The sequence below is a fragment of the Peromyscus leucopus genome, chromosome 2, assembly GCF_004664715.2.
Source record: "Peromyscus leucopus breed LL Stock chromosome 2, UCI_PerLeu_2.1, whole genome shotgun sequence".
Lineage (NCBI taxonomy): Eukaryota > Metazoa > Chordata > Mammalia > Rodentia > Cricetidae > Peromyscus > Peromyscus leucopus.
In genome coordinates this window covers 112,430,379-112,718,736 of record NC_051064.1, presented here as the reverse complement: position 1 = coordinate 112,718,736, position 288,358 = coordinate 112,430,379, and the positions used below count along the sequence as shown (strand labels likewise).

Sequence of the window (288,358 nt, the reverse complement as noted above, 5' to 3'; positions counted from 1 at the left end):
TCCCATCTCTCAGGAGGCTGAGACACAGAGACCTTTAAAACCATGGCCAATCTGTGTCCTGCAGGAGGGGAATGACAAGGGAATGAGTAAGGACAGGTGATACAGGGCAAGACAGAGCAGAACCAAACTGACTGCTGAGTCGGCACTGGGTATCAAATGAGGGAGGAACAGATATGGGGAGGGGGATCTGGGTGGAGATATATGTATGATGTGGCCTGACAGTGGGGGTTCGGTCTGGAGTCTGTCAGTACATCTTCCTCAGCTCACAGAAGCCTGCCTCACTCCTTGTAGCTCTTCTGTGTTGGGTTCTCCCATCTGGGCCTTCCCTTGGCTGATTGGATTATAGATGCTGGTCGAGTCCATTGGCGATGACTTCACCAGCGGAGTCTCTGATTCTGGCCACACCTCTGTCATCCCTTCAAAGCTGGCCTCACCCCTGTGTGCCCTTTCCAATTATTTCCCACACACTGCTTAGAGTCTATGTAAAGTTCCCCTGTATACTGGTTCCATCAAGTTTTTAGCTCATGGAATGCTGCATGGTCCTGATCCAAGGTTTGTTTGCTTGTTTCCCCTGCAGTCTAATAGTAGTCTGCTAGCTAGATTTGAGTGTACAGTCCCCAATACTCACTCTGAACTTCCTGAGAGTGGTTTACGAAGGGTCTCAGGACACCAAGATGCCAGTGCCAGGCAGCGGGGGTCTTTGTGAAGCAGCTTCAGGGGCCCTGTTGATGAGAAGAGTGGGGTTTTCCCCCAGCATTTTCTTCCACTAATGCTGTTGTTGTCCTGGGTATGGCTTTTATTTCTAACTCTTTAGAGTGTCTGCTACTCTGTAAGTAAAGATCGTCTGTTCTCTGGCTTCCAGTCTACAGCCAGATACATGAACTTCATCCCTAGTAAGGTTAGAAAAGAGTTAGAATACTTACAACGTAGATGTTTAAACATTATTCAAACTGAAGATGCTAATGATTAAATAAGAACAGAAGATGGGGAAAAGGAAAAGAGAAGCAAGAGGAGGAGGGCAGGAAGACGGCTCAGTAGGTAAAGGTTCTTGCCGCCAAGCCTGCCAACCTCGGTTCCAAACCCAGGAACCATGTGGTAGAAGGCAAGAACTGACTTCCGCAAGCTGTCCCCTGACGTCCACACGTACACCACGGCATGTGTCTGAACCCTTCCCCTAGCCCTCGCCAATAAAATAAACGGATGTAGAGCTGGAGAATCGGTGCAGTGGTTAAGAGCACTTGTTGTTCTTGCAGAGGACCCAAGAGTGATTCCCAGCACCCACATGGCAGCTCATAACCTCTGTTACTTCAGTCCCGGGGCATTTAAAACCCTCTTCGGACCTTCTCCGGCACCTGATATGGACATGGTGCACATATATACACTCAGGCAAAACACTCACACATGTATAACAAATCTAAAAATAATTTTTAAATAAAACAAATGGATATCATAAAAAGATAAAGAGACAAGCATGTGGAACGATGGTAGAAATGAGGGAAAAAAACAAATTTAAGCAGAAAGAAAATGCAAAAGTCATTATTTCTTCTTTGCTGAAGAGAAAGAGGGTGGAAATGTTTTGTCCCCTCCCCAGGCTTGTCTTTAAGCACTTTACTGGGGTGCTGGGCAGGTGTTTTCTCTCTGACGTCCAACTGGATTACAGTACTAAGGAATATTTGCAGGTCTTTACCTGTCCTTTCCTCCTGCAGGGTCATGCCACCATGCCAGTTTCTAGGCTGAATTCCTATGAGTGTTTTTCTGTGTGCAGACCTGCCAAAACAGGGCATGGAGCAGCTCCTCTCCCCTGCTCCAACCAGCTGAGACTAAGGATCACATTACCCAGCCCCCTCCTGGATGCCCCCTCCCACCAGCCAGAGTATGTTTAGCCCCAGAAATCCCAGAGCAGCAGCTACTTTCCACCAAGTCTCTCTGGCCCTCTGAGAATGTAGAAAGTAGTAAGGCTGATCCATCTGCGCCAGAGGGTCAAGAGTAATCCTGAGTGCCCTGGCCTCAAGTAGGACACACAGCCGTGATCTCTCCTTTTACCAGAATTTCAACAAAAGTTGCCCTGACGTAATCACTCCCAGATTCCCTCTTCAGAAAGACTCACATTTTCAACCCAAGTAGATCTGTCTGTGTGTGTGTGGGCGTGTAAATCACAGTACTAGTTGCATCCAGTGGTCACTCGTTTAGCTGGAGGTCGGGGAGCTGTTGGTCTTCTGCTTTCCCTGAATGAAAGCTATGAATGTAGGACCTCTCCTAGAATGATCCCCTTCCACAGCGGTAGTGGGCCAGCCTAGGAGATGCAGGGCTCCCTCTCCAGTGCTCGCTGTACGTGGTAGATGCTCCTTCCCGACCTGCATTTCTGCAGAGCTGTCAGCTGGTGCCCCACGGAGCCTAGGGAGGTTTGTCTTCTCCCCTACACTTTCCCACTCCCCACCATTTTACCTAGTGCTTCGAGGGCCTCTATTTCTGGATTTTACCTCTTTTCTGTCTGCTGTTTACTTCCTCCCTTCCTTGTCTTTCCGTGCCATCCACACCTCACTGCAGTCATGTACCTGAGGTTTTATTTCAGATTTTTGGAGGCAAAGGAAAGTTCTGGGCATCTCTAATCTACCATCTTCTCTCCACCACCACCCCCACCCCCGAGGCATTTCTTTAGAAAGAGAAATCTACTGTCATATTTATACACTTCCTAGAGGGTCACTTACTGCTTGTAATGTTTACTTATTGCGTAGGTAATATTTCAGATTTCATTTGCCCACACTGACTTCAAAGGGTCAGATAGCCATCAGTTTAAGACAAGGATCTGGCAAGGATACAAAGTCACTTACTTCTCAAAGGAACTCAGTATATTTTATATGGAACATGCACAGGTAATAAAGTGGGTGTTCTATTTTGAGAATTAAGAATGGCTGGGTTTTATCCTCACAGGATTAGTAACAAATATTTAATAGTTCTTTCAAGATTTAATTTTTTTTTTTTAAAAAAAACTAATTAGCTCCAAGCATCTTTTCTGTAAGTCTCCAAGGTAGATGTCAAGATGCAGAATCAGAATGCAGCTCAGTACATTTTCCACCAATATTTGACTGGCTTAGGGAGGGGGAAATGAGTCTCTAGAGGCACTTCAATGAATGCTACATTTTCTTTTGACCAGAGGAATTTCTCTTTGTAGTTTTTGTTTATTACAGTTACTGTTTTGGTTATTGAATATGGAATATGTTGTCTTTGTCTGGACTTCCATTTTATGGCAAAGAGTTATTGTTTTGTCTTGGCATCTATTATGAAACTTGCTTGTACTGAAATGTAATGCCATGTCCAGATCGATGCCTTAGGATAAATTAGCTATACAGCTTATAATGGAAAACATAAATCTAAAGAAGGAAACTACTTACATTGCCCATTTGGAAAATGGAACATATTTTTTGTAACTAGAAATATTGATTTGGGCATAATAAATATTAAGCTCTTCTTTCGGGTTTATGATGGTAAAGCCTGAACATTGTCTTTAATACATATGATATTCTTTGCATGATTGTATGTGTGCATACATGTTCTTTTGTGTGCCTATGTGAGTACAGGTGTCTGTGCATGTGTGTGTGTGTGTGTGTGTGTGTGTGTGTGTGTGTGTGTGTGCATGTGGAGGTCAGATGTTGATGTGGAGTGTCTTCCTCAATTACTGCCCACCTTAATTTCCAAGGTAGGGTCTCCCCCTAAACCTGGAGTTTGCTTGTTGGCAGACTACCTGGCCAGGAAGCTGCAGGGAGCGCCTGTCTCTGCCACCACAGTGCTGGAACTACAGGCGCATGCTGCTGAACTCTGCTTTTGACATGGAGACTGGACTCCAAACCCAGGTCTTTCTGCAGTAGGTGGTGAACACCTTACTCACTGGGCCATCTTCCCAGTCACCGATATTCCTTATGTCTGGAATATAGCCAAACTTAAAGAAGACATTTAAAAATACAGCAAGAAGTCAAAATGAATGATTGGCAGAATATTTTATAAAATAGGAAACTCTACATAATAGATATATTTAAAGTAAAACTTAACTCTCAGCCTCCTACAGGCCAAATGTAGAAGGAAATAAGTCAACCACAGCTCTTCCTTCTCCTCCTCTCCCTTCTCCTTTGGAGACAGGGTCTCACCATGTAGCCTTGGCTCACCTGGAACTTACTACATAGACAAGGCTGGCCTTGAACTCACAGAGTTCTGACTAAGTCTGCCTCCCAAGTACTGGGACTAAAAGCCTGAACCATCATGTCCAGCCAACACATACTTCTTGATCAAAAAAAATTTTTTTCCTCTTTCCTCAAGAAGAACTCTATTGAGGAACAATTTGGTGAACTGTAAAAATGCATCCACAATAAAAATCTTAGTGTTGCCTGTAAATTCATGCAGAAGTTGTCCCAAGTTATTGAAGAATCATTTTAAGAGGGAAAGCTCAGATATCTCCTTGTGTAATATGAGGTAAGTTTTTACCCAGTCAATGTAACTATAAGGTTGATGGAATTGGGGGTCTGGAGAGATACTCAGGGGTGAGAGCACTTGCTGCTCTGGCAGGAGGACCTGGATTTGGTTCACAGCACCCACACCCTGTGGCCCACCACCTGTAACTCCAGCTCCAGGGAAATCTGATACCCTCTTCTGGCTTGTTGGCACCTGTATACACGGTACACATGTGTAAATTCTGGTCCACACATATTCACATAATTTTTTAAAAAATTTTTCTAACCAGGGCTGGAGAGATGGCTCAGAGGTTATGAGCACCAATTGCTCTTCCAGAGGTCCTGAGTTCAAAATTCCCAGCAACCACATGGTGGCTCACAACCATCTATAATGAGATCTGGCACCCTCTTCTGTGTACATAATAAATAAATAAATCTTTAAAAAAATATTTTTAACAGTTGTGATGGCAAACACCTTTAGTCCCAGCACTCTGGAGTCCAAGGCAAGTGAATCTCTGTGATTTCGAGACCAGCCTGGTCTACATAGCAAGTTCCAGACCAACTAGAGTTTCACAGTGAGACACTATCTCAAAAAGAAAAGAAGAGAAAAGAATGATAGCATTTCCAGACGTGAAAGGAGATGCATAATGTGAGAGCACGAGATAAAAGTTCTGAAATGAGAAATAGTAAGTAGATGGTATTGAACACTATCAAAAAAGAGGAGGTTTAGACTCTCCACAGGGAATAGCAGAAGGAGCTCACTGAGTGCCTATGTAATTCATTTGAGTTCATTCACTTTAAAAACAGGCAAAGAGAGCTGGGCGGTGGTGGCACACGCCTTTAATCCCAGTACTCGGGAGGCAGAGGCAGACCGATCTCTGTGAGTTCGAGGCCAGCCTGGGCTACCAAGTGAGTTCCAGGAAAAGCACAAAACTACACAAGAGAAACCCTGTCTCAAAAAACAAAAACAAAAACAAACAAACAAAAAAAAAAAAAAAAAAAAAAAACAGGCAGAGAGGGCTGGAGAGATGGCTCAGTGGTTAAGAGCATTGACTGCATTGACATTCTTCCAGAGAACCTGGGTTCAATTCCTAGCACCCACATGGCAGCTAACAGCTGTCTGTAACTCCAAGATCTAACACCCTTACACAAACATACATGGAGGCAAAACACAAATGCAAATAAAAAATAAATTAATTAAAAAACACACACACACAGGCAAAGAAAGCCGGGCAGTGATAGTACACGACTTTAATCCCAGTATTCTGGAGGCAGAGGCAGGCACATCTTTGCGTTTGAGGTCAGCCTGGTCTATAAAGCAAGTTCCAGGATATCCAGGGCTGTTACAGAGAAACTCTGTCTTGAAAAAAAAATGAAGAAAACAAAACAAAACAAACAAACAAACAAAAACAGGCAAAGCAGAAATCACAAGAGAAATAATAGTTTATCTTTAGAGCATCTCTCACATGAGCTATTAGACTATGGACTCTAGTTCTGTAATTCATTGAGAATAAAACTTTAAACTTTTTTTTCCCCTGTGAAATATACTTTTTATTTTTGTTTTTGTTTTTGATTTTTGGAGACAGGGTTTCTCTGTGTAACATCCCTGGTTGTACTGGAATACTCATTGTAGACCAGGCTGGTGCCAAATTTACAGAGACTCACCTGCCTCTGCCTCCTGAGTGATTAAAGGCCTGAGCCACCACAACCCGGCTTGACATCATATTTTCATTATACTCATTAAAATTTTTTCTCTGTCTCCTTGAGATTTCTTGTTGCCCATATGTTGTTTCAAAATGCATCGTTTCCAAGTTTTACCGGTTTTCAAGTGTTTCTTTCTATTCTATATTAGAGAATATAGAACATGCTCTTGCAAAGAATATGAGATCTTGTGAGGATGAATTTTCTATGATGTCAATCAGATCCAGCAGGCTGATAGAGGGACTATCAACCTGTGACTTCCACAGTTCCCTTGGGGATCACCTCTGTCCCCAACAGTTGGGAAGAAAGAGCTGCAGAAGGTTTTTATGACATCATTGCCCTCAGATTCCATTGGTCAGAACTCTGTCACATTGCTTCATCTGATGGTATGGGAAGCTGAGACAGTCTAGCGTTTTGCCCACAAAGAAGAAAATGTGTTTGGAGGAACAGCCAGCAATGGCTCTCTGTTCTCTGGAAGAACTTGTATAAGATAAGAAATGCTAGCATCATGGGTATACAAGTAGAAATTGTAACCTTTTGGGGACCACCAATTACTTTGGGGGAAATTTGTAACTGCTGATTCAATGTAACGAATTTGTGTTCCCTTGGATTTTCTGTTACTTCTTTCTTTTTTTTTTTTTATCCCCTTTCTTCTTATTTTGAGTAAAAGCTCATGATTTTATTGTCTTCCTAACAAAATCAGCTTAGAACCAAATTACTTTCTCTTCGCCTCGGGTTCACAATGCTCGCATCTCTTGCTCGCCAGTGCCCTCGTAGACCTGCAGTCGGGCTCAGCAAACTCAGGCCTCAGCACAATCTTCCGTGGGGTTTTAACCTTTTTTTTGTGGAAAACAGTCTTAGTCTGTCCATCGTAGCCACTCGGCTTCCGGTCATAACGCCTTTCCCTGAGCATACAAAGAATCCTCGCCCTTCTCGTACTGTGTCTCTTTGTGGGGCCGGTGCTAGCCGCGTTTCAATCAGAAACTCCCGCAGGTCTTAGGAACGTTCACTGTTGGAGCGTGGTCAGCACAGGAGGTTCTTCACGTCTTCATTCACTTTTTAGAAATTTATTTTTTTAGGTATTCATTATTTTAATAATCTTTAAATGTATTAGTGTTCATTATTGATAGCAATTTTCTTATTTCCACTTCCGCTGTGTCTGTAATTGTGTTCTTTATTTTTAATATACTAATTTATGCTTCAAAATTTTCACTTGGCTATAAGATTAATATAAACTTGTCGATTTTGTTCCTCTTTCCCCAAGTCTCGGTTTTTTCTATTGCTGGGTATTACCCCCAGGACCTTACTTACATTAGGGAAGTACTCTACCCCGGGAAGGAATGTGGTAATGTAGAAAAGTTTCTAGAAGCCTGTGCCCAGTAACAGCCATTGACATTTTTCCTTATGTAAATATTCTTTTTCCATCTTTTTTGTTTCAAAATTTAGAACATTCTATTTTTTACAATGTTTAAATAGTAGAGAAAAGTCAAAAGAATGAAATAGAAAAAAAAGGACAGTAACAAAGACCCACAAAATCTCCTAAATGAACATTTTTTTTGCCATATTAGCTGTGTATCATTTGAAGGATGGAACATTAAAAAGTCAGTTTGTATTTCTCTTGTTCACCCACAGATAATGGCCATCATAAATTTGATGTATTGCTAAGTATTGAGTGCTGAGTTTGCTGAAGTCTCAATACACATTTCCCAAATGTTGGGCTACCTCAAATCACCCTGCTCTAAAGACTCTGCTACAGATTTCATTAACATGTGTGTAGACCTGAGTTGTGTGTGTTCTCATTGGTTGAATTGCTGAATTGTAGAGTGTGCATCTATTCAGCTTAATAATGCAGCCAGTTTCCCAGAGCTTCTCCCAAATTGTATTCCCTCCGTCAGTGAAAGAGACTTTCAGATTCCTGCTCCCTTGTCAACAGTTTAAATTTTGTCATTTTCATTTTCCACATTATATATTGGGTGTAGCCTTCATAGCATTTTATTTGTGGTTTAATGTATACTACATTTATAATTAGTAAAGTTTTTACATGATTATTGGCCATTTCGCCATTTTCTCTCTTTTTTAAGTTTCTAGTGTTATCTTTATTTCAGCACATTAAAACTATTTCCTTTTCATTTTTTATTTTAATTTATTCTTTGAGATCCCATCACTAAATAAATACATGTAAAATTTAAATTATTTATTTTATTTTATTGAGACAGGGTTTCTCTATATAACCCTAGCTGCCCTGGAACTCACTATGTAAACCAGACTGGCCTCGAACTCACAGAGATTGTCCTGTCTCTGCCTCCTGGGTTCTGGGGTTAAAGGCCTGTGCCACTATGCCCAGTCATAAAAGAAATAAGATTTTTAAAGGTTTGTTTTTCTTTTTTCGCCTAGATGTGGATATGTGCAGGTGATACAGGTATCTTTGGAGGCAAGATGCATGGGACCCTTTGTAGCTAGAGTTACAGATGGTGGTGAGCTACCTGATGAGATGCTGGGAGATGTTTGCTAGCAATGAAAATAGAAAAAATCAGAACACTGTGTCAATTGCTGTTTAGCTTTGGCTCAGTTACTTCTGTGCCATGGGCTCCGACTGTGCCATCTCTAAAGTGAGATCCCTGCATGCTTTCCCAATTCCATCCCATGCATCCCATGCTGTTCCCTAACTCTGGGTCCTCCCGTTTGTTTGGATTGTATAGGACTAGAATTCAGGCTCTCGGATTCCTTGGTCAGTCTTAACATAACATATATTATATATCATTGTAAATATCACCTCACTTATTTACCTAATGAACTGAGACATGTGCACGAAATGATCTTTTATCATTTATTTGTACAGGTTTTATTAATTACTTAATCTATTTTCTGGCTGCTGGTGCCGTTAGTCTGGGAATTGGTTTCTTTGCTTTGGCATCTGCTTTGTGGTTCCTGATTTGCAAACGAAGGTAAGGTTTATTAGAAAGTTTACCTGAAAACTCAATGAAGGGCTCTTTCCACAGCTATTAAATTTAAATCATTATGATGGAATTGATTCTACAGTCTGGGGTTTGGTTGGAGAGCCTGTGGTTGGAAAAGACTGCATGCATTAAATAGCCTGATAGAAGGATTGGAGCAATATAACAGCAATCTTTGTGCGCTGAAAAAAATTTGAGGGATTAGCAAGTCCTATTTTACTTACTGAAAGACTTGGTTCTGATTATAATCTAAAGCTAGAAATTAGGGGAGACCCTGCCAGTTTGGAGGTTAGGACATGACTGAAGGGCAAGACCCCCTTTTCTTTAGGAGCCAAGAGAACTGACAGAATGCTCTGATGTGGTCTGAAAATGCTCTCCCTCCAGAAACACACAAAAGATTATTTAACGCCTTCTTCTTTTCAACTCTAAAATTTTGTGTTTCTACTTATTTAATGAGCTCAGAATTTGCATTCTGGTATTTTAAAAATATAAATGGTGAGATCGTCTTCCCACATTTTCTCCTAGTGATCTTACCTCAGCAGCTGTCTCTGTACCATGCACAAGTCAGAAAGTATTCATTTGTTCATTGTTTCAACAAATATTTTGTGAATGCACAATAAAACATAAATAATAAAGGAAATATCTGTTAACTGTCTTCCATTGTTATTGGAATTCAGGACACAACTGTGAACAAGACAGAAAGGTTTTTGTTTCCTAGACTGGACAGGAGACAGATAAATGAGCAAACATAAAAGGTGCGCCAGGGGGGGCCTGTACAAGGAGTTTGTGTTAAATCTGAGACTTGAGTTCAAATAATAAGATTTATTAAAAAACACCTTGTGCAAAATTTCCTAAGGGCCAACAAGATGGCTTAGCACATAATAGCACATGTAGACTATGCTGGCTTCGAACTCACAGAGATCCACCTGCCTCCACCTCCCGAGTGCTGGGATTAAAGGTATGTGCCAACAATGCCCAGCACATGATTGCTTTTTAAGAGACTGCTGATAAAAATGAACATGCATTCTTAATAACTAGATATGACAGTTCTGGCTTGTATTTTCAAATGACGTTCCTCTGTATAGCCTGGAACTGACTGGAGCAACGAGAGAGTAGGTGGGCAAATGAGCAGCCTAGCTTTCATCCATGAGAGCTGAGGCTGTTTTGAACTAATACGACTAGAGGAGACAAAAGAAGGGTTTGGGCCTGAGATGTGTTTCCCAGGTGGAGTTGGGACTTGATAGAATGAGTGACGTGAGGAAGAAGAGTGAGGCGGCAGCGTGAAGGCTGACACCTGGAATTTTGTCTCAGGCAGCTGAGTGGGTCCTGCCATTTTCTGGGATGGGGAAATTATCATAAAGGGGATCGGTGGGGTGTGTGTGTGTGTGATAAACTAGGAGTTGTGTGTTCAACGTGAGTTTAAAAGCCTATTTAAAGTCCGGAATGGGAATGCTGTGTTGCAATTGGGTGTGCTGGTAGAAACTGAGAAGCCACAATGGAAGATTAGGTATAGAGATTCCAAAGTCATAGAACTGGATGAGACAAACCAGGGAGTAGTTGATGAAAAAATGACTTATGGCAGCCGGGCCGTGGAGCACACCTTTAGACCAGTGCCCGGGAGACAGAGACAGGCAGATCTCTGTGAGTTTGAGGCCAACCTGGTCTACAGAGCGAGTTCCAGGACAGCCAGGGTGGTTACACAGAGAAACCCTGTCATAAAAAAGAAGGAAGGAAGGGAGGGAGGGAGGGAGGGAGGGAGGGAGGGAGGGAGGGAGGGAGGGAGGGAGGGAAGGAGGGAGGGAGGAAGGAAGGAAGGAAGGAAGGAAGGAAGGAAGGAAGGAAGGAAGGAAGGAAGGAAGGAAGGAAGGAAGGAAGGAAGATGACCTGTGGCTGTGCCCTTCACACTACCTGCATTTGGAAACTTAGCAGCTAAGTAGAGGGAAATCAGTATCTTAGAAGAACCCAGAGGGTGGATAGTCAAGGGAGTAGAAATTTAAAAATATTACAAGAGGGAGATGTGATCCAGTTATACTGAAATCCTGAAGCTGAGGATGATGAGGACAAAAAAGTGACTCTTTGATTTCGGGAGGTGAGGTCATTGGTAACCTTGATGAAATGTTAGTGCAAAGATCGGTTCCAAAGTTGATCCTTGAGGACAATGAGATGTGAGAAAATTGAGAAAAGTATAGGTGTCTCTTTCAAGAGGAGTGTGTGTGTGTGTGTGTGTGTGTGTGTGTGTGTGTGTGTGTGTGTGTTTAGAAAACTAATAAAGGGGACAGTAGCTGGAGGTGCACATCGAATTGTGTCAGGTGCTTTTGTATCGCAGTGGCTGAAATACTTGACACAAGAACTTAAGGGAAGAGCGGCTTATTTTGGCTCGTGGTTTCAGGAGAGTCCAGCCTGCCACAGTGGGAAAGGCACGGATTCACAGATGCATTCAGAGATGCAGGAGTATGTGGCATCTGTGGGCCAGAAAGTAGAACGCTGTCGAGCTCCACTTCCTAAAGGCCCCGCAGGCTCCCCCAAGCAGCATCATCAAAGCATGAGTTTGTGGGTGACATTTCAGATGCAAATCATCGTAGCAAGAGTCAAAGGAGGGATGCTTTTCTTCTCAAAGCAGAAGACACCCCTGACAGGTCTCTCTTGTTTCTCACCCTAACACACTTGAACTATCACCAAGTTCAATTTTTTTCCCCTTGTAAACGGCTCACATCCATTTCATTCCGTCAGCCACTGCTGTACCCTCCACATCTTCCTCATCCTCCACTGGGACAGCTGCACCGGGGTTCATAGCTGACCCTGCCTTCAATGTCAAGTTCACGTCTTCTCCACACTTCAGCCATATGTTTCCCACATGCAGATCTCATCAGATCGCTCGCTTCTTCTCTCCCATGCCCACTGTTTTTCAAAGGACTTCCCATTGGTTTGAGGAGAAACCCAAGCGGCCTGTCTTTTCAGGCCCCACGTGATCTGCCCTTTCACACTCCTCACTCTGTCTTCTATTTTCTGTCTTGTTTTTTGTGTTTCTCCTTCATGGTAGAACTCCAGCCCTCATAGCTTTGTGTTTGATATTTCATCTGCCTAGAATAACATCTCTTCCACATCTCTCCCTTTCTACCAGATTTGACCTAGCCGCTAGTCTTACTCTTTAGCAGCCTAGTTCAATCACCCTTTCCTCGGGAAACCCTTCACCGACCACCCTAGCCAGGTTGATTCCCTTTGTACAAACTCACACACAGCACCTGGTAACTTCCCTCAATGGCACTTCCCACAGCCATAATTCATCTTCTCGTAGTGTCTATCTTCCTTATTAGTACAGGCCCCCCAGCACATTCTTAAATATTCAACATCCAACATTTCTGACATATAGGTTAAATACTTGTTCAGTGGATTGAATTCAATGAGTGACTGGATCTTAATTGTTCATGTCTTATGAAGGAATCCAATGTGATGATCTCTAGAACTAACTTGGAAAATTCTAGTACCTCTGGAAAAATAGATGGCCCCATTATTATTGTTTGGGGGGAGTTAAAACTGAAGAACTTATGTCAACGAGTTGTTAACATCCATCTGACATGAAGATTTCCTCTTCATGTATATTTCATGGTTTTCACAAATGTAGAGTGACTTGCACATACAGTTACAGTGTCAGCCAGAGTTTTGTCATTGCCCTAAAATTCCTCTGTGCTTCATCTATCCGCCCCTCCCCCTCCCTAACCCCTGGCGATCACTGGTCTTTCCAGGTCTCAGTAGTTCAGTCTTTTCCAGAGTGAGTTCATAGAGTTGCAACCAGATGTCAAATCATACAGAATGTAGCCTTCTCAGACTTTTTCTTAGACAGTGAGTCACTATGTCCAGCTCTTCTCTGTGTCTTTTTGTGGCTTGACGACTCCTTTCTTTGTATCACTGAATAGTGTTCATTCTCTGGCATCATTTTTTAAAATACTGTTAGTAGTCCGGGTTATCAAGAGAAACAGAACTGATATAATGAATATATATGTGTATATGTATGCTATATATTATACACCATATAATAATGTATATATATTGTATATATTGTTTATATGTACATATATATGGTTTTATACATATACATTATATATGTGTATATGTATGTGTGTATATGTATGTGTGTATATGTGTATGTGTGTATGTGTGTGTGTGTGTGTGTGTGTGTGTGTGTGTGTGTGTGTGTGGTTTATTAGAATGTCTCACAGGTTAGGGTCTGACTAGTCCAACAATGGTTGTCTCTCAAAGGAAAGTCTAAGAAGCCAGTAGCTGCTCAGTCCACGAGGCTGGATGGCTGCTTTTAAAAGTCTGCAACATGCTGACTTCAAACTCCTGTGTAAAAGTGTTAGAGATGATTATCTCAATTGGCATATATAATCATATAATCTGATTCCTGTTTAATAATATTTTCTGTACAATGTTTTCCAGGGAAATATTTCAAGGTTCCCAAGTTAAATTAGCTGATGAAAAGCTGAAGCAAAGACCATCCAAACCGAAGATTAAATCTCATTCTCAGTGTGTTTTCATTTCCCGAAACTTTCATGCTGGCCAACCTCAACCACAGGTAGCGTCATGTTTTAAGACAGACTCCTTGGAGATCCCTAGACCATGTTACCAGCATTTTGTCTTTCCATTAGAAGGCTAATAGATCCACTATTATTATGTTTTAGTTTAAGATACAAAAGCATGGAGCTAAAATTTAAGTTATCCAAACCAAAGGTTCATACAATAGGAAAACTGGTTTTCTTTTATATTCTGGAGGGTGATAAAGTTTTTAAAAGAACAGAAAAATTAAATGAAAATATATTCTATCTCCAGTTGCTTTTATATACCTTTCAGCAAAAAACAAACAAACAAAACCCTATACTCTCCATACTAGGCTTAGAAGAGGGACAAAGATAATGGCCTGTTGGGGGGGCGTGCATGCAAAAACATTCTTGGGACTAGAAGAAAAAAAGAAATTTGGAGATAAGAAATGCTCAGATAACCAGATAGCCCGACCAAACCAGTTAAGTGTAATTTAATTCAATTTGGTAAAGATCTACTAATCCATATCATATTATATTTGAAGATCTTGCCCCTCCCCTGCTGGGGAGATTAAGATATTGCCTCTACTTTCAAGATGCTTGTGTGGTACTGATGAGAAAAGCAGGACCACAATTAACAATATTCTGTGTCAAAACAGCATCAGAAGGACAAAGTAGAGCATGGCAAGGTAAAGATGGAAAGCTATGACAGAGCTGAGCTAAACAAAGGAATTGATGGTCTGACGGCACTCAGATAAAGACTGATGACAGATAAGATGGCAGGCCTTGGTTACACAGCCTTTGCCTTGAATTCAAGTTGAACTTAGCAACCATGTGTCTAGTAACCATCTGGCAACACTGTTTTGCCATGGAGCCTACACAGACAAAAAAAAGTGATCCCAGACCTAGATAGACTACAATCAAGATAGAAGAAAAATGAACTATCAGCTTAGTTTGTCCTTTCACCCACAGAAGGACATCCTGGTTGCTTCAAAGTTTGGGCCATTATGAGCGAAGGTGCTATAAACACTTTTGTGGAGGCTTTTGTATGGGCATGACTTTTCAACTCACTTGGGAAGATACCAGAGAGAATTGTTATTAATCATATTGTGTGTGTGGTTTTATGAGAAACTCTGTCTATGTTGCATGCCCAGTGGCCAGGAAGGAGAACCATTCTTTCACCACGCATCCACATCAGCACTGGCTGCAGTCAGTGTTTTTAGCATTCACCATTAGAAGAGAAGCAGAGTAACTGCTCACAGTCACAGTCGTCACAGTTCTCCAAGGACGTATGACGTTGAGTATGTGTCTAGGGCTGGGGCCAGTTAAACTGTGGATCTGAGCTCTGTTGACCGTGATTTATGCTGGTGCTAAGGAATCAGTACTGTATGAATGTCTGATGTCAGCCAGGGCCATCTGCACATCAGTAGTGTTCCTTCTCTGGGTACCACAGGCCTCTGCTGGACACACTTAGCCTTTTCCGTCTGTGAGCTGGACAGAGTCTCCCACCATCCCAAGAGTTCCCAATTCATACCCTCTAGACGGTGAAGGTTCCAGTTGGGTGGTTTCTTCCTGCCTGTTTCACCAGAGGTAGGGGAAGCATCCATAGCACTGAGCTCCATACAGGCAAACCCGTGTTCATTTTCTCAAAATCCACTTAGCAGGGCTGGAGAGATGGCTGGGGGCACATGACATTATTGCAGAGGATCAGAGATCCAATGCCCTCTTCTGGCCCCTGTGAGTACTGCACACACACAGAGAGGCACATATACACAAGATTGTAAATTAAAATAAATCTTGATTTTTAATTGTCTGTGTGCAGGCACATATGTGTGTGTGGTCTTAGCCGGAGGATTCAAATCCTCTGGAGCTGGAGTTACAGGTGGTTGTTGAGTCACTTGACTTGGGAACCTGGGTCCTCTAGAAAAGCACAAGCTGGAGTTTCAAGGTGCACAGACTCTACAGCGGTTAACCTCACGGCAGACAGGCGGCTCCAGAAGTTGATTTGCCTGCTGACTTCCAAGTTATATTGACGATATCTGCCCCCAGGGACCAGTGGTGGAGCTACCAGACACCTGCCCTTTGGGGCTTCTCAGTGTGTGCCTTCCACACTCTACAGTGGCCTCCTACAGCCGTCTCTCAGGCTGGGGCTGCGACGGATTGAATTCAGGCTGCTGACATAATTAGCTTCTGTTCTCAGGACCCAAGGGTAGTTCGGTTTTAAACAGTATGTCCCCTCTAAAGATGACACTCAGCCTCAGCCCTTTGAGTCAGGGAAATCCCTTCCCACTGCTGACCCATCCCACAAGAGAAGTCACTGGTTTTGAGGTTTGTGAGAGCTGTGAATGTAGCCTATGAGGAGGAATGCCAGTGGCCTCTCACCAGGACCCCCTGGATGACCTGCTGGAAGAAGCTTCTGCTTCCCCTCCCTCTGCTGGGAGCCTGGAGGTGGAGCTGTGTTGGGCTTGGCCTTCCGGTTGATGCCTCCCCCTCCTGGTTCTCCACACTTCACCACTGGCCCAGCACCTCTTGTGGTGAAGCTCTTCCCTCGCTTCCGTTCTTTGGCATACTCTCTGTGCTTACACATCACAGTTCTTCCTCACTTGATCACACTGAAGCAGCGTCTAGTCCTCCGTCAAACCCAGAATCTCTCCAAAGTGGTTTCTTGAGATGGGGTTTACCCCTGATTTAGATGCTATGAACATTGTTGAAACCACAACAAAAGAATTCAGAATATTACATAAATGTAGATGACAGAATAGCAACAAGGTAAAGTTCTCCATGCTACAGAAAAAGATTTAATGAAAAGAGGAGTGATCTATGGTGACCAACCCATGTTGGGGGTGGGGGTAGGTGTGCATGCATGAGCATGTGTATGTTCAATCCTGACCCGCAGTGCTAGTGCCTTGTGCATGCTAGGCAAGCGTTCCACCACTAGCTCCACCCCAGCCCCTTCATTATCTTACTCTAAGAAATTTGGAGCCAGTAAGATGTCTCAGTGGGTAAAGGTGCTTGCAACCCTGTCTGATGACCTCAGTTCTGTCCCCAGGATACACACAGTGCAAGGAGGGAATCAAGTCCGAAAAGAGGTCTTCTGACCTCTACGTGTGTGCAATTGCACGGAAGCAAGCACATGAGTGCGCGCACACACACACACACACACACACACACACACACACAAATATAATAAGAATAAAAAAGTCTCCATAGCCATCCAAGCCTTTAGCAGCCACCACCCAGATCAGTCAGAAGTAGTCCACACCAAGGCAAGATCCATGTTCCTCTCTGTATAAGACAACATTATATATATATATATATATATATATATATATATATATATATATTTCAATTTTTATTTCCCAGTAAGTGGTTTGGCATATCTTTTCATATCTTTATCATCTATACTCTTAGTAAAAATATGTCTTTAAATCTCTTATATTTTCTAATTGGATTATTTTCTTAGCATTGAAATTAAGAGTTCTTCATATATTGTGGAGCCGGGCGGTGGTGGTGAACCTGTGTAGCCCTGGCTGTCCTGGAACTCTCTCTGTAGACCAGACTGGCCTCCAACTCAGAGATCTGCCCGCCTCTGCCTCCCATGTGCTGGGATTAAAGGCGAGAGCCACCGCCACCACCACCCTGCTTAATTTCTGTTTTTATTTCTTGGGTCATACTGTTAATAAAATGTTCCAAAAGTCAGCCTAACAATAGAGCTCAAGGAATATATTTGCTTTCTCTTTGAAAAGCTTTATTTTCAGAATACTTTTGATTTGCACATAACAGCTTCATTGAGATGCAGTTCAGTTGCTCCCAACATTTAGAGGTGGCCCGTCTCCCGGATGGTCATGAGCTCAAAGACTGGCCCTCCAGGGACAGCACTGAGGTGGCAGGAGCCTTAGGAGGTAGAGCTCCTGCAGGCGCCTCACTCACGTGAGTGGACGATGCAGTCTCTCAGAGTGGACCAGGTGTCACGGGGGGTGGAAAAGGAATACTGTACAGTGTATGCTCTTAGCCGACAAGCCATCTCTCCAGATTTTCAAATAACTGGTTTTCTTTTCTGTTAAAATATTTTTGGGGAAAAAAGAACATATTGTAGAAAAAACATTTCTATCAAAAATTTGTAATATTGCATCTCTTACTAATATAAATATATAAATATATTATAGAAGCTATACAAATTTCCTTCGTTTTTAAAAATGCAAATGACTTTTTTGTAGGCGGAGAAAAGAGAAAGGGAAACAACACAAATAAAAGGTACTTTTTATTTTCAAGAAATTGTTAGAAGTATTTGTGTGGCAAATATTTTCTTAAATCTTAAAGAATCAAGAGGCTATCCTAAATCTTATTTATGTTCCATGAAAATTCAAAAGAAATATCAATCTACTAGTATGTGAATTGGCATATCTTTTTAAGAAAAGAAAATGTAGTATCCTGTCTTAAAATGTGAAAAAATTTTTTTCTTATTTGAATTCAAAGGCATAATGGTGACCATGCAGTAAAGCTGAGGGTTGAAATGAGTCAGGGTATGGGACAAAAACTTTGGGTATTTAGATGTTTATGCCATGTCTTTATATCTCAAAACTTGTCCTATGTAATTTTAGGAATGAATATAGAATATATTTTAAACAATTTTGAATTTAATGTGAAAAAAATATGTTAAAAGGTTAACATGTAAAGTCTTATAAAATGTATTTTAGGAATTTTGTGATATTTTCTAAAACTTAACTTTTGGGTTTTGGGGGGTTTTACTTGTGTTTTTTTTTTTTAATGTTGTTTTTCTTTTTGGCTTTGTTTGTTTTGTTTGGGGACAGAATCTCCCTACTTACCACTAGCTGGCCTGGAGCAATGGTCTCTAACCCTGATCTGCCTTGGCCTCCCAAGGGCAGGGATCGCACCAACACTCCCAGCCACAAACATTTTAAAGTGTCCACTGTGGAGTCTAGGAAAAGCACGCAACTTAATATCTAGGTTGACATCCACCTTGTGTCTAATTGATGGTGGGTGGTTTCTCTGTGTCACGGTTTGCTCGTTTGTGAAGTGGCACCAACAATAACTCCCTGAAGAATTGTTCAGATAATAAGTAAGATCTGGGATGAAAAGATGCTTTGTAGACCATAAAGCTCTATAGAAATACCTGCTGGGGCTGGAGAAATGGCTCAGCAGTTAAGAGAATCAGCTACTCTTTTAGAGGACCAGGGTTTGATTCCCATCACCTACATGGCAGCTCACAACCTTCCATAACTCCAGCCCCAAGAGATCTGCCACCCTCTTCTGACCTCCAAGAACACCAAGACTCACACACATAAAACAAAATAAATATTTCTTCTTTTAATTCAAAGCTGGTCTTGGTAGCACATTCCTTTAATCCTAGGACGCAGGAGGCAGAGGCAGGAGGATCTCTATCAGTTCAAGGCCAGCCTGATCTACAGTGTGTTCTGGGACAGCCACACCTATATAGAGAGACTCTGTCTCAAGATACATACATACATACATACATAAACAAGCAAATAAACAAATAAGGACAGGAAGGAAGGAAAGAAGGATGGAAGGAAGAAGGAAAATTTAAAAAGAAGAAATGCCTCCATGCATGGATTCTTACCACTCACTGTGGACCAAATGGCTTTTTTTATTTATAATCCCACTCATTGATATAAAAAAAATAATGCAATATTCAACTATAAATCATTAAGAAAAAAATTAAGCTTAAAAAAAATTATGGTGCTGCCACCTGGAGCCATGGAGATGTCTGGGCACAGGCCACTGCCTAGGGCCATGTCTGGGTCCATGGATCTGGGGAGGCCAGGATCTGGGGTGGTGTCCATGGCTCCAGTTGACACCAAGGCCTCTGCAGATGCCCGGGGTCTGGCCAGCAACCTGGGACCATGTTGATGCCCGAGGGCCATGGGGCTGCTGGGCCGTGGTGGCATCTGAGGCAGAGCTGCTGCTCAGGGCCATGTCTGGGTCCATGGTCCTGCTGCAACTGTAGTGATGTCCACGGACTGACTGTGTTAGCATGGAGGTCATTGGAACCATGCTGTGCTGAGCCATCCCTGCCCTTCACTGGCCCTGGGATGGCTGGCCCTGACCCTTGCTGGATACTGCAGCAGGTAAGCTGTCCCTACCCCTCAGGGGACAGCTTGCCCCTGTATTTGGGAAAGATGGCCCCACCCCTCACTATGGGTGTGCACCTCACCTGGGAAGCACACTAGAGTTGACCCTGTGGTCGGGGACACAGGTGAGCCGACCCTGAGGGCATGAGAATAGGAGAGCTGACCCCGCCCCCTCCCCCAATCTCCCATGTGGTAGCATGGGTGAGGGAAAGACGCCCTCCCCACCCAGCCATTACCTCCTGTGGCAAGTGAGAGAGGTGACCCTGGGGTCACAAGAGTAGGAGAGCTAGCCCTGACTCTCACCGGGTTGCAGAGAAAGCAGCCTCTGATTTCTGCCTGGGCAGCACACTAGAGCTGACCCTGTTGTCGGGGTCACAGGTGAGCCAGCCCCGAGGGCGTAAGAGCAGGAGAGCTGACCCCAGGCCCCTCCATACTCCCTACAGCAATCGGGGTAGAGGGTCCTGCACCTTGCCTGGACAAAACAGTAGAGCCGGCTCTGGTGATGTGAATGTGGGGAACCCAGAAGTAAGGACCCCAGAACAGGAGAACTCCTCTGCCCCTCCTTGCTGTAGGCTGCATTGGGTGAGCTAGCCAAGGTGGCGCTGAAGAAAGAGCTTATCCAGGTAGTGATGACGAGGAAAAGCTAGCGAGCAGACCAACCCAGCTACCACCCAGACCCGGAACCAGGACTACGAGCTGGCCCACCCCAACATCCACCAGATCTATGAACTGTTAAGACAAACCTACAGATACAAAAATAGCAGGATCTCCACGACACAGGACCACAACAGAATATCCAAGAGGAAGCCCAGGGAGAGCCCATGAACGGTAGTGTAGCAGAAACCAGAGGCCTCGAGCCAGACCAATGACTAGTGGTAATGAACACTTGCCAGCAAAGACGAACAGACTCAAGGGTGAACTGTGTCTCAAGAGACCACACCACAGCTTCCACGACAAGATTCTTCTTTGTTGTGTGTTGTTTGTTTTTGTTTTTATTTTTGTTCTGTTTCTTTGTATTGCTTGGATTTTGTTTTTCCTTTAAATTTGGTTTTGTTGGGGGGTGGGCATTGCAAGAGGGCGGATGCAAGGGGACAGGGAGATAAGTGGGACTGAAATACATGATGTGAAATCCACAAAGAATAAAAGTTAAAAAAAAAAAAGATTAAGGCAGACATGATGGTGCATGCCTTTAACCCTAGCACCTTGGGAGGAAGAGAAAAGATGATCTCTCTGAGTTAGAGGCCAGCATGGTCTAAATAGTTAAAGGCCAGTAAGCCACTCAAAACTACATAGAGAAACCCTATCTGAAAAAAAAAAAAATTTAATGGTGGGGCTGGGAGGGTGTAAGTGAGTTTAGTCACCCATGGAGTCCAGAAGAAGAAGGTGTCAGATCTCCTAGAGCTTGAGTTACAGGTGGATGTAAGCCACATGACTAGAGTGCTGGGAAACTAACTTAAGTCCTCCCCAAGAGCAATGTGTGTTCTTAACTACTGAGCCATTTCTCCAGGCCCGAGACACCTTTTAAAAAAAAATTATAATTACATTTCTCCTTTCCCTTTCCTCTCTGCAAATTCTCCCATGGACCTCTCCCCAATTTCCTTCAAATCCATGACCTCCTCTTTTTTCATTGTTATTGTCTGCAAATATTTATATGGAAATCCATATATGTTCCTAAGCACAACCTGTTCAGTCCCTGTAGCATTACTTGTGTTTCCAGGACTGACCATCTGATATTGGACAACCAACTGGTGTGCTCTTCCCGGGGAAGAACATCTCTCCTGCACCCAGCTTCCCTCGGCTTCCTGTAGTTCTTCCTGTAGAGTTGAGGCCTTGGGGGCTGTTCCCATCCACTTTGACATGCCCATAGGTGTCATCCATGTTCAGCTCATGCTTGGGCCATCATGTTGGTGAGACTTCATGGGTGCAGCTTCAGACACACTGTCACAGCAAACCCCCAGATCCTCTGGGTTTTGTCGTTTTTTCACTCCCTTTTCCACAATGTTCCCTGAGCCTTAGGTCTTGGAGTGTTCTATAGATGTATCCATTGGGACTGTGCCCCACAACGCTGAGTTTTGATTGGTTGTGGGTTTTTTTGTTTTGTTTTGGTTTGGTTTTTGGTTTTTCATGACAGGGTTTCTCTGTATAACAGCTCTGGCTGTCCTGGAACTCACTCTGTAGACCAGACTATCCTCAGACTTGGAGATCCACCTCCGCTGACTCCCAAGTACTGGGATTAAAGGTGTGTGCTACCACCTCCTGGCTCTAAGAAACTTTTTAAAGGTACACTGTAGAACTGAGGTTTCCGACCTAATTAGAATATTTTCCTGGATTAGAATACTTAAATATCATATATTTAATATTGTACAGATGATAGCAACTTGGTGTTTTCCCTTCTAGCATTGTCTTACCCATGATAGCCCTAAAAATACTCTTAATTAAGACTTGTCTGTTGGGCATTGTGGTGCACACCTATAATCCCAGCACTTGGCAGGTGGATCTCTGAGTTTGAGGCCAGCCTGGTTTACAGAGCTAGTTACAGGACAGCCAGAGCTTCACAGTGAAACCCTGTCTCAAAAAAACCAAAACAAATAAATAAATAGATAAATACATAGTCATTTTGAAAAAGCCGGGCATGGTGGTCCACACCTTTAATCCCGGATCCCGAGAAGCAGAGGCAGTCTCTGAGTTTGAGGCCAGTCTGGTCTATAGAGCGAGTTTTGGGGCTACACAGAGGAAACCCTGTATTAAAAAAAAGAAGAAGAAGAAAGAAAGAAAAGGTGACTTGACTTGTCAATATGTAATAGTAGGCTTTTTTTTTTTTAAACAGCCGTCAACTCTGAAGATGAAGTCTGCCTTCCAGACCCCACTGACCGTGAGTTGCCTGAGATGACCTCAGGAGCAAATGGCAGCAGTGTGACACTGAGCTTGTCAACGTCAGTCACTAGTTCTTATTGCAGCCAAAGTGTGGAAGCAGCTGATGACTGGTTTTCCGACGATTCTCTAGGAGCCAAGCATCCCCCAGAGCCTTTACTTGGGGAACCTCTGGCAGAAAAGGTGTTGGCATACCTGTCAACCATTTCATTAGAAGAATGGCCTGGAAACACAATGAATGTGACATTTTGTAGCAATCAAAAAGATGACAGCATTAAGGAAATGTTTACACAAACAAATGCAGAGGTCGGCATCCGCAGCCTTCAGTATGATATTGAATGACTTTTTCTCTTTTGGAACCTGGTATCCAGTGAAATCAGGGGAAGTTGAATCTGAATTGTGAACTTCTGAGCCTCCTACCATGTCCTTACTAATTTTGCTTTTCTTGTTCTTTACCATAAAGTGATTCTAGCCCTTACTGGTTTTTATTTTTAATTATTTATTATTATTTTGTGTGCATTTGTGTTTTGCCTGAATGTATGTCTGTGTGAGGGTGTCATCCCCTGGAACTGGAGTTACAGACAGTTGTGAGCCACCATCTGGGTGCTGGGACTTGACCTGGGTCCTCTGGAAGAGCAGCCAGTGCTCTTAACCACTGAGCCATCTCTCCAGCCCACTTGTATCCTTGCTTGATATTTTGACTTGAGAACTTCATGCAAGGACAGCATGCAATAGACATATACATCCAGAATTCACTTGAGGATTCAGAATCAGTACGTCTCTACCTTCAGGGACACCAATTTATTCTTTTCTTTCTGCATCATCTGCTGCTACCCTCATCGATGTCGTCCATTTGCCTAGATTACCACAAGTCTCCTCATCATCTGTGCTTCTTCTTTAACAGTTCACTCTTTATACAATGACCAAAGTCATCTTTTGAGACAAAAAAAAAAAAAAAAGTTACCACAGCCTCTTCTTAAAACCTTGCGGCATCTTCATAGTTTACTAAAATACTTCTAAGCATCTTTGTTATATCGTACACAGCTTCATATACAGCATTTCCTTCCTGAGGGGTTGATTTCATTTCAAACCATTCTCTTAGGGAAGTCGGCACGATCCGGCCACACTGGCTGGTCTGCTTCTCAAACACTGTTTGTTTCCGCCTCGGGCTTTTGTGCTTGCTCTTCCTTCTGACTAAACATCTGTTTCTAGAGTTTTGCATGACTGGCTCTTGAATATTTCAAGTTCATCTCAAGTGTTGGTTTCTAAAAGAGACTTAGGCTGACCATCACACAAAGCAGGATCCAAAGGACACGGCAGTGTGGCACTGCATTGGAATTAGAGAGAGGCAACAGGGTGTCTGTGTGTGCCTTATGCATCTGTATGTTTACTGTTCGTTTTCTTCGATATATCTAAACCCATCTATCCATACTGTATCCGTTATACTGATACTGATTCCTCCCAGTGGCCATGGACACAGGTAATGCTCGGATCTTGGTGAAAACTGTTATCCACTATGACATTTCTCTGCTGAGAAACGGCTGTTAGCATAGCCAGACCAAAGAAAGCCGAGAGCAGTCCTAGCATTGTCCTCTTGGATAAAGTGCTTGTAAGTTGTTTGTACCCAGCCAAAGAGACACCTGAGCCACTATGAAAAGATTCCTCTGTTCAAATTGGGGGATATACAAAATAAAAATTTTAAATATTTTATATGGTTATGTTTATTATGCACACTGCAGCAGTTTATAATATAATAATATACTGAATTATAAAGAATCCACGAGGGGCTAGAAAAATGGCTCCACAGTTAACAACTCCTCCTGTTCCTGCAGAGGACCTAAGTTTGGTTTCCAGTACCTCCATCCTGTGGCTCACAATGCTACATTTATTTTCTATGATATATCTAAATCTATATATTCATACTGTATCTATTATACTGGTAATTCATCCTAGATCTCCAGCTTCAGGAGATCCACCATCATCTGCTGGGCTCTGCAGGCACACATAGCCCTGCCCTTCTGCCACACACACATACCATAATTAAAAATCTTAAAAAAGAAGAATCCAAAATGTGGGGCTATGGTGGCACACATCTTTAATCCCAGCATTTGGGGGACAGAGGTAGAGGCAGGCAGATCTCTGAGTTCAAGGCCAGCCTGGTCTAGAGAGAAAGTTTCAGGACTACTGTCTTAGGGTTTTTATTGCTCTGAAGAGACATGATAACCATGGCAACTCTTATAAAGAAAAACACTGAACTGAGGTGGCTGCTTACAGTTTTCGAGGTTCAGTCCATTATCATCATAAAGGGGAGCATGGTGGCATGCTGGAGGAATCGCTGTGAGTCCTACATCTTGCAGGCAATAGGAAAGTGAACAAAGTCACACCTCCTGATAATGCCACTCCCTATGAGATTATGGGGGTCAATTATATTCAAACTACCACATTCTTACTCCCTGGCCCCCATAAGCTTGTAACAATATCATAATGCAAAATATATTTAGTCCAATTTCAAAAGTCCCCATAGTCTATCACGGTCTCAATGATGTTTAAAAGTCCAAAGTTCAAAGTCTCTTCTGAGACTCACAAAATCTCTTAACTGTAATCCCCTGTAAAATCAAAAAACAGATCATATACTATGATATTTTCTTTGTGCTGAAATGTGATTTTTATTTGTATGTTAATAAAGTTACCTGGGGGTCAGAGCTAATAGCAAGCCATAGCAGAAGTCTGGCAGTGGTAGCACATGCCCTTAATCCTGATCACAGGGCAGGCAGATCTCTGTGTGTTCAAGGACACCATCAGCATGGAGACACATGCCTTTAATCTCAATACCAACCATAGAAGACTTGGAAATCTGTATAGACAGGCAGTGACAAGGAGGTCATGTGGTTGGGTTTACAACCAATGAGAAGGCAGAACAGAAAGTCAGTAAAAAGACAGACACACAGGAAGTAGGTCTCTTGCAGAGAGGTAAGACAACAGCGACAGTGAAGGGTAAGGTTTTTAATCTTAGCTCTTAGCTACTGCTCTGACCTCTTGGGCTTTTAACTCTGCATTTGGCTCTGTGTTTCTTATTTAATAAGACTGTTACATGCTGGGCGGTGGTGGCACACAGAGGCAAGTGGATCTCTGTGAGTTCGAAGCCAGCCTGGTCTACAGGGTAAGATCCAGGAAAGGCGCAAAGCTACACAGAGAAACCCGGTCTGGGGGGGGAGGGGGGACGGACCGTTACATCTACAACACACTTCCAAAATATTGTGCCAAAAAATATATGTTACCATTCCAAAACATAGAGAAAAGAGCATAGTGAGGAAATACTGGACCAAAGCAAGACCAAAAACCAGCTGGGCAAACTCCAATGTCTGATGTCAAAACACTCTTCAGATCTCCAAATCTATTCAGTTTTGTTGACTTCAACACACTTCTCTTGGGCTGGTTCCACTCCCTGTTAGCAGCTTTCCTCAGCAGGTATCCCTCAATTCTGGCATCTCTAACATCTTGGGGTCTCCAAGGTAATTCAGGCTTCAACTTCACAGCTTCATGCAATGGTCTCTCTACTAGGCCTCCATTCAGGTACACCCCTGACACATGCCTGGCCTCGGTGGCTTTCTTTAGGCACAGAGGCAAATTTCATAACCTGTTTCTTCTATCCCTTGACTCTAAAGCCAGAACCACGTGGTCAAAGCTGCCAAGTTCTGCTGCTTGCTAGGGCCTGGAACACGGTCCCCTCATTTAATTACATCTTTACCAGCTTTCTGTCCTTCACTGCCTAAGCCTGGCTGTCCTGAAACTTGCTCTGTAGACCAGGCTGGCCTCAAACTCAGAGATCCATCATCTTCTGCCTTCCCAGTGCTGGGATTAAAGGTATGTGCCACCACATCTGACTCTAAGCTTTAGTTCCTTTCCACTAGCTGAGTGAGATCTTGCCCTGAGGTCACCACTCTCTTTATTCCATTTCTTAATCCATTTATCTCCTTGAACACAGAATTTAGCTCTATTCCACTTCCTGGTGCTCTTTTTCTCTTCAATTACATTTTGTAATTTACCCTGCTCAGCTTGCTCCTTTTCATTATAAATCTTCATTAGAGTTACCACTGAAAACTACATGATAGAGTTTATCCTAGGTTATTTTGAGATTTCCTCTGCCAACAGAATTAATTCAAAATTCTTCACTTTAGCCTCAATCAGACTGTTGCAGAATATTTGTGCACTGTGAAGATGTGTCTTTGCCAAGGCACCTTCTGACTGGTTTAATAAAGAGCTCAATGACCAATAGCTAGGCAGGAGGTAATAGCTGGATTTCCAAGGAGAGAAAGGAGGAGGAGGAGGAATCTAGGCATGTGGGAGACACCAAGAGACACAGAAAGGAAACAGGAGATGCAAGATATAAGAGAGGTAATGCCATGTGATAGAATATACATTAATATAAATGAATTAATTTAAGTTATAAGAGCTAGTTAGGAACAAGCCTAAGCTATAGGCCAAGCTTTCATAATCAATAAGAAGTCTCCATGCTATTATTTGTGAGCTGGTGGCCCAAAGAGAAACCCAATACAGCAGAGTCTTCAGACAAAAGCAAAAAGCAGCCACTTTCTTCACCAAAATACCACAAGAAAGATCCTTAGGCATACTAAAGTTCTTCTCCTCTGAATCTTCTTGAGTGAGGCCTCAACAGTTCAGATAACTCTTAGCACCTCTGTCTTCCATACTCCTACTAGCACAGCCCATTAAGCAGTGCTTAAAGCATTCCTCTGCTTTCCTCCAAACAAACACATCACAGCAATACCCCAGTCCCTGGTACCAACTTCTGTCTTAGGGTTTTTATTGCTGTGAAGAGACACCATGACCATGGCAACTCTTATAAAGGAAAATATTTAAGTGGTGGCTTACAGTCTCAGAGGTTCAGTCCATTATCATCATGAAGGGGAGCATGGCAGCATGCAGGCAGACGTGGTGCTGGAGGAATAGCTGAGAGTCTTATATCTTGCAGGCCACAGGAAGTCAACTGAGACACTGGGCAGTATTCTGAACATAGGAAACCGCAAAGCCCACCCCTACTGTGACATACTTCCTCCAACAAGGAAGCCACTCCAATAAAGCCACACCTCCTAATAGTGCCACTCCCTATGGGGCCAGTTACATTCAAATTACCACAGCTACACAGAGAAACCCTGTCTCAACAAAACAAAAAAGAGGAGGAGGAAGAAAAAGAAGAATCAAATCAGGACCTGGCGGTACACATCTTTAATCCCAGCACTCAGAAGGCAGAGACAATCAGACCTCCATGAGTTCAAGGCCAGCCTAATTTATATGGCAAGCTCCAGGCCAGCCAAGCTACATCATGAGACCATGTTTCACAAAAAAATAAAATAAAAAAGAATCCATGAGCTCATGCTGACATTTTAAAAAATTTATAGAGACCATCTTCGTCCGTTCAGGTTTCCATAACAAAATAGTATAGACTATGTGGTTTATAACAACAGAAGTGTTCTCCCAGGGCCCTGGCAGAGGTGCCAGTGAGGATATGCTTCCTGGTTTATAGAAGGTTGTCTTAGGTTTGGGGGTGTAGCTCAATGTAGAATATGCATTTAGCATGTATGAGGCCTTGAATTCAATCCCCAGTACTACCAAGAAAAGGGAAAAAACTAGGAGCAAAGAAGAGAGAAAGAGAGAGAAAGTTGTCTTTTTATTGCATCAGCATTTGGCTGAAGACTCAAGAGCTGAGGCTTCCTCCTCCCCAGTCCTAGGACTTTGGGTACATGAGGTTAGTGCTCTACCACTAAGCTACATCCCAAGCCCTCAAGAGCAGTGGTTCTCAGCCTTCTTAATGTTGCGACCCTTTAATACAGTTCGTCATGTTGTGGTGATGCCCAACCATAATATTATTTCGTTGTTACCTAATAACTGTAATTTTACTACTGTTATGAATCATAATGTAAATATGTTTTCTGATGGTCTTAGGTGACCCCTGTGAAAGGGTCATCTGACCTCCAAGGGGTCCTAACCCACAGTTTGAGAACCACTGCTCTAGAGCCTTTGTTTAAAAAACAAACAAACTTTTATCCCAGATTGGTCTCAAACTCCTGCTCTTCCTGCCTCCACCTCCTGAGTGCTGGGACTATAGTCCAGTATGCCATCATATCTGGCTTTGGGGTCTTTTTTATTTATCCCATCTATGAGGACAGAGTTAGCAAGACCAAATCACTTGCTAGTCAATGGCAGCTAGGATTTCAGCATACAAATTTTGGAGGCCATAAACACATAGCCAGCATCATTCCACCTCTAGCTCCCTCAAATCCATGTCCTTCTCACATGCAAAGTTCATTCAGTATACTCCAATATTTCCTAGTCTTAAGTCATTCCATTATCAACCCTAAAACCCAGGAACCTGCAATGTAGATCAGGAATAGAACACTCCCATAATACGGGAGAGGCCCTGGGTCCAATCTCTAGCACTCGAAAAAGGAGGAAGAGGAAGGGAGCAAAGGGAGGAAGGATGGAAGGAAGGAAGGAAGGAAGGAAGGAAGGAAGGAAGGAAGGAAGGAAGGAAGGAAGGAAGGAAGGAAGGAAGGAAGGAAAGAAGGAAGGAAGGAAGGAAAAAGAAAAGGCCAAAATCCAAAGTTTCTCAAAATGTCATCAAAATCAGATGTGACACATTCCTGTAAACCCCAGCACTAGGAAAGCTAAAGAATTCAAGCTCAAAGTCAGGCTGAACCATTTGAGTACCAGGCTCAATCAGATGTGGGTGAGATTCAAGGCACTCTCCATACAGAGGCAAAGTTCTTTCCAGCTATGAACTCATAAAAAGCATCATATTGGGGATTTAGCTCAGTGGTAGAGCACTTGCCTAGCAAGCGCAAGGCCCTGGGTTCGGTCCTCAGCTCTGGAAAAAAAGAAAGAAAGAAAAAGACAATTACTAGTTTTAGGGCCGGGTGGTGGCACACGCCTTTAATCCCAGCATTCGGGAGGCAGAGCCAACTTTGTGAGTTTGAGGCCAGCCTGGTCTACAGAGCAAGATCCAGGAAAGGTGCAAAACTACACAGAGAAACCCTGTCTCGAAAAAACAAAAACAAACAAAAAAAAAAAAAAAAGAAAGAAAGAAAAGAGAAAGAAAGGGCTGGAGAGATGGCTCAGTGGTTAAGAGCACTGGCTGCTCTTCCAGAGGAGCCAGGTTCAATTCCCAGCACTCACATGGCAGCTCACAACTGTCTGTAAACTCCTGTTCCAGAGGATCTGACACCTCCACACAGACATGCATTCAGGCAAAACACCTATGTACATAAAATAGGAGAAGAAAAAAAAAAAGAAAGAAAAGTATCATATGCTTCCAAAATACAAATACAGAATGGGTATAGGATAGACATGTTTATTCTAAAGGGATAAATAGGAGAGAACAGAGACTGTCAAGTGTGTGTGTGTGTGTGTGTGTGTGTGTGTGTGTGTGTGTGTGTTGTGCTGAGACATATATACAAAGAGAGTGGAAATGGGTCACATTTCGTCCAAACTACAAGTCAGAGCTCTTAAGGCTCGTTTGGATTTCTTTGGCTTTGTGTACTGCCTCCTAGACCCCCATAGCTTGGCAGAAGGTGCTGCTGGGGTGCTTTGCTTGGGATCTATGTGACAGAGGCTCTCTCACGGGCTTCTCCTCTACTAAGCCTCTACTTCATGCCTTGAGACTCTTAAGTTGAAGCCACTCAGGGTTCCTGGTGGCTCTATCTGTCAACTTACAAATGAAGACAGTCATATCCCCTCATCCCATGCCTCCTATATGCCTTCAGAAGTCAGACTGCTGATACTATTAAAGTTTCTGGTCTGTGCCCTCTGGGGGAAAAAAGCCACTATGGCTTGTACTACAACTGGGCTCAGAACTGTAGATGGAGTTTTCCTGTCCTGATCCCTTGCTCTCAAATAATCAACAAGGAGACTTAAGATTACTTATAAATGCTCGGCCAATAGTTCAGGCTTGTTATTAGCCAACTCTGACATTTAAATTAACCCATATTTCTTACCTATGCTTTGCCATGTGGCTTGGTACCTTTTCTCAATACGGCATGCTCATCTTGCTTCTCCCTGTGTCTGTTGGCAATTCTGCTGACTCTGCCCTTCTTCCCATCATTCTCGGTTTTGCTTTCCCACCTAACTTTATTCTGTTCAGCTATTGGCCAGTCAGCTTCTGTATTAAACCAATCACAGTGACAAATCTTCACAGTGTACAAAAGGTTTATTCCATAGCGTTGCCCCCCCCTTTTGCCTTTTTTTTAAGAGCTGAGGATCAAACCCAGGGCCTTGAGCTTGCTAGGCAAGCGCTTTACCACTGAACTAAATCCCCAGCCACCCCCCCTTTTTGTCTAATTAAAAGGTAAAGTTTTAACTTTAACGTAGTAAGATTATATACTACAAAAACAATTATTAAGTAAGAATTGCAGTTACAGCCAGGCGGTGGTGGCACACACCTTTAATCCCAGCACTCAGGAAGCAGAGGCAGGCAGATCTCTGTGAGTTCAAGGCCAGCCTGGTCTATAGAGTGAGTTCCAAGACAGGTTCTAAAGCTACACAGAGAAACTCTGTCTTGGACAAAAAAAAAAGAATTACAGTTACAATATCTATTCCATTTGTGTTTGGCAAAATTAGAGAAAATACTCTATTATCTATCTTTTCCTGGTGAGTCTAAAATTTTACACCTAATTTGCTTTCTATCATAACTAAGGAAGATTGTAAGTTTAACTATTTCATCTTTCACTCGATCAAAGACCCCAGAAGGATGAAATATTACCTAATGACAGGGACATCAGACTGCCTGGTCAGTGGCTCAAAGTTTCTCTGTAACATTGGGGCATCCAACTCTGGCCTACAGGCCTAGTATATCTGACAGACTTTTGTTGTATGATATTTTGATTGTGTTCTGGAAAATAAAGCTTGTCTGGAGTCAGAGGGCAGAGCTAGCCACTAGTTGACCATAGAGGTTTGGAGGATTGAGGACAGATAGCATACAGGAGTAGCAGCAAGGCGGGGCTGTAAGAGGATCTCGGCCTTTTTGGATGGAGGAACTAAAGAGGTGTGAAGCAACTGTGGCTGCTCCCCTGCCTCTCTGATCTTTCAGGTTTTTACCCAGATATCTGACTCCTGAGTTTTTATTGATAAAGATTAGTTAAATTAACACTTCAGACTTTCCTGTGAAGCAAGGAATTCTGGGGGACTATCCTACCTTGTCCTGGTAAAGTTTAGCAGTTGCCTTTCTTGCATCCTGCTGGTCCAGTTTGGACAGTATAATGTCAGCAATTGAGGCAAGGGCAGTTCTTTGCCCACATGGCTAGCTTTTGCCATAAAGAAAACAAACTCCATATTGCTGTGGATATCACTCTATATAAATAAAACACTGATGGCCAGTGACCAGACAGGAAATATAGGCGGGACAAGGAGAGAGGAGAATTGGGGAAACAGGAAGAAGGGGGTAGAGACACTGCAGCCACCGCCAGGATAAGCAGCATGTAAAGACACCGGTAAGCCACCAGCCACGTGGCAAGGTATAGATTTATAGGAATGAGTTAATTTAAGATATAAGAACAGTTAGCAAGAAGCCTGCCATGGCCATACAGTTTATAAGTAATATAAGTGTCTGAGTGATTATTTTATATGTGGATTGTGGGACTGCGGGGCTTGGTGGAACCTGGAGAGAAGCCCTCCAGCAATACCATATGGAGTTTCTTCAATGCCCATCATCTTCTCTCAAGTAAATTGGTGCTTCCAGGAGCAGATGTGTCTCACTGTCATGAAAAGACTTAGGTTATTAAACATATCAAATGCCATATTCTGTAGGTCTTTGAAGTGTTTGAAGACCATCTATCTATCTAAATATATCTGTGTATGACCTTGAAAACATACCTAACATGACTATAAGTTTGACTATTATAGATGACTATTAATCTGTATTTTAATTATATATTACATTTTTAAATGAACAGCATAAACACAACACCCTAAAAAAAGAATAGAAATATACATACAGTATAACAAAATTAAGTTTAAATTTGTATCAATAGCTGGGCAGTAATGGCACATGCCTTTAATCCCAGCATTCGGGAGGCAGAGGCAGGCGGATCTCTGTGAGTTCGAGGCCAGCCTGGCTACAGAGTGAGTTCCAGGATAGGTACCAAAGTTACACAGAGAAACCCTGTCTCAAAAAAAAAAACAAAAAAAAATTGTATCAATAAACCAAAATCCACACCAATGTAAAATATTTAAGATTAATAGTTTTGTTAATTAAAGTAGATTCAGTAATCTGCCCCTTTATCCTATCATTTCTTTTTTTGTTTGCTTTGTTTTTTGTTTGTTTGTTTTTTTCAAGGCCCAGGCTGGACTCAAACTCACAGAAATTCAACCTGGCTCTGCCTCCTGAGTGCTGGGATTAAAGGCATGTGCCACCACCGCCCGGCTTATCCTATCATTTCTATATCCCCCCTTTTCTTTTCAGAACAAGATCCCTGAATCTAATCTCCTTTGTTCAGCTTTTTCCTGATCATTACCAATAACAACTTGTAACCAACCCCCCTTAAATGATAGTAAATATCCATAATCCATTTTTTGGGAATGTGGATGTGTTCTCTAGAGTACTTCCTGTTGATTGGGGGGCACTGGTAATCTTTGGGGGACCCTGAGAAAATTCAGGATTATGGTCAAGTTCTTACTAGACCTCAGACTAGTAGTCTGAGGTTGGACCATCTCAGCCAGCAGCCTTGAAGCTGTTCTGGATGTAGAACTCTGAAGACTGTAACAGAGGCATTTGAAATGCTGGATCACCTGGGCCATTTATTCTCACTGGTGTCTGGTCTCCTTGCTCTGAAAATTCACAAAGTTCTGAAAATTCATAAACTTTAAAGGTAGCATACACATCTGCATTAATACAAGTATAGACTGTGCATTGTACACAAGTCAGCCAAAGGTGATTTTTTGTTTTATGTTTGAGCAGGTAAAATATACACCATGTGTCTTGTAGTTTATCTAGGTTTATTTCTTTATGTCTATCTATAGTCAGGATTTCAGGGGTCTTCTGCAATCAAACCTGATTTTCCTTAACCCAGAATAAATCCATAGCCTCTCATTTCCTGTGAAAACAAAAGCTCTCTCCCCAGTAACTCATATTTCTTGTCTATGCTTTGCCACATGGCTTGGTACCTTTTCTCAACACAGCATGCTCGTCTTGTTTCTCCCTGCATCTGCTGGTGACTCCCCTGACTCTGTCCTTCTTCCCATCATTCTCAGTTTGGCTTTCCCACCTAACTTTATCCTGTTTAGCTAATGGCCAGTCGACTTCTTTATTAAACCCATCACGGCAACAAATCTTCACAGTGTACAAGAGGATTATTCCACAGCACAGTACCAAAGTGACTGTTTAGCATAGAGAACCAATGAGGCTTTGGTTTCAACCCATAGTGCCAAAGACAACAACAGGTTCTTGACCTTCATCAGCCAGCACTGAATGTCTGAGAACAGACTCCAGGAATCTCCTTTCAGCAGCTTCCATGGGAACGTCACCTACATTAAAACTTTGGGAACTGGTAACCCATTACCACTGAATCCGCTCAAATGTTATAGCATCATTGGAGAATTCAAATCACGCATTTATGCAAACATGGAACACAACTACAATGGGAGGCAAGAGGACACAAAAGAGACAGTTTTGTTTTGAGTAATGTAGATCTATTGCCAGAGTGTCCTGGTATTTTATTTGGTTGTCTGATCAGCTCATGTCCACAGGAAAGAAGGAAAGAGAGGGAGAGAGGAAAGGAGATCATTGTATCAGCATGTAGGCTTTTTATTATTATGCTGTTGCTTGTAAGGGCTTTTCAAAAACTATGTATTAGTATATTAATATTTGTGTATATAGTATATATTCACACATACACACTATTATGTATGTTTAAAAATTATATATGTGATATATACATATATATATATATACACACTTACATACACATGCACACACTATTTCAAAATACCTGTAACTTAACATTATCCCTTTGTAACTAACATCATCATTCAAGAAATAGATCCCAGGGCTGGAGAGATGGCTCAGTGGTTAAGAACACTGGCTATTTTTCCTGGAGATCCAGGTTCAATTCCCAGCACCTACATGGTATCCCACAGTTGTCTCTAACTCCAGTCCCAGGGGATCCCATACCCTCTTCTGGCCTTTGACACTTCAGGCACACATTGGTGCACAAACATACATACACACAAAACACTCATACATAAAATAAATGAATAAAAATTTTAACAAGGAAAAAAAAATAAAATATAGAGAAGAAAAGGGGGAAAGATTCCTGATTCCCAACACCAACCTTCCTAACACTTGAGCCTTCCTCTTCTGTTTCTTACCTCCATCCACCGGCAGTCCACCACCCTCAAGTCTGTAGGGACTGCCTTAGGTTTGTAGCAAGGGCTCCCTCTGTTGGCAATGCAGCAGCCAAACAGCAGTCATTTGATGCTCCCGGAGCTGTCTCTTTGGATCTTTACAGTCATTCTTGTTTTGTTTTTTAAGAAAACCATAGCTAAGCGTGGAGGTACACGTTTGTAATCCAGAAGCTGAGGCAGGAGGATCAACATGGGTCTGAGGCCAGTCTGGGCTACACAATGAGTTCCAATTCAGCCCAGACTACAAAGTATGAATTTCTCTATTAAAAAATAAATAAATAAATAAGAATTTTGGTTTTACTTTTGTTTTAAGACAGTCCTCACTGTGTTGCCCTGGCTGGCCTGGAACTCGCTCTGTAGACCAGGCTGGCCTTAAACTCTCAGATCTCTGTCTGCCTCTGCCTCTGAGCCACTACTCCCAGCTCAAGAAATAATTTTAAAGAGACAAATTACAATAACATAAAGTATCTGAATGAATAATTTATCTTTTAATTTTGAGTTAAGTCCAAAGAAATATTTTTATAATTTCAGTCCTCATGTTCAATGCCCCATTATTCCATCTTTTTCTTTTTTTTCCCCCAGAGCTAAGGACTGAACCCAGGGCCTTGCGCTTGCTAGGCAAGTGCTCTACCACTGAGCTAAATCCCCAACCCCTAAATTTTAATTTTTTTTTTTTCTTTTTTTTTTTTTGGTTTTTCGAAATGGTTTCTCTGTGTGCCTTTTCCTGGAACTCACTTGGTAGTCCAGGCTGGCCTTGAACTCACAGAGATCCGCCTGCCTCTGCCTCCTGAGTGCTGGGATTAAAGGCATGCGCCACCACCGCCCGGCCCATTATTCCATCTTTTAACCACAACAGATGTTGAAGAATCAGATGTGGTGACATAGACCTGTAACCCCAGTTTCTTAGGAAGTTGATGCAGGAGGATTCCAAGTTCAAGGCTTGTCTGAGCTATAAAGAGAGTTCAAGAGCCAGTCTGGGTAATTTAGCAAGACTCTTACTTTTTATTTTTAGATAGAGTTGGGTATATAGTTCAGTGGCAGAATGTGTGAGGCCCTAGATTCAAATGATCCTCAGCACTAAACAAAGTTTTCATAAAAAAAAAAAAAGGTAGCTATATATTTATACTCCATAATAGAATTATTCAGATATCCATTTCCCATTGTGCCTATAGTCAGATAAATAAACTTTGTTGGCATTTGTTGGTCGTAATTATTCATAAGAATTTTAATATTAATGTTTTGCAGTATTTGCATGAGGTGTGTGTGTGTGTACATGTGTGTGGGGGTGCACACTCTCCATGGCATGCGTATGAAGTCAGAGAACACCCTTGGTGACGGTCCTCACTCTCTACTTTGGTTCCTCCTTGCTGTTTGTCCCTACACTGTGTTCCACAGGGTAGCTGGCCCACAAGTTTTGGGCCTGTCTCAGCCTCCCATCTTACTGTAGTAGTGCTAGGATAATAGACAGGGGCCACCATGTCGGGCTTTTAGGACACCAGGCTTGCATAACAAGTGCCCTTACCCACTGAGTCATCTCCCTAGCCCAAGATTGTAATTATTCTCCAGTTCCAAATCCCCTAGCCTGTGACAGCTTGGCTCCCAAGTACTGCAAATAAATACCAGGCAGAGACTTTCAAGAAAGCTTTGCCCTTGGACTGTCATCCAAAAAAGACCTAACCTGCTCTGCCTGAGAGGCAGATGACTAACACAGATCCTGTTGGGTCTGGGGTCGCAAAATAATGGGAGACTGACTACCAAAGTCTACTAAACCAGAAGCAAACTTTATTCCAGAAAAAAAGAAGAAGAAGAAAAATATATCACCACGGGGCACAAAAGCTTATCAGCTAGCTGAGACCACAGCCAGAGTTGGATTTTGAGGCAATGGAGGCGAGTTCTGGCCCCATTTTTATAGTAACGGGAAAAGCATCAGGCATGGGGTGTGTGCTAGGAGTCATGTAGAAACATCTATTAAAAGTTAACTTTGGTCCAGGCAGTTGTTGGCTATAAGGGGCAAGGGGGGTTAAAAGTTAACCCCTGGCTGTTGACAGAGGAGCTGGCTATAAGCAGAGAGCCATTGTTAGAAGTTAACCTTTAGAGTGATTGTCAGCTTTCCCCCCCCTCGGGTTCACAATTTCATATTTCTATATTCCTGGACCCTTCGGTCCTAAATCCAAAAGCCTGTTAGTTCAGTGAAGGAGATGTTGACATCTGAGATGTCTAAGTTGCTGAAGATAAAGTAAATGTAATTACGGTGTTACAACATGCCACAAAAGCAAAGGGAAATTTTAATGTGATTGAGATCATGCAGGCAGACATCTTGAAGAAAGTACTGTTTGTCTCTAGTTAGTAAATTGTTGGAACATGATCCAAGAATAGAATCGTGTGAGGAGAATTCTGAACACTTGTGAGAAAATTCCAAGAAAACAAGACAGGAGTCCTGCACCTCAACTTCCTCAAAAACACGGAATTGGTCTTGGAATGTGTTTTCCTGCTCCTCCGAGGTGTGGCAGATAGAAGTGAGTTTACTTAGCTGCTGTTATTCATGTGCCTCTACAGGAAAAAAACACGGTCTGTTTTCCATGTGCAGCTTGTCCTTGTGATTGTATCCTTTATTCAGAAGATGCTTCTTAACTCTCAGGATAGTAACTGTCTGATGCTCTGAATAAAGTTGGCTACTGCGTGAGACTTTAGTCTATTTCACTTTTAGGTCCAGTCTCCCAGGTTCACATCTCCAACTAGAGCAGTGAACAGGAATGAGTTAGATTTTTTTCAAAGCAATACAAAAATTGATTGAATGAAAAGTCAGTTCATGCTTATTATCCTCAGAACTGGGGATGAATCTGAGTGGTAGACCATGTGCTTAGTATACATGAAGCTGTGAGCTCAATTCCCAGCACCATAAATAAAGAATACTTGTTCTCAAAGCCAAAAGAAGTCTTTTGTTTGTTCAATCTCTTCAAACTCTTCCCTTGGCTATGAACTTTTTTTTTTTTTTTTTTTTTTTTTTTTTAGGATAAAGTACTGTCCCCATTCACTTCTTCAGACTCATAGGCATGTCTTCCCTACATAGCCGTGAGGGCTGACAAATGTCTGCTGTGAAATGGGGCATTCTGTATTTCCTCTAACTGCCCCCCAAATAAAGAAATACAAAATACATACTACAAGGCTAGTGGGATGGCTTGGTTGGTAAAGGCACCTGCCACTAAGCCTGCTGATCTGACATTGCTCCCCTGGGCCCGCATGGTAGAAAGAGATCTGAGTCCCGCAGAGGCTGCCCTCTGAACATCACACATGCACTGTGGCACACACCCACTAAATAAATAACTGTAATAAAATCATTTAAAACTATATTACAGTATAAGTTGCTCACATACCACCTAGTCAAGAAGAGAAGTTTAAAAATGGGCTGGTGTCTGGGCATGTTGGCACACACCTTTAATCCCAACACTTTGGAAGCAGAGGCCTAAGGATCTCTGTGGGTTCAAGGATAGCCTGGTCTCCATAGTGAGTTCCAAGCCATCCAGAACTACACAGTGAGAGCCAGTTTCAAAAATTAAAAAATGAAAAAGGGGTCTGTTTTTCTTCCCCTTAGGTTCACAATTTTATATTTCTATATTCCTGGATCCTTGGATCCTAAACCCAAAAGCCCCGCTGGTTTAGTAAAGGAGATATTGACATCTGAGATGTCTAAATTGCTAAAGATAAAATAAATGTAATTACAGTGTTACAACATGCCACAAAAGCAAAGGGGATTTTTAAATGTGATTGAGATCATTCAGGCAGACATCTTGAAGAAAGTACTATTTGTCTCTAGTTTGTAAATTGTTGGAACATGATCCAGGAATAGAATCATGTGTTAGAATTCTGAACACTTGTGAGAAAACTCCAAGAAAACAAAACAGGAGTCCTGTGACCTCAGCTTCTGAGGAGAGATTCTCAGTGGTTAAGAGAACTTTCTGTTCCTCCATGGACCCAAGTTCAGTTCCCAGCACCATGTCAAGGGGGTCACAAGCACCTATAATTCCAACTCTAGGGGAATCCAGTGCCTCTGACCGCTGAAGGCACCTGCAAAGACACACACATACACACGTTTTAAAATAAAATATTTTAGTCTACAGAGCGAGTTCCAGGACAGCCAAGGCTGCACAGAGAAACCCTGTCTCAAAAAAAAAAACTTTTAAAAAGTATTTTTAAAACAGGCCTGGTAGTCCAGAACTATAACAAGCTACTAGGAAGGCTGAGGCAGGAGGATTGCAAGCTCAAAGCCTTCCTGCTTAGGTGACAGAGTGGGTCCCAAGATGACATTGGCAACTTAGTAAGACCGGATCCCAGAAAACAGGTACAAATTAAACAAGCCAGGCATAGTGGTGTTTGCCTGCAATCCCAGAGATCAGGAAGCTAAGGAGGCAGGGGAATTACAACAAGTTTGAGGCCAGCCCTGTCGCCAAATGCAACAAGTTAATTAAAGAACTTAAAAGGGGGATGTCCAAATAGCTCAGTAGGTAAAGTCACTTGCCACCAATCTGATGATCTAAATTCCAAACTCTGCATCTCCAGGTCTGATGTCAAAGTGCTCTTCAGATCTCCAACTCCATTCAGCTTTGCTAACTCCAACACACTTCTTTCTCTTGGGCTGGTTCCACTCCCTCTTAGCAGCTTTCCTCAGGAGGTATCCCATGACTCTGGCATCTCCAACATCTTGGAGTCTCCAAGGCAATCCAGGCTTCACTTTCACAGCTTCACACAATGGCCTCTCTAGGCCTCCATGCAGAGACACCCCTGACATATGCCTGGATTCAGTGGCTTTCTTTATTCTCAAGAGAGATTCCATAACCCCTTTCTTCTATCCTTGAATCTAAACTCAGAACCATATGGCCAAAGCTGCCAAGTTATACTCCTTACTGGGGCTGGAACATGGCTCCCTCGTTCACATACATTTTCATAAGCTTTCTGTTTTCCATGGTTTCCTTCACTGCCTAAGCTTGGCTGTCCTGAAACTGGATCTTTAGACCTGCCTGGCGGCTTGGAACTTAGAGATCTGCTTGCTTCTGCCTCCCGAGTGCTAGGATTAAAGGCATCACACCCAGCTCTAAGCTTTTCTTTAATTCCTTTTTATGAGTTGGAGACTTAGCCTGGTGGAATCTTGCCCTAAGGTCACCACTCCCTTTATTCCATCTAACATCAGACTTCTCTTTGTTTATCTCCTTGAACACAGGATTTAGCTCCATGCCACTTTCTGGAAATCAGGAGCAGAAGTGAAAATGGAAGTTGAAGCATAGTCATCATATACATCTGTATTTCAAATTAGGATCCATTCTGTTGCAAGTCATAGAAAATGAATTCACACTGGGTTAATCAATGAAAGAATCTTTTGGCAAATGTAATTGCAAGGCAAACACTAACATGAACTCCAGAGCAGTTCAGTCAGGGTGTTTCTGGTGCTCCTCATTTGTGCATCTCTGACCTCCTACATAAATATTGACTATACCCTCGGACGGCCTTCCCAGTGGACACAAGCTACCTGCTAACAGAATAGAGATCCACATACTTTCTTGTTTGCATGCCAGGAGATAAAGCAGTATTTCTCAAAAACCAGTGGCTAAAAGTCCCAAGTTTGGGGCTGGAGAAATGGCTCAGAAGTTAAGAGCAAAGGTTGCTCTTGCAGAGAACTGGAATTCAGTTTCCAGCATTCCTATCAGGTGGCTCACAACCACCTGCATGCAACTCCAGGTCCAGGTAATCCTCTTCTGGCCTCCAGCACCCACACCCACCTGCAAACACACACACACACACACACACACACACACACACACACACACACACACACAAGGGTGTCTGGTGCCCAAGAAGTCCAAAAAGGGTGTTGGATCGCTGAAGTTACAGACAGTTGTGAGCTGCCATGTGGGTCCTGAGAACCAAACCTTGGTCCTCAGAAAAAGGATCCCATGCTCTTTTTTTGTTTTGTTTTGCTTTTTATTTATTTATTTATTTATTTATTTATTTATTTATTTATTATGTATACAGAAGAGGGTACCAGATCTCATTACAGATGGTTGTGAGCCACCCTGTGGTTGCTGGGAATTGAACTCAGGACCTCTGGAAGAGCAGTCGGTGCTCTTAACCTCTGAGCCATCTCTCCAGCCTGGATCCCATGCTCTTAACTACAGAGCTATCTCTCCAACCACCAGTTTGTGTGTTTTTTTTTTTTTTTTAAAAAATTATAATTACTAGTGGCACACACATGAAGGTCAGCAACAACTTATGAGGAGTCCATCCTCTCCTTCCCCCATGTGGGTCCCAGGATCAAACCCAGGCTGTCAGGTTCCCAGGCAGGTGTCGTTACTTGCTGAACTATATGACCAGCTCTCTGATTTGTGGGAGTTTCTTTCTTCTTTTTTCATACCACACAAAATGCAGGTGTGTGGATTCCTTGGTTTTTTACTTGCAATGCCTGATGCAACAAAACACAGAATACTGGTTAAGCGAGCACTGGTTCCATCTGTAAGAGAGTTGCAAGATGTAGCCCTGACCAGCCTGGAATTCACTCCACAGATCAGCTGGTCTCAAACTCACGGAGATCTGCCTGCTCCTTCATTGGAGTGCTGAGATTAAAGGCATGCCCAATATGCCTGCCAGCTTTACATCTCGAGAGCTTGTTTGGAGGTTCTAGCAGAGGAACGCACCTACTCGTATACCCTTGACCGAAGACCGGTCCTCCTCTATGCGGGGAAGGTCGTCCTCTTTGAATGAGTGCAGCTTCGGGAGGGACGCACATGGAATGGTAAGGGAAGAAGGGAACACTGGCCTAGCCAGCCAGATCAGCCGAATCAACCCTGGCAATGAACGGGGTGACAGATGTCACAGCCAGATCACCCTCACATCCAAGCTTTACATCTTAATATGCCATCAAGGCAACTTTTCTTAATACTAGAAAGTCTATATAAAAGCTATTATTTGTAAACTTTGATAAAAAAAATATAATTCTCCAAGCAGAAATAAAAATTAAACTTTGAGCCGGGTGTAGTGGCATGTGCCTTTAATCCCAGCACCTGGGAGGCAGGAATAGGCAGATCTCTGTGAGTTCAAGGCCAGCCTGGTCTACATTGTAAGTTCCAGGAGAGCCAAAGCTACATAGTAAGACCCTGTCTCAAAAATAAATAAATAGCCGGGTGGTGGTGGCACATGCCTTTAATCCCAGCAGAGGCAGGCGGATCTTTGTGAGTTTGAGGCTAGCCTGGTCTACAGAGCTTTAATCTCAGCACTCCATTGAAGGAGCAGGCAGATCTCTGTGAGTCTGAGACCAGCTGATCTGTGGAGTGAATTCCAGGAAAGGTGCAAAGCTACACAGAGAAACCCTGTCTCGAAAAACCAAATAATAATAATAATAATAATAAGTAAATAACTTTTTCTACTTACTACCAAATACACATAAGAGTTCAGTCTTCATTATACTGAGAAATAGTGCTTTCATGCTGGGAAAATACCACTTCAAAAACCAGCAGGACTGGGACAGTCAGTGTCTTCAGTTGCACCCACTGGTGAGTCCAGAGGGCTCCAGTGGACAGTTCCAAACTCGTGGTCACACAGATGGCCCTGGTTAAGCTCAGTGCCACAAAACAGAACAGAAAGAATATGAGAAAGGGGTTTGTTAGGAGGAGTGGGGCGTTGACAGAGGTAGGAGGGAGGTAAGAGGGGGTGGGGGCAAGAGTAACCAGATTCATTACGTAAATGTATGAGACTGTCAAAGAACACATTTAATAAAAGTTTTGTTGTTTTTTTAAGGGCAGAGCATAAACTGGGCGGTGGTGGCACAGACCTTTAATCCCAGCACTTGGGAGGCAGAGGCAGGAGGGTCTCTGAGTTTCTTCTGAGGCCAGCCTGGTCTACAGAGCAAATTCCAGAACAGCCAAGGCTACACAGAGAAATCTCATCTTGAAAAACAAAACAGGAAAAGGGAGGGAGGGTGTCAGGGCATGGAGGTACACGCCTGTAATCCCCGCACGCTCGAGGCAGGACGATCAGGAGTTCTAGGACAGCCAGAAACTAAACAGTAAGGACTTGTCTGGGGGAAACAAACTAACAAAAACCAGAAAACAAACATAAAATAAAAAGAACCTTGTTCTGAGCCAAGCGTAGTGGTACCCACCTGTAATTCCAGCACCGAGGAAACAGCAAGAGTGTGATATTCTGACCCACCCCTTGGAAACCCTCTCACTGGGGCCGCCCTGCGTCCTGACGTAAAAGCCTGATTTAAGGAAAAACCCCTCTGTTCCTCTCTCTCTTCCGCTCTCTTTCGCTCCATTCCCATGAGGTGTGCACCCTCGACCCCCCTCCCTCTCTTCCTCTCTCTTCTTTCACTATCTTTCTCTTCATCTATTACAATAAACTCATTTCTGTGCGGATGCAGCACCTGGCTTGTGAATGACATTCCGCCACCAGCCACTACATCTGCCTGGCATGTTTTCCCTCCTGCGTGGGATACCCTGGCCAGCCCGAGGTCGCCACGTGCAGTGTCATAACAAAGAGGACTCCCACAAGTTCGAGGCTGGAGTACATGTCAGGTTCTAGGTCCCTATCTCTCACAAACAGTAAAAAGCCAGATATGGTGGTGCATGGCCTTAATCCCAGCAGTTTTGAAGCAGAGGCAAGTTCTAGGCCAGCCTGGTTTACACAGCAAGATCCAGGTCTGCAGATATGCACTACCGTGCCTATTTCCTTTCTCTATTCTTTTGATTTTTCGATACAGGGTTTCTCTGTGTAGTTTTGGATCCTGTCCTGGATCTCGCTCTGTAGACCAGGCTGGCCTCGAACACACAGAGATCCGCGTGCCTCTGCCTCCCGAGTGCTAGGATTAAAGGTGTGGGTCACCACGGCTCGGTTCCTTCCTCTTCAAGCCTAGTGGCTACTAGACAGATTTAAATTCCAGCCAGCATGGGGAGGTGGGGAGAGGGGGTTACCATGTACCTCTGGCTGTCCTGGAACTCACTATGTAGACCAGGCTGGCCTTAAGTTCACAGAGATCCACCTGCCTCTGCCTCGTCAGTACTGGGAATAAAACTCCACTGTTCATAGCTTATATTCTTTTTTTTTTTTTTTTTTTTTAAGAGAGAGAGATTTAGGAGGCTGGGAAAATGGCCGAATGGTTAAAAGCACTGGCTGCTCTTGCAGAGGACCTGAGTTTCCAGCACCCATATGGTGGCTCACAACCATCTATAACTTCAATTCCTGGGGATCTGACACTCTTGTGACTTCTGCAGACACTAGGCATACACAGGTAGGTGCACATACTACATACACGTAGGCAAAACACTCATGCACATTAATGACTAAATAAAACTTAAAAAACATCCTTTTTTTAAGGAGAAAGTAGACAGTCATAACTATACCTACAATTTTTAATTTTTGTTTTGTTTTTTGAAACAAGGTCTTACTCTACAACCCAGGCTGGACTCTAATTTGAGTGCTGGAGTTGGTGTTTTTTGTTTTGTTTTGTTTTTTACTCTTTGGGGGGGCCACCAACCAGCTCCCAAATAAATACATAGAGACTTATTCTTACTTATGAATGCCGGGCCTTAACCTGGCTTGTTTCTAGCCAGCTTTTCTAACTTAAATTATCCCCTTTCTCTTTTTGCCTCTGGGCTTTTTACCTTTCTTTATTCTGTAATCTTTCTTTCCTTCTTACTCCATGGCTGGCTGGGTGGCTGGCCCCTGGTGTCCTCCTCTCTTTCTCCTTTTCTTGCTCCTCTCTCTTCTTGTTCTTTAGCCTAGATTTCTCCTCCAATTTATTCTCTCTGCCTGCTAGCCTGGCCTATTTCTCTCTCCTGCCTAGCTGTTGACCATTCAGCTATTATTATTTTTTTTTTTTTTTTTTTTTTTTTTTTTTTTTTTTGGTTTTTTGAGACAGGGTTTCTCTGTGTAGCTTTGCGCCTTTTCTGGATCTCACTCTTTAGACCGGGCTGGCCTCGAACTCACAGAGATCCACCTGGCTCTGCCTCCCGAGTGCTGGGATTAAAGGCGTGTGCCACCACGCCCAGCCCATTCAGCTATTAATAGATCAATTAGGTGTTTTAGGCAAAGTAGCACAAAGTAACCCAGCTTCACAGAGTTAAACAAATGCAACATAAAGGAATGCAACACATCTTTGCATCATTAAACAAATGTTCCACAGCATAAACAAATGTAACACACCTTAAACTAATATTCTACAACAGAGTGTTACTCCTTCCTCAGCCCTCCAAGTGCTGGGATTACAGGCATGTGCCACCACACCCAGATCAGACTTTGGGATCAGCTGGGCTAAATCCTGCCTCTGTTCTTTCTGGGTATGACTTTAGAGGAGATATTTAACTTCTCCCTTTCTTTGTTGGGAAAATGGAGTTCAAAATGCCACAGGAGGTGGTGGTGAGAGATTCAGTTCTATAATGGATACAAAGCCCAAGCACTCTGACCCCTAACAGCTCAAAGAATGGTGGGAATGCATCCCCTAAAGAGCAGAAACAGTGACAGTACTGATGGAACCCTGGTATTTTAAGGTCAGGGAATGCTCCTAGCAACTACTGTAGGAAGACTCTGTAAGGGAGGGAAACAATGAGAATCAGCAGGAGCCACAGCACAAAGGATTACCTTGAGCCCTCACACTCTAGGTAATATGCAGTCGAAGACTTAGGTACACTTGTGGCTATAGATGGCCATTGTGAGCACCATGAAAAAGGCTAGGACAGCTGTGTGGGGCCATGCTAGCAAGTCACTGAACCTTATGGAAACTGACATGGGTTATACACTCAGGCTATAGCTACATAATGTCAGCCTTTCAGATGGAAATGGAAAACTTCAACGGAACATCTGGTTGTTTAGTCTACCCGACATCAAAGCAGGGCTGTTCTGGGACTTTCAGATGTGACTTCTCATCTTCATCTAAGGGGCCTGGGAGACATAACCACTATGATTTTTGTCAGATTTAGGCTTGAGGGGTCTCTTTTTTTCTTTCTCTCTTAATTATAAAAACATTTCTTCTGACAACATAAAAGAATTTTTTTAAGAAAAGCAAAAATACTTTAACTTTATCTCTCTGACACAACTGGTTTTCCTTTTACATTCTTTATAAGCAAATAAAGCTAACATTGCTAACCCACAGTGAACATGTGTTAGCATGTTAGTGTCCTTTCCACTGCACTAATTGTTATATTTTCATTTTAAAGCAATGCACATTCTAAAATAATTACTGTATAATATCCCTGACTGGATACGCTAGAATCTAAGTTTAGCAATCTGGGTGTGTTGGGAAGTTTTGTATCTAATTTTTTTTTTTTTTAGTAAAATGAATAATGGGTTTTGTTTATTGATATTTTCCTCCAAATAATTCCTTTGAACAGCCAATTAAGAATGAAAGCATTTTTATGACTCAATAAAGATTTCTACATTCCAAAAGGGTTATACTAGTGTCTATTGACACCAACAATTGTACGACTTCACACAAAAGACTTTACCACAACCTTCTTTTTTCTGGTACTGGTTCCAGATTGAACTGTGGGTCTCCCATGCTGGCCAAGCACTCTACCAGTGAACTATATCCCTGCCCTCTTCCTGTATTTGCTTATTGTTTGTTTGTTCAGAGAGGGTTTTATTCTGCAGCCTAGACTGTCCTAGAACTCACCATGTAACCAAAGTTAGCCTCAAACTCACAACATATGCTTGTCTCATCCTCCCAAGTACTAGGATTGATGTCAGCTACTCCAAAGAAAAATAGCATGGGAACATGGTAGCAGAAAAGGGTGTGTCTGGCTTTTCCTTGAGATAGATCTGAAGTAGGTCTGTCCTAGAGGAAGCTGAGGTTCACTCAGCCCCCCAAACAACTCTAACAGAGCTTTCTAGGGAAATTGACTTGATGTGAATGGTTTGAAGATGTCAGCAGGTTTCTTTTTTTCAGGTTTTTTTTTTTTTTTTTTTTTGAAGCTAGAAAGCAAAACAAGACATATATGTGATGTGGGATAAGTAAATGCAATGGGTTCCCAGCTTGATGAGGGCAAAGCCAACGTGTGTGCATAGCCAAGACAAGACAGTGCAGAGATTGGTTTCCTTTAGCAGGAAGGAGAGCCGGAGACCGGGAGAGCCGGGAGAGCCGGGGAGTCATTTCCAAAGCAATGCTCTCCCTAACAAAGGAGGCATGGGCTTTTATTCAGGGGCCCTACAGATTCATATAGGGTTAACCCATTTCTTTTGTTTTTGTTTTGTTTTTCGAGACAGGGTTTCTCTGTGTAGCCTTTCCTGGAACTGGCTTTGGAGACCAGGCTGGCCTCGAACTCAGAGATCCACTTGCCTCTGCCTCCCGAGTGCTGGGGGGTTAGCCCATTTCTAAGCTTGCTCTGTTTAGGGTCACGGAGAGTAAAGTGATGGACGGGAATGCCTCTGGGTATGCTCTCTATAAAGTTGCAACTGTAAATAAAGGAAGGCCACTCTGAAGGTGTGTAAACATGGGGATCTGCTTAATAGCTAACTAACGTAATTTGTCTTATCCTTTGTTCTGTTCTATTTGGGTCAGGCCCAGTTTTCTGGTCTCCCATGGACTTCTTTAGATTTATTTTCAGAGATAGGGTCTTGTCATGTTGCCCAGCGGGCCTGGACTCCAGTGATCTTCCTGCCTCTGCCTCCAGAGTAGTTGGAACTACAGGTTCGTACCAAGACACCTGACCTGTGAACCTTAAAACGAATCCATCTTTAAAGCGAAGCTGGGAGGGGTCTGGAGAGATGGATCACTCAGTAGTGAGAGCATTTGTTGCGCTTACGGAGGATCTCGGTTCCGTTCCCAACACCGGTATGGTGGCTCACACCACCTGTGACTCCAGCTCCAGAGGATCTGGTGTCTCTGACCTTTGCAGGCATCACGTCTGCATGTGGCACTTGTGTGTATACATGCTGGCAGAAAATCTCATATACATAAAGTAAGTAAATCTAAAAAGAATTTTTAAACACAGCCGGAGTCTACCTTTGATGTAGAAATAATGTAATTGCCTATAGAAGCCCCCATGTGACAAATATAAAGGCTATGAAAACACAAAAGGATTAAAACTCCACAATGTAAGTTTCTTCTACTGGTCTTGGTGTATCTGTATTTTCTCTGTATCCTGGTTGGTTTTGGGTTTTGCTTTGTTTTTTGCAGGGTGGGGGGTGGGGGGTAATTTTGTTTGCTTTTTTGTCAACTTGACCCAAGCTAGAGTTATCTGAGAAGACTTTCAGCTGAGAAAATGCCTCCACCACAGCGCCTGTAGTCAAGTCCATAGGCATTTTCTTGGTTCATAATTGATGTGGGAGAACTCAACCCTCAGAGGGCTGTAGACGTAACCGTCTTATTAAATAAGAAACACAGAGCCAACAGAGATGAAAGCCAAGAGGTCAGAGTAAGAACTAAAAGCCTTAACCTTCACTGTCGATGTTGTCCTACCTCTCCAAAAGAGACCTACTTCCTGTGTGTCTGTCTTTTTATAGAGTTTCTGTTCTGCCTTCTCATTGGTTGTAAACCCAACCACATGACCTAGTCACTGCCTGTCTGTACAGACCTCCAGGTCTTCTATGGTTGGTATTGAGATTAAAGGCGTGGGTCTCCAATGCTGGCTGTATCCTTGAACACAGGAGATCTGCCTAGGTCTGCCTCCCAAGTGCTGGGATTAAAGGCGTGCACCACCACTGCCCAGCTTTTGCTATGGCTTGCTAATAGCTCTGACCCCCAGGCAACTTTATTTACTAACATACAAATCACATTTTAGTACAAATAAAATATCACCATAGAGGGCAGCAGTACTCCTCCTGAGCAGGTGGGCCTGGGTGGCATAAGAAAGCAGACTGAGCAAGCCAGTAAACAGCATTCCTCTGTGGTCGCTGTGCCAGATGCCTGCCCTGCTTGAGTTCCTGCCTCGGCTGCCCTTGATGATAAGCTTCAACCTATAAGCCAGAGACACTCTTTCCTCCCCAAGTTGTGTTTGGTCGTGGTGTTTCATCACAGCAACAGAAAGCGAAGGAAGACGCTCAGGGAGAACACTTAGTTGGAGGCAGGACTTCCGACTTCCCAGCTGATGACAAACGAGCCCTTTGAGGCAGGCCTGTAATCCCAGAACTCAGGAGGCTGAAAGTTTAGAGGACTACAGACAGTTTAAGGCCACTCTGGGTTAACGTAGTGAGTTCCAGGTCATCTCGGACAATAGATTAAGATCTTGTCTTCAGGAGTAGTAAGGAGTCTTTATCCCAACCTCTTCAAGCCAAACAACAGGCGATGTTTTATTTCTCAAATGATTTTGTCCTGCAGATTTTGGCGGTGCGTATTCTGTGACGATTTTAAAAAGAAGAAAACCAACAGCAACAGCAGCAGACAACACAGCTCTCATCTCAAAAGGAATAAGAGAGAGTTTGTGGGGTTGTTTTCCTGGACTCAAATATGAGTGACCACGGCCTGGTCACAGGAACACAGATTTAGGTTATATGAAATTCCTTGTTTCAATGTGGTAATGGTTTCATGAGGTTTTTGTACTGGTAGAACAAAGTCATAACGTTACCAAAACATTTCCAGTACATCAGTGGAAGGATGGGGCAGGTATGTGAAAGCCAAGCCAGGACACATCTGCTGTAGACTCTAGATGCGGTCCAATGGTGTGCTGTTCAATGGCATTCCTTGCTTGTGGGTTGGTAGAAAATAGTGATCTGTGAACGCATCCCCAAAGGTTTTCTGTGATAGTCAGAAGAATGTTAGCTCAGACACAGAGGCAGGCAATGAGAGGCTATTCAAGAGGTCAAACACAGCCCAAGGCAGATTGTGACGGAGCCCTAGACCTGCAACATTCCAACCTCTCCACAATCGTTGAGTAACTTTAATCAGTTACTCAGCCTTGGAAGGTGTTCAGTGTCAGGTGCCACTCCTTCCCAGGAACTTTAGTTGACACCTGTAGGCTCGACATTAAGGAGACAAAGGCAGGAAGATCAAAGGTCCCAGGCCAGCCTGGGACACACACAAAGACACTGTCCGGAAAATGCACTCTAGGAAATAGATATCGGCTATGAAAATAAGCATGATCCTGTAGTCCTTGGCTCACTGTCTCCCAGCCTGGCTGTCACCGTCCCTATCAAGCCACTGTGGCAGAGTCCTAACTACCTTGTCTCTGCCTCCGACCTCTTCCGCTGGATCGGTTTCCCCTTTCCACCAGACGGTCCTTTTCAGTATAGACATCTAACTGTGTCACTGCCTGATGGAAAGCACAGAGAAAAAGAAAGTGACTTCAATGGCTCCCCACTGCCACTGGGCTCAAGTCCAAACTGTGTTCTCTAGCATTCAGGTTTCTCAGGTACCTGGCCCTGAACTGCACGTCGGCTCTCATCCTCTTGCCCTACCCCCCAGCACATACTCACAAAATGTTCCCTAGATAGATTCTAGCTTCTCTGAATGTTCTTAGAACACAGTGAACTTTCAGGTCATCAAACATTTGCATATGGGTTTTGTTCTGATTTTCCCTGAAAAAATGGCCTTTAGCCTACATTTTATTTTTGTTTTTTCAACACAGGGTTTCTCTGTGTAGCCCTGGCTGTCCTGGAACTCACTCTGTAGACCAGGCTGCCCTTGAACTCTGCCTCCCGAGGGCTGGGATTAAAAGTGTGCACAACCACATCCCAGCTACAAATCTTTCTTACAGAACCAGTTTGAATGTCCCTGCTTATGCTTAAAAGCCATGATATCGCCGGGTGGTGGTGACACATGCCTTTAATGCCAGCACTCATCAGACAGAGCCAGGCTGATCTCGGTGAGTTCAAGGCCAGCCTAGTCTACAGAGCAAGATCCAGGACAGGCACCAAAACTACACAGAGAAACCCTGTCTCAAAAAAATAAAAGCAAAAACAAAAAACATGATATCTAGTCCAGTGGGGTCCAATTTGTGGAGGTCCACAAAGGTGATCTGAGCTTGCTTTACCCAGCAGAGCTGCATTAGAGGATTGCTTGACCATGTGTATAGTTTCCAGGTGTTTGGAAGGGTCTGTACTTGGCTGTGCTGGGAGAGGTCTTTTGCTCCACCCCTTGGCATTCCTTTAAAAAGCCCTTTAGAAGAGACAGAAGGGGCTGGTGGATAATGATCCAGGCCCTCCCAAGCTATCATGTGTTTCTGGTTTTTTCTCTCCCCTCTGTCCTATCTAAATCTCTTATCCCTCTCTCCTCAAAAGTACCCTGGGGGAAGAAGTGGGAGCTGGTCTCCCACATCAATTAAACCTTGCTAAAGGAGTCACCTCGAACAAATCACCCAAGCCCTTTATCTCCTCCTTTGAGGTTTGGTTTTGTCTGTTGTTTGGCCTTTTGGCAACAGAGCCTCAGGTAGCTCAGGCTGGCCTTGAACTTGCTAGTCATTAAGGATGACCTTGAACTCTGATCCTCCTGCCTTCACCTCCCAAAGAGCTAGAATTAGAGACCTGAACTACCTCAACCTGTTTCAGTCAATGTTTTATAATGAGTTTGAAATATGAATCTAAGCTAAGAACATAGAAGCAAAGGGAAGGGACACCTGAGGAAGAGTAAACAGAGGTGACACCAGAGAGGAAACAGGAGCCAGTCTGTGGGCAGACTGGCATGTATGGTCAAGTGTTTTCTGTTTTGTCTTTGACGGTAAGAAACGCTGAATGCAAATGTACCAATCAAGTCCTAATTTTCCCAGAAATCAAGATAGTTAAGAGACGGTTCAGCTGCTGAGAGCACAGGCTGCTTTTCTAGAGGACCCGAACTTAATTCCCAGAACCTACATGGCTGCCCACACGTGTCTGTAACTGGAGTTACAGGGGATCTGACTGTCAGCTCTGCAGCCGCTGCACACACGTGTGCACAGACACATGTGCACAGACACACATGCAAGCAAAACACCCACACACATGAAATAAAAATTTAAATATTTTTAAAATACAGGGTATAGTGGTGTACAACTTTGATCCCAGAACTTGAGAGGCAGAGGCAGGTGGATCTCTGTGAGTTCTAGGCCAGTCTGGTCTACATAGAGTGTTCCAAGACAGCCACAGCTAGTATATATTATTTATTATATATATTAAATTTGTATGTATATACTAATTTAAAGAACACAGTGTGTTTTATCTATCTCCTTATTATCCTTCATTTTAAGCTGGAACTAACACTGCTGAGCTCTGATTCAGTGTCTGTCTAACATTGTTCTGAGTGTTTCATGTATTATTATTTTACACCTCAACAGTATAAACCAGGCATTCTTTTTCTTTTTCTTTTTCTTTCTTTCTTTCTTTTTTTTTTTTTTTAATGCTGAATGCTGTTTATTGAAGGAGGGAAGAGGTCTTAAATACAGGCTTATAGCACAATGGGAGAACCCCAGAGGGCAGAAGGAGGGCAGAAGTTCGCTACAGATGTTTTACAATCTTGCATCTAAGCTGTTAATGCCCATTATGCAGGATGCACAGACAAGGAACTTCCCTTAAGCATTCAGAAGGGTGGAACCTGGCAGGGAATTAGCATAGGGAGGATATCAAGGTCAAGGTCAGCAAGCAAGGCAACAGTTACCCAAAACGGGGGCCAGGGACCTACAGGTCCCCCTTTTATTAAAAAAAATAGCTTCTGACTTAGGTTGCGTGAGATGTCAGCAGGTCACCTTACCCATCATGGAGACGCCTGCCCAGGCCACACAGGCACTCTGTCTTAGGTTGGTGACGGCCCCTAGGCATTACCTGTCTCTGAATAATTTTCATACAGGCTCAATCATGTGTGAGCTGCAGAATTAACTGCTGCCAAAGATCTCAAAGTGGCGCTGGGCTTGCAATCTGTGTGTTCAACACAGAAACGACCAACAGAAGTCCTAACCCACCCATAGCCAGTAGGCTAAAGGCAACTGAGCCATTCCCTTCCTTAACGAGCCTTACTGCAAATTTGAGTCTTTCTAAGATGGTATCCCAAAAGCAAATGGAACTTGAGTTTATAAATTTATAATTTTCAAAGCCAATCGAAATGTATATAACTATTGAATTAAATTTGTCATGCCCAATAGAATGAAAAATTAACTAACTGTGGTAGCTACTTTTGCTACCAGGGTCTCCACTGTGCTAGCTGTAGTAAGCAATTATGAAATGGTAGTCCAGAAACAGTAGCAGCAGTGGCCACCACTGCTATAACAGCAACAACAGCAGCAGCAATGTCAAATTCTCTTCTGGAGCGTGTGGGTATCCCCTGGCATGGATACAACTACAGGTGCACGAACTGCCAAGGCCCATTTTTCTTGATCTCAGCATGACTTAAGCTGGCAGCTCTGCAAAAGAACAACTAAGAACCATAAAGAAAAAACAGGCAGCTCACAAGGAGCAGAACTAATGGTCTTATAATGGCTACATTCAGGCTCATAAATTTTAAGGTATCTTCAAAGGGGGCTAAATAAATTTCAGGAGGCCAATAAATGTTGCACAGAGCCACTCCTGAAAAGTAGGTACTACACCAGCTTGAAGAGGATTGTGAAAATGAAAAGGCTTAGCTGGCATGCTATAACAAATGGAGGTCAGTAACCTTCAGGGTTATCCTTAATCTCCAAGGTGTCTGGGTGACACGTTCTCAAACATACTTGAAAAAGCAGTTAACCATACATTACCTTCTGGAGAATCCAACCGCATGGCTACAGTTCCTAGGCTTACGTAAATGCTTGCCAAAGCTGACCATATTGGGCTCTCAATCCCCATTGGCATCAGAAGGGGAAAGTTTTTCATGAAGGCCCACTAGGTCTCTGCCTTGTTGGGCTTCAGCAGCAGCCACATATTTTTCTATATTTATTAAACTGATAAGAACATATACTTGGGCTGGAGAGATGGCTCAGAGGCTAAGAGCACTGGCTGCTCTTCCAGAGGTCCTGAGTTCAATTCTCAGCAACCACATGATGGTTCACAACCGTCTATAATGAGATCTGATGCTCTCTTCTGGTGTACAGGCAAACATGCAGACAGAACACTGTATACATAGTAAAATAAATGTTAAGAAAAAATAAAATAAAATAATAAAAAAAGATGACATTTGCAACCCTTTTAAAAAAAAAAGAACATATACTCTGCTAGATCAGGCCAAAAGATGAGAAGTGAAGTCTTCACATAGAGGAGGAACTGGTTCTAAAGCTGAACTACATGACCCTGTTTCAAAACTGTGCATTTCAATGGACCCAGAAGCACATGCGTGTGGGCTCAATGCTTTGGGGGCAGAGGCAGAGGAGTACTGTGAGTCTGAACCCAACCTTGGCTATAGATCCTGTGTCAAACAAAACAAAAGAATAATACATTGAGTTCTCAGTTATGTATAGTCCTGTCATCCAAGAAATGCCCAGATGCACTGAACTCCTAATCAGAGCTAGGAAGCCCCTCAAAGGTAGGTGCTGTGGCTCACTCTGGAGGCAGAGGCTGAAGTGGGCTACATAATGAGTTATGGGCTAGCCTGGACTAGCTATACTGTGGTAGCCTATCTCAAAACCTAAAATAAGATGACCCACAGAGTTCACCAACTTCCCTGTACAGTGCCCAATCTGGGGAAATGGTTCTAGAGTGAAAACAGACCCAGGTGTTTTAAATAATGAAGATTCTTAAGTCTGATAGAGAGACGTGCTCAGCCGGATTTCCAGTGATCGGCTCCTTGAATAACACTGGCCACTCCCAACAGGGGAAGCCGAGACCTTCAGAACAAGGGCTGTTCTAACATTATAGAGTTTAGAGGGTAGGGTCTCGGAGCTTGGAGGGGGGGGGTCAGGAATCCAATGAACTAGGCAAGTCACTTCTTCTCATGAAGTCCACTGGGGACACAGGAAGTACTCTCTTACAGAGACCCACCAACAGCCCACTGCTCTCTCACCATGTACTCAACATGTTATTCCCTCCAAAAAAAAAGGCAAGATGTCATCTAGGGTCCCTCAGTGTCATTATTTCATGGTATCTGCTTGCTGAGAGCCAGGGCAGAAATAAGCAGGCAGTTGGTCCCCTCTCCTCCATATGCACAGTTTTAATAGGATCTGCAGCAGAGTGCAGTGGTGATTCCCAGCTCCCAGGAATCACTTGAGCTTGGACTGTCAGTTACTCATAACCACCCAGACTCAAGGGCAGGAGACACACTCTAAGTGGTGGCCCATGCCTTTAATCTCAGTGTTTGGGAGATGACGGCAAGAGGACCTACCGCGAAAAGCTAGCCTCATCTCCACAGCAATTTAGAGGCCAAACATGGGACTGTCAAAAACAGAAAGAAAGAAGAAAGAAAGAAAAAAAAAGGAAGAAAATACACGGCCCCAACTTGCCCAACATCGAGCTATCTTTCCTGTGTCTCCACTTCCGCCCTCTACCCACACATTATCACATTATTTATGTTACTTTCACATGCAAACTTCACCCAGTTTCAGAGGGCCTGCCCAGCAAGACCCAGGCAGTTAGTTACAGCAGCAGGCTCACGATGAAGGTCTTCAGTTCATCATGTGGGCTAGGCTCCAGACACAGCCTCTAAAATTGCGCTTGGTAACTACTGTCCCTTTCAGCTAGAAGACTGAACAAAAGAAATTTATCTCTCTGTACACATTTAACTACAGTTCTGAAATAGAGGTAAGATAAAAGTAGTAAACACCCCGGCTCAAGAGCATAGTGCTGCAGACATCCATCCAGGCAAAACACTCATACACGTAAAAATAAAAATGAACTCTTAAATAAAACTAAATAAGTAAATAAAACCATGTATGCACACAGAGACCACCCCTGAAACCATGCTCGTCTCTATTAACCTCCCCAGTCTTTCTCCTGCTCCTTTCGGAGCTCACAGGATCAACAGTGGATCACCGTGTTGATCTCAAGCTCTGCCACATGGAGTCTCAGTTCCTGCCCTTTCTGCCTCATGTGGAAGAGTGAACAACACTTGCTGGTAAAGAAATTGTCATCTCTACTGCTATACCAGTACATAAACAGTGTTCACTACCTGGGGGGGGGGGGGGAAGCATAGTGCTGGAAGAAAAAAAAACAACTTTAACTGGTGGTGATAAGGAGCACTTGCTGCTCTTCCCAACACCCATGTGTGGCAGCTCACCCCTGCCCTTAACTCCAGCTCCAGATGGTCGGACTAATGCCCTCTTCTGGCTCTATGGACACCTGCCAACTCCTGACCTACACACATACACTCACACATAAATAAATAAAAAAAAAATTAAAGTGCATTAACACTCACCCGAATTTTCTTAATCTAGAAATGATGGTACACACCAATAATCTCAGCACAAGGGACCACGAAGCAGGAGGGTTTCAGTAAGTTCAAAGGTGTTCTCACCTGCCTAGTGGGTTCTATACTGATATCCTGCTTCAAACACAAATTTCGAAGACCAACAAGAGGGCTCAGCAGACAAGGGAGCCTGCCTCCACGCCTGAGGACCTGAGTTCAATCCTCAGAACCCACATGGTGGGAAGAGCTCCTACAAGTTGTCCTCTGAACACACACACACACACAAACACACACACACACACACACTGCTTTTTTAACTTAATTTTTTATTATTAAAAAAAAAATAGGAGTTAGGGAGTTAGTTTAGTGGTAGAGCTGGCCCGGAAGGCACAAGGTCCTGGGTTTAGTGCCGAGCACTGAAAAAAAAAAAAAAAAAGGAACAAATTAAATGAATTTAAACAATGAAACAAGACATTCTGAAGTCTGGCCAGCTCTACTGGCTGGCTCTTTAATTACAGCTGCATTCTGCTCTCTAAGAATAAGCCTTTGTGACTGGATTCTGCTCTATGAGTCATCTACCATTCCCTTAAGAAACAGCCCGATTTTTGTCGCTCAGTGCTTTCTTCAGTCTGTTCTGGCCGTGGTAGGTGGGGACCCAGAAGCCTCTTTGTTTTGTATTGTGTCCGTGGGTTTCAGAGGGATCTAATGCATCCTTTTTATAAATTGGGGAGTTCCTGTATATCAGTATACTCAACTCTGTTAGCTTGTGGGGAAAAAAGCCATAAATGTCTTTCGCAGCCTTGATACAGGCCTTGTGAAGCTGATGTGGGACAAACCTAAGTGAGGCCAGCTTGCTCAGCAGCAAGGGTCTCTGAGGCACGGCAGACCTTGCATTCCTTTCCTTGCAAGGGGTTTTGAATGATCTATGAGACAGTGCCTTTATTTGTTTTGAGACTGGGTCTTACTCTATAGCCCAAGATGGTCTCACACTTAGAGCGATACTCATGGGTAGGTACCACAGGCACGAGTCACAATCTTCAGCCTTGCCTTTAGCAACTCTAAGATCTTAGAAGGTTTTCTTTTGCTTAGTTGTTTTTTGTATGTGTGTGTTTGTTTTTGAGACAGGGTGTTGAATAAAAAAAAAACAAAAAACCCAAAAACCAAAAAGGAAAGGAAAGGACATGACTGCTCCTAGGTATGGTGGAGGAGAAAGTTTATTGTAGCTTTATAAAGGGAGAGAAGAGTCAGAGGCAGAGACATCTGGGAGAGTCCAAAGTGGACCTGACCAGGCTGAGCAGACCACGTGGGGAGAGGAGGCGGGCGGGGAAGGAGGAGGAGGAGAGAGGAGGGAACCAGGTGAAGTAACCTAGAGACCAAAGGTACAAAAAGGGGCAGGTAACCAAAACCTGGATTGTATAGGGAAGAGCTCCTGGACTGGACGGGAGAGGATGGGGTATGCTAGCCATACCCTGTAACAGGTAGGGACTGGGGGATGCTGGGAGAACCTGGCAGTCAGGTCTACTTTGATATGTTAAGCAGGCACCTCAGCATTTGTCCTGGGTTTGAAACTTAACACATCAGCCTTTTTGTTGCTAATAAAAGAATGACAAGGGGTTTAATCTTCTATGACTACTTCCTTGCTGGCATTGGAGTGTCATTGTTAGGGAATCAAAAGGCTGGAATGAAGGCCAAGTTCAGGAAGAGCAGGCTGTTTCACTGGCTCTCTGCAGGACCGTCTGGGACTAGGGACACGCAGGCAGCAGTTGGAGCAGTTTGCAGTCTTGATTGATTGGAAATCTGCTGGAACATGTATCAGGGACAGGAAGTAAAGTTAAAGAGTTTAGGGGAAATTTTTTTCTTGGGTGCACATTTGAAACGTTTAGCCCACGGTCCTGGTAGTTGGGAAAGGGGAGTCCCAAGACCAGGAAAAGGGAAGAGATCCCACCCTTGGGAATCGGCAGGTAGGAAACAGGCTGTTGATTGACAGTACTCATCTGGAGTCCATTTGACCTGTGAGAGATGGATCCAATTGATTGCCTGAAGCTTACAAGAATTTTTTTAAGTTTATAAAAAGAGGTAAGTTGTAGGTACGTTAGCATTACCACTGTTTGTAATCTGTACTGAAATCCACTCTACAGAAAGAGCAGTAGACTCATTTGACTCATAGTAAAAGCTTGGGAACCTAAAAATGATTTTGGTTAAAAGCATTAACACTCTTTCCTCTATCCAGAGACTGGGTGTATATAGACTGGACAGGTGTTTTTAGCCCCAAGGAGAAACATTTTAAAGTCTGTACTTAGAAGACAACCAAAGGAAATTTAAATTTTTGAGCTTGTGGCTATGATAACAGTAACAGTGCTTTACCAGAGCTAGATTAATAGCTTATCAGAACTCCATTGATTGTTAATATGCTGAATTTTTGAAGTCTTAGTATAACAATAGCATAGTGAGGAAAAGAAATCTGAAGTGGTTTTCGTTTTTTTATATGCCTTAAGTCACTTTCTTATACCTTTAAACTTACATAAACTTTAAACTTTTTTTATTCCAGTTATTATTTACCACGAGATACAGGTGGGTGATTACTGACAGTAGTCATTGTAAAGCAAGTTCCTTTAAACGAATAGTAAAAAGCTACTTTGAAACCTGTTTTGTGAGTTTATCTCTTTTTAGTCTGGTAGCAAGGTAAACTGTGTTTCTCAGCTGAAGGCCTAGAAAAGTGAGACTTGACAACTGCGAAGGCATCTGGAGCCTTGGTTGCTGCGGTTAAACAGACAGAGCTATCATTAGCTTAGTCATCAACAGCATCAGAGATCTGAGAAGGATAAATTTTACCTGAGTAAGCAGGAAGTATAGACCAAATAGCTCCTGAAACTACTAAAAATGACAGAGACTTAGCAGCTACCCGGACAATCACCCTAGGTTCCTCAATGGTTGTTGGGAGCAGAGGTCCCAGGGCAGTGTCAATCTTTGGCCACGGGGCCCAACAGACTTCCTTGTGGAGGAGGAATTTGGGGGGACTGGCCTACCTTGTCTAGGCACAGTATGACAATCAACTTCCCCAGTGTCCTGCTTGTCCACCGTTTAGACAGGGTCCCTGCAGTTTTCACACAGTGGCCGGCTTTGCCACATTGAAAGCAGGCTCCAGGTGGAGTTTTTCTGTGCTCCATCACCTTCTTTGGAGGAGATCCCAGACATGTTGCCAGGAACTTCTCTCTGTTATGGGAAGCTTGTGGGGTTTTTGGTGTTCCATTTTTGGTTTTTGTTTTTTCAGACAGGGTTTCTTTGTGTATCCCTGGCTGTCCTGCAACTGCAACTAGCTCTATAGCCCAGGCTCGCCTGGAACTCACAGAGATTCACTTGCCTCTTTCTTCTGAGTGCTGGGATTAAAGGTGTGCACCACCATGCCCAGCTTAAGCTATTTTGTTATATATAATAAACCCTGGCTTTTCGAGACAGGGTTGGAGCCTGTTCTGGAACTTGCTTCATAGACCAGGCTGGCCTGAAACTCACAGAGATCCACCTGCCTCTGCCTCATGAGTGCTGGGATTAAAGGCGTGCGCCACCACCACCCAGTTATTGAACATTTTAAATGTCATATTCAGAAGATTTCTGAAGAGTTTGAGGACCATCAATCTATTCAGTATACCTGATTTAATTACTTGATTTAGGCCTAACTTTGAAAACATATAAGGAAGCTAAATAAAGCTTATTCCTCTAATTAATTACATTAATACTTAGTATGACTGCAAGCATAGTTCTGAACACATTAAAGAATTTGATCCTTTATAAGATGACTATTAACTTGCATATTCTCTTTAACAGTTAACAATAAGTTAGTAGCTTTTGTAAGATTAGGATTTTGCAGCTCTATCTGTTAGGAGTAGCCTTAAAAAAATCTCAAACATATCTTATTTATCAAATATATCTTACTTATCAAACATATGTTGTTTCTAGCAGCTTAGTGTTGAACAATTGGCAAAGACATAAGTGCTTAATGTAAACCTCTAAGTCAGCTTTTGTTAATCTGGATAGGCCTTTATACCTATAAAAAAAAAACCTAAATTTTTATCAGTATATAGAGTATATTGTAAACCAGAGTTGAATCATATATATAGTTTGCTGTAGCAAATATAACCTTAAATTTTTATGAACATACAAAAATCCATACTAATCCAAAATACTTTGGAGACTTGTTGCTTCCTTACTCTAAAAAGACACACAGTGATAAACTAAGGGCTTGGTAGGACTGAGAAGTCTAGAATTGCTTTATGCCATGTAGTCGTCTAAAGATGGTGAGATCATGTGGCATGTACTCTTTACCTTAGTTATGCTGCTGCTTACATCTGGATGAGGTCATCAGCCAAGATGGAGGCAAGTCACATGGTTGCTGCTAAAACATGTTTTCCTTAAAAAAAAAAAAAAAGCATGTTTTCCTAGTTTTGATCTTTTTGTTTGTTTGTTTGTTTTCGAAACAGGGTTTCTCTGTAGCTTTGGAGCCTGTCCTGGACTAGCTCTGTAGACCAGGCTGGCCTCGAACTCACAGAGATCCACCTGCCTCTGCCTCCCGAGTGCTGGCTGGGATTACAGGCATATGCCACCACCACCGCCCGGCCTCTAATTTTTAAACAGGAGTTGAATCCAATTATGTATACAGTAAACCATAGTAGAAACACACATATATATATAGGATATTGTATAGCAAATTAAAATTCCTCTGTATAGGGTTTAACTGTAAGCTTTTTGCTATAAGTTTTACACCAAATTTTGTTTCATATTTTATAGATTATTTAACCACATGCAAGATAAAGGCTGTTTACACAATAGTCTTAAAAGATTTCTTGAGAGCAAAGCACAGAGAAGTCATAGAGATAAAAGACTTAAGAATAGAAAGTTGTAAAAACTTAGAGATAAAAAGAACTTAGGATCATTTGCTTGTGCAGTGGCAGAAGTTGTTACAATCTGTGAGAATTTGGAACTCTTTGGCCAGCAAGCCACACGGAGGCCAATCTGTTTTTAGTAAGACAGCGAGGCCTTAAGAAAATCTCTGATAAGAACAGATACTACACTTGATCTTAGCCAAAAGGCTCAAGAAACTAGACATCCAAATACCTAACAATCCAATTAAAAATTGGGCTACAGAGCTAAACAGAGAATTCTCAACAGAAGAATTTCAAATGGCCAAAAGACATTTAAGGAATTGCTCAACATCCTTAGTCATCAGGGAAATGCAAATCAAAATGACTCTGAGATACCATCTTATACTTGTCTAAGTATAAGGCTAAGATCAAAAACACTGAAGACAGCTTATGTTGGAGAGGATGTGGAGCAGGGGGCACACTCCTCCACTGTTGGCAGGAATGCAAACTTGTACAGTCACTTTGGAAATCAGTATGGCGGTTTCTCAGAAAATTGTGAATCAATCTACCTCAAGACCCAGCTATACCATTCTTGGGCATATACACAAGAAATGCTCAATCATACCACAAGGACACATGCTCAACTATGTTCATAGCAGCATTATTCGTAATAGCCAGAACCTGGAAACAACCTAGATGCCTCTCAGCTGAAGAATGGATGTGTACATATACACAATGGAGTACTACTCAGCAGAGAAAAACAATGACATCGTGAAATTAGCAGGCAAATGGACGGAACTAGAAAATATCATCCTGAGTGAGGTAACCCAGATTCAGAAGGACAAACATGGTATGTACTCACTCATAAGTGGATACTAGATATTAAAGCAAAGGATAACCAGACTGCAACCCACAGCTCCAGGGAGACTAGCTAGCAGGGAGGACCCTAGGAAGGACACATGGGTTGCCCAGCAAAGGAGAAATAGATGAGATCTACATGAGCAAACTGGGGGTGAGGGGGATAATGGAAGGCAAGGGGATGGGGGGGTGAGAACATAGGGGAATGGGAGGTTTGAGCTGGAACAGAGACATAGTGGGAGAGCAAGGAAAGAGATACCATGATAAATGAAGACACCATGAGAATAGGAAGAGGCAGGGTGCTAGGGAAGTTCCCAGGAATCCACAAGGATGACCCCACCTTAGACTACTGGCAATAGTCCAGAGGGTGCCTGAACTGGCCTACTCTGTTGATCAGATGGCTGAATACCCCAACTGTCATCATAGAGCCCTCATCCAGTGACTGATGGAAGCAGATTCAGAGATCCACACCTGGGTCCTAGGCCAAGCTCCAGGAGTCCAAGAGAGAGAGAGAGAGAGAGAGAGAAAGAGAGAGAGAGAGAGAGAGAGAGAGAGAGAGAGAGAGAGAGAGAGGATTCTATGAGCAAGACCATCATCTTAGACCAAGCCTCATTGTCTTACTAAAAATAGATTGGCCTCAGTGTAGCTTGCTGGCCAAAGAGTTCCAAATTCTCACAGATTGTAACAACTTCTGCCACTGCACAAGCAAATGATCCTAAATTCCTTTTATCTCTAAGTTTTTACAACCTTCTATTCTTAAGACCTTCATCGAGACCATAATGGGGAAAAACACAGAGACAACTAGCCAAACTAGTGGAAATGCATGAACTGTGGACCAATAGCTGTGGAGCCTCCATGGGTCTGGACTAGGCCCTCTGGATTGGTGAGACAGTTGTTTAGCTTGAACTGTTTAGGGAGCCCACAGGCAGTGGGATTGGGACCTGTCCCTAGTGCATGAGCCAGCTTTTTGGAGCCTAGTGCCTATGGTGAGATACTTTGCACAGCCTTAGTGAGGGAGGAGGTTCTTGGACCTGCCTCAACTGAGTGTGCCAGGCTCTGTTGACTTCCCATGGGAGACCTTGCCTTGGAGGAGGTGGGAATAGTGGGTGGGTTGAGGGGGAAGGCTAGAGGGGAGGGAGGAGAGGGAGGACAGGGGAATCTGTGGTTGGTGTGTAAAATGAATAGAAAATTTCTTAATAATAATAACAACAACAATAAAAGATTTTCTTTTAATTAAGTCCAAGGAAGGAATTGCATCAGAGAGAACAGGAGGAAGGGTCATGAAAAGAACCCACTATAGGGCGGGTTAGGCAGCTAAGAGGCAGAGAACAGTGTGGCCGTAAGAGACAAGGAAAAACAAGCAGGAACTTCACTGGAGGAAGGTTCCAGTATCGAAGAAGCCAGGAGGGCACAGAGAAGCTGGGGGACTTAGCAGGCAGCTCCTAGGGAGAGGCAAGAAAACTCACAACATACAGGCCCAGGAGGGCACAAGGAGAGCCAGAGTAGGTAGCTCTGAGAGTAGGGGTTAAGAAGAGGGCTGCAGATCTAGGAGTATGTATATATAGTCAGCTCCTGGGGGAGGGAGGAAGTCCAGGAAGGAGCTGAAGAGCCATGAGGGAGCAGAGGGGTAAGTGTCATGGCAAAAAGAATTAAAAAAAAAAAAAGAATTTCAATGTGAGGTGTCCCCAAGTGGACTGAAAGACTTGTCAGAGAGAAATATCCCAAATCACAAAGGAGGCTGAGGCAAGAGGATCGCCATGAACTTTGTAGCCCAGGCTGGCCCGGGACTTGCTAACGTCGATCAGGCTGGCCTTCAATGTACAGAAATCTGCCTGCATCTGCTTCCCACATGCTGGGATCAAAGGCACATGTCACCTAACCCAGTTTTTGCCACATTTTGTTAGTCAAAAGCACAGAATCTGATCCGATTCCAGCAGAATGGCTACTGAAATAGCACGCGGTCTAGGAAGGTCAGCAGACATGGTCAATGCCACTGCCGTGTAGCAAGTCCTGAGGGAGTACAGGTGACCGAGAAGGTATCTGTCGAAAAAGAAGTACCAGAGAGGGCTTCCCAGAGAACTGAGTTTTATCTTTTAAATTATTTCTTTTATTTTTTGAGGTTCTAAAATACATTATTTCTCCCTTCCCCTCCCTCCCAAGTTTCAGCCTTTTTAGCAGAGTTTTCTTTTAAAGACATATTTTTATTTTCATGTGCATAGTGTTTTGCTTATATATATATATATATATATATATATATATATATATATATATGTGTGTGTGTATGTACATCATGTGGGTGCCTGTTCCCCTCAGAGGTCAGAAGAGCTATTAGATTCCCTGAAACTGGAGTCACAGGGAGTTGGGAGCCTCCATGTGGGTTCTGGGAACCAAACTGAGGCAAAGCACTCAACTGATGAACTATCTCTTCAGCCCCCAGGTTTGTTTGCTTGTTTCTTCTTTCTTTCTTTTTTTTTTTTTTTTTTGGTTTTTCGAGACAGGGTTTCTCTGTGTAGCTTTGCGCCTTTCCTGGATCTCGCTCTGTAGACCAGGCTGGCCTCGAACTCTCAAAGATCCTCCTGGCTATGCCTCCTGAGTGCTGGGATTAAAGGCGTGCACCACCACTACCCAGCTCCTTCTTTCTTTTTAATTATATTTGTTTGTTGGCTTGTGTATTTTGAGACACGGTCTCACTATGTAATCTTTGACTGTCCTGGAACTCACTCTGTAGATCAGGCTGGCCTCGAACTCACAGAGATCCGCTTATCTCTGCCTCCCGAGTGCTGGGATTAAAGGTGTGCACTGCCACCCTCCACTTTTAATTGCATTTGCATTTTTTGGGGGGCGGTTCAGGGGTGTATTTGTGAGCACACGCATGCCAGGGCACATAGGTGGAGATCTGAGGACAATTTGTAGGTTGACCCCTCCGCCATGTGGGTCTTAGGGGTCAAGCTCAGGTTGTCAGGTTTGGCGGCATGAGCCATCTCACAAGCTCAAGAGCTGAGTTTGAAAGGGAGGAGAAACATGCTGGTAATACAGACACAGTTCCAAGGCAGAGTGCTCACTAACATTTGTAAGGCCCTAGGTTCAATTCTCAGCAAAAGCAAAGTTAAGAAAATCCCCTAGTTTAGGAGAACTTTCCAGATATGAGGAAGAGGTGCTGAGAGCCTGGTGTGTTTAGACACACGGAGTTCTGGTGACTAGTGTGGAGGACAAATTCCTTAGAAATTATTTTCAAAATTTTTCCCAAGTCAGGGATAAGGAAAAGTGATTGAGCCGGGCGGTGGTGGCACACACCTTTAATCCCAGCACTCAGGAGGCCAGAGCCAGGCAGATCTCTGTGAGTTCAAGGCCATCCTGGTCTACAGAGTGAGATCCAGGACAGGCACCAAAACTATGCAAAGAAACCCTGTCTCAGGGGGGAAAAATATGTTTACTGGGCGGTGGTGGCACACCCCTTTACTCACAGCACTCAGGAGGCAGAGGTAGGTGGATCTTTGTGAGTTCAAGGCCAGCCTGGGCTACAGAGTGGGTTCTAGGAAAGGCACAAAGCTACACAGAGAAACCCTGTCTCTAAAAAAAAAAGAAAAAAGTGATTGAAAAAAATCTCATTTCTACTTAGTGATTCTTTTTCGTTTTTAGTGGTATTTGTTTGGTTTGGTTTTGTCTCTTGTAGCTCAGGCTAGCCTTAAACTCCTTACATAACCCAGGATGATGTGAATCCCTCATTCCCCTGCTTCCACCTCACAAGTGCTCATTACACCCAAGGCTTAACCCTGTTGTTGGGTCTAAGAGTTGTGGCCCCAAAGCTTCCCTTTTTCATTCCTGCTCTCCCTATTTTGAAGTGTGTGTGTGTGTGTGTGTGTGTGTGTGTGTGTGTGTGTGTGGTTTGTCTATTGGGTGTGTAAGTGCCCCACAGTCCATTTGTGGAAGTCATAGAAAAACTTGTATAAATTGCTTCTCTCCCTTCATTAAATCCTGATGGTAGGATTAGAGGAAGATAAGGTCATGAACTGTCCTGAGCGTGTATCAACACCCACAGCACTATCAACAAGATGAGCAAGACGAGAAAACGGGCTGTGTATGACGGACATTAGTCATATCTTTTCATTCGTTTCTGCGAAGGCAACATGTTCAGTTTGACCCCAGTGTTGCTGGAGAAAAACACTTGTGGCAGCTAAGGGGTTAGACCCCAACACACTAATGAGTGGCCTGCGCCATTACCCACGGTAGGACCTCTGCCATATTCTGTGACGCCCTTGTGGAAACTAGAACAGTGTGCACCACATGGGCAGATTCTGCCCTCTGGGCAATTTCAGGAGTTTGGAGAGAAGCTTCTGAACCGCAGCTGCCTCTCGTTCCCTGGGTCGGCGGGCACCTTTACAATACATATAAACTGTGCAGCTCAGCCTGCTGGCATGCCACATTGTTAGTGTTCCATTAATAAACTCAGAACAGAGCCTGTGGACACAGGCAGAGAGGCTATTTTCCATTTCTCCTCCCCACATCCTGTCTTTCTAATGTGTTTTGTTACTTACTGTTCAAACACTAAGCAAATCATCCTGCGTCTTGAGCTTATTTCTCTGTCTAAAAGCTTCAAGGACTGTTGTTTCCCGTCTTGGCACATAGAGCCCCATTTGTCAGGAACAAGTTTGGCAAACAAACACAATGTTCTATCCATACCTTCATCATGATTTTTAATGTTTTTGTCGTTGCACAACACATTTTGAAGCCATAATCCTTGGGAGGAGGGGTCACGTTGCTGGCAATTCTACTCCCTATCGGATAGACCATTTTCATTTCTGTCCATTACTTTATTGACAATTCTCTGCAAGTTCTTAAATCCCAGTCTCTGTGGGCAGATGTGCATCCTTTCCTTCATGTTTCAATGAGAGGGCACATATCATTTCCTCTTCTTAATTCTTTGAATAAGTACATCCTAATGCTGGCGAGATGGCTTAGAGGTTAACCCAGAAAACTCCGGTTCAATTCCCAGAACCCACGTGGCAGCTCACAATAGTCTGCAACTCCAGTGCCAGGGGATCCACTTCCTATTCTAGCTTCTATGGGCACCAGGCACACAAGTGGTGCACCAATACATATGCGGGCAAACACCCAAATACATAAAACATAATAAAATTTAAATAAAATATCCCAAAATAAATTAAGACATTATCTATAGTTCAAACAGTGTTAGACCCTCCTTGAGAGGCCGAAGACAAGAGTAATGACTGAGTCAAAGCCCTTGCCCAATCAAATTGTAGAATTGTAGAGCCCAGTCCCAATGGATATACTCTTACACCTAGGGCTCGGGGAACAGAAAAGCCAGAAGATCAGGGAATTTGCTGCGAGTCTTTCTCTCCTAGGAATGTCTGAAGGTAAACCCGTAAAGTATCACCACGTGACTGCGTGAGCATGAGCTGAACCAGGACAGCAATAATAGGCATTCCAAAGTGGATGGGGTGGGATGGGGAGCCCATGAGGTCTCAACCCTACACAAAGAGCTACAGGCAACTAAGGAATGCTGAGAGTGGGCGAAACAGGGAAGAGCACGCCAATTGGTTATCCAATACCAAATGGTCAGCCCTGGAAACATGCATATGAGTAACAGTATATGGACCGAGCAGGTTATATTCAGAAATATATGTGTATATACATAGATTCATGTAGCAACAACTAATGAAAAGAAGAGGCCATGGATTAGGAAGAGAGCAAGGAGGGGTGTATGGGGAGGGTTTGGAGGGAGGGAAGGGGAAGTGAGAATTGCTGTGATTATATTATAATCTCAACAATAAAAGAGAAAATCTTTCAGGGTCCATATGACTTTGTTGTCCCTGCAGTGCTGGGGACAGAACCTTAACCATGCCAGGCAAGTGTTCTACCATCAAGCTACAGCCAAGTCTTCATTTTGAAGTGGTTCTTGAGGAAATCACTCAAGTCTACAAGGCTTCCTCTCAGCTCTCCTCCTGACTTTCTTGGGATTTGTCTTCCTCTGACATTTACTTTCCCCTTTCCTGTCTGCAGCTGTTCCTGTTCCCATCAACCCCCAGGCCAGTTGCTAAGAAACCTCTCCTGGGAGCTCAGCATCATCCTCATCCACATGCAGGTGAAATTGTTGGCCATCTCTACACATGCAGCTATCGCTGCCTCCTCATCCCTGGTGAGTCCTCTGTCGTCCTGGGTGAACATCTTGAGTGTCTTATTCCAGATACCATGCATTCATACCTCGGTGACATCACCCAACCAAGGGCAAAGTTCCAGATACAGTCACAGATGTCACAGTGTTTCCAGAATTGCGTCAGTGTCTTTTCAGCACCCTCCCCCATTGCAGCAGTAGCCTAGGCAAGGGTCTTCCTTGAGTCCCAGGACTTTCTAAAAGCTATCATGACTCCTTGATCTCAGGGTTAGATCAAAGAGGTAGGTTGGATGGAGAAACAGCAGTTTGGTACTGAAATAAACATCACTCACAGGAGAATTTATTAGAATATTCTCAATAATAAGCAAAAAGTATGTGGTGTGTGTGTGTGTGCGAGTGATTTGAACTCAGGGTCTCATACCTGCTAACCCAATACTGAGCTATATCTCCAGTCCCCTTGTTTGAGGTAGGATCTTGTGTAGCCCAGGCTGTGTAGCTGAGGATGACCTTGAACTCTTATTGGTTCTGTCTCCACTTCCCAAAGTGTACAACACTACAACTGGCTTGGTTTTTTGTTGTTGTTGTTTTGTTTTGTTTTAAGGCAGGGAAGCAGAGTTTACTGAGAAACAGCTCCCTAAGGCCAGAGAGTACACAGGGAGCCAACCCAGAAGTGGGTTGCCCCAGACTTACTTATTTTTACATGGGTTTTCAGTTCCTAAAGCCAGGCTATCCCTGTATTCACTCTCCTAGCACAGGCAGGACTTCAGTTTGTAATCCTCCTGCCTCCGCTGTTGAGTAGCTAGGATCACAGGGCTGCTCCAACAGACCCAACTAATAATCAAGCTCTTGAAATACGTTATTTCTAACAACCGTCCTCCTTCTCACTAGCACAGCAATTCAGGACAACATCTCAGAAAAGCTGGGTGGAGGTTTCTTGTGGCTCCTGGTGCACTTGGGCATTGTGTACGTACCGATGTGCTTGGAGACCCCGGGGTTTTCTCTAACCAGATCACACAGACTTTCAATTTGTAACTACCACACTGTTCCCAAGCAAGACTGCAATCCCATCCTTAAAAGCCTTGAGACTCAGCACTGACTCCGGTTTGTTTCTAGAATGGCAATCCCCCGCCCCCCCCCCCCCCCCCACTGAAGATTTGCTCTGGCAGGTGATTTTCTTCCACAGTCAGTGCGTGTGGAGCCGCCCCAAAATGACCCTGCTGTTTTCACATAGCCATTGGCTTTCTCTTTTGTTATTTTGTTGTTCTTGTTGTTTGGCTCTTGAGGGAACAAAATTTGTCTTTTACCTCAGTGTGGGAGCCCACAGAGGTTTCCTAGTGAAATTTGAGCTTGCTTTACCCAGCAGAGCTGCATAAGGGGATGGATTGACCACGTACGTGCGTGCGTGGTTACCAGATGATTGGACGGGTCTGCCCTTGGCTGTGCTAGGGGGAGGTCTTTTGCTCCACCCCTTGTCATTCCTATAAAAAGCCCTTTAGAAGAGACAGAAGGGGCTGGTGGATTAGGATCCAGGCCCTCCCGATCTATCCTGTGTTTCCATCTGTCTCTCTCCCCTCTGTCCTTCTATCTAAATATTTCACTTCTCTCTCCTCAAGAGTACCCTGGGGAAAAGGTGGGAGTGGGTCTCCCACACCTCAGCCTCATGAGTACTGAGATTGTAGGTATGAACCAAAACAGCTCCCTCAGGTTGTCTTGTTTGGAGACAGGGCTCATAGAGCCCAGGGAGGCCTCAAGTGCACTATGGATCACCTAATGCCTCCTAAGTGCCCCATCTGGCACCTGTTTTTCAAAGCGGAGTCCCACTGTGCTTCCCAGGCTGGTCTCCAACTTCTGAGCTCAAGTGATGCTCTCTCCTCAGGCTTCCTAAGGTGGAGGGAACTATAGGTGTCCGCGGCGCCTGTCCGGTTTGAATGATTCTCCTAGTCTCTGTTGTCTCCCATCTCCCTCTCCTTTCTTGGCAGTGCCAGGGATGTACTTGGGACCTTGTTCATGCTAGGGAAGTGATTTGTCACTGACCTACTTTCCTAGCAAAAATAATGATTCATGATCTTCTCAGCTATCCAGAGACAGCAGTGAATCCAATATCACAGTCAGGCTAGGCTTTTCTTTCAGCATGGCAGGCTTCTTGCTTTGATTGTGTTGGGGAGCAGAGAGACCCCTGAGTGAGTGACTATAATGTTGACATGGGCACTGTGATGCCAAGGATACCAAAGCTTTGAACCCATGGGAAATAGGCAAAGCAATTTCCCTTCATGGACCAGGCTCCAAAGGGATGGCAAAGCTTTCCTCCCAGGTTCCAGCGAGAGAAAGCGACCACTGTGTACAATAACTAAAAACTGCAGCTTCCTCCTCCCTGGTGTTTCCAGCCTGAAACTGCGCCTTCAGAGACCTCCTACCAAGATCAGCTCCCCTACCCCTGTGCTGTACCTAATGGGCATGCTGAGGTTCCATGCGCCCTGTGGTAGTACGTACCCTCCACCAGTGGTAGCAGACCCCAACCTGGTCTCAGCTTTCCTGTATATATGTGTATGGGGGTCTGTCCTTCCTTCCTTCCCTCAACCACCCCTAGAGCCAGGGATCTAGAACCCAAACCCAGTCACAGCAGTTGTGGTTTTGGTGTTGAAAAAGGATTAATTTCTGTGTCTAGACACCAATACCTGTCATTAGGAGTATTCATTTTTGTCTGGTAGCACATGCACGTAATCCCAGCTCTTCCAGAGGCTGAAGCAGGAGGATTGAAAATTCAAAGCCTGCCTGGCTTACATAACAAGTTTATGGTCAACCTGGGCAACTATTTTAAGAACCTGTCTCAAAATAATCATTATTGTATTTTATTTTCCAGTCAGGTTTTCTCTGTGTAACAGCCCTGGCTGTCCTGGAACTCACTCTGTAGACCAGGCTGGCCTTGAACTCAGAGACCTACCTGCTTCTATTTCCTGAGTTCAAGGATCAGCTACCACCACCTGGATAAAATAAACATAATTTTAAAAGTCTAGGGGTGTAGCTCAATGTGGGGTGCTTGCCCAGCGTGCATAAGACCCTAGGTTCAACCCCTCATTCTGCAAAGAAACAACTTTTTCTATAGCTAATCTAGAGCCTTTATGGGTTTTTTGTTTGTTTATTTGTTAAGTCCCATTGCCTTCAGTGAAGCAGATCTTTAAGTGAATTCCACCAATTTGTTCTTCTCCAAGATCACAGCTGTCCTGGCAGCTTCGCGGGAACAAGACTGACTTGATTGGTGAGCAACGGCTGTCTTCAGCTTCTCCACCTTTGCAGTCCTTAGTCATGTCTTAAATGGTAGCCTTGCTATGTGTGCTAGGCTGGCCAGGATTTCCTAAGCCTGAGCAACTCTCCAGACTCTGCTTTCCCAATAGCTAGGACTAAAGGGGTGTGTCACGTGTGCGTGCCCAGCTTCTTAATCAGTTTACACTCATTTCTAGGTCAGTCAAATGATGGTTGGTAACATCTGGGATGGGTTTTGTGTGCTCAGGGGTCATTATGAACCCAAACTACAGGAGATTAAGAGTGAGAGAAAATGATGCAATCGAGAGATGTAGTAATCATGAAATCATGAGTTGTATGAAGCTGTAGCTGGGGTGGCATAGTACATCAGCCTGGGGTGTGTGTGCTCGTGCGTGCTATGATTGATGTGGAGGTCAGAAGATAACTTGTTGGATCTGGTTTCCTCCTTTCCCCACATAGGCTCTGGGGGTCAGTTTTGGTAGCAGGCACCTCACTCGTGGAACTATCTCACAGGCCCACCTGTTTTGAATAAGAAAGATTCCAGGTCCGGTAGGCATATGCTCTGGGATCGATTGGAGGTGAGTCCTTAATAAAGCTGACCACTGGAAGTGGAGGAAACTGGGATAGGAGACCCAACCACAACCCACCTGTAAAACAAGGAAATTCTTTGTCTTTATAGACTTTAGAGGGTAGTGTTCTCTGAGTTTAGAGGTGTTGTGGAGTAATCTTTTTGTTCACTGTGAAGATGTGTCACCCTGATTGGTGTAATAAAAAGCTGAACAGCCAATAGCTAGGCAGGAGGAATAGCAGGGACTCCTGGACAGAGAGGGCTCTGGGAGGAGGAAAGGGGAGTCACCAGGCAGACTGGGAAAGAAAAAGGGTGGGCAAAACGAAGATGACGTAGTGAGCACGTGGAAGAACGTAGGTTTAAAAATATGGGTTCATTTAAGTTATAAGAGCTAGTTAGAAACAAGCCTAAGCTAATAACTTCTTGTGAGCTGGCGGCCCGAAAAAGGATCATCTACATAGAGAGGTGAGGATCTCTGTTTAGCAGATGAGTGAAGGAAGTTTAGATGAGATAGAAGGCATTAATTTAGGGAGTTAATCATATTGCCCCACCTTACCTGGAGGCAATTACACATTGGGAGTTTAGCACTTTAGGGCAAGTATGAGGTAGTCTATAAGGCGTGGGTGATACCTAGATGGGGCAGCTTCTGTCCACACCGACAAGAACAGCAGAACTTCCTTTAATAGTAGAAATGCTTTCTTTCTTTCCTTTTTTTGTTTTTGTTTTTTATTTTGATTTTCTCTGGTTTTTGTTTTTGTTTTTGTGACAGGGTTTCTCTGTGTAGGTTTGGCACCTTTCCTGGAACTCACTCCATAGCCCAGGCTGACTTTGAACTCACAGAGATCCACTTGGCTCTGCCTCCCGAGTGCTGGGATTAAAGGCATGCGCCACCACCACCTGGCTTATTTTGATTTTTGAGACAAGGTTTCTCTATGCAGCCCTGGCTGTCCTGGACCTCACTCTGTAGATCAGGCTGATCTCGAACTCACAGAGAACTGCCTACCTCTGCCTGAGTGCTGGGATTAAAGGTGTGTGCTACCATTCATTACCTGGTAGTATTTTCCAAAATAATGAGAAAAAGAATAATATAAGAAATGCATAGATCTGCCCATAACATAGCTGTTTGTTTTGAAGTATCATGTAGTGTGCATAACCTGCACTATACTAGAGGACAGACAGCACAGTAAGTGTGCTTACACTAGCATTTTCACAAATCCAGCCTTTATGTGTTGTGCTATGACCTTACAATGGCTGTGACATCATGGGGGTGGAAGGAATTTTCAGCCCCATTATGTTCTCATGGGATCATCATGGAATATGCAGTTTATTACCAATATCAATAACCACCTAGTTGTTTCAAAAATTTATTTTTAAACTATGTATGTGGGCTGTAGAAGAGGCACTCTGAAAGGCTGTATATTTTAAATAAAAGATAAGATTGTCGCCAGGTGATGGTAGCACATAGCTTTAATCCAGCACTCAGGAGGCAGAGGCAGGAGGATCTTTGTGAGTTAGAGCCCAGCCTGGACTACAGAGAGAATTCCAAGATAGCCAAGGTTACACAGAGAAACCCTGTTTCAAAAAAACCAGAGGAAAAAAAATGTGTCTAGCCGGGCAGTGGTGGCGCACGCCTTTAATCCCAGCACTCGGGAGGCAGAGCCAGGTGGATCTCTGTGAGTTCGAGGCCATCCTGGGCTACCAAGTGAGTTCCAGGAAAGGCGCAAAGCTACACAGAGAAACCCTGTCTCGAAAGAACAAAAACAAAAAACAAAAAACAAAACAAAACAAAAAAAATGTGTCTGTGTGACGTGTGAGTGCTCTCGGTGCACGACACAGTGAACCTGCAGGAGCCAGAGGACGAGTTTCAGGAGTCCGGTCTCGCTGTCCACCTGGCTGAGGCAGGTTCCTCCTGGTTTCTGCGGCCATGCTGCACACTCCGGCTTCTGTGACGGGGTCCTGTCTCTGCCTGTAGGAGTGCTGGGATTCTAACATCAAGGAGTCTCTGCATCTAACTTCGACGTGGATTCCAGAGATAGAACTCGGGTTATCAGGCTTTTGAGACTAGCACTTTGCCCTGCCCCCCTTCCTTCCTCCCTTTCTGAGACTGGGTGTCCTTATGTAGCCCAGGCTTGCCTTGAGCTCGCGGCAATCCTGAATATCAGGAATTAGGTGTACACCATTACACCTGGCCTGTGTTTCCTTTTTCTATAGGTGTTGTTGCGAAATCATCCTCTCTGGGGTGATTTACAAGTAACTAACACCTGTCTTGAACTTCTACCAAACGAGAGGGTGACTAATATTTTAGTACTGTTCTCTAATTAAAATGGTAGTAGGCTCATGGAAACACACAACAGTTGTTTTCTCACCAGACACATGGGCCTAAAATTGTACCTTTATAAAGAAGTGAGTGTATATTTGTAGGTCATATATATGACATAGGATGACCTTGTAGGAACAAGGCAGGAAAAACATAAAGACAAAGTGCTGGATGTAAGGGCACACATCTGTAGTCCCAGCATTTGGGAAGCTAAAAGGCAAGATGAGTGGAATTCCAGGCCAGCCTGGGCTACTTGTTAGTGAGACTGTCTTTCAATGGGGAGGAGTTATTGACAACAGTTTCCTCATGTAGCTCAATCTGGCCTGGAATTCATTGTGTATCAGAAGGTGGTCTTGAACCCCTGATCATCCTACTTCCACCTCGCAAGTGCTAGAATAACAGACATGGGTCACCATGCCCAGCTAACTGGTGGTTCTGGGTTTTTTTTGTTTGTTTGTTTTGTTTTTGAGACAGGGTTTCTCTGTGTAGCTTTGTGCCTTTTCTGGAACTCACTCTGAGACCAGGCTGGCTTCGAACTCACAGAGATCCACCTGCCTTTGCCTCCCCAGTGCTGGGATTAAAGGCATGCGCCACCACCGCCCGGCAAACATATTTTTCCCCGAGACAGGGTTTCTCTGTGTAGTTTTGGTGCCTGTCCTGAATCTCATTCTGTAGACCAGGATGGCCTTGAACTCACAGAGATCCACCTGGCTGTGGCCTCCTGAGTGATGGGATTAAAGGCTTGCACCACCACTGCCTGGCATTGCTTCTGTTTTTAAAACAAACTTGTTAGAAGCCAGGTGTGGTCATGCACACCTTTAATCCTAGCACTTGGGAGGCAGAGGCAGATGGATCTCTGTGAGTTCAAGGCAAAAGCAAACAAACAAACAAAAAAACCTGGTTAGATTGAATACAGAAAAAATTTTTGAGGCAGGATTTTCTTGTTAAGTAGCACTGGCTAGCCTTGAACTAGACATCCTCCTGCCTCAACCCTCTGAGTGTTTGAATTATAGGCATTCATCAACACCGCTGGCTTTTAACATAGAATTTGAGTGCACTCTGAGTTAGTGATTTTGTAGAATTAGTATTTAAAGTAAAAATGTTTGGGATTTACCCATTAAACACTGTAGTATCTCGAAAAATCCCTTCTGACCCTCACCCAAATGACACCGTCAGTCAGACTTCCCTAAAAGCCTCGGGGGAGGGGGTAGCTCAATGGCTCTTCTGTTTATTTGTTGTTCTAGATGAACCTGGCTCTAACAGGAACAAGCCAGTTTTCATAAATTAGTTGTGCTGGCATAGTGCCTGACTATAAGAATATAATAAATCAGTCAATGGTGAATCAAAGCCGGTCAGAGTCAACATCTTGACTTCTTGTTGAGAGAGTGGCTGGAGAACACCCTGGTCTGTCTTGTCTTTGCATTTGCTGTTTGAGCATTTGTTCATTCAGCCAAGGAAAGAGTCTACCTTAGGCAACACGCCAGGCCTTCCACAGGGAAGAGACAGATAACTCAGCCCGATCCACCTGACAGAAAGGCACAGGGGCTGCGAACTCGGAGGAGGAGACTGACCCAGACAGGAGGGTCAGAAAAGGCTTCCCAAAGGGAAACGAAATTGAATTCAGGAAGGACTTGTGGGAATAATGATTAGCCCAGTGAGAGGTAGAAGGTCAGGAGTAGAATCTGCCTGTGTAAATTCCAGCCAGAGGGAATAGGCTTTGAGATAACTAAAGCGCTTTGGCCATGCTGGAGTTTAGAATTTATGAGGGGCAGTACTGCTAATGAGTTAGACATTCTTTCTCTGTTTGTTGGGTTGGGTTTGGTTTTTTTTTGTTTTTTTTTGTTTTTTTTTTTTAAGGCAGGATTTCTCTGTGTAGACCAGGCTGGCTGGCCTTGAATTCACAAGAGATCCGCCTGCCTCTGCCTCCTGAGTGCTGGGATTAAAGGCGTGTGCCACCACCGCCTAGGGAGATAGAGATTTCTTAAGATTATTCTGTGGGCAGTAGTGAGAAGCCATTGGAGATTTTAAATGCAACAATATGGCATTAATCAACAAAAAAACATTGCAATGATGAATGCAGGAGACTGAGCATCGACTGCAGACGTTAGTTTGAGAGGTGGTGGGGTGACTCGGGTTAGGGTGGGGGGGGACCGGGCAGAAACAGAACAATCCGAGAATCTCTTGGCTATGTGATGCTGGGAGGATAGAAAAGGGATTGGAAAGGTAGGGCGTGTCATTAATGAATGTGGACTTTATTCTGAAAGGATAAAGGAGAAGCTATTTAAACGCCTCAGCTATCCGCCCGATCCATTCGGATGCGGGCATATAAACATCACCTGGCTGCCAGGGGGAACGGTCTCTGAGGACGCTGCGCAAGGTAAGGGTGCGAGCGGGGTGCAGCCGAGGTACAGAGCGGGGGGGGGGGGGGCGCTGGAGACTAACAACAACAACAACAACAAAAAGCACACAGTCAGTCCCTTAAAACTCAGCGCCACGCTGGGGGCGGGGCGCGCGGGGCCCGGGGCGGGGACAGAGCACGCACGGCGGCATGACGTAGGCCCGGCTGGCCTCGTTCTGGCCGCCGCCGCCGCCGCCGCCGCGCTAAGGCGGAGTAGAATGAGGCCCCAGGCCGCGGCTCCAGCGTCGGCAGGGGCAACAGCAGCTGAGGCAGCAGCTGAGGCAGCCGCGACGGCCGCGCCCCCCCCTCCTGACCTGGATTAGGCCCAGCAGCCCCGTGGCCGCCGCCGCCCCGCGGGGGGCGGGGTGGGGGAAGCGCTCCGTCTCCCCGCCCCCGCCCCCCTCCGGCTCCCGGCGCGACCCCGGTGCAGCCCCGCGGCCTAGCCTCGCGCCCCCTGCCCCGGGGGCTGGCATGAGCGGCCCCTCGGCGGCGCCGGGGCGCGGGGGAGCCGCCGCCTGAGCCCCGGGGCCTGCCGCCTCGGACCCCGCGGCGCCGAGAGCGAGCTCAGCGAGCGCTGAGTGTGCGGAGAGACCGGGTCACGGCTTTCTTCCTCCCCCTAGATCTCACGCACACACCCCGGCCCCGGAAGATGGGGAACTGCCTCAAATCCCCGACCTCGGATGACATCTCCCTGCTTCACGAGTCTCAGTCCGACCGGGCTAGCTTTGGCGAGGGGACGGAGCCAGATCAGGAGCCGCCGCCGCCATATCAGGTAGGGGAGGGTGTGTGTGTGTGTGTGTCGGCGTGAGAGGGGAGGCGGCTCAGGCCCTCTGCCCTTGGCCTCCAGGGCCTAGCCTCGGGGGGCCTTGACCCCTTCGGGGGCCGGCCGTGAGGGGGTCTGCTGCCCAGTCCCCGGCCGGAGACCGATCCTTCTCGCCTTCCCCTGGGGTGGCGTCTGGGGAAGGTGTTCTGTCCTTGAGTTCAGGAATCCAAGCGTGTGGTCACATCCCCTTGGCCGGTGTCTGCGAGTTAGCTTGGGGAGTTAAGGATGACATGGTTTTCCTGCCTTTATGTCTGAGTTGTGTGATTTCCTCCGCAGACTGCCGGCAGGATTATGGGTTGTGGGTCGGTTGTCACCCCCCCCCCCCACTCCTCCATATGTGTTTTCGTATATAATCCTCCCCACTCCTACCCTATCTTTGTTCATTGGTTCTGGTAGAACGTCCTCTTTACCATCTATTGGGGAGGTAGAATTCCAAGTGCGGATGTTAGCCCCTGCTTCATAAAGAGTTACTTGTTTATATATACATATGTGGTAATCCTTAGCTCCTCCTCTTTTTGCTCCACCCCTGTGACACACCTTTTAAATAAGTTGACTTAATAAAACCTTGATTATCTTGAACTTTAGAGACCTTTCAGCGTGACTTGGAAAACGCCATCTGCTACTAAAGGCCCTCTCTTTATCAAAGATTCTTGAATGGGTCTTTCTAAATGATACTGAGTAAACTCCGTGGTGGGCTTGAATACAATCTTTAGTATTTTCCTGAAGAGAGGTTGGTTTTCTAACTGGGCAGTGTCCTTTGTTTTTATGTGGTGACATCATTATCTAGTTTAGTGTTTCCTCAATTCTGTGTAAGCCAGTTTCTTATGTGGCAAAAAAAAAAAGTGATCATATATGCTGATTTTTTTTGACCCCTTCAGGGATCTTTCAGGCACATTACTAGTCCAGTCTTCATGGTAGCCTTGCCTCTCTATTTCAAGCTTACCAAACCAGGCTGTTGACAATTTTGTCTTCAAGACTCCAGGTGATCTTTCTGCTAGGAGCCTTTGCACCAAGGTTGCCCAGGTGAACATCTAATCCTCTTTAAGGACTCAGCTCAGTATCTGAAGTCCTGACATTGCCCTCCCTCCCTCCCTGAATTCCTGAACATGTCCCCCACGAACCTTCTACACTTACATAAGCAATACTGTGCCTATAATAATTTAGTATCTTTGTTTAGGTAGTTGTGTGTCTCATCCTTGAACTATGTGTTCCCCTCCCCTTTTATAAGCTGAATTTGGGACATTTTCCAGGTGTTTTTATACCTCATCATCTGACTCATAGTAGATGCTCAATAACTGAGATAAATGAAGAATAGAAGCTCTGTTCTCAATGTTTCATGCAATTTGTCACATAAAAATGCAGTATTTACTGTATTTATGTACCCCATTTCTCCCAATTTATTTAAATTGCTTCAGGAGCAGACTAATACTAAATGAAATCTGGATGTTTTATCAGTAGCAGGAATTGAACTGAGAGCCCTGTGCATGCTAGCAAAACACTACTACAGAGCTATAACTCCAGTCCACCTCTCATTTTTTTTAAACTTGTTAGTGTCTCATGATGTCACCCAGACAGGCCTTGAACTTTTGTGCTATTGCCTCAGCCTTCAGAGTTGCCGGAATTAGAGACCTATACCACCAGGCCTCTCTTTCAGTTGTCTATAGCTTACTGTTTCCCCCTCTACAATAGCTACTCAACAAATGTATTTATTTAGGTGTCATAAGCAAACTCCCCCCCCCTAAAAAAAATCTATACTTCTTAGCCTCTTTCTAGGAAAATTGAATATTTGACTTGTTGCTTTCTCTGTTGTCCTTAGAATAATTTTAGAGTTCATAGGAGCTATATTTTGTCCTTTCCAGAGGGACTAGACAAATCATGATAGGTTTTGGTATTACCAGTACTTTTTGGGAATGTGTTATTTTTGACAGTGGAAATTGTATTGTGGTTGCCTTTTCCTGAAATGAATGACCCAGATACTGATATGCAAAGTTAGTATGAATCAAAAGAAAATGGTTGCTTTAAAAGATGAGACCATAAAAAGAAAACTTTAGTCTGGCATCGTAGCTCATGCCTAGTACTTGGAAGGAAGGCTGAGGCGGGAGGATTGCTGATAGTCAGCTCTACATAGTGAGTTCTGTTTGTGTTCATCACTACATGGTGAGTTCTTTGCTGGTCTGGGCTATAGAATGAGACCCTATCTCAAGAACTTTTAAAAGAAAGCTGTAGAAATAATAATATCCCCTTGAAGTTATAATATTACTAATATTTGTTTTTACATGATTTGGGAAAGTAGTAGTCCAAAGTAAATTATTCATATCTGGGCTTTTAAAAAGAAATAGTATATAATTAACATAATAAACACAGTAGTGTTGACTTGTTTCTTTAAAGAATAGACTCAGGCTGGGCATGGTGGTATACACCTTTAATCCCAGTAGTAGGGAGGCGCAGGCGGGGCAGAAGTGGTGGATCTTGAGTTCCAGGCCAGCCTGGTTAATATATCAAGTTCCAGGCCAGCCAGGAATAAAGAAAAAAAAGAATAGACTCAGTTAGTTGCAATAGGGCTTGAAATGGAAAATATCTGATTATGAAATTAAAGGAGCATGAGTTTGTATTCCTTTTCCCCTGTGACAAGTACTTAAAACATAGTTCTTGTATTTGTGTTGTACAGTATACAGGTATGCCAAGAGCTCCTTAAAGCAAAGGTCCAGCTATTTCTACTGACAGTAACTGACAGACTGTATTTGGGCTTGACGTCCTGGATTGGACATGTAGCTTAATGGTGGAGTACATGCTTAGTATGTGAGACCCTAGGTTTTATATGTGCACCAAACAAAACCTAGCTCAAAGTAAACTAATTATGTACCATTATGACCAGCATTTGCATGGAGCCCTTATTTGTATCTTGGGTGTTTGTTGTTGGGTATCAATTTTTTTGTTGCCGATTTCTTTGTATTTTTTTGGTCTTTATTTCTCGTGTATTTTGAGACAGGGTCTCACTGAGACTTAAGCTCCTGACTCAGCCTCCTGAGTGTTGATTACAGGTGTGAGCACCATACCAGGTTCTGTTTTTTCAACTTCTTCTCTGTACCATCTTCTCAACATAGCAGCTAGAGTAATGGGACCACAGTACTCTACTAAGCTCTTTAATGGATTCATGTTTAATTTTGGAGAAATTCTTAGTGTTTTCCTAAATCCTCTACCAGTTCTCTCCCTGGCCTCCTGACTGCTGTAAGATAGTCAAGGTCTCAGACCTTTGTCCTGTTTGTTATTTGACCGGATTACTTCCTAGGTTTCACTGTGAATGCATGACTGATTTCCTTACCTCCTTCAAGTTTTTTACTTTTTGTTTTTGGTGGTGAGGGAAATTTTGGGTGAGGGACTATAGTAGAGATCACACACTGGGTCTCACACATGCTAGGCAAATACTTTGCTACATTCCTGAAACTTTATAAAAGGCAGGGTCTCAGGTAGCCCAGGCTGGCTTCCAACTGGCTGTATAGCCAAGGATGACCTTAAACTGATAATCAAAAGCCACCCAGGCATGGTAACATACCTGTAGTCTCTGGCTGAGGCAGGAAGATGAGTAGTTCAGGGTCAGCCTTGGCTGCCTTGAGATTCTTGTCTCAAGGAAAAAAAAAAATAAACAAACCTAAAAAGACAAATGCCAATAATATTAAATATAAGAATTGGTTTAAAACAATTATTGATTAAAATAATTTCACTTTTTGTCCTACATATTTATTGTCTGCCACAAAGTATACATTTTATGGAAGAATGCTTGAAATCTATCCATAAAGTATTAGTGTCTTAATTTGAGGGTGACACTCTGTTAAGGAGCTTATTATTGGGAGGTTATTATTGACTATATGTAGATAGGCATGTCTCAATTTTCAGTATTTGTAGATTGTCCTGACTTGTTGGTTCATCTTACAGTTTTAATGGTGTAAAAATAATACCTAATAGTCTATATTGTGAATTTTGATTTTTTTTTTCCTATACTAGTGAGATATTTTAAAATCTCAGGAGATTTTTGGTTTTTGTTTGTTCTGAGACAGGGTCTTTATACGTCTTCCAAGCCTTCTCAGAACAAACTATATAGTCTTGGTTGACCTTGACTTCCTTCAGTAGCTTCCCACGTGCTGGGATCACAGGCTTGCATCACCACACCCTACTGTGTTACTACTCTTCTGTGATTCTAGGCAGCAGTCTTCAGCTTTCCTTCAGCCAGGGTATCACAAGGATAATTAAAGAACTGATACTTTTGAACGGTACTATATTACTAAGCTCTGATGTTGGTAGGGAAGATAACACTAAATGCATCTTCAGCCTAAGGATATTTTCAATTTACTGTGGGTTTATCAGCATTAACTCCACTATAGATCTTTAGTTTGGACTGGATTGTTTTGGAGACAGGATCTCATAGTGTATGGGCTGGCCTTGAACTTCAGTCTTGCCTTGCCCTCTCAAGTGCTAGGATTTCAAGTGGGAGTCGTCATATCTAGCTAAGTTTGAGATGTACCAGTCATCTCCTGTCCTATACTTTTGGAGGTGGTGATAGACAGGATCTGATACCATGATTTAGGCCAGCCCTAACTCAACAGTTCTTCTGCTTGCTTCAAGTATAGGTTTTCTTTTGTGAGTATGGTTGTGTGTGCATGTATGTCTGGAGGCTGGATGACAACCTTTGCTGTCGTTGCTCAAATGCTGTCGCATTAGATAGGGTCTCATTGGTTTAGTGCAAGGTTGGCTGGCTAGGGAACCCCAGGGATCCACCTGTTTCCAGCTGCCCAGCTCTACCAAAGTCAGCTTTTTCACATAGATTTTGGAAACCAAAGTCAGCTCACTCTGCTTATAGCAAGCACTCTACCAGCTTTCCTTTTCGTTTTAGACTCACATGGACCAGCTGTCAAATTCTGGCTTTAGTGCTTACAAGTAAAATATGAAAAAGAACTTCACAAACAAGAAAACAACATTTATATTTGGATATTTTAATTATGATTGAAAAAGGCTTTTCTGTGTGTTTTGTATATGATCATTTGTATGTATGAATGGAGATCAGAGATTCTCACTATTCAGGTTTGTTTGTTTTTTGTTTTGTTTTGTTTTGGTTTTTCCAGACAGGGTTTCTTTGTAGTTTTGGTGCCTGTCTTGGATCTCGCTCTGTAGACCAGTCTGGCCTTGAACTCACAGAGATCCACCTGCCTCTGCCTCCTGAGTGCTGGGATCAAAAAGATGAGCACCATTGCTGCTGGCCTTTTGTTTATGTTTTTTGCTTGTTTGTTTTTTGAAAGAGTCTTTGTGAGATAGAGTTTCTCTCTGTAGCCCTGGCTGGCCATCCTGAAACTCACCTTGTAGACTAGACTGGCCCTGAACTAACATACCCCGGCCTGTGCCTCCTAGTGCTGGGATTGAAGGCGGCGCTGGCGCCATCATGCCCAGCCCCATCTTACTTTTGAGATAGGTCTTTCAGAACCTGGACCTCATCAGTTTGGCTGAACTTGATGTCCAAAGAGCTCCAGGTGTCTATCTGTCCCTACCTTCCCAGCACTGAGATTACAAATGTAATGTGCCTTACTGTGCCCATTCAGCCTGTATTTGAGTGGGTGCTGGTGATCCAAATTCAGGCTCATATAGGTGAACTGAACCCACAGTCCAGAATAAGGCTCTCTTTAAAGTACATTTTTGTTGTTAAAGGCCTAGTCTAGAGGATTTGGAGAAATGATTCAGTGATTAAAAGCCTTTACGAAAAGGACCTTGATTTTGTTCCCAGCACATACATGGTGGATCACAATTGCCATAACAACAGTTTCAGGGGATCTAGTGCCCTCTTCTGGCCTCTGTGGGATCCTGCATGCATTTGGTATACAAACATAGGCACAAATAACTTTTTTTTTTTTTTTTTTTTAAAGTCCAAGTCTGTCCTATATACTTACTAAAAAGTAGCTTCTGTTCTTTAAAAATCTAGACTATCAGGACTGGAGAAATGACTCAGCAGTTAAAAGCACTTACTGCTCCTGCCGGAGACCCAAATTCCATTTCCACCACCCACACTGGTCTGTGGTTTTCTGCATGTGTGTGGCTCACATACATAAAATATATTTCACTAAGTTGCCCTTGCTTGTCTGAAACTGGTTATGTAGAGCAGATAGCAGTCCAGAAGGTGTGTGCTGCCATACCCAGCTTAGCTGTTAGAGATTTCATAATTTTTGGTTTTCCAGATCAACTTCCTCAAATGAGAATGATATATTAATTAAACTTCAAATTTTCTCATTGATGTACAGCACTGTAAATACTGTAGACATGCAGGAGGTGGAGCAGAAGTTCAAGGCCAGCCTGCATGACATCAGACCTTGTTTGAAAAACAAATCAAAATATCCGACACCCAGTGACTGTTTGACTGGCTAGCATAGAAGTATCCCTTTTTCTTCTGTATTGTCATCAATTTAATTGAGATTCTCAATAATTCCTGCAACAATAGCTTAATTGATGTCTTCTCTACCCTTCCCTTCCTCCTTGCCCCAGATCAGATGTTTTGTGGATTAATCCTTAGTGGTTCTTTGTGACTAATCACTGATCTCTAAGTACTCAAAGTTGTGGTTTTACTCTATGCCTTTCTAGCCCTCTGTAGCCCTGTATTTTCTCTTATACAACTTGTAGTCCAACTAGACCCGAACGGTGTTGCTTTCTCTGGTTCTGGTTTTTTTGTTTTGTGTGTGTGTGTGTGTGTGTGTGTGTGTGTGTGTGTGTGTGTACACATATGCGTGTGTGCCTGCCTGCTGAGAGGTCCAGAAGTCCACTTGCCTCTTGCACCATCACTCCATTTTGTTTTGTTTTGCTTAAGGAAAATTGTGTGTGTGCACATCCATACAACTCCGGGTGCACTTTGGTTATGGCATAGGTGTGATAATCAGAGGATAACTTTGCAGGTGTCTTCTTCCACTTTCATGGAGTTCAAGGATCAAACTCAAGATTTTCAGGCTTGCATGTTTGGTCCCAAGTGTCATTACCTCAAGCCATCTCACAGAACCCTGGCTTTTATTTGTGACAGTTTTTGTTGTTTGTGTCTGACTTTGAACTGAGTCATTGAATTAAATGTTATTAAGGATGCCTGTTCCTTTAAGAGTAGGACAGTCTGTGTCAACAGTTTAATTCTAGAGCTAATTATAGAGTAATATGAGAAGATGGGGCAATGAGATGAGTTACTTGATATAAAAAAATCTGAACTTGATTTTCCTTAATTTTTAGATAAAACTTGACTTTAGATCTCAAAATTTCATAAAATACTTGATATAGTACAGAGTCTTTTGTTTGTTTTTGAGGCAAGTTTTCTCTGTGTAGTCCTGGATGTCCTGGAACTCACTTTGTAGACCAGACTGGCTTCAAATTAAGTTAAGAGGTTTACCTACCTGTGCCTCCCAGTGCTGGGGTTCAAGGCATTTGAGAACATGCTCAGTAGATTTTTTTTTTCTGTGTGCCTGTTTGTGACAAGGTCTCAAGTAGCTCAGGCTGGACTTGAACTTGAAATGTAACTAGGAATGATTTCCAACTCCTAGTCATCCTACCTCCACCTCCCAAATGCTAGGATTATAGGCATATGCCATCATGCCCAGCATGCTTCTGTTTTTCAGGGCTTTATTTCTAAATGGAAAAAAATGATTACACATAGCTACTGTGAATTTTTTCTTCAAAAACACCCCAAACATGTGTCTTGTCTTTGCTTTCTTTTTCCTTAGTTACTTTTTATTTTTCTTTGTTTTTCTTCACTATATTTTAGCCAGAGTGAATTCCAGAAACGGGGATAGTAATTGGAGGGTACTCACAGATATAATCAGAAAACAGGGTCTCTCTATTTGGGCCTGGATGACCTAGAACTTACTATGTAGGACAGGCTGGCCTTAAATTCAAAGAGCTATTTGCCTGTCCCTTTCCAACTGCTGGTATTAAAGTTATGCAGCCAGCATACACACACACAAAAGTGTGCAGCCACCATGCACACGTACCTGTGCCCCCCCAGGAAGATATAATACATTTTTTGCTGTTTTCTGAGTATTTGCTGTCTTCCAAGTATTGCCTTCAGATACAGGGTTAAAGATGATAGGTTTGATTCTGTATTCAAATAAGTTAGCAAGTAAATGAAGAGTTATTAACAGGTGTTTTGACGTTATGATGTCATCTGAAAATGTGTTGGACCACATACAGCTGTCCTATGAAATGTGGCCATGGGATGCAGGTTGAACATGCAGGTTGCTTGGTTTAGTAGGTAGGCAGTTTGAGTTTGGAGATAGATAATGGTAACGATTATATGTAATATTACTAAACTATAAGCTTAAGTGATATTAAGGTGCTAAGTCTCATGTATTTGAAAACACAATGGGAAAATTGTGCTGTAAAATGTCTAGAAGTTTATTTCTTATGCTACTACTTAATGTTGGATTAGTAAGTACAGGATTTTTAGATTCATTTTTTATTTTTCTTTTTATTCATGTGTGTGTGTTTGTGTGTGTGTGTGTTGGTGCTCATGGAGTCTAGAAGAGATCAGATCCCTTACAGCTGGAGTTAATCAGTTGTGAGCTGCCTGATGTAGGTTCCAGGAACCTAACACTTGTCTTCTGAAAGAGCAGTATATAAGTGTTCTTAAATGCTGAGCCATATCTCCAGTCATACAAATATACCTTTTATTTAAATAACTAGCCTGGTGTGTGCTCTCAGGAGCCAGATAAATAATTATCTTGTTAGTTAACTGGAACGCATACAGTAAAGTAACTAAAGAATCTGAAAGTGTGGAAATGAGGAGTATCCCTCCAAATATATTTCTCAGTAGAAATTCTTTAAACTTCTGAATATTCAAAAAACATTCCTCAAATTTATTATTTCATGTGGGTTGGGATTGCATGTCAACTTGCAGGAGTTGGTTCTCTTCTGTATCGGTTTTAGGGATCAAACTTAGGTCAGCATGCTTTCTTATCCACTGAGCCCACTGCATCCTCTTTCAGTATGTGTTAGACACCAAGGAAAAAGGAGAAGTGATGAATCCCTTACTTTCAAGGAACTAGCTGACACTTTAGTTCAGGAGGTAAGACTAGTATAAGACTAGTATGAAATTATTAGTATTAAATTGTTTAATATGGGCTTTTAAATTTTTTAATTATTTTACTCCATGTGTATGAATGTATTGTCTGCATGCATATGTGTACATCCCATGCATACTTGTTTGATCCCCTGGAACTGGGGTTACAGTGTTTGAGCCATGTGTGGATGCTGGGAATAGAACCTGGGTCGTTTGCCAGAGAAACAAGTGCTCTTAGCTGCTTAGCCATCTCTAGTCCCTAATACAGACTTTTGAGTCCGGATAACTATATGACAGTGTAGTGAATCATGAATTTGCCATTTAGTTGGTGAAGGCTTCCTATGGAACCTTACTATGAACATGAGTAAAAACAATTAAGGTGTCTTGGTTAGATAAGTTTACAGTTGAAAGAATTATCAGTAGGTGGAAGACATGAGTTAGAGTTCAGGGAGGTGTAGAATCATGTGCAGTTAAAGTAACATATAAATGGGGTTGTGGCTCAGTTGGTTCATTGCTTACCTACAACAAAGCCTCTGGGCTCCATCATCAGCATCACATGTCCTAAGCTGTTTTGTACTGTTTTGACCACTTAACCACAAATACTTAAATAAATGAAAAATAATATATATATATATGCATATACACACACATATATTTTTAGGCATTTGAGACATGTTATATATTTTGCTAATAAAAATAATAGCAATTGTTCTCCATATAATACTAAGAAAAAGGAAAACCTGAGAGATTATATTAAGAGCTAGAACATAAAGATAATTCTTTTCCTGCTCTTACCCTACTTGTAAATAGGGCCAACATTTGTTTGTTTTGTGGTACCTGGGATTGAACCCTAGGGCTTTGTGAATGCCAGGCAAGCACTGTACTGCTAAAGCTGCCATTGTTGTACTTTTAGAACATTTGAGGTATACGTTTTCTTGAATGACTGGATTTTGTTTTGTTTTTTGAGACAGGGTTTCTCTGTGTAGCCCTGGCTGTCCTGGAACTCGCTTTGTAGACCATGTTGGCCTTGAACTTAGAGATCCATCTACCTCTGCCTCCTGGAACCCAGTGATGAATGGATTTTTTGTTGAATCTTTTTTCATGTATTTACTATTTGGGGGAGTGACACATGTCACAGTCACATGTCACAGTCACATGTCACAGTCACATGTGAGGTCAGGATAACTTGCAGACCTTCTCTCTTCATGTGTTTTCTAGAGCCCAAACTCAGGTTTAAGAAAGGCTGGGCATGGTAACACCTTGAATCCCAGCATTTGGGAGGCAGAGCTAGATAGCTCTCTTAGTGAATTCCTGGACAGCCAGAGCTATAGAGACTCTGTCAAAAATGTTTTAATTAAAAATTAAAAAAACTTTAAATACAAAAAAGATTATAAAAACTTTAAGATAATTGTACTTAGTTGTACAGTTTTAACCAATTTATTTAAATCATGGAAAAGTGTGTCCCAGAATAAGCCTACTTTGTTTTTGAGATATAAAATTTCACTGTATGACCTAGGGTTAGCTAGAACTGAGGACAATTCCCTTGCCCCAGTCTTGAAAGTACTGGGAGTACAGGGGTGCCAAGCCATGCCTGGCAAGCATAACTCTTTTTTTTTTTTTCCTTTTATTTTATTTTACAATACCATTCAGTTCTACATATCAGCCACGGGTTCCCCCATTCTCCCTCCTCCCATCCCCTCCCCTTACCTCCAGCTCACCCCCCATTCCCACCTCCTCCAGGGCAAAGCCTCCCCCAAGGACTGTGATCAACCTGGTAGACTCAGTCCAGGCAGGTCCAGTCCCCTCCTCCCAGACTGAGCCAAGTACCTGCATAAGCTCCAGGTTTCAAACAGCCAACTCATGCAATGAGCACAGGACTTGGTCCCACTGCCTAGTTGCCTCCCAAACAGATCAAGCCGATCAACTGTCTTCACCTATTCAGAGGGCCTGATCCAGTTGGGGGCCCCTCAGCCTTTGGTTCATAGTTTATGTGTTTCCATTCATTTGGCTATTTTTTTTTCAATAATTGAGTAAAACCGAAATTTATTATAAGCCACAGTCGTCCTAGAGACCTCCATGCTATATATATAGCCTCCATGGTTCTATAGGTTGTGGTCTGATTGTTCTTTATTTTATATCTAGAATCCACTTATGAGTGAGTACATACCATGACTGTCTTTCTGGGTTTGGGTCACCTCACTCAGGATGATTTTTTCTAGTTCCGTCCATTTGCCTGCAAATTTCATGCTTTCATTGTTTTTCTCTGTTGAGTAGTACTCCATTGTGTATATGTACCACATTTTTTCATCCATTCTTCCGTTGATGGGCATCTAGGTTGTTTCCAGGTTCTGGCTATTACAATAGTGCTACTATGAACATAGCTGAGCATATATCTTTATGGTATGAATCAGCATTCCTTGGGTATATGCCCAAGAGTGGGATGGCTGGGTCTTGAGGTAGTTCGATTCCTAATTTTCTGAGAAACCGCCATACTGATTTCCACAGTGGTTGTACAAGTTTACATTCCCGCATAACTCTTTAAAAATGGCATTATTAAACCTTGCTCCCTTTAATTTTTTTTGTGTTCATACATTGATAGTTCTGTTGATTAGGTTATAGCTTTCTTAAGTCATGGAATGAATCAATGTTGATTAGAGTTGGATTATCTCTTGCCAACTCATTGAATTGGTTCCTTTTTCAAGTGAATATTAAATCATTATATATTGACTTTAATTACTTTTCATTAGAGCCTCTTTCTTGAATAGTCCCAAAGAATAATAGCGGGTTTTCTTGGGTGGATAGGGGAGTACTTACAGTGATGAAATGTGCTGCTTGATACTTAACATGGATTCATTATTCTGCCAATAATCCTAGCACTTCAGAAAAGGGTCAGGAGTTTAAGGCCAGCCTAAGCCAAAATGACTGGGCATGGCAGTGCGCACCTCTACTCTTGGACGCAGAGGCTGACTGAGTCTACATGGCAAGTTCCAGGCCAGCCAGGGTTATATAATGAGACCTGTACCAAAAATGGGGAGGTGGTGGCTGGCGAAATGACTCAGTGGTCAAAAGCACTTGCTTGCTTTCCCAAAGGACCTGAGTACACTTCTCAGCACCCATGTTGGCGGTTTCCAATTATCTGTAATACAGCACCAATGGAACCAATGACTCAAAGCACATTTACTCAGGTGTACATGCCCACACAGACATATATGCACATGATTTAAAATAAATTTATATCTACTATATGTTGTAGAAACATATTTACATATATTTATAACTGAGGCTTATAGAGCTTAAGCAGCTTCTACTTTACATATTTGTTGCCACATTTAATTTTTTTAACAGTTAATTTGGGTGCTGCATGAGTGTTGGTGGCAAACTCAGGTTCTGAGTCTTGATGGCAGGCAGCTTTCCTTTCTGAGCCATCTCACTATGTCTGCCACATAGGTTTTTAAAGCCTTATAAAGGTATCTACCACATACTTCACCTGTTTTGTCTATAGTTAATTTTGTTTAGAATTATGCAGCCATTTCCAGTCAGTTTTAGATTTTTTGTTTGTTTGTTTGTTTGTTTGTTTTTTGAGACAGGGTTTCTCTGTAGCTTTGGAGCCTGTCCTGGACTAGCTCTGTAGACCAGGCTGGCCTTGAACTCACAGAGATCTGACTGGCTCTGCCTCCTGAGTGCTGGAATTAAAGGCATGGGCCACCACTGCCCAGCTTTAGTAAATTTTTTAAATATAATTTTTAATTAAAATAATATCCTCCCTCTAGCCCCTCCCATGTCTCTCCAGCTCCATCTCAAATTCATGGCCTCTTTATTCTTGTTACATATATTCTATATATAAATACAAATATGTAAATACAACCCTCGGAGGTTATGTTCAGTGTTGCTCTATATATAGGATTTTCAGGGCCAACCATTTGGAGTTGGATAGCCAATTAGAGGCACATCCTTGTTGAAGACATCCTTATCAGCTGTCACAAGTTGCCTATAGTTCTTTGTCAAAGGATGAGGCCTGGTGAGAATTCTTCCTTCCATGTTAGCATGTATTCCTCCCCCTCAAAAAAAATTCTTTTTTCAAAAGGTAGTAGTATATCCACATGTCAACCTAAAAAGTGAAACTCTCCTTTCTCTATCATTCAAAAATTAATGCTCCATATACCTAAATGTAAGAGCTACCTTCGAAGCTATGTAGTATTGGTGGTAGGTGGGTGTGGGGGTTGTTAATATGAGTTCCCATACAGACTGGACTACAGAAAAACAAAACCAAACTAAAACCCAACAATACAACTCAAAAAACAAAGTATAACCTCATGGCCTTGGGTTAGACAAAACTTACTTAGATCTGACGCCAAAAGTTCAAGTGACAAAAAAATAAGTTTGTCTCATCAAAATTAAAAACATAAAATGTGCCTTCGTGGCTGGAGGTATAAGTTCAGTGGGAGAGCGCTTGTCTGGCATGTTCAAAGCCCTGGGTAAGATCCCTGGCACCTTCAGCAAAAGAAAAGGAAACATGTACTACTATTTCGACTTCTTCTATTGTTTTATTAAAGAATAAAACTCGAGAGTTAAATATTAGGGCATAAACCTCAGAGATCCACGGAGCAAGATCACCTGCTCTCTTCTCCACCTTCCCTGATTGAAAAGCCCGTGCATCTTCCTTGCCCTCCTTATTCCTCCCATGTGTCCCTTTAGCTTCCTCTGAGTCCGCCAGAAAAATGGTCCACTCCAGCCAGCTGAATGTGACTCTGCCCTCCAACCAAGGTTGACTCCGTCGGCAGTCTCAGAGCAGTAACAAACAAATCTCCTGCAACATACTACAAAGAGTAATAGGTGAAAAGATCCATAGAGGGCAAGAAAATGTTTGCAAGTCATTTCTCTAGACAGTGTTATTTGGCCTATAAAAAACATGGGCCTAATTTTTAAAAAGAACAGCCAACAGCCAGGCGGTGGTGGTGGTGGTGCACGCCTTTAATCTCAGCACTTGGGAGGCAGAGCCAGGTGGATCTCTGTGAGTTCGAGGCCAGCCTAGTCTCCAAAGCAGTTCCAGGAAAGGCGCAAAGCTACACAGAGAAACCCTGTCTCGAAAAACCAAAAAAAAAAAAAAAAAAAAAAAAAAAACAACAAATCAAAAGATGATTAACACTGTTCACAATCAGCTACCATTTCATACCTACTAGAGTGGTTAAAATAAAATGACAAATAGGTTTTGGTGATGAAGAGAAGAAAATTGGGACTATCACCTATTCATTCCTGGTGTAAATTCAGAGTGGTACTGGTGCTTTGGAAAATGGCAGTTCTTCAAAAGCTTATGGAGAGTTCCACTCCTGTGTACCAGAGAAATGTCCAAAGTCTTGTAAGTGAATTTTCATAATAGTATGATATTATGATAGCATCTAAATCTGAACAACCCAAATGCCTATCAGTGACTATGCTATGTTATACTATGTGGTATATCCAGAGGATAGAATAGCAAACAAAAAGAAGAAAAGAAAAAGTACAGTTCTAATACATGCTGGAGTGTAGGTGAACTTTGAAAGCATTCTAAGTGAAAGGCCTACCACAAAAATAGGTGTAGTGTTTTTTTGGTTTTTGTTTGTTTGTATTTTCTCTCTCTTTGAGACAGTATTTCATACTGTAGCCCAGGTTAGCATAGAATTCACTATGCTCAGGCAGGCCTTGAACTCAGTCCTTCTGCCTCAGGCTTCTGGTACTGGAATGGAAGGCATGAGCCCACTACACCAGACAAAAGGTCATATAATATAATTCTGTCTACAGGAAATGCTCAAAACAGGCAAATCTATAGCTAGGTAATGAGTGCAGGATTTTTGTTTAAGGGGGAAAAATTCTCTAAAATTGGCTGATAATAATTACATAATTTTATGAACATGAAAGCCTACAAAATAGTATTTAATTTGTGTGTGGGTGAGATGCCTAAAGTACACATTTGTTTTATTTTGTGTGGAGAGGGAATGGGGGACAGGATGGGAAGTAAGTGTAATATGGCCCATGTGTGAGGTTAGAAGATAACATTTAGAAATAAGTTCTCTCCTTTACCATGTGGTTCCTGGGTAGTCTGACTGGGTTTGACAGGCAAAGTGACAAATTCTTTCAGTTGTTGAGTCATCTCTCTAGCTCTGAAATTAATTTTAGACAGTATCTCACTGTGTATCTCTGTTCTAGATAGAACTCACTATATAGACCAGACTGGTCTTAAACTCACAGATCTGTCTGAGTCTGCTTCCCAAGCACTGGGATTAAAGGCATACACCACCATGCCTGACTACAATTGTTTCTTAATATGTCTGTGAATGGGTATGTACAGGTATGTGCAGGTACCCACAGAGGTCAGAAGAGAGCATCATATCCCCTGGAGTTGCAGGCAGTTGTGAGCTCCCCCAAAAGGATGTTGGGAACTGAACTTGAGTCCTCTGCATGTACTCAGAATGTTAACCTGTTGAGTCATCTCTAGCCCCTAAACTTGATAAAATGAGGCTGAGGCTATGGTTCAGATGGTAGAGTTCTTCTTATTTGCTTAACCTAAGTGAAGATTGGAATGTGAGGATGTGTTGGACACTAATCTTAGATGTAGCACACGACTAATCTCAGCAACTCAGGATATAGAAGCAGGAGGATCAGAAGTTCATCCTTGGCTACTAAACAAGTCTAGGCTACATGAGACCCTGCCTTAAAGAAAAAAATATCAGCCCACCTCCCTGGTTGGAGCGCTCTATTTCAAACATGCAGGGTAATCTGGCTTATATCATTAAATGTAAAGTAATGTTTTAGTATCATAGATGATGTGCAGGCTTTTATTTCTCCATGTATGTATCATTGGGGACCTACATATAAATGTAATCTTGCTTTGTTGGGTTCCCCCCCCCCTTTTATGGTCAAAATTAATGAATCATCTGGACTAAAATATACACTGAGAACAACTATTTCAAATCTTCCTTTTTATGGCCTTAAGTGTAAGTCTGGCAAAATTTAGAGAAAACATTCCCAGTAAGAGACTGCAGCTGGAGAGGAGGTGGTGCCAGCAACAGCGTGTAAGGAGAAAAATCAAGAGTGAGCTCTTATTTCCTACTGGCTGAAAATATACAGCTGTTGGTGACAGGCTGCATTCTTTAGTAGTGACTTTATTTTTCCTTCACCAGAAGCCAGACTTGTACTATTTCCAGCCTTGGCTATTATTTAGGCATGTCCCCATTGCATTGTTTTAGTTTTGGAAATTGTATCATACTCTCTAGCTTGAATAAAACAATTTTTGAGAGAGGGTCTCGTGTAACATGAGCTGTCCTCAAACTTGTTGTGTGGCCAAGGATGACCTTGAACTTCTGATTCTCCTGCTTCCATCTGAGTTGCTGGGGTTACAGGTATATTCTACCATGCTGGAATTGAATCCAGCTTTATAGTGCTGACACATTTTACATTTTCTCTTTTGGGGGGTGGAGGGGCAGGACTTGAACAGGGGTCTCTATGTAGGCGTGGCTGTCCTGGAACACGCTGTGTTGACCAGGCTGGCCTCAAACTCACAGATCCTTCTTCCTCTACCTCCCAAATGCTAGGATTTGTTTGTTTCTTGATTTATGTTAGAGCCCCAAAGTATTATTGACAACATTTGTCATTCTATATAGATGCTTTATTATATATAACAAGGATCTGGAAATGTAGTTTGACCTAGCATGTACAAGGCCATGGGTTTGATCTCCAGCACAACAACAAATGTTATATAGAATTTTCTTAGTGTGTCAGAACCTGCTTTTTTTGAGAGAGGGTGGGTATCTAACCCTATCATTTCTCTTTGCCCTGTCTGAGCATACTTAATCACCATATTTTACTGTCTTCTGTCCATTTTATATTGTATTTTCTATAATGCTTCATTTTTCTAGAGGAACATTTTAATTTAAAATTGTCCCTTTAGGACAGTAATGGCTCACGCCTTTAATCCCAGCACTCAGGAGGCAGAGCCAGGCTGATCTCTGAGTTCGAGGCCATCCTGGTCTACAGCGTGAGATCCAGACCAGGCACCAAAACTACACAGAGAAACCCTGTCTCAAAAAAAAAAAAATTATCCCTTTAGGGTAAATACTTTTCAACTCCCCACCCCCAATGCAGATTCATGTGAGAAATCAAACAAAACATTAAAGAAACTACGGTTTTGAAATATGTTTGCTTCTCCAGTTACGAATTATAAATTCCATATTATCTCAAAAATTGGATTTGTAGAACAGATCTGTTTCCTATCAGTGATGGTTGGATAAGACTATATAATACAGTGAGTGCTTGGGAAGCTAAAACTGGAGTCCAACCTGGGCTTACCTATCAAGACCCTATCTCAGAAAGGGGCGGATTTGGGGGCATGAGATGGCTCAGCAAGTAATAGGTATGCCAGATGTGGGGACGAGTTCAGTCCCCTGGACCCACATAGTGGAAGGAGAAGACCAACTCCCCCAGTTGTTCTCTGACCTCAAATGTAAACACTAAACACAGAAATACACGTAAAGGGAAAGAAATCAGTACAAGAAAGGGAAAGGAGGGAGTTAGAGGAATCAGAGGATGAACTAGCCACCTTGGGTGACTAAATGAGGTCATCATAGAGTGGCCTAGATACTGAGCACCTGTATATTTATGCTTTTCTTACCTCTTATTTATCTTTATTTACTTGAGATAGGTTTGCACTATGTATCCCTGGCTAACCTAGAACTTGTTATATAGATCAGACTGGTCTTAAGCTGGAAGCAATCTTTCCTCTACTTCCCCTGTGCTAGGATTATATGTATGTACCACACCACTTGCTAATATAACAGTCTTTTTTTTTTAAAAAAAAAAAAAGAGGTCTGTTTTGCTGTCTAGAACCCTAAGGTTCAGAGGTATTAAGTAATATTCCAAAATCATGTTTGTTTAAGTGCCAGGTCTAAAATTGTATTAAATACATTTTCTCTTTTTCATTATACTTCTCTGTCTTTAACCCAGATAGACAGCTTGGAATTTCTCAGTTGAGAAGGTTGTAGAAGAAACAGAAATATAGTTTGCTTTTGGACCCAAGTTAAAGCTAAAGCAGTAAGCCAGGCATTGTCACTTGGAGAAGAAATGCTGATTGTAATCTGCATCAAGTTTTCCCTTTTGCTTTTAGTCTAAAGTGCCTTATTCTAAATCATTAATTTTTTAATGACATGTTGCAAAATTCTGATGTTATGTGAATACCTTAAATTTTCAATTTTTTTTTTCCTCGAGACAGGGTTTCTCTGTGTAGCTTTGGCCTTTCCTGGAACTCACTCTGTAGCCCAGGCTGGCCTTGAACTCACAGAGATCCTCCTGCCTCTGCTTCCCTAATACTGGGATTAAAGGCGTGCGCCATCACTGCCCAGCTTGTTTTTGTTTTTTGAGACAGGGTTTCTCTGGCTGTCTTGGAACTCACTTGTAGACCAAGCTGAACTGGAATTCACAGAGGCTTGTCTCCTAGGTGAACCTAGAGCAGTGGTTCTCAACCTTCCTAATGCTGCCACTCTTTAATACAGTTTCTCATGTTGTGGTGACCTCTCCCCAACCATAACATTTTTTTTGTTGTTTTTCGAGACAGGGTTTCTCTGTGTAGTTTTGGTGCCTGTCCTGGAACTCACTCTGTAGACCAGGTTGGCCTCGAACTCACAGATCCACCTGCCTCTGCCTCCCAAGTGCTAGGATTAAAGGCGTGTGCCGCCGCCGCCGCCGCCGCCGCCACCACCACCACCAGGCAGATTTTCAATAATGTAGCTTGTAATGTTTGAGTTGGAATTATATGCCTAGGACATGATAATTACTGTTAGTCCAAACACAAAGTAACTATCTTTGTATTCTTAGATAGAGATGGTCACAGCCAGTGGACTCAGGTTATTCTTGTGGAGATGTGTATCCAAGGACCTTTCCAATCAGTAGTAGCCAGTCTCCAAGTATGTTTTGGCAAACTATCTCTACTGATGATTTATGCTTATACAGACTTTTGAAGGCCAGATTTAGTTAGATTTTATAAAAATGGTTTATAATTAACTTTCTGTGCTGTTTCCTTGTATATAGGAAATGATTAATTGGTAAACATTTAAGGTTTGTATTTTGAGGTAGGAGGAGGCGGCAGAAGTGACCACCATTATCAGTCACTCCTAAAAATATACTTCAAAACAAAACCAAAAGACTCAAGTGTTGTGGCTTGAACTCAAGCTTTAACTAGATATTTAACAATGGGCTGTAGAGTTCAGGAAATGTTTGATACAATAAACTGAAATAAATCCCTGGGGTAGGTAACTTTTTAGTAGACTTTCTTTGTTTCATCTTATCAAAGACCGTTCTATACAGAGGAGCAGAGCCTGTGCAGGGTGGAGTTTGCCTTTAATCCCAGCAGAGGCAGATGAAGTTGGAGGCTACCCTGGTCTGCATAGAGAAACCTTGGCTTAAACCAGAAAGATGACAAGAAACAGGAGCAAATATAGACATAATCCTTGTCATGGATGATTTTATAAGTTTACTTTCACTAAAATCCAATGAATCTTTTTTTTCCTTCAATTTTTTGAGTCAAAGTCTTAACTGTGTAGCCCAGGCTAGCCTCTACTCACCCTGTAGCCCTAGCTGGCCTTGATTCTCAATCTCTGTTGGGATTAAAGGTATGTGAAACCACATCTGCCTCCAGTACATTTCTTCTTATTGATTTTAAAATGCTGTTCTGCAGTCATAGAGTATCAGACTTGTAATCCTAGCTGATACATACTTAAGCTTTCAGGTGTATTAATGTATAGTGACCCTCTTTAAACATGAGAAGTTGAGGCACAGATGTTAAATAACTTGGTCAATGCTGTACGTAGTTAATAAGCATCATAGTAGGACTTGTCTGCATTGAAATTTATTTACACTTTGAAGAAGTGTGTCTAAGATGAAGCTGCTCATTCTCAGCTACAGTGGTAAAGGGTAACTCCCATTTTTTTTTATCATAGACAAGTGTCTAAAGTCAGTGAGATACATACAGTTAAGACTGCTGCATGATTATCCAGCCTCCCACTTATCTCAGGGCCCATTTTCCTTCTGGGTTGTAACTAGAGTTTTCCTGCCTTGCCCACAGTCAGGACAAATCTTTGTCACCCACCAGTCCCACAGCCGCTCAGACCCAACCAAGTAAACACAGAGATTTATATTGCTTACAAACTGTATGGCTGTGGCAGGCTTCTTACTAACTGTTCTTATAGCTTAAATTAATCCATTTCCATAAATCTATACCTTGCCACGTGGCTCGTGGCTTACCGGCATCTTCACATGCTGCTTGTCATGGTGGCAGCTGGCAGTGACTCCTTCCGCCTTCCTGTTCTTTCTTTTCTCCTCTCTGTTAGTCCCGTCTATACTTCCTGCCTAGCCACTGGCCAATCAGTGCTTTATTTATTGACCAATCAGAGTAATTTGACATACATACCATCCCACAGCACTGGGTAAGTAATTTAATACACCCTAGAAAATGAGTTTTAAAATACCAATTTTTTCCCTGCACTTTTCATATTTAGGAACAAGTTCCCGTTCCCGTCTATCATCCAACACCTAGCCAGACTCGGCTAGCAACTCAGCTGACTGAAGAGGAACAAATTAGAATAGCTCAGAGAATAGGCCTTATACAGCATCTGCCTAAAGGAGTTTACGACCCTGGAAGAGATGGATCAGAAAAAAAGATCCGAGAGTAAGTAGTAATTTTATATATTTTAGAGATTTGTATGTAGCTCTTTTTTTTTTTTTTTTTTAATGATACTGGAGATTGAACCTAGGTGTTCTACCACTAAACTGTTTTTTCAATCATAAACTTTAGCTTTTGGAATTTGCCTTTTTCTTATTTATTTAGGAATTCTATGAAATTCTATATTGGAAAACCCAGGTTAAATGTAGCAATAAAGGAGAAGTCTTGTATTCTGATCATTATAGTTGCTTGTTGTCCATTTAGATGACAGTTAAAACTATTTACCTATGCAAATGTGACGTTTCTGTTAGCTTATTTTATGAAAGTGATTTGTCAGTTTTCCAAGGAGTTAAAATAAACTTTCCTAAAGAAATAGGAGTTAAACCTTTTTTAAACTATGAACTAAGGTTGTAGGCAATTATACCCCCACCCCACGCCAAACAATACTAGAGCATTAGGCACAAAATGTTTACTTATTGAGGAGTAAAAATATAAACTATATAAATGGCCAACAATGGAGGTATAGTTAAGTAAATTGTGATTCAGAAATACTTTATTAGCCAGGCATGTTGCCACACGCCTTTAATCCCAGCACTTTAGGGTGGCAGAGGCAGGCAGATCTCTGAATTTGAGGCCAGCCTGGTCTACATAATGAACTCCACTACCATGAGCCATCCAAATATACAATATTAATACCATAATATTAACAGCCTTTATTTTAGTCTCTGTGTTAGCCCTAGGCCTAGCCTACGAATGAGTACAAAAAGGACTAGAACGAACTGAGTAGCTGGTACAGGACAGCACAAAGAAACCCTATCTTTAAAAAAAAAAAAAGTTTTCTTAGGGCATATGGCTGTATTATTTTTCTCATTGTTTAATAAAACAACTGACACAGCAGTTTAAGGGAGGGGCTTCATTCTAACTCGTGATTTCAGGGAACCCCCCAGTCTCTCAAGGTGGGAACGGCATGGCAGCAGGAATTCCTCTTGTCTGTGTTGGTGGGACTGTGAGGAAGCTGAGGACTAGAATGGAGCAAGGGTGTTAGGAACTTTCTGCTACAGTGGGAAAACACTGACTGAAGCTACTCCAAGGGGAGTTATTTGGCTTAGAGGTTACTGTCCATCATCCAGGGAACTGAAGCAGAGGCCATGGAGGAATGATGCTTACTGGCTTACTACCAACATGGCTTGCTCAGTTTGCTTTCTTATACCACCCAGGACCACCTGCCCAAGGGTAGCACTGCTCACAGTGATCCAGACCCTCCCACATCAGTCTTAATAAAGAAAATGCCTCTGTAGACATGCACTCTGACAGGCCAGTCTGGAGGAATTCTCTCAGAAGTGGTTCCCTCAAAAAACTAACCAGCATAGATGGCTAGACTATATAGCCTTCAAGGCCTGTCCTTGACTGGCCTATGTAAAGGTTTTATTTGCCAAACGGTGTCATAGCTGGGGTCCATGTATTCAAACACATAAGTCAGTGGGAGGACAGTTTGTCATCAGCCTCAACCATTAAAACTGTTTAAAAGTTTTTAGTGATAGGAGAGAATTCTTTCATAACTTCTGAAAGTTTTTTCAAGCCTGATGAGGAATTTTATTGTCTTGATTTAATAGGGACAGCTATTTTGAGAAAGATCCTTACCAACACAGACCATCTAATTTACTGTGATGATGTTTGTCTGTGTGAGCTATAGCACCATTTAATTAATCCTGGTACTGAAGAGCAAAGTCTACTTAGAGCACTAGCTTTGAACCTCTGTAGAATTGGATTTCTTCTTAAACCTATAGAAAAGAGCAGTGGACTTGAAAGTGTTAAAGGAGACAGTTTTAGTTTAAAGCATCGATGGGAGTAGACTGGAATTAGTCATTCTGGTTTTGCTTTATTTTTGAGACAGTCTTTCACTCGATAGCCCTGGCTGGCCAAACTCACAGACATCCATCCACCTGCTTCTTTCGGTCTCCAGAGTACTAGAATTATAAGCGTGCACCATTCCAGGCCCAGTCATTCTGTTTTTACATGTTGTTGTTAATGAATACTACTCCTGTTTACTCTGGAAAAATCGGTGCAAGGAAACAGTTGATCTAATTTCCTACCTAAAACATCACAGTCTCCTGTAATATGTAACTATTTTTAGACACAGCATGAGTTTGATCCTTAATGCAGTCTGTTTTTCTTTGCTCAATTAGTTGCTCTCAAGGCTTATAAATTAACAAAAGATCAAAATAAAAGAATATTGATGGGTCAGTGCATGTTAGGAAAATTTCAGTTTGCATGCTTTGGTAATGAGTTAACAGGGGAACTTTTTAAAAAAACATTTTAAAGATTTATTTATTTTTGGTGTATGTTTTGCTCGTGTGTGTGTGTGTGTGTGTGTGTGTGTGTGTGTGTGTGTGTGTGTTCATTTGGGTTAACACTGTCTTTGTAAAGACTATTCTGGGATAGGCCACTTATGTGAAATTTTCTGATTTCTTCTTGTCCCTACAGGTGTGTGATCTGTATGATGGACTTTGTTTATGGGGACCCAATCCGATTTCTGCCGTGCATGCACATCTATCACCTGGACTGTATAGATGACTGGCTGATGAGATCCTTCACGTGCCCCTCCTGCATGGAGCCGGTTGATGCAGCTCTGCTCTCATCCTATGAGACTAACTGAGCCAGGGTCTCTGTCGGACTTCAAGTGAACCATCATTTTTGGTGGTTCTGATCTTTTGTCACTGAGCCCAAAGAGCCAGGGATTAGGAATTAAGATCATGCACAAAAGTTTCCTAAAAATTCCTGGATGGCTGCAGATGTTGAGGAAAGTATGTGATATTTTAGAAACTTACGGGGAAAGTAGGATGGATGGTATTTTTATGTAAAGCCTTGACCCAGTGTTTAAAATATAATTGTTATTAGACCTTGTTCTTGCTCCAGTACATAGGAATTGTGTAAAGTGTTACAGCAACTGTACATGTTTAAATTGTGTGTATTGAAGATTAGGAAAAAGATAGTTGTTATTTTTCTTCCTAAATGAGATAAGTTTCTTCTCCCTTCCACCCAAATTCTTTTCTGAAAAGTTACTGGCATTTGGGTCAAGGTTTTATTAAAAGCTACATTTTATAACACTGGCACAAAAAAAGTAGTTTTAAGCTTGTTTGCACAGTTCTTTTTTTCCATTGGAAATGGAATTCATTGCCTTAGGTCTTTTTAAATAGTGTATTATTATCGTTGGGGCTGGCTCTATGCTTGAAAACCAGTTTATTTATAACCTGTTGTAAGTGCTATATTCTGTTTGCAGTTAGGAAATGCAGAATTCAAAGTGATCTCCTAGCTTGTAAGCAAACTGAGATGCACTATCCCTTTTCTATTAAAAATGAGTTGATGTGTCAGGAAACCAACACTAGCAAAGTGGATTTGATATCCCCTTCCTTGTGTGTCTTATCATATTGTTTTGGTTGTTAATATGGTGATAATTGAAAGTCAAGTTGAAATTTAAATATTAATATTTCTGATTTATTGACCTTTGAACTATGCCACCATGCTTATGTAAAAATGAAGGTGGCACCATGGTGAAACTTAACAAGAAGTAATTTTCAGCTGTAACAGTTTTGATTCTCTTTCCTGTGACCTCTTTCCCCGCTGTCTGGAACCATAGCAAAAGGATACTGCATCTCTTGTTACTGTAGTGCTGAGGTTATTGAAGTTACAGAAACACATCTAGTCTGTTTCTTAGGAAGGTGTCCGTTAAGTCTTGCTGGGTGACTGACAAGAAAGGTAAATGTGTTTCATGTTTCGCACACCAATGCAGCAGGATTTGTATAACCATATGACTTCATAGTTGTGATCTCAAAGGAACTTCTCCTTTCCTTTTTCTTGCAATTAATGTAAGAATACTCTAAGTCTCTAAACTTCTGAAGTGTTAGAGGTAGAGATGGTCTAGTAAAGATGTAATGTTTTATCCATTTAGCATGTGTTTATTTCGCCTTCTGTTCTCAAGGTGATTTGTTCCTTCAACTCAGTGATATTATAGTTAAAAATGATGAGCAAAGTGCTCTCCACCTAACAGATCAGAAGTGATTCTTGTATATTGTGTTGAGTATTTGACTAACACTTTTTTTACATTCAGAAGTTTCTTGAAGGTTCTTCATAACTGCATTATAGAAGACATTATGTCATATACAGCTCATTGACATTCAGCCGAAGCGTTCACACGCTGCTTATTTTCCCGATGAACCCCATGATGGAAAGACTTAAAGATGACTTGGGAAATATTGAAACTAGATTATCAGGTTCTGTTCAATTGTTACATACATCTTGCTTAATTTCTGTTTATTAATTTATATCCACCCAATTATAAAGTAAATTTGGAGGAAACAGCTGAAGTTGTGCTATATTTTCAGTGATAATTCTTTTTTAATTCTTATATTTTCTAATTATATACATTTGTGTCATCAAGTCTTATAGTCAGACTTTTCCCCTAGGTTCTCAAAATTAGTAAATGAGCTTTTCCCAGTTGTCTTTCATGTTGCAGTCTTTGGTTAAAGCAAAAACAAAAACAAGCTCTGCCTCAGGGGCCGGTACAGAACCACATGCTCTTGGGTGTTTCCTGTCTTTAACTTTATTCTGCACATACCATGTTAAGAACCATCAATTTTGGAGTCTACTAAATGGTTAAAATTATAATATAGCCACAAAGGGCTTAGAGAGCTGGTTACACATTTCCCAGAATATCTAATCCTTAAAAAAAAAAAAAAATCACACATAAGCTTAGTTACTTTCAAGTTTATGCACATGTATATATGTTTGTTTGTTTGGTTTTTTTTTTTTTTTGAGAAGTCTTTATTCATGCTTTATCAAAAAAGTGGTTTTTGTTCTGTATTTCTATGTGTGTGTCAGGCAAAATAGGCAGGTCAGCTTAGGGTCAGCCTTTATATAGTAGTGAAAATTCAGGTTTCATCCCAAGTCATTTTCTTAGGGAAGTATTTTTCATTGCTTTGTATTTACTACCATCTAACCACACTCATAGAAACTGGATAGCTTTAAAGCTTCCTAAACTAAGTAGGTGTAGCCTGTTTAGAGACGGGCAAGATCTGTTCCAGCCTGGCTACACAGGCTTTGAAAATGGGGGAAGGGAGTTTATACAAAGTGCAATGCTTGGATATATATTTTTTTTTAAAGTTATATATACATTCTTGGAATCTCTTAATTGGTATTGGAAGACTTACCCCACCCCTCTGTGTGTCTGTGTATTTCACAGGGCATAAGGCATTAAGGTTCTTTACATAAAAAGTTCCTTCATTAGGGAGAAAGCATTTTTAAAATTTTATTTATGTGTATAGATATTTTGCCTGCCTATATGTCTGTCTAACACTTGTGTTCCTGGTGCCTGTGGAGGCCAGAAGTGGGTGTCGGATCCCTTGGACCTGGAGTTACAGACAGTGATGAACCTCCATGTGGGTGCTGGGAATTGAGCCCACTGGGAGAGCAAGCAGTGCTGAGCCATCTCTGCAGCCCAGAAAGAAGCATTTTAAAGAACAGCTGTTAAACCAGAGCTCCCTGTGGTCTTGACTGGAAGTGGTGGAAAGGAAAGAGGGTGAGTTTCCTAGATACACTTAAGACTGACAGTACTTCAGTGAGGTGTTGGGATATATATGAAGCTCAGTGGTAGAGCACCTCCCTACCTCACTAGTTGGCACTGAGTTCAGTCCCAATACCAACAACAACAAAAAATAGTCTGTTTACCTATAGATACAATCTGTTCTTTTATGAGATAGGATCTTACTTTGTAACCCAGGCTGGCCTAGTACACACTGTATAGTCCAGCCTGTCTTGGCTTCCTCAGCACTGGGATTATGGGTATCAACTATTATAGCAGTAGCAGTCATTTCTTAGTCATTTGCTTGCACCTGAATGCAAACGTATCTTAACTAAAGTAGTAAGCTCAAACCAATTTTTAACCTTTAGTTTTGAAATTTATGAACACAAGGAAAGTTGGCTTTTTTACTTAACTCTAAAGTAATATTAAATTTACTTTCTTGAACTTAAGTATCTACTCTTACAGGTTGGGGGAAAGAAGTTGCAAAAAAAAAAAAAAAACAGTCTGTGACCCCTGTTCCAGTGTTTATCTCATCTAGACTTTATTTCTGAAGACTCCTAGGTGCTAATTTTATGTTTAAAATGGCTCAGCAGTTAAGAGCACTAACTGCTCTTCCAGAGATCCCGGGTTCAATTCCCAGCACCCACATGGCGACTCACAGCTGTCTGTAACTCCAGTTCCAGGGGATCCGACACTGTCACACAGACACCTGTGCACATAAAACAAATTTTAAAAAATACAGTCATTGCATTGTACTAATCACTGATTGACCACCCACATGATATTTACCAGAGCGGTATCAAAAGTAGTCCCTGAAAGAATTTTCACTGTTTGTATCAGAAGCATAAATGTTCAGTACAGTAGCACATGTCCATGACTCCCGCAATTGGGAGGGTCAGAGGTCATCCTCAGTTACTTCTGTGTAGGGTCTGAAGTTTTCATTAGGTCCAGTGAAATTCTATAAAAGTTCACAGTTACCTGCACAATTTAATTTTTTCACTTTATTCATGAATAGATTTTTTTTTATAACACTGAACAACAAGCACTAATGGTTATTATTATTGACTAAAAGTCATCACTCTTTATGTAAGGTTTGTGTGGGTTACACGGGTGTATAACATGGAGATCAGAGAGCAGTCTGGGGTATTGAAGAGGAGTTTCCCTTTGGAGGGTAACTTCCTTGCCTGTCTTAAACTTCATCTCCTCTAGGCCCTCAAATCTGGGACATCATGGCTCTGCTTCATCAGCTGTGTCCTCTGGACCCTGCTCTCTGCTCCACAGTTCACATACATTGTATGAGAGGGAGGGAGAGGGAAGAAGGGAGAGAAGGAAAGAAGAGAGGGGGTGGGGAAGAGGAAGAAAAAGGGGGAGAGAGAGAATGTATGTAGGTGCTATGGTATACATGTGGTGGTCAAGGATAATTTTCTAGAGTTGATTCTCTACTTCTACCATTACATGACTGTGAAAGGCTAACTCTTACCAAGTGATTATCTAGTTCTGGTGAAGGAAGGCACAAAATTTTGTGTTTTAGACAAACCAGAAACAGTTGGAGTTGTAGGCCACATTTAACCCCAGATAATCCATTCTTCATGTAGCAGCTAAAATAATGTTATGGATCAGTTGAATGATGTCATTCCCCAGCTTAAAACTCTTCATAGCTTCTTGTTGGACTGAAAATAAAATCCAACTGGGCTGTGGTGGAGCACGCCTCTAATCCCAGCACTCAGGAGGCGGAGGCAGGCAGATCTTTCTGAGTTTGAGGCCAGCCTGGCCTATAAAGCAAGTTCGAGGACAGCCAGGGCAACACAGAGAAACTATAAACTCAAAACTACATAGAAAACTACATAGAAAAATGAAAAGAAAATCCAAACTGGGATGAAATGGCTTTCTGCCTCTTTTCATAGGACTCTGCCATCTAGCCTCTTTGAACCTTGTAAAACCTTTCACATTATCATTTCTTCCCTGTAGCTTGCTCCTTACATACTTATCCTCTGAACTAAACCACACCCATTTATTTTTACTCTACAACTAATTCTTTTTTTAAGATTTATTTATATATGTGAATGCTCTGTCTGCATGTACACCTGCATGCCAGAAAGGACACCAGATCTCATTACAGATGGTTGTGAGCCACCATGTGGTTGTTAGAAATTGAACTCAGGACCTCTGGAAGAGCAGCCAGTACTCTTAACTGCTGAGCCATCTCTCCAACCCAACTAATTCTTTGTGTTTATATCTCTTCCTTATCAGAGTAAGCCCCACAAAAGTATGACACTTGTTTTGTAAATAAAAAGAGGACTCTTCAGGAATCTGAGCACTTCTGATGGAGATGGAGGTCTCATAGAGTTTGAAGGCAGGCATGGTGGCACATGGGGGCCAAGGCAGATCCAGGCCAGCCAACACTACACAAGGAGACCCGGCTCAGGACGGATTGGGAGTCGGCAGGAAGGGACAGCAGCACATCTCTCCAGTTGACAGTTCTCTCCTAGCCAGTGCCCCAGGAACTTGAGTGTGCATCAGATTCATCTGGAAGACTTTCTGGGCCTTAAGTTCACAAATGATGCTAATAGCAGAGACTTACACTTTGAACTTCTTGCCTGAGTGATAGATGTTGAGCCAGGCCAAATTTTGCATTCTGTATACTGGCGTTAGAAGAAATCCTTTGTGCCACTCACTAGTCAGTTAAGGCTAGAAGCCCTGAAGTGCCATGCACCCTGTCATGTCAAAAAGCCACTGGAAGAGAATGTCTAATACAAGAGCAAAGCCAAAAACTGCAGCCTTAATGGCAGCACTAGAGACGGTCCAAAGGTCAGGCTTCTCTTGGAACTGTGCTGTGTGACTTGGTTACATAATTGTAATCCTTGGTAACATAAGCACTTGGCAGGCACGTGGAGGGCAGAGGGTAACTTTTGGGAATCCGTTCTCTTCCACTTAGGGATGCCAGGTGGTCAGGCCTGCATGTCAAACTGAACCATCTTGTTGGCCCCCCAGGACTTTTTAGGATTCTGACCCATGGATCATTTGAACTGGTAGGTGAGATATGTTTGCTTAAGCAAGCACGCCTGCTGTTTGTTTTAACAACTAAAATAGGGGGTGCCCGGCGAGCAGGTAGTAGTTATTAGTAGTTTTAAAACATTGGTTGAGTCTGGGCCTGGTGGTGCACAACAGTCCATCTCTGAGTTTGAGGTAAACCAAGGCTACATAGTGATATTCTTCTGTCTCAGAAAAACTGAACAAAAAACACTGGTTAGTTTTTTAAATCAGTCTTTATTCTATATCCCAGGATTGGCCTTGTACTCCTGAGCTATCCTGCTTTGGCCTCCCAAATGCTGGAATTACAGGCATGAGGCCACCACACCCAACTAAAAAACATGATTGTAGTTGGGACCTGGAGAGAAAGCACTGCTGTTTTTCACTCTACTTGCAGAGGACCCAAGTTAAATTTCCAACATCCACTACTGACAGCTCACTGCTATCTATAACTCCAGCTCCAAGGCATCCAGTGTCTTCCTGTGGGCTCCTACATGCACTCATGTATACATGCAAACACACAAGCACACAAAATAAGAGAGTGTGTGTGTGTGTGTGTGTGTGTGTGTGTGTGTGTGTGTGTGTGTGTGTGTGTACATGCATATCAGTACAGTTGCTGGTCGAGGCATTAGATACCCCTGGAGCTGGACAATTGAAGATGGTAGTAAGCCATCCAACATGGCTGCTGGGAACTGAACTTGGTCCTCTGGAAAATCAGGAGTACTCTTAAACCTCTCTCCAGCCCTAAAAATGAATTTTTAAGGTTCGGGTGTCTAGCAGTGTATACCACCCTTACTGTTCCTACTTCCTGCTGTAAACCACCTCTAGCATATGTTGTAGCCTCGCCTTCCCAACTGTACAGGTTAGTCTGAATTTATCTGTCCAGATGAGGATCAGTGTCCTCCATCATGCCTCAGTGATGTTCATGAACAAGTTTGTAGATGTGTACATAGGTCAAAAAATCTTGCTAGGTTTTTTGTGTGTGTCTGTGAGCTCCAGGGATCCACCTGTCTCTGCCTCCACAGTGCTCAGTTACAGATGTGCACTTCTGCATTTGTTTGTTTTTTACATGGATGCTTAGGATCCGAATTCAGGTCTTCATATTTATTGGTCAGCAAGCAGCTTTATCCGCTAAGCCTTCTCTTCAGTCCCAACTAATAAGTGTTTTTGTTTGGATGGTTGTTTTGTTTTGTCTTTGTTGAACTTAGATTAGACCTCAGTATCTTCTGGTGCCATGTGGAGCACAGGGACCCATGTCATATATACTCCATGTGTTAACAAAATTTCCAAAGGTGGAGTTAGCCAGTACCTCTTCCATCTTTCACAGTGCCCCAAGATTCGTTGTGAGCTAGGCATTAAACTGATAATGGGTTGGCCAACAATTGAGCAAAGTAGGCTTTAGAATTCAGCTGCCTGGTTTCAAATTTTTGTGATGGATACATGAGGGCTCTGTGATCCTAGGCAAGTTATTTTTTTCTCATCTTGAAAACAATCAGTCCCTACCTCATAGGGTACTTATAAGGATTACAGCTAGTTTGGTAGCAACTAGCAGATTGTGAGCAATTATTAGCTATTATTTTCTGTAGAACAAAGGCTTTGATTTTCTTTCTTTTTTCCTGTTTCAGTGATTGGTTGAGATAGCCCATGCTGGCCTTGAACTCAGTATGTAGCAGTGTAGCATACATATGTCCTTGAATTTTTTTTTCCCTTGAGGCAGGGTTTCTCTGTAGCCCTGGCTGTCCTGGAACTCACTCTGTAGAACAAGCTGGCCTTGAATTCAGAAATTCACCCGCCTCTGCCTGAGTGCTGGGATTAAAGGCATGCACCATACCATCACCTCCCAACATGACCCTTAATCTTCCTGCCACCACCACTCAAGCACTGGGATTACAGGTGTGGGTCACCATGTCTAGCTGATGTCAGTATTGTGAAGTGTTCCTTACTGTTAAGGAAAACAGCCCTGCGCAGTCATTTACAAGGTGGTAGCAGTGATGCCTCTGGATGTCTGCTTATCAACTGTTAGCAACTGTATGCCTCTGAAGAGCTCTGCTGCTTTTAGCTGGCTGTAGCAGGAATTGGGAACAAATTGTAGTTGCTCATTCAAGAATGACTTCTCAAGCTCCCAGATGAGGTTGGTTGTGGGTTTATGTTGTTGGTCAGTATTGAACTTTTCAATACTAGCTGTGCTAACCCCAGCAGAATGGCACCTTGTAACCTTGAAAAGTTGTAGCTGACAGCAGGTAAGAGAGATTCCCATTAACTGCTTAGATTTCAGAATCCACCCTTCTCAATTAACTGTAATTGTCATACGGACATCAGGAAATTGTTAAAGAGGCACTCTGAAAGGCTGTATATTTGAAGTAAAAGATGAGATTGTTGCCATGTGGTGGTGGCACACCCATTTAATCAGAGCACTTGGGAGGCAGAGGCAGGCGGATCTCTATGAGTTCGAGGCCAACCTGACCTGGTCTACAGATTGAGTTCCAGGACAAGAAGTTGCTACACAGAAAAACCCTCTCAGAACCCTCCCCTCCCAAAATAGGAGATTGTTGGTTCCCTATCATCTTAGAATTAAACAACCTCAAAATTATAAACTGGATTTATAGATTGTTTTGTTAAGTGGTCCCAGCATACTAAGACTTTCTGAAGGCCTCTTCTCATGTTGACAGTTCTTGCTCGGAATCTCCCACCTGGGCCTGAGCCAAGCCTTGGGTTGAGGTTGGCCTTTTAGGGGCCACAATTTGGTGTCGGGTTGTGACTTTTAGCTGTGAATGGTGATAGCTGTATTGGAAACACTCCCACTCTGACTCAAGGGATGATAGGAAACCTGCCAAGGTGTGGGAGAGCTGATAGGGACCAGTGGATTGCCAACCACCCTGCGGACCAGGTGGGCAGCTGAGCTAGACAGCATCGTCAAGGGACTGTTCAGATCCTCTGGTACGGGTGCTGCTTCCCTGGCAACTAACTGTTGGTGTGTGGCACAGGATTTGGGCTTTGGCAAGTGAGAATCACTTGCCCTCAGGGCTTTCCAGCTGTCACAGTCTCCCACCAGGCAGAGGTGCTATGAATGTCTGCACTAGAGAAGGAGTGAGCCAGAATGACTTAGGACATGGAGGAGCCGAGGATAGGATTCCATCTTCAAAACCCCCTACCTGAGGATAGGATTTAGAAACCCAGTGTTCTTTTTCACAGACGAGCTCAGAGAGCTACAGGTGGGATCCAAGAGGCTTAATCCTTTAAACTGTCATTAGCCAAACTGCAGCCAGAGCAGCAGAGGTAAATGTGGGCTGATTAAGGAGAACAGCGGAGGTAAATGTGGGCTGATTCAGGAAAACAGCAGTAGCTTGGACGGCGGGAGGAAGCTATATTGACATTTTGAAATGGAGGCAAAAGCACGTGAGACTCTGAGACCGTCTCATAAGCTGCAGTTGACATCGCATGTGTTAGTGTCATGTGACTGCCCACTTTGGCATATTGGAAGCCTCGAGGAACCACCCCTTCCCAGCACTGCCAGGTTGGTCTCCACATCCAGGACTCAGAAAGAGAACACGCTTGGAAAGGGCTTGCTGTCTATGGAAAGATTCTTTCGTGTGGTTCTGAAGAAAAGTGGCACTACCTATGAAAAGGGGCCATGAATGAAGGGTTTTGTTTGGCCTTTTCCTTATGAGAATCCCAAAACTTCTTCCTCTATCACTTATGGAACTGGTTGGTTTGGTTGACTGTGTTTTGAGAGCAGGGTCTTACGTATCTCATTCTGGCTTCAAACTCTCCAAGAATAACTGAACTTTGGGTTCTCCTGCCTTTAGAAGACAAAATTCCAAATTCATGAAAGCTCATTTTTAAATGCTAGCAACTTAATTTAGTTTATTTATTTTTTAGACAGTCTGGCTGTCCTGGAATTTTGTGTATAGAACTTTGAAGTTCAGATGCTAGGAACGCCCCTGTTCTACCCTCAAAAACTAAGACATTGCTGAGATTTCAAAAGCAGTTTGGCCTTGGCAGCATGTAGAGAGATTTACTTCCACAATAGGTGAAAACAGATTTACAGCAATTATTTTTTGGTTTGGTTTTTTTTTTTTTTAACGCCAACTATAATCCCATCAATGTATTTCTAAAGAAATGTAAACTTTCATACATTCTCTTTTACATCACAGTGTAAAACAAGTACCCGTATGTGTGATAGGACTGGCAGAGGGCTCCGCCTGCTCTGCCTTTGGCAAAGGCCTTGGCCACACTGGTAAAATGCTGTCTTTGCTTCTGCACAGATATTCTTGTGCATCCCACAGGAGCACCAGGTGGACCCCAAGGAAGGCAGAGGGAGGGGGATCTTTTGAAATGTTTCCAGGAGCTCTGTCCAGCTAGCTGTGTGTTCCTCTTTGAGCCCAGGAGTGCTGCTGCCAAAAGCTACAAGGACACCGATGAAACTGTGGATCTGCTGCCGTCCAGGGAAGATCTGGCCTGGAGTGTGGCTGCCTGGATTCGAAAATGTGTCCTTGACTCCATGGAGTAGTTCTTGTAGTTTTGCCTAAAGGGGAGCAAATGATCAGACACAAGAGGCTTGGCTGTTGTGGGAAATGTATCATACGTTTGAGCTATGTGAGATACCACCACCATCCTTATACAGTCTGAAAAGTGAGTTTTCAGGACACTGAGGGATTCAAGACCAAGAGCTAAGCCCTGAGCAAGGGAAGGCTTATTTCAAAGGCTGTACTCTCCCACCGCTGCTGCCAGGCCCTCTTGTCATCTTGGTCCTGTTGGGCCCTTGAGCTTGAAGTCAGGACACTTGGGTCTTTATACCAGCTTTGCAGCTGGCTTAGGGTGGGCCTTTGTCTCAAGAATTCCAGCTAAATTTGTAAGCTGAGGGGAAAGCTCGATTGTGGCAGGTTAGAGCTGCGTTCCCAGAACACTGCCCTTGCCGGCAGCCTCACTGTTCTGTGGGAGCACCATAGGAAATACGGGGTTGACCAAGTCTTACTTGGCAGAGTCGAGGAGTTTGATGGCCTCTTCGTTTCTGCCTTGCTCCATGAACAGCAGGGCCAACTCCAGCAGGGCATTTGGGATCAAGTAGTGGTCATATTTAATCTTCTTTTCACTGCAGAATAGAAGCAGACATGGTCCATCCTTCACGTCCTCTTCACCGCTTCTGGGAACTTCATATTCCTTAGGAAAGCTGGGATCCTCAGACTGTGTCCCACATGGCCTTAGCTCACCTCCCTCTTTGAGTCCCAACCACTGCTTCTCCAGGTTGAATGGTCGGTTAAGCTGGGGAGCCTGTTCCCTATCTGGTACCCTCTGCCCCGTGCTGCCCTGGAGACAGACTTAACAGTCTTCCTTCCCTATCCCTTACTGACTCCCATCTGTGGGCTGGCTTAGTCCTGTGAAGACAAGGCCCTTAGTCTGGCCTTCATAGTTTTAGTCAGGTAGGACAGGTCCTCACTGTTGTCACCCGAAGCTGGTATGTGTCCTGTGTCCAGCCACACTCCACTTAAAACTTTCTCCTTTGCTTTTGTCTAGCTGCTAAACTTCCAAATTTATTTACTGAAACAAAGTCTCACTATGTCTTGGCCCCAAACCCTTAGAGATTTCCTGCCTCTGCTTTCTAAGTGCTGGGATTAAAAACATGTGCCAGGCTGGAGAGATGGCTCAGAGGTTAAGAGCACTGGCTGCTCTTCCAGAGGTCCTGAGTTCAATTCCCAGCAACCACATGATGGCTACCAACCACCTGTAATGAGATCTGGTGCCCTCTTCTGGCATGCGTGCAGCCATACATGCAGACAGAACACTGTATACATAATAAATGTTCAGAAAAAATAAACAACCTTCCTGTAAAAAAAAATACATAAAGGAACAGAGTTGATTATATATGTTTAAAAAAAAAAAAGCGTGTGCCATAAACATCCAAATTAACCATCAGCTCTATCCTTACACAGAGTAGACACCAGCACATGTATGGTGAGTGAGTTGACTGGAGATAGCCACTGTAGGGGGGTGGAGAAGCCAAGCCCGGTGGGAGCGGCCAGAAGCACTTACCTGGCAGAGATGCTCCTGAAGTTCTCCTCTGCCTCCTGGATCCGGCCCAGGTATTTCAGACACAGGCCTTTCAGCAGCTTGACCAGGCAGTCGTCATCGGCTGAGTACTCGTTCTCTGAGAAGAAGGGTGTGGGGGGAGAAGGGAGGCTTGCTCACTTCCGCAACAGGTACTCAGGGAGCCCCTCTGGAGCCCGGGACACAGGTGAATCTGACACAGTTCACCTCAGGGGACTCACATCTGAGAAGACAGACAGATACTGAGATAATGGCTCCAGAGTGAATTAGAAGCGACTGGAGGAAGCGCAAGAGAAGGCCCTGGACAAGGAGACGAGGGACACTTGCTTAGAGGAGCTAATGCTGGTCTTCTGAAAGACTAGTTACCGGGACAGCAGAATGAGAGAGGAGCCTTCAACTCTAAAGACCTGACCTAGCCTGGCAGGTTCAAGAGCCGAGGGTAATCACCTGGGCCACTTGCCAGCATCTCTTCAGCCTTGGTGATGACCTCAAGCATCCCATCCGTGAGTTTTGGCTGCTTCCCAATCACAGCATAGCCATTCCAGATGTACATCATTTCCTGAGAGTGGGAGTGAGGCAAGTCAGTCCTGGGTCTCTGCCTCAGCAGGGCCTCAGTTTTCCCATCTGTAAAACAGGCAGCTCAGTTCAAAAGGCCTGAGGCCTTTGGATCCCTGATCTTCCAGGTCTTCTCCCAGTCTGGGAAGCTGTCGGGCCGAGGGCTTTATGGAGGCAGCCTTACCAGGGATTTGTTATTGAGAGTCATATTCCATGAGGATTTAGCGTGGCCCAACTGCCAATAGGTTTCAGCTGTTTGCCTGCTGCAGCCATTATGAATGCTATTTTACCCTCTTTATCCAGACTCCTCCCTCCTTGAGGGGTGGGTCATGCCCACCACTGCCCTGGAAGCCCTCCCTGCTCCAGTTGGCAGGACTTCCCTAACTGGAGGAAACTATGAAGCACCTCAAGACAGCAGCGCCTAAGACCCTCACCCTGACAACAGTGGCCTAAAAAATGGCAGCCTCTTCATTGGGAATTAGAAAACAGGAATCCTGATTCCCTTTTTCCTCCTTGACTGATATTGAAAATGAAAATTTAATATTTGAGTTTCCTGTTAGCTTAGAGTCACATTTCCTAAATCATCAAGCTGGGTAATGGATATGAATGCAATCCGTATAAAGCCATGAAAGATTGTTACAAAGTCTTATACAGTGCAGATTTAGATCAGTGCTCTTGAAGTTTCTCTGTGGTCTCTGATAGAAACTGGCTGTAAAGGCTCTAGAAGAATCAGCAGTATATAGCCTGGTTTAGGCCTATCCCTCCCAGTGGACTGGGTCATGGATCACTTTCTACATAAGTAGCATTTAAGTTGTGGGTATAATCACATCTCCTTGCCTTCCTATAATACCTTCTTTTCCATTTGATAGTAATAATTATTGTACATTTTAAACCAAAAATTTTTTGAGACAGGGTCTCATGTATCCCAGACTCAAATTCACTATGCAGGTTGAGGAGAACCCTTCTGCCTCCACCTTCCCAGTGCTGGGGTTACAAGTATGTGCTGCTGTACTCAGCATGTAAAATACTTCAAAGCTTACAGAGGATACAAGCTCTAAACAGAATAAACGAAGTAGAAAAGGTCAGCTTAGGAAGTATGACACAAGTCATCATGGGTTCTCACACCTCTGCCTGAACGGGCCAGATGCCGATGAAGATGTTGACTTCCCAGTAGAAGGACCCTGAGGTTACACACTCTTGAACGGGAGAGCTGGGACTACAAAGTACTCCAGCAAGCAAAGCAGGGCTCCTCCTCTTCTGGACTCAGATCATCTGGTGCCAGCTCCAACCATGCGTGGACTTAGCCTAACAGTGGCCCTGCATTTAGGCTCTGGAGCCTCACAGCTGAGTTCAGATTTTGTGGGCTAGACAAGTTCGGTCATCCTTCTACTGACCTGGTTTAGGCCTTACACCCCTTGTCACGCAGGTTTTGTTCAGAGTCAATCATAATCTGAGCTGAGACCTCCCCACCCCCACCCTCACCTCAGAAAAGGTTGATCTATGAAGACAGCGTAAATAGTGATTAGAATCCTGTGACAACAGAACAGTCATTCTAGGAACAAGACAGCCAGGGGATCCCTCTGCTTGGGGCTGGGGTCTTGTCTAGTATCTAGGAGAGCTGTTCTTGCTGCCTCGAGGCAGCTGCAGCCTGCTGGCCGGTCACCCCAGCCCAGGTGAATTGTGAAAGCCTCTCCAGTCCATTCATCCAACTGCCCCAGAGGCTGTCTTCCTACTCACCAGAGCAGGGATTGGCAGTGAGATGGGGTTGGGGGAGAGGTAGCGTCTGGACTTGCGGATGGCAAACTTCTCTGTGGGTAGAGACTTGCCAGCAATTTTGAGCTTCAAGCCTGGCACAGCCCTAAAAAAGAAATGGGGAAAGAAGGGTTAAGGGTTTGGTTCAGGGGCAGGGCTCCTGCCTAACATGTTCAATCCCTGTCAACAATGGGGCAGGAGTGTAGGGAGAATGGAGCAGGTTTCCACTCTCAACTTGGCCTATCTAGGCCTCAGTTTCCACGCTGTATAATGAGAGAGCTTAACTCGAAAAAGCATTTCAAGGTGCGAGCCAGCCTGTGGTTACGGTCTCATTTCACAGTCCCTGCATGACCTGATTGCTTGCAAAGGCTCTAGGGCTGGCAGTGTGAGAGTGGACTAGCTATCCCTCAGGCCTGCCACCTACTTATCTCCCCTTGACGCCCAGGCCTTCCTGGGAGGGCCCACAAAAGTCTAATCCTAGTTTCACAGGCAAGACCAACACCCGGAGAAAGGGAGGGGCCTGCACAGACAGACAGCTCAAACCCTTAATTAACTCCAGCCTCCTGAGCTGTGGCCTCAGCTGTTTCGAGGATAGAATAAAATGCACACAGCCGGGCAGGCCTTGCCTGGAGCCTCACCCACTACCAGCTGCCTGGCCACTGGGTGTGGCTGGGATCTCAGAGCCCAAGCTGTATGGGCTCAGGAAACAACTGGACGGGCGAGGCCACCCCAGGTTCCTTGTTGCTGCTGACTTATTGCAGAACCTCTCTGGGTCTGTTTTCTAATCTCAACAGCGTAGATTGCACCACCTCGCAAGCTTTCCGGGGGAGTTGTGTGAGCTGGGACCACGGAGTTCGCTGTAGCAGCAGGCACTCTGCACATAAGTGCTCCGTCACAGCACTAACCAAGGTCTGTCATGGAGCCAGGCAGCCTCATCTTGACCCTGGAGAAAGGCTCCAGACTCTATCCTCTAACATTTTTGACTCTTCACAAAAGGCAGATGAGTGATCCAGAGAATAATAAAAACAGCAGCACTCTGGGGCAGTCCCGTAGGTTCCAAGTTCTACTCCAGGGTCTCCAAATACATTTTCCAATTGCAAAACTACACTGCTTGCTCTTTCTATCTTACAGGAATTGTCCAAGGTGTCCCAGCTGGGAAAGGGATTTAGTTCTGTTGCTTTGAGTCATCGTCATGTGCTTTGCTTCTTTGTGGCTTTAGCTAAGTCAGCTGATAGAGAGGTCTTCCTCTCCGGACCTCAGAGTCTGGCTTAAGTGAAAAGCGTTCCCCATAGGCTCAGGCATTTGAACACTTGGCTCCCAGTTGGTGGTGCTGTTGAGAGGAAGTGTGTCACCGGAGGCGGGCTTTGAGAGTTCATAGCCTCACCTTCCTTCCAGTTCTGCTCTCAGCTTCCTGCTCTTGCTGCACCATGCCTGGTGCTTGTTACCATGCCCACCCAACCCCTTACCAGCACCCCCTGCCATCACCCCTGCCATGATGCCATCCTCTAGGAACTTTAGCCAAAATAAACTTTCTCCCATGAGTTTGCCTTGGTGGCAGTGCTTTGTCAGGGCATCGGAAGTGACTAATACAGTGCCCTTCTCTGTCCTAGTGACAAGATGAAAGAGATGAGTGCTAGAAGATTCTGACAAAAGACATTCAAAGGATTCTAGCCAGCAGCAGCACTGGCATGGTGTGCTGGCCAGAGGGGAGGAAGGGCACGGGGCACTTAGAGCTGGGAGTGCCTCTCCTATCACTCCAGCTCAGGCAGCCAAGAACAGCACCTAACTGGTCTGTCCACAGAAGACCTAGAGCAGGAGCACCATGGCGGCGCAGACCTGAATAACTCGACTTCATCATCGCCGAATGGCTTGTAGTCTTCCTTCCCAAACATGCTGAGGTAGGCAGCCTTCATGTAGATGTAGGTGGCCTATGGGAGAGAGCAACAGTGAGACCGGAGCAACCCTCCCTCTGCTCACAGCCCCGCACCGGCCCGAGCACCGTGTTCGGCCCTCACTGTGCTCCAGCAGAGAGAGGTATGGTCACCAAGTCCCCAGGGGAGGTCACCGAAGCAACGGAGGAATTCTGAGTTGGGAGTTAGGTGCCTGCAAAACAGCCCTTCCTCTTCACCTTGACTCCGTCAAGAGAAAAACCCGAGCACCATGCAGGCCTGCTCAGCCAAGGCAGAGGCAGGGTGAGCATGGAGGGGCGCCACTGGGAAGCAGTGACCCCAGGTGGCCCTTGAAGGATGAGGGGAAGATTCAGAGACTCGTGGGTACCCATCTGAGTGGAAATGGAGAGGTAGGACATACACGGGACACCGTAGGGACTCTATGAAGGAGGTATACATCCGGAAAAGTGAACAGGATCCTGGCAGGGCTCCGTGGTAGACCTACATCACTCACTTTTACACAGTCACCTCAGTCCGTCCTAAAGAAGACGTCTAAAAGGACCGTGCCTGCTAGATCCATAGGCCGCCTGACAGGGAAAGTGGGGTGCACTGCTGAGCTGCAGAGTGACCTGCCCCCCATCAGCAAGTCCCCCGAGGAAGGCACTGGGGTTAGGGTTAGAGGTGTTTGGCTCTGGGCTGCCCTCAAGTGGCCAAGTTTTGAAAAGTTTTCTCCCAGGGCTGCTGCCCAGGAAAACACCTGCCAGTCACCAAGACACAGGTGGAGAAGGAAAGGGATCCTGGAATCTCCACCTGCATCATCCATGCTGGAACACAGAGCGTCAAGGTGGCCTATGCGTCAAACTGGGGGCCAAGCTGGTCTCCGTGGGCATGTAATGGAGTCTTCTCATGGAACCTTTAACATGACGTCACTCTGTGCCCTCTACCTCTCCCCTGTCCCTGGTGTTCCAGGGACGGTACCTCTTGGCTAGCTTTTTTCTTCTAGCTTAAAAGCCTGAGATAGCTTCTGAATTTAATAAAGAAATGGTAGTAGTACATATATACTAATTCTAAACCAGGTTCATAAGCAATGGAGAGAATCCACAACCTCCTCCAACCCCAGGAACAACTTTCTCACTGGAACACTGCCCTAAACACAGTTTTCAGGTTTTTTAAGCTAAGAATTTAAAGCCTACAGTAGGGCCTCTAATTAGCATGAAATAACCAGGTCAAAAACCTTGTGATGTCTGTTTAAAAAAAAAATGGCTTTAAAAAGATTTGTCTTGCCGGGCAGTGGTGGCACATGCCTTTAATCCCAGCACTTGGGAGGCAGAGGCAGGTGGATCTCTGAGTTTGAGGTCAACCTAGTCTACAGAGTGAGTTCCAGGACAGCTAGGACTACATGGAGAAATCTTGTCTCAAAACAAACATACAAACAAAAGGTTTGTCTGACAAATCAACCAATTAACAAATAAGTTAGGATCCAGGCATGGTGATACATGTCTGTGACCGCAGCAGCTAGGAAGGTGGGCAAGTAGTTACTGAGTTCATTCTTTGCTTCATTGCAAGTTTGAGGCCAGCCTGGGCTAAGTGAGACCTTCTCTCCCTCTCCTCACTCTCCGCCCCCCTTGTCTTTCTGCCCCACAGTTATAATATAGCCCAAAGAACCTCTCAGACCTTCCACGACCTGCCCCAAACTCCTCCTTAGGATCATCTAATGCCGTTTCTTCTCCATCCCTCCACAGCCCTTAGGGGCCTTTGCCTGTGAAGACACATTCTCTCTTAGGCTCTAAGAGCCTAAGACACCCCCACCCCACCCCAATAGACCTCTCTCACCCTTGCTGTACAACCACAGTCAGGCTGGGGTTTACAGTGACTTGTGAACAGACAAGTCATCCAAGGACATCATGGGGACCACAATCACCTTTCTGATCTGAGTCCCTTCTCCCTGGGGTCAAATGTTTACCCTCTAACTCCACAGATGTTTACCTCACTGGAGTAGGAAACCCAGGCTGTGCCAAGCAGGCAGTGCCTGTCTGTAAGCCTCCAGCAAGTAGTCAGCAGAGGGCCACGCCTCTCAACTCTCAGGCCACAAGCCCTCACCCAGTGAACACAGAACCTCTGGGCGGTGCCCTCACCCCCGGCCTTTGTTTCTTGGTCTGGGTTCAGTCTGTCCTCTCATTTTCTCCCTAAATCCTCCTCCTTGACTCTGCTCAAAGATCTTGCCTTCCTGAATCAGCCCTTTGTCCCCTTGGCTGGGTCTTCCGGGGCTGCCTTTATAGGACTGAGCAGCGTCACCGTCGAATTCCTACCATCTTGGCCCTAGGCTGCAAGCTCTGGGCAAACTCAAGGTCTCCACAGGGTGAACTTTCAATGATCCAGGCAGAGAAGGAGCTGAATATAGGAGCTGGCATATATGGCAATGTCCACAGGCAAATAAATCCCTAGAGTTGGAAGCTGAAGGATGCTGTGGCGGTCCGGTTCTGGAGAACAGGAAGGGATCAGGCCCTGGAACTAAGGCCATTTTTCATAAGAAACCTACCTGAGGAAGTTAACTGCAGACGGAGGAAATCTTACTACCCCACAGTCACACAGTGAAGTGTTTCTCACAACAGACTTCCCCACGCCTAGGAAGTCTGGCCTGCCCACTGCACCTCACTGTAGCTGTAAGTCACATCAGGTCTCCCTGTTCCCATGTGGGCAGATCCTGCTGCCTGCCCTCACTCCACAGGAAAGATTCTGCAGTCATATTTAATTTGAAAAGGTTCCTTAAGGCTTTGTTCTTGTTGGGAATGGGGAACAACGAGGAACAGATGTGGCCCCAGAGCTAGGCCCTGAGGACGCACCTTCAACAGCAGGAGGCCTCCAGGCAAACCCAGCCTCCTCTGGAGGACTTGAGCAGTCAAGAGAACAGTCTCATGGGAATGACCTCAAATCCACTGTTTCCCAAACAATGGGGTTGCTCTCTGCTACCTTACTGGGTGAAAAATGAACAAAGACAAAGCTAGAGACACAGTGATTACTCAGGGGACCTGCTCCCTCCGAGTTCCACCTGCCCCAGGATTTCTCTTCAGCGTGGTTCCCGGTAAAGAGCACGGAAGCCACAGCCATGCGTAGGCAGAGTGAGAAGGAAATGGAATGCAGACGACAAGTAGACCTCATAATATGTGTCAGGACAGGGCTGTTCTAACAACTGCCTGGAGTTCTTCAAGAGGCCTCAAAGGTCATGGGAGGATGCCAGGATTGATTAGCAAGGTCTGCGGTGGACAAGGGATAAAGTCATGGGGTAGGTGTGCGATGTATCAGACTGGACACTGAAGACGCTTGCTTTAGAGTTCCGCAAGACTCTCACTAATCCTAGCACGATGCAGCATGTCTGCACTGTTCGATGAGTCTGGCTGTCTGTGTTGGGCAGATACAGGCTTCGCTTGATTTGGCCTACATGGCACATCTGCCATACTGCCATTTCCTCCCTCTGTTCTCTCTCTCACGCGCACACCTCTTCCAGTCACATCACCTCATTTTTCTTCTGAAAACACACCTCTCCCCGCTACTCTCCTTCCGGAAAAGAACCTTCCCGCCTGTTTTAGATGCTGACACGAGATGTGTGAGGCTTAACCGTGGACTTGGGTTGAAACTAAAGGGAAGCTGTAATTTTGGGGCAGCCCCTGGCCACCTTGCCTGCCATGTGAAGAGAAGTTGTCTGCAGAACACGGATGTCCGAGAAGAGACCTCAACTGCAGGTGGGGTGGCAAAGGCAGATGATACAGTTTGAATCCCTGGAGTCAGGTGATGCTAAGTGAGTTCAGTTAGATGAGCCGATGAGCCTGGTGCTTTACATCTGTTTGATCCCAGTGACCACTGGAGCCACGGGGGCTCTCTGATTAAAAATAAACACACTGTGAACATTCAGTGTCTTGGTTGTGCTGGCATGTTCCATGTGTCCGTGTGGCTGGAAGCTACCATACTATGAGACAACACCTGCTTAGACGTGTGAGACGTGTCTCTATTCCTTGTCACTACACAGCTGTGCTGACACCTTAGGGTTGGAGGGAGGTGGCTCAGTGACCAAGGGGATGCTTAGAACCGACGGACAAGGCCCCGGATTCAGTGCCCAGCACCAAGCCAAGCTTCTCCGCTTGTCCCAGCTTTCAGCGCTTCCCAACCCCAGGTCCTAGTCAAACATCTGGTTCTCTTTAGATCCCAGTGGACACATCTGGGTTCAGTCAGAGCTTTGGCCCTCAGTTCAGGGGCTCCTTGGCCCGCCTGGGTGAGCCCTGGCCACCCAATGCCCTGACCCACAGTGTCAGCCCACCTTGGACCAGGAGTTCTCCTTGCTCAGCAGGTCAGCGTAGAAGTAGGCCATCTTCCACTGGCCCTTGTAGGTGAAGCACCACATGAGCTCCCAGTAGCACATGTGGTGGAACTGTTTCCAGCGCTGCTGGGCCTCACAGCACTCCTCGAAGCGCCGGATGGCCTGTGGGCAGCGGCAGGTCAGCCTATGGAGGGCCCACCCAGCCCCAGCACCCTCCGCACCCTTGAGCGCCACCGTAGGGATGGCCTCCCCTGAGGCATGGTGGTCCAGAACTGCACCAGCCGTCCAGGAGAAGAGGGAATCTGGCTTCCTGTCCTGGCTCTAATCGGCTACAGGCCTGTGATTGTTTCTAGAGAGTTTGTCACTACATGAAAGCATGGAACAGAGCACACTGGTGTGTGTGGGGGGGGGGGGGGGGGCGGGGACAGGACAAGAAGAACAGGGTGTTAATACTGCAATGTTGGCATTGGTGTGTACATGGACGTGGGTCGAGGCCAGGGGTCAACCTCAAGTGCCTCTCCTCAGGAGCTGCCCCTCTTTGTTTTGAGACAGGGTTTCTCACTGACACCTGAGGCTCCCCAGTTAGGTTAGGCTGGCTGGCTAGCAAATCTCAGGGACCTACCCTCCCCCACCCCCCAGGACCGGGATTCTAAGCATGTGCCACCACGCGTGACTTTTTCACGTGGGTGCTAGGGACTAAACTCGGGTTGTCTCCTCGTGTGCCATCTACCCAGCCCCAGAGGGTGTTAGTATTACACTGATGTAATGTCTGCACCTCAGAGAAAACACCAAAGAGTCTAGTCGTTTCCATGGTTACCCACACCTGGGGATTTACCCTGGTAAGATTGGCTGGAGACGTCCAGGACTCTACAATGTAGTCCTCCACATCAGCACAGTGCTCCGGGCCTGGCCCTGACTGTGACCTGCCCTGTCCTGCCCTTTCCATGGTTCTTTCCCTTCCTAGCTCACTCCCCCCCCCACCACCCTATTCACCACATCCAGCCTAGTCACCATGCGCTGGACAGCAGCTTTTCCTGACCAGGAATGCTCCATATCTCTCTATCAAAAGCCTACGGCCTCCCTCCTCCCAGACCACCCCAGTCAGGAGTGCCTCTCCCACCCCTGCTCTTTCATGGGCTCACTCTACCCCCAAGGACGCTTGTATGTGTCTGGCTGGGACATCCCAAGAGACCCCCACATCACTCACGGCGTCAATATTTCCTTTGATAGCTTCAATCCGCCCAGCAAAGAACAGGAAGATGGCACCCTGCAATGACACCCATGAGGATCTGTGTGTGTCCACTGGGTACAGGTGGGATGGGGTGGGGTGGCCAGCGGAGGTTGCTCTCACCTTGGGGTATCGGTTCAGGTAGGGCTTCAGCAGCTTCTCTGCCTCCTCGATGTTGACATTCCCAGTACCTGCAGGTGGCAAGGAGATGCATTGCTCAGGTTACCGTTGTTGGGACCTGTCTTCCTCCTAGAAACCTGCCAAGGCTTTCTTGGGGCCTCTGCCTTTCCCTCTGTGAAATGGCACGATTCTCCCAATCTGTGACAGGAGGCTTGAATAAGTTAGTGTGGATACTGTCCCGGCACATCACAGGCTCAACAACCTGGAGGCCATTTCTGAGTCTGCATCTAGAACAAGGGACAGCATCTTCACACCTTCCACAAGGTGGCGCAATCACCCCCATTTCACAGCGGGAACCTGCACAGAGAGTAAGTAAGTGGAGGTTCAACAGGCCGGGTGCAGCAGGCCCACTGACCGGGCTCTGCCCCAGTCCTGGGCGCCCGAGCAGGGTCAGCCTCTCACCCAGGAGCCCGCCACCCCGGCACCCCGGCACCCCGGGTCTCCCTACCGAGCACGAAGGTGAGGAAGGTGTGGTAACAGAGCAGCAGCATGACACACAGCACTGCGCGGAAGCTGTGCCCTGCCGCGCCCTCCTCCAGCTGCAGCAGCCCGTAGTCCTGGGGGGACAAGATCATAGGATGGGGTTCCCAGACAATCGCGGGACCCAGGTGGGCACTTATGAGACAGACCGTTCTCTCCGGAGCCCGGGGCGGCGGCGCCAGGATTGTGATCCCGAGCCGAGGGCTGCCCTCCTACGTAGTCCTGACCCTGTCTGTCATGGGCATGGCAGCCAAGCTGCCCTGTCTGCTTAGGAGGAGGAATGACGCCAGGAAAACGACCCCAACTACAAGTCGGTGCTGGGAAGAAGCCTGGGGCCCAGAAAAGCTTCCCGGGGGAGACTGTTCCAGACCCTCACTGGGACCAGACCCAACCTGTGTGTGTAGTCTCTGCCCTCCATCTACCGTCCTCAGTATTCATGCCCTTTCCTCAAATACAGGCCTGGCCTGCTCAAACCCTCCACAGCTGCCCCGGTCTGGGACAGGCTCCACCCAAGCTGCAGCTGCAGGGTAGGGTGGACCTTCCCACCTCAGCCTTCCTGAGACCACCTGCCCAACTGCCTGCTCTAGGGAGCAACCCACCAGCCTCTGGAGCTACAGACGGGATTTCCCAGGGCCAAGGATGGGCCTTAGCAGGCACTGAGCCTTGTGGCCTGTTTCCCGCCTTTGTGTTCTGTCCTTTTGATGGTGCCCCGGGGAAACCCCAGATCTGGGTTCACATAGAGCTCAGCTCTCACCCATAAGGAGAAGCCGCACAGGCTGAGCGTGGCCAACCCCACATCTGTTTTTGTTTTTTGTTTTTTAAACATTTTTTTATTTATTATGTACACAGAAGAGGGCGCCAGATCTCATTAGAGATGGTTGTGAGCCACCATGTGGGTGCTGGGAATTGAACTCAGGACCTCTGGAAGAATAGTCGGTGTTCTTAACCTCTGAGCCATCTCTCCAGCCCCCACATCTATTTCTGAAGACTGTTATGCGGCACTGTTTGGTTTTGTTTGTTGAGACAGGGTCTCACCATATATCTCTAACTGCCCTAAAACCCACCATATAGACCAGGCTGCTGGCCTTAAACTCAGAGACCCTCCTGCCTCTGCTTCTGCATCCTGAGTGTTGTGCACCATCATGCCTGGCTCTGTATGGCACTCCTAACGCTTTTTTTCATGATTAAATAAGATGGATTTTGACGGACAGTGGTGGTGCACGCCTTTAATCCCAGCACTCAGGAGGCTAAGGGAAGTGGATCTCTGTGAGTTCAAGACCAGCCTGGTCTACAGGGTGAGTTCCAGGACAGCCAGAACTATTACAAAGAGAAACCCTGCCTCAAAATACAAAAAAAAAAAAAGCAAAGATGGATATTGTATAATAACATTTCCTTTAAAAATGATGTCATTGGGTTGGAGAGATGGCTCAGAGGTTAAGAGCACTGCTTGTTCTTCCAGAGGTCCTGAGTTCAATTCCCAGCAACCACATGGTGGCTCACAACCATCTGTAATGAGATCTGGTGCCCTCTTCTGGTGTGCAGGCATACATGCAGGCAGAACACTATATATGTGAAAAGAAATGTCATTTTTGGGACAAATAACAGGTTAAACCAAAAAGCAGGGATTCACATACATATAGGATATCAGGAAGAGCCAGAGAGAACACACATACCAGCATCTGCAGGACAATGGAGCCTCTTATTTTTACAGAGAGAAGGCTCATGGGAAAAAGGGAATTGCCCAGGGTCACAGGGAGGAGAGGAGGAGGCTGGGGACGAATGTTACTTCCTGGACAGTGTTCCTTCCACCACACTGGTGACCTCTTCAAGGGGGCGGCCTCGGTCTGCTTCCTCCAGCCCCTGCCTGTGTGCCAGGTCTTGGCCTCAGTGAGTGCCCTGGTTCCTCTCAAGGTTGGATGCACAGGGCTCCCTGAACACTCACAGATGAAGTAGAAGCACCAAAAGCTCAAGGCCTTGAAGTGAGCAGGTAACCAATGGGGAAAGACTGGGATCCTGACACGTGTCATGGAAAGACAGTGTGGCCTCTGGCCCCTATGGGGCTGCCCTCTCATCTACCCTTATCACACAGTCCCCTACCCTGCAAGACAGCAGACAAGGAGAGATCTGTGCCTTCACAAACCCCGAGGGAAGGCTGCGGCTCAGAGAGGTCTAGACTCTCCCCAGGGCCACACACAGAGAGGGATCTAAGCCAGGACTGGCACCAGGCCCCATGATCCCTCAGCCCCACTCTGTCTGGCCCAGCTCCAGCCCTGGACTGGGCAGATGGTGGGTACCCAAAGTTTGGCAGTTACCTTATTTCCTGAAAACCCAACAAACTCCAGCAGCCTCAGGATCCTAGTGGGAAGCATGGACAGCGTCTGCGGGATCAGAGGCAGTGGGTGTGTGGAGGGCATCCTCGGGAAAGTCAGAGGACCCCACCCACAGCTAGCCCTTTACCCAGGTAGGAGAGGGTGGCCACCTCTTCCAGACCCATGCCAGTCTTTACACCATCTCCCAGGACCAGCCCCTTCCCTCACAGACAGGCTCAGCATTTCTGTGGTGCTCCAACCCAGCCCACGCTGCTCCTTCTGCCTGGCATACCCTTCCCGGCCTGAACTCTTGATGGATCTAAGAGTCATTGCAATGCTTATCTCCCTCCCCGGGAACTCTCTCCAGTGGCCCTGAAGAGAACTTGGATCCCTGTCCCCTGTGGGTTACAGCTGCTTCCTGGCCTCTCCTTTCCCCTGGGAAGTGCTTGACAGGCAGCGATCTGGGCCAGAAGTGGTCTGAGTTTCTGGGGTTGTCAATGTCTATGGCTACAGTTACCTTCTCAGGGGTTCAAGCTACAGGGGAGGCACAAGATGCACATGTAGACTCTCTAAAGGGGGTCACCCTATGTGACACCCCAGCTTGAGCCCCTTAAGGCTGGTAATATTCAAGAATCATCTCCAGGTCCCATGCCTAGGATGCAGCCAGGCACAGTGGCACACAGGGGTGACCTTGTGCGGGACCAGGACATGCAGGGGAGCTGCATCTGGGGCCCAGACCCTGAAGAAAGGAGGGGCTCCTACTCACCAGGTTGAAGGCGCCTACACCGAGCTTCACCCCTCCTTCAAAGTGCCTGTGGCTCTCTCCTCTGCAGTACTGGGAGGACTGGACGAGGCTATCCAGTTCCCTGTGGGAAGGGTGCTGCTTAGCCATCTGCGGGAGCCAGGCTGGTCCACCCCCTCCTCCCTGACAGGGTGGGCCCAGAACTCAACAGTGGTGGATTGAGAGTCTACAGACCCAGAGAGCTGATGCTCAATGAACTTCCCTCTTGTCTACCACCACAGATGCATGTTCCTCACCCCGAAACGGCACCATATTGTGTCCCCAGTGGTACAATACCCTTCACCGGCCTCATCTGCCCTCTTAGGCTGGATAATTCTTTACTGGGGGAAAGGAGAGGACCTGTTGCCAGTGTAGGATGTTGAAGACACTCCTGCCCTCCTCCCTCTGGGTGTGAGCAGGAGCCTCTCTTCAGTGGGACAACCAGGATGTCTCTGGAGCAGTGTCTGATAGGGGGCGCAGACACCCCAGATGAGAACCACTGGGCAGATACAAACACCCAGGACGTTTCCTTGGCGTTCACTTGGCTGGAATCCAACCCTCTTTCTCCTAGGTACCAACAGCACAGAGGCTTTCTAGGCAGCCATCAGCCCCAGGCTTCTCTGAACCAGGCACTAGAAGGCAGCAGAGATCACAATAGCCTCACCCTGTCCCCACAGCTCTAGCCTTTAGAGGACAGTCTCCACCAATCTCTTGAAAGGAAAAGAACCCTGGGGCTGGACTTAGTTTGGGGATAAAGAGGGTTTTTCAGATGGTATTTAAGTGGAGAGGTGACATGTGAACTAGAACCTGGGAGGAGATGTGTGACCTAGAACCTGGGAGGAGACCTGGGAGCTAGAACCTGGGAGATGTGTGACCTAGAACCTGGCTGGAGAGCTGGGAGCTAGAACCTGGGAGGTGAACTGGAACTGGCCTGGTGACTGTTCTGACAGAGACAACATGTCCAAAAGCTGTGAGGCACAGATGATCTTGGCATATCTGAGAGCTGAGGGCAGACCTAAAGGTCTGCAGCGGAGTGATGTGGGAGAGGCAGTAAAGATGGGGGGGGGGACTCCACTCTGTAAGCAAGAGGGGCCTCGGGAGTCGGGAGGGGTGGCCTGACCAGGTGTGTGCTCTGCAGTCACCATTCTGGAAGCTGGCAAGGACATTGGAGGGACTGAAGCACCTGTCTAGTTATCCCTGGACAATTCCAGCACAAGCCTTTTGGTGTCCTGGGCAGGGAACAGTCACCCTGGTAGGGGAGGTAAAGACAGCAAGAGTTCTCAAAGTGTAATGGGAAATAAGTTCGAATGTATAACTTAGGGGAGGGAGGGAGAGCTGGGTTTCTTTATCTGATTTCAGACTTGTAGATAAGGGACAGTACTGGGTAAAAGTGCTCTGGGCTGTCCTCAAGCTTTGAACCATCAGCACACCTGTCCCTGGCCCAGAGACTTCTGTCGGGGACCCGGACATAGTGTGGAAATTATTTCAGCAGGAGGGGAACTATTAGGAGGTGTGGCTTTGTTGACAGAGTAGGTGTGGCCTTGTTGGAGAAGTGTGTCACCGTGGAGAAGGGGGCTCTGAGGGCTCCTCTATGCTCAAGCCACGCCCAGTGTCTCAGACCACTTCCTGCTGCCTCCAGGTCAAACTGTAGGACCCTTATCTCTTTCTCCAGCACCCTGTCTGCCTGCACCCCACCATATCACAGCAATAGAAACACTCCAAGACAGGGAGCATGCGTGCGTGTGTGTGTGTGTGTGTGTGTGTGTCTATGTCTGTGTACACAACGTGGTATCCCTGCATGTTAAAAAGGTCAAGGAAGATTTTCTAGGAAAAGCAGCATTTGGGCCTTTACGGATCTGTATGCAGTTCTGCTGCTGTTCCCTGAGGTCCTCTGTCCGTCTGCCTCCCTGCCCACCAGCCCAGGCTGTTTGTGTAGACTCTGGGTCATCTTCTTCCCCAAGAGACAAGGCATTCAAGAAGCCAATCATACAAGTATAGCCAGAAAACCAGAGCATTATTCCAGAAAATGGAGGTTTTGAAGGTACAGAAATCTGTTTGAGCCCCCGGTTTTTTAAACTTCGGGTCTCCCACAATGCAGCCTGAGAGGACGGGCGAGAGACTCCTTGGTCCCAGGCTTCCAGCTCCCTGCAGGCTGGCCCCGCTTACTTGTACGTCTGGTAGCTGTTTCGAACCTTGATGCCGCCCTTGATGAAGCTCACCATGTTCTCATCCTGTGGTGGGGAGAGATGAAGAGAACTGGGTCCAAGGCGGGTAACTGTAGGCTGGAGGGTCACCCAGGGCTGTGGGCCTTGACGGGCCCCCACCTTGTGCCCAGATCCATGACAGATGAGGCGGGAGTGGTCAGAGGTCACCCAAAGCAGGCTGCCACAACCCCCCTTCTCAGACACACACACACACACACACACACACACACACACACACACAGAGTCAACGGTGTCCCCCACTAGGTGGAAGGCCCATGTGAGATGAAGAGGGCTGCTCATTTTTAGAATGTTAAAGATGATTACTGTAATATGTTATTTAACGTCCCAGCAATCCCCAGCCTGTCTGGTGCTCCAATCTTGGGCGTCCACTCAGAAAAAGAATGGACATGGGCTGCAAAGCCTTGTCAGGAATGTCCACAGCATCAGGGTCCATGAAACCAAGAACCAAAAGCAACCGAGGCTCACCCATGGAAGCTAGGTAAACGGAGGCATGTTCACATATAAGAATATTATCCAAGCCGGGCGGTGGTGGCGCACGCCTTTAATCCCAGCACTCGGGAGGCAGAGTCAGGCGGATCTCTGTGAGTTCGAGGCCAGCCTGGACTACCAAGTGAGTCCCAGGAAAGGCGCAAAGCTACAAAGAGAAACCCTGTCTCGAAAAAAAAAAAAAAAAGAATATTATCCAGCCACACAAAGACAGGTGGAGAATCCCAGTCCTACACAACTGGAAGCCTTTGTGACACAGAACCGACCAAAGCTTAACAATATGCTGTTCAGACACAAATGGAAAACACAAATGCGGGGGCGATGAGGGAGGTAATAGCTTCCCCTAGGAAGGAGGCTGGGACAGTGTGTATGTGTGTGGGTGAGTCTTGCTGTGTAGGCTCTGGCCTCCAGCAGAATCAGGGTATGTGTGATTATGTAATATATACTATATAATATATAATAGAAAGCAAGCAAAATAAAATGCCATTCTTGTTTCAGTGAGTCCCAAACTGAGGATTAGGATTGGTCCAGCTCCAATCACCTGAGAGCCAGAAGATTTTAAAAACTAAGGATTCCGGCCTATGACATCTATGAACTACATCATGGCGTGATCATCCTAAGGGCGCACTGGTGGCATGCATACCTTGGGGGTAACCAACGGCTCTCTAATTGATTTAAGACCCCCTCAGGAAGAGGGAAACTGTGGCTATTGGTGGAAACCTAGCCAACTGCTAGTGCCAGGGAAGTCGTGAGTATTGGAGGAGCATTGCAAAGAGGGGCGAAGACTGTAAGAGACCGAGGATCAGGGAGTTTGCTGGGAGCTTGCGTCTCCGGGGATGTCTGAGGCCACGCCCATAGGGTCTCACCAACGTGACTACCTAACAGTGAGCTGACCAAGGATGTCACCAATGGGCATGACAAAGCATACAGGGAAAGGCCGTGAAGCTCAGCTCTACACAAAAAACTACAGGCAACCGAGGAGAGCTGGACATGGGAGGGGCGGTCTTCTCCAGGGAAGAGCACCCCAAGTGGTTGTCCAGTGCCCAACTGTCAGCCCTGGACACATAGATGCAAGCAACATTATACAGACTAAAGAAGTTATATTTAGGAATATATGTATTTCCATATATATTGTATATACATACATATATTGCATATGACAACAATTAGTGAAAAAAGAGGTCATGAGTTTGAAGGAGAGGGGTATATGAGAGGGTTTAGAAGAAAGGGAAGGGGAAAATGTTGTAACTAAATTATAATTTAAAAAAAAAAGAGCTAGCCAGGCAGTGGTGGTACACACCTTTAATCCCAGCACTCGAGAGGCAGAAGCCAGTGGATCTCTGAGTTTGAGGCCAGCTTGGTCTACAGAGCAAGTTCCAGAACAGCCAAGGCTACATAGAGAAACCATGTCTCGAAAAAGAAAAGAAAAGTACATACAAGTAATAGTATATGGACTGATAAATGGCTCATTGGCTGTTCTTCCAGAGAGCCTAAGTTTCAATTCCCAGCATCCACTTGGTGGTTCACAACTGTCTGTAACTTCACTTCCTGAGAATCCAAATGCCTTCTGACCTCTGAGGGCACCAGGTATGTATTTAGTACACAGACATGCATGCAGGCAAAACACCTACACACATAAAATACAATAATAATATTTTTTAAAATTAAAAAGAGCTCAAGAAGCCAGGTAGTACACGCCTTCCATCACAGCACTTGGGAGGCAGAGGCAGCCGGATTGCTGTGAGTTCAAGGCCGGTTTGGTCTACATAGTGAGTTCCAGATCAGTTAGAGCTGCATAATGAGACCCTGTCTAAAAAAACAAAAAACAAGCTAAAGAAAACAAATAGCAACCAACACTACAATGCATTTACCCTCCTCCAACACACACACACACACACACACACACATACACACACACACACACACACATACACACACACACACACGTGCTAGCCAAGGAGTTCTAGTAAAACTGTGCGGTGATGGTGTGTGTAATTCCCACTGTGGTAGGGAGACCCATCTCTGACTTGGCCAGAACCAAATCCAAATCCCAGTTCACTATTTGCTAATCCTGTGACCTTAGGGAGAAGAGTCCTCTGCTTTGCTGTCCTGTGAGGGGTTAAGTAACAAGTGTAAACACATCAGACAGGACCTCGTGTTGTGAATTATGCAAACATGGCATATCCAGCTGCCTCTGCCTCCCAAGTGCTATGATATCCAGGGACTCGGGAGACACTTGGCCCCCACAGCCAAGTGCTTGCCACGTAAGCCTAAGGGCAGAATTTGATCCTGGAACCCATGTTCAAAGCCAGATGAGTGGAGTGCATCTGTAATCCCTCCCAGAGGACGGAGGCAGAGACAGGAGAATCATCTGGAAGCTTTGAGGCCAGCTAGCCCAGCACACACAGCTCAGCAGCAGAAATAAGCAGGGCCTCTGCCTCAAAAACAAAGTAGAAGGAGAGATCCAATTCCCAAAAAGATCTCCTTTGGCCTCCACACATCTATAGCATACCTTCCCCCTCGCCATCACAGGCACACTGGCACACACACACACACACACACACACACACTCACACACACACACTCACACACACACACTCACACACACACACTCACACACACACACTCACACACACACACACATACGCACACACATGTATGCACTAAATAAATATGAAAAGGCTGGAGAGTAAGAGGAAGACACAATCTCCTAACATCAACCTCCGCTCTCCACGCACACACCACACACACACACACACACACACACACACACACACACACACACACGCACGCACACGCACACGCGCACACACACATCACAGGCACATGCAAGATGGCAGATCTATAGAGCTGCATAGCCCGCTATATTATTTGCTGCAAGCGCTTGCTGCATAAACCAAGCCGAGCAGATCTGTGGCAATGCCTGTGTGCATGTGACTGAACAGGAGCAGTAGTGACAGAAAGGATTGAGAGACGCCTACCCCCCCTCACCCAGCCTGGCCAGGCTTGGGACTCTGAGCCTCAGGCTTTGCCACTTCTCAGGGGGCAAGTCATGCCTGGGCTGACCCAGAATTCTAAGACTCTTTGCACAGTGTGGGGTAGGCTGGGGTGAGGAGAGCTTCCCTACCTGAAGGAAGGTCAGGGCCGCTCTCTGCAGCAGACACTCTGCATAACAGACCTCTGCATGGATTTCCTCTGCAGGGAAAAAAAAAAAAAGCCTAAGGTCCCAGGCAGGAGGCTCAGGTAAAGCCACATGGAGTCACTAGGGTGCTTTCTACACAGCCCTGGACCTGAGGAGCAAAGCCACGGTTTTCAGGGTTCCAGGGGCTTAGCTGATCGTGCTGTTGGGTGCCTGGGCTTCTCCAAAGGCCCCAGGCCAGGGCCACCTGTGTCCCGGCATCAGGCCATAGCACAGCCCCCCTGGGGACACCAGAATAGGTAACTTCTCTCTCCTCCCTCCACCCTCCCTTCCCCTCCCCTCCACACTCCCCTCCTGTCCATTCTCCCCTCCCTTCCCCTTCCCTCCATTCTCCCCTCCACACCCCCCTCCCCTCTCTGGGCCACCAGAGCCCACGCTTGAAAGGACACCTGGAACGCCATACCTTCCGTGAACTGGTCCAGGGTGGGACGGTGTACCAGGTTGCTCAAAGAGTCTGACATAGACAACTTCTTCCGGTACCTGGAGAAGGAAAGGGGTCCCTGATGGCTCCATGAGGCTGAAAGAGGGACCAGCCTGGGCCACACTTGTCTTTGTTATACACACCCTGTGCTATACTTTCAAATAGTTGAAGGTTTGTAGGCACCTCCCACAGAAGTCTCCAGACTCAGGTCCACAGCTCTCCCAATCCAGGGCTGGCTTCCTGGAATCCTTCCTCCCTTCTCCACTGGGCTGGGGTTCAAACCCAGAGCACCCCATATGCTAAGCAAGTGCTCTGCCAACTGAGTCATAATCCCAACCCCTAGTCCAGGCCTAATGATTTCCTGGATCCCCAGGGCCTGGGCCAGAGCAGATGTGGGTGTATGCCCAGTGGTATTCACGGACCATGGACTAAACTCACTCAAGTACACACCAGGCCCTGCCACAGGGTCCCCAGGGCAATGCCGTGACTCATCATCATCACCCACACCTCTTTTAAAAATGAAGAAAGTTGAGAACCGAGAGGGGCCTGCCCAAGACAGAGTTAAAAAGCGGCAGAGACAGAATCCATTTTCCCCCCAGTGATGGGCTCAGACAAGGCTCCACAGCCCTGCTACAGAGACAGTTCTCACACCGGAGGACACAGGACCTCCTAGCCAGAAGCAGCAGCCCTTAGCGGGCACCCCGGGCACTTGGTTAGGAAGGAGACAGAAAGGGGGGCCTCACGACCCTCTCCCTGTCCCCACGGCTCCCACCTCTGACACAGGGACTGTGCTTCCTTCATCATGGTGCCGGCAAGCAGGATGTCCTGGGGGTCGAAGGTCATCATGGCCTGCATCTCCAGGATGGTGGCGTAGGTCAGCGAGTGGTACATGCTCTCCTTGGTTCTGTGGGACAAAGTGGACATTGAGAGCACCAGACGTGGCTGGCTGGCTGGCTGGCTGGCTGCGGGAGACACGGTTTTGAAAGTCTGACCCTTTCATGGCATCTCAAACGGCCTCCATTCCAGGAGGAAGGGGGAGAGCAATGGGGTAAGGACGCATTGCAGAAGTAAGATACAGCAAAAGTTGAAAAACTAATTAAAAAACAAAAGATCTCGGTCCAGTTCCCAGCTCCTCTTCTTCCTGCGGAGTAACCACAAGTGACCTTCCTGGGGAGGGGACACAGTCCTGGTGCTGGCCTGAGGCTGTTCTTGCCCACACACGGTACTCTACCCACCTCTTGCCTTCTGGTCCTCCTCCTCTGGTCCTGCCGGCCCCAGGACCATCTAGACCTGTTACTACTGCTTCCCCATCTCGCCTGACCTACAGCACCTGGCAGAACCTCCCAGCACTCAAGCCCTGGAGCCAGCGAGATGCCTCAGCATGGAAAGACGCTTGCCACCAAGCCTGACGACCCGAGCCCTCACACATTCCTCTTCCAGACCCTCGCCCAGGCTGCTCCTCCAGCTTGAGATGTCTTTCTGACTCAGTCACCACAGCCTTCAAGACCCCTGGGAATTCAGGCTCCTTCTTGAGAACCACACGCCGATGACAAGGCCCAGACCACACTCAGCCCACGAGCACAAGCTTAACTCTCCCTCTGCAGACTGTGGGTACCGTGGGGACAGGGCTTGGCATGACTCATCTCTGTGGCCTGATGTGACAGGGCTGAGCCAGGGCAGCCTCAGAAAGCCTTCTTCACCTCCTCCCTCCTGTGCAGCAGCCTGGAACTTGGCTATGACCCCAGCACCAGGGGGTGATGGTGCTGGGTGGCTGGAGCCACTGAGTCTGGCAGGGGAACAGCTTGCCTGCCATGGCAGGAGCCTGCACGGTTTGGTTCCCTTCCCCGAATGCCTCGGTCAATTATTTACAGAACTACCAGGCCACGGCTGGGAACGTCGGAGGAGAGAGATGGCCAGGGTTCATAAAGGGTTTTCTTGTTAGATCACGTGACTTTAGCCACCTTCCTTTCCAGTCAAAGCAGAGCTTGTGGATGAGTTACTCTTTTCCTTCTGGGTGACTCTCTTCAGTTGGGCTTTGTTGTTGTTGATGTTTGTTTGTTTGTTTGTTTGTTTGTTTTTGAGGCAGGGTCCCAGACTTCATTAAACAGGTCTCCCTCTACTTCCCACGTGCTGGGATTACAGGCATATGCCTGCTATCAGTCAGGATTCTTGAGGGCCAAAGGAACAAAAGGCGGGTGGATTTCTCCCATTCCTGCCTGTTCCCAGATACCTTCCGATCTGTGCCATGAGGAGGAACGGCGGCCAGTGGAAAGGATCTGGCTGCCTGTCACGGGGGTGTGCTCAACCTGGACTTTAGAGTCCCTCAGACACAGGCTGGAATCCTGGCTGTGCCAGGCGCCTGCTGTGTGACTCTGGTAGGTGTCTTGGCCTCTCTGAATCTCAGGATTCCCCTCTATAGAAAAACAAATACAGCTGGGCATGGTGGAGCACTCAGAATGCAGAGGCAAGTTCAAGACTAGCCTGGTCTATACGGCAAGTTCCAGCCAGCCAGCCACATACACATACACACACACACACACACACACACAGAGAGAGAGAGAGAGAGAGAGAGAGAGAGAGAGAGAGAGAGAGAGAGAGAGGGAGGGAGGGAGGGAGGGAGGGAGGGAGGAAGGAAAAGGGGAAAGGAAGAAAGACAGAGAAAAATGAATACAATAATCTCTCTGTCCTGGAGCTTCCAGAGTGAATTTGTTCTTCCAGATCTCAGGTCACATCAACCCTGCTCAGTAAATGTGAGTCTCTTTGTCCCTCTGTTCTACCAGTGTCCAGAGTCACTTCCCCAAGGGCCTTCCCTAACAGGACCGATAGCATCTCTCAGAACATTCCCCGCTTCCTGGACTCTTCCCCAGGGTCTCTCCACCCTGTTTCTCTCTCCCTCTTCCTTTGCATCCTGCGCCCCAGGACTCAGCCCTACCCACCCAGTCACACCTGCTGGGCCCAGAAGGAAGAAGCCCTGCCCAGGCAGCTGGCAGACAAAGTGGAATTTCTAGTCCGAGATCCAAGGCCCCAACATGTACCTTTGGCTAGGAATCCTGGCCCTCACCAGCCCACAACCTCGAGTGGCCTGGAGTGGGAAATGGGATACAGAGGTATGGTGACCCCCCAAATTCAGATACCCAGAGTCTTACGTGTGCCACACGTTTGTACATAGGGCACTTGGACCCCTGAGCTGCACCCAGCTCTGTGGAAGGAGAACCGCTGGAGTCCCACCTCCTAGGGCCCAGACCAGCTGTCATGATGGAGGCGAGGGTAGACAGTGGGCCAGGGGGCTTCTCAAGCCTGCTCTTCCTCCACTAGCAAGGCAAGGTTGAGGCCTTGCCAACTCCTTGGCAACGCTCCTTCCCTGCCTCAGCCCCAACATCTGGCCTCCTCACCCTGAGCCCTGAGCCCTTCTGCTGTACCCAGTTAGGAACCCCAGGCCGGGGCTGCACAACTGCTCACTCCCCCAAGCTGCTGCTGAGCAAGGTTGTAAGGAACTGCCCCACAGACAGGTGACTTCTGAGCTGGGGTCAGCCTCAGCTAAGACCCTCATCCTGCCCAGAGACAAATTTCCTGTCATTCCTCCCAGCACTGCCTGGCCCCTTATGCTTAGCAGGTGGCCTAGCCTCTTCCTCAGAGAACCTCCAGGACCTCGCATGGGCCTACCCTGAACTTCCTGCACCAGGAACTCACTTATCTTCTTGGCTGTGCTTCTTTGGGAGGAAGCCACCTGAGGCCCTTCCAAGCAAGGTGACCATGCCACCCTGCATGAGACCTGGGAGAGGCCAGCAATCAGAATGCAGCCTGCAGCCAGGGTGGGCCTGGATTTGAATCCAAGCTCTGCCACTGACAAGCCGTGGCCATTTATTCAACAGAAAAAAAAAAAATTATTGGGGTTGTCTCCATGTTCCAGACAGTGCCTGGAGACAGAGTGCTAAGAATCATCACCCAGCGGTGCAGACAGTCTTATTCAGAGACGTGACATCCAGACAGCAGAGGCAGAGGCAGAGGCAGGGAGGGGAACACGGTAAACCCTGGTGAGCACAGAAGGGGTGCTACCCAACCCCCCTCACTAGGATCAGGACGGCCAAGCAGACCTGTGTACAAGATGGAATCATGAACAACTGTGGACCCAACCTTCTCGGAAGCTTCAGTGGGTATAAGTGGGGCCAAGGGGCTGTATTGTTATTGACGACCGACACTCTGGAGCAGTGGGTCCCAGTGAAGGTACTTTTGTCTCACTCTGTAAAAGGAAATCGGACAGTTTCTGGAAAGCGTCTTTGGTGGTCGCGGGTGGGGTGTGATTTTACTTCCCTGGGACGTTTGATAATTTTGGGTTGCCCTGAGGTGAGATGCAGGGAACTTGCCACTGACCTCCCAGACTGGCATAGGGAAACAGTTTGTCCTAGAAGTGCGGCAGGCATCCTGATTCCAGGCATGGTTGCACATGCCTGCAATCCCAGAAATGGGCAACCTGAGGCAGGAGGATCTCAAGTATGAGGTCACCCTGGACTAAATAGTAAGATTTTTGTCTCAAATAAAAGGGGATGGTGGCTGGATATATGGCTTGGCAGTTAAAAGCATTTACTCTTGCTAAGGACCCAGGTTCAATTCCCAGCACCCACATGATGAGTCACCATTTTTTTTTTTAAACTCTACTTCCAGGGGATCTGAATTTCTCTTCTGGTTCTGTGCCTGGGTACAAGGCACACACATGATACACAGACATACATGCAGGCCAACACCAATATACATAAAATACAAGTAAAAACATAAAGAGGGGGCCTGGAGAGATAGCTCCACAGTTAAAGCAATTGCAGTCTGAGTATGGGGACTGGAGGATCCCCAGAAACCCACATAAATGCTAGGTAGGTGTGGTGGACCACCTATAATTCTACCCCAAGAATGTGGAGACAGGGGGATCCCCAGAGCAAGCTGGGTAGCAAGACTAGCCACATCAACAGGCGGTGGGTTTGATTCCAAGACTCTGTCTCAATCGATGAGGTGGAAGAGTGATCAAGGATGATTCCAGCATCAACCTTGGGCCCCCACGTGCATGCACACACACCCATTCACACACACCCTGACACATGCGCATCACACACATACCCACAAACACGAAAGTTAAAAAAAAAGAAAGAAAGAAAGAAAGAAAGAAAAATAGGACAAAAGAGAATATGCAGAGAAACAATGAGTATTAGGAAATTGGTCATGTGATCACGGAAGTCACAAGTAGTCAAGGGAAGGACTTAGTGACACTCAGAAGGGAAAAGACAGAAATCAAGTGAGCGCTCAGCAAGATGCTCAGCGGGTAAGGGCACTTGCTACCAAGATCTGAGTTCAATCCCCGAATCCCCGCGGTGGACAGAACTGACTCCAAAAGTTGTCCTCAGACCTCAACATACATGCAGTGGACACACACACACACACACACACACACACACACACACACACTTTAAAAAGAAACAAGGAGGGGGAGGGGAGGGGAATGCGAAGCATAGGGAAGGCTCACCTGGGAAGCCCAACACCTGACTGAAGGAAAGGGAACAGAAGACTAAGGGAACTTCCTAGAACAGAGAGAGTTGGTTACAAAACCACAGCATGAACAAGACCTTTGTCCCAGCCCACTGCTCTGAAACCTGGACAGGCAGGAATAGTAGATCTGAAACATTTCTGAGAAGGGGACACACACAGGGTAAGAATTAGGACTTAGTCAGAGTGACTGTTGCTGTGATTAAACACCACGACCAAGAGCAACCTGGTGGGGGAAGGGTTCATTTGGCTTACACACACACACACACACACACACACACACACACACACACACACACACACACACACACACGCCTTTAATCCCAACACTCGGGAGGCAGAGGCAAGTGGATCTCTGTGAGTTCAAGGCCAGCCTGGTCTACAGAGTGAGTTCCAGGACAGGCTCCAAAGCTACATAAAGAAATCTTGTCTTCAAACAAACAAACAAGATAAAGATCTCATGTAGCCCAGGCCAGCCTTGAATTTGTTCTGTAGCAGAGGATGACTTTGAACTCCTGAACTTTCTATCTCTACCTCCCAAGTACTAGGGGAGGGGAAGGGTGCACACCATCATATTCATATTCAGGTAAGAAAGCTAAACTCTTCTTTTTAGAAAGGATCTTTCTGTGTTACCTTGGCTATACTGGAACTCACTATACAGACCAGGCTGGCCTCGAACTCATGGAGCTCCACCTGCCTCTGCCTCCTACTGGATTATAGATGTGCACCACCATGCCGAGTGAAAGCTACATTCTTTTCTACTAAGAGATGAGTTTTCTAAGGTGACAAAAATAGTGAGTTTTGAGCTAGTGAGATGGCTCAGCTGTACACAGGCCTGAGAGCCCAAGCTTGATCCCAGGGCCCCACAAGGTGAAGCAAGAGACCTGACTTTTCTCTAAAGTTCTTCTCTAACCTATAGTCACACGCACGCACGCACGCACGCACGCGCACACACACAAAATTATTAAAAGTGAATTTTATGGTTTCTGAATTATACCTCAGTTTTTAAAACTGCGAAGAAGGCAGGGTCAGGAGGGAAGACACGGCATGTGTGTATTATTTAGAACTAGTATGCCAGGCCTGGTGGTGCATGCTGGGAATCCTAGCCCTTGGGAGGTGGAAGTTGGAGGATCTTGAGATTGGCTTGGAGAGCCTGTCCCAAAACTAAACAAACCACCACCAACAAACACTGGAGAAATGCCTTAAAGTGCAGCCCCCGTCACTACCCCACGGCCCAGTGAGTAGTCTAAAAGGGGAAGGAGCAATTTCCAGTGGATTCAATGGGAAGAGGAAATCACCAGCTCCCAGTGACGGTGGAAGCTCTTCACAGGCTGTCGGAGGGGTGCCTGGGCCATTTGGATGAGACTTTTCAGGAGTCACGGTGACCCAGAAAGTGTAATGTACTCATGGGCTCCTCTAACCCATGTCCATCCCTATGTGTGCACTTACATGTGTGCCTCCTAAGCTCACCTGGGTTTGAGGTAGCTGAGTGCTTCTGAGAACTGGTTGGTGAGGAAGAGGTCCAGGGCTATCATGCACTGGTCCAGGGCCTCATGGAGGCTGCTCACCGGAGACCTGAGGGAAGAAACAGACATGCAACAGACAGTCTTTGGCCTCTCCTGGCCAGGGCAGAGCTTCACTGGCCTGGTTGACCTGACAACCAGGCCTCCTCTGGGCTGCCCATGCTGAGACACAGGGACCGTTTATACCCACTTCTCAGTGTCCCCAATGGTGGAAGAAAGGAGGGTGTCATCTGAGACTCAATAACAGGATGGGGATGGGGCTGAGGATGGGGAGCAAGGAAGCCATAAGAATGATCATTTCTTAAGCCAGGCGGTGGTGGTGCACGCCTTTAATCCCAGCACTCGGGAGGCAGAGCCAGGCGGATCTCTGTGAGTTCGAGGCCAGCCTGGGCTACCAAGTGAGTTCCAGGAAAGGCGCAAAGCTACACATAGAAATCCTGTCTCGAAAAACCAAAATAAAATAAAATAAAATAATAAAGAAAGAAAGAATGATCATTTCTTACCCTTCACAATTGTAAAAGAAGCCCTTATGGCCCTTCTGACCCATTGGGCTTTGCCGCCCCCCTGAGGGGCACCGCCCAACACTGATCCCACTCCGTCCCTCTCTGGGTATTTCTTCTCCAGGTTCTTGCTGACCTCAGGCCTATACTCTAGAACTGACACTGTCACAATGGGCCATGGAGGGCAATGGTTCTGTATGAGCATTCCAGAGCCTTCCACACTCGTCACCTTCCCGATGACATCTCCTACATACCTGGCCCTCTTCTGGTCCTCAAGTTCCCTACAGTTCTTAGCATCCTACCAATATGTTTAAATTATTGCCTGTCTCCCTCCACTAAAATACAAGCTTCTAAAAAGCAGGAATCTTGCGTCTATCCCTTCTGTACCCCCAGCCCTAGTGTCTGGTACAGAGCAGACTCCTAACAAATTCATGAGTGAGTGAGTGAGTGAATGAATGGATGAATGAGTGAGTGAGTGAGTGAATGAATGAATGAGTGAGTGAGTGAGTCAGTGAGTGAGTGAGTGAACAAACAAATGAAGTCCAAGGCTGGGACTTTCCTGGGTCTCAACTTTCCCTTCTGAAAAATGAAAATGCCTCTTCTCCAGGAGCCCAGTTTGAATGAGCGAAGATGTTAGTTCTTTGAGACAGTGTCTCCTTATGTAGCCCTGGCTATCCTAGAATCCTTTACGTAGATCAGGATGTCCTAGAACTCACAGAGATCCACCTGTCTTGGTGCTGGAATTAAAGGTGTGCACTTGAAAGAAAGTTCTTATAGACGCTTGCCATACTGCTGAAGAAAATCCTGATCTTCACACCCCAGAGAAAGAAGAAGTCTCCGCTTAGGCCAGATCCTACACCTACCCAAGGCCTGTCGGCAGATCTTCCCAGGCAAACTGAGAAGCAGTCAAAGCTTGCCTCTTGTGCCTTCTCCTCAGCCTGTTCCCGCTCAGCCTTGCCAATTTAGTGAGTAACACATCCCCACCCAGTTTCTCAAGCCAGAAGTCTGATAGGCATCTTTGACCCACCCCTCTCACGGGGCTCCACCACCAAACACCAGCAGCACCTGCCTCCACGTCTGTGGGCCTCTGGGCCCAGCCGATGTCACGGTAAGCCAAGCCTGCCAGGAAAGTCCCCTCTCCTCTCCTGCTACCTCCCTCCCAGTCTCAGCCCCTTTCACACTGTGTTTCATGGCCTGTAAGACGCCCTTCTCCCAGCCCTCTTAGGTTCTGCGTTCATTTATTGGTGGCGGTTTTTTGCACTGGTTTTTTTTTTAAATAATGAAGACCCTTTCCAAGTTGTTAGAGCGATCCACCATGTGCGGAGGTCAGCTGGCAACCTGTGGGGGTCAGGAATCGAACTCAGATCATCAGGCTTGGCAGCAAGCATCTCCACCCGCTGAGCCAGCTTTCCTGCCCTTGTTTGCCTTTTAAGGCGGAGTCTTACTGTGCAGCTTTTGTGGTCTGAATGTGGAATGTCACCTACGAGCTCCTGTGTGAACACTCAGTCCCCAGCTGGTGGTGCTGATAAGGGAGGTCGTGGAACCATTAGAAGATGGGGTTTTCTTAAAGGAAGCGGGCCACTAAGGGTGGGTCTTCAGGCTTAATAGTCCAGCTCTGCTTCCTGTTCATTCTTTGCTTCCTAAGTGTAGATGGAAGGTGAGCAGCCAGCTTCCTGCTGTCAGCTTTCCCCGGGATGACGGACAGCATCCCCCAGGAACTGTGAACCCAGAATAATCCCTTTCTTTCTGAAATTGCTTTTATCAGAGTTATTTTTATCATGGTAACAGGGAAAGAAACTATCACAGGGCCTGGAGAGGTGGCTCAGCAGTGAAGAGCACTTGTTGCTCTCACAGAGGACCACGGTTCAATTCCCAGCACCTGCATGACGGCTCACAACCATCCATATCTCCACTTCCAGGCATAAGATGCCCCCTTCTGGCTTCTGCAGGCGCTAGGCACACATGTGGTGCACACGCATACATGTTGGAAAGACATTCATATAGATAACATAAATCTAAAAGAAGAAAGAGACTGAGAGAGCAATCCAAGCTGGCCTCAAACACTCGTTCAGTCCTCCTGCCCCAGACTCCGGAGTACTGGGTTACAGGCTGAGAACTTCCTTTAGGGATCCCCTAACACACAGCTCCCTGCTCCCTTTTCAAGACTTTCATTGTGCTAGTTCCTCTTCCCGTGTGGAATTTGCTAGTTGCTTGCTGGGTTTTTCATGTTGATTGTGGTTTTCATTTCCAGGGATTCCAATTGACTCTTCTTTCAAATCTGATCGATTATTTTAGACAGCTATTGATTCCCAGCTTATTGTTTCAGATTTAGCTTCAACGTCTTCACACATTGTAAACACAACTAATTATATATTATTTCAGCATTTCTAGATCCTCAGAGAAAAGAATTCTGCTATTTATTGTTGCTGCTGCCTGTCACTCACGGCGGCTTGTTTCCTTGTGTTTTGTACTTTTATCAGTAAATTACATTTGAGTAATCCCAAAGGGACCTTGGGATGAGGACCCATCCCTTCAGAAAGGACTCTGTGGACTTTGGCCAGGTTCCCAGGGTGCTGCCACCCTGAGGCTGTAAAAAAAAAAAAATTACTATTTTACTTTATGGATTCTAGGTCCTCAAAAGTAATGTGAATTTTAAAAACGCAGCTCTTGCAGGAAAATCAACCAATGTTTGTCATGTTTAGGGAACTGCTCTCTCCACTGGCAGATTCTTTCCAGCCACACCCCCTCCTGTTCACTGAGGCTGGAACCCCAGGGGCCTCTATTTAAGTGGAGAGGAAGGAGGCTGTGCTTTGAATCTTCACACGGTGCAAGCCCACAACCTCCCCTCCCCTGCCTTGAGTGATTGGAGGTTTCTGAGTCTGAAAGGTCCTAGGCTACCGTGGCAGCGGCTTGTTCCCAGACACACTCCAGATGCCACCACTAGAGAGGACCCGTGGCTGTCGGGAGGTCAGGAGGACATCTTAGAGGATGCCTGGTGTAGCCCACCCAGCCCCCAGGCTCTGACGGCTGACTGTGGGAAACACTAGTCCCTCCAACCCAGCCCTGTCTTAATAGCCATAGATACCTTTTGAAAGCACAGATTGATCATGTTACTTCAGATCCACCATGGCTTCTCACGTCTCTGAAAGCAAAGACCCACTTCCTTTCCATGGTCATAAAAGGCCCCACCCAAAGCGGGCTGGCCCTCTTCTCATGAGGCCTGGCAAGTCTGTCTTCCTTTGTGTTCAGGACCCAGCCTAGCAACCAGGGTCCAACGCATTCATCTTTGCTGTGTGAATTAACTAGGAAGCTGCAAACACAGTTCCATGAGTACTCAATGCCATTCTTAATTTGTACCCTCGAAGCGCTTTGTAACCTGGGCTTATACACACCGCGGATGAGAAAACAGAGGCAGAGAGGAGAAGCGACTTGGCCAAGACCGCAGAGCTCAGGGGTGGGCTCTGACCCCAGTTTCTTCCTATGTTGGTATCCATCGGCTGAGCCTCAAGGCATCACGTGGCCCACATCCACCAAGCTCGGAAGCAAAAGCCTGCCTCTCGTCCTTGCCGACACCCTACCCCTCACCCCATCCCACGGAGAAGCGAGAAAGACGCACAGCCTGATGGTTTCCCTGGGGCCCCAGCACCTCTTTGGCTTAACTGAAGTGAGGAAGATCTACAGCTAGAGATAGCCCTGAATCCATTCTTTCTGTCTTCCCTCCCACCACACTCACTGAGCTCTCTCTGTTAGCGGCTGCTGCTGTCTGGGCTCTGGGAACCGAGTGGCCCCAGTCTGGAACCTTGCCCTTGCCGAGCTCAGTCTTCCGAAGGCTCTCTAGCGGGCGGAGCAGTGACAGCCACCGTTAACGGGGCTGTGATGGACGGAAGAGGCTCTCACTCAGTCTGGGCACTCAAGGAAGGTATCTCAGCCAGATGGCACCGAACTGAACCCAGGAGCAAGAAGCCCATGAAGGAACGGGGAGCGGAAAGGCTGGCAATGCCTCAAGGTGGTTCTCAGGCACTGCAGTCTGGACAGGCTGAAGACGGGCTCCGGAAAGCCTGCTGGATGGAGAGACGAGGCCCGGCCAGGGAGCCCAGGAAGACTGGGGACATTGGCCCTATGGGATTAATGGCATTGGCATCCACTCCCTCTCCCAAGGGATCGCTCAAGCTTTAATCTAAATCGGCCGTGGTATTATTTTGTTCAGTCCTCCTCCCAGCTGAGCTCTTATCTGCATTTGAGAGATAAGTGGGAAGGCACTGCAGTGTGGAAGCCTCCTCCCCGAGGTCTGCAAGAGCAAAGCGCAGGACTTCTCCCCAGGCTTCCTCTGCCCTGGCTGTGCCCAAGTCTCCACAGGCTGTTCGGCAGTCATCCAGGCCTTTCTGTTCCAGGGTACCTTGTTCTGCCCAACTTACATCCTTGTGGTGACGGTGGCCTCTCTGCTGTGCCTTAAGGACATTAAGGCATGGGTGAAGGATGGGGATGGGCAGGCACTGAGCTGGATGGAACACGGATGGAGACCTACATCAGGGTCTTAGACACAGTGGCAAAGGACTGTTCCATTCAGACACATACGAACTCATCCCACACGCATGCACACACAGGAGGCCACAGTGAGAAACCAGCTGGGGGGTAGGAGGGGTGCCAGGCAGCTGGGACCACTCTACGCCCCTTCCCTTCCCAGCTCCCTGTCATGGGCTTGGTCTGATACCTTGTCTCAAGGGCAGGGCTGGGGACAAAGTGACTGGGAGACCCTCAGACCCAGTTAACCCCTGAACCCCTGAACCCTCAGTCAGAAGAGCAAAATCACTCAGGGAGCAGACTGGAGCCAGTCCTGGATTTTAATCTCTGCTCTGCCCTTTGGAGGTGCCGGACTCTAGTTCAAAAAGTGCAGTGTGTATCTATGGGGAGTTGCGGCTTCTGAACTGACCTTTCTAAGTTTCAAATATGGTCAAGGTTTCATTCAAAACCCCATACTCGCTGGGCGGTGGTGGGGCACGCCTTTAATCCCAGCACTCGGGAGGCAGAGGCAGGCAGATCTCTGTGAGTTCGAGGCCAGCCTGGGCTACAGCGCGAGATCCAGGACAGGCACCAAAACTACACAAAGAAACTCTGTCTCGACAACACACACACACACACACACACACACACACACACACACACACGCGCGCCCCATACTCTGTGGCCCTTAGCGATACACAGTCAGTACCACAGGGCACAGTCTCTTAGAGCTTTGAAAGCACACAGCTTTGAGCTGAGCTGAAGCTCAGCAGTTACGCATCATTTGGCAAAGGTTTTGTCTTTGTCTTTTGAGACCCCACTGGGTCTCCTATATCTAAGATTGGCCTGGAACTTACTATGTAGCCAAAGATGAGCTTCAGTTTCTGATTCTCCTGCCTCCACCTCCCAAGTGCTGGGATTACAGGTATGCACCACCATGCCCAGCTTTATTTGGTGCTAGGGGATCAAACCCAGGGCTCTCTGCATGCTAGACGAGCACGATAGCAACTGAGCTCCACCTCAGCCCGCAGACAGTTCTTCAGCCTTACAAGCCTTCATTTCCTGGTCAGTACAAAGAGCCTAAGGGGACCCACATCCCAGGGCTGTGACGAACGACAGAGGCGGGAAGTACTCATGAACTGTAACTGGTTATTCTTTTTCGTTTGTTTGTTTTTCAAGACAGGGTTTCTTTGTGTAACAGGTCTGGCTGTCCTGGAACTTGCTTTGTAGACCAGGCTGGCCTCGGACTCATAGCGATTCACTTGCCCAGAGGGGTGTGCCATCACTGCCCGTGCGGTTACTCTTTTCCGCTGGCATGTCTCTCATCAAGCAGGGCTGATTTAGTAACGGAACAAGCCAGGTGTGGTGGCACACTCCTGCAGCCCCAGCCCTCAGGAAGGCTGAGGTGGAAGGATCCAGAGTCTGAGGCCAGACAAGGCCTACACAGTGAGATCCTGTCAGAAGGAAGCAAAAAGAGGTGGGGAAGAGGAAGAAAGGAGGGGAGGGAAGGTTGAGAGCACACCCGTCACCCACGAGGGGCACCACAGGGGCACACTCCTGTGAAAAGAAGGCCAGCCACACAGGACTACTCTGTGCTTGACTAGCAGGACACAGGGAACCACCTCACTCTCTAACAAGGGTGAGTAAATAAACGGATCTTTACACAGGGTGATGAAGCAGGTATCAGGATGAGGGGACCAGCGTGTGGGACCAAGGAGGCAAAACTTCACAAACCCAAATTTTGGAGAAGTCAACCACCGAAGGCGCGTGCTGCGTGGTTCCATTTACAGAATACTTGAAGTAAGAACAAACCACTCCCCACCCCCAAACTGGGTTGTTTTTAGATTTTCCTGTACTCAGCAGGAGAATAAAAATGGGAAGTGATAAACCCCAGATCCAGGCTGGCAATCATCTGGGGAGAGGGAAGGCAGGAGGGGTCTCCACGAGGACTTTGCAACGCTAACAAGACTTCTCTCTTAAGTAGAAAATAAAGTATGTGGGCACAGGGTTAGTATCTGGCAACACAGGGTGGCAAGAATATGGAGGTCCATTTAATTATTTACCATGGGGGCTAGAAAGATGGCTTAGTGGTTAAAAGTGTGTGCTGCTCCCACAGAGGCCCAGAGTTTGGTTCCCAGGATCCACATCAGTGGCTCGTAACTGCCTATAACTCCAGATACAGGAGATCTGATGCCCTCTTCTGGACTCCATTTGTGTGTGTGTGTGTGTGTGTGTGTGTGTGTGTGTGTGTGTGTACAATTAAAAATAAAAATGTCTTTTAAAATCATTTATCCAGTACTCGGCAGGCAGAGCCAGGCGGATCTCTGTGAGTTCGAGGCCAGCCTGGGCTACAGAGTGAGTTCCAGGACAGGCTCCAAAGCTACACAGAGAAACCCTGTCTCAAACTCCCTCCCCAAATTATTTATCATATCTTCTGAAGCCTTAAAAACATTTCACAACTTTTTAGCTGGGCATGGTGGTGGCATATGCCTGTAGTCCTCCTACCTGTTGGGAAGTAGAGATGGGAACATCAGGAGTTCAGGGTTATCCTCAGCTACATAGAGAATGCAAGGGCAGCTTGGACTACATGAGACCCTGTCTCAACCCACCACATCCCCACTGGCAGGAAAACATTGTTATATGGTAGAAATCTGAGCCTTGGACCATTTTTTTTTTCTCCAAAGTTAGACCTAGACTAGATCTGAGTGTTTGCTGAGCGACTAAGTAAGTGTCGACGGTGGAGGAGGGAGACCTTTCTACTTTGACCCTCCCCTGCTCAAACTCTGCAAGGATCACACTGACTAGGGCAGGGGAATGGATGGACAGACTCTAAGAGGGAACCCTCACAGCCATACAAGAAGGTGGCCATTCTGTTTGTGCTACGGATGTGTGCTTACTGGAAGCTTAGAGCAGGGTTGGAGGAGCCCAGGGTCATTCCAGGGTCCTCAAGCACAGATGTGGGTGTGTCAGCGAGCTGAAGGAGGGTGGCTTTCGCAGATGGAAGCCTTGCTCTGTGTCTACCTTCTGAAAAACCACTGTTCCAGTACTGGAGGCCACGCTCTACAGTAGAGGGCTGTACAGGAAAGTACCCGGCCAAGCTCCAGATGTGAGGCTTTCAACCCTCAGCAGGGAGGGCACAGCTAGCCCAGCCTCTTTGTGTTTTCCAAAGGAGGGACCAGAAGTCAGGAAGGTGAAAGCCTTGACCAAAGTTATACAACGGAAAATGATTAAGGGAAAACTTAACGGGTAGCCCTCCTCCAGGCCACCGTGTTCCCTAGCACCCAACTTCCAAGCTCTCAGACCCATGCTACACTCACGGGGCCGTGGGGAGGCTTCCAGCTGGCGGGTGGCACCAGGCTCCTCTCCTCCCTGTTCACCTGTCAGGCCTCAGGCCCTTGGCAAATATTGTCCCTGTTCTGATCTCCACGTAGGGCGGGCGCCCCTCCCAGCTCACCTGAGCAGGATCTGCCCAGCAACCTTGCAGCAGCCAGGGAGACCAGCAACTAGCCCCAAGCACCGAGACCCAGGAACAGCCAGGCTGCTGTCTCCAGACAGCAGCTGGCAGCGCCTGGGGACAATGTAGGGGGTCCGACAGTGACTTCGGCAGGGTGGGGGTGGGGCTGGCCAAGACAGCCGTGTTGATAGTGACAATACCCACCTTGACAACCAAGGTCCCTGCTACACCCACTATCCCGGCCCCAGCCCACTTAGAGCCCTTCAAACACCCTAAATCACCCTAAAGGGGATGCCACCAGACAGAGCTGAGTTCCACTCCCGCTCTTACCTCCTGGATAATCAAAGACAAGTCACTTAAGAACTATGCCTCCAGTTCCTCATCTGTAAGGAGGGTTGATCGTAACAAGGCCCAGCCCACGGGTGCACACTCCACAAGGAGGGAGAAGAAAGTTGGGACCCAGAGGGACAGTCCCCGGGAGGCAGCGGGGAGCGCGCTGGCTGCCCAGCGGCTAGAGCCGCAGTGCGGTCCCGGGGCTCCTCCTGGGAGGCCCCGCAGCATCCACCCCGCATGGCTCGCGCCCCGAGGCTGCCTCGGCCACTCACCCCGCGGGCAGGGCGCCCGGGCCACCGGCCGTGGTCATCGCTGCGCGCGCCTGACGCCAGGCGCGGCCCAGGTGCTGCGGCCGGATCCCCGCGACGCGGCGGCCGGGGAGGGGCGCGCCGGGGGGCGGGGAAGGCGACGGGGCCGGGCCGGTCTCGGGCTGCCCACCCGCGCAGTGGGGCCATGGCCGCGCCCGCGCTGCGCAGCGCCCGCCCCCCACCCCACCCCACCCCACCCCACCCCACCCCAACCCCGGCGCTGGCCAGGTGAGACCCCGGCGCTCAAGGTCGGCGCGGCCGGGGCCTCAGCCGTGGCGCAGACAACATCTACCGGAGCTGCGGCCACCTCCACCCCTGGGGCCGGGCAATTCTCCGCCTTCGCTAGGCCCCAGCCCGCCCCGCCCCGCACCTGAGCTCTCGCGGTCCAGCCGCATTGCCCGGCCATCTGGGCAGAGAAAGCCTAGCCTCTGCAGTCAGACGTGGACATTCATTCATTCTAACCACTTGTCCAACGGGGATGGGAGGTGGGGGGGGAGGGGGAGGCAGTGTTTTGCAAGAGCAAAGAAGGCAGGAAATCACGCGGGTTAGCGCTCACCGCTAGCAGGCAGCTCACACTCGCCCCTCTCAAACAATCCCTACAATTGCCATTGTCCAGATGTGGAAACTGGGGCAGTTGAGTCCATGTGACCAGCGTTGAGCTACTCCGGTAAGTGGCAAGCAGGAACTGCAACTCAACCCTAACTCCAAAGCTCATACTTAGTCCCCTCTCCCTTCCGTCCCCTCCCCTCTCACTCAGAGTGAGGGGTCAGTTCTCAGATGCCCACTATGCACCTAGACCTGAGGTGCGTTTGCAAGTTCCGAAGAAGCCTACATGATCTCCTAGCAGAGAGCCCTGGCCCATTAAGAGTTAACGGGCCACCGTCTCTGGGCCCCAGATGCTCTTAACTGTGACTCATCATTACACGTGGCTGCCATTAGATTAGAGCTGTCCCTTTACAGAGGCAAGGGACAGGAAGAGGGATTCCAACTGCCCCGGATTGGCCCTGAGCTCCAGGATGTCACAAGAGGAAGCAAGGGAGGGCAGTCTTGGGATGTAGCCATGGTGGGAAGGGCTTGGACCAGATCCCAGAGGAGCCCGGCAGGTTCACATTAGGAGCAGGGAGATGTGTCTGGGAGATTGCTGCTCACATCAAAATAGGATGCCTGGAAAGGCTGTGAGTTTTGTTTCGAATTACTTATTTTATGTGCGTTGGGGTTTTGCCTGCATGTGTATCTGTAGGAAGGTGTTGGAAACTCCTGGAGCTGGAGTTATAGACAGTGGTGAGCTGCCATGTGGGTGCTGGGAATTGAACCCGGGTCCTCTGCAAGAGCAGTCAGTGCTCTTAACTGCCGAGTCATCTCCCTAGCTGTGAGTTCTTATGCTGCCCTGTGTGAGCAGAGGCTGGAAGCTGCTATGTGAAAATCGCCCCAACTCTGGTAGCCTCACATATGGGCTTGAAAATACAGTTAACTATGGGAAGCTGATCATAACATCTATCAGCAACTGTTACATAAGGGATCCAGATGAGGGTGAGTATGTGTGTACGTGAGGGTCTGTCTGGAGCAGATGGGAAACAGAGCTGAGCCTCGACAGGTGTATTATTAATGAAGTAGGGAACAGGTGTGCTAGATGAGGAACCAACATAGACAGACACAGGCATAGGACTGAGCGAGGACACACGGACAGCTGGAGTTTGTGATTCCGTAGAGACCAGCGGGAGTGTAGGGACAAGTCCTAGCTACTTTAGGACTTCCAGGCTATCGAGGTCATACAAGACAGAGACACACAGACAAACAGGCATGCACACACACACATGTGCGCACACACACACAATGGGGTGGGTAGACACAACAGATTGATAATGTAAGAATTTCAGGATCTTCTTGGATAGGTTCTGATGCTTTAGTCTCCATTAATTCTGATTCAGTTTTGATTTTATTAAGAACTTGTGGGGTTGGGGATTTAGCTCAGTGGTAGAGTGCTTGCCTAGCAAGCACAAGGCCCTGGGTTCGGTCCTCAGCTCTGAAAAAAAAACAAAAAAAAAAAAAAAAACTTGTATCAACTCAGGTGCCCCCTCTCCCAGGAAGTCCCTGGCTGGGTCCTGAGTCTTCATCTCTTACCTCCTTTGACCAGCCCTCACCCCTCTGGGTGACACTGTCTGTGTGAGGTGGGGGAAGGAGCAGGAAGAGAAGTTTGTGTGTGACTGTCGTGAACATCTCTCAGGGTAGGGCCTGGTCAGATGATCACTGTGTCTCTGTGTTTGTGGGTGCCTGGCTGTGAACACTGGGTCCAAGGAGGTAAGAGCTCCCTCTGAGGGGATTAGTTTAGCAAAGGCTAACTCATGTTAAGGCTTCTCACAAGCCACGTGTGGTGGTAAGTACACAAGGATAATCTTAATTTTCACTTCTAACTACTCTGTGAACCCCAGTTTCTACAGAGGTAGGATGGAAATAACGTCTACTTCATTGTGAGCAGTAAGAATGTTTGCAGATAGAGATGAAGAGGGCCTCATGCTCAGGAGCAGCGCCAGTGCCTGGGGTTGGATTCTGCTCCTCTCCCCATTTTACAGGTGAAAACTGAGTCAAGCAAGGTCAGCAGCAGAGTCAGAATTCTTCCCCACAGTGGTCCTGAGGCGGGAGCTGGAGCCAGGCATCCAGTGAGTCAGAACCCTGATCAGGCCCACCATCAGTAGGGTGTCCCCACAGGTCATTGCTGACCCTCAGGAGTCCTGCCTAGCTTCAACTTATCATTGCTCAGCTCAGATCACATGCTCAGCCCCACCTTGAGCCAACAACAGAACCCAGAGATTTAAGAGAGCTTCCCAAGCCCAGTCCCTTTTTCACCTGACAGAACACCTGTTTCCTGACTTGTCTTTTTCAAGACAGGGTTTCTCTGTGTAGCCCTGGCTGTCTTGCAACTCACTCTGTAGGCCAAGCTGGCCTTGAACTCAGAGATCTGCCTGCCTCTGCTTCCTGAGTGCTGGAATTGAAGGCATATACCACCACTGGCTAACTTTTGCATTGTGAATATTTTATATCTATACATATGTATACATACACACACATATATGTATATATGTATATACACATACACACACACATATATATAGTGTGTATGTGAGTGTGTGAGTGTGTGTGTGTGTGTGTGTGTGTGTGTGTGTGTGTGTGTGTACCTGTAGGCACGAACACTTGTGTGGCGGTCAGAGGGCAACTTGCAGGAGTTGGTTCTCTCCTTCCGCCCCAGAGCAAAGCGTCTTGCCCTGTAGGCTGTCACTCCCATATGGAGTTACCTAACTGGATGGGAAGGTTGCAAAAGTTTTGGCAACAATAAAAGGTTTCTGAATGCACAGCAACCAAAAATGAATTCAGAATCAAATCTGTCACAAACCCAAGGTGTTTCTGGCAGTGTTTGGCCATGTGGTACCACATGATTTCACCGCAGGCCTCGCTCTGAACACACACGCACACACACACACACACACCTTGCTATCATGCCATGCGACACAGTGTTCCTGCAGTGCCCACAAGGTTTTCTGCTGTTACAGAAACCTAATGGGTTAATCATGAAAAACAAGGGTGTGTGTGCTCCATGCATGTGAGTGTGCGGGTGTGTGCACAGGTGGAGACTAGAGGATGCCTGGTGTCGTCAGCTAGCACTTTCCACCTCCTGCCTTGAGACAGGGTCTTTCATCCAAGCTCCTGGGATGCACTCATTCCCACCCCTCAACGCTGGAATTACAGGCACATGCAGCCTCGCCTGGCTTTTTACACGTTAGGGATTCAAATCCAGGTCCTCACGCTTGCACAGCAAGAACACTTATCCACTGAGCCATCTACATAGCTCCTAAACAAAGACTTCCAGTATTTTCCTTCCATCATTCCTCAGTATCAAGCTAACCCATCTTTGGGTTAGTTTGTAGTAGAATGTATGGCTTCAAAGCTGCTGTTTGATGCTGTGTGGGGATCACGCCTGTAAGCCCAGGACATGGAAGGCAAAAGGGAGGAATGCCCTAGTCTGAGGCAGTTCTGACCCACACAGTGGGTTCTAGGCCAGACTAGGCTACAGGAAAGAGCTTGTCTTGAAAACAAAAATAGACAAATAAAATGAACAAACAAAACCGCAAACAAAAAAACAAAAAAGCAGGCATTGTGGTGCATGCCTTTGATCCCAGAACTTGGAGGCAGGGGCAGGTGGATCTCTGTGAGTTCGAGGCCAGCCTGGCCTTCATAGAGAGATCCAAGACAGCCAGGGCTACCCAGAGAAACCCTGTCTTCAAATAAATATAAAAATATTTAAAAATTCTGTTGGTTTGCTAACTTGAATTTCATTTTTAAAAAGTTAAATGAAGCCAGGTGTGGAGGAGGCACATGCCTTTAATCCCTGCACATGCGAGGCAGAGGCAGGGGGATCTCTGTAAGTTTGAGGCCAGTCTGGTCTACAGAGCTAGTTCTAGGACAGCCAGGGAAACAGAGAAACAGCCAGTTACACAGAGAAATCCTGTTTCAAAACAAACAAACAAACAAACAAACAAAAACAAAAAAAAAACCCACCAAAGTTAAATAAGGGGCTGGAGAGATGGCTGGGTGGTCAAGAGGACTGGCTGCTCTTCCCGAGGACCTGGGTTCAAGTCCCAGCACCTTCACGATAGTTTACACTTGTCTATAACTCCAGTCTCGCGGGATCTGACAACCTCTTCTGGCTTCCAAAGGCACCAGGCACACATGTGGTGCACATATCTACATGCATGCCAAACATTCTTACACATAAAATAAGTAAGTAGGAAACAAAAACCACAACACACAAGCACATCCATCTTACTGGTGTGCAAATTTACTTTCCCCTTTAATAAACGGTAAAATTATGTGTGTGTCAAACAACTGTTTTAAAATAAATGTCTCTATGCTTTATTTTCGGTCCATGTCTGACTTGCAGACCTATTTTATAGACCTCTATACCTGGGGTCATGCAAATATCTCTTGGGTACAGAGGGGCTGCTGCAAGCGGAACCCAGTACAGAGACGGGAGAAGGGAAGGGGGTATCTGAAATGCGGTCACAGGTGTGGAGTATGCAAGTGTGTGGCAAGTGATGCCCTTACCACAGAAAGTGCTTAAGCTAGAGAGCCAGCTCTGCCTCCATCTCCTAAACCTGGAACAGTACCCCAAACACTCAGGATGCTGGGACAGGCACTTACCATAACTTCAGCAGCCTGTTGGCCCCACCCCTCAGCTGCCTAGGCCCCATCCTGGTATGAAGCACCCCCATTCCCTACTCCCAAGTCTTTCAGGCTCTGCCATTCCAGATCAGGCCCCTCTCTCCAGAGTTTTCCTAACATGGCTGAACTGGTGACTGTAAAGTAGGCTCTATTTCTCTTCAAACTTTTTTTTTTTTTTTTTTGAGACAGAGTTTCTTTGTGTAACTCACTTTGTAGACCAGGTTGGCCTGGAACTCAGAGATTCACCTGCCTCTAACTCAGTGTGGAGAAGGGCCGAGTACAGGCTGTGTACCCTGTGAGGCCAGAGGACAGCTTAGGGAAGCTGGTTCTCTCCTTCACCACATAGGAGATTGAACTTAGATCTTCTCGAGGCCCTAAGGCCAACCAGGCAGGTTATAGACTTGGACTTTTTTTTCCCAGAGCTGAGGATCGAACCCAGGGCCTTGTACTTGCTAGGCAAGTACTCTACCACTGAGTTAAATCCCCGAGCCTCCCCCTTTAAACCATCTTACTTTTTAAAAATTATTTATTTATTTATTTATTATGTATACAATGTTCTGCCTGCATGTATGCCTGAATGCCAGAAGAGGGCACCAGATCTCATTACAGATGGTTGGGGGCCACCATGTGGTTGCTGGGAATTGAATTCAGGACCTCTGGAAGAACACCCTTAACCACTGAGCCATCTCTCCAGCCGCCGAGACTTGGACTTCTTAATACTTTAGACGTGAACAGGTCCATCAGCGTAGGCACTTGAAGAGGGTATGGCAGCCACAGCTGTCTTGTTTTGTGAAACTCTCTATGCAGTCCTGGCTAGCCTTGGACTTGATACATAGACCAGGCTAGCCCTGAGCTTATGGTGATGCTCCTGCCTCTGCTTCCCAAGTGCTGAGGCTACAGGTGTGAGTCACAACTCTAAAATGCTCCCCAGCAGTGGTCCCCTGGGAGATACCTGGTCCTTGGATAGGCCTGCTGCCTCCAATGTCCTGTGGTCCCACAAACTGCAAGACCTTGGGAATATTACTCCCTTTCTGTCCCTTATTGCCTCCCGCCATACAAACCCCCCGCCCCCAACAGAACAGAGAGAAGGAAGCTCTACATTCTTCTGATATTTTAGGTTCAAGGAATGGGACCCCTCTGCCCCAGCCTGGTCTCCAGGTGCTGCTAAGGGTGGACCAGCGAGAGGACCAATGAGGCAGGCGAGAGGGGCCAAGGGTTGTTCTGACACCAAGGGACGGAGCTCTGGAGACAGGCATCCTTGGGGGCTAAAACCTCGGCTGCAGAGCCAGGATGACCTGGGTCGATGCCTGACCCTGCCGTGTCCCAGCTAGCTTGAGGCTGCACCCCTGCCTCCACACCCCAGGATGACAGTGAAGGGGCTCCTGTGATCACCAGGGAAACGGCCCCAGCAGGCCTGGCAGCGTGGGAGGGCTGTTCAGGGAAGAAGGTGTACCAAGGACCGTGGCCCGAACCTCAAGGCCTCCCTGCTCAGTGTCGTGTAGAGAGCTGATGGCACATGGCAGGCGCTGGCTGGTGGAACTAAGGCAGAGCTGGGTCTTCCTGTATGCCGGAGGCAGGGGGAGGCAGCATCTGGTGGTGGGGGCCTGGTTCAGAAGGGTTGGAGACTTGGAATTTGGGCTTAGGGGCCAGAGTGGTAAACAAGAGAAAAGGGCAGGACCCACAGAGCTGTCAGTGACCTCCCACTGGTCTGGCCTGTGCTCAGGAACAGCTTTTCAACTGTTTAAAAAACGGGTCTCCTATGGCCTGGCGATGGTGGTACAAGCCTTTAATCCCAGCACTCTGGAGGCAGAGCCAGGTGGATCTCTGTGAGTTTGAGGCCAGCCTTGGCTACAGAGTGAGAGTGATATCCAGGAAAGGCTCCAAAGCTACACAGAGAAACCCTGTCTCAAAAAAACCAATCAATCAATCAATCAATAAATAAATAAATAAAATCATGGGTTGGGGATTTAGTTCAGTGGTTGCAAGCGCAAGGCCCTGGGTTTGATCCTCAGCTCCAAGAAGAAGAAGAGGAGAAGGAGATGGAGAAGAAGAAGAAGAAGAAGAAGAAGAAGAAGAAGAAGAAGAAGAAGAAGAAGAAGAAGAAGAAGAAGAAGAAGAAGAAGAAGAAGAAGAAAACAAAAACGGGTCTCCTGGGGCTGGGGATGACTGTCATAAAGGGCTTGCCATGCAAGCACAGGGCATGAGTTTGACCCCAGAACCAACTTTATTGTTATGTTTTAAAAATTTTATGTACAGAGGTGTTTTTACCTGGCTGTACGTCTATGCACCATTGAGTGTACTTACGCCCACAGAGGCCACAAGAGGGTGTTGGATCTCCTGGAACTGGAGTTACAGACGGTTGTACGCTACCATGTAGGTGCTGGGAATCTAACTTTGTCCTCTGGAAGAGCAGCCAGTGCTCAACAGCTGAGCCACCTCCCTGGCTCCACAGAACCCACTGGAAAAAATAAAAGCCAGCACCAAACCAACCTGAGTCCAATTGATCACCATGATGTGGGGTGGAAAGGAAGAGCCAATTTCAGAACATTGCCCTTAGACTTCCAGAAGCATGCCACAACACACATACTAAGTATAATAATAATAATAATAATAATAATAATAATAATAATAATAATAACAACTACAACAATAATAATATTGAAAGCCAGGCCTGGTGGCATGCACTGGAGAGGCAGAGACAGGAAGCTTCCTCAGGCTTGCTGGCCACCAGCCTAGTCCACTTAGGGAGCCCCAGGCCCCAGAGAAAGACTCTCCCTCAAAAGATAAGGAGAGTGCCTCCTGAGGAGGGACAATACCTGAGGTTGACTTCTGGTCTCCACACACATGCATGTACACACACCTGAACATACATACGCATATCTACACACAGGTGAATACACACCACACACATGCACACATGTGCGCATATATGTGCACATGCACAGTCCCCTGTTTCCTGACTGTGGACAACTATGTGACCAGCAGTTTGAGGTTTTTACTGCCTTGACTTCTCTGCTGTGACGGACTGTACCCTTAGCCTGTGAGCCAGAGCAAACGTGTGAGTATGCTCTGTCAGAGTATGCCACCACAGAACAGGAAAAGAAGCCGTATTTACAAAAGACACCCAAGACAAGACGCCACCAGGGAGGACAGGAAACAGCCTCGCTCCTGGGGATGGCTGTTATCAGACACGGAATCTGCCTTGTCTGGGCTTCCCCACTTCCAGAATGTGAGAAATGCATTTCTGTTCTTTGAAAGCCAAGTAGACACACATGATAACACAGAGGGCCCGGGGGCCATTCCTGCAGGGGTGATGTACAAACACACTCACTTCCCGCGACTGTTCTCAGTGCTTTACAAAAAGAAACTTCCAAAATCCTCACAGTTCCCCCAGACAACTCCTAACAGCTCTCCCATTTAAAAAGTAGTTCTTTCATTTTTTTGAGATTATAATTGTATCAATTCCCTCTTTCCTTTCCTCGCTCCAAACACTCCCGTATATCCTTCCTTACACTCTTTCAAATTCATGGCCTTTTTTTTTTTTTTTTTTTTGGTTTTCCGAGACAGGGTTTCTCTGCGTAGCTTTGCGCCTTTCCTGGAGCTCACTTGGCAGCCCAGGCTGGCCTCAAACTCACAGAGATCCGCCTGCCTCTGCCTCCCGAGTGCTGGGATCAAAGGCGTGCGCCACCACCGCCCGGCCTTTTTTTTTTTTAAAACTAATTGCAATTACATACATATATAAATTCCTAAATGCATAAGTACAACCTGCTCAGTCTGTATAATTGTTACTTGTATGTACGTTTTCAGGGCTGAGCATCTGGTATTGGGTAACTAATTGGTGTGTTCTTCCCTGGGGAAGCCTATTTCTCCAGTTCCCTTAGTTACCTGTGGTTTTCTGGGTAGGGTTGCGGCCTCCTGAACTTTCCCTGTCCACATCGGCCGGTCTACCGTTGTCAACTACCCAGGACTAGTCATGGAGCTTGGAGAACTTATAACTACCATTTTAACCAGCAGTCCCTAACTATATCTACATTTGTCCTCATCAAGGAAACTTCTCTTTGCAACAGATGGAGACCACTACAAAAACCCACAAAGGATCAAAATGCAGAGTGTGGAGCCCAGTCCCAGTGCCTACATCTTCAAAACACCCTCTACCCAAGGCTCAGGGAACACCCCAGAAGAGGGGCAGGAGGACTGTAAAAGGCAGAGGACCAGGGAGTTTGCTGTGAGACTGTTTTCCCTAGGAATGTCAGAAACTATAGTCGTGAAGTCTCACCACATGATCGCCTAAACAGGAGCTGAACAAGGACCTCACCCCATTTGACAGATGTGGAAACAGAGAGGCTTAGCAGCTGTGTGGTGCTACCCAACTGCAGTCCTAGCATTCAGAGGCCCCAGGGGGATTGCTGAGAGTTCAAGGCCATCCTGGGAGAGCTATACAATAAGAAGACCCTGTCTTGTAGTGGGTAGCCATTCCAGCTTTGATCTGGAAGTTCCAACCCCCATTGAGGCCTTGGTAACTGTCATGCCTACAAGGCGGGGCCAAGAGAGAACCCTGAAGACCGGAGATCCGGATGCGTGGGCTCTCTTGGTTCCTGGACCCTGGGCACTGGAGGTAGACCGAGCAGAGTTCTCCAGAGAACACCGCTGGATTGCGCTACACCTTTCCCAGACCCTGTTACCTATCCCTTCACTTGTGAGTTACCCCACAAAATAAGCCTCCCTTTTAACTACGTGGAGCTGCCTTAATAATTTCACCAATACTGTCTCAAAAGCAAAAAGAAAACTCAGGGAAACCAAGCAAACCAGCAAAAGAGGTCTACCACCCTCTTCAGAGTCATGCTTGCTATCTCAAAAATCAGGGTTCCCAGAAGCCTGTGCGGCCTCTGGGCACACTGCTTTCTGGTGTTGTCTGAAGGCTTGGCAGCCAGGGAGCTGCAGGAAGAATCAGGTGAGCATTAGGAGACAGTGGAGCTGGCCATTGAAAGTCAGGTGACAATGGTCCAGGGTCCAGAAGAGCAAGGCCGAGGATCTTTCAGAAAATGGGGTACTGGCAGATCTCAAGCTGTGACCGCAATAACCCATTTCTCCCTTATCTTTAAAAGCGCCCCAATTGTCCCATGTCTCTGTCCTCCTGTACTCATAAGGCTGGACAAGGCTTACTTGGAAGTTTCTTTATGACTAAGGACTGAGGTGCACACAGAGCATCTCCTCTCTCAGACTCCCATGCCCAGCAACCGCTGGAGGTCAGAATCCCAGAACAAAAACAGTCAACACTATAGAAACTTGGGGTTTTAAAACACATTCTAGTAGTACCTCAACTTGAAGGTTCTGAGAATGAGTAAAAACTCAGCAGTGGCCTCCTCCCCCTCCCCCAGCACTGCCCAAGGATTAGATTAGACCCTTTCAGCCTAAAGCTTTAAGGGCTCTTCTGGCTCAGGCTCGCACCAAGAGCAGGGTTTATCCTTCCACACACCATACCTGGGGGCTGTGGTTGGCTGGGCTAAGGAGTCAACTTCAGGCCAGGTAGGTAGAGGTGCTCCTGCTAAGGTGTACAGACTCCAGGGACAGTCCCATTCAGTTCCCCAACAGTCCTGTGGGAAATGCCACTTCTGACCCCTGACATTTTCCAAATCTCTTCTGTTCAAGGAAAAGATCTAGGATGGAAGATTTCCTAACACTCCCACTACGAAAATTGAACTTGCATTTACTCAACACCAGCCACACCCCAATGACGTCTGCAAAGCAACAGCTGAGGTTTGAGGGCATGGGAGTACAGGCCACTTACGCAGAGGCAGCTGCTGGCTGGCAGCCCCACCCCTTATCTCCGTGACGCTCTGGTCTGTTGCTTTACCAAGCCTTTGCTCTTTCTGCTTAGCTCCCCTCTCCCAGTCCACCATTCTCCTAATCTCTCCCCAGCATCCCTCTCCTAGGTCATCAAGCCACCTCCCTTCTGGCTTCCCTGCCTCTGGTCCCTTCACACAATGACACTAGAGATATACATGCATGCGACACTTGGGAGGCTGCCTGTTGCTCACAGGACAGAGAACAGCTGAATTCTCATTGGTGGGGCCTACACAGGGAGAAGTCCACCCAGACACAACCAGGCTTCATTACGTCAGTCAGGGCATCTTGTCTTCCTCAGAAATCATTCAGTGTATCATCATCAGAACCCAGATATATTGAGCCCCAATTTTGCTGAACCCTGCCTCCCCCAGCCCACCCACCCTCTTATATAAAGGAGCAGATGCCAGGACCTATAGTTGAGATGATGTGTCTAGAGAATCATTTCTCTTTAGGGTAGCATGGTCACCTTTAGACAAAGTGAAGATCCTGCCTGGAGCCTTTGGGTGCTTTCCAGTTCACAGCGGGAGACCCTGTGTTCTGGCCAGCCTACTTCTCTGAGCTCCTCAGATCTTGAATCCCTGGCCCCTATCTGCTGCTGCCTCAGATCTACTTTGGGCTTTGACATGAACTGTTCTCACACTGGAAGGCTCTGAGCGTGCTCCATTTTCACTGTGCATCCCATCATCTTATTGTAAACTTTACCTAGCACCTATTTCCGATGTCCCTTTGTCTATTTCTGGGTATGCTGGTGTCTTTTACTAGACTATGGTCTCCAAGAGCAGAGGCCTCTGTGTCTGAACTCAAGCTGTGGCCACAATGCCTCATACAAAGCTTAAAACAAGGCAAGTGACCCACAGAGTGTACTGAAAGACTGAATGAGAGTCATAAAAGAGAAAAAGGTGCTAGTGCCCTGGTCCTGAAGATTCAGGGCCATCTAGATGACTCAGCAGTAAAGGCGCCTGCAGCCCAGCTGTCCGGAGTTCTGGGACCCACATGGTGCAAGAGAGCTGACTCCTGAAAGTTGTCCTCTGACCTCCACATGTGGACTGTGGCATGTGCGTGCCCAACTCCCTAATAAATAAATATGATCTAAATCAATTAAAACGATGGTGACTCAAGATGGGATTTTTTAAAAAGAGGATACCTCAGCTGAGTTTTATAAAGTGTCAAAGAATGGAAATTGTCTTCCAGGCAGCTCTGAGCACTTGCAGCCCAGCTGTACTACAAGGCAGCTGCCATTACCTCAGTCTCTAGGCGATGAGCAGCCACAGGCTGTTCTGGGAGTGCTTGCTTGCTTTTGAGACAGGGACTTAGGTAGCCAGTTTCAAACTTGAACTCACTAGGTGCTGGACCTTGAACTCCTGGTCTTCCCACATGCTAGCCAAGCTATATGCCTAGGCCTCGACGTTTTAAAGTAGAAAACTGACATGCATCTGGCTTGTCCTTCTGGAAGGACTGTGCAAAGGGAGCACTAAAGACACCGGGAAGCTAGAGGCTGCTGAAGCAGCCCAGCAGAGACAGACAGCCTGGAGATAAAATCAGCAGGATGTGAGCTGAGGGAAGGGATGAGAAGGGAGGGGTCAGGGATGACTCCCGGGTTTCGGGCTTGGGCAACCGGCTGGATGACTGTGCCCTTCACTGAGATGGGGTCACAGGATGAGGCACAGGTCTGGGGTGAAGACACAGAATTAGGATCGTGGCTCGTCAAGGTAGGGGTGCTTAGGACAGTCTGATGGAGGCAGCTGCGTTGCCCTGTCCCGGGGACAGCAGTGTGAGCAGCAATGTAAGTATGAAGGACTTGTGAGGGGACCAGGACTGTTCCTTCTGATAGCAAATACACCTGAAGGCACCAACTCAGCCAGGATATGGGCAAGTTGGGGAAGTTGGGGAAGCGACATCCGGAAGAGATCAGTGACACATCCCTGCAGGGGGGACTTTGGTGCAGTTTTCCTAACTGGGGCTGGGGAATCAGGATCCCCTTCTCCACCCAAAAGGATGATGTATTTGCGGCGGGGGTGGGGGTGGGGGGACAGCACTGGGCTCTTACTGCCCCCCTCCCTGTAAGCCCCAAGGGCTGGCCCAGTGACACCAGCGGCTAGGTTTAGGTGGAGTGAGGCTACATCCCTGTATCCTTCGAGCCCAAGCGGCTCAGGACGAGTGAAGGTGAGCAGAGAGCGCGTGGGAATGCAGGAGGCCCTGGGCTGCCCCTGGGGGGGGGGGCAGTTATCCCCAAGCTCAGCAGTTGACTCTGTCTCCAACCAGCTCCCTTGCCGTCCCTCCCGTCTGTCTGCATGCCGTGGCCCTCCAGAGTTCCCGCCCGCGCAGCCATCCAGTACCTGCAGTCTCTTTTCCTGGATGCAGCCCTCTTCCAGGTGGTCAGGAAGGCCATGGGTGCAGGATGGCTGGGGCAGGGGCGCTGGCGTCACCTCGCGGTGACGGCTGCCTGGCTGCCGCAGGGACTCTCAGGTGGCAGTACCTGGACGCCTCACGCGCGGGGCGGTCCCAGTTCCTCCCCGCCCTGGCGGGCACCTCCCCTCCAAACATCCCTGCAGCAGCCCTGGGGGGCAAGGGCGCGTCCACTCCATCCAGAAGCAGGCAGGGATCTCGAACTGGTCGAGACCCATCTTGGGTACTGAGAAGGCCAAGTTTGTCCTGGATCACACCCTGGGCCAGTGGCAGGCAGGCTTACAGCCTCGCCCCCATACTTATGGATAGCGATCGCCTTATCAGGGTTCTACCTGACAAAGGTGTTTCTACCGACCAACCCCCTCACCGGTTTTTCCAGGGCTAACCGCTTCCAACTGGGTCAAGAGACAGGCCCTGAGCACGAAGAGAAGGGAGTCGCAGGGAGCTAAAGGGATGAGAAGGCTACAGGCCAGACCAGGCACCAGTTTACAGACTTCTGATCAGTACCATTTGGTGCTTGGGGTGGGGTGGGTGGAGCGCAGCCTTTCTCCGCGGGTCGTAGGCATTTCCAGCATTTTACATTGGCATTAACAGGAAGAATGGGCTCTGGCACCCACCAGTGCAGTCCAGCAGGCAACTGTGGGTGCTCAACCGACGATCCTAGGCAGGGGAGCAGCTTGAAACCCCTGGATTCAGGACCACCTGGAGGCTTTCTTGTAAGAGCGTGGGCGCCCATCTCCTTTTGGGCTCTGTCTGCATCCCAGGTGCTTGTCACAGCAATACGAGCCAAGACATCGGGACCGAGTCTTCCGCCGACTCAAGCGTTTCCAATATGCCAACCTCTGAGTCACATGTTTTACACAAAATCTCATCTTCCACTCACTAAATACCACACACCTCCATTTTGCAGTTGGCAGAACTTAAGTACAGACGGGTTAACCCCGGGAGACCACGTTGTAGAGCCAATCTGCCCCATAGTTCCACTCTGCCTGCGGTCTTTAGCCCTGCTTGGGCAAAGCTACCCCAAATATAGCATCTGGGTAGCCACTCATCCCTGCTAGGCAGAGAAGCGGTGCCGTTCCGCCCCCCACTTCTCTGAGCACACACCTCGGAGTCCAGGGAGATCAAAAGAGCCTGAGAATGCTGTCTATCACACCACAGAACTAGTGTGACCAGACCTTGAAATTCCAGCTCCTGTGAACCCACAGGCTTTAGAAACCCCTGGGTCCACAGAGCCTGGTTCAGCTTGGCAGTACTGGGCACCAAAGACAGCCAGGGCTCCCCCGGACTTAGGCAAGAAACCTTGGGAATAAGGACCTTAGTCTCTTACAGGCCCAGAGACCGACCAGTCTATTGACATTGGATTAAAGTCCCATCCAGCCTCTGGGCTCACAGCCAGCATCACTTCCTCCAGGAAGCCTTCTAGGCTCTCCTCTTCAGAAGTCTCTCCCTGTCCAGAAGCTACATTTTTGTCTACTTTTCTCAAGTATTTAGAACTACATATTTTTAATTTAACAAATTAAACATTTTTAAAAAGATTTATTTATTATGTATACAATATATCTGCAGGCCAGAAGAGGGCACCAGATCTCATTACAGGTGGTTGTGAGCCACCGTGTGGTTGCTGGGAATTGAACTCAGGACCTCTGGAAGAGCAGCCTGTGCTCTTAACCTCTGAGCCATCTCTCCAGCCCAAAAATTAAACATTTTACTTCTGTGCATGCATCTGGAGTTCAGAGACAACTTTTAGGCTGGCATTCTCTCCCCCATGTGGGTTCTAGGGACTCAATTAAAGCCAGTCTTGGTGGCAAGTGCTTTGACCACTGAGCCACCTCACCAGCCCAACACTACACACTTTTAATAGGATCCCACAAAATCAGTCTCCTTCTTCACACCCCTCTTCGCCCCTCCTCTTCACTTCGGTTGGGACAGGGTCTCACCCTGTAACCTAGGCTGCCCTTGAACAATCTTCCTGCCCCAGCCTCCCAAGTGCCGACATCTCCTGTCCAGCCCACTCTTCAGATTTTCACTTGAGGGTCCGTCTGTCTTTCCTGGAACCTCGTGCCACTGTCACACACGGCTGAGTGAATAAAGGAACCCGGACACAGTAAGCTGCTATCGGTAGCAGGCACTCTAGGGAGGGTCTCCACACCGGCTGCACTGTGGGAATCAAGACCTGCCTGGGCAGCAGTCGGGGCCCTACCTCAGCTCACAAGTTTGGAAATGCTTCTGAGTCAGGAGCCTGGGTTCAGCCCAAGGTTCTCAAGGTTCTGGGCGCTTCCCACTTTGCAGTGTCTACTTAGAACTGTATTTGGCATTAAACTCTTCAGCTCAGTCTTCAGAACAGCCCTCTGTTACCTGTGTCCTTTACGTCTCAGGTTTTTCTAAGGATTTATTTTTGTGTCTGGGTGTTCTGCTGCATGAACTAAGCATGCGCAGTTCCCACAGAGGCCGGAAGAGCATGTCCAATCCTCTGGAACTGGAATTACAGACCATGAGGGTACTGGGAACTGAACCAGAGTCCTCTGCAGGAATAACAACTGCTCTTAACCACCAAACGGTCCATCCCTCCTACATCTCAGCTTTTTTTTTTAATTTTTTTTTTAAAGATTTTTTTTTTTTAAGATTTATTTATTTATTATGTATAGTGTTCTGCCTGCATGTTTTCCTGCAGGCCAGAAGAGGGCACCAGATCTCATTACAGATGGTTGTGAGCCGCCATATGGTTGCTGGGAATTGAACTCAGGACCTCTAGAAGAGCAGCCAGTGCTCTTAACCACAGAGCCATCTCTCCAGCCCCATCTCAGCTTTAATAATGAGACAGGTGGGCAGAGAGTGTAGTTTGCCCCAGCAGCTTACACGCCAGGAGGCGTCAGAACTGAGCAGTCAGGCTGCACATTACTCCTGCCTGCCATGCAAATTCTTAGGATGGACGTACTTAGGAACCGCTTTCCCAAGCTTATCGTATTTTGTATCTTGTAATAGCCCTGAGGTAGAATATTGTTTTATCATTCTCATCCTCCACTTGCTCTAGAGCCAATGCCTAGGCTGAAACCCTGGCTTCAGGCCAGTTAATTAACCTCCCTGTCCTTGTTTTCTCATCACTAAACTTAGGACAGTAACAACACATACTACAAGCGTTGTTATGCAGGTGAGCAAACACCAACAGAGCAGTTCTGATAAGTGTTCTGTGTACCTCCTTCAGTGATAGTTTCATCCAGAATAAGAAAATAAAGTGTTCTATATAAATGACTTTAAAGGAAACAGTTTTATTCCCTTTATTCAGAGATCAACATGTTCTTAAAATGTATCATTATCTTCTCTATCTTCTTTTAATAATCTTTCTCATTTTTGAGTGTGTGTATGAGGTAGTCAATTCTTTTCACGAAGTGCGTCCTGAGGACTGAACACAGGCTTGGCAATTAAGTGCTTTTACACACTGAGCCACCTTGCTAATCCCCTTTTCTGTCTTCTTTAAAATGGGCATGTCAGCTCTTGGGATCTCCAATATAATATGAATTAAGACTTGGTACCAATAACCATTAATCTAACAATCCCAAAAGGAAGACGTTATTCCCACTGAGGTCAGGCTAAGAGACTTACCCTGAGCTACAGACCCAAGAAACAGACTAGAATTGGTTAACTGACAGAGGGTCTTACAGTTGCTTAGGCTGGCTACAAGTTCCTGGACACAAACAATCCTCTGCCTCAGCCTCTACAGTTCAGACAATAGGCATCATACTACCATTCCTGGTCCAAGATTTTTATATCATTCATGCAGGGAATACATAATATTAGGACCTGAATTTGAGATGATTTTTAAAAATCAGTAGCTTTCATTTTGTCTTGTGACCCAGCACATATTCAATAATAAATTCTGTTTCTTCAGAATTAAAACTATGCTCTTTAACACACTCAAAGATTTACACACAATGAATCAAAAGCAAAGGTATGCAGAGTCACTCCAAAGAGACATACAGCCACCCAACCAGCCAAACCAGACGTCAGCTCAATAAATATATTCATCTAGAAAACCATGCTCATGGCCCAGGGAGCTGAGATCAAGACAGGCCTGTGCACCAGGAAGGAAGGGCTCAGATTCAGTCTGCCGTGGGCAAAGCCAGCGCCAGTGTTCAATGGGAAAAGTGATATTCCAGTCCTTACACCAGTCCCTGTGAACTTGATGAATAGGTGCTACCTCATTTACTGATGAAATCAGGTTCCTAAAGGTCTGACCTTCGAGCAGACTGAATTCACTAAAGTAATAAGTAAATGCCACCCACGTGAAGCCTCTTAGAGACTCAACCTTTTCAAATACATTATCAAGACTGTGTGGCCTTGAATCCTACACTTGATCTCCTAAATCATAAACTGAGGGTGGGGTTCAACAATCTATTTAATATGCCTTCCAGGCCATCCTGAGGGTTGCTAAACTTAAGAGTTACCCCTTTCCTCTCACCAACATCTACTCAGATCCTACAGGTTTTGTACCCCACCCCTCAAGGCAGGGTTTCTCTGTGTAGCACTGACTATTCTAGAACTTGCTCTGTAGACCAGGCTGGCCTGGAACTCAGAGATCTGCCTGCCTTTGCCTCCCTAGCACTGGGAATGAAGGATGGCACCACCATGGCCTGGTGATCCTATGACTTGTTAATTTCCTTTTGGGACTCGGCTTAGGGTAAACTTAGGTACACGTAGGGTATACTTAAGGTGAATTTCTCAACTAAATGACTTCACACTTTTTCCCCCAAAGCAATTTCCTCAGTTACCAAGATCTTACACAAAAACGTAAGACGGCTCATTCTTTACCCACAAATGCAATGTATAGTTGTACTGAGCTACTTGAAACTTTTAAAATTTACTTTTTACCTCCTTGTATTTGGGATGTGGGCAGCATGGAATCTAGGCTGGACTTGAATTCCTTATATAGCTAAACATGACCTCCAACTTCTGATCCTCCTGCCTCTACCTCCCTAGTTTTAGGATTATAGGCATGCAACATCCTACTCAGTTTATGAGGTGCTGGGGACTGAGCTGAGGGCTTCATGAATTCTAGGCAAGCACTCTGCCCACTGAGCTACATGCTCAGTTCCTTTATTTCCCTAGTCATGTCTTCCTCCGAAGCGCATCATTACTGCTTATTCTTCATTTTTGCTTGACTTGTTTTTAGTTCTTTGGCCTTATAGTATTAGCCCCACCCCCACTTTCCACTGTTTTTGAGACAAAGACCCACTACGTTAACTTATAAGTCAGGCTGACTTTTAATTCCCAGAATTTTCCTGTGTCAGCATCCAGAATGCTGGTCTTATTAGGAATAAACCACTACCTGGCTTAAACTTGTACTTCTTTAATAAAAAACAAGGCTAGCTCTTCCTGCCATATATTTATGGAGTAACATTGAGTTCTTTTATGTCAGCAACTAATGTAAGTTAAACAAGACTATAGTTGGACAATGCTTTTATTCAAAATTTATTCTGAGTTATGTGTATGTTCATATCTGTCCCTGAGTGTGGGTGCCTGAGGCGGCCAGAAAAGAGCACTGGATCCCTGGAGCTGGAGTTACAGGCAGTTGTGACGAATCTGTGAGTACTGGGAACTGAACTGTCTTCTGCAATAGCAGCAAATGCTAATAACCACCACGCCATCTCTCTAGGCCCTGAGAGGATCAGTGCTTCCTTCCTTCCTCCCTCCCTCCCTCCTTCCTTCCTTCCTTGAGAGTCTCAACATGCAGCTCTGGCTGGCCTGGAACTCAAGAGATCCACCTGCCTCTGCCTTTTCAATGCTGGGATTAAGGATGTGTACCACCACAATGGGCTCTGAAGAGTGTTTGAAGATATTAGGTGCAATGTAGTAGGTTTATTCCTTTAAGAGTGACCGCACAGACTGTGACTTTCTACTTTGGTTTATCTCTTTTCAGAATAACAAGTAGTAGTTAAGCTCTGGAGCTAGTTACTTGGATTCTCATTTGGGTATTTCTGAAAAAATGGAGATAGTGCCTATACTTTTCAGAGTTATGTTTGTGAGGACCGAGTAGACATATTTGTTAAACACTGAGGATCATGATAACCACCTTAAAAATGTTACTTGTTATTTATCATGTCCTGTTCCTATCACTTTCTATAAGCATTTTTTCTTCACACAAAATGAAGCAAGGTATGCAAACTAGGATGCTGGAATCAGGAGACCAGGGCTCAATCCCTGGTTCATCTACTTGTCAGCTATGTAAAAGCATGTTGCTTTAACTTTCTGAGTACTAGGTCCCCCATTTCCAAAATGGGAGAAAAACTGTCCCTACCTAACCCTACTATGAAAACCAGACAAGAAACACAAGCGCACACACAAAATGCTTGGCATAGGGGTTCACGTATACCACTCAGTCTACTATGTGAGGCTGCGAGAAGAGCTCAGGGGTGAAGTGCTGGCCTGGCGTTCACGGGTGGTGGTGGTGAATTTATTTCCTTAAAATAACTAATATCAAAAAGGTATCAAGCTGGATGGGGTATTTATTACATGCCTATAATTCCAACTACTCATGAAGATAAGGCAGAAGAATTGAGTTGGAGCTTAACCTGATACAACAAGACCCCCCCCCCCCAAATCAGTTCAACTATCTAACTCATTAATGAAGAAAACGAAATAAAGGGAATCAGAGGCTAAAGAACTTTCTTTTGGCCAGGCGGTGGTGGCGCACGCTTTAATCCCAGCACTTGGGAGGCAGAGGCAGGCGGATCTCTGTGAGTTCGAGGCCAGCCTGGGCTACCAAGTGAGTTCCAGGAAAGGCGCAAAGCTACACAGAGAAACCCTGCCTCGAAAAACCAAAAAAAAAAAAAAAAAAAAAACAAACTTTCTTTTGTTGTTATTGCTGCTTGTTTTTAAAGAGTCTCGCTATTAGTTCAGGCTGACTTGGAACTGGCCCTATGATTAGGCTGGCCAGAACTCAGATGTCTCTTTGCTTCTGCCCCTGGCTTAAAGAATTTTCTGAAAGTAACTTTCTCAGAAACAGCAGAACAGGGACTCGAGGACAGGAGCTTCCTAAGAATACAAGGCACAGGCCCTTACTCAAGAACAGAGACACAGACACGGATTTCAGGCTCTATCTCTATGCAGATACATTTCCTAACTTCTTTTTCACAAAACAGGACAAAATAACAAAAAGGGATAGTCAATGTTTATTTGTTCTGTAAGATACTGTCCAAAACACTTTTTTTTTGTTTGTTTGTTTGTTTTTTTTTTTGGTTTTTCGAGACAGGGTTTCTCTGCGTAGCTTTGCGCCTTTCCTGGAGCTCACTTGGTAGCCCAGGCTGGCCTCGAACTCACAGAGATCCGCCTGGCTCTGCCTCCCAAGTGCTGGGATTAAAGGCGTGCACCACCACCGCCCGGCCCAAAACACTTTATACAGGATAACGTATGCTGACGGCACACCTGCCCCTCCTCAAGCAAAGAACAGTGCAAAGCTTCAATGCAAAATGATATAGTACACTTTTTATTTCTTAAAGTTTATTATTCTCATAATTACAACTGTAATTTTTAAGTCTGAAACATGAGAAAAATTCTATGAAGAGAGCTCAAATAAAGCTGAACAAATAGGTAAAAGATGGTTAAAACTTCGTTTTTTGTTTCAAGCGCAGGCTTTGGAGCCAGGGTCAACACCATAAAACATCACAAATGACTCTTAAGACATTCATCCTATACAATCAAGCATGGAGATATAGATATGTTTATATAATATATACACACTTTAGTATGATATTGGCCCACTGAATATACACATCTTAACCAAGAATGAGTCTCTATGACCCAGCTAAGTGCACTAAAGATTAGGGCACACTTACTACACATCAAAAGTTGCTGTTTATAAGTTACAGATATTTAATATTTCCAGAGTGTTTTTTAATTAAAAATTTTTAAAGCATTTCAAACATTTTTCACTTTTCTCAGTGCAAAAGAAGGTTATTCAAGTCAACTTACCTTTCTCCTGAAGAGTGAGAGGAAGGGGGACAAACAGAAACCACCACCTATCACAACTCCCAACATGACCCACCTTCCCAGCCACTGTCTGCAGCAAATACTTAGACCACTGGATTAGTTACCACAACTAAACTAGCCTTGTGAGTATGATTCAGCCCTTATGTCGTATGCATGACTTTTACGCTGAAATATTTATTTACAAAAGTAGAAAAAAGTTAGCAGTGCAAGAAAGTGGTTTAAGTTTGTTTTAAATTCCAGCCATCCAATAGTGTGTGGGAAGGAAAAAAAAGCACCATTTCAAGATGGACTGATTAGACACTGTGGAATTTATTTATAGGCTAGGCAGTAAGTTACTCTGGTTAACACAGTTCAATACTATCTTAACTTGGTGACCCTAGAGAATTTTAATTAGTTTGTAGGTGCATTTTTCTTTATCTTGGTATTGAAAACACTAAATTAGTAACTCATGTTTAAAAAAAAAGATACAATTTATAGTCTACTTCACAGACCATTCGAATCCAGCTGTCTGTCAGGCCAGGCCAGCAGAAGATGGGCTTTTAGCAAGAGCAGGGCTCTGATCATTTGGCAAGTCTGTTTATTTTTCTCTCAATTTAAAAACAGGAATTTTTTTTTTTTTTGGGGGGGGGTTGCTTGTCAATTTTATAGGTGAAAAAAAATAAAGCAAGTAAATGAAGTAATTTAGACTACAAAGATGGAGGAAAAGCAAAAGGATCCATGTTCCTTCTTCCATCTGTATCACTGCAAAAGGCTGGGCCCCACTCAAGAAACAAAACCCATAATAAAAAGCCAAAGCACTTCCCAGTTCTAGCTCAGGACTTCTGAACTAAGAAGGTCACTGCAGCTGCAAAGGCAGATGGGTTCAGGCTAAGTATTTGCTTAAACTGACAGGCTGTATTTTAAATTACAAGTTTTCCTCACTAGCACTTAAAATGAACATTTCCTTACAAATTTTATTTGTAAGTAACTGGGGTTTTGTTTTTTTTAAACTAGGAAATACACGGTGAGGTATCTGTTAGAAAATTGTTTTAAAAATGGGTTTCACACACAAGGCTTTAATGCTTTTATTTAGGAATTACTTGAGCCTGGAGCAATAATGGTTGAACTTAATTCATCTAGTTCTCAATAGTGGAGCTGATATTCGCAGAATATGTTCCCCTGTCTCTAAATAACAAATTGTATTTTCTCCAGAAGTACATATAATGCACTTTTAACTGGCTAATTTGTACTGATCAAAAGGAACAGGATGCTCTTTCCCTCCCCCTCCACTTCAACCACTCAGCTCAAGGAGAATACCTGCACATTTTCAGAACTCTAGTCGCTGTCATAGAAACTACAGACAAGGGCAGCATAGCATGAAACTATCTGCTAGGTTCTAGAATGGAGAGGCTTGGTGCTCTAGCTTTACAGGGAAAAGTATAAGCAGGCAAGAGCTTACTATAAATGCACACCAAAACAGGGGTCTAGGTGAAGCTGTCTAATTAGGGTACTGCTTTTGGAAGAAAAAAATAAAAGACACATTTGAAATAGCTTTTTTTTCCCCAAAAAAACAAGCTACACTTTTGTCACATTTATAGGAACCTCAAACGTTTTGTATCCCATGCTCCTAGGTAGTTGGATGCACATGGTAAATAGCTTCAGCATACGGAAGAGCACTGTGCTGCTGACAAATGACTCCTCATGCTTCGGATATCTCCGATTTGCTAAGCGCAATGGCCAGTTCCAGGTCTTCTTGTTCCTGCTGATTGAGTCTGGCAAGCCTTTGCTCCTCTTCTCTCTCACTTTCCCTCTTTGCCCATTCAATCATATCTTCTTCAGAGGGATACTGCCATTTAAAAGATCAAAAGAGGAATGAATGAGAAAAATAAATGAAGACATCATACAAGAGCATTAACTACATAGTTTTACCTAGAGGACTCTGGGAAGAACGTTACTTCCTTGTTGTTTTTCTGAAAATATGTTTCACGACTTAGTGAGCTCTGGTTGAGTTTAAAATTTTAATGCAATCTATGGGAAGAAAAGTCTATAAAAATACAATCAAGTCTATAAAATGTTCAAAGCATCACTTTAAGAAGCAGAAATTACAGGCATGGTGGTATATGCCTCAGTCCTAGCATATGGGAAACTGAAGCAAGAGGACAGCAAATCGGAAGACAATCTGGGGCATACAGTGATTTTCTGACTCCAAACAGGAGAAATGCTTAGGGTGATTTAAAAACAGGAGTGGTGTAGTCTTTCAATTCAATGTAAAATGCTTGCTATTTAAACTTTAGGGATCATTTACCACACAGTAATTTTTTCCCCTTCCTTCCTTTCTTTCTTTTTTGAAAGTTAGAATCTCACTAGGTGGCTCAAGTTGGCCTCAAACTTGTGATCCTGCTGTCTGTGTCCTGAGTGGGTGAGATTTCAGCCATACGGCAGCATGCCTGACTGATACATTATTAAGATTAAAAGCACTGGTGATAGGAAGCTGCCGTACTTGGCCTTTTAGGACACCCCCAAACTATAAAGCAAAAACAGGCAAATTCTACTATATATAAGAACATTAGATAGATTAAACAGTATGTGAATCAAATTAATTTTTAAAAAAATATTTTGAAGATTCTGATAATCTTTAAGAACTTTTAACTGAGTTTTATGTAGCTAAAATGACCTAGTTTAAGTAAAACCTTAATACTGATGATTAGATTGGACAAAATATTTGTAATTATAATCGAATTTCAACATCAGTAGAAACTAGATACAAAATTCTACTTGGTTTCAGTCTTGCCACATGAGGAGGCCCATCACAAGAAGTGAGACCAACTGGAGGGCTTGACAGTGTGCATGTGACTCCTGCTAGGCTTTCCAGATCTCTCGCACTGGAAATGGAGGACTCTATTCTAAGCGGCTTTGTGCTGCACTGCACTGAGATTCTGAGTATGAAAAAAGTAAGCAAAATACCTCTGCTACTGCTTAAGACTCATTCCAATCAGGTTTTGACTTCAAAACCGTATTTAACACCCTGAACATTACAAACTGCCAGGATGTTATCTTATACCAAGGATACAGTCTCCTAAGGAAGCCAATTCTTCATTCTTCTCTGCTTGAAACAACTCCAATTCCTCCTGACATGGAAGATAATTCTGAGTTGCTATTTCTTTTCAATATTAAAAATAGGGATCCGTGTCTTGTTCCTTCACACTTAGAAGATGCCCTAAACCTAAGAGTATAGACTCAAAAGGTGGGTAGTGCAATTGCCTTAGCTCCATACACACTCCTGCCCATCTCCTTTCTAAGAAAGCACAGTATAACAGGGACAAAATAGTGAAAAGACCCATTGGTATTCAGAGGAGGAAGACATGAGGCAAGCTGTGGCCAGGGGCATTTAACCACTCAATCTCAACTCTCCAAAGTCAAGGACAAAAGGTGAAAAAAGGGGAAATTCTTCTTATAGAATAGGCAGTGGTAATGAATGTCATTTTGCCTAAAAAAAAAAAAAAAAAAAAAAAAAAAAAAATCTGGGAAAATGAAACTGTTAGCTACTCTAAGAATTTCATTTTTAAAATTTCATTTTTATCTGCACAATGATAAAATATATGACACCTTCATGACTGGTTGCTCCATTTCTATGATTATAAAGGTCTTGCCCAAGTTATTCTCATAGCACCTCTCCAAGTTTCTTAAAGAATTCTTAGATCTTAACAACATTTATTTCATAAAACTGAAAAGATTTTAGCAGTAGAGCACAAGCTTAGCATGAATGAGTAACTGGGTTCACAGATGGGTAAAAAGGACAACAACAACCACGAAAACTACTATATGAATATAGCAACTACAGAGTTCTTTGTATTCAAAGAACTCCTGTACTGTCCTCTCACAGAAACTGCCAACCAGTCTCTAGAAACTACTAAAGTTTTGTATACAAACACACATACACAGTTACAAATACACAAGCTTGTTACTGGCATTATACACAGGCAGACAGCAAACTTTTAAATCACCATCATACATAACCATTTGCCAAATAATAACTGTCGAGATTTTATTTATATTTATATTACCAAGACTGAAAGACAGGTTTATAAAACAACTTGCTTAGAAGAACCAAGACAGCTAAAATTAGCTGAGCAATGAAATCATCTAAAAACCAGCAAAACAAAACAAAACATATTTTGCTTGAGGGGGAAGAATAAAAGATAATTTTTAGTATGTTGGTAAAATGATGCAAATTTGGAAGACTACCAAGAAATCTTTGACAACTCTTCAAAGTATAAATGGAAAGATTTTCCCCCAAACAGCCCATTCACAGTACTTACAGCACTGAAGTTAGCAAAATTGCCTGGGTCAGCCTCTTTATTGGTAGTGGTAGTAGAAGTGAATGGATCACAAAACATATCAGGATCTTTTTCTTTGGGACTATCATTGCCTGGGAAAGGCTGAAATGGATCATTCAGTTTAAAGGGATCAGAAGAATCCAATTTGTTGATGGGTCTTTTCCCTGGATCAAAATCATTAAAATTAACCAGCAGATACAGCAAACACAAGCACACACAAGAACATGTTCACAGGGAGCATTAAAGAACTGCAGGTGGTGGGCAGTTCAAGTCCAAGGCACATTCTCAACATTGCCTTAAATGGCCACAGCAACTGTCCTCAAAGCTTTCACACTTCTCTCTCAAATACATTCAGGTGCAACTAAATGGACAAAGTCCAAAAACAAAAAAGAGGAAATGGGCCAAGAATCATGATTGTCCAAAGATTTAGTCTTTCTCCATTTAAAGAAGCATGCTCCTAAGGAAGATAATGATAAGCAAGGAAAACCGATAAAGAATCAACACAGGCTGGCCTCTGCTGCTAAAGCCTCAGCCTCACTAGTGGCAGCAAAGATAAGTTGACTTTGAAATGTGGCAAATTTCTTCTGTCTTTTCGCTGGTATATTTACACATACATAATGCCTAGTAGCATAAAATGTAAGATTAACCTCACTTTTTCTTGCCATCTATAAAATTTCAAGCTGAGAATGACCAACACGTAGAAGTCCACAGCCTATATATGTACCACTGACAAACGAATCTTTGACCAAATAACAGTATGATGTTCTGCTAATTCATCACCCACTGTTTCAATACCATTTTAAAGCAAGTTATCTTATTCATTTATTCATTCATTCATTTATTTATTTATTGGTTTTCTTGAGACAGGGTTTCTCTGTGTAGCCCTGGTTGTCCTGAAACTTGCTCTGTAGACCAGGTGGGCCTCCAAACTCAGAGATCTGCCTGCCTCTACCTTCCTAGTGCTAGTACTAAAGGTATGCACCATTATGCCTGGCTTTCTCTAATTTTAAAGTTTTACTTAAAGTGAAACACTTCTTGAAAAAAAGAGAAGTTTTTAAGTTTCTTCAAATGTTCTTCCTATAGTACAGTATGCTGATAGTCATAATTGATTCTTTTCATAAGTGTATTTATAAAAGATGCTTGTATTGAATACTACTACACACACACCCTCGGAAAGTCTTCTGAAGACAAGCAAGATCTGAATTACAGCTACCATATAACAACTAAAGTACCAAGGCTTAGATACAGGGAATAACACACTTAAGATCACAAAGTAATAGCTCCAGTTATAGCTTATGAAGCCCTAGGTTTGCTCTATAGCACCATTAATAAATCCAAACAAACAAACAAAAACCCCAAACAAAGGAAAACAAAACCAAGCCTGGGGTTAATACTAGCACTTGGAAAGTGGAGGTAGGAAGTAGGAGGATGAGGAATTCAGTTTGAGACCAGGCTGGGCTACATGGGACACTGTCCAAAAAAACAAAATATTAAAGGGCTGGAAATGTAATGCAGTGGTAGAGTGCCCACCTAGCATTCATGAGACCTCAGATTTAATTCCCAAAACTGGGGGGTGGGGTGGGGCTCACAAACTGAGGCTAGGGCTAACCAGAATACAAATTTAAGGCTCCTAATCAGTGACCTTTTCAACAAACCATTCTTTCCCTTTGCTCTTTCTACAATGATGTACACTTGAATGTTTTCAGCTTTATTAGTATTGTGAATGCTGTATATGGTGTGTGTGTGTGTTGTCAGAGCAACTTTATGGAGTCAGCTCTGTCTCTGAACCTTGGCAGATTCTGGGAATAGAACACAGGTTATCAGGTTCATGCAGCAAGTACTTTGTGCCCTGTTAAGTCATCTCCCTAGCCATGTTCTCAGCTTTAATTAAGACACTAAACAAGGCATTTGGGTTTTAAAAGCATACTCACAAAGGTGTAAAAGCTTAAATGAACAAAATATTACTTTAAAAAAATATAGACTGTGACCAGCTTACTTCTAACAATTGTATTGGTGACTCTCTTTAAAAGATGAAAATCACTTAACTCATTTACCTAAGTTTTGAACAGATATTTATATACTAGCAATGGTATGTACAATCCATATCACATAACATGGGGAAGTTATTATAAAAAGGCAGAATGATTATTTAACAAAAATAAAAAAAAGTGATCATCTAACTTTTGGGGCTACAATGTTACCCAGGAATGATCTAGGGATAAAAACAGTGTGCCTTACAGTATTCTGTGTCCTCTGACAGAACAGCTTGGCAGCACTACCCATACTCAGGGGAATTTCTTCACAGATACTTTATTTTGTATTAAAAAACAAACCTTTCCTTGGTGTAGTGCAAAACACAACACAGACTAAAAACAAAATAAAAAAATCCAACTATAATTTGTTTCTAGACTAGACAAGGAATTTTAAAATCAGACTTTTAGAGCCAGGTGTGATGGTATGTATCTTTAAACCTAGCACTCAGGAGACAGAGGCAGGTGGATCTTCAAGACTTTTGAGTTCAAGGCCAGCCTGGTCTACAAAGCAAGTTCCAGGCTAGCCCAGGCTATTTAGTCAGATCCTATCTCAAAACAAAACAAACAAATGTCTATTATAAACTAAAAGAGTTTTAAAGGGCAAGCAGTTCTTTTTACCACTTGCCTGCCCCTTCCTTGCCTTTTTCTAAATAAAAACATAAAAAATAAAGGCTTTAGAGAGACTTCATATTAGTTTTCTCTCAAGAAAATTAATTTAAAAAAAAAAAAAGAGTATAGGAAACTGCTATTCAAATGATAATCAATGGTTTCCAAAAAAACCAAGATTCACCTGTTCACTTTATCTGAAATGGGGAGAGGAGGAGCACACGCCTAGCTGGAGGGGTTAGCAGTAAGTTTATGCTAAGTGCTTGGCTCTTGTTAACAGCCCTCTATATAATACACAACAATGGAAGAAAGGCCCACACAATACTTTCTAGAGAGGGAAAAGGAATAAAGTTGATCTAGGAAAGGCAGCAGCTCTCATACCAGGGGGTGGCGGGCAGGGTCTTGTTGGAGTTCCAGTCTTGGGCGGCAGTGCTGGAGGAACATCCTCACTCATGGTGGATGTCTCCTCTAACACAGGTTTTGGAAGGACCACATTGCTGGCAGAACTTGATGTGGTAGGATTAAAAGGATCTTCACTGTTGACCTTTGTTCAAAAAGAAATGTTTATATACACATGGTCACACAGTGTTCAGATGAATGATTCAAGTATCAGCAGTTTTGTTTCAATCCCTAGAATTGACATTTTACCCTTTACATTCAAGAACAAATAGGATTAAAAACTGATTTGTATGAGTAGATATTCTCCTATCATTACTTACCAGGAGCAACAGACATATCAAAACAAGCCAACTCTAGACTGAAGACTTACTAAGTAAGCATTAGGCAATACAAAGCCTCTTGAGGTCCAAATAGACTGTCTGAGCCGAATGATAATGAAACAAAATGAATGGCTGATTCTATGCTTCTCAGTGCACTTAAATATAGAGAGACAATAAATATCAAAGTAAATAGCTTCTAGAAAAACTATGACGACAGGCTAAAGTCAATATTTTAAAAAGCAAACTGATCCTGTGCAACGTTAAGTCTTAGTGTGGGTCTGAAAACCTGGACTTTCAAATATACGGGGATTATCAAAGATTGGCTTTCCTGTAACAAATCAGATTATGATTTATTTAGGCCAATGCTGTACTTTTTTTTTCTTTCTTTCATTTTTTCCTTTTTGGTTTTTCGAGACAGGGTTTTTCCATGCAGCCCTGGCTGTCCTAAAACTTGTTCTGTACATGTGCCTCTGCCTCCTGAGTGCTGGGATTAAAGGTGTGGGCTATCAGCACTGGGATAGGCCAGTGTTTTTCAACTACTGCACAACTAACTTTCTGGGATAGAGTAACTATGTTGGGGGTGGGAGCAGTGGCTCTGCCTGCCCTGGAGGACACACTCACTAGAGATGGACAACATCTTCCACCAGTTCTGAGAGCCACAAACGTCTCTGGACATTGCAAATGCTCCTTGGGGACAGATAATTTGTCATATCTTCAAATCCACTCAAATCCTTTTCTCTTAGCCTAAATCAATACTACAGCTATACTGGACAATAGGTAGCAGATACCCAGTACTGGAGTTGATGTACTTTTATCTTAGTGAAGATGCTAATAACTTCAAAGGATAAAATCAAATAGTCAGTATACAGGGGATAGAATGATTATTATGGTTACTGACCCAGATAGTACACAGGGAAAAAATGTAATTCAACTAGAAAAAACATTCAAACAGACAGACAACTCTAATTATGCCACCAAGCAGACTTTTCAGAAAAAGTGTAACCACCTATACCACTGCCTCCTATGCCTAGAAATTCAGTTACTTTACAGCTGATCTGTAATACCCATCTGAAATCAGCCCTGCTATGGACTGACTACAGCCACATCCACATTTCTGAGAGGGTTCTAACTGTAAGGAGATCAATCATTTGATGGAACATAATGTATTGCTCCTTCCTATTAATCATTGCAGATTACCTTTGACAATGTGCTGAAGTCAGCAAATCCATCTCCAAATGATTCATTTCCAAAAACAGAAGCAAAAGGGTCTGTGGCTAAAGGAGTAAAGAAAATCAGGGTGAGATACCACATTCCATGTCCTTTCTTTGTTCGCTAACAGTCAGAACAATAATTATAAGTTTATGAGTGATGTCTATACAGACCAGGTATACACTCCAAGTCCCGTAGTATGGTGTATTCCTTTGTATAAATCAGCTGTAAATGACCCAAGAGCAAAACCAGGTGCTAGTGAAGGGAAGGTGTTTAAGTTCTGGAACACATGTCAAACAAGACAGCTCCTATGAACTTCACTTTATTACTGTTTGTTTGTTTTGAGGAAAGTACAGCCCAGGATGGCATGTGGCTTTTTTCTCTCTGTCAGCCTCTCAAGTGCCAAGATCACAGTCATGTGACACAGTGCTTGGCCAAATTATCCTAATAATGGTATCAAGAAGTTTAAAGGGCCATTAGCTGCACATTTCACATATCATTCAAGTCTCATTTCAAATTCTACTTCTTCCACAAACCTTAGACTAGCCCAGGGTTTTTCCAAAGCAAGAAGTGAGTTCTTCATCTACAGCAGTAACTGTATTCTACTTTGTTCCACAGTTATCTGTAATTGATAAGTAGTTTGTGGCATAAGTAGCTTGAATTTGTCACATATTTTCCCCTGGTCCAAGTCAACTGTCACAGGCACAGATCTGAGTGTGTATTCTGGAGGAGGGGAGGCACACCTGCTCAAGTTTCCAGGACAGATTTGCACTAAGACCCTGTGGCTAAAAATAAAAAGAAATGGCCAGTCATGGTGACACACACCTTTAATCCCAGCAATCAAGAGGCAGAAGCAGGTGGATCTCTGTGAGTTCAAGGCCAGCCTAGACTACAGAGTGAGTTCCAGGGCTACACAGAGAAACCTTGTCTCAAAAATTAAAATGAATAAATAAAATAAAATGAAAAGAATCAGTTTATTAAGAAAAGGAAGGCCAGGCGGTAGTGGCGCACGCCTTTAATCCCAGCACTTGGGAGGCAGAGGCAGGTGAATCTCTCTGAGTTTGAGGCCAGCCTGGGCTACAGAATGAGTTCTAGGACAGGCATCAGAACTACAGAGAAACCCTGTCTCAAAAAAACAAAAGAAAAAAAAAGAAAGGATTGCCCTATAAATAGGAGTAGGCTGGAGAATGGCATACGCTGTGGTGATGTTTTGTGTTTTAATCAATAAAGTTTGCCTGGAGATCAGAGGAATAGCAAGCCATTTTAAGTAAACAAAGAAGTCAGGCAGTGCTGGCACATGCCCTTAATCCTATCCCTTAGCAGGCAAGATTTCTGGCCACACTAAGGAAAAGAGCCAAGAGTGGTGACACGCACTTTTAATCCCAGTACCAATCATAGAGACCTGAAGGTGTCTATGACAGAAAAGTGACAGAGCTGTGTAGGAAGAGGAAGTGAGGTAGCTGGGCTAAGAGAGCCAATGAGAGGGGAGAACAGCAAGGCAATAAAGACGTGGGTAGACAGGAAGTAACTCGCATTTGGAAGCTGCAGAAGTGGTGAGGTAAGGTTGGCTGTGGCTTTCCCCATTTCCTTGATCTTTCTCTAAGGCTTTCACCCCTATAGTTGGCTCCACGTTTTTTATTTAATAAGACCATTTTAAAAATTCATCTACAATATGCTAAAAAGACGGGTACCTTATTTTTTTTAAGATGTTTTATTTTTATTTTTTATGTTTTGGTTTTTTGAGGCAGGGTTTCTCCGTGTAGCTTTGCACCTTTCCTGGAACTTACTCTGTAGCCCAGGCTGGCCTCGAACTTACAGAGATCTACCTGCCTCTGCCTCCCTAGTGTTGGGATTAAAGGTGTTCGTCACCACCGCCCGGCAAGATGTTTTATTTTATGTGTATGTTTTGTGTGCATGCATGTATACATACTATGTGTGTGCCTGGTGCCTTTGGAAGCTAGAAGAGAGTATCAGATCCCCTAACTGCAGTTCCAGATGGCTGTGAGCTGCCATGGGAGTGCTGGAAACTGAATTTGGGTCCTCTGAAGAGCAGCCAATGCTCCTGATAGCTGAGCTTTGTGTTCAGCTCCATGGTACCTTATTTTTGTTTGCTTTGCTACGAAGGCAGTAAACCAGTGATAGTGAAATGGATGTGGTAAATGAGAGAGGCAGACACCTAGAAAACAGTCCTTTCCATATTTATCACAACTCTGATTCTGAAGAGGACGTTGAAGTGTTTGTTAATCATAGGAAACTGCAAGTTTAACAAGAAAAGACCTGTTTCATTAATGCACTATCTCTGAGCCTGTAACTGGGGAGACTTTCAGCAGAGGTTCAGTGTCAGGCTGCTTTCCTTTTCCTCCTGATGTGTGCCTGCTAAGGCAGAGCAAGCCCCACTCTCTTAATAATGCTGAAGGGTAGCAGAAGACGCTACAGGCTCACTCTCCTGAAGGAACCGATTATGTTGTACCATGCCTTTTCTGTCTTTTCCCTCACAGCCTTCTTACAAGTTACAGGACTTGTAGCAACAGAGCTGACTTAGGCCAGGACTGAAATACTGTAAAGTATAATTTAAAAAATATTAATTAAAAAAAAGATAATTCTACATGAAGAATATGTAAAAAAAAACCAAGATAATTCTACACAAAAAATATGTAATTGCTACAGAGTTTTTCTACTAGACACTGAGGACATGTAACTAGATAAATGACAGAATATTTTTTCCAAACTAGAGAATTAAGACTTTGACAAAAACTTTCTCAGATGTTGGCTGATATGAAGCACAGGCCTGCCTAGAACCTGGGAAGATTCTGTTCAGGCACACGCTGGAGGCAGTCTCAGACACTCCTGCGGGGAAGCCGGCAGGCAGCACAGAGGCCATGAGCAGTCGATCAGGCTTTTAAGGCAAAGGTGGACTCACTAGCACCCTCACTTCCACAACAATGAAGGTGATGTATTGGGGAAAATGTATAAAAGCATGATTAAAAATCATCCGTGATCTTATTATCAGAAATTACTTGTCAATACTTTAGCATACAACTTCAACCATCTTTCTTTTCCTGTTACTCTACTATGATTTTCTGTAAAGACAGAAACAATACAGTTATATTGCAGGTATACAACTTTTAACTGTCCCCACCCCCACTCCTGCTTAATTACAATCCTTATCAGCACCTGACATGCACTTGCTTCCTATCTTTCCATGCAAGTTCTCTGATACCAGGAACTTGGTTTTATTCACTATTGTCTCCTCAAGGACAGTCAAGGTCTGTCGCGTAGAAGGCACTGGTATTTGTTGAAAGGATTGCTTATTAAGGATTCTCCGAATAGATGTAACAGTTCTTAGCATAACCAGCTGGCCAACAAGGAAGAAAGGAACAAATAAAAGTTCCCTAAAGATTGTGTTGGAGAGATTGTTCAGTGGTTAAGAGGACAGACTGCTCTTGTAGAGGATTCATGTTCTGTTCCCAGCACCTACGGTGGGCGGCTCACAACTGCCTGTAAATCCACCTCCAGGAGATCCAATGCTGTCTTCTGGCCTCCATGAGGATCTACACTCATAAGAAGCACATACCTACACACAGACACATAATTTAAAAAAAAAAAAAAAACTAAAAAAGCTCCCCCAAAGAGTAGCTGCTTACCAAAGAATCTTAAGATGAAGAATCCTCCCTCATCTCTACACCCTTTAAATATAAGATTTTCAAGTTCAACCTCACACAGTCTTCAAGAGATACCCTGAATAAGATACATCTGTGAAGAAACATTGGTATCTTAAAGACCACAGCTTTAATTAGTACCTGGAAAGACATTGTATTTCTTCAATCTAGGTTTAGTAAAATATTTCTCTTCTCTTCTCCTCTCTCTCTCTCTCTGGCACCAAAACTAATCTCATCTAAGGTACAAAAATAATGCTTACAAGTGAGAAGAGCTTATATAGAAACAGGTCCTGGATTGGCTTTTCCTTCCAGAGTGCACAGTGTCTGTCCACCAGGAGCAAGCGAGTACTGAAAAGAACTCAAGCACTTAATGTACTTTCACTATTGTCGTAGCAACTATATTTTAGCGATAAGAGTGCAATGATTTTTCTAACTCATATAAATTAAATATACATGTATATAATAAATATAAATTTACTCATTTTAAAGACAGATTTTTGAAAGTCCACAATTCTAAATGTGATTAATATCCAGCATTAGAGTAACTCATTTGTTCCATATCTGCTTTTTATTACTCACTCTTGCTAATCATGCTGGGGAGGAGTTAATATCCAATCCCCTGAAATTCAGTCATATTGAATCTTATTACCATTTGTCCAATATAAGAGATTCAATTTGTTAAGACATTTGCACTAATCTTCTATATCATCAACTACTTGGTCACATCAACAACCTGGGAAAATGACACATCCTACGAGCCACATGACATTCAAGCATTCGTGTTTGAATTTACTTTCCTCTAATTTCCCATGCTCCCAAGCAGAAGCTAGCCTACTCATCTGTCTTATTCCTAATGAAGAGTGGAAACAAAACAATTACTTCATTGAAAATGTTTAAAGATTCCATCAGACTTAGGACTGAATCTAGCCAACTGGTTTACCTTCTCATAAACTGTGTAACCTTGATCAAGTTAGTTATTAATATTCTGGAACTTAGTTTCCTGGCACTTACGATTCTCTCTGTATTTTAACAGACCCTCTTTATATTAAAAACAATTTTCATTACTTATTTGAAACCACTCATCTTTAAACTTGGGTCAAGATCTTAAAGAGTACACGCCAAACAACACTTTATAGGCTTGAGAGAAAGAGGCACTCACAAGAAAGTAAAATATACTAGAGAATATTGATGTGAGCCTCTCTTTATTTTATGTATATGAGTGTTTTGCCTACATGTACACATGTGTATGACATGTGCACTGGAGTCCATGGAGGTCAGAAGAGGGCACTAGAACCCTTGGACCTAGTTGTGGACTGTTGTGAACCACTATGGAGGCTCTGGACCCGAATGTAGCTCCTTTGCAAGAGCAGCAAACGCTCTTAACTCCTGAGCCATCTTTCCGGCCACCTCTTTTTTTTTTTTTTTCCCCCAAAAACGAAACAACAAAAAAACAAAACAAAACAAAAAACAGGTTATTTTGTAGTCCAGGCTGGTCTGAAATTCACTATGTAGTTCATATTATGTAGCTCAGGCTGGCCATGAACTTACAGGAATTCTACCTCACCCTCCTGAGAACTAGGACTTTAAAGTATTATCACCACACCCAGCTAACTTTTAATCTTTTTCTTTCTTGTATCTGTGTGCAATTGTGTGTGCATGTGTATATGTGTGGCTTGGGCACATGAATGTTCACGGCAAGGTCAGGGCAGAACATTGATGTTTTCCTTTACCGTTTCCTACCTTATTGCCTTGAGACAAGCCTCTCACTGAAGCAGAAGCTCGTCATTTTGAAAAGGCTACCTGGCCAGTGAGCAAGGGAGCTGTCAGTGTCCCCTGTCTCTGCTCCCAAGTGCTGAGGTTACAGGCATGTGCAGCCATATCTAGCTTTTTATGTAGGTGCTGGGGATTCAAAATGCTGCCACAGCAAGTGCTCTTACTCACTGACCGGTTGTTATCTTTCCAGCCCAACACTGCACTGTATAAAGCAAAAGTTTCTTTTTCTTTTTTTTTTTTTTTGGTTTTTTGAGGCAGGGTTTCTCCATGTAGCTTTGCACCTTTCCTGGAACTCACTTGGTAGCCCAGGCTGGCCTCGAACTCACAGAGATCCGCCTGCCTCTGCCTCCCGAGTGCTGGGATTAAAGGCATGCACCACCACTGCCCGGCCTGCAAAAGTTTCTTATTGGTTTTACTGACTTTGAACATAGTACATAATCTAGAAAAACCTTTTTAAAAAAAATTATTTATTTATTTATTTATTTATTTATTTATTTATTTATTTATTTATTTATTTATTATGTATACAGTATGCCTGTGTGTCAGAAGAGGGCACCAGATCTCACTATTGATGGTTGTGAGCCAACATGTGGTTGCTGGGAACCGAACTCAGGACCTCTGAAAGAGCAGCCAGTGCTCTTAACCTCTGAGCCATCTCTCCAGCCCGAAAAATCTTTAAGGTGAATGATAAACAAGATAATGAGCAAGGAAAGTTAAAAGCGACACACAAATACTTGCTGCTGTTATTACTAGTATGATATAAATGGACATAATTACATATTAATTTAAAAGTTATAATTAATAGAGCAAAAATGTTTAGAGAAGAAAATCTTAAAGAAAAGGCAATGATTAGCACTAATAAAACCGATGAGTGTCATTACCTGAATCACTAGCTGCAACAACAACTGTTCCTCCAGGAGCAAATGGGTCATTGTGCTTCCAAGTTTCTACCTAAAGAAATGGTACAAATCTATGACTGAGAGGCAACATTCCATAGCCGAACTTCCCTGTCAAACCTAAGAAAAATACTTTACAAAATTCTGGATCAGAAAATACAAACATCTGGAATAGAGTTTCCCTTTCCTTATAAGTAGTCTCAATGAATGAAAATAATTACTCTTTGATTGCAAAGTATTTATTTTAAAAAGTATGAGGCATATGTATAATTTAACAAGTTAAGGTTCGCAATCATCTCCCAGGAAGGTCCCATCACTCAGCAGGCTTCATGCGCCTCTCAAAAACCATAACCCCAGCCTTCTTCTGCAGGTCACTTTTGGTAGTACTGGGACAGAACCTAGAGCTCACACATGCTAACTAAGCACTCTGCACTGAGCTGTGTTCCCCAGCCCTGCAGAGGTGACTTTTGCTTTACAAGTGCATATGTGAACTCTAGTGTGAAATGACTTAGACTCACAGAAGAGTTGTAAAGACAGCAAGCACAAAGTTCCCATATGCACCTCTAGCTGCCTCTAATAGTAATATTTCATGTAATCATGATTTCACACAAGTAAAAACCTAAGTTACAATTACAGGCTTTATTTAGACTTCAACAGTTTTTTCACTACTGTCCCCTTTTTACTCCAAATACCACCATATTTTAACTACTGTCTAACAATAAATCTAGCAGGGCATGGTGTTGCAGGCCTTTAATCCCAGCATTTAGGAGGTAGACAGGTGGCTCTGTGAATCTGAGGACAGCCTGGTCCACACAGTGAGCTACAGGACAGCCGGGACTAGAGAGAGACACTGTATCATAAAACAAAACAAAATAAAAATCTAGAACCCTGCCCTTCAGAGGAACACATACACACATACCCAAGGAGGGAGGAGGAAGTACCGCCTTTACAGATACAGTTTCCGTTCTATTTCTCATCAAACAGTGCAACCACTCAAACGCAGATGACACAGTGTATAGCCCAGAAAATAATAATGGTAACGCCAGCGTGGCAGCCCATGCTTTTAATCCCAGGACTCAGGAGGCAGAGGCAAGCGGATCTCTGTGAGTTCAAGGTTACCCTGGTCTACAGAGTAAGTTCTAGAACAGCAGGACCATACAGGGAAACCCTGTCTTGGAGGGAGTGGGGAGAAGTACTATCAATCTGACCTGTGTTAACTTCCCTTTTATTACATTATTTTTCCGGTTCATATTTCTTATCTTACATAGCCCAGGATGGCCTCAAACTCACTAATAGTTGAGGGTGACCTTGTACTCCTAATCCTCCTGCCTCCACCTCCTAAATATTGGAATTACAGGCCTGTAAGACATCTGGCTCATTATTCTTTTAAGGAAGTAATCTTCACCTAAGAATAATAGATGACAAAATAGTTGTGTGAAACACCTGTCAATTCATTGTGTCTTTCTAGGTCCAGTTTACTTACAGAAATGAGATTGCTGCCTCAAAGTCTCCAAATAAAAAATAAGCAAAATATTTCATTGTATTATTCTATTTTGAGTATTTCTAAATATCCAGAGTATAATTTTCTTGAATTTATTTTTATTTTATGTGTGTGGGTGTTTGGGCTGTATGTATGTATATCTACTGTGTGTGTGTGTATGTTTGTTCATGCACATGCACATGCACATGCTGGTCTGGTGCCTGTGGACGCCAGAAGAGGGTGTCAGATTCTCTGAAACTGGAGTTACAGATGGTGTGAGCTGCTCATGGGGGTGGGGGATTGAACTCAAGTCTGTTACCTGCTGAGCTACCACATCAGCCCCTACAGACACAAACACCTGGGGCATATTAAAGTAACACGATTTATTTTTTAAGATTTATTGGGGTTTTTTTGGAGACAGGGTTTCTCTGTGTAGCACTGGCTTTCTCTTTGCAGACCAAGCTGGCCTTGAACTCAGAGATTCACCTGCCTTCCCAGTGTTGGGATTAAAGGTGTGTGCCATCACTGCCCAACTATAAAACATGAATTTATTTTTCTAAAATATTAGTGCTCTCCCTTTAAGTAATTTCTATTCCTTCAATAACACAACAGATATTTATAAAAAGTTTTACTTAAGACAGGCTTTTGGATTTCCATTCCAGTCACTTATATTTAATATCAACAATGGGATATGGATGGACTTCATTTTTGGACACTATAATCATCCTAGTCAACTCCAATGGGTGATCAAAATTGAAACATTACATTAGACAAAAACTTGGATGGGTGGAAGCCAGACAAACTTCATATGGACCATTAAAAACAATCAAAAGGAAGGTTCTATCGCTATATATTCAAGAAATTTTCTTAGGATACTTGTTTACCCATCTGAACAGCTTTTAACCCGTCACTTACCGATGTATTACTGCTATTGCTGGAGGCACTGAAAGGGTCAGTGCTGGAAGTGGTAAAGGGGTCAGTGGAAGACTGCTTAAAGAAGCAGTCAGATGCAAACGGATCTGAACCTTTGAAAGGATCACCACCAAACGGATCTAAAGAGAAAAGAAGGAGAACCTACTGTAATTCCCTACTGCCTATAAGCATTATCACTACCTCAATTAAAAGATACCTGGAGGCCTTCCCTATGAGCCACTGTGAGGTCAGGCTGGGTCTGTCCACCTTTGGGACTCGAAAAGCCCAAACCGCTCCTTTTCGCTTCTCTCTTGTCCCTTTCCGATGCTGGCCAGAGTCGAAGTTTGCATCTCTGGCACTTGGAGCTCTCTTTCTAAAGCTCCTGTCCTCACAGTGCAGCTGCTTGTCCATCACATGGCTGACCTCCATGCCAGCTCAACACACTGTTTTTCCTTTCTCTTCTCCATTCCCTTCCTCTAAGCAACTTGAGATTTACAGCTTGCCTGTCCTGGTGTTTTTCTTTTAAACTCAATAAAACTGTCCTCTTTGAATAGTCTGCTTGATTTTCAAAAACTAAAATCACTTGAATTCCTGCAAAACCCCACTTTCCCTTTTTTTATTTCTGATTCTATTGTACTTTTGAGGAAATAGAGCTTTTTACATACTAAACTTTTTAGCATAAAATTTTAAGGGATCCAATCTTAAGTCCTTTTGTCCAATGCTTGCAAAAGAAACAACAAAAAAAATTTAAGATACATTCCTTTCTCTGAGTTCAAGGCTAATACCTTGAAACACATTTGGGAAGCAAAATATATAGGAAACAAGATTTCCTTTATTCTAGGTAAGAATCTCAGAAAAACAATTATCTCAAATTTAGTAATTCTTCAATTCCCCCTATTCATATGAACAGTCTAAAATTGTAGGATAGTAAAATTATATTCTAGCCCTGCTGATTTAACTTTTAGCTAATATGGAGAAATTAGAATCTATTCCTTTTAGATTAAAGTTTTAATTATATGTAAGTGTATGAGCGCAGTGCTTTCAGAGATCAGAAGTACTGGTTCCCCTCAGCTAGAGTTATATGCAGTTGTGAGACACCCTCCATGTTGTTGGTCATCAAACTCTGGTCCTCTGCAAGAGCAGTACACAGTACTTCACCACTGAGCCATCTCTCTAACCCACCATCAATGCTAATTTTAAGCAACATTTCGATTGTTGCTTTTTTAAAAAGTGAGGCTTGAGTTGGAAGTGTATACAGCCCTTGCCTAGCATGCACAAAGTCCTGGTTTTAACCCCCCCCCCACACATTCTTAAGCAAATTCACAAGGCTCTAATCACTCTCTAAAAATGCCAGAATATTTTAGTATCTTACATTGGCTTTAGAGCAGTTTTAAAACTAAAAAGCAGTTCTTCTCCTAGAACTACCCAAGCTGTGTGTACTTGTGGTGATATTTTATTTGTGCTGAAATGTGGTGATATTTTATTTGTGTTTTAATAAATAAAGTTTGCCTGGAGATCAGAGGAAAAAGGTCAGCCATTATAAGTAAACAAAGAAGTCAGGCAGCAGTAGCACACGCCCTTAATCCTATCACTTAGCAGGCAGGATCTCTGTTCTAGGCCACCCTGGAAACAGAGCAAGGTGTGGTGGCACATGCCTTAATTCCAACACTAGTTAACCAGGGAGGCCTGGAGGTCTGTACAGACAGACAGAAAGTGACAGAGCTGTGTAGGAAGAGGAAGTGAGGTAGCTGGGCTAAGAGAGCCATTGAGAGGGGAGAACAGCAAGGCAATAAAGACGTGGGTAGACAGGAAGTAACTCGCATTTGGAAGCTGCAGAATTGGTGAGGTAAGGTTGGCTGTGGCTTTCCCCATTTCCTTGATCTCTCTAAGGCTTTGACCTCTATATTTGGCTCCATGTTTTTTATTTAATAAGACCATTTAGACATTCATCTACATGTACTCATTTCTAAATGCAATATAAGGTTATAATTAAGCAGAACAGAATTAAAGTTAAGAAGAAACTAAAAAAAAAAAAAAAATGTATACTGACCAATTTTTCCAAAAGGATCATCCTTGAAAGGATCACCTGTGACAAAAGAAGTAAACAAAAATTAGAATACAGCCAGGTGGGGTTGGCGCAGCTCAGCATCTAGGGAGGCAGAGGCAGGCAGATCTCTGGGAGTTTGAGGACAGCCTGGTCTATAGAGTTAGCTCCAGGATAGCCAGGACTACACAGAGAAACCCTGTCTTGAAAAACAAAAAAATACACATACAAAAAAAAAGTATTATGTATTATTGTGGAAGAGAATGTTTTTAGAACAAAAGGAAAGTTCCTTAAATTAAACAATAACTTAATAGTTTCAATAATTCTACTTCAAAGTAAATAAAATTATGTTATTCACCTTAGGAAAAATTTAAAATAATAAAAAAGTAAATGATGCACTCAATATACTTCATAAAAAGGCAAATTAGAACTATGGTGGTTTGAATGAGAAATGTCCCCCACAGTCTCTGGCCTTTGATCACCTGGCTCCCAGCTGGTGTCACTGGGGAGGTTTAGGTTAAGTGTGGCCTCGGAGGAAGTGTGCCCCAGCAGGCAAGCTCTGAGAGAGCACACACACACACGAGCACAGTACCCACAGAGGCCAGAGGGCATCGGATTCCTAGAGAGGAGTTACAGACAGTCTGAACTGCTTGATTTAGGTGCTGGGCACTGAACCCAGGTCCTCAGGGAGAGCAGCAAGTGTTCTTAATCACTAAGCAATTCCTCTAGCCCCAAAGCTCTAAATTTAACAGCTAGGACTATAAAGTTGTTGGAAGAAAAACAGGAGTATAATGCTCATGCCTATGATCAACACTCAGGAGGATGAGGCAAGACGACGATTACCACAAACAAAAAACCTAAACACACACACAAAACAAAGTATTTTTAAATCATAAGTCAGAGAGTTTTACTTGGCAAATGTAAAAGCTCTTACAAGTCAACAATAAAAAGACAAATAGGGCTGGAGAGATGGCTCAGAGGTTAAGAGCACTGGCTGCTCTTCCAGAGGTCCTGAGTTCAATTCCTAGCACCCACATGGTGGCTCTCAACCATCTGTAATGAGATCTGGTGCCCTCTTCTGGCCTGTGGACAGAACACTGCACGCATAATAAATGAATCTAAAAAAATAAAAATAAAAATAAAGGCTCTTTGCTTTTAAGGGGCTGGGGATTTAGCTCAGTGATAGAGCACTTGCCTAGCAAGCACAAGGGCCTGGGTTTGGTCCTCAGCTGGGGACTGGGGGTGGGGGGGGGGGAGGACTGAAGAGATGGCTCAGCATTTAAGAGTGTATACTGTTCTTGCCAAGGAGTTCTCAGAACCAAAACTGAGCACCTTACAACTGCCTGCAACCCCAGCTCCAAAGGGATCCAATGCCTGTGGACTCTGTACTCATGTTCACACACCCACACACATAATTAGGAAAAAGACAGTCTAATTACAAAGGAGAAAATGATGCCTGTTCAACATACATACATGTTTCTGCAGCCTGGTTTACAGATTGAGTTCCAGGTCAGCCAAGGCTACATGGAGAAACCCTGACTCAAAAAACCAAGGGGGTGGGGGTGGGGTGAGACGGGACGACACAACAAGAAGACACACATGTTTTTATGTGGGTGTGCGTCCATTCTTCCTGGGTACATATCAGGTCTTATAGTAACTCTGTTTAATTATTAGTATAGAAACTGCCAGACCATTTTCCAAAGACAGGAAACCATTTCATGCTCCCATTATTAGTGTATGGTAGTTGTAATTTCTACATATCCTCACTGACATTTGTTATCGCCCACCTTTTGATTACAGCCATCCTAGTAAATATGAAGTGGTATCTCACTGGGGGTTTGACTAATGCTGAAAATCTTTCTATATGCTTACTGGTTATCTACATATATATTTTGGAGAAATAGTTATTTAAATAATTATGTCCATTTTAAAATTAGGTTTAGTTGAGGTGGGGAAGAGTGCTAAACTGTCCTAAAATTAGATTGTTGTGATGATTATAAAACTGTAAATGTTCTGAATGTATGACTGACTGACTGGCCTATAGTTCTAAGGATCAAACCAAGGCATTAGTACTGCTAGACAAGTACTCTACTAATGAGCCACAACCTCAGCTCTATATATTTTAAGTGCAAAACTTATGTTTATTTTTGGTACTTTGTACATTCCAAAAAGTTGTTTTGTGCTTGTTTACTTCAGGGTTTGTTTATTTAAAGAGTTTGAATATTTAGGTTCTTTATTTCTGCCATGACTATTGGGTAAATTATTTTGCCTGTGCGCCTTAGTTTCATCTGTTTTTTCTTGTCTTTCTTGTCTGTATAAACTTTACTTTTCTTTTAGGTGTATAAGTATGTTGTCCGAATGTCTATCCACCATGTGCATGTTTGGTGTCCATGGAAGATAAAAGAGAGCATCAGATCCTCTGGAACTTCAGTTAACAATGGCTGTGAGCTGCCACATGGGTGCTGGGGACTGAATCCAGGTCCTCTACAAGAGCAGCCAGTGTTCTTTATTGCTAAACCATCTTTCCAGCCCCTTGTTTGAGGCTAGGTCTCATTATGCAGCCCTGGTTATAACTAACTATGTAAAGCAGACTGGCCTCAATCCTGTGGGATCCTCACACCTCTGCTTATCAAGTACTGGAAATACAAGCATATGATACCAAGCACACTTTCACAAGATCGTTCTGGAAATAAAATACAATTCAAAAGTCCTTTGACACAAGGAATATTTAACATAGTTTACATTGTCATGATATATTTTAATTTAGTCAGTTATGTTTCTATTTTATTTATTTTTATTTATTGTATTTGAGTCACAGTTTCTCTGTGTAGCCCTAACTGTCCTAGAACTCACTCTGTAGACCAGGCTGTCCTTGAACAGAGAGTACTGCCTTCCAAGTGCTGGGATTAAAGGAGTTCCCCATCACGCTGGCCAGAGTTACGTTTCTAAAATTAGAACTATCTTAAGGTGAGAGAATCAGACACTGAATCCTAGTATAGCTCCCAATGTCATTTTAGTTCAGTTTGTTTTTAAGATAATAGTCTCACTGTGTAGCCCTGCCTATGTAGAATAGGCTGTCAAAATTTTAACTCAAGAGAGCCACCTACCTCTGCCTCTTTGAGTACTAGGACTAAGGTTTGTGTCACCACACACACACACACAGCAGCTTCTAATGACTCAAAATTACGATGTTGACTTTCTTTCCTCCTCTTCCTCTTTTTTAAATTCCTGGGCAGTTTGTTCTATAGCCCAGGCTAAACTCAAACTTGTAAAGTGTTAGGATTACAGCAGTGTGATCCCATGACTGGGTTGCTGTTGGCATTTCACTAATTATTAGCTAAATAATGTGATTCATGAGTGTGTAACCTCTACCACTGGACTATAACATTCTCTCTCCTGTGGCTTCTACTATGAAGAAGAAACACTCTCTTCATCAGAGAATACTACAATATAATGCAGAGGTTAAATACTAGCAAATGTAAGGATAGAAACCCGTATTTTCAGCTTTACTTATGTTGTAAAAAAAAAATGCTTTTCGAAACTGAAGCCTCAATGCTTATATAGTTTATACATCAGAAAGTGTTATTCTGGATACACTTACAAAAGAAAGATACTTACTGCCAACAAAAGGATCAGACTGGAAGAAATCCAAGTTTGGATCTGCAACTGGATCTGTCAGTGAACTTGATTCTACATTAAATGGATCCTCCTAGAAATATTTTTTAATTAAAATAGACATTTTAGTAACCAAACATTTAAAAGATAATACTTCAAATGACCCACATTTAGATCATATACAAACTTTGAAAAACCAGTAAATATTCTTGCAGCTACAAAGAACATTGACGTCATGAGTGACAAGAACAACTGAATGCATAATTATCTTCACCTCTTTGGAGTGCTTGTCATCATCCAATCTGGGACTAACTTTCTCATTACCAGCTTCAGTCACAACTTCATTTTCATCAGAACGTGCTATTTCAGGACTACTTCTCACCTACCAAAATACAAATGTGAGTATGAAGGACTAAAGATCTTTTGTCTCAGGCTGGTGAGGTGGCTCGGTGGGTAAAGGCATTTGCTTGTAAGCCCAACAACCTGAGTTCAATCTCCAGGACCCACTTAGAGGAAGTGAAAACCAACTCCTGCTAGTTTTCTTCTGGATTCCACAGGAACATTGTGGCATGTCAATATCCACCACCACCCCAGATTGGGTAATTCCCGCCCCCCCCAGGGTTTCTCTTCGTAGTTTTGGGTTCTGGATCTCACTCTGTAGACCAGGTTGGCCTTGAACTCACAGAGATCTGCCTGCCTCTGCCTCCCCAGTGCTGGGATTAAAGGCGTGTCACTGGTGGCCCGTGTGGGTATGATTATTTTAACATTTTTTTCTGAGTGAGTGAGTGAGTGAGAGTGAGAGTGAGAGTGAGAGTGAGAGTGAGAGAGAGAGAGAGAGAGATCTGACTTCTGACTGGCCTGGAACTCACTATGTAAACCAGACTGACCTCAAACTGAAAGAGATTTATTCTGAGTGCTGGAATTTAAAGGTGTATACTACCATGCCTGGCTAAAAACATTTTTTAAACTGTATGTGTAGGGGTGTTTAAAAACTTATTTTGGTATTGGGGATCAAACCCAGGGCCTCTTGTATGGTATGAAAACTATTTGCCACTATGCTATATGCATATCCACTACTAAGTGGTCAGCTCTAAACTCAAACACACACAAGTAACATTCCATAGCCCCAGCAGGTGGTATTATATATTTAGGAGTATATAATAATAAACGGTAAAGAGTGCTTGGTACATAAGCATGAAGAACTAACTCAGTTCAGATTTGGGGCACCCAAGTAAAATCTAGGCATGGTGGTTTTATAGCTGAACCCCAATGCTGGGGTGGCAGAGACAGGTAGACACCCCTGGTCTAGCTAAATACCAAGCTCTATTTTCAGTGAGGAGACCCTGTCCACACTTGCATACATGGATGAGTGCAACCACAGGTGAGCACACTACTGAACAACCCCCCCACACACACACATCAAATTAAAAAAGAGTTTAACGTCACCCTTAGCTACATATTAAGTTTGAGGCCACCCTGAGCTACACAACACCCTATCATTTAAAAAAATTAATTTTATTAATTAGAATAATTTGAACATTAGTTAAAACTGAAAAGTAGCTGGGTATGTGGTACACACCTTTAAACCTACCACTAGGGAGGCAGACGCAGGTGGATCCCTGAGCTCGAGGCCAGCCAGAGTGAGTTCCAGGACAGGTAGAGCTACACAGAAAAACTCTGTCTAAATAAATAAAACAACAAATAAACAAAACAAAAAAATCTGAAAGAATTTCAATTGTTGGGGCTAAAGGGATAGCTCAGCAGTTAAGAACAACACTGGCTGTTCTTCCAGAGGACCGAAGTTCGATTCCCAACACCCACAACAGGCAGCTTAAATTGCCTGTTAATTCCAGCTCCAACGGATCTGACCCCTCTTCTGGCTTCTGTGGGCATCTGCACAAACAGATGCATAAATAAAAATTAAAATATATCTTAAAAAATTCTTTTTCTTTATATTATACACAATGCTAACATAACTTTGATCTGGGGCTAGGGAACTATCCTATTTGATAAAAGTGCTTGTTGCTCAAGAATGAGGACCCAAATTTAGATCCCCAGCATCAATTCACTAAACCAAGCATGGTGGTGCCTGCTTGTAATCCCAAGACAAGGGAGGGGTACTGAGGCAGATACCTAGGGCTTGCTGGCCAGCTAGCCTGATCTAATCAGTGAGCTTCAGATCTCAGTGAGATCCCATATGAAAAAAAGGTGGACAGCATCTGAGAAATGACACTTTAAAAGATGACCTCTAGCCTCTACATATATGCATAAGTATATACACACAAATTTTGATCTTCATCAATCTGTGTGTGGGGGGGTGGTTAATTATGAAGACTATGGAATAACTCACTGATGACTCCTGGTGTATGGGTTCAGACTCTAGATTGTTCTGGCCTTCAGCATGTTCATTGAGGTTGGCTGTTTCACTGCTGCTGGTGCTGAGGCTACAATAATCTGTAGCACCATTTACCAGAATGCTTTGTGGGCTACTGGACCAATTTGATTGGTCGTTATGATTTTCCAGATCTTTCATTTCCATGAGTCTCATTTGCATCTGCCAATACAAAGTAGAAATAGAAAACAATATTAGAAATATGTAACATACTAATAGGTATGCCCCTAGACTTATTCAAGGATGAGTTTGCTTTCTATTAGGAGAATCCTCTGGGAATGCAGCATAACTTAAGGATTTCAATAATCTTTCCTAATGAGTCTTCCTGCAATTTCAGCATGCATGTATTTGTTTTTGTAAGTCTTGTGAAACCTCCAAGAATTCTGTCTCAGTATCTGAGAACTGGCAGTCTTTCAGGGTATAATTAGAAAAAGAAAGACCCAGGATACCAGAAGAAAAGATGGCCAAGTAACAGAGAGGATGAAGATTCAGCTGTAGGGGAGCTATGGAAGTTAAAGAAGATAAGGGTAAGGCTAGCCAGTACCCTGTGTTCTGGCACTGTTAATGAGAAAGAAGAGCCCTAGAAAGTATCCTCTAAAAAAATATTAAGCCACACAAAGAATAAAGCTGTTTAGACTTCAACTATTCAAATGAAATCCACAGTAAGATACAAAAGGCAGAATCCAATAAATTATAATATATTAAATAACAGATTTTTATATATTTATATATAAAATTATATATATATATTAAATAATATATTAAAAAACAGAAACAAGAAAACTAAATGATTTCAATCAGCAAAGAAAAGACAATAGGTTCATTCTGTCTTAGTGAAGGTTATCACTGCTGTGATGATACACCATGACCAGGGAGGAAAGAGTTTATTTGGCTTACACTTGAACAGCACTGTTCATCATGGAAGGAAATCAGGACAGGAACTGAAGCAGGGCAGGACCCTGGAGGCAGGAGCTGAAGCAGAGGCCATGGAGGAGAGCTGCTTGCTGGCCTGCTCCTCATGGCCTGCTCAGCCTGCTTTCTTATACCAAGGGCCCTCGGGGAATGCTACTTGTTTCCACTTACTGAACTGATTTCCTGTTGGGATTCCTGGAGGTGCTGCTGAAGAGGTTCCAGCTGAGCCTTTCCTGACTCAACACTTTCTTCCAATTGTGCTGTTTCTTGTTGTAGGCGACTTAGTTCTTCTCTAGCTTTTGACAGTTCTTCCTCATAAGTGGAGATCTGAGATTCTTGATTGGTTATTTCAGCTTTCAGGGAAGAGATCTATAAGTGGAGATGAATGAGAGGAAAGGGGATTAAATGAAGAGATGTCTAGTTTAGTGGTTTGGAATTTTTGATGTATTCTTTTGGTAGTGGAAAAGGGGCTAAAAGAAACATGGAGGCAAAAGTCTTGTGCAGTCAAGATCTGGAGAAAAAGCACCCCTCTAATCTCTACTACAGGGGACAGTAACTCCTGACGACCATCCCTCTAACTCCGTCACAAAGCAACCGCAGAAGAGACTGCCGCTAACTAGCAGGGAGTGTTTTTTTTACACCAGGGAAGCGATGGGAGTGGAGACCCAGTCAGTAAGCAGCCAGGCCTCACCAGCTGGGCCTCCTCAGCACACTTTTTCCTGACTTCCTTGAGCTGTTCTTCCAGCTGGGCTTTCTGCTCATCCAGCTCATCAAGGAGTTCCTGCACCTGCTGCTTCTGGGCCTGTAGTTTTTGCAGATTAACACTCTCCCTTTGAACTTCATCTTGAAGATCCTGAAACACAAGAAAATGCACACATTTATCCCTTTGAGGGAATGGAGAGGTGAATTTTTAAGTCTATTTTAAGGGAGAACAAAATCTTCTTTTATTAGTATTTTTTATTGGGGGACTAAAGCTCTCAATTTTACATGCAGTCTTCAAGCAACCTCTTCCAGATTTGCGTGTCTAGTTTGCTTACTCAAATCTATCCTTGATGTCTGACTGATTTCTCCAGCATGTCGAAACAACTCATGTCATTTCCCCACATCTGCTTTAGCCTCTGTCTTCTGGTCAAAACCATGGCATCTTCTTCCACTCTTCTCTCTCTCTCCTTCTCTCTCTCTCCTTCTCTCTCTCTCTCTCTCTCTCTCTCTCTCTCTCTCTCTCTCTCTCTCTCTCTCTGTTTTTTGAGACAGGGTTTCTTGTGTAGTTTTGGTGTGCGTCCTGGAGCTCGCTCTGTAGCCCAGGCTGGCCTCGAACTCACAGAGCCCCTGGCTCTGCCTCTTGAGTGCTGGGTTCAAAGGTGTGCGCCACCCCCGCCCAGTCCCTTTCTCTTTTTGTCTGCAGCATGCCAGCAAACCCTTTCCCCCAATGCTGGTGTAAGTCCCTTTCATCTCTCTCAGACTGCTACCTTCCAATGGGGTATACTGCTTCCACTTAGCTACCTTTGCATGTAGTTTTAGCACGTCAGTCACTACAAACAAACAAACAAACAAACCACTTTGTCAGCTGGGGGTGGTGGCATACACCTTTAATTCTAGCACTCCAAAAGTTGAGGCAGGAAGATCTCTGTTTGAGGCCAGCCTAGTGTGCTCGCTAGTTTTATGTCAACTTGACACAAGCTAAAGTCATCTGAGTGGAGGGAACCTCAATTGAGAAAATATCTTCATAATATCCAGCTGCAGGGCATTTTCTTAATTAGTTATTGATGTTGGAGGGCCCAGCCCACGGTGGGTGGTGCCATCCCTGGGCTAGTGGTCCTGAGTTCTATAAAGAAGGCAGACTGAGCAAGCCATGAGGAGCAGGCCAGTAAGCAGCTCTCCTCCATGGCCTCTGAATCAGCTTCTGCCTCCAGGATCCTGACCCGCTTGAGTTCCTGTCCTGACTTCCTTCAGTGATGAACAGTGCTGTGGAAGTTTAAGCCAAATAAACCCTTTCCTCCCCAACTTGCTTTTTGGTTATGTTGTGTCATCTCAGCAATAGAAACCCTAACTAAGACATCTGGTCTACACAGTGACTACAAGGACAACCAGAACTACATAGAAAGACCTTGACTCATAAAAACAAAAAACACTACCACTACCACCATCAATAACAAAAGCCCCATAAGGCCCTGGTTCAACCCCAGCACCAAAAACAAAAAGAACAACTCCAACTCATGTCGAACTCCCAATGTTCTGACTTGTACATAACAATGAAAAGGGTAGTCTCATATGGTAGAGAATATCGCTTGTCAGACCTTGAGTGAGTGTAGGGAAGGAAGAGCTGAGGACTGATGTATACAGCTACACACGAGGAATAAATCCTGATTTTCCATAGCAAAGCAGGATAGCTATGCTTCATGGCAATTAAACATTTTAAAGCAAGTGGCTAGGACTTTCAAAGTTACCAACACAAAAAATAATGCATGTCTGAGTTACAGTTTTGCCAATCATCTAATCGTTGCATTGTATAAACAGTCTGAAATGTTATACTGCATCCTTAGACATATGTATAATTATTATGTGTCAGTTAAAATTAAGAAAAACAAACTTTTTCCTTTTTTAAGAACAGGTCTCATGTAGTCCAAGTTGGGCTTGAACTCAGATGCAGCAAAGGACAGCTAGCCTTTAACTCCAACTTAAATTACAGATATTAACTGGGGGAAAAAAGACTTAAAAGAGTGAAACAAAGTACAACAAATCCTTGTGTCAAATCCTATCACTTATCCACTCAAAATCTTTCAGAGTCTTCATCTCACTGAAAAAACTAAATTGTCATGGGCTATTTGTACACAGTGTGAAGATATATTGTAGTAATTGGTGTAATAAAAAGCTGAATAGCCAATAGCTAGGCAGGAGGTGTAGATGGGACTTCTGGGCAGAAAGAGAGAATGCTGGTAAGAAGAAAGGTGGGATACCAGCCAGAAGTGGAGGAAGCAGGATGGGCAGTACAGATATGGGTTAATTTAAGTTATAAGAACTATTTAGGAACAAGCCCAAGCTAATGCCGAGCCTTCATAATTAATAAGTCTCTGTGTCATTATTTGTGAGTTTGAGGCCCAAAGAAAAATCCATCTACACAGTCCTTAAGAACCTACATTATCTTGAATGCCAACCCATGCCAACTGTTCCTTCCTCTGCTAGGTTTATTTCAGCCCTAACTGCTGCTGTGTTCTTCAAGCAAGCCAAACATGCAATTGTGCATCTTCCCATGTCTACTACCTCTTCTCCTAGGCATCTAAGCACTTGATCTCTTTCAAGGTTTTTTTTGCTACTGTTATAGTGTCAATTTCTGACCAATACACCAACACCTCCCACTTCTACCCCTAATATAGAGAATGCAGTTTCTTTTCTTTCTTCTTCCTTCCTTTCTGTTGTTGTTGTTGTTATTGTTGTTGTTTTTGGTGGTGGTGGTGGTGTGGTGTGGTGTGTGTTTTAAAGACAAGGTTTCTCTGTGTAGCCCTGGCTGTCCTGGAACTCACTTTTAGATCAGGCCGGCTTCCAACTCAGACATCCCCCTGCCTCTGCCTCCCAAGTGCTGGGATTAAAGGCATGCACCACCACTGCCAGGCTCCAGTCTATTTTCTATAGTAGCTTTTGTGAGATAACCTATAGCCACATAGTTAATCCATTTACTTTACTCAGGAAGTCGTGCAATTATCAACTAAAGGCATTTCAGAACATTTCGGTCAACCTACCAAAGAAACCCTGTACTCACTAGCAAGTCACCTCCTTTTTACTCCTGACCTGCCTTTCTCTTAATTCATATTCTCCTCATGTAACTTTTTTCCCCTAATTGCCTTCTTTCAATTAGCAGAATGCTTTCAACATTGGTTATAATTATTTTAAAAAGCTTCACTGAGGAATATAGCTTATACAACACACCTAAAACCTGGTATTTCTTTCTCTACTGGGGACTGAACCTAGGGTCTCATACATGCTAGGCAAGCCCTCCACCACTGTTTATGTAGAGTAGAACTTTTAATTGATTATGTATAAACAATTAGGTTGGCAAGATGGTTCAGCAGGTAAAGATCCTCAGGACCCACACAGTAGAAGCAGAGTTCTCTACAGGTACAGTGTGGCATGCATACATCCCAATACACATTCAAGAAGTAGGTGCTATTAGTGGTCACATATACAGGTAAAAAAACTAAAGCACAGATGGACAAGTAAAAAACTATTCAGATCACTTCTCAGACTTTTGGTTAAGATTAGAGGTTTATTTTTACCAATTTAATATTTGATTAAATACCAATTTAATATCCTCTAAGTGCAATATATTAGGTGAATTTTACAAAGATTTATTATTTTTAACTACGTGTGTGTGTGTGTGTGTGTGTGTGTGTGTGTGTGAGATGTGCCCTGAGTGAAGGTGCCTTGTGGCTGGTATACAGGCAGCTGTATACCATCTGATGTGGTTGCTGAGCACTGAACCTGGGTCTCCTGAAGAACATGCTCCTAAGCACTGAGCTGTACCTCCAGCCCCTATTAAATGACTTTTTGTAACAGGAAATGGAACAGGCACTTTTTCCATCCACGTGCTCATGACCAGGTAGTCTAAAAACCTCAAAACTAGTATATTTCCTCCCTGCATCGCCTACATATGCACACACCCACATTGTGCCACATACCAAAATAAAACAAAACTCAGGAATTAAAAAATGGTAAAAATGGCCGGGTGCTGGTGGCACATGCCTGTAATCCCAGCACTCAGGAGGCAGAGCCAAGCGGATCTTTAAGTTTTTTAGGACAGCCTGGTCCACAGAGAGAGATCCAGGGCAGGCACCAAAACTACTCGGAGAAACCCTGTCTCGAAGAAAAAAAAAAAAAAAGTAGAACTGCTACCTATCCCCATTGGTCCAATTTCTCTATAACCCAAACAAAAATCTAGAATTTCACATTCTCTAATAATTTCTAGTCTTTATCATCATATATGTGTGTGTGTTTTTTAATATAAATCCAAAGAAGGAAAATATTACTTACCTAAAAAGGTCATATAAAAAAGTGTTTAGGACATAGTTATTTTTTAAGCTGAATAGAAAGATGTATGTATCATCAAATACCTCAGATCATATATCTGAAACAATTCATGCATAGAAAAGCTTCCTCATTTCTCATGCTTTACTGTATGTTAAATTTAAGGGTTTGTTACATTTCATTAAGTGTGTGTGTGTGTGTGTGTGTGTGTGTGTGTGTGTGTGTGTGTGTTAGGAAGGGGCCAACTTGTGAGAGCCAGGTCTGTCCTTAACTATATTGGTTCCAGGGATCAAACTCAAGTCCCCAGACTTTACCTGATTTTACAAATTTCCTGTGACCCATTTTATTTTCTGTAATTAAGAAATGTCATGAATAAAAACTTATTTTGTTATTTTACGTATATAGGTGTTTTGTCTGCATATAGGTAGTGTGAATCTGATGCCCAGGGAAGCTAGAGAAGAGCATCAGGTCCCCTGGAACTGGAGTTACAGATAATTGTCAGCTACCATGTGGGTGCTAGGAATTGAACTTGGGTCCTCTTGAAGAACAGTGTTCTTAACCACTAGGCCATCTCTCCAGTTCAGGCCCCCTTTTTAAAATAAAAGCATCCAATCTCTGGTGATTTTTCTAGTTTAATTCCTTTAATACACTGAACTATTTTTTAAAAAGCAGTATTTTTAGTGAGCAACTTAATTACAACCTCAGAAGATAGGCTTTTATAAGAGAAAAAAGATGGGCATCTACCCAAGGAATGCTGATTTATACCATAAAGATACATGCTCAACTATGTTCATAGCAGCACTATTTGTAATAGCCAGAACCTGGAAACAACCTAGATGCCCATCAACGGAAGAATGGATGAAAAAAATGTGGTACATATACACAATGGAGTACTACTCAGCAGAGAAAAACAATGAAAGCATGAAATTTGCAGGCAAATGGATGGAACTAGAAAAAATCATCCTGAGTGAGGTAACCCAAACCCAGAAAGACAGTTATGGTATGTACTCACTCATTGGTGGATTCTAGATATAAAATAAAGAACAATCAGACCACAACCCATAGAACCATAGAGGCTATATATATAGCATGGAGGTCCCTAGGACGACTGTGGCATATAATAAATTTCAGTTTTACTCAATTATTGAAAAAAAAAAAAAGCCAAATGAATGGAAACACATGAAATATGAACCAAAGGCTGAGGGGCTCCCAGCTGGATCAGGCCCTCTGAATAGGTGAGACAGTTGATTGGCTTGATCAGTTTGGGAGGCATCTAGGCAGTGGGACCAAGTCCTGTGCTCATTGCATGAGTTGGCTGTCTGAAACCTGGAACTTATGCAGGGACACTTGGCTTAGTCTGGGAGGAAGGGACTGGACCTCCCTGGACTGAGTCTACCAAGTTGATCACAGTCCTGGGGGAGGACTTGTCCTAGAGGAGGTGGGAATGGAGGGTGGGCTGGGGGTAAGGGGAGGGCGTGGGAGGGGGGAGAATAGGGGAACCCATGGCTGATATGTAGAACTGAATGATATTGTAAAATAAAAAATATATATTAAAAAAAAAAGAGAGAAAAAAGAATAAACAAACCAATATAACATACTCAGTCCTACCCTTTCTCTTTTAGAGCAGATACTTTTATTCAGTTAACCAATCTTACCACCTTTTTTTCTTCACTGTAATGAAAACCTATCTATAACACTAAAGTACAGGCCTAAAGAACAATTTATTGATAAAATACCTCTAGGAAATACTTTTTTTTTTTTGTTTGTTTTGTTTTTCCAAAACAGGGTTTCTCTTGTGTAGCTTTGCGCCTTTCCTGGAACTCACTTGGTAGCCCAGGCTGGCCTCGAACTCACAGAGATCCGCCTGCCTCTGCCTCCCGAGTGCTGGGATTAAAGGCGTGCGGCGCCACCACTGCCCAGCTGGAAATACTTAAACCTTAATCAACAACCATAAAACAACAACAACAACAAACCAGTATTTCTGGGGCTGGAGAGATGGCTCACAGGTTAAGGACTAGCTGCTCTTCCAGAGGACCTGTGTTCAATTCCCAGCACCCACATGGCAGCTCATAGCTGTTTGTAACTCCAGTTGCAGGGTTTCTAACACCCTCACACAGACATATATGCAGTCAAAACATCAAGGCACCTACATAAGATAAATTAAAAACATGTTAATCGATATAAATTAAATAGATATAAACATGGAGATGTTTATATCTCAGCATGAAAAAAGAAGCCATCTCTATAAAAATTTCAACACAATGTAGGCATGGTGGCTCAAGCCTACAATCCCAGCACTTTCAGGAGTGAGGCAAAATGACTGCTGTGAGTTCAAGACTAGCCTTAGCTACAGTGAGTTCTAGGTCAGCATGGGCTACCAAGTGTGACCTTGTCTCAAAAGCTAAAAATAAAACAAGAGATAGCTCAGCAGTTAAGAGCACCTGCTGCTCTTTTAGAAGACTTAGGTTGGTTCCCAGCACCCACATAGTGATGGCTCATTACTGTCCGGTGCTGCAGAAATCCTAACACATTCTTCACTAGCACCAGGTATGCACATGGTCCACACATCCAAATACTCATAAAAAAAAGTCTTTACAAAGAAAAGCTAAAAAATAAAACAATATTAAAAATATTTCCAACACAAACCCACAGCCAAAGGATCTTTGCTTTCAGTAAACAGATTTAAAATTAAGTCAAAACAAAAAGTTGCAACTTATATGCTAATATAAATAAGAAAGAACTTTTACCACTAACTGACTTACAAGACTAGCCCCTCTACATGCAACTTCTACATTATTAACTGTACCTAGATCTACTTGGATATTTTATTTTGGCACAAATTTGCTTCTTATTTGCTTTTCTTATCCTGGAACTAGATGAAGGCACTAATGCATGTCTCTCCTCTCCCTCCTCCTGCATTCTCCACCCAGCACACCTAACTCGGGCAGTGCAGGTTCTCCTAGCACTTGGACAATCCAGTAAGTACTGGAGACTCTTGCTTCTTTCTGTCCTACCAGTCTCATGAGGCTTTGGACTGCAGAGGGAAGAAGGGCGGCAGCAATAGAGAGTAGCAGAGACAGAAGGAACAAGAATCACGGTAAAACATGGTGCTGAAGTTTACTTTAGAAAACATCACAGCCAGACTCATCTAAGATGCCTCATTCAGGAATAAAAGGATATCTGAATTGGGAATCTTGACTTCATTGAGAAATAAATTTCAAGAAAAATGTTCTGTTTTCTAGAAAGTACTCAAGATACTGAAACTGACAAACTTATCACCACCACTCTACATACCATGAGGAGCTATGTAGAGATAAAATTTAAACACACAAAACTCTTAAGACCTATTAAGATATTAGAATAACTCATCTTAGTTACCTGAGTCTAATGTACTACTGAAGAAGTCATTTAACAATTAAACCTATGAAATATTGGCAACAGGGAAAGGTATGTCTATTTCATTAAAGAACAATATTGAATGAAAATAAGACCACTGACATATGCCTGCAATTCTAGCATCTGGGAGGTGTAGGCAGGGGGATCTTTAGTTCAAGACTAGTCTGGGCTACATAGCAAATTATAGCTGTTCTGGATTGCATGGTGGGGTTCTGTCTCAAACAAACAAACAAACAAACAAACAACAACAACAACACATAATACAAGAAACCCCCAGTGAATTTATAATAAAATGTGTTTATACAACTACAAAACTTTTTCCTCAGAATAAATAAGCCAAATAAGTGAATTAAAATGAAAAACTGGACAATTAATTACTGAGTCACTAACTCGTTTTGCAAGTTCAAATTCTTTTAGATTTTACTCTATCTCTCTATCTATCTCTCTATCTATCTCTCTACTTACCTACCTACCTACCTACCTACCTACCTACCTACCTATTATCTATCTATCTATCCATCTATGTTTCTCAAGACAAGATTTCTCTGTGTAGCATTAGCTGTCCTTGACTGGCCTGGAATTTGCTCTGTAGACCACACTTGCCTCGAACTCACAGAGATCTTCCTGTCTCTGCCTCCCAAGTGCTGAGATTAAGAGCATGTGCCACCATTGCCCGGCTTAGATTTTACTTTATATGTGTATAAATGATTTGCTTGAGTCACACAAAAGCCTGTTTCAAAAAGGAAAAAAGAAAAGAAAGTACTGAAAGCTGAAATTACAGATTTTAATTATCAGTGTTACTCCTAGTCCGCACTTCATTATGACACGGTAAATGAGAGCTAACTAGGTAGGTAATGAACTCTACTTGTCTTGGTCTAGCATCTCATTAGCATTGATAATACAGAGATGACTCTACTAACCCAGAACTTTCATTAACCTCAGTGTCACTTCTCAGTGAATGTATTTTCAGCCATCACTGCTTGTTCTACACTAAGCAAGCTCCAAGATGTCTCATACTAGAAGTAACCTATGCAGAAGCCAGTCCAGATCTCATGTTCCAATCAAATATTTTGGACCTTACAAAGCCTGGTGTTACTCTACTAACACCATTAAAGAAGATGAGCAGGTACATTGTGGAGAAATTTTAACAGTAAAACTTCTATAATTATAAATATAAATATTTGAGGATATTCAAAGACCAATATAAATTTTAGATCTCTCCTAAACTGGCAATTGAAATCTTCATCCTGTTTGTTTTTCCCTACAAATGTAATAACAACAAAATATTGTCTATCTTAAGAACCTGTGTATTTTAGGATAGCAGCTGGTTAAATCTAGAAGTTGTCTATGACTATACCAGTGACTACCTACTTCAGAGTGAAGAAAACAAACAAACAAAAAAACTTTTGTAGATTTTATCCTCTGTTCCCAGCAATAAGTTTTAATGTTTGCATTTTTTCAAGAAGCTTAAAATTACACAAAACGATGAAACTCAAGCAGCTTACCAGCCCACATTCATTATCAATAGCAGAAAGAGAAATGTTGGTAAGAAATCTCTAGATTTTCACATCACTTTTAGGAAAATTCCAAAAAATATAGTTAATGCAGCCATCCAATCAGAGTCAACTGCCAACCACCAGTCTCTGGCTCCCTCAACCCTTTAGTGAATCATCCTCCCCACCCTAGCACAGTCCTCCTCTATCAAAACAAAATAATGGGTCTAACAAGCCCAGTTTCCACCTATTTAAAACCATCAGTACAAGTCGGAAAATCTAACAACTAAGTAACACGTTAGGAAATGCCCAGCCATGAGCTGGGCAGCTGCTACCAGTGCCCACGCATCCAACCTCCTGTACAGCACTCAGGAAACGCATCCCAGAAACATGGCCACAGGAAACACTGCTCAGTACTGTTTTTAATGTTTAAAACATTCTGTCATATTTCTCACACAGAAACAGGTTTTATTATATCCTCTATTTATAAAATAAAATTACTAATACAACACAGCAAAAATGAATTAAATCTCCTTATGACAAAGTTTCAGGTATTTTGGCTACAAAGCAGTTCATAAGATATTATTTTAAATTGCTCTCTATCATTTCTCACCCTACCAGTGACATGAGAAACAGTCTTTGAAAATAGGTCTCCCAGCTGACAAAATCCTTACATGCGTGAAAAAAAAGCAATTTGGTATTTGATGATGATCCAATTTAATTTTACTGGTGTAATATTATTTATATCAAGTCATTCAAAGTTATCTTTAATGAATAATATGTAGGTAAATATCATTAAAATATTTTCAAATCTATAAGTATGTGCTTAAAAACACTGCTTTCTCGTTGCAGTATAATCTTTAAAGGCCAGAATTCAGAGGAACAATCATCATTTTAAAAAGGGACATTTATGTCACACAAATATTAGATATTATCCTAGACCTAATATCATGCCCATCAAATAGAAAATACATTTACAATGAATATTCCCACATCAGAAATGGAGCAGTACAGACCACTTACCTGAACCTCACTTGTCCTCTGCTTAACTGCATCTTCCTTCTCTTTAAGGTCCTGTTCCACATTGTTCTTTTCCCTAGAAGACCAGCAAACAATGCAAGAGTATCTGAGAACATCAGCTACAGCTGGTATGGCTATCCATCCTCCTAAGCCTGAATCGCTTTTTAAATACATGTTGAAACATTCAATTTTTAAATGAAGGGCAGAATTTTCTACCCTCTTTAAATTATTTATGGAATAGAAATCAATATAAGCTCTATTTGTAAAAAAAAAAAAAAAATTGCTTCCTCACTAAAATGTGGTGGAAAAGGATAGATTAAAAAAGGAAGAAGCAGAAACTAATCAATGGGACACTCAGGTTTCACTGATCTCACTGTTGCTATGGTGATACTGTCCAATGAAAACTGCTGGTGAAGAAAAGGAGGAGTTGCATCAGCTCTGTATGCTTAACCCTTAACTACCACTGTCCAATTAAACACGAATGGCTGATAGAAACAGTGAACAATATTAAGGAAAAGAGCCATTTGTGTGTTAATTTCCCTTAAATCACCAGTGTGCATCAATTTAAGAATGCAACAATATAGAAAATGTAGATTGTTAATAGACAGATAGCATGCTGTATGAAATATCAGATTTACTCCAAAAAGGTCTTTTGGGAGTACCTATGAAACCCAATTGGTCAGAATACAAAATCATGTACATTATGCTTAAAAACAGTCCTTGTTTAAAAACAAGGGGAGCATTATGTCTTCCCCTTAAATCAAACACACAAGTCTCTCCTTTGAAATATCATCCCAAATTCCTGTTTTGTTTTGTTTTTAACAGAACTGGATTCATACGAATGTATTTCAAAAAACTTAAGATTTAAATTGTAAAATAAAGCTATTTCTTTTCCTATAACAAATTTAACTTCCCATGTTTATTAAAACCACTCACATGTACTGCTCTTGTTTTCTACAAAATGAGAAGTAAAATGTCACAGCCTTCTTCAGCAATACACGGGGGTGGGGAGCAGAAGGCAATATGGAGAGGGGAGATAGCATTTCAGAAGCCCTCTAGTCTAGGATGGCAGTTTCACCTTACCAGGTCATTATCATGTTTCAAAAAACTAACATAACTCAGTATGTAACAGAACCTACATGTAAGCTCGGATTTCATTTAGCTCTATCATAAAGGAAAGTGAGGAAATGATACCAGATGTGTAAGGAAGAAACTACACGCCTTATTTGTATGCCTCATCTTGTTGAAGTGAGACTTTGAAATGCAGCACCAATCAGCTGTTTTGGATATGTAGGTATAATGATCTTAAGATTGGTATGGAAGAAAAAGGCACTCAAATAAAGCTGCTTGTACATTGCTACTTTTAACTACTTGAGATGGCCAAGGAGCTCACTGTTTGTCAGATGGGTTGCAATGTGGGTCACGATGCCCTGGAGATTTTAAACAGTCCCTTACCATTCGAATCACTGTTGCAGTCTTCCTTCCATCCCTCAATGTATTTACTATGCAGAGGCTTCCCCCCTCCCACCTCCAACCCTTATCAAATTAGGTAAAATTGAAAAATAGAAAATCATAAGGGAGAAAAATCTGAAAATACAGCACAATTATGCTAGCTCAATCTTGGAATTTTTTTCCCCCTCCTTATGTGAGCAGATGAGTGTTTTCATTCCTGCTGCAGTATGTCAGAGATAAGTCACATGAAAATGTAGCGCCCGCCCCTCCAAGCTCCATCCTCCAAATCCTCAGAGACATTTCACACAAGGTCAATAACACTTCAGCTCCATTTCAGACAGCAGATAACAAAATAGAAAACATTATACAGTGTCGGAGAGTGCCACTGTAGACTTGAATGTGAATGTGCATAATTTAAATTCTTTCTGCTGCTCTTTTAACTCTTGTTACTGACAGTGTCTGCTCAATCCTCTGCGCTGCTGTTAACTCCTGTTCCTCCCAGTGCCTGTTCAGAAGATCAAGTATACACAAGGAAAAGAGAGCTGTAAGCAGGCAGTGAGCTGACTGAACGGAGTGGAGACAGGAGAATGGCAGAGCAAAGGAAGCTCACTTGGTGAGAAGGGAAGAGAGATCACAAAGATTTGGGGCTTTTAGCAACAAGCATCTATATGAGGAAAATGGAGGATGACTGGAGAGTACAAACTGCTGCTTATAATGTAAGGTATTTGGGGAGGGGAGCACTAGATATATCTCTAAACATATGCTGAAGACCAGTCTCCAACATAAAATATGAGAATCTTTAGAAATCATTTCTTAGCTCAGAAGTCAATACAATTAAACTTCTAATTCATGTTTATCTAAGTAAAATTCTGGTCCCTTTAATAATTTCTTTTATGGTCAAGACTAAGAACCATAACATAGTACTAGCCAGACAATGTATGAAAATTAACTTAGATTATAATATCAGAAACACTGAATTGTTAGTCTGTTGTCTTGAAATAGCCCTTAACCTCTAATTACACTCTTGTTTTAAAAACATTTAAATATTCAGGCAGTAGTGGCACACATCTTTAATCCCAGCACTGGGGAGGCAGAACCAGGCAGATCTCTGAGTTCGAGGCCAGCCTGGTCTACAGAGTGAGATCCAGGACAGACAACAAAGCTACACAGAGAAATCCTATCTCGAAAAACCAAAAAAAAAAAAAAAAAAAAAAAAAAAAAATTAAACATACATTTAGATGCTTGAAAAATGATTGACTGTATTTCTTACAATCTCCCTTTCTTTAAAAAAATGAACATATATTTTTTTCTAAAGGCAATATATAAATAACCAATAAAAAACAGTAAAATAAAATTTTATGTGATGCTGGATGGTGGTGGTTTACACCTTTAATCCCAGCACTTGGGAGGCAGAGGCAGATGGATCTCTGAGTTTAGAGGTCAGCCAGGGAGATACAGAGAAACCTGCCTGGAAAAAACAAAACAAAACACCACCACCTCAAAATTTTATGTGTATTTTTATGTGCGCGTGTGCGTGCATGTGTGTGTGTGTGTGTGTGTGTGTGTGTGTGTGTGTGTGTTCCTATGTATATGAGCGGATAGATGTGTGCATTTTGGGGGGATGGGCCAAGGTAGATATGCCTTCCCTGATCACTCTCCACCTTATATACATTGAGGCACAGTCTCTCATTTGCACCTAGATCTTGTAGATTTGGCTAGTCTAGCTAGCAGCCTGCTCAGGGGATACTCCATCTCTGCCTCCCATATAGAGATTACAGGCAGATCACTATACATACCCAGCATTTATAATGACCCCCAATATACTTGCTTCTATATTACCTAATAAGCCATCTCTGCAGTCCTCAAGCATTCCTCTTAATATACTTTAAAAACTATTCAAGGCTCAGCACCACAATTAAAAGTGATATATTGAGCTTCTCAAGCAGCTTCCAATATATTATATGAATAAAGAAGTAATTTCCAGAAAAGGGGAAAGAAATTACCCTAATCACACATCCTTTACTTAGATTATCTCTATGCCCTACCCACTCCCACAAGCTTGCATGTCCTGAGATCCACAGTACCAATGCTACAGATAAGTAGGGACAGAACTCCTGGCATTTGAAAGGTTGGTAGTTTTGATTCTGTGTACCTTCACATTGGACTCATCAAGGAAAATTAGGCTCAAACTAGGCTTTTAGATGTCCATAGTAGGTAACTGCAGAATCTTAACATGAAGTGGTCAAATGCAAGAGCAGTCAGTTTAAGAAAACCCGAGGCCACAATTTACTTCTATTTTTCCAAGCTCAGTTTTTATAGGGAGGATAGAGGGAACCATGTCTTAACTTTGATATGATGCCAAAAGTACCATGGACAGGATTAAGTCACTTTCCACATCCTTCCCAGATATATATTTATTGTCAATTTTCTGAACATAGCATCCATCATTTTCTAAAGCTAAAAATCATTAGAAACTAGAAAGCTTGTAAAAACTCACAAAACTGTATTTTTTCAGTCTTGGTATTTCTTGTGAAACTCCTTTAGGTGCAATTTAAATTTAAAAATGTTAATACTAAGAAACTTAACTATTAATTAATATTACATGAAGGGAAGCATGCTACTCTCATTAAATAATCAGTGAGGTGCCTAAATTTGAGAGTAAGAAAAACAAACCCCAGAAGACCTGGATTCTAATTCCAACCTGCTATGAAACTGCCTTTCTAACAGAGGCCAAGTCTTATTCTTCATGTATGAATGTTAATATCATCATTATCTTGAGTTAGGATAGCAAAATACACATGATGGAAGATACAGGCTTTGAGTATTAGTTGTACTTAATGTTGATGGAATACTTTTTAAACTTGTAAAAAGGACTTGTGGTTACAAGGTAAGATCAGAAAACCCATCTAAGGGATGGAGCTGGAGCTGGAGCTCAGTTGTACAGAGCTTAAGACACATGCATGAGGCAAGTGCCATCCCCACTAAGGGATGGGAAGGAAGGAAGGAGAGAGGGGATGGGATGGATGGAGGGAGGGAGATAGGCAGATACATTTAAAATGTGGAAAAGAAAAACTGCCAATGAAGAATTCTGTACCTGCAGGCATGGCAGACACCATGGAAGCCCCCAGCACTTGGTAGGCAGAAGCAGACAGATCTCTGTGTGTTCCAAGCAAGTCCCAGGCCAGTAGGAGCTATTAAGTTAAATCTGTCTTTAAAACAAACAACAACAACAAAAATCCTGTACCTGACAAAACTGGCCTTAAACTATTTTCAAATAAACAAAAACTAGGAGGGCTGTCCTATAAGAAATGATAACATGAGTCCTTCAAATGAAAGCATGATAGGCTTATTGTATATGACAATATAAAGGTTTTTGGTAAAGGTAAACACACAAGCAAATACAAGAAACGGCTCACTGGGTGGAGGTGGTGCACGCCTTTAAATCAGCACTCGGGAGGCAGAGGCAGGTGGATCTCTGTGAGTTCGAGGCCAGTCCAAAGCAAGTTCCGGGAAAGGCGCAAAAGCTACACAGAGAAACCCTGTCTTGAAAAACAAAAAAACAAAAAAAAAAGAAAGAAAGAAATTGCTCTAATATAATTGATTCGAAACTTCATTTTACACTTTCTATAAGATTTAAATGATAAAAGCATTAAAAAAACTGTATGTCTGTTAACAGAAACACAATCTATAAACATATTATCTATAAACTAAAAGGACCAGAGTTTTATATGTGACTAAAATAGGTTATATATCAATTTCAACTAAGTTCAGACTGGGAGCTAGGGCTGTAATTCAGTTGGTAGACTTCATGTAGCTGGCATGGTTTAATCAATCCAGTACAGAATTAAACTGGACACCCTGATACTCACACCTGTAATCTCAGTACTCAGGAGGTAGAGGCAGAGGTTCAGAAATTCAAGACCATCCTCAGGATAGCAAGTCTGAAGTCATACTAGGCTATGAAAGACCATGTTTCAAAATAAAAGAGGGTCTAGGTGGGAAGCTAAGTGGAGCTGGTCGGGATGCTCATGGATGCTCAGGCGTGTAGCCTGTCATATATGCCAACGTGCTGGGTGTGTCACCCTTCTTGCTTAGGGTTCTTTATCATTATGTGGAGTCGACCACCCCAAGGAGAACTAAAAGTGACATCTTCACCCCAGAGTTTCAGGACACGGTCTAAGGTAATATAGAGGTGGTAAGGGGCCTTCATCCTGGACTTCATGTCTCCTACCCATCACAGAACAGAGCAACTACACCTAGACTTTCACAATATTTATTTCTCCAAAGTATTTCTTAAGTCTATAGAACAAGAAGCTGATACTGAATAGGGACTACTATAGGGCTGCTTTCCTTTCTACTCTTTCCCCCATCACAAAAAAATATACACACATACATTAAACTGTCCAACTTTGGAAGATTAAAGTTGTGGAGATTATTGGTAATAGTAACAAAAGTATTTAATGTCATTTAAAATGTACACTGAAGCTGAGTGTGGACTATACCTGTAGTCCCAGTTACTTGGAAGGCCAAGGCGGGAGGATTCCAAGTTCAAGGCCTGAATGGACAAATACATAGGGACTTTTAGCTCAACCTTCCTTCCTTCTTCTTCTTCTTCTTTTTCTTTTCTCAAGATAGGGTCTCACTATGTAGCTCCAGCTACCCTGGATCTCACTATGTAGACCAGGCTGGACTCACAGAGATCTGCCTGTCTCTGCTTCCGAAGTTCTGGGATTAAAGGCGAGCGCCACTATGCCCAACTCTGGAAAAAAAATGTTTTTAGAAAAGAGCTGGAGATATACAGCTCAGTGGTTCTTGAGCACTCACAAAAACTTCAGGATTGATCTCCAGCATTAAAACAAAAGACAACATGTAAAATGGTTAAAATGACAAATTTTACCTTATATATATCAATGATTAAAAATTAATGTAAAAGAAAAAGAAAGCAAAGGTGAGACTTTCTAGACAGACTAAACATCTGCAAGAGGCACATGTGGTACAGAAAGCAGAACAGAGCATCAGAGATGGCATAAGTGAGCTTCAGCACTTGGTAAACACAGAGCTGCAGCACACAGGAAATGCTGAGCCCTGGAGGTTTCTAGACCAGACTGAGTCTTTGTTTCTGAGCTATGAATGACAGGATTTAACAATACAACTCTTCTTTCCTTTTTGGCTGTGTGAAAGAGGAAGCAGAGGCTTTTATTACTCAACAGCTGATGACAATTGCTGGAGAGACAACCTAACAGCCTGACTTGCTTATTCTGGAAACTGTTACAAGTCTAGAGTTAGATTAGAGTAATAACTATACACAGCTGATGACAAGTTTTAGCTTTCCATTCAAATGAGTCTAAAAGTTAGGTATCTTGTTATTCTGAATCGGTTAAAAACTTGAAAGTTTAAGGACAGACACTGATTTTTACTTTAGGTTTTTAATTTCTCTAAAATTAAAGTTAAACCCCTATTTATAATCTGTTGGAAAAAATAAACATTAATTATAAAATAGTAAGATAAATGCTGTAAACATTTAAGAGTGTATGTATGGTATATGTGAACAATTAACTTTCTTAGTTCTGGGCTGGTCTTTTTTTTTTAATTTATTTTTTATTTTATGTGTAATGTGGGACACGGGCGTGGGAAGTATACATGTGCACTATGTGCACGCAGGTGCCTGCAGAGGCCAGAAGAGGGCTTCCGCTATCCATCCTAGAACTGGGGTTACAAGCCAATGTGAGTCACCTGATGTGGCTGCTATGAAGGGAACCCAGAATCTCTGCAAGACCAGGTGCTCTCAACCACTCCACCACCACTCGGGACGAGAGGCTGGCTGCTTCAGTAAGCTTTATTTTTCCTTCTTGAAAAGTAAGAGAACATATCCATGGGCATCAATTATTGAAAATAGATCCTAACTGCAATTTGACAAGACACACTTGGGAGCATGGCTTATATAAAACCAAAGCACCTTTAGTAGTAGGACCCAAAATTACATGATACATTTTTTGAATGTTTGAAGAAAGAAATGTTTGTCTTTCAAATAAAAAATAATTCAGTTGTCATTTTTATCCAGAAGGATAAAACTATGATGAGAAACAAAAACCCTGAATTTGGTTTTCTGAACTATTTTATAGGTATAGTAAAGTTGCTGACCTAGATTAATTTACATTACACCTAGAAAAAAATCCAACATGATGTCTGGCACATAATGGGTGCTAAATAAACTTCAGGAGCTATTATTAGGATCATTCTATTATTAGTATAAAACCACATTTATTGTTTTGTTTGTTTTATTCAAACAGGGTCTTACTATGTAGCCTTGGCTGTCCTGGAACTCAATATATGAACCAAGAACTCACTTGCTTCGACCTTCCCAGTGCTGAATTAAAGGTGTGTGCCACCATGCTGAGTTAATTTACTGGGTTTTAGAAGTGGCAATGAAGTGTACAAACTGTTGACACTTGGCTCTTATGTTGGTGGAGACTGGGACTCTTAAATCTCCCAGATGCTAAAAGTTCTTCTCTACATAGCCTGACCGTCCTAAACTCACAAAGATCCACCTGCCTCTGCTTCCCAAGTGCTGGGATTAAAGGTCACCACTCTTAAACCAGAACCTAAAATTTCTTGACAGATGTTTTGTTTTCCAAACTGAGACTGTAATATATCTTAAAATTTACTGCTTTACTGTAAGACATAAGTGTCCCTCAGTAAGCTACCACAACCACAAAATATATGTAATTAAAAGTTATCATGCTGGGCGGTGGTAGTACATGCCTTTAATCCCAGCACTCAGGAGACAGAGCCAGGCAGATCTCTGTGAGTTTGAGGACAGCCTGGTCTACAGAGAGAGATCCAGGAAAGGCGCAAAACTACACAGAGAAACTCTGTCTCGAAAAACCAAAAAGAAACAAGGGAATTTTAATATTTTATTTACTTTACTATATTCAAATAATATTACAGCATGTAATAAATCTAAAAAATATTATTGAGATATTTTACATTCTTTTCTGGTACTTTGAAATTAATGTATTTTACACTAATAGTCCATAATAGTCTTAATCTGGACCAGCCTACTTCAGTTTTGTCACTGGTGAGGCAGCCAGAAGTGACACTTCCTAGTGTCAGTACCATGGAAATGCTAGAGACTGTCAGACTGGCTCATATAAGCAAAAGAGCTCCATTCTTTTTTGGTGATATAAGCAATGATCTCTCCAAATCTAATGGTTTCTAGTGGTAACTGAATAAAACTAAATCAAAAGCATAATTTTAAAAATTCAAGTCATATATAAGGCTCTCTTAAGAAAATCAACTTTTCTTTTTTTGAGATAGGGTCTCACTTTGGAGTTCAAATTGGCTTTGAACTTGTGATCGCCTTTTAGTGTTCTGGAATTACAGGCATGTACCACTATACACCACTTGTAAAAACTTGTAAAAAATAATCTATGAACTTAATCTGTACTAGTTATTTACTGCTGCACAATGAATCACACATGAGGCCAACAATCTATCTCTGTGAGTTGGCAATTCAGAAGGCTCTCTTTCAGGCTAGATTCTACCTCAGTGGTGAGCGCCTGCTCAGTATGCATAAGGCCCCGATCCAACAAGCACTGCAAACAGAGCTCCTGTGGCAGACAAGACTCAGGTGCCCCCAAGAGGTGACAGCCTGATGTTGGCAGAGTTTGGGGCTAAAAGATCCATTTCCAGGGCGTCAAAAATTGTTATTGTTTTATATCAGTTCCTGACTATAAACAAGACAGAAGCCTATATATATTGAGAAACATACTGACATGGGTATGGCCATGCTTAGACCAATGTATCAGCTCCATGGAAAACTGGCAAATCCACCCCACCCCAGTACACCCTGTGGAGCTCAGAGGGATGGAAAAGCCTTTCTCTAGGCCCCAATTTTACCACCTGCAGACTGTTCCTACCAAGATTAGCTAGACCCAATCAATTCCTTGTTCAGCTGTATAAAATAACCCTGCCTCCTTGTTCAACTGCGCATAGTAACTCTGTCCCCTTGTGCAGGTGTCTGTAATAATCCTAATTCCTGATCAACTGCACATGACACACTGAGCTCCTAGGTGCTGTGGCTTCTCTATCCAAGAGCCCAGCCCACCCAACCCCAGCTTTTCAGTCTCTGGAGGTCCCTGTGTGCCTGTTTTTCTTCATTCCCTCACTGCCCCAGTCAGGTCAATCCCTGGGGCTGTGCAAAGACATGGCACTGACAATCTAGCCACTATGGTCCCAGCCTGTCTTCATCTAGGGAAAAGAACTCATTCAGCTATTTAGACAGTATTTACTGAGCAACTATTCAGTAAGTCTTATGTGCTAAGGTACGAGCTGAGGATTGAGGAAGACAACTAATAACTTGTACTGACTCACCGTGTTCTCAGCATCTATATAGCGTTTGCATTTCCATTTTAGAAATGAAGAAACTCCAATACAGTTAAGTAAACTTGACCAAGTCAGGCTAGTAGGATGGCTTAGTGAGTAAAGGTACTTGCAGTCTAGTGTGACAAGAGTTTGATCTCCAGGACAAACATGGCAGAAGACAAAAAGACATAAGTTGTCTTCTGACCTCCATGTGCACATACCACACCACACACTAAATGAATGCGGGGAAAAAAATAATTTTGACAAAATAATGTCAGATAATCTAGAGATCTGATCAAGAGTTCTACCACTGAAATCCTATACTGCATGGCCTCATCTGCAATAAAACACAGGAGCTGGAAAGGTGGTTCAGTGGGTAAAGGCACTTGCAGCCCAGCCTGACAACCAGAGTTCTATCCTGCAAGGTGGGTATCCTCTGACCTCCACCCATACTTTGTGCATGCAGGCTTGTATACATGTATATGCATCCTCATGCCCCTAGAATAAATAATTAAAAAACTGTTAAATCAAGATAAAGCTATACCCGCTTGCTTCTTAAGACCATTTGATTGGAAAGTCTTTTCCCAGCCTTTTATTCTTAGGTAGTGTCTATCTTTGAATTTGAGGTGTGTTTCTTGTATGCAGCAGAAAGATGGGTCCTGCTTTTGTATGTAAGCCTGTGTCTATTTATAGGTGAATTAAGTCCATTGATATTAAGGGATATTAATGACCAGTGATTGTTCATTCCTATTATTTTTTGGTGGTAGTGTGTGTGTACTTCTCTTCTTTGGGGTTTACTGCTGTGGCATTATCTATTGCCTGTGTTTTCGACAGGACCCCAAGAAAGACACAGGGATCGCCCAATGACAGAGAAATGGATGAGATCTACATGAACAACCTGGACGTGAATGGGGGTAATGAAGGGCAAGGTTTGAGGGAAAGAGAACTTAGAGGAGCAGGAGATCCCAGCTGGATCAAGAACAGAGAGGGAGAACAAGGAATAAGAGACCATGATAAATGAAGACCACATGAGAATAGGAAGAAGCAAAGTGCTGGAGAGGTCCACAGAAATCCACAAAGATACCTCTACAATAGACTACTGGCAATCATCGAGAGACAGCCTGAACTGACCTACTCTGGTGATAGGATGGCCAAACACCCTAACTGTTGTGCTAGAAACCTCATCCAATGACTGAGGGAACCGGATGCAGAAATCCATGGCAAGGCCCCAGGTGGAGCTCCAGGAGTCCAATTGGCGAGAAAGAGGAGGGTTTGTATGAGCAAGAATTGTTGAGACCAAGGTTGGAAGAAGCACAGGGACAAATAGCCAAACGAACGGAAATACATGAACTATGAACCAATAGCTGAGGAGCCCCCAACTGGATCAGGCCCTCTGGATAAGTGAGACAGTTGATTAGCTTGATCTGTTTGGGAGGCATCCAGCCAGTGGGACCGGGTCCTGTCCTCAGTGCATGTGCTGGCTGTTTGGAACCTGGGGCTTATACAGGAACACTTGGCTCAGCCTGAGAGGAGGGGACTGGACCTGCCTGGACTGAATCTACCAAGTTGAACTCAATCCTTAGGGGAGTCTTTGCCATGGAGGAGATGGAAATGGGGGGTGGGCTGGGGAGAAGGCGGTGGGGGTGGAGAACAAGGGAATCCACGGCTGATATGTAAAATTAAATTAAATTATAAAATAAAAAATAAAAAGTAAAAATAAAAAAAAGAAAGAATAAAAAGATAAAGCTTCTTCCTCTTCAGGGATATTGCAAGAATTCGAAAAAAAGAATTCGTATAAAGTGGATATAGCACAATTCCAATAACTATTATAATTACCTATCTTGTTTATTGGTCCAAAACTAAGATAACAAATAGGCCTGACAGGATGTGGCTTTTGCTTCCTTATGTTTTTGCTAAAAGGACAGACAAGAAGGAAGTAGAAGCTAGCAGAAGTCAAAATATTAACTCCTGCCTCAGCATAAATTACCATAACCACATTATCCAAGTGACTTGTACCTTTCATCTGTCAAGAACTTCTCACAGGGGGCTGGAGAGATGGTTCAGTGGTTAAGAGTACAAGCTGCTCTTGCAGAGGATCTAATTTCCATTCCCAGCTATAACTGCCTATAACTCCAGTCCCACTGGGACCCTACACCTTTGGCCACCACAGGTACCTGATTCACATGTGCATATCCCACACACACATAATTAAAAATAAAATAAATCTTAAAAAAAACAAAAAAACAAAAACAAAAACCTGCCCCCAAACAACAAAAAAAAAACCCAAACTTTTCTGAGGCATTTTACATTCAGAGTAAGGATTCTTACAGAATCCATGAATAGCTTTTAAAAACTGGCTAAGCATGGTGGTGCATACCTATAGCCCTAGCACTCAGGAAGCAGAGGCAGGTGGAAAATCTGTGAGTTAGAGCCAGGCTGGGCTACATAGCGAGTTCTAGGCCAATTAAGGCTACACAGAGAGACCCTGTCTTGAAAAAATAAAAATAAGAAATAAACGGATCAAGTTTCTAGAAGTAGAAAAAGAGCAACTGGCAACCTAAAGATTTTAAAAACAGCTTAACAAGAGATATTTAACTTGGGTCATAAAGCACGAATAGATGCTTACAGCATTAAAGGTACAAATGAGAACAGTAAAATCAGAGACAGGAATAATGTAAGAGGTGGCAGACTGAAGTGAGAGGTAATATGCCCACCTGCATTACATGGTTAGAGGAATGGGATCAGCACAGTTTGAATGTTGACTGTCCTTACACGCTGTTATGTTTGATGTGTGGTCTTAGATGGTATTGCTATTTGGGAAGTTGTGGGAAGGCTGGTGTGGCTGAAGAGTTGGGTCACCAGGAGTGAGCTTTTGAAAGTTATAGCCCAGCCCCACTGCCAATGTAGTCTCTGCTTTCTGGTCTGGTGGCTCTATGAGAAGCTCTACAACAGATTCTTGCTTTGGTGGACAGAGCCACTCCTACCATCCAACTTGCTTTGCTAGGATGGACTGAACCCTCTGAAACTGTGAGCCAATATAAATCCTTCCTCCCTTTAGTTACTTCTGTTATGGATTTCCTCAATGAGAGGAAAAGTGACTAATACAACAACAGAGCAGAAGTGAGAGGTTGATTACAGCACTCTATTTAGTGCTGAAGGTAGAAAGTGCAAAAATACAGTATCTGTTCTTAGGAAGTTTTACACTGTCAGAGGAGATAAAATGCTGTGGGAAGTGTCTAAGAAGAATGGTCAGGATGATAGGGGAAACACTATGGGTTCTTTGTTGTTGTGTTTTTTCTTTTTTCTTTTTTTTTTCTTTTTTTGAGACAAACTCGGTCTCTCTATGTAGCCCTGGCTGTCCTAGGCCAGGCAGACTTTGAACTCAGAGATCTGCTTGTCTCTGCCTCCTGAGTGCTCAAATTAAAAGTCTACACCTCTGTGCTCTGCAGGAGAACATCATAAAGGAAGAACCCTTCATACCTCAATCAAAAACAAAAATGGGATTCAACTAAGGACAGGGAGCTACTGAGGGGTCTGAGTGGTATATCCATCCTATGTCAACGGGAAGTCTTTGGAATTAAACATCGTCATCTCTAAACCAATGAAAGGGCCAGTGAGATGGCACAATGGGTAAGGAACTTGGCACCAAGCTTGACATCCTAAGTTTAATCCTCAGGACCCACCTGGTTGGAGAGAACTGACTCCAGAAAACTGTGCTCTGATCTTTCCATATGCACCACAGCACATTCACATGCATGTGTGCACACATAAATACATAAATAAAATAAATAAATGGTAAAAAAAAAAAAAAACAATGAAGTTGGAATCTTCTGTCAGAGAGCAATTTAGTAAACATCACGTATACTGTTTGAATTCTTTCCTGTTTCAGAGTTATACATATTCATTCTAATACATTATAAAGACTCAAAGACAAAAATCTCAAGAGTGAAAACTTTTGTACACAAAAAATTTTCATTCATAATAATGAAAGGCTAGGTATATAATAAAATATTCTAAAGACTTGGTGATCTAACACCAACTTAAAAAACTGAACTATAACAAATATAGCTTTGGTATAGGTAGATGAGTCCTATTGTGTCATGGTAAGGTGAAAATGTAAGTGAATGCAAGTTTGCCTATGTTACAGGTCTCATTTAAAACAAAATACTTGGACAAATGTCACTTCATATACAAATGTATCACACACTGATAAAATGTGACTACAACCTAAAACAAGGTTTTAGAACTCTTTAGCTTTTATAAGATAGTCAAAAAAATGTTAAACATGCTCCTCATAGGTTATTAGTTATCATTCACTATATAGAACAGCCATAATATCATAATTACGAAAGCTTGGTAAAAGCTCAACTGTCCAAATGTAACAAATATTAGAAATGGCAACAAAAGAGTATTTTATCTATGGTGCTCTAATTCCTATGCAAATAACTATAAAGGTATTTTATACATTAAACAACTGTGCAAGTCAAGAAAGCAAGTGTGAATGTGTCTGTCCAACATCAGCTTGAGAGGCACAGAGACAACTATTTTCCTATATAGCCATTTAAATGTTAATACACACATAAACAAGCAAGAATGTTTAATGGAGCATTTATAGGCCCTGTGAGAATCAAATCTAAACATCATTATAGACACTGTAACCCAATGTTTACTTCCGTTTTGAGCCAAAGTAATAAAAAGGTATAGATATGTGTGTGAGCGTGCGTAAAATCAAGAGGCCAACAGTGAGCATCTTCCTCAATCACTTGCCTTATATTTGATTTTTTTAAAAAGCACTGATTCCATTTAAGTCGAAATATGGTATTTCATTAAATAAAGTAGCATTTATCAAAATGTGCATTATAAATGAGGATGTTATGTAATACACATATATTATACATATAAAATCTGTATGTGTACCTATAAAGTCAGCTATAATTTTACTTTACATACCTCTGCAGGTCAACTATTTCATTGTTAAGGGTATCTAGTTCCTTAATAGCAGAGAAATCTGCAACAGGACTTGATCCTACGATGGTCTAAAAACAAAATCCACAGTTATACATTGCTGCTATAAATGATACACACTCAAAATGCTAAAGCTATACAGGGCAACAAGATATTCCACTTTACTACATTATTAGCACTTTCAATTCATTTAATAAAATACTTTGCACAACTATATATACATATTGTAATTATATGTGTACTTGTATATTAAGACAATTCCCTTACATCCTCCAGAAAGCTATTATTCAATAATATGAACCCACACCTCAGATCCCACTGCCTTTGTCACATGATTCTAGTTTACCCAGAATTCTGCAGTAAATAAAACACATACTAGATTAGAAATGAATTCCTCTAACATCCACTAAGATGTGTTATTTATCAGCAAGAGGGATGATGATTTATTTCCATTTACATCATCTGGCACAGAATAAGTACACAAAATCTGTTGAATCTCAGAATTACAATAGCAGTTGATTTTATCCAATTCAACAAATACTAACTTTTATTAAATGCTTTTACTATCTACAACCTAAAAGTGACTAACCAAGTGCTCAAGCACGTTCTGTAACAACTACTACTATCACCACATACGTAACTCTGTATATAGGAAATCTTTCTTTTGTTATTGTTTTGGTGTGTATTAGTGTTGTTCCGGGTTTTATTGTAAAGAAATTTTTAATTTTGTGTGTGTGTGTTGCATGTGCATACTACAGAGAGGCCAGAAAAAAGGCATCAGATCCCTTGTTCCAGGTGTTTGTAAGCAGTCTGACATGGGTGCTGGGAGTCAAACTCCAGTCCTCTGCAAGAGCAGTACACACATTTAACTGTTAAGCCATCTCTCCAGCCCATTTTTGTTTTTTTGAGGCAGGGTCTCATTTACCCAAGATGGCTCTTAAACTTGCTATGGAGACAATGTTGACCTTGATTTCCTGATCCTCCTGCCTCTACCCACAAGTACTGGGATGACATGGGGCACCAGTATATCCAACACAGATTCCTTTTAATAAGGATGATATCAGAACTGGTTACCAAATGGTACTTATATAGATACAAATTCTAGGTTTAATGTAGATTCTGTTATTTTGTTAACTATATCTTCTTCACTGGAAAAGTGGAGAAATAAATCCCTGCCCTGCCTACTTAGGTCAAACTTTCTTTTCTGAACTCCCCTTGATGTCCTGTTTAGCTTCCTAAAGTCAGAACAAGAGGATAACTGCTCCTTTAAAAGCCTGATTTATACACACTATTACAATCAGATTAACAAATAACAGCATCATCAGCTTTTGGAAATGGTAAAACTGAAACTTGAATGTGTGAGACCTAAGATATATTAGTGGCCTTCTTAGTAGAACATCAGACTGAGTGCTAACACTGTGCTAATGCTGTGAACTTCATGTGTCACCAACTCACACAGCAGAAGAGATCTAAAAGTTCCATAATATTCCACTTCCTCACCCTTATACAATCATTAAAATGTACTACGCACTGGCAAGCCTATTAATCAGTTCTCAAAAGTAACCTGAAAGGCGGATCATTGGGAGGTGAGTCTTAACTAAATTTAGAGCTAAGGAAACAGACCAAGCGACTGCTCAAAAGTCTTCTGATTAAATACAACTGTCATTTCATAACATGACCTTTGGCATTTGTATGCCAAAATAACTTAGAAAACACCATGCTAAAAGTAAACTTGGTAAACAGGTTAATAAAATTTGACAAATAATTCCTTCTACTTTTTTTTTTTAATGTTACACTGCCAGGTAGTATTGAGCTGTTCTATTACTGTTAAAACTCATCTATATAGATTCAATTAATTAAGCTTCAAATTTTATGTTAATTACAACTTTATATCAAATATACTTCTTTTGGAGGGGCAGTTAAGACAGTGCTTTCCTAGGTAGCCCAGGCTACTCTTGAGCTCACTATGTAGCCTAGGCTAGCATTGAATTTCCGTAAACCCATCTCAGCCTCTGGAGTGCTGAGGTTACAGGTGTACATTGCCATGATGATTCTTGAAATACTTAACTGTCTTACTAAACCCCACTAATATGCAGACCTTTACTGATGCTATATTAAATTAAGAGTTTTAAAGCAGATTTCTGCATGAGACAGTTATTCACTAAGTTTTAGCTGTATTTAAACTTGACCTATGGGTTACAATGAGTCAGACAGTCAGGCAGGTGAAAAAAATGAAAAAATAGAACTTGATCTCATTTTCATCACTAAGATTAACTTCTATCACTTAAATGCCACTGAGAAATGTTCTATCAGAGGTGCAAGTATACCAGGAAACACATGACTTCCACCTCTTCTGTCTTTACAACTTTAAAAAGTGGGTCACAAAAAAATAAATAAAAAATAAAATAAAAAAATAAAAAATAAAAAGTGGATCACATTTGACAGTCTTTGCTATTAAAATACCAACAGGCAAGAAGATAAAGTTAAACAAATTAGTTTAACCGAAAACAAGTTAGGAGGTAATAGCTTTATATGACTAAAATGGCATGCAAGCAAATATGGAAAAGGTCAATTAAAGTTATGTATAGCATGTGCGGGCACATAAAGAAAAATGTAGCATGCCCTTCTTTAAAAATTAATGTATTCATTTACTTAATTTTGAATTATTTTTTATGTGTACGGGTGGTTGCCTGCTCACAAGTCTGTGTGCCAAGTGTGTGCTTGGTGCCTGTGGGGACCAGAAGGCTTTGGATCCCAGGGAACTGGAGCTACAGACAGTTGTGAGATGCCATGCCTGTGAGCTGGGAACCAAACCCAGGTCTTCCGGAAGAGCAGCCAGTGCTCTTAACTGCTAAGGCATCTCTCCACACACTCCCTCATTAATTTGTATGTGTATGAGTGTTTTGCCTATATGCACATATAGTGGTGGAGGCCAGAAGAGGGTGTCAGATCCAGCAGCTTTCCCTGGAACTGGAGTTGCAGACAGTTGTGAAGCCACCATGTGAGTGCTGGGAACCAAACCTGGATCTTTTCGAAGAGCAATCAGTGCTCTTAACTGCTGAGCCATCTCTCTAGCCTTACAAATATTTTCTCTCACGGTGTTTTGTGCATTTCATAAGAGCCTCACCTTAGTGATTTTAAGTATAGTGAGGAGTCCAGGGAAGGCAAGCCATAACGCATGCAAGTATCAAGTGACACATGACAAAGCATGCTGATCAACTGTTTTCACTGCTTATCAACTTTTCTGCATAAAAAACACTCTAATTTCAAAATAGATCATGTAAATCAACTGTAGTGCTAAAATACAACAAAGACAGCATAAAATAAAGCTCTAACCTTGAGAGAGAGGAGAGTTAAGAAACTGACAGTACAAGAAAGGCGAAAGCAGAGTGCTGCAGAATGGAAAAAACAGTCCAAACTAGAAAAAACACAGAAAGGAGGAGAGCAACATTCAAAACAGATTAGTTGAAGCTACCAAAAAAATTGCAGTACCTTTCTTTTTTAAATAAACCAGATAATAAGTAAAAAAGAAATTTGAAAATAAGCACAAATTTTAATATTTTTGGTTAATAGATAAGGCAATAGTTATGAAATCCCAAGACCAACAGTTATAAAATATTTCAATGAGCCTGGCACCAAGAGATAAGCATACCTTAGCATGCTCTAGTAAATGGAAGTCTGAGAAGTCTGCTAATTACAAACTATGTTAACAGATACAACCTCAAGGGTCTAGCAGATTCTATGAACAGACAAAATTGATTCAGTAATTTCTGTTCTTTTGTAAATTAGAGTTGGTGAGAGTTTCAGTCTACAATGCTATACAGCTGAGATACAGAACAGGGCAGAAAAGCACAACTCTAAATCAGTGCCCTTCAGCTTTCTATGCAGCATCACTTTCAGCCTCTCCACAACCTAGGGAACCCATGTCACACATTCAAAAGTCTAAAAAACTCACAAAGTACAAAAATTGATTCATATAACTAATTCTCAGGGCCTGGCAGTGGTGAATTCCATTTAGTTTACTTGGGGAGGAAGGGGGTCTATTTTTTACTTTTGTTAGGTTAAAATGGAATTTTTAACTATGTTACAAAATGAATGCAATCCAAACATTCTATTGGTACTTGAAAGAAAATTCTTTGTTTGTTTGTTTTTTTGTTTTCCGAGTCAGGGTTTCTCTGTGTAGCTTTGTGCCTTTCCTGGAACTCACTCTGTAGTCCAGGCTGGCCTTGAACTCACAGAGATCCGCCTGCCTCTGCCTCCCGAGTGCTGGGATTAAAGGCGTGCGCCACCACAGCCCGGCAGAAAATTCTTAATAACACACATTTGACAGCTCCTGTTATTTACAACCCTGAAAAATCACTACAGCACTGTTGGTATGGGTGAAAAGGGCTTTAAAGACACAGAGTTTAGGTGGGATGTTTGATTTTGTTTGGGTTGCTGCACTGCCCAGGATAGCCTTGAAACTGTGCACTCAAAAATTCTTTAGCCTCAGCCTATCCAGAGCTGAGACTACAGGTTCAAATGATACCTGGTTATTTAGTTTGAAAAGGAACTAAACCCATCATATGAAAGTATTTTGAAAGGTCTACTACAGACCAAGATATTGTAAATGTGCTATATTAAAAAGGGTTTCTAGATAAGGAAGAAAAAAATTTCAAAGTACAACATGGTTAAAATGAATATGATTTGAAAATTTCCACTGCTGACCAGAAACCCAACTAACTTGTAGACTTTTAGATATGAAGTTCAGCTGTATACTTAAGAATGAAGAGTCATCCTATCGCAAAGGACACATACAGATATTCCTCAAAATACAGTTTTTCTTGAAGGCTATTTTGATGTAAAATCAATACTAAGCAATCACTATCTCCTAGATTTTGTTAATTATTATAGCTAACATTCCCTCCCCCCTTTTTTTCATAAAAATTAACTAGCCATGGTGCATTCCTATAATCCTAGCATTTGGGAAGTGAAAGAAGGAAGGATCAGAAGTTCAAAGTAATTCTCAGCTACATAAAGTGTTCAATGCCAGGCTGGGCTATATGAGACCCTGTTTCAAAACAAATCTCTTCAATTGAATATAGCCAAGTACAGCTGTCCTCTGAGGAATGACTAATGGGGTGACAAGCTGCAGTTCAAGGATGCTAGAGAAGGGATGCGAGCATGCTGACATATATACACTACACCAACAGGGAGTGCTCTCCCTCTACCTCTTTGACTGCACACAGCACTTGTCTCTTGCTATCAGGCATGCAGGTCTTTGAAATTATCTTACCTTTTGGAAATTAGACCGCTCTGATGGTGGAATCATCTCAGGAGTGAGGATACGAGGAGGATCAATGCCCTTTATTAACTTCTGATTGATTAAGTGAAAAGCCAAGGCAAACTGGTCTTTTGAAAGCTTCCCACAGTCCTTTGTGTCACACAGTGCCCTATACAAATACACAAAATAAACAGTACATAAGTGCTACAATTATTACTCCCAAAGGCCAGGACAAAAAAATACGATTTTAACGTTTTAAAAATTAAAGGCGTGATGCACACCTTTAATCCCAGCACTCAGGAGGCAGAGCCAGTGCTCTGTGAGTTCGAGGCCAGCCTGGTCTACAGAGTGAGATCCAGGACAGGCACCAAAACTACACAGAGAAACCCTGTCTCGAAAAAAACAAACAAACAAACAAAAAATCAGCTGAATTGAAAAAGACAGATCATAGCCTATTCAAAACTCACATAAATGTTAAAGAGGCAGACCACATTAAAATTCTAAAAAGAAGTCAGGAGGTGGTGATGCACACCTTTAGTCCCAGCACTGGGGAGGGAGGGGGAGGGGGAGGGGGAGGGAGGGAGGGGGAGAGAGAGAGAGAGAGAGAGAGAGAGAGGGAGGGAGGGAGGGAGGGAGGGAGGGAGGGAGGGAGGAAGGAAGGAAGGAAGGAAGGAAGGAAGGAAGGAAGGAAGGAAGGAAGGAAGGAAGGAAGGAAGGAAGGAAGGGAGGGAGGGAAAGAAAGACCCCCAAGGCTCAGGAAACATCCCAGAGGAGAGTAAAAAGAATTTATGAGTAGGAAGATGGAGGGGCACTGTGGAGTGGTGTCTTCTGGACTTGGCATGGCTGTCGCATTCACAAACACAGCAGCTGTGGCTGCTGTCTAAGGCTGAGCCCAAAGCTCTGCAGCATGGCTAAGAGAAGAGCACAGGAGGGAGGCCCCACCCTTGTCCGAGGTGGCCTACGGCTGCAGGGGAAGGGAAGTCATTTCTCTTCAATGAAGTAGTCACTGGCAAGTTGCACATGATCCAGTAAATAATATGCAAGCAACCCTAATTAAGCTCAGGAGGTTATTAGAAAACAAACAAATAAAAACATAAAAGTAAGGAGATATATTGTAAAGAACAACTCCAGAAAGTGGAAAGGTGATAAAAGAGGGTAATGGAGTATGTGAATGACATACATACATACATACATACATACATACATATATAGATACATACATAAATACACACACACACACAAACTGTCAAATAATAAATTAAAAAAAAAACCCTTAAGAGCACCAGAAAACAGAATAAAACCTGTCAACTGAAGGGAGAGAACAAATGTTTCATCCTACTTGTCTTTTTTTCTTCTTTTTAAAGCTCAGCTTTCTAAATGCTTAATTCTTTGAAAGTCAGTGTAGCCTGACGAAAAGACAGGGTATCAAGCTGGGTATCAAGCCAAATGTGGAGTCCAGCTTTTCCCTTAACTCCTTATAACCTGGGACAAAAATGTTTGAGGTCTCACTCTTAGTTTCTTCATCTGTAAGTAAAGACACCCTTTTTGTGAGGGACCACAGAAAGGTAATATATGACTAAGGCCTGAGCATAGCACCAAACCCATTTGTGACAGTTACCTTTGTTACCTGTGTTTAACCTAAGCACTCAAAGGTTGCAGATACAGCGATGCACGTTTAATCTTTTCCAGTCTGAATACTCATCTCTCTTTTTTTTCATTTTTCTTTATTAATAAATTTTCTACTCACTTCACGTATCACCCACAGATCTCCCCTCCTCCCTCCTCCCGATTGATACTCATCTCTCTCAAGACAGACCTAGTATGTTCTGCACTCTTCTAAGGTTCTCTTTGCAACTTTTTGTGTTTGTTGCTTCTTAAAAACCTCAAAATAATATCAGTATAGTTAGCCAGGGTGGTGGCAGGCATAGGACAAAGCAGTTTCATACGCATTATTATATGTAACATGAAATGCACTGCCAACAAACAGGTGTCACACAAATGTACAATGTGCATACATCTTACAGGATTGGACACATACACTACTATTTCTTTCTTTTTGTATTTAAATAAAAACCACTATCTTATACAAACTTTACAAACAAAACCCCACCTAGTTAGACTAACGTAGCCTTTCAAATAAGCAACTGCCTAGACCAAAAGTCTATATACCTCAATGAACATATTCAATTCAATGAACACATATAGCCATTCTGAAGCTATAGAATTTTGCTTATATGTTTATGCACAAAAAATTAAAAATCCATGACAGAGTTAAATCTGGAAACACAAGTTTTATACCTTCTTTTATAACTCATGTATTCCTCGTCCTTCCTCATCACCATCTTTCCTGTTCTCCTACTTCATGTGATATTTACTATTCTTGCATGTATATTTGTTTGCAGATGTACATGTATAAAGTACAGAAAGGGGCTGGAGAGATGGCTCAGTAGCTAAAAGCACTAGCTGCTCTTCCAGAGGACCAGGGTTCAATTCCCAGCACCCACATAGTAGCTCACAACTGTCTGTAACTCCAGTTCCTGGGGATCTGGTACCTTCACACCAATGCACATAAAATAAAAATAAATTAATAAAATAAGGGACAGGCAAGCACCCACAAGAAGAACATGCAGGATTTTTTCCTTCTGACATCAAGTAACCTCAATATTATACATTTATTTTCCTACAAAGATAAATGGCTAACAAAATTTTGTATATATAAAAAAATGGAATACTATTCAGCTCTAAAGAAAAATTTTAAAAAATGTTTTTGAGACATGGTCTCGTTTATTCCAGACTGGCCTTAAAGTCACTCTATAGCTGGGTAGGACCTAACTGATCTTGCATTTCTATAAGTACTGGGATTGCAGGTGGATGCCACCATACCCAATTTATGTGACACAAGGGATCAAACCCAGGTCCTCCAGCATGCTAGGTAGGGACTTAACCAAGCGAGCTCTATCTTCAGTCCCTAAAGGTACTACTTCTTAAACTGTTTAAATGTCAGATGCCTGGATTCTCTTAAGAACATTCTAAGAGTTTTTAATTGGTATAAACAAATGAAATGCTACAGTTCTTTTTAAATCTTACTCTTAAATTTCCATTCTTGAATTTTTGTTCATTATACACAATAATTCTTCAGATTTGAATTTTCTCTGTAAAAAAATGAAACAAATACTAACCCGTTTAAAAAAAAATAAGAATGTATTAAAACTAGAGCTGATACAAAACCACATCCATACACATTTTTTTTTTAAATCTATTAAAATAAAGTCTTACCAGATGTGGGCTAGTAAGGCAGAAGGTAAACCTGTTTTCAGGAAGGTTTCACGAACCTCCAGTCCAGATACATATCCATCCATATCCTTATCAGTTTTCAGGAAGATTTCATCATATTTAGCCTTTTCTGCAGGGGATACAACCCACTGGAGAGGGGAGAGAAGTTTCTGTCAAAATGAAACCAACTTTGAAATGATATTCTTTCAAACTCTAAGAGTTTGAAAACAAATCTGAACAAATCCACCCAAATAATCTTGATGTCAGTGCACTGATTCCCACACACCACAACCAACCGGTGTAAAGGGAAGGCAACAAAATTACAAGTCATTAGAACTACATTTACAGGGGCCAATTTCACATTTTCTTTTAAGAAACCAGTACACTCAAGCACAATTAAGCCCTGATCTATGAATTCCCACACTAACACCAGTATTTGGGAAAGCCGTATAAACGAATGATCTGGATAATCCCCAAGTTTCATTTCTATAGTTTCATGCAGCATTCTTGAGCTAGAGCTGAGCTTGCACAGGCTGTCATTACAGTTGTCATTACACATCCTGACAGGAGACAGGTCAGAAGAAGTAAGAACTGATCAGAATTAGTAACGTGATCTAAAGAATCAAGAGTTAACTACAGATTGAAAACGAGTATTATGACAGGGAAAGCATGCATGTTAGCACACAGTATGTTCTATCTCCATCTTTAAACTCTGACAGATCAAGGCAAAGCCAGTTAAACATCCATAGGACCTGAGGAACATCTATCTGCCTCCTCTGAGCCATCACATTATGCAGGTTCAACTAAAGAGAGAGATGCATCTTTGACTGCTCCTTCTATCTTAATCAATCACATTCATGCACTTTGTTAAAAGCAAAATCCTTTAACACTGATAAATTTCTACCTGTCTTAACGGTGCTTTGGTAGGTAAAATGCCTACAGGTGGTAAAGAGTGGTAAGATTCCTTGGCTGCTGAAGAGGGGATCGACCACATGGAGCCTGATATACTGACCGTTTTTCTCTTAGAAGGTGGCACCAAGGCTGGAGGCAAGGACATTGGCACAGGTTCTTTCTCCAGTGCACAGTATACCAAAAACATGGCCTTGGAGAGAAACAAAACGGAGTCAGATACAATTTTAAATTATTATAAAATTCACTCACTAAATTGATCACTGTTCAAGGACAAATCATTTCAAGCGGCCTCAAATCTTTTTTGGCGGGGAGGGGGGTGGAGGGGTGGGGGCAAGGGACAGTGTCCAAGACTGTTTCTCTGTGTAGCCCTGGCTGTCCTGGAACTCGCTCTGTAAACCAAGCTGGTCTCAAACTCAGAAATGGGCCTGCCTCTGTTTCCCAAGTGCTGGGATTAAAGGCATGAGCCACTATGGCCTTGCTTCTCAAATCTTTTTTAAAAGTTAAGAGTGAAAACAGGAGAAAAAGAGGAAGAAACAAAAGGAAAGAGGAAGAAAAATAAGAACTCAAGGCTACATCATTCTTAGGAAGAAATACTCAGTCACAAAAGCTTAGAGGCACACCCTTCAACTGAAGTTCTTGTAATAACAAAGAACATGAGAATTTGAGTAGAAAATGCTATCTATAAAGAAATAATCTCCTAATATACAAAACGCTCCTAGAAATTAATAATTTAAGTCCAATAAAAGATAGACAAAAACTGCCAGGCAGTGGTGATGCATACCTTTAATCCCAGCACTCAGGAGGCAGAGACAGGCAGATCTCTGTGAGTTCGAGGCCAGCCTGGTCTACAGAGCTAGTTCCAGGACAGGCTCCAAAGCTACACACAGAAACCCTGTCTCGGGCTGCGGGGAATGGACAAAAACTATGAACAATTTACAAAAAAAAAAAAAAAAAAAAAAAAGATACCACAAATGGCCCGTCCTTTAATATATAAAAACCATGGTCAATTTTACTCTTAAACTAGAACTACAATTTAAAGTTATAATGGGTTAATATTTTGCCTAAGTGGCAAGAATCCTAAGTTCCATAATGTACTTGGCAGCCAAACTATGGGGAAAGAGGCGCTGTCAGACATTGCTGGTGGGCACTCAAAGGTGACAGACGCCACTTTTGCAGGGTTGTTTGGGGCAGAGGGCAGCTGGACAACAGACACGAGATGACTTAGCCTTACACTACCCTCTGGCCTCACTTCTCAAGTACTGGGTTACAGATATGAGCCATAGGCTCACCTAACTTCACATCCTGGCGACAGTCCATCAGAGGCGCTTACAGAAGAGGCATTATTGGCAGCCATTATTTACTGTTAGCATGCATCTATCCGCTTCCCACGATCTGTGGCCTCTAGTGACGGAAGGCCCTTCTTCTTTGTCTTGTCACTCACCTAAAACTTTATGTATGCTGAAGACACTGTAACAGCCTGAGCTCTAAGCCACTGCTTGGAGAGTTTTTCTTTCCCTAAATTGTCTCCCAGGTATACATGAATTATACATATTAACAAACATTTTTCTTTTGGGAACATGCCTGTTGTTACATGAATCCTAGTTTTCTCCTCTACAGAACAGAAATTAATACTATCCTTATGAAGGGCAAATTGGTCACCAAACTGCAAATGTACTCTTCCCTTTGGCTCAGCCATCTCACATCTGAGAACCTATCCTTACATTTATTTGCCCACATATGAAATGCTACATGAAAAAAGATTATTAACCACAGCAACGATCTGCATCAGCACTCAACTACTCATCAGTAAAAGACTAATTTAAAAATTATGGTATACCTATATCATGAAAAACTATGAAGCCATAAAAAAATCATGGGAAAGCACTGTGGTATTGCCTTCACAAATTGGAAGCAATCCATTGCATGCAGCCTCCAAAAAAACAGACCAGAGGAAAAAAATAATCACAAAGCATTCTGTGAGAAAATAAGCCCCAGGATCTAAAGTACACTGATGAATATGAAAAAGTACAATGTTGAACACACACCTCCATTGTATGTGTATATAGTGAGTTATCTTCTATACTAAAGAGGAAATAATTATTCACTATTCGTATACATTAGGAGCAGGAAATTCAAGGAGAATAAACCAGAAACTAAGAAAAGTAGCTGAATAGAGAAGACGAACTTCATCAGTGGAGGGCAGGGATGGATCTTTCTCACTATCTTCTTGTATTAATTTTGAACCATTACAATATATTACCTATTTTAAAATCTTTTAAATTAATAAATATTTAAAGCATGTATATAAAAAGGGAACAATCTACCTATAGAACGTGACAGGATATAACCCATCCATTTTATTAATTTTTTAACTTAATTATTTGTGCCTATAAAATAATGTATAAAATATGTAATAGATAATAAATGATTTGTATAAAATAATGTAATATCTCCATTTTAAAGGCAGTAAAGCACAATTTATATTTTCAGAAGATGAAGTTTCTGTAGCTTAAAAAAAGGAAAATTAAAAGAAAAACAGATGAGCCAAGCAGTGATGGTGCACACCTTTAATCCCCAGCACTCGGGAGACAGAGCCAGGCAGATCTCTTTGAGTTTGAGGCCAGCCTGGGCTACAGAGTGAGTTCCAGGACAGGCACCAAAACTACACAGAGAAAACCTGTTTCAAACCCGCCCCCCCCACCCTCCCGCAAAAAAGACAGTATCTTTAATCATACGAAATCACTCTGCTAAGTAGACACTCTAGAAGAATTCCAGTAGCAACTAGGGAAAAAAAATGTGTATTATTTCTTGATTTTTTTCCATTGAAATTTCTAACTCTCATTTGGGTAGTGTTGGCGCATGCCTTTAATTCCAGTACTTGAGTTCAAGGCTAGTCTGGTTTACAGAGTGAGTTCCAGGACAGTCAGAACTGTTATATACAGAAAACCTGTCTTGAAAAAAACGAAACAGATAAACAAGAAAAGACAACAACAACAAAAAAGAAAATCCTAATTCTCTCAAGAGGAAACTTGCTTTGGGCTCCTATCTTAACTCCTAAGTTTGAGTTGTTTTCAAATCAATATTTATTGAGTACATAATACAAATGTGATCCATAATTTCTATGATGACTAATATTTTATAAATGAAGAAACTGAGGCCCAGAGAGGCTAACTTGCTTAATACAATATTTTAAAGAAGCCATAGGCTACAGTATACATTAAACCAAGCATAATGCCACATGCCTATAACCCCAGTACTCAGAACTAGGGAGCAAAGGATTGAATTGAGGCCAGCCTAGGTTATACTAGAGTCTATATTAAAAAATTTTTTTTAAATGTTTATATATGTGTGTATGTGTGTATGTATGTATGTATAAATGTGTGTGTGTATGTGTGTGTATAAATGTGTGTGTGTGTGTGTGTGTGTGTGTGTGTGTGTGTGTGTACATATATATGGTACAAACCAGGATATCCTAGCTACAGCATTCTTGATTGATGGAGATTTAATCAGCATCAACAGCACCTGTGTAATAATTCACACTGCCATAGTTTCCTTATAATTGGAAAAGCTAAACCTGACCTGTGGACCCAGATTACAGTGGGCATCAAAATTACCTGGACGGCTTAGTAGCTCTATAACCAGAATTCTGGAATCAGTGAAGCTGCCATTGGGCCAAAGAATGTGCACTTCTAACAAGTTCCCAGGTGACTCTAGTGCTGTGTATCCAGGGAATAGCACTTAATCATTTGACCCAAAACCAAGCCTTTCCACACACTAGCCAACCAACAAGAATTCAATGTCAGTTTGAAAATAAATGAACACTACATCTCCAAAAAAATTGAAGCTCCAGAAAGAAAATGATCTGTCCAGCACACCCTTTTCAGCCAAGTTGACAATGTGTGTAATATCAGGTTGGCATTTTGCGTGCGACAAGTGACTGGCATGCATATAAAGGTCAGCATTCTTCTTGCTGCAGATGGAAGTCATTTCCTGGAAAAGTGGACACTGAACATAACAACAACAAAAGCAATGCCTGCAGACAACACATTTTTTCCTGAAAGTTAAAGTTAATTTCATGTGTCTTGAAAATAGTTTCTCTAAGAAAACTAAAGCCAAAATTTTGTTCACTAAATAGAATATGAAAGACGAACAGAGTAATTTTAGTACTGCTTGACCGACTATGATCTTGTTTTCTTATTATACTTTATTTTATCCTATACAAAGTCTATAACTGAAACAAAAGCAGCAACCAGATCAAATGGTGCCCACCCCCAGCCCTAGTTGCCCCCATGTGTGCATGTAGTGTGTGGAAGGAGAGACATGCTGGTTATACTAGAGGTATATACTAGATGAGTGTGAATATAGTTACATAGATGCTAAACCAAAGAGCCTTTAGGATTTTTTTTTTTAACAAAATCATCACAAACAGACCTAAATTTACACAGGATGCCACGGAAAAAAAGGATTTAGTTGGGATTACTATCAACTACTGACTTTCTTTGAGAGTGTTTTTCTCTGTGTTTTAAGCAACATTAACTTTCAGTGGACGTCAGATCATTCTGAGGGGCTTGCTTCATTTTGTGTTTTGTTTTTCAAGAAAGAATTTCTCTGTGTAGCTCTGGCTGTCCAGGCTCTGTAGACCAGGCTGGCCTCAAACTCAGAGATCAGCCTATCTCTGCCTCCTGGGTGCTGGGATTAAGCACCACCACTGCTGGCTCTGAGGAGCTTTTAAAATACAGATCCTGACCAGCTTCTGGCATAGAAGGTCGGGGGCAAAGCTTGAGGTTTTTTTCAGTGGCTCTCAGGCCTTACTGACAGGCAACTATACTTTTACCATTTCCTTAGTTTTACTTGCTCACTGATCTTTTCAAGCACGTGGCAACCAACAACTGCTGTAAGGGGTGAAAACACTGTGGTTTCCAAGTAAAACAAGTTTCCTGAAAAATGTCTGACCACCAGGCACTATGCCTGATGCTAGAAACACAAAGGGAAAGGCCCTTCACTTTCATTACACAGGAGAAGCAGCGCAAGAGTACAAGTTAATTTCAGGGCTTGAGGTGGAGCTCAGGAGCACAGCAACCCTATGTTCAATCTAAAGAATCATAAAAAAAAGAAATGCTAATAACGTGTGTGTGTGTGTGTGTGTGTGTGTGTGTGTGTGTGTGTGTGTGTGTGTGTGATGAGCAATGACAGTGCCAGAGACAAGCGGATTTCTGAGTTCGAGGCCAGCTTGGTCTGCAGAGTGAGTTCTAGGACAGCCAGAGCTGTTACACAAAGAAACCCTGTCTTGAAAAACAAACAACAACAAAAACAAAAGTATGCAGTACATGCTAGCATATACAAGTATAGCTCCCTCTTAGTGCCAAATGTTCTTCACAAAATAAGGACCCAATAAATACTACTGACAGAAAAGATTAAGAATTAGAAAGAAAACAAAAACAAAAACAATAGAGAGATACAAAGACAGCCAAGTAAAAATGCTATCACCTTCACTTTACAAGAACTAACAAGGGAAAAACTGTAAATTACTTCTCTGGGAAGAAATTTTGCAAACACTATCTTAATCAATCCCCATGATAGTATATATCCTGATACTTGAACAAATGTATTTTTTGCCTCTAGACAAATCTAAATTGGAAGATATTCTACAAGCTATCACACCAGTACTCCAAAAACAGAAAAAGTCAAAGTCATAAAAATAAGACAAGAATGACAAACTGTCAAAGACTTAAGAGACTGAAAAGACACAGCAACTAAATGCAGTATAATACTACAGGGCAGAGCTTAGACCAGAAAAGATTAAGTGGTAAAATCAAAAGAAAGTGTGCAGTTTAAAAGTAACTTACCAATGTAGGTTTCTAAGTTTTGACAAAGGTCATCCTTGGATAGTGAGTGTAAGACCTGACTGGGCTCATCACACTATTACTCAGACTCAACAAAGAGAAGCCCGGGGCAGTGAGATAACTCAAATGGTCATGGTGCTAGCTGTGCGAGTCTGGCAATCCGAGACTGCTCCCCAGGTAAAGGGAGAAAAAGAGAATGGACATTGATGTAATCCACTGACCTCCACATTCATGACATGTCACCTGTGCCCACAGACACCAATACATTTTAGAAAAAGTTTTTGAAAGTGGGAATAAATTAAAGAGCTGAAGTACATGAAAATTAAAAATTTGAAACGTAAAAGGATAAATAAGTCTAAAGAATGGGTGTTTTGAAATATCACTGACCTAATGATAGACTAAACCAAAGAAATAAAAGAGATTATGAGCATAAATATGAAAGATTAAAAATGAGAAAAAGAGGACAACCTCAGGCATAAAAAGATTTTTAAAAAGAACAAGTTTAGAAGTAAAAAACAAACAACTGAGCTAGAGAGATGGTTCAGCAATTAAAAGCCTGTACTACCCTTACAGAGGACCTGACTTCAGTTCATAGCACCCATCAAGTGGCTCACAATTAATAACTCGAGCTCTAGGAGATCTGAGGCCTCTGGTCTCTACAGGCAACTGCCCTCATGTACATACACACACAAAACAATTCTTTAGAAAAAGAGGTAAAAAATTTAGGCAGACTAACATCCAAGTAAGAGTACATGGGAGATTACTGATTCATCCCAGGTCAAAACAGGTTAGGTATGTGTGTTCGTACATGTGTGAGGCTGAGGTTGGTATCTTCAATTCCTTTCCATCTTAGTTTTTGAGTCATGGTCTCTTACTGAACCCAGGAGCATCCTGTCTCTGCCTCTCCAGCACTGGGATCACAATTTCTCACCACCACACTTTTTTGTCTTTTTCTTTAACTTAGGTTCTAGAGACTGAACTCAGGTGCATCATGAGGTCATGAGCTTGAACTGCAAGCACTTTAACAACTGAACCACGTCACCAGCCCCTACTCAAGTTTCATCTAACTTTAAAGAAGCAATAAAAACCATTCTGACATTAACTACCTAACTGCTAAATTACAAAGATCTTTAAAATAAGGAAAGATGCCGAAATGTTCCTGCCCTATCAGTTAAAATAAAACTAAAGCGTTGTTCATGTTTCCTTTTAATAAAATAATGTGACAATTAGGAGATATAGTTGAAACAAAATTGAATTAATTTAAGAAGATTAAAGCAATATATGACCCCCACTAAATTACCACACCATCATCTTTGTAGTATATTAACCAAGTATCTTTCCTAAGTACCAAAGTAAGAAAGAAAAAAAAAGATGGCAAAATACACACATTCTCTTTCTCATTAAAAATATGCTGTCACCTATAAGTACTAAAAAGGTTACTAACTACAATCTGATGGAGATATACTAAAGATAAATTAAAATGGGAAATGCTTCCCAGGGCAGGGGGCACACACTGCAATTTAAACACTCAGAGGCTGGGGTAGGACACTTGTAAGTTCAAGCCCTATTTTCATCAAATGGCGGGAGGTATGGGTGGAGGAAGGCTGTCACATGATAAAATTAAGAAACTTTGCATTTTAAAAACATTTGGTTACTTACAACTGCAAACTCATCTCTGTCAAGCTTTCCATCATGGTCAATATCGCTCAATTCCCAAACCTTAAATAAGAGAAGTGAGAACAATTAATGCTCTTATTTTGTGTTCACTTAGGGACAGGAAGAGAACGTTTACTAGTGGAATGTGAGAGTGCCTGGTCATTCAGTGCCATAAAAAGAATCTGGATGTTGTCTTAATTGCAATGAGAAGTTACTAGAAGGTTAGTTTAAAGCAATAAGATAATATTATTATTTTATATTATTTGACTATTATAATATTCAAAGTTTAACAATCTCACACTGACCATACGATAAAGAAAAGGATGGAAGCACTACTAGGAAAAGATCTTAGAAATCAGTGTTTGCTGGCATGGTAGATGTGAGTTCAAGATTAGCCGCGTCTAAACAGAGTTCCATTCAGGACAGCTCGGGCTGTGCCTAATGACCCAGGGGCAGTAGCACAAGTATCGCTGGCGATGTGATGTTAGTCACCACCACCGCCACAGAATCCAACGCTCTATGAATGTTTAACATGTATTGTATTAAGAACATATACTATCACATTTAATCCTTGGAACCCTATCAACTGAAAATTATACCCAATTTAAAGATTTGAAAACCAACACACAGTTCCTAAGGACTTTCCCAAAGTCACTTAAAGAAGCAGGGCAGCCTCTGAAAACTGGCTGCTTACACGAGAGCTGGGAGCTTAGAGAGAGTGGTTATGGTTTAAAACGTGAAAGAAGAAAGGAGAGAAATAACTTTGGAAACAGATCAAAAGTGGCAAGTAGGGAGAAATCCAGAAAAAAATTAGTGATCATGAATTTATTTTAGCATTTCTCAAAAGTCTGTATGAAACAAAAGAGAAGGCAAATAATTAGCAAATGCAAAATTGAGATTTTAGTAAAATCAAAGACTTAACAAAATTAAAGTCTTAAAAGCATTTACGAAAAAAAGATCTATATAGGAAAGCAGGAAATTCAAGTTAGAATCTATGATTTCATCAGATATGATATTGAAGAACAATGTAAGGGTTGGGGATTTAGCACAAGGCCCTGGGTTCGATCCTCAGCTCCAAAAAAAAAAAAAAAAAACAACAATGTAAAAAAAGAGCTAAGAATAAAGGTATGAAACTGGACAAGCACACAGAAATTAAACAAAGAAAAAATAATTTCTGAAGACACCAAGAGAGAGATCTTACCAGTTGAAAAAAGTCATGGAGATGATGGTGATGGTGGCTTCACATTACTGAACTGCACATTTAACACGTGCACTATATGGGCAGGGAAGGAAACTCACTAATAATAAAGTACTTCCCATGCAAGCATGAGGGCCTTAGTTCAATTCCCAGACTCACATAAAAAGGCTGGGGTCAGGCCAGGCGGCGGAGGCAGACGCCTTTAATCCCAGCACTCAGGAGGCAGAGCCAGGCAGATCTTTGTAAGTTTGAGTCCAGCCTGGTCTACAGAGTGAGATCCAGGACAGGTACCAAAACTACACAGAGAAACCCTGTCTCAAAAAAACAAAAACAAAAAAAAAGGTTGAGGTCAGAGCTGGAAGGATGGCTCAGTGGTTAAATGCACTTGTTGCTCTTTCAAAGCACCCAGGTTCAGTCCCCAGCACCCACATGGTGGATCACAACCATCTATAATGCCAGTTTCAGAGGTTCCAATGGCCTCTTCTGACCTTTATGAGTGCCAGGCACACACATGGTGGACATACATACATTCAGGCAAAATATTCGTAAACATAAAATAAATCTTAAAAAAAAAAAAAAAAAAAGGCTAGGTGGCTAGGTCTCAGGATAAGAAAAGAACATGCCTCAAAAAAAAAAAAAATACAGTAAGAAAATAAGAAAACACAATAACAGTTCCTGAAGAGCAACACCTGAGGCTTCCATGTGTACACACACGTGTGAGCACACTCAAGAGAGAAAAAACAGAAAACAAACAAAATCCAAAAGACAGAAGGGGCTAGCTTGACAATGTGGCAGGTAAAGGTGCTTGCTGCCAAACCTAATAACCGAGTTCTACCCCCAGGACTCACATGATGGAAAGAGAAAACCAAGTCCCTCAAGCTGTCCCCTAATCTTCACATTGGTGTACTGTGGCACACCCCCAAAACACACACACACACACACACACACACACACACACACACACACACACACACACTAATTAAAAAGACAGAGGGGAAGTAAAGGAGCCTGAGATCAAAGAATTAAAGTCTAACAAACATCTAGGAAAACAATTCAAGAAACACAGTCAGAGAGCAAAATTTATGATTTCATACTCCTTAAAACAAGACCCTATAATACATAGGATAAGGTAGAAGACATAAAATACAGATGGTCTGGGCCTGGAGAGATGGCTCAGCAGTTAAGAGCATTTGCTGCCCTTCCAATACCCACATGGTGGCTCACAACTGCTTGTAACTCCAAGTCCAAGGGATCCCCCACCTTCTTCTGTACTCTATGGGCATCTGACTTATATGTGCATACGCCCCCACACACCCCACACACACATAATTAAAAAGAAAAATACATCTTTAAAAAATACAGGTGGTCTCTTAAAATTTGTCAAACAACTAGATCATTCAAGTATACATGCAAAAAAAAAAAACAGATCTGCTTAATGGACTTACATATGTAACTAATACCAATTATTCATTTTTTTAAAACAGGGAATAACTAAAACCAGAAATACAATGACAATAATTTACATGTTACAAATACAGAAAATCCTGTACTAACACAACTTTAATAAGACCTGTCTATATATTAAACGATGAGCTATTAGTGCTCCTGGTAAGTATAAAATTAAAATATGTAATAACTGTATCTAGCACAATACCGAAATCTCAGCATTCATGAGGCTCAGGCAAGAGGTCTGTGAGGTCTGTGAGTTCCAGACCAGCCGGAGCTATACATTAAGACCACCTCAAAACAAACAAACAAACAAATTACTTTTAAAGTTTGCTATCTTACTCTTCCAAGGATTTCCACAGGTAACTTAGAGTTGAGCAATACTGGTTTCACTTTATCACCAGACAAAAATCCATCCACTGGACTCAAACTATCAAAAATTGCATCATATTTGGCTTTGTCTTCAGACTACAATATGAAAAGAAAGATGACAAGTTAAACAATCATGAAAAGGATTTAACTGCACATATAAGAATAAAATCCTCAGTCAGGCGGTGGTGGCACACACCTTTAATCCCAGCACTCAGGAGGCAGATCCAGGTGGATCTCTGTGAGTTCAAGGCCAGTCTGGTCTACAGAGCGAGATCCAGGACAGGCACCAAAACTACAGAGAAACCCTGTCTCAAAAAACAACAAAAATCAAAAACAAAACAAAAGAATAAAATCCTCAAATAACATACAACGGACTCTTAAGCTAACATTTTCAAAAACATTTTATCAAAATATACTAAATCATCTCACAGTGTCTCTACTTTGTTGGACTTGCTGGAATACTAGCTTTGCTTTTCTACTGTCCGGCAGACTCCTACAATTTCAGAGACAGAAAGAATGCTTCGAGGAGCACCTAGTTCACTCAACCAGACCTACAGCAAGGGAGTAACTTTTCTAAGAAGACACTGGCAATGAAACTCTATCTCCAATTCAAAGAAATAAAAGTCTAGTGCAGAACAATGTATTTTGAGGAAAGGGAGGATTTAAAAGTTGTTACAAAATGGCTAACAGAGCTAAAGCATTTTCAAATTCATAAATCAAAAATTTCAACTTCAGTATTTTCCCTACACTCCTTGAACATGTATATGAAAGTCCAATGCAAAACAATGTATTTTGAGGGAAGGGAGGGAGACATTTTTAAGTAGGAAACAAGAGATGAAGAAACTTATTTACCTTTACAGCCCACGGGAGCTCGGCAGCTGAAGTCCCACTGGTTAGCAAAGGACTGCTGGAGTCATGCTAAGAAAGAGAACAATGGACTGTTGAAGTCCTCACGCCAGTAATCAATGAAGAAAATGTGGTTTTTCCACTTAAATGTATTTGTGCAAACTGCTGGGTATCAACACTGTTTTACTTTAATTAGACCTTCATCTACTGTCCACTGAAATAAAAACTTTTCCCCAATATTATTTAAGGAAAGCAGACCAGAAAAACTTATTTAGCACTTGTAAGTTACCTGTACATGATACCTAATGGCAGCACATTCAAGTTATTACTTTATCTGGCTCAAGAGACAGATAAATACATTTGAAAAATCTCAGTATTATACCTAGGCAACAAATACTTCTGACAACCCTTGTAAGCCATGTCTAAACAGAGAAATACAGACATTCTCAAAACTGAAGTTAATTTTTTTTTTGCTTTATTATTTTATTTTATGTGTATGGGTATTTTGCCTGAATGTATGTCTGTGTACAATGTATGCCTGGCAACCATGCAGACCAGAAAAGTGTGTTGGATCCCCAGTAACTTGAGTTACGGATAGTTTAATCTACCATGTCGGTGCTGGGAATGGAGCCAGGGTCCTCTGGATGAGAAGCCAGTGCTCTTTACTGCTACACCATCTCTCTGGTTCCCTAAAGTTAAAAGCCTAATACTTCTAAAATATTATGTTTTAAAAAAAAAGGGTTGGGAACATCTCAGTGGTAAAACACTTGGCCAGTAGGTGCAAGGCCATGGGTTTAGCTCCAACAGCACCAAAATTAAATTTAAAATTAAAACAAGAGCCATTGCCGGGCGTGGTGGCGCACGCCTTTAATCCCAGCACTTGGGAGGCAGAGGCAGGCGGATCTCTGTGAGTTCGAGGCCAGCCTGGGCTACCAAGTGAGCTCCAGGAAAGGCGCAAAGCTACACAGAGAAACCCTGTCTCGAAAAAACCAAAAAAAAAAAAAAAAAAAAAAAAAAAAAGAGCCATTGAACTTCTGAATAAGTTGGGGTGGGATTGATAAGCTATATCATATATAAAGACATTTCCTAAATAATGATAATCAAAATAATATAAAATTGGCACAAAGCTAAACAGACCTATAAACAAGAACAGGAAAATCCAGAAAGACATCAAAATGCGAATGGCTTTTAGGTCATCACTGATGTGGCATTTGAAATTGGTATGAAAAAGAATGATTATTCAATGTATTATTAATTCTATATGATAACTACCATGAAAGAATGAATTTGAATCCACACTCACACTTCCACCAGAAATAACAAATATAGAAAAAGAAAAAGTAAGTTTTAGCATTGCAATTTGTTTACCTAAAACAATTTCATCATGGGAGCAAAAACATAACCCAGTAAAAGACAAATGACAAATTAGAAGAGTATATTTGCAAATGATAATTAACTTGTTAATTTTTTTTTTAATTTTTTTTTTTAAAGATTTATTTATTTATTATGTATACAGTGTTCTGCATGCATGTGTCCTTGCAGGCCAGAAGAGGGCACCAGATCTCATTACAGGTGGTTGTGAGCCACCATGTGGTTGCTGGGAATTGAACTCAGGACCTCCGGAAGAGCAGTCAGTGCTCTTAACCACTGAGCCATCTCTCCAGCCCTAACTTGTTAATTTTTAAAGAACCTCTAGAATTCAGGAAGAAAGAGAATAATTGCTCAAGAAAAATAGTCGCAGTCTAGAATTAGACATTCCCATAGCGGAACAAAAACCATTCAGTGTCTTAAAATTAATCTATCTCACCAGGCAGTGGTGGCACACACCTTCAATCCAAGCACTCAGGAGGCAGAGGCAGATGGATCTCTGTGAGTTCAAGGCCAGCCTGATCTACAAGGTGAGTTCCAGGACAGGTTCCAAAGCTACACAGAGAAACTGTCTCAAAAAAAAGAAAAGAAAAGAAAACAACAACAACAACAAAGCCTAATCAATCTCACCTATAAGTTAAAAAGACAAATCTAGACACTAACATACCATTTGCCACCAAGTTGACACGGATCTATAATCTGACAAGAGCATGTGAGCAAAAGCACAAGGAAATTGACAAGCCAACCAACTGCTGATAAACATGAAATCATACATGCAAAAACTCTTAAAGACAATTTCACTTTTGAGAGTTTACAATTATACTTCTGCATATGGAAGATGACATAAAATTACTATCTGATGCCGCATTTTTCCTTAAAGAATTATCTACATGCCTATATTGAAATTTATATAAATTTTAGTAAACAAAGAAATACCATGCAAACATTAAAACATATTCATTTTAAAGGGTATGGAGTCAAATACATAGAATGCTCCCATTAGAAAATTTTTAAAAATGTATATTTATATTTTTTATATGCACATATGACTTTGAAAAACATATACAAAACTAGTAATAGCAGTAGTTACTAAGGAAGAAAGCCAGGTAGCTAAGTAACAGGGATTAAAACAGAGAAATTGATTTCTTTCGAATCATGTGGTATAATATTTTTTGCTAAGTATGAATATAGTATGTGCTTGTATATGTGTCTGTAGGTAGGATCTCTCACTTGACTCAGAGCTCACTGGTTCCATTAGGTTAGCTAGCCAGCTATGCCCTGGAGAATCCTGTCTCACCTCCTGAATTCTGGGATTACAGGCAGGTCACTATGCCCATTCAGCCTTTTATGTGGGTACTAGTGACTGAACTCCAGTCCTTATGCTTACAGGTAGGGGCAAGCATTCTATCCAATGAACCATCTCCCCAGCCTTAATATTTCTACTTAAATACAATTTACACAGAAAATTATTTCTTACAAATCTTGGTGGAGGAACAGCCAGATTCAAGCTGCTCAGTGAAACTTCCAGTCCATTCTGGGCACATGCCACAAGCCGCAAAGCAACAAAGAATTCCTGACAAAGAAAAGCATAAATGTTAGCTTTTCTCCCAAATCTACCTTCTTTTAAACTTTATGATCTGAAAATATAAAATAATTCACAATTATTCCACAGTATTACGTAGCAACAAATATAACAAGAAATTTGCTTCAAAAGCATTTGCCTTGAAATTGAGAAAAGAAACATGTATAAAGATGTTTCTAACATTATTAGTAAAGTAAAAAAATACTTAAACTATGGTATATCAAAGTAGAAACTGTACAAAACATTCACATTTTAAAGAATATTCAATATCACTAAAAAATGTCTGTTAACTGAAAGGTCTTTGAGTAGGGAGTCTAAAGTGAGTTAATAACTAACTTATCCAAAGCCATCTCTGGAATGGGAGATGTAATTTCGAAACTGGATCAGAAATACAAGAGTCAATCACTGCTATTCCAGAGGAGTCACAGAAAACTACTGGGCAGCATCTAAAACAATTTTAACTGCTTGACTTAAAAATATTTACAAATCAGCCAGGGGTAGTGGCACACGCCTTTAAGGCCAGCACTCAGAGGCAGAGGCAGGCAGATCTCTGTGAGTTCGAGGCCAGCTTGGGCTACAGAGTAAGTTCCACAACAACCAGGGCTACACAGAGAAACCCTGTCTCGAGAAACAAACAAACAATTTATAAACCTTCCACAAAGGTCCTTGTATGTTAAGTCTCAATTCAAGCCTAATTAAATAAGTAAATAAATGTAAAGAAGCTCAATTTATTTGTTTTCAGTTGTTCTCAGTTAGATAGGCTTGACAATAGAACGGGTGTTTTGTTCCAGTAATATTTTTTCCAGTTTTTCAACATCCTAGGACTGTTGCCGATTCACTATTTCACTCTAACCATCCCCATTCTTACCTATTTCTTCTTACCCTTTGTTTACCTTTTCTTACTTTTCAAGCTATGTGCTGCATTCCATACATGTCTCTTGAGAGACTCCCCCTGGGACTGGAAATGTTACTTAATGGTAGAGTATTTTTCTCACATACATGAGACCCTTGTTTTTACCTCTAGCAACACACACAGCTCTCTCACACACACACACTGTCTCCCTCTCTCCCTTTCTCTCTCTGTGTCTCATACTCTCTTATCTCCTTCTGTCTCCCTCTCTCCCTTTCTCATTCATTTTCCCTCACTCCCTCTTTTTTTCTCTCTCTCTCCTTTTTTTCTCATTTACTTAAGAAGTTTCTGTGTCATAAGACTTCAACTCTCCCAGTTAGCCTACATCACAATAACCTCCTAGCTTCTTCATCCTGCTCACTGTCTTAGCTCAGGAAAAAATGATGCTTCAAAGCTCTTCCCCATCTCCACAGCATCACAAAGCATTTCTACTTCTCCTTTGACCTTCCACGTCTCTCCTGCTAAAGTTTTGTCTGCTCCACTAAGCTTTCAATTGCTTGTATTCTTCAACTACTCTTAAAGAATGAGATCCCATTTCCACACTATAGGTGAGCTCTGAATGAAGTAATTCTTCATTAAATTCTAGCTCTGCTACTTAAAACTGCAATGCCACGGGCAATTTAAATAAAATTCTTCCCTAAAAGGAGGACAGTCTAATACTATCCACCTTGCAATGTATTAAGAGCAATGAAATAAAACTATTCTGGAGGTAGAAAGTACTATCATTTTTGTCATACAGATTCTCGGATGTCTTTTCTTTCTTTCAAAAGATAATCCAAACAGTATTATCTTTGGGCTGGAGAGAGTTCAGTGGATAAATGCTTGCCATGTAAGAGTGAGGACTGAAGTTCAGATCCCCAGGACACACATAAAGCTGGATGTAGCAGTACACATTTGTAATCCTGGCATGCTATGGCTAGATGAGAGAGGGGGAAGGGGATCCACAGAAGCTCATGGGCCAGCTAGTCTATCATATGCAGCTGAAGAACTACAAAGAAATCCCACCTCAATCAAGGTGGAAAGTGAAGGCTGACACCTGACGCTGTCCTCTGATCTCCACATGTGCACATGGGCACATAAAAAGTATGCCTTTGCTATAGTTTAGATCTTAAATTTCCCTATACATACACCAAGCTCATATGATAAAAGCGTAGTACCTGATGGTGCTACTAGAAGGTGAAGAAACTTTAGGAGGTAGGGCCTATGTAGGTCACTGAGGGTGAGCCCCTGAAGGAGATACTGGGACCCCAGGCCCTTCTCCTCTTTTTCCTTCTCAGCAGCAGGGAAGTGAGCAAGCTTTCATTCACTGTACCTTATTGCTTTGATGTTCTGCTTCATCACAGACCCAGAAACAATGCAACCAAATGACTGTAGCTGAAATTTCTGTAACTGTTGAGTCAACACAAATCTTTCTTCAAATAGCCAGAACAAAACACTGTGCCTTGAATGTAAACCCAAACTTCAATGGCAGACCCATATATCTAGCAACCTGGATGTAACAAAGACAACTCAAATTCATTCAATGTCCAGGACTACCAGTGAAGAAGTTATACTACAAATTCCTAAGAGGAACTACACCTGTCACATTCACCTCTGCACTCCAAAGCCTGGCTCTTAACAACACTTACTGACTGAGTAGACCATACCTGAGTACCCATACGTCTTCAGTGTCTTCAACTGGCCCTTCTACCTAGAACCTCCAATGAGGACTACTACAATCGAGTCCTGAAATCCTAATAAGAGACTGGGTATTCTTGAGACTACAGAGGATGACTCAATCATTAAAATCATTGGATGCTCTTCAGAGTACATGGGTTTGATTCCTAGTACCCACTTGGCAGTTCACAACTGTCTATAATTCCCTTCCAGGGGATCCAAAGCCCTCTTCTGACCCCCCCCCCCCCCGCAGGCACCAGGCACACATGTGGTACACAAACATGCACATACATGCAGGAAAAACACCCATATACATAATTTTCCTATAAAAGAGGCTGGGTATTTTGACTCTATCATTAATTATTATTCTCATCCCTTTTCTGTTTTTGATCTTGTTTTAGCTATGCTCATAGGGAAAATGAGTTTTACACAGTGGTGCTAAGCAAGAGTATCAGGATATAGCAAACTTCCAAAAAGCCAAACATTAAAGTATACACATGGTATTCAATACCTGCGGCTATAACCAGCTTCACATATTTATAGACTGGAGTGTACTTCCATCCTGTGCACCACTTTTTGGTTAACAGGTAAGAAACAAAACCAACACAAGAGTTCAGGTTTGATTAGCCCAAAGACTCCCTTCAAAGGTCTGGGCTTATCTATAGTAACACTTACTAATAAAACCAATGTTAACTTATGATCTAGCATATTCAAAAAATTTAATTAACACGAACAAAGAACAAAGTCTGTCTGTAAGAGATATATATTAGCCAGGCGGTGGTGGCGCACGCCTTTAATCCCAGGACTTGGGAGGCAGAGGCAGGCAGATCTTTGTGAATTTGAGGCCAGCCTGATCTACAGAGTGAGATCCAGGAAAGGTGCAAAGCTACACAGAGAAACCCTGTCTTAAAAAAGAGAGAGAGAGAGAGAGAGAGAGAGAGAGAGAGAGAGAGAGAGAGAGAGATATTATATAAAAGCTTCAGCAAAACAGTATCATCAAACCTTAGCATTCAGATAGCTAAATATTCAGTAGTTAAAATACTTTCAATGTTAGGACACATGGTCTTAAAACTAACTTTGAGCTTAAAAATAAAAATCTGCTACTTTTTATTTCAAATTAGAAAGAAAAAAGCCTCATCTGAATCTCTTCATCTTACTTGTTTGTTCAGGACACCTTTGCCATCTGTGTCAGCTAAGTCCCAAATCTGCAATGTAAGAGGAAAAAGAATCAATCTCTCTATATACTTTAAAAAAAATCATTTAAAAGATAAATTAAATCCCTGTAATTTATAACTTCATGATCTGTGTAAACAAATCTAAGAATCATTAGAAATTATTCAATGCAACTACTTCACAAAGACATGAAGACCTAGGATAGGAGATCTGGCCTAAGAACATTAAAGGAATGAGGGAAAAATTAAACCCAAGTTCCAACTTCTAGTCAAATGCCCTTTTCACTAGCCCAGAGTTTAACTGTGAGTCAAATGCTGTCTACTGAAATGTACTACCCTGATTTTGATTCTTATTAAGATGAATTTTTTCCTATGGAGGGTTAATGTTTATCTATGAATTTGAAACTATTAGTATTGATTATTTTTTAAGATTTTTATTATATATCAATATCACGTATAACAATCTGGCAAGAGAGGGGCTTTTCCACCTCTGTTCTTTCTAACCCCTCACTCTGCTTTGCACATTAAACAGAGGCAGCTTTACTGAGGAAAAAAGGACAGGTCCAATTGTTTGAGTGGGTAGCAATGTTCCTACTCTGCACTGTACCTCCCCACAATACTCAAGTGTACAATTACTTTCTCACTTCACCCTAGTCAAAAGTGATTTTCTAAAATGCTCAACAACACTTTAATTTCTTTTAACTTTCTTATTCTTTGTGTCTTTCACATCATGCATCTCTATCCCATTCATTTCCCTGTCCCTTCATATCTGCCCTATATCCTTGCAACTTCACCCCCAAAATAAAATAAAATAAAATTTAAGAGGGAAAAAAAAGATCAATCTTGTCATGGAAGCTGCAGTGTGACACAGTAAGTCACACAGTAAACCCCTTTTGTCCATATATCTTTACTTGCAAGTGTTCATTGCCAAGAATCATTGGTCTGGTTCAAGGCCTATGGTTTCTGCTGCACTGTCGATGCTAGGCCCTCACTGGGACTCCTCTTGGTTATCCTGTTGTTACTCTGTGTCATGGAAATGCTGCAGTTGGATCTGCAGGACTGGTCCCTTCACGTACTCCAGCAGATCACAGATGGGGTGGTTTTAGGCCTGGGTAGTTGCAGGGTTGGTCAGTCTTCCAGCCCTCCCTTGTCCTCACCACTTCTCCCACCTTCACATCCTCAGAGTCTGTTCTCCCACAGCTACACCACCAGGGCCAGCTCTACTGTGCTGCCCAGGTGTGGTGTTAAGGGCCACTCTCCCTAGTGCTCTGCTGCTCTTATGACCTCAAGGCCAGCTCTCCCACCTGCCTCAGGCGTTGATGAGTGGGGGTGGGGCTGGGGGAGGGCATCTCTCCCCCACCCATGCTGCCACATGACACTTGAGTAATGGGGACAGCTCTCCCATGCTCACAACTTCCGGGCTGGCTCACCCACACCTCCAACAGTGCATTTGGCTCTATTGTGCTGCCCAGGCAAGGTACAGGACCTGCTCTCCTAAGTGTTGCAGCTGGCAACACCTTAATTTTCAAAAGGATAATTCACTACACCACAACCCCCATCCCATTACTAAAACTGCTCCTATGACTCAGTTCTAACTTGTTTCTTGATTGTATCCTTCTGAATTTATTTGCAGTTCTACTATGCTTCTTCATATTCGTTATAATAAGCACATCCTACCTTTCCAAGAATCAAGTCTGGAAGCCCTGATTTTTTCAGGAATGCAGCAGCATCTGAAGCCAACACCCTTCCAGTATGGCCTGTGTCAACCTGAAAAGACAAGAAACAGGAAACTGACAATAAAACACAAAATCAAAATTATACCACTTCTCCATCTCTCCTCCTAATTTATGAATTGGAACCAGAATCCTTCTGTTAACAAGAGAGACCTCTGCAGAGCCTCCTAAGTATGGTACCATCTACACAGTAGTCAATTTGCAAAATATGTTTATCATGTCTATTATACAAGTAAAAAACCAAGCTCAGGAAAAGCAAGTGAGTAGAGTCAGAACATGAACACAGATCTTCTAACTCCACATTTTTTATGGTTGTCATTTAAATGCCAATATAAGAAAAAAATATTTCCTAGAAGTCTTCTGACAACTGGAATAGCTGAATATGATCTGACTCTTCAAATAATTTTAGGTTAATTTCTGCTTTTATATCTACTCTTAGAAATTATAATGCTTAAAAAAAAGTCAAAGAAATATCAGCTTTGATAAGTCATAACAAACTTTCTATAGTACATTAAGGGGAATACATCATTTTGACTAATGGGGACTTATCCTTTAAGACAGAATGAGGTCACAACAAACAAGAGGAGGGGGAAAACTTGTTTTTGTAAAGATTTCCTAGATTTCTATTTGTAAATATGAAAAGTAAATCTTAAAAGTCATGGGAAAGGAAATATTATACTAGGATATTCATGAACTAGCTGTGTTTCTAGTTTAGTTAAGAAACTAAGTTTACTGTAAACACATGAAGTATTCACACAGACCAGTCCCAGAAAGAAGAAAAGAAAAAAGCTCTCAAGGGCAAGAACAGGCCAAATCAGGCACTCAGCAAGAAACAAAGAACTGCCTAATCCTTCAGTTTTGGGGGAAGAAGGAAGTACATAAGTATCAAGAAATATGCCTCTAGAATTCTCCAGAACTACTTTTCTTTATCCACTTCCTGACTGAAAGGATTAGGCAGTTCTTTGTTTCTTGCTGAGTGCCTGATTTGGCCTGTTCTTGCCCATTGTAGGAAAGGAACATTCACACCCAGCATAACCTAAATATCAATGCACTCAAAGTAAACAGAGACTGAATTAATTATTTACATACTGAATCCTAATATGGAATCTTATCTTCCATTCTTGCAGTCATAGTAACAAATTAAAAACATCCATTTACATTCATCTACAGGCAGTTTCTACAGTTCTCTGATTTCTGCAAAAGGCTCTGCTATAAACTACAAACTAGAATTGATGTCTTCAACAGAGGTCCATAGCCTCACAAGGGACTTTAAATTTCAACACTTGAAAAACAGAACAGGGGCATGGCATGTGTACAGAGGTCAGAGGACAGTTTTTGAGAGTATGTTTTTCAGTACCTTTACCTATACAGTCATCTCACAAGTCCTCTCTCCTATTATTTGTTTGTTTGTTTGTGTTTGTTTGCTTGCTTCAAGAGTCAAGGCCTCATGTAGCCCAGGCTGGCCTTAAAATTCCTGACACCCTCCTACCCCCATTTCTACTTCCCAAGTGCTAGGATCAGTTTCTCCACCATGCCCAACTCTTTTTTACAGAAAGAGTCTCACTGTGTAACCCAGGCTAGCCTCAAATTCATGACTTTCCTGCCTCAGCCTCCTGAGTGGTAAGATTACAGACATCATGCCCTATGGTTCAAGTTCTACTTGTTTTGAGATAGTGTGTAGTGGATACCTGTTCTATCTATGGCCTTGAAGTGCCTGCCCCTGGGGCATGGCTCAGGGCTACCCTTAAGACCTGAGACACATACACCCTCTGCTCTCTCTTTTCTCCCTGTGGGCTTGGATGCTGAGATGGACCCAGGCAGAAAAACAGCATTGGACTGTACCTTAGACTTCCAGGGCCCTGTGATAAATCTCCTGTGCTGTAGTGAGTCTTCCTCCCTAATAAATTCCTTTGCCCTTTAAGCAGACTCCATGGATTTCTCACAATGATAGTGTTTTATGTATGTAGACCAGGCATGCATCAAACTCCAATGTAACCGAAGATGACCTGAATGACCCTCCTGCCTCAACATCCCAAGTTCTAGGATCACAGGTGTGTACTACTACAACTGCCTAGGGAATCCTTAAGGATATCATTCATCACCCTCACCTCCACTTCCCAGTGTTTGGAACAGAACACGGGGCATTGTGCATGTTAAACAAACAGTCTACCAGTAAGGTATTCCCCAAGTTCAAAATGTAAAAAAAAAAAAAAAAAAGTACTTTCTTTTTCTTCTTAGGCTATCTCAATACTTAATTAGTAGGCTCCACTATTGCAAACTGAATAAAAAACTTTCCAATATGACCTGACTTCTTTGACCCATCAGAATACCAAAACAGTAATTTTTACTGAAAGACTACTTTTTATGACAATATAATCATAAAGATTCAAGAATTTCTTTGGCTTTTTTAAAAGATATAATTAGGGGCTGGAGAGATGGCTCAGAGGTTAAGAGTACCGACTGCTCTTCCAGAGGTCCTGAGTTCAATTCCCAGCAACCACATGGTGGCTCACAACCATCTGTAATGAGATCTGTTGCCCTCTTCGGTATTACATAATAAATAAATAAATCTTAAAAATAATCAAGTGTACAACACAAGACCATATTTAAAAACAATTCTCTTTTTTTCTAGAACAAGTTATCTGTAAAGAATAGTGACATGATTGATATGGAGTTGACATCTATATAAATCTCCCCTAGAATGACTGGGTAGAGGTGGGAAAAGAGATGGTGTAGCTGGAGGGCTTCTCTCCAGGTTCCCCAAGCCCCGCAGTCCCACAATCCACTTATAAAATAATCACTCAGACGCTTATATCACTTATAAACTGTATGGCCATGGCAGGCTTCTTGCTAACTGTTCTTTTATCTTAAATTAACCCATTTTTATAAATCTATACCTTGCCACGTGGCTGGTGGCTTCCCGGCGTCTTCACATGCTGTTTCTCCTGGCGGTGGCTGCAGTGTCTCCCCTCCTTCTTCCTGTTTCCCCAATTCTCCTCTCTCTTTGTCCCGCCTATACTTCCTGCCTGGTCATTAGCCATCAGTGTTTTATTTATATAGAGTGATATCCACAGCACTTCCCCTTTCTTCTTTTTTTAAAAAGGAAGGTTTTAACTTTAACATGGTAAAATTACATATAACAAAACAATTACCGAGCAAGAATTATAGTTACAATATTAAAGAAGATGTCTTATCTATCTTATATTTGTGAGTTTAAGGTTTTATAGCTAACTTATCTTTTATCATAACTGAGGAAATTACGACTATCTAGCCTTCAACCACATCAAAGACCTGAGAAGGAACATAATGGTACCTGAGAAATGGTAGACGGATGCAAGCAACTTCGGGAATCTTGCAAGAGTAGACCAAGACAGCTGGCAGCCTGGACAGTCACCTGATGTTTCTCAGCATTGTTGGTGCATTCAAATTGGCTACAGGCCTAGAGTATCTGACAGACCATTTTTAGAAGCAGGAATTTTAAGAGACCATCTTACCCTGTCTTGGCAGAGTACAGTGGTCGCTTTCCTTGTGTCCTGCTTGTCCAGAAAGGACAGCATTGCATTTGTACTGTCAGCCATCAAGGCAAGGGCAGTTCTTTGCCCAGTAGGCCATTTTGTGCCAAAAAGACAAACTTCCCAATGGAAATGTCTTAGAAGCCCAACATTCTCTCGGGATCAAATTGGTGCAGCCAGGAGCAATTGTGTCTCACGTCAACAGAATTCTAAGTTATTTAAATGCCATATTCTCCAGGTCTATGAAGTGTTTGAAGATTACCTATCTATCTGAAATATATCTATGTATACCTAGAAGACTTAACTAACATGGCTACAAATATGATTATCATAGATGACTGATTATTAATCTATTTTTAATCATCCATTACAATTTTAAATGAGTTAAACATAATACCTCAAACAAGAATAGAAATATATATATACAGTATAACAAAATTAACTTCAAGTTTGTATTAATAAACTAAAATTTTTACCAATGTAAAACATTTTAAACATAAACTAAAATCTATACCAATGTAAAACATTTTAAACAAGTTGTTCTTTAAAAGTAGGTTCATTAATCTACCCTTTTATCTTATCATCTCCATATCCTCCTATATATCTATATTAAGATGGCGTTGTCAGGAAAGCATTTATCTTAGAAGCATTAGGACCTGAATTCCAACACCCCATTTCAGATGTCCAAAATGCTTTAAAACTTGAGTGTGGGTCCCCAGAATTCAAGTAAATGACTGGGTAAGGTGGTAACCTACAACTCCAGCCATGGTGAGATACAAGTCAGAAACAGGTAGATCCCAGGAGCTCAAAAGCCAGCCAGCTTAGGCTATTTGGCCAAAGACACAGGCCAGCAAGAGAGACCTTGTTTCAAAAGGTGGAGGGCACCTGTGTAAAGACACTTTAACTTCCATATGCACACACACACACACACACACACACACACACACACACACACACACACAGAAAGAAAACTGGCCTACAACCCAGTTTTATAAAGTCCTACCATCACAGGTAGTAAAATAAGTGTTTTAGCTAAGAACTTTAGCATATCTGGGGAAAACAATTCTAATTCATATATACAGCTGGAAAATATAGTGGAAAGAATTTCCAAGGTTTAGACACTAGCCTAAAGTCCAAAGAACAAATAAGAAAAGTTTCAAAGTTCAAAAAGCAGGCATGAAGCCAGGAATAGTGGTAAGCGCCTGTCATCCTAGCACTTGAGACGAACAGGTAGGACGATCTGCAGTTCAAGGCCAGCTTCTGCTACACAGCAAGCCTGGGGCCAGCTTAGGCTACAATGACACCTTGTCCCTACCCCATCCAAAAAAGATTGCAGGCATGGTGGTACATGCCTACAATCCCACACAGGGGAGGCTGAGGAAGGGGAATTTAAAGTTTAAGGCTACATAGCAAGACCCTGTCTCTAAGACAAAACAAAAAATATAATCAACCTTGGCATGGTTGCCCACTATAACCTTAGCACTTGAGAGCAAAGGCAGGAGGATCAGAAGTACAAAACTATTCTCAATTACATCATGAGTTTGAGTCCAGCCTGAAAGCTCATCTCAAAAAAACAAATTAAAAAAAAAAAAAGCATAAAATCAAATTGAGCATGGTGGCATACACCTGTAAACCCAGCTATTGATGAGTATGAGACAGAAGGATGACTTGAGTCCTGAAGTCCAAGACCAGCTTGAGCAACATAAGTTCTTAAGAACCATACTCTTGGGCTGAAGAGATGGTTCAGAGTTAAGAGCACTGGCTGCTTTTCCAGAGGACCCAGGTTCAATTCCCAGTACCCACATGGCAGCTCTCAATTGTCTATAACTCCAGTTCCAGGAGACCTGACACACTCATACCAATACACATAAAATAAAATTAAATAAATTATTTAAGAAAAAAAGAGCCACACTCTTAAAAAGTATATATATGTAATTTAAAATAAAAAATGCAATCAGAATCTACAAATTTTTAAGAATTAGACTTAGAAGCTGCTAAGTAGTATACACTCCTAGACTTGCAAGTCAAAACTAAAGGAATCTCTATATTGGCTAATTGGTATTTGCCAATGACATAGCCAGCCAAGCCAAATAAGACCAGTCTTTTCTATAATTTACAAATTTTCTGTGAAAGCAATCAAATACACAGAAATGAAGCTGGACATGGTAGCAAACACCTGTAATCCCAGCACTTGGAAGGTAGAGGCAGAAATGACTGGGAGTTCAAGATCATCCTCTGCTACTTAATGAGTTCAAGGTCAGCCTAGGGGTACATGAATTTTTCTCAAGAAAAAAAAAAAAAAAAAAAAAAAAAACAAGGACAAAAAAAGAAATGAGCAATTGAAACCATCTAGAACACCAGGACATTATCTGATCTAAAATATGTATTCCTGATTAGCTTTTTAATGGAGCTTTTAAACTCTGTTGAATGAGAAATTAAATTACAGAACACTGTTAGCAATGCAATGATTCCTATCTACACAAATGCAAATGAATTTTTTTCTGGCTGAATATGAATCACTACAATTCATATTCTCATTTTCATTTTCAATGTTTTTTGAGGTTGGGTATTACATAGCTCACACTATCTCAAACTCATGTAATCCAGAATGATCTTGAACTCTTCATCCTCTTGCTTCTTCCACTAAGTGCTAGGATTCACAAATATTATCACAACTGGTTTTTGTATTCTTAATTTTATATCTGAATGTTTCCCTGGCCAATTAACAAAATCCTTGATACATGTTTTGTTTGGTTGGTTTGTTCTTTGGTGCTGGGAATTAACCCTAGGGCCTTGCATGTGATGAACACGTAAGGGCTACACCCTTAGCCCCATGCTCACTTAATGTGTGTATGAGCCAGGTTTTCATCTGTAAAACTTATACTTTAGTATGTCTTTAAAACAACCTGAGGCAGGTGTAATGGTACACACCAAAATCTCAGCACTAGAGGCTGAGACTGGAGGACTCTGACAAGTCCAACACAAAACTGGACTACACAGTGAATGCCAGGCCAGCCAGACATGGAGCAAGAACCAAACCACCAACTAAATAAATAAATAAACAAATGACACATAAAAATCATTTCTAAATAAACAAACGACACATAAAAGTTATTTCTATTTGGCTTAAATATTAATTAGGATATTTATATCTGAATGAATATATCTAATGTTCTACAGATTTTTTTTAAAACACAGATATTAGGATAATTAAGTTCCCTTTCATTTTTCTGAGAGCTAATATCTAGTGTTTGGTGTGTACCTGTAATCTCAGCACTCAGAAGACTAAGGTAGAATTATGTATAAAAGGCCAGCAGAGACCATCTAGCAGGACCTCTCAAGACAAAAACAGTATCAAGTCCTCAATGTTAGAGGCTAAAGCCCACGAAGTTGAATCGTGACTCACCAAATTTACCTAGTGACTGCTCATCTACATGCATATAATCAGCAATTGAGAGCATAATTTATGCTTAATTCAGAATACAAATATAACAAAATCTTACCTGTCTATAGTATTTTTCATATACAGGATTCCCACTTGACAACTAAAATAAATAATAAATAGCAATTATATTTTATTCAATAATTCTTTATGATACATTTGGGACTCATTCAAAAGATATTTGAGAAACAAAGACAAAAAGATAGAAACTTCATTTCAGGAAGTTGTTTTTTTTTCTTTTCTTTGAGGACAAGGAGGAGAGAATAAAGAAACACAGTCACAAGAATTACAAAAATTCAGGAAAACAAGAATCTAAGGTTTTTGCTCATGCATAATTCTACCCAGAAACCCAATACATAACAAAAGTCAATTTAAAGCTCTCTTCAAAATGCGCATCCTCTACCCAAGTATCCACAGTACTTAAAAATCAATTCAAAATCTACTTCAATAAAGTAATCAAAAAGGGGGTAGGGAGGCAATACAGTAAGAAAGCACATGCTAGTATGTAAAAAGGCATAATTGTGACCACGGCACCACACAAACAACCTGGGGCACACAAACTGGTGTACTGATGATGATCTGATGTCATCAGATCTGAAGTGCTTATATGCAGGCAGTGCCACTCATTTCACACCCCAGTTCAAAGGGTTCCTTGTTCAACTGATGAACATAATAGCTCATCTGAAAGGCAGCTCAAGAATATCAATGCTCAAAAGCTCAGGTTTGCCTGTACAGGAATATGGAAGAATGTTCAGGACAAAGAAGGGCATCTAAGAGGCTTAAGGGATGACAGGACAGCAGGAACTTAAAATTATGGAAAGAAGAAAAGAGGGTGAATCTACTTAGAGATAACATGTATGCATGCAAGTAACAAAGCTCAGCTACATCTGCACAAACTAGGAAGAAGTATAGACGTGGTGGCACATCTCTGTGTATCTAGTTGTGGCCAGTCCAACTGATATAGCAAGACCCTGTCTCAAATACATATGCACACACACACACACATACACAGGGGAAAAAGTAACGAACAAGAAATAACAGTGTAGCATTTTGTAGAGGACAATTTATAAAGGGCATTATCTATCTGACATAGCAGACACTGTATAAGTTAAAGAAATAAGGATACAAAGGAAGACAAATTCAAGAGTGATTATTTGGCCGGGCGGTGGTGGTGCACGCCTTCAATCCCAGCACTTGGGAGGCAGAGGCAGGTGGATCTCTGAGTTCGAGGCCAGGCTGGACTACAGAGTGAGTTCCAGGAAAGGCGCAAAGCTACACAGAGAAACCCTGTCTCAAAAAAACCAAAAAAAATAAAAAAGTGATTATTTGTGCATGTACATGTGTTTATGTAAAGATAGGAAAAACATAGGAAGTAACTTAGGGCATAATTTTAAACGATCTGGTTGAGGATCTAAATATCGGTGAAGACAGAAAAGGAGGATATGATTTAAGAAAGATTTGACAGTACTTACTAAGGGGTGAGGGAAAGGAAGAGCATGGGTAGAAATACATGAGCACAGTGTAGAGTATATACTGTGTAAAAATTAATATATAGTTAAGATATTATGTATACACCAACTACATATCCTGTAGTTTCTGCTTCCCCAAAAAAGTTTTGGTTTTTTTGTTTGGTTTGGTTTGATTTTTTTGAGACAGTTTCTCTATGTAACAGCCCTGGCTGTCCTGAAATTCTCTCTGTAGACCAGGCTAGCCTCCGATTCAGAGATCCACCTGCCTTTGCCTCCAGAGTGCTGGGATTAAAGGTGTGTGCCACTAATTTCAGAGGTCACTTGTCAGAGAATCAGGATACACACTCTGGTTTTCCCCACTCCAAGCATCATGGTGCTTCCCAATATGGCCATGGATATGTCCGATTGTCCAGTAGAGAGTCTTGATTCATTTTGTTTTCCTAGCAGTTCATTCAGCTCACTACCATTTGTCTCAGATTTCTCATTTTAAAAATGAACTATTATTTATCATTACACTGAAATACATTAATGTAAACCAGGATGGACTTAGTATACTTTCACTGTATACTAACTCCTAGCCAAGGTATCTGCTAGTAGAGCTTAAGTATTTTAACAACTTAAACAATTGACAACATTTCAAAGACAAGTGATAATTCTATTTTACTGTCCTGATTCTTTACAGAATCAGAAGAATACCTTCTTTTCAAAAAAAAAAAAAATTAAAAAAAATTTTTTTTTTTTTTTTTTACTCTTTGCTTTTTGGGGGCCCACCACCCAGCTCCCAAATAAATATACACACAGACATTTCTTTCTTATAAATGCCCAGCCGAAGCTTGGCTTATTTTTAGCCAGCTTCTCTTAACTTATCCTGTCTATCTTTTGCATGTGGGCTTTTATCTTTTTCTATTTCTATATTTCTTTCTCTACTTCTTTCTCCATGGCTTGCTGTGTAGCTGGGTGGATGGCCCCTTCCTCTCTTGCTCCTCGATCTTTTTCTCCCAGATTTCTCCTCTTATTTATTCTCTCTGCCTGCCAGCTCTGCCTATCCTTTCCCCTGCCTCACTCATGGCCATTCAGGTCTTTATTAGTGTTTTAGACAGGCAAAGTAACACAGCTTCACAAAGTTAAACAAACGCAACATAAAAGAATTCAACACATCTTTGCATCATTATACAAATGTTCCAGCATAAACAAACGTAACACATCTTAAATTAATATTCCACAAGTAAATTACTATACAGTCTGAAAATACATGTATAGTTTTCAGTTTCTCTCTGTAGGTCTGCCAGTGTGAGGCTGTATTATATGCATACATAGTTTTCCCCCAAAGACTGGCACATCATGTCTGTTCTTGCCATGTCTTTTCATTATTATAATGGAGGGGCTAGCCAGGGAATATAGACAAAAACAAGAAATAAATGTCATCCAGACTAGATGATGTAAAATTATCCCTATTCACAGAGAACAAGATCTTCATAAGCAAAGAACTAAAGAATCCATTAAAACAAAGTTATCAAGGTTGTAAGATATAAAAAAATCAATAAGTAAAAGTGATCATATTTTATGCACTTGCAGTAAATTTGAAAATAAAATAAGGAATCAATTCCATTCACACTAGCATCAAAAAGAATAGCATATTTAGGAGTAAATCTAATAACTATAAAACACAGTCTGAAAAACTATAAGATATTGTTGTGCAAAACATTAAAAATACATAAATTTCTAAAGGTAAACTTTAAAAATTCTTTTTAATGTGGTGGCTCATGCCTTTTATCCCAATACTCAGAAGGCAGAGACAGGCAGATCTCTGAGTTCAAGGCCAGCCTATTCTACAGAGTTACAGGACAGCCAATACAGAAAACCCCTCTGTGGTGTGTGTGTGTGTGTGTGTGTGTGTGTGTGTGTGTGTGTGTGCACGCGCTATGTGAAAACATCCTGTGTTAATGGATTAGGTGTTAACATTGTTAAGATGGCAAAACTTTTCAAACTCATCTACTGATTCAATGCAATTCCTAGGAGAAGCCCAGTCAACATTTTGTAGAGCTGATTCTATCTAAAGTTCATGCAGAGTTTCAATGAATTCAGAATAGCCAAAATATTCCCGAATAAGAAAAAGAAGTTAAATGTCTAACACATCTCAATTTCAAAATTCACTATAAAACAATTATTTCAAGACATTACACTGTACATGAATAGACAAAAAGAACAAAACTATGAATTCAGAATAAACCCATTCATCTATGATTAACTGACTTTTGACAATGACATCAAGATTATTTGACAATAATAGTGCTGGGATACTGCACCACAAGCAAAAGATACTGACAAGCAAAAGAATGAAATTGGATCTTTCACATCCTATATTAAAAGTAACTCAAAGGACCAGAGAGCCGGCTCAGTGGGTCAGGGTGCTTATCCCTAAACCCAACAACTTGAGTTCAATCCCTACAGTCTATATGATAGAAAGAGAAAACCTACTCCCACAAATTGTCCTTTGACCAACATCTGTACACACACACACACACACACACACACACACACACAAATGTAAAAAAAAAAAAAAAAAACAAAAAAAACCCACTTTTTTTTAATTAGATAAAGAACGCATCAATCAAGGAACCATATAAGACCTGAAACTCTTGAAAAAAAAAAAATCACCCTCTTGGCTAGGTGTGGTGGCTCGTGCCTTTAATACCAACACTCAGGAGTCAGAACCAGAGGGATCTCTGTGAGTTTGAGACCAGCCTGGTCTACATAGTTACTGAGTTCCAGGACAGCCTGAGGTAAAAACCTGCCTTTTAAAAAAAACAACAAAACAAAAACACTACAAAAGGTGTGTTGGGGACAAATCTTTATAATCTTGGCTCTGGCAGAGGATTCCTAGACTTCAAAAGCACAAGCAGAAAAGGAGTGGCTCACACCCCTGTAACGCTAGCTAGCCCTTAGGAGCTAAGGAGGATCAGAGGGCCAGGAGGAGAAGGTCATCCTCAGCTACAAAGCAAGTTCAAGATGAGCCTGGGCTACAAGAGGCCTTGTTTCTAAAAAAGAAAAGTAGTGTGACTGTCTTACAGTATTTTATTGCCGTAAAGAGACACCATGACCATGGCAACCCTTTGGGGGCCATTTTTTTCAAACCACCACAGTGACTGATTCAGCATTTGGGATACTGAGGCAGGAGGATCATGATTTTGATGTTTTTATTCACAATTTCAAACAACAACACTTCCACACACACACAGGGTTTCTCTGTGTAGCTTTGGAGACTATCCTGGAACTCACTTTCTAGACCAAGCTGGCCTTGAACTCACAGATCCTCTGCCTCCCAAGTGCTGGGATTAAAGGCGTGGGCCACACCACCCAGCTCAGCGCAGGTGCCCCCCCCACACACACACACACCTTTGTTTAAAAGACCATCTCAAAACAACGAAGTTTGTCAAGTTTTTGTTTTTTGGTTTTTGAAGACAGGGTTTCTCTGTGTTGCCCTGGCTGTCCTGGAACTCACTCCATAGACCACACTGGTCTTGAAGGTTTTATTATAGGGATTTGGAGGAAAGGCCTACAAGACCACCTTAATCCATGAATACTTGATACTGCCAAAATTCATGTGTTAGGGAAAAATTAGTCATGAAAGCAGTGAGGATATAAAAGAAAAAAATGTGCCAAGCACAAAGACATACCAGGACATTTCAAGAAGTATGGCTCAAAGCAGAGTCAACAGAATCAGTTTTAAGCTGTTCTAGTACCAGATGGTCCAGAATCCACCCACAAGGCCATGCTTGAAAGAATGCCAAGGGGAAAAACAAAAGAACAGAATGTAGAGAACAAATAAGAATGAGAGCAACATGAACTATATAGAAGATGCAAACTGAAATATTTCAATCTTCCTCACACTAACATTTAATGCCAATTTCCAATGATAACTAAAATTTAATAAACTATAAATGGCCTTTGTAACAAAAATAAATACACTCAACTTATATCCTTCTAAACAGACTCTGTATGGTGGTGCATGCCTATGCACCAGGCCTCAGGAGGCTGAGGTAAGAGGACCAAGATTTCAAGTCAAGCCTGGGATAAAAACTAATAGCAGAAAAACTGTGGACACATCAATCTTTTTGCTATTTTTCTGTATGTTTCAATGTTCTGTAATGAGTGACGTAACTGTTTCTTCCCCCCACCCCCCAGTCTAAATTCCTCTTTATATTTACTCTTCTTGCCCGAAGTCCCACCTATACCTCTTCCCTCGCTATTGGCCATTCAGCTTTTTATCAGACTAATCACGTGCCTTAGGTAGGCAAGGTAAAACAGCAACACATCTTTATATAAATATTCCGCAACATGAACAAATGCAACACATCTTTACAGTTAAACAAATGTAACACATCTTTGCATAGTTAAATATTCTACAATAAATAACAATCACCATCAATTAAACAAACAAAACACCCTAGATTATCCTTAACCTCAGAATGAATTTCAAAAACAGCCCCAACCTTTCATTTGAAAGTATTATTTATATAAAATTTATTCTACCTCGCTCCTAATTTTTGTACACAAGTCTCAAAGTTCACATTTATATCACAGAGCACTACACAAGATAGCTTAAACAGAAAGCTACGAAGTCTAAAGAAAAAAAAATTACTGAGAGCTACATGTATTGTGATGGCTATTCTTCCCCTCCAACCTTCAACCCCCCTGCTCAGACAGGGTTTCTCTATGTGTAGCCCTGGCTGGCCTCAAACTCAGAGATCCATCTGCCTGTGCCTCCTGAGTGTTGAGATTAAAGGTGTGTGCCACCACTGCCCAGCTATGATGGCTATTCTTAGTTGTCAATTTGACTATATCTAGAATTAATTAAAATCCAAATGACTGGGCAGACCTGTGAGGATTTTTTTATTATCATTGTTATTACTAATGAAGTCACTTGAAATGGGAAACCGCACTTCTAATCCAGATCCTTTTCTGGCGGGAAGATACACCTTTACTCTGGACCACACCTTCTGCTAGCAACCAATATAAAGGTTATGAAAGAAGGAAGCAGCTCTCTCCTTGCCCGCCTGCTCTTACTCTCACTAGCAAGTCCGTTCCTTCACCGGCATTAGAGTCTACTTCTTTGGGATTCCAGCACATACTGAAGACCAGCTGAGATGTCCAACTTTGTGGACTGAACAACTACTGGATTCTTGGACCTTCCATTGGCAGACAGCCATTGTTGGATTAGCTGGACCATAGTCTATAAGCCATTCTAATAAGTCCCCCTTTTTCTGTGTGTGTATTTTATATATATATATATATGGTTCTCAACCTTCCTAATACTGTGACCCTTTAACACAGTCCAGTCCTCATGTTGTGGTGACCCCCAACCATAAAATTATTTTGTTCCTAATCCATAACTTTGCTACTGTTATGAATCATAATGTAAATATCTGATATGCAGGGTATGTGATATGGAAACCCACACACACAAAGGGGTTGCAACCCAAAGGTTGAGAATCACTACTCTAGAAAACCCTAATACATTCATATCTTTTTTCCATTCATCAGTTCATTTTGTAGTCACAACATGCCTAAATGATCGACAGTTTATTTCTACTATACAAATAAACAACTGAGCTCGAGATTAAACAGAATGCCCAAGATCACAGAGCTGGTCAGGGAGAATGTAGTGATACTGTTAGAAATATTATATATTATTCTGTCTCTGCTTGAGTGTGATGGTGCACTCCTTTAATCTCAGCACTCGGGAGGCAGGGCAGGCAAATCTCTGTGAGTTCCCAGCTGGCCTGGTCTACATAGTCAGAGGAAGTTTCAAAAGTCTCAAAAAAAAATAAAAAAAAAACCCACACAAACAAAAACAAAAAACAAACAAAAATCAAACACACACACACACACACACACACACACACACACACACACACACAACACCCTACATTTAGGGCTAGGAAGGCTCAGCAGTTAAGAGCACTTGAGCACTTATTGCTCTTACAGAGGATCCAGATTCAGCTCACAACACCCACATGGTGGTTCATAACCATCTGAAACTTCAGTTCTAGGGAAACTGACACCCTTATCTGACCACCACGGCCATAGGGCACACATGCACACACACTCGCAAACACACACACACACACACACACATGTACATGTAGGCAGCAAAAACACTTAGACACATAATTTTTTAAAAAATATATAGATTTTGAATAGAAATAAACTTCAATGGTACAGCACTTGCCTAGCACACATAAGGCCTTGGGTTCAAAATCCAGCAATGAAAGAAAAAAAAAATCTAGATCTGGCAAAAGCTCTGAGAGAAAGGCTATGAATTTTAAACATACAAAACTTAAACAGTTTACCAATAATAATAGTAACAATTTCAACCTTACACATACTTAAAGAAATGACAAACTAAAATGGTGAAATCTAATTTTTATGTCAAACTGACACTGATTTAAAAAGTCTAATATATATACACACACACACACACACACACATACCATATTGGTAAAGCTATGGAAGAAATAGCATTCTTAAACAGTGTTAGCAAGATATAGCATAAATATGCCCTTTGAGGGAGGGAGAGATTATGGCGCAGAGGTTAAGAGCACTGGCTGCTGGCTGCTCTTCTAGAGGTCCTGAGTTCAATTCCCAGTGGCTCACAACCATCTATAATGAGATCTGATGCCCTCTTCTGGCATCCAAGCATACATGCAGACAGAACACGGTATACATAATAAATAAATCTTAAAAAAAAAAAAAAAAAAAAAAAAAGAGCATTTGTTGCATGTCTAATGTAAGTTTGATTTCCCAGCATCCACATGGCAGCTCACAACTATGATGCCCTCTTTTGACGTCCAGAGGCATTAAGCACTATGCACATGGTGCACATTCACACATGCAAGTAAAACACTCATATATGAAAAATAAATCTAAAAAAAAAAAATTTTAAACCAGAGAGGAGGATCTGTGGTTGGTATGTAAAATGAATTAAAAAAAAATTCTTAATGAAAAAAAATGTAAACCATATGACCTAATAATTATATCCACCAAAAACTAACTCATGTAACTAAGGCACAAGAATATGTAAAATATTTGCTGCAATGCTACTAATAAAAGACTAAAACAACAGATATGCCCATCATTAGGTTGACTAAGTTAATTAAACTGAGAATATTCATACACAGGATTACCCTGAAATGCTTTAAATATGCACTAACACAGAACTTCCTACATCAGACAAACTAAAATTGATAGTAAAGTTGTAAAATAGCAGCACATCAAAAACGTTTTTTTAAAAAAACACAATCAGAGAAAGAAAAAGATCATTACAGAATATACACATAGGACTAGCTGCTTCTGGGAAATGGACGAAGGGCCTAGAGCAGGCAGTAAACTAGAATTGTATTTTTTTTTCAGACCTAGACTCCTGTTCCCTTTTATCTCTGAAGATAAAACGTACATCCCACATTATGAGCCTCAGTATCCTCCAATTCGAAATGATGAAAACAGCCTGGTTCACTGGTTATTATAAAGATCAAATGAAAGAGTACTAAATACCTTGTAAATTATAAAGAACACAAAATTATAAATTACTCTTCTAACTGAATTCTCCAAACCAATTATAATTATCATCATTTCTCTGATCAATTTCTCTAAACACAAAGATTAGATTATCTAAAATTAAATCCACCAGATGTGACAGTGTATGCCTATTATGTGCCAGGCTCTGAGTTGGATTCTTAGTAACACACACACACAAACACAACTGAGTAAACTCGATTAATTTAATTTAATTTTTTTTTTTAAAGAACTCTAAAGGGTAGGAGGTGTGTTTCAATGTTAGAGCACTTGTCTAGAACACTCAGGCCCTGGGTTTAATCTCCAGCATTTAAAAAGAAATTTAATTCTTATTCTAAGGACACCAGGATGTGATGCAGTTGGTAGTGTGGCTCTATTATGGCATAAAAACAGGTGTAGTAGCACAAGATCCCACAACTGAGAGGTGGAGACAGGAGGATCAGAAGTTCAAAGTTATCCTACAACACAAGTTCTGGGCCAACGTGAAATAAACAGGGGCCAGCAAGAGGATGGGGAGAGACAGAAAAGAAAAGAAATCTAAATGCAGGTGTAATCTTAGAATATAGTTTTACTTTGTTGTTGATGTCAATTTAAAGGAGTAAATTTTCCAAGTGTCATATAAAAATGCTAAACCAGTTGCTAACAGAAGGAATACATGCTCACTATTAAAGGTGAGGTAACTAAAAGCTATAATTAATGCTATTATAAAATCCTAAGTGTTTTTTCTTCCAGTCTTTCTCCTGTATATGTTTAACTAAAATCATTTTTCTGAATTTAATTTTCCACTTATGTATCCAAATTATAAAGTCCTTCGGACTATTTAAACCTTCTAATAACTAAGATAACTTGGGTTTTTGTAGTGGGTAGCCATTCCAACTTGGTTCTGGAAGTTCCAACCCCCATTGAGACTCTGGCAACTGTCACGCCTACGAGGCGGGGCGAGGGGAGGCGCCTGGGGACCCGAGAGCTGGATGGGCCAGCACTCGCTCTGGGCGCTCTCTCGTGCCAGGACGCTGACCAGTGCAGATTGACTGTGTAGAGCTCCGGAGAACACCGTTGGACTGCATTACACCTTCCCCAGACCCTGCGACCTACCCATTACTTAATTTGTGAGTTTCGCCATTAAATAAATATCCTTTTAACTACGTGGAGTGGCCAAAATAATTTCTCCAATAGGTTTTTTTTAAACCACTGTGTGAGACTGTGTCAGCACACACACCAGTGTGTATTAGTCAGTCTCTCCTTCCACCAAGTGGGTCCTGGGAATCAAACCCAAGATTATCAGGCTTAACAGCAAAGGCCTTTACCTACACTGAACCCCCACTGGCCCCTAAAGATAATTTTTAAATGAAGGCACATTTTGTTAGTGAGAATTAAAATGATTTAAAATGAAATTCTATCATATGAGTTTGTCTAATTAACATTTTCTTTTCTTTTATTATTTTCTACCAATTCTCAAAAAAAAAAATTAGAATCTCTGGGAAACTATTTTTCTGCTTTTGTTTCCAGAGTTACAATGTTATTAAAACCCAAATTCACAAAGAAGATTTTATATTTCTTTGGAATGCAAGTAAAATGCCATAATGAACATTTAAAATGAGGTGACTGAAGACAGTATACGAACCTGTTACTAACATTAGCTTGTAAACAAATGAAAATAAAGGAATGCACTCTTAATTGTCCCTGAGACACTACTGGACAAACCCAACTGCTCTTAATTATAACTAACCCAATCCTTCCCAAGTGCTGAACATGCTGAACCATTTTAACAATGACTAGTTAGTTGTCTCTGGAGTAAGCAGAGATCCTGAGTATACTAAATATACTCAAAATAAAAAATATAATAAGTTAAAAAAAGGGAAAAAAAATCATCATTGCACCTTTCCTATAATATCTCAAATCTGTCATGTTGAGTAAAATATTCCTTTTCTGATTGTGAAAACAGGTTGTAATTCTCAAACTCTACCCTGTATGTTTTGTCATAACTGTTAAATTGAAGCAGTAAGTTGATATGTTTACTAGTACATGTGGTGAGTTTGTTTTCAGCCCTATAGGGTTCTTAGTAGTCCTGGCTGTCCTGGATCTCGCTCTGTAGACCAGGCTGGCCTCAAACTCACAGAGATCTGCCTGCCTCTGCCTCTCAAGTGCTGGGATTAAAGGCACTGAGCCACTACTGCCCAACTACACATTCTGGTTTTTTATGAAATTAAAAATAAACTCAAAATGACACACACCTGTAATATCAGCAAGAGACTGACACAGGAACTCCAAGACCATCTTGGGCTACAAAGAGAGATCAAATCTCAAAATAAATGAATAGATAAATAAGTACAAGAAATCGAAGTTATTGGGGATGTTCCCCTCCAATTTCCAAATTTTTGTAACAAAATTTTATCATTCTTAAAATTAAAAAGCCAACAACAATAAAACTACATATCCCAGCATTCTAAAAAACTAAAGCAGGAAGATTACAAAATCCAGGTCAGTCTAGAAAACACAAGGAAACCCTTTCTCAAATAAATAAAGCATTCTTATACTACTTACAGCATTTGGGGCTTCTGGGTTTGATTTGGAATTTTTGTTGTTTGTGGTTTGGGTTTTGGCTTAAGACAGGGTTTTTCATATAACCCAGACTAACTAACTAGGAACTTGCCATGTAACCAAGAATGACCTTGAAATCCTGATCATCCTTCTGCCCCCACACTCAGCACTTAAACTTACAGATGTACACCAATACACTCAGTCTTTGTTTTGTTTCATTTTTTTAAGATAGCGTCTCACTATGCTTCTAAGACTGGCCTAGAACTTACTATGTAGACAAGGCTAGTCTCAAACCCATGATTTTCCAGTGTTAGCCTGCCAGAGTACATATTGGTTTTAGGTCATACAGTAGGATTTTGGTTTTTTTAAAGCAACAATTTACAAATCCTTCTGGTTTAAAGTACTTGTTGAAAGCCTGAGGACCTGAATTTGATCCCTAGAAGCACACAGTAGGAGAGAACCAATTCCTCAAAATTGAGATATATAGGCATCAAACTTGAACACACGGAAAATAAATACTTTTTAAAAAATTATTATAAAAATTAAATCTTGGCTGGGTGGGGAGACACACACCTTTATTAATCCCTGTACCCAGGAGGCAGAGACAGGAGACTCTAAGTTGGAGGCCATCCTGGTCTATGTATATGTAAGCTCAGGGCCAGCCAGTACTTCACAGTGAGAACCTGTTAAATAACAAAGCTGGACCATGGGTTTAGTTCAGTGGTAGAACACTGGACCCAACAAGCACACAGAGCCCTAAACCTTCAAAAAAAAAATCTCTATATACCAAAATAAGAAAACTTCAATTTAATCTGAATAATAAGTATTTAAGATAGTAATTATACCACATTTTGATAAAAATAAAAAGCTCATAATGAAGTGTACGATACACCCACAACCATATCCAGATACCAACAAAAGCACCCAAGATTTGCAAGTCACAGATTCTTCCTCAAGAAACTTACTACTGGGCTGGGCATTTTTAATCCCAACACCCAGTAGGCAAAGACAGGCAGATCTCTATGAGTTTGAGGCCAGCCTGGTCTACACAGCAAGTTCCAGACCAGCAAGAGCTACATAGTGAGATTGTCTCAAGAAGAAAAAAGAAACTTACCACCCAACTAAAACAAAGCATACACTTTTTTTTAAAGACATGAGTCAGACATGCTACACATCTAGTACACAAAAAAGTACAATGAAACGCCTTTAGTTTCATGCATCTTAGTTCCAATCTTAGATCTCAGTCAGGAATTGTATGTGCCTGTTCTTTCAGTATCTGGGAGGCTGAGGCAACAAAAATCTAGAGTTCAAGTCCAACCTTGGTACAGAGTCACAGTTAGGGGCTAAGTAACAACCAAACCACCCACCCACCACCAACAAAAACTTAGCTCTATCAACCACTTCTTGCTTTACATAAGTTACCTCCCCCATTTGTAAAATGAATTATTAACTGAAGTACCACTTCTGTCAAATAGGAAAAAAAGCAAAAGGAGCTAGGAGTAGTATTAGTAGGGACAGAGACATTAGAAGAAGAAATGGGGGGCTGGAGGGATGGCTCAGAGGTTAAGAGAAGTGGCCGCTCTTCCAGAGGTCCTGAGTTCAATTCCCAGCACCCACATGGTAGCTCACAGCCATCTATAATGAGATCTGGTGCCCTCTTCTGGCATGCAAGGATACATGAAGGCAGAATGTTGTATATGTAATAAATAAATAAATCTTAAAAAAAAAAAAAAAAGAAATGGACAGTTGAAAAAAATTGTTTTGTTTTTTAAACAGCATCTCTACTACGAAATCCAGGCTGGCCCCAACTCAAGAGTTCTGCCTGCCTCTGCCTCCAGGGTACTAGAATTCAAGGCAAGCAAAACTTTAAAAAGTTGTGCTAGCTAGTTTTATATCCATTTGATACAAGCTACAGTCATCTCAGAGAAGGGAACCTCAACTGAGAAAATGCCTCCATAAACTCTGGCTGCAGGCAAGCCTATAGGGCATTTTCTTAATTAGTATTGATGAGGGGGAGGGAGGTCACTGTGGGTGGGGTCACTCTTGGGCAGGTGGTCCTGGGTTTTATAAGAAAGCAGGCTGACCAAGCCAGTAAGCATCACTTCTCCATGGCCTCTGCATGAGCTCCTGCCTTCAGGATCCTGACTTCCTTCATTGATATGGAAGTGTAAACCAAATAAACCCCTTCCTTCCCAACTGGCTTTAAGTCATGGTGTTTCATCACAGCAATAGTAACCCTTAACTAAGACAGAATTTACTAGGCCAGGTATAGTGCACACCTTTATTCCCAGCATTTGGGAGGCTGTACCAGACTGATCTCTGTTAGATGCAGACCAGCAGGGCTGCATAGTGAGAGTCAATGAGCAAATACCCAGCAGTAGTATTCATAAGGCTCTGGGTTTGCTACAAAGTGCTCAAAAAGAAGACACAAAAATGTTACCTGTCTTTTCTATAATCTACCAAAAAAAAAAAAAAAAGGCAAAAATCAGATCTCTCTCATTCAAGTTCTCCCCTTTCCCCTAAATTGTTTTTAATTTTATATATGTACTGTATTTACATCACTTCCCAACTGGGCCACCTTTTTTTCCTCCAACCCCACCCAAGTCCAGTTCCTCCCCTCAAATTCATGGCCTCTTTTTATTACTACACACACACACACACACACACACACACACACACGTGTGTGTGTATATATATATGTGTGTGTGTGTGTGTGTATATATATATATATATATGAATGAATGAATAGATATGTAAATACAACGTGCTGAGTATGGCTCATATATATGTTTTTCGGGCTGGTGACTTGGTATTGGATAACCAATTAGGGGATTCATCCCTAGGAAAGACTAATTCTCCCTCTCTCTGCATTAACTGCCTGCAGCTCTTCATCTAGGAATATTTTGTTTTTTTCAGATAGAAGCTCTCTGTAGCCTAGGCTGATTTGCAGTTTACTTTGTTGCCATTCTGGTCTCAAATTCACAATAATCCTGTCTCAGATTCTCACGTGCTGGGATTAGCCTGAGCCTGAGCCGTCATGTTACTGTTTGAATTTCTCATCAAGAAAAGGAAAGTGAAAATTGAAAGGAGAAACAAGGCTGTGCCGTACTAAGTACTGTGGGAAAACCAACACATCATTGGGTATGATTTACAAAACAGAGTGTTAGAGCTGGAAAAGTAAGTAATAATGTTCAAACCCCCCTATTAAAATTTAAGCTCTACATTTTTTGTCTGTAAGCTTCAAAAATTATTATTTTGTTGTTGTTTGTTTGTTTGTTTGTTTGTTTTTTCTCTTTTTTGGGGGGCCTGCCACCCCGCTCCCAAATAAATTCACACATGAGGCTTAGTCTTACTTATGAATGCCCGGCCTTAGCTTGGCTTAGTTTCTAGCCAGCTTCCTTAACTTATCCCATCTGCCTTTTGCCCCTGGGCTTTTCTGGTTCTCTTACTTCTGTAAATCTTACTCTTGTTCCGTGGCTTGCTGTATAGCTGGGTGGTTGGCCCCTTAAGTAGTCCTCCTCCTCTGGCTCCTAGATCTTAGATCCCTCCTCCCAATTTCTCCATATATATATATCCTTTCTACCTGCCAGCTCTGCCTATCCTTTCTCCTGCCTTGCTATTGGTCAGTTCTTTATTAAACCATCAGGTGTTTTAGACAGGCATAGTAACACAGATTCACAGAGTTAAATAAATGCAACATAAACAAAAGTAACACACCGTAAAATAATATTCTACAACATTTTGTTTGTTAGTATAGTCTAAGATTATAATTTTTTGCAGATAGCAAATGTTCATCATTATTTGTTAGATAATTTTTAACCCACTTATTTTATGTGTATGGGTGTTTTACCTACAAGTACCTCTTAAGTGCAGTGCCTGAGGAGACCAGGAGATGGGGTCACACTCCCTGGAACTAGATTTATAGAGGGTTGTTAACCACCATATGGGTGCTGGGAATTGAACCAGGTTCTCCTAGAAGAGCAGCCAGTGCTCCTAACCAACATGGATCCATTTTTCAAGGCTAAGAGAGCAGATGTCTACAGGTTTTACTCAATGCAATATCTATTGGCAAAGCTGAAAATAACACTCATTTTCTTAATCTAGTATTCTATCATCTCTAGAAGGCAAAACTTAATTTTAATCTTTTGGTAAAGAAAGAGAGGAATGTTTGGCAGGCATTCAAAAGGGAAGGGAAGCATAAACTAAAACATTTTTCACATTTTTCTTCAATTTGTTATTTTTGTTTAAGTGATAAGGGCCAAAAAGCTAAAAAGCCAACCCCAATTCAGTGTGTTATACCTAATATTTAAAAAATTTGCAGAAGACAAGCATAGCATATTCACTTAATCCTAGCACCTGAGAGGCTGAGGCAAGCTGATCTCTGGTAAGTCCAGACCATCTCTGTCTACGGAGAACTCCCGAGTTCCAGGACAACCAGGGCTAGAGACCCCGTCTCAAACACACACACACACACACACACACACACACACACACACACACGTTTGCTCACTGAATGAGTAAATATAAATGAAGTGAACCTACTCCAAACTGATCATCTAATTGCCAGAGACAGAAACTAGTACTGATTAATCTTTAACCGTCAAAGCGCCCTTCAACAGTCTCACAGAGACACAGAGTTATCAATCACTTTCTTTCAAATGAACAACTGGAGAAAGAGATGAGTTTTAAAATGTCCTTTACTGGGCCCAGTGGCACACATCCATAATGCCAGCTTCTTGGGAGACTTGGGACAGAAGGATCACTTAAATCTAAGAGCCTGGGCCAGAATGAGCAATATAGCCAGACACTGCCTACCGTCCACAACACCTCTGCCCTGAAGAATCTCTCACTTGAGTTCACTTGTCTCTGACTCTTTTAGAAGAGTAGAAAAGAGAAATGGAAGGTAACATAAATAGATCAATAATGAATATGAAACCAGGCTACATCACTATCTGACTTGACTTAGTTCAAGCGGTTAAAAAAAATTTTTAAATAAAAAATTTGAGGAACTGAGAAGATGGTTCAGTAGGCAAAAACATTATGTAAGCATAAAGAGCAGAATTCAAATCCCCAGTACCCACATAAAAAGCCCAGCATGGCTGAGCATACCTGTAACCTCAGCACTGGAGAGCCAGTGCAAGCAGATCTCAAGAACTCACTGGCTAGCTGGCCCATCTAACCAAAATGGCAAGCTCTCATTCACTGAGAGACCTGCCTCAAAGAAGCAAGGCAGAAGTAATACAGGAAGACACCTGACATCCTCCTTTGGTTTCGGCATGCACTCCAACAGGCACATGCACCTGCACACTCACATGCATGCACCACACACATACAACACACACACACACACACACACACACACACACTTTTGTAAACAGTCTCAGTGCATTGCCTTGGCTTAACTATATGCTATGTAGCTCACACTAGTCTCAAACCATCAGTATTCCTTCTGCCCCCAACTCACAAGTAATGGGATTACAAGTATGTGCCAGCAGACCCAATTAATTTAACTTAAAAAAAAAAAAAATCTAACAGAGGTAGCTATAACTCTTATGAATTCGAGGCCTGCCTGGTCTACAGAGTTCCAGGCACCCAAGGCTACATAGTGCTACACACACACACACACACACACACACACACACACACACACAAATATAAAAAGCAGGGGCTGTAGAGATGACTTAGCTCAGGTTAAGAGCACTTGTTGCTCTTGCAGAGAACCCAAGTTCGGTTCCCAGTACTCACGGGGTGGTTCATCCACAACTCTAGTTCCCGAGGATTTGACACTCTTCCGACCAGGCATGCATGTGCCCATATGTACATATACACACGCAGACAAAACACTCATACACATTAATTAAATCTAAAAACCACAAGTTTACTAAGTTTTAAAGGAAGATGTAAATATTTAAAAACAGATTTTCTGTGCCTTTACAATATAATGCATCTTGGTATTGTAATATCAAAATATTCTAAATCGACTTATTTGACTTAATATGAATTCAAATGTGAGACACTAAAGGACAATTCCCCTTATTGATTCAGCATTCACTCTGGATACACGTCAACACCTAAATATATAACCACGAGAACATATGTAAATTGTCAAAGTGACTATAAAAGTGAGGGCCCGAAGCAAATTTCCAGAGATGAAAGATAGTAAACAGGAACCAGAAACAGTCCCATCCAAGGAGAAAATCCAGTAGGCACACAACCAAGACGAAGTTCTACAGAAGTCTTCACGGGAACAAAATCTTTGAGAGAGGGGAAACTGCCAGAATTAGCCAACAGAGTCAGAATACACCAGACTGCCAACAGGGATCATGTTTAAGGCAGGTCACTAACTAGACTCAGAAAGTCAACACCCAAAAGTCAATGTTTCCATTCCTCAAATGTGAGTTTCAGAAGGACCGTTCCAAACACATTCATGACCAAGACAAAACCAGCTAAAAGCTTCATCCTAAAAATGCTTCCCTGTTATCTGCTGATCAAAACACAATGACCCAGGGGAAATACATTTGGAAATGTAAAGTGTCGTTTATGAGGCTATTCCTGTAGACCTGAAGAGATGTGTGTATGTGTGTCTGAGAAAGAGGAAGGGGGGGGGGAAAGACATACGGTATATATAAAATCACTTTGCTGGGGATATGGCTTTGTTGGTAGAGTGCCTGCCTAATGCCTGCCTAGCCGGCATGAAGCCCTGGGTTTGATTTTCGGCAATAAATAAATAGTATATATAGTGGTCCAGCCTAAAATCCCGGCACTTGGGAGATGGAGGCAGAATGATCCGAAGTTCAAGGTCATTCGTGACTACATAGTGAGTTCAAAGCCAGCCTGGTCTACATGAAACCCTGTTTCAAAAATAAGTAAGTAAATAAAAATCTCCATCCTGGTTCCTGGAGGAAATACTTTTTTCTCTCTACCCCAAAATGCTAGGGGAAAAAAAGACACCTCAAGACCTCTTTATGATAACACAGAAGGAGTCTACTGTTCAAACACATGCCCTACCTTAAGTGTAAAGCTTAAGTACAGGCAAATCTAGGCCGAGGAGACAAGATGGCAGGGAGCTATCACAGGGCAGGCTCTAGGCTGAGGTGGTCACAGCCACCAGCTCCGGGGAAGGCAAACTTCTGGAGAGTGAAGATGGATTTCCGCAATGGCAGGTGTGTGGCACCTCGTCCTTCTGGACGTCTTGAGATGACTGCACTAGGGCTTTAAAGACACGGAGAACTCTGGGCTCTCCCGAGTGAATGATGATGTTCAGAGGTTTCCCATAAAACTCCAGGATGGGGCTCGGGAGGGAGGGAGAAGAGTCAGAGAGAGAGAGAGAGAAAAAAAAAAAAAAAAAAACAGCTTTCGGCAGAAACCGTCCTAGGACAAAGTTATCTTCCCAGTACCGGGGATCCCGGCAGCGAGGCGGACGGAGCCGCCCCACCTGCTGAAGGCTGACGCTGTAACCTCCCAGGACGGCGATCTGAGACCGGCCCTCGCGGGTGGGAAAGTCTGCAAAGGGGGTCTGAGCACAAGTTAACCTGCCCAGGGGGGAAAGGCGCGAGCAGGGCAAGCACCTGGGCACGGGTACGACTTCTCAAAGTGAGGCTGACTCGGGGGGGATCTGGGGGAAACTCGGCGGCGGTCACTCCCGCCCGCCCGAGCTGAGCAAAGCCGAGGGACCCTGCTCCGTCGAGGGCGAGCCTCGCACCGCGCGAGCCCCACGGGAGCTCACCTGGCGGCCCGTCAGGCCCGTAGAGAAACTTCCCGAGCGGGTGAGCGCTGCCGAGCCCGGGAGGAGAGCGGCGCGGGGACCCGCGGAGACGGCGGGGTGGGAGCTGCGCGGGGCGGAACCGAGCGCCCGGGGACCCGAGAACCCGGGGTGGGGGCGCGGCGGCCGCGGCTCCGGGCTCGGGGCTCCGGACTCCCGGTTCGGGATGGCGCCCGCGCTCCTCACACGCGCTCCCGCCGTGCGGCCCGAGGGCGGCCGCCGCCGCGCCAGCGCCCGAGAGCGGTGGGGGAGGGCCGGGGAACCCCGGCGGGTCGAGCCGGGCAGACCGGCGGCGGGCGGCGTTACCTGTGTCAGGGAGAGCTGGACTGCCGCAGCCATGGTGTTTCCATCATGCACGGGAGGGGAAGGAAGGACGGACGGACGGGGCCCCGGGGCGGGAAGGAGGCGGAGGGACAGGCCGTAGGCGAGGCCGGCGGCCGGGCGTCTCCCCCGAACTTCGACAACTTCCCTCCTCACGCCGCCCCGCCCCGCCCCACCGGCCCCACAGGCCGCGGCGGCGCGCAAAGCCCGGCGCGGGAGTCGGAGGCGCGGAACCAGGCCCTGACCCCGGCCGCCCTGGAAAACCCGGTGCGGATGGAGCACCGGGGCGGACTGGAGGCGGAGGCGGCGCCACAGAGACCCGAGGAGTGTAGGCAGAACGCGCACCTTTCCGGGCTGCCGGTTCTGAAAAGTGCGGGAAAAGAGACCCATGCCCAGGTGGGTTGTGGGAACTACAGGAGTAATGGTACTGAGTAATGACAGCAATGGTGTCGAAATGATAATATTAAATGATACTGATTTATATGTGATGGGCTCTGCGCTCCATGCTTTATTGTTGTTTGTTTGCTTTTGAGACAGGATGTCTCTGTATGTAGCCTTAGCTGTCCTGGAGCTCACTATATAGACCAGGCTGGCCTCGAATTCACAAAGATCCGCCTGCTCTGCCTCCAAAGTGTGGGGTTAAAGGCGTGAGCCACCACCGCCCCTCTTTAAAAAAAATTGCATGACTAGGGAATTTAAAACAGAAGAAGCTATACAAATGAGGAAGATGAAACCCTGCTGGGTATGGTGGCACACATTCCTTTAATCTATCTCTGTGAGCTTCCCTATGGCCTGGTCTATGTAAGTCCAGAACAGCCAAGAATATACATAGGTGATACATATGAAACCCTGTCTGAAATTAATAGAAAAGGAATGCATCACTCACACACACACACACACACACACACACACACACACACACACACACAGAGTCTCTTACCCAAAGTCCAACAGCTGACTAGAAAGCCAGATTACAGTTTAACTCCAAAAGCCTTTCCACCTGCTGTCAAATTGAAAATGAAGGCATGTAAATCCTTCCCTCCTAAAGACAAAATCCAGGGAGCAGGAGAGACTACTTCCCCTGCCTGCTGCCTGCCTCTCCTGGATTGTTCAGTAAAAGAGCATGTGTAGGACCACAGTGCAGTTCAGTGGTACAGTGTGTGCACAAAGCCCTAGGTCCCATCCCAAAATTTACTTCTTGGCAAAAGTATCTCCTCTCCAAACCAGTGTACACACTCTTTTTGTTAATGTCTCTACAGAAGGAAGTCAGCATTCCCCTAATGACTTGTTTGTGTAGGTCTACACCCCCACACACACACCAAGAGCTCCTCAATGACAAGAATTTTTTTGATATATGTATTTTAACATCATAACATTATAGTATATACTTAATAAAGGCCTTCATCCTGCCTATATTGAACACCATACACCTTACACTTTCTCATGTTACCACCTTTAATGGAATAACCAATCACTTACTTGAAATTTTCATCGGCAAAGGCTCAGTGTCTCAGTTAGGGTTTCTTTTTCTGTGATGAAACACCATGACCAAAAAGCAAGTTGGAGAAAAAAAAAAAGGTTTATTTGGTTTACACTTCCACATTGCTGTTCATTGTTGAAGGAAGTCAGGACAGGAACTCAAGCAGGGCAGGAACCTGGAGGCGGGAGCTGATGCAGAGGCCATGGAAGGTGCTGCTTACCGGCTTGCTACCCATGGCTTGCTCAGCCTACTTTCTTATAGTACCCAGGACCACCAGCGCAGAGATGGGCCCTCTCTTATCAATCACTAAATAATAAAATGCCCTATAGTGAGATCTCATGGAGGCATTTTCTCAAGTGAGGTTTCCTCATTTCAGATAACTCTATTTGTATCAAATTAATGTAAAACTAGCCAGCATACTCAGTTTGTATGCAGCCTACTTCAGGAAGCCTTCTAGAAGTCTGCATACCACCTTTAGTTACTCTGGTGTGACTTTATACTCTGCCTTTTTAATTGAGTAGTGTGTGTGTGTGTGTGTGTGTGTGTGTGTGTGTGTGTGTGTGTGTGTGTAAGTCTGGGGATTGGAGGAGAGGTAGGCTCTCTCCTTCCACCATGGGGGTCTCGGGGAAGGAACTCAGACTGGCAGTCTTGGTACCCATTGCTCTTATCTACTAAGCTGCTTCTCAGGCCACTTCTCTACCTTGTTCTAAGAGTTAGCTGAGGGCCTGTCTGCGTCTCACTGGCCTGTAAAATCCTTAAAGACTGACTCCATACTGCATCTTCCTCAGACTTGAAGTACCCAGCCTCAATATGTCTTTGCCTAGATTGTTCTTCCTTTCTCAGTCATGGTTGTTTCCAGGACAAATACCAACTGTGAAAACCAAAAAGTCTGTCACTCCCACAGCTGTTATCATTATAATAGAATTCCTCAATATACTGAGACAGTTGCAAAGACCCAAGGTATAGTTAGCTCCACTTCCGTTTTTAGACTTTTTCTTCTATCACAGGCAAAAACCAAAGAGCCTCAAGAACTCCTGACTCTACCCAGACTCCTCTGACTTGGTCCAGCCTCAGAGAGCAAGTTATACAGGTCTGATGAGCAACCACTTAGTCAGGAGTGTCTCCTTTGACCTCTTTTTGCTATTATTCCTTTTAGCTCAAGGGAGAAGAGGAGAAACTATCCCCGCTTTGAAACTTCAGTTATAACCCAACTGATGTTTCTTTTGGCATCTTCTACTTCACATTATTAAGTTTGAAATAAAACTTCACCAAAAAAAAAGAAAAGAAAAACTCTAAAAGGAAGCAATTACCACATTCATTTCATAAATAAGGTACTCAGTGTCACAGAGGTCAAGTAATTTGCCCAAGGTTATGTGGTTAATAGCCAAAGCAGTTGATATATCAAAAAAAAATTTAGGCATCAAAATCATTGAGGTGTAATCAAGGAATCACTTACTAGTTATAGATTTTAGGGGGGCTGTGAAGTGATGTATGAAAAATGCTTAGAAAAATGCTTAAAGTTGCCAATACCCAAATTAAGTTCGGAAATCTGAAAGTCATGGAGCATTTTGTGTTTGAGAACAGCTGGAAGGGGAGGACTCTTGAAAGTTGTCCTCTGACCTGCACGTGCACATCATAGCAGGTTAGGGGAATAAAAGAGACTATTACTATGCATTTGCTTTAAGTGAAAAAACGAAACCTCATATTTATATAGTACTGCTTTAACAATTTGTCCTTATTTGCAAAATCTAGCACAACTAACTCCTAATATCTAACAGTACCTTATAAAAGTTTGTTGAACTAAACTAAACATAAAATCTCAGGTATACCTGTGGGAGACCCATTCCCACTTTTTCACCAGGGTTCTCTTGAGTAGGGAGAAGTGAGAAATATTTAGATAGAAATATAGAGGCGAGAGGGACAGATAGAAACACAGGACAGCCTCTGCAGGGCCTGGGTCAAAACCCACCAGCTCCTTCTGTCTCTTCTAAAGGGCTGTTTAGAGAAATGCCAAGGGGTGGAGCAAAAGACCTCCCCCTAGCACAGCCAAGTGCAAACCCTTCCAAACACCTGGTAACCACGCAAGTGATCAATCCATCCCCTTAAGCTGCCCTGCTGGATGAAGCAAGCTCAGATCTCACTAGGAAGCCTCTGTAGGCTCCCACATATACCTATCTGTATCTTCAATTTAGGCCCATTTGACAGATAAGAACATTGAGAGGCTGGCGAGATGGCTCAGTTGGTAAAGTGCAAGCGTGAAGACCTGAATTCAATCCTCACCACCCATGCAAAAGAAAAAAAAAAAAAAAAAAAGGAAAAAGAAAACCCAAGTGAAGTGGCTGGCATGCCCCTATAATCCTATCACTGGAGAAGCAAATACAGAAGGATCCTCTAGGCTTGATGGCCTGCCAATCTAGAGAAATGGGTGCACTCCAACTCAATGAGGAATCTTCTCTCAGAAATAAGGTCAGGTACCCTGCATCAGCCTTGTCCTCTACAAGCACATGTGTAAGGGCACAGAAGCACTTTGGGTCTTCATGTAAGAAAAATATGCTCTGAGGCTATAGCTAAGTAGTATGCACAAGGTCTATGATTCAATCCAAAAGAAAAAAAATGAAGAGAGGAAGGAGGGAAGGATGGGAGGAAGAATGAAAAGAAGGAAAGAGAAGGAAGGCACACCTAGGGAAGGAAGACTGCCTTAAATTTCTTAGATAGGAATTGCTCCAAGTCCCTTTGGGAGCACCAACAATTTATAGTGGCTTCCCCACTCATGAGCTCTGGTTTCAATTACTAGCGTGTAGTAGGAGATGGGAGCAGTCTGTAGGGATAGCACTGATGGGCCAAACTCCCAAGGCCCAACTTCTGAGAATGGATTTTTTTTTTAATGACATACCAATGATAATTTGCAAATGTGTGTCCCAGATCTCATCAAAGCACTGGGTCACATCCCAAATCTATTTTAGGAAGACAAAATATAGCTAATGGAAGATATATTATGATCTAATTCATTGTAACAGGAATGAGCTACATAGGGCAGACAAAAAGACTTATTTTTTAGGGCAGCTTAATGTCTCTCAGGCTCTAAGCTTCAAATTCCTGGCATGTACTTCTGATATAATAATAAACACTTTATACAGATGGAATAAAAATTAGATACCATGCGTAAATGGCCTATGAAAGAGACTGGCCTGGACTCTATGTATCTTCAGTAACTGATATTTATGCAATGCATTATGTAAGGTCACCACTTAGCTCCCTGCTTTTCAGTCAACCGTCTAATTACTAAATGGGTTTGTAGCTCTATTAGTTACAAGAAGGCAGAGGGGCTGTCTTGAACACCTGACACACGTATCCCTGTCATTAAAATGTTCCCCAAGAACTGAAGTCGTGTCTGATGACTATAATCTCGGTACTAAGAATCAAACTTGTTTTTCCAACAACCTAAGGATTGCTTTTACCTTACTGTACAGAAGAGAAACTTGTTCAAGTTCATAACTCACAGGTCTTCCAATTCGAACCTGATTTCTTTAATAACGTGCATTGTTAGCATCCTGGAGAAATAGCCCCCACGAAGACTGCAGAAACTGGAATTCTGAGCATAGACAGGTGAACGTGAAACATGGATTTGTGAAAGACTTGGGATGAGCCTGAAGAGGAGCTCTCAAATCAGGCAACTTTGCCGTTGCTTATCTGTGCTGTTCTAACTTTCCCGTTCCCGAACCTGTCCCTGAAGGAAAGCTTTACTACTTCTGTTTCTTCGCCTCCCGATTTGGAAAGCAGATGTCATAGCAGCCTTTCATGAACACTACACATTTGTGACGTCAGCATCCACGAAGCTGAGAAATGCAGGGTAATGGAAGCTGTGAGGGAGGCTATGAGGAACTCTGAATATACAAAGAGCCGGTTTATGTGCATGAATCTTTGTGAGGGGCCTTCCACATAAATGGTGCTATGCTTTAAAACAAAGTTGTACTGCGATTGTCATGGTAATGCAGAGCTCAGGCTTCCAAGCCACTGGCTTCGTAACTATAGCTCAGCATTGTCCAGAATTACCCAGGGCAAAAAGAATGTGTGAGACTATACAATAATAGCAATTGTGCTACTCAAATAACGGTCCCTGTACCAGGGTCTGAGCCATGAAAAGGACAAACAGCAAAAGACTTTTAAATGCCATAGACACCCAGGGTGTCATAAGACAATTCAAAATTGTTATCACCAATCCTTCAGTACAATGGGATGTCCTGGGAACAGCTGGATTTAGAGCTGGGAAAACCCAACCAGGTCCGTTCTTCAATCTATAACTTCTTATTTTTAGAACTTTGGACAAGGCAATGAGTGATACCAAGCCATGGCTGCCTCCTCTGCAAATTGAAGGTCATATACCTACTTGATTATAATATTATGACGACTGAGGTTACATTTAAAAGTCTGGTGCCTGACATGCAGCAGACCCTGTATTCATTAGTGTTAGCTTTCTTGCCTACTGAAGAATAGTCAAGGTTTTGAGAGCAACCTGGACTAAAACACAAAATCATTTTTAAGGTTTTCAAAAGCCTACTTAATGATTTTTTTCATAATTTTTTCATCTATTAGTAATATTTATTTGAATACTCTTGAGTAAGAGAAATTATTCAGTTGTTGTTCCCAAAGTGACATTGGCTCTTAGTGAGAAATCAGCTGCAGTTTTATGCTTGCCCTATTTCCTTCCTTTCATTTCCCTCTCTTATGTAAGGTCCTAGAAACCACAAGAAATCAAAAAGAGTACCCTGGGAAAGAAAATATTTGTACTCGTGGCTGCAGGTCCTTTCATCTACAGATTTCAAAGCTTTTTCTCCATAAGTAATTACTAGCCCTGCTCAACATGTGTGAATGCTGAGCCACCATCAAATGAAGAAGCTTGTCTTCAATCACAAGGCAAGTCAGAGGACAGGCTACAAACAGAACAAAGCTGTCTGGCTTGCCGGCTTTGGGCTCTAAAGTAGGACACATGAGAATCAACAAAAGCTTCAAGTGCTGAGGGCAAAAGTTTGAAGAGGGCCCGGGATGTGGCTCAGTTGGTAGAGTGCTTGCCTAGCATGCATGAAGCCCCAGGCTGGACCATCATAAGAACTGTGTGAAACTGGGCACAGTGGGATAGACCAACTGGGACGTGAGCTCAAGAGCATCAGAAGTTCAAGCACGCATCCTCAGTGACATAGAGTCCCAAGTCAGCCTGTGATACATCTGACCCTGTCTTAAAAAGAAAAGGAGAGAGAGGGGGAGGGAGGAAGAGAGAAAGAGGGAGGGAGGGAGAAAAGGAAGGAAGAGAGACAAGTTTTGAGAGTTTGGGGTGTTTCTGATTCTGTACCTTTGAGTCAGTGCAGTGAGAAAAGTTTCAGAATCAAGCCTGACTTCAAATCTCAGCTCAGTCCCTTACTGTCTATAACCTTGGTCAAATCACAAATGAGGATATTCTTCTCGGGGTTCAGGGGAAACCTCAGTGACTTCTGTGAAAGAGCTGAGCTCAGTGTCAGGTGCTTTGCAAATGATGATAATGTTGGACCATGTAGCTGGGAAAAAAAATGAAAACATCTTTCTTAAATACACATAATGAAAATAGACAACTCTTTCAGTGAAAGATCTTTTAAAGCCATAATCACTGTTGTGTCTTAGCTTAAAACCATGACTGTACATTGACTATCTCACATTAGAACACAGATAGAGGATGCTTTGTTCGGGCTCCTGGTTCTTTTCTCCCTGGAATTCTATGCTTTTTCTCACAGCCTAAGCCCAGTCTATCAGCGAATTCTGGTGACTAAATCTCCAGTATGTACCCGAAGCTCTAACTTTATTTTCACAGTCCATCCATGTGTGCTAGCTTCTCCCTCTTTCCCTGGCTGCCTTCTTCCTCCTGGACCAGCATCTTAACTAATGCCCCCTCCTGTGCTCACTCTCTTCGCCACACCATGATCTTCTGAAAATATAATTCTGATCTTATAATTTCCCTGTTTAAAACCTACAGGGAGATGGACTTGAGAAATGGCTCGACTGTTAAGAACATTTACTGCTTTTCCAGGAGGCCCAAGTTTGATCCCTAGCACCCACATCAGGTAGCTCATAGTCATCTGTAACTCCATTTCCAAAGGATCTGACAGCCTCTTCTGGCCTCCACCATGTATATAGTACACTTACATGTGTAGACAAAACATTCATACACACGAAATTAATAGATCCTTAAACAAACCAGCAGAAAACAAACCCTAGGGCTGGAGCGATGGCTCAGCAGTTAAGAATACTGGCTGCTCTTCCAGAAGACCCAGGTTAGGTCCTGACAATTCCCAGAATGGACTCCAGTCTCAGGGGTATCTGACGTTATCTTCTGGCCTCCAAAGACACTGAATGCACATGATTCACAGACATACATGCAGGCAAAAGACACATTCACAAAAAAAATAAACATTTTTTAAATAATAAACAGGGACCTCTCATCAACCTTGTAATCCATGGTTTGTTTATATGAGGGCCAAGTCTTTGGAGGTAAAGGACATGTCTACAAGGTACAAAAGAGCATATGATTCTGGCTGGGCTGAGATGTTTGATAAAATAAAACATAGTGTATATGAAAGAGAGAAAAACTCCCAGAGGATAAAAGAGGAACTAGAAAATAACCCAAACAGAATCAGGAGTAAGCTGGGACAGGCTTAAGAGAATCGGGTCTCTAGAGATTCTGGTTTATTAAAATTAAACCAGATAAGCAAAAATCACCACTGGGAGCAAAAGGGATCCCTACTGCTTTATGTTGCTGGCGTTTTCAAATCTAGTTCCTTTTTAAAGACTTACTTATCTGTCTGCCTCTCTGTGAGTGTATGCACACATGTATGTGCTGGTGTGCAGAAGCAAGGAGGGTGTCCTCCATTATCGTGCTCCACCTATGCCTTTGAGACAAGGTCTCCCTGAGCCTGAGGCTTGCACTTTCTACGTTAGGATGGACACACATACAATAAAGCTAGCTTAAAAGTAAGTATAACACAACTGAGGAAGACACCCGAGATCAACCTCTAGTCCACATGCACACACACACATACATCTGCACACAATGAACACAAAACATGTATTCACACACACACACACATCCGCACACAATGAACACAAAACATACACACATAGACACACACACATACATCCACACACAATGAAACATACATATACACACACACACATATTCATCCACACACAATATGAACACAAAACATACACACACACACACACTACTAGAATAAACCAGTTCAACTGGACATGGTAGCACATGTATAATCTCAACCCCTGGGGGATAGAGACAGGAAGATGAGGAACGGAATTCAAGGCCATCCTCAGTGATATAGAGAATTTCAGGCTGGATGAAACCACATGAGAGACCCTGTCTCAAAAACTCCAAATAAAGTCAGAGAGAGTGTGACACGTCTGTGATCCTGGCACTTGGGAGGTAGAAGCAGGAGGGCCAAGAAAGAGTTCAAGGTCATCTTTGGCTACACAGTTAATAAGAGGCAAGCATGAGCTACATAAGGATCTGCCTCAAATAAACTAAATAAATAAGTAGGTAAATGTAATACAGCACATAAACAGGCATTAAGAATGGAAGTCACATAGTCAGAATAGATGCAAAAATGTCATTTGACCAATGTTAGTATCTCCTTATAATAAAAGCCTTGAAGAAAATAGGAATAAAAGTTCAACATATATAGCTCTGTCAGACTTATATAGCCAAGATCATACAAAATGGGGAAAAGCTGAAAGCATGTCCCCTAAAACCAAGAATGAGACAAGGGGGCTTATCTCTTCACTCTTTTCCATACAGTGCCTCATGCGTTAATTAAAGCAGTACTTCAGAAGAAAGAAAGAAATGGGATACAAGCAAGGAAGGCGGAAGTCAAAGTACCCCTGTTTACAGACTGCACGGTCCCACACCTAAAAGACCCTACAGCGTCATTTTTGCAAACTAGCAGGACACAAAATTAGAATACAAAAGTCCGTGGCTTTGGGCCCAGTATAATGGCTTATCTGGTAAAGGTGCCTGTTGCCAAGCCTGACAACCTGAGGTGAATCCATGGACTGCCCCCCCACATGTTGGAAGGAGAGAACCTACATCTATAGTTTGTCCCCTGACTGTGTGCACACGCTCGTGAGCGCACACACGTTTTTGAAATGTAATATTTTTTAACTAATAGGGTAAGGGTGTGGTTCAGTTGATAGAGCTCTTGCCTATCGTGCACAGAGCTCTGAATTCAATCCCCAGCACTAGATTAAAGGGGGTGTGGTAATTCCAGCACTCAGGAGGGAGAGGCAGGAGAATCCAAAGTTTAAGGTCATGCTCGGTTGGAGGCCAGCATGGGATGCATGAGATCCTGTCTCAAAAAAAAAAAAAAAAAGAAAAGAAAATTCTAGTAGCTGCACGTGACAGCACACATTGGTAGTCTCAGCATTGGGTAGCTGAGGTGAGGTCATCATTTGAGCCCAGGAGTTT

General features: G+C 43.1%; 4 protein-coding genes, 1 long non-coding RNA gene and 1 pseudogene across 24 annotated transcripts; 3 read left to right on the top strand and 3 right to left on the bottom strand.

Moving 5' to 3' along the window:
* Positions 1-6,518: 6,518 nt before the first annotated feature.
* C2H1orf185 (chromosome 2 C1orf185 homolog) lies at positions 6,519-23,091 on the top strand. The gene is made up of 5 exons (XM_037202811.1): positions 6,519-6,655; positions 8,983-9,088; positions 13,535-13,670; positions 17,850-17,886; positions 22,570-23,091. Exons 1-5 carry the CDS (start codon positions 6,652-6,654, stop codon positions 22,953-22,955), a joined length of 669 nt encoding a protein of 222 aa, XP_037058706.1. The 5' UTR covers positions 6,519-6,651; the 3' UTR covers positions 22,956-23,091.
* Positions 23,092-57,578: 34,487 nt separating this feature from the next.
* On the top strand, positions 57,579-76,578 carry LOC119087351. The gene is made up of 5 exons (XR_005090761.1): positions 57,579-57,692; positions 67,950-68,085; positions 71,271-71,317; positions 71,782-71,900; positions 76,472-76,578. It is a non-coding gene; the product is annotated as an uncharacterized LOC119087351 (long non-coding RNA).
* Positions 61,159-61,311, bottom strand: LOC114707779 (annotated as a pseudogene).
* A 400-nt stretch (positions 76,579-76,978) lies between the features above and the next one.
* Rnf11 (ring finger protein 11) lies at positions 76,979-102,541 on the top strand. Its single transcript, XM_028888954.2, has 3 exons — positions 76,979-77,377; positions 98,018-98,187; positions 100,666-102,541. The coding sequence occupies exons 1-3, from the start codon at positions 77,255-77,257 to the stop codon at positions 100,835-100,837; spliced, it is 465 nt and encodes a 154-aa protein (XP_028744787.1). The 5' UTR covers positions 76,979-77,254; the 3' UTR covers positions 100,838-102,541.
* Ttc39a (tetratricopeptide repeat domain 39A) lies at positions 90,574-162,341 on the bottom strand. 17 transcript variants are annotated; one of them, XM_037202797.1, is made up of 19 exons: positions 162,196-162,341; positions 139,651-139,755; positions 133,424-133,555; positions 132,634-132,710; positions 132,159-132,226; positions 128,487-128,551; positions 126,578-126,661; positions 126,306-126,405; positions 125,543-125,608; positions 123,199-123,307; positions 122,694-122,761; positions 122,550-122,609; positions 121,343-121,504; positions 116,929-117,069; positions 115,127-115,247; positions 113,282-113,458; positions 112,820-112,934; positions 111,765-111,881; positions 110,637-111,314 (listed from the first exon to the last, which is right to left on the bottom strand). In XM_037202797.1, exons 1-19 carry the CDS (start codon positions 162,246-162,248, stop codon positions 111,194-111,196), a joined length of 1,941 nt encoding a protein of 646 aa, XP_037058692.1. In that variant the 5' UTR covers positions 162,249-162,341; the 3' UTR covers positions 110,637-111,193. The 17 variants fall into 17 exon arrangements, 16 of the variants coding, with proteins under 16 accessions (XP_037058703.1, XP_037058692.1, XP_037058696.1 ...); XM_037202801.1 differs by lacking the exon at positions 162,196-162,341 and adding an exon at positions 159,494-159,671; XM_037202805.1 differs by lacking the exon at positions 162,196-162,341 and adding an exon at positions 149,355-149,421.
* A 7,379-nt stretch (positions 162,342-169,720) lies between these two features.
* On the bottom strand, positions 169,721-278,529 carry Eps15 (epidermal growth factor receptor pathway substrate 15). Of its 4 annotated transcripts, none has more exons than XM_028888878.1 (25): positions 278,364-278,529; positions 258,772-258,813; positions 251,701-251,790; positions 250,009-250,056; positions 246,181-246,276; positions 243,342-243,407; positions 242,460-242,585; positions 239,477-239,536; positions 232,075-232,164; positions 231,066-231,211; positions 227,802-227,958; positions 222,512-222,597; positions 207,749-207,821; positions 197,509-197,670; positions 196,989-197,186; positions 195,864-196,067; positions 193,788-193,895; positions 193,517-193,607; positions 189,905-189,940; positions 187,858-187,994; positions 185,448-185,517; positions 179,123-179,199; positions 177,588-177,750; positions 174,550-174,731; positions 169,721-172,076 (listed from the first exon to the last, which is right to left on the bottom strand). In XM_028888878.1, the coding sequence occupies exons 1-25, from the start codon at positions 278,394-278,396 to the stop codon at positions 171,930-171,932; spliced, it is 2,688 nt and encodes an 895-aa protein (XP_028744711.1). In that variant the 5' UTR covers positions 278,397-278,529; the 3' UTR covers positions 169,721-171,929. The 4 variants fall into 4 exon arrangements, with proteins under 4 accessions (XP_028744711.1, XP_037058688.1, XP_037058690.1 ...); XM_037202793.1 differs by having other exon boundaries at positions 231,066-231,232; positions 278,364-278,444; XM_037202795.1 differs by lacking the exon at positions 174,550-174,731 and having other exon boundaries at positions 231,066-231,232; positions 278,364-278,444.
* Between the last annotated feature and the right edge of the window lie 9,829 nt (positions 278,530-288,358).

Coding starts and splice junctions, on each gene's coding strand:
- C2H1orf185 (XM_037202811.1), top strand. Junction 13,671..17,849: donor CTGGCCAACCTCAACCACAG/GTAGCGTCATGT, acceptor ACTTTTTTGTAG/GCGGAGAAAAGAGAAAGGGA. Junction 17,887..22,569: donor GGAAACAACACAAATAAAAG/GTACTTTTTATT, acceptor TTTTTTAAACAG/CCGTCAACTCTGAAGATGAA.
- Rnf11 (XM_028888954.2), top strand. CDS start 77,255: ATGGGGAACTGCCTCAAATCCCCGACCTCGGATGACATCTCCCTGCTT. Junction 77,378..98,017: donor AGCCGCCGCCGCCATATCAG/GTAGGGGAGGGT, acceptor TTTCATATTTAG/GAACAAGTTCCCGTTCCCGT. Junction 98,188..100,665: donor TCAGAAAAAAAGATCCGAGA/GTAAGTAGTAAT, acceptor TTGTCCCTACAG/GTGTGTGATCTGTATGATGG.
- Ttc39a (XM_037202796.1), bottom strand. CDS start 149,254: ATGAATGAATGTCCACGTCTGACTGCAGAGGCTAGGCTTTCTCTGCCC. Junction 123,308..125,542: donor TTGGGTTTTCAGGAAATAAG/GTAACTGCCAAA, acceptor TTGTCCCCCCAG/GACTACGGGCTGCTGCAGCT. Junction 115,248..116,928: donor GGTCTTCTGTGGACAGACCA/GTTAGGTGCTGT, acceptor TTTCTTTTTTAG/GGCTGTGCCAGGCTTGAAGC.
- Eps15 (XM_037202793.1), bottom strand. CDS start 278,396: ATGGCTGCGGCAGTCCAGCTCTCCCTGACACAG. Junction 197,187..197,508: donor GTGCTGAGGAGGCCCAGCTG/GTGAGGCCTGGC, acceptor CTCCACTTATAG/ATCTCTTCCCTGAAAGCTGA. Junction 174,732..177,587: donor ACCCTGCCCGCCACCCCCTG/GTATGAGAGCTG, acceptor ATTTTGATCCAG/GGAAAAGACCCATCAACAAA.